General features: G+C 53.7%; 15 protein-coding genes and 1 pseudogene across 29 annotated transcripts in view; 7 read left to right on the forward strand and 9 right to left on the reverse strand.

Annotated features, from left to right (window-relative positions):
- Positions 1-5,820, forward strand: part of LRRC3C (leucine rich repeat containing 3C) — a 5,839-nt gene extending 19 nt beyond the window's left edge. Inside the window, exons 1-2 of the mRNA XM_067311973.1 lie at positions 1-15; positions 2,713-5,820. The exon at positions 1-15 is cut by the window's left edge and continues 19 nt beyond it. Coding sequence (XP_067168074.1) covers positions 2,791-3,573 — 783 coding nt within the window. The 5' untranslated portion in view covers positions 1-15; positions 2,713-2,790 and the 3' untranslated portion in view covers positions 3,574-5,820. The remainder of the gene's footprint in view (positions 16-2,712) is intronic.
- A 6,872-nt stretch (positions 5,821-12,692) lies between these two features.
- On the reverse strand, positions 12,693-19,089 carry ZPBP2 (zona pellucida binding protein 2). The gene is made up of 8 exons (XM_067311782.1): positions 19,014-19,089; positions 18,309-18,386; positions 17,272-17,397; positions 16,541-16,702; positions 15,439-15,657; positions 14,192-14,277; positions 13,440-13,617; positions 12,693-12,907 (listed from the first exon to the last, which is right to left on the reverse strand). Exons 1-8 carry the CDS (start codon positions 19,087-19,089, stop codon positions 12,810-12,812), a joined length of 1,023 nt encoding a protein of 340 aa, XP_067167883.1. The 3' UTR covers positions 12,693-12,809.
- Positions 19,090-24,715: 5,626 nt separating this feature from the next.
- On the forward strand, positions 24,716-62,606 carry IKZF3 (IKAROS family zinc finger 3). Its single transcript, XM_013944794.2, has 8 exons — positions 24,716-24,772; positions 30,432-30,485; positions 31,719-31,829; positions 44,195-44,455; positions 45,172-45,339; positions 47,045-47,161; positions 53,580-53,696; positions 59,438-62,606. The coding sequence occupies exons 1-8, from the start codon at positions 24,766-24,768 to the stop codon at positions 60,139-60,141; spliced, it is 1,539 nt and encodes a 512-aa protein (XP_013800248.1). The 5' UTR covers positions 24,716-24,765; the 3' UTR covers positions 60,142-62,606.
- A 6,830-nt stretch (positions 62,607-69,436) lies between these two features.
- GRB7 (growth factor receptor bound protein 7) lies at positions 69,437-78,240 on the reverse strand. 7 transcript variants are annotated; one of them, XM_067312067.1, is made up of 15 exons: positions 78,208-78,240; positions 74,693-74,882; positions 74,424-74,568; positions 73,857-74,013; positions 73,661-73,782; positions 73,119-73,193; positions 72,907-73,024; positions 72,678-72,788; positions 72,311-72,409; positions 71,752-71,832; positions 71,514-71,630; positions 71,333-71,393; positions 71,114-71,201; positions 70,440-70,533; positions 69,437-70,357 (listed from the first exon to the last, which is right to left on the reverse strand). In XM_067312067.1, the coding sequence occupies exons 2-15, from the start codon at positions 74,872-74,874 to the stop codon at positions 69,579-69,581; spliced, it is 2,229 nt and encodes a 742-aa protein (XP_067168168.1). In that variant the 5' UTR covers positions 74,875-74,882; positions 78,208-78,240; the 3' UTR covers positions 69,437-69,578. The 7 variants fall into 7 exon arrangements, with proteins under 7 accessions (XP_067168168.1, XP_067168169.1, XP_067168167.1 ...); XM_067312068.1 differs by having other exon boundaries at positions 71,333-71,390; positions 73,119-73,196; XM_067312066.1 differs by having other exon boundaries at positions 73,119-73,196.
- A 1,216-nt stretch (positions 78,241-79,456) lies between these two features.
- On the forward strand, positions 79,457-81,926 carry MIEN1 (migration and invasion enhancer 1). Its single transcript, XM_067311975.1, has 4 exons — positions 79,457-79,583; positions 80,049-80,146; positions 80,630-80,706; positions 81,166-81,926. The coding sequence occupies exons 1-4, from the start codon at positions 79,501-79,503 to the stop codon at positions 81,247-81,249; spliced, it is 342 nt and encodes a 113-aa protein (XP_067168076.1). The 5' UTR covers positions 79,457-79,500; the 3' UTR covers positions 81,250-81,926.
- Positions 81,927-83,492: 1,566 nt separating this feature from the next.
- ERBB2 (erb-b2 receptor tyrosine kinase 2) lies at positions 83,493-93,789 on the reverse strand. Its single transcript, XM_067311866.1, has 27 exons — positions 93,619-93,789; positions 91,417-91,568; positions 91,132-91,318; positions 90,044-90,181; positions 89,841-89,909; positions 89,223-89,335; positions 88,979-89,120; positions 88,770-88,886; positions 88,364-88,490; positions 88,195-88,268; positions 87,998-88,088; positions 87,697-87,896; positions 87,435-87,567; positions 87,195-87,285; positions 86,934-87,094; positions 86,804-86,851; positions 86,475-86,613; positions 86,224-86,346; positions 86,044-86,142; positions 85,763-85,948; positions 85,514-85,669; positions 85,353-85,428; positions 85,111-85,257; positions 84,882-84,979; positions 84,628-84,798; positions 84,028-84,298; positions 83,493-83,929 (listed from the first exon to the last, which is right to left on the reverse strand). The coding sequence occupies exons 1-27, from the start codon at positions 93,692-93,694 to the stop codon at positions 83,580-83,582; spliced, it is 3,735 nt and encodes a 1,244-aa protein (XP_067167967.1). The 5' UTR covers positions 93,695-93,789; the 3' UTR covers positions 83,493-83,579.
- Positions 93,790-95,893: 2,104 nt separating this feature from the next.
- Positions 95,894-101,137, forward strand: PGAP3 (post-GPI attachment to proteins phospholipase 3). Of its 2 annotated transcripts, none has more exons than XM_067311901.1 (8): positions 95,894-96,092; positions 97,309-97,406; positions 97,576-97,728; positions 99,178-99,240; positions 99,487-99,548; positions 99,723-99,859; positions 99,998-100,202; positions 100,472-101,137. In XM_067311901.1, exons 1-8 carry the CDS (start codon positions 95,894-95,896, stop codon positions 100,533-100,535), a joined length of 981 nt encoding a protein of 326 aa, XP_067168002.1. In that variant the 3' UTR covers positions 100,536-101,137. The 2 variants fall into 2 exon arrangements, with proteins under 2 accessions (XP_067168002.1, XP_067168003.1); XM_067311902.1 differs by having other exon boundaries at positions 97,606-97,728.
- Positions 101,138-101,912: 775 nt separating this feature from the next.
- PNMT (phenylethanolamine N-methyltransferase) lies at positions 101,913-104,139 on the reverse strand. The gene is made up of 3 exons (XM_067312033.1): positions 103,735-104,139; positions 103,361-103,568; positions 101,913-102,392 (listed from the first exon to the last, which is right to left on the reverse strand). The coding sequence occupies exons 1-3, from the start codon at positions 104,015-104,017 to the stop codon at positions 101,957-101,959; spliced, it is 927 nt and encodes a 308-aa protein (XP_067168134.1). The 5' UTR covers positions 104,018-104,139; the 3' UTR covers positions 101,913-101,956.
- A 1,408-nt stretch (positions 104,140-105,547) lies between these two features.
- On the reverse strand, positions 105,548-106,610 carry TCAP (titin-cap). The gene is made up of 2 exons (XM_067312160.1): positions 106,462-106,610; positions 105,548-105,803 (listed from the first exon to the last, which is right to left on the reverse strand). The coding sequence occupies exons 1-2, from the start codon at positions 106,608-106,610 to the stop codon at positions 105,548-105,550; spliced, it is 405 nt and encodes a 134-aa protein (XP_067168261.1).
- A 1,100-nt stretch (positions 106,611-107,710) lies between these two features.
- On the reverse strand, positions 107,711-131,507 carry STARD3 (StAR related lipid transfer domain containing 3). The gene is made up of 15 exons (XM_067312024.1): positions 131,460-131,507; positions 123,023-123,305; positions 119,980-120,057; positions 119,628-119,705; positions 119,483-119,536; positions 119,263-119,380; positions 118,017-118,115; positions 117,175-117,227; positions 116,232-116,324; positions 114,698-114,760; positions 113,457-113,552; positions 112,859-112,938; positions 112,386-112,490; positions 110,946-111,039; positions 107,711-108,437 (listed from the first exon to the last, which is right to left on the reverse strand). Exons 2-15 carry the CDS (start codon positions 123,236-123,238, stop codon positions 108,333-108,335), a joined length of 1,332 nt encoding a protein of 443 aa, XP_067168125.1. The 5' UTR covers positions 123,239-123,305; positions 131,460-131,507; the 3' UTR covers positions 107,711-108,332.
- A 1,190-nt stretch (positions 131,508-132,697) lies between these two features.
- PPP1R1B (protein phosphatase 1 regulatory inhibitor subunit 1B) lies at positions 132,698-136,900 on the reverse strand. Its single transcript, XM_067312025.1, has 8 exons — positions 136,820-136,900; positions 135,791-135,851; positions 135,083-135,105; positions 134,322-134,397; positions 134,047-134,175; positions 133,174-133,242; positions 132,941-133,090; positions 132,698-132,789 (listed from the first exon to the last, which is right to left on the reverse strand). Exons 1-8 carry the CDS (start codon positions 136,898-136,900, stop codon positions 132,698-132,700), a joined length of 681 nt encoding a protein of 226 aa, XP_067168126.1.
- Positions 136,901-151,938: 15,038 nt separating this feature from the next.
- NEUROD2 (neuronal differentiation 2) lies at positions 151,939-153,009 on the forward strand. The gene has a single exon (XM_067312039.1). It carries the CDS (start codon positions 151,939-151,941, stop codon positions 153,007-153,009), a length of 1,071 nt encoding a protein of 356 aa, XP_067168140.1.
- Positions 153,010-177,473: 24,464 nt separating this feature from the next.
- Positions 177,474-206,038, reverse strand: CDK12 (cyclin dependent kinase 12). 4 transcript variants are annotated; one of them, XM_013957481.2, is made up of 14 exons: positions 204,673-206,038; positions 197,515-198,399; positions 193,082-193,258; positions 191,402-191,541; positions 190,542-190,712; positions 189,599-189,788; positions 188,626-188,682; positions 187,983-188,084; positions 186,542-186,619; positions 185,936-186,052; positions 185,196-185,327; positions 184,164-184,378; positions 181,884-182,333; positions 177,474-179,288 (listed from the first exon to the last, which is right to left on the reverse strand). In XM_013957481.2, the coding sequence occupies exons 1-14, from the start codon at positions 205,725-205,727 to the stop codon at positions 178,630-178,632; spliced, it is 4,428 nt and encodes a 1,475-aa protein (XP_013812935.2). In that variant the 5' UTR covers positions 205,728-206,038; the 3' UTR covers positions 177,474-178,629. The 4 variants fall into 4 exon arrangements, with proteins under 4 accessions (XP_013812935.2, XP_013812934.2, XP_013812936.2 ...); XM_013957480.2 differs by having other exon boundaries at positions 177,474-179,315; XM_013957484.2 differs by lacking the exon at positions 177,474-179,288 and adding an exon at positions 180,560-180,976.
- A 1,309-nt stretch (positions 206,039-207,347) lies between these two features.
- Positions 207,348-224,031, forward strand: MED1 (mediator complex subunit 1). The gene is made up of 18 exons (XM_067311882.1): positions 207,348-207,415; positions 209,135-209,241; positions 210,077-210,155; positions 210,615-210,669; positions 210,798-210,930; positions 211,704-211,732; positions 212,099-212,170; positions 212,485-212,559; positions 213,132-213,205; positions 213,602-213,691; positions 214,414-214,525; positions 214,849-214,973; positions 215,186-215,304; positions 215,888-216,089; positions 216,288-216,383; positions 216,491-216,596; positions 218,112-221,464; positions 223,949-224,031. The coding sequence occupies exons 1-17, from the start codon at positions 207,388-207,390 to the stop codon at positions 221,356-221,358; spliced, it is 4,749 nt and encodes a 1,582-aa protein (XP_067167983.1). The 5' UTR covers positions 207,348-207,387; the 3' UTR covers positions 221,359-221,464; positions 223,949-224,031.
- Positions 224,032-225,439: 1,408 nt separating this feature from the next.
- On the forward strand, positions 225,440-268,436 carry FBXL20 (F-box and leucine rich repeat protein 20). 5 transcript variants are annotated; one of them, XR_010886490.1, is made up of 16 exons: positions 225,814-225,877; positions 241,799-241,860; positions 249,464-249,518; positions 251,951-252,025; positions 254,452-254,546; positions 254,992-255,060; positions 255,243-255,338; positions 256,619-256,745; positions 258,783-258,857; positions 260,590-260,720; positions 262,201-262,261; positions 262,825-262,869; positions 264,304-264,360; positions 264,888-265,100; positions 265,879-267,176; positions 268,034-268,436. XR_010886490.1 is itself a non-coding variant. In XM_067312154.1 (15 exons), the coding sequence occupies exons 2-15, from the start codon at positions 241,799-241,801 to the stop codon at positions 265,984-265,986; spliced, it is 1,269 nt and encodes a 422-aa protein (XP_067168255.1). In that variant the 5' UTR covers positions 225,440-225,457; the 3' UTR covers positions 265,987-268,436. The 5 variants fall into 5 exon arrangements, 4 of the variants coding, with proteins under 4 accessions (XP_067168255.1, XP_067168254.1, XP_067168258.1 ...); XM_067312154.1 differs by lacking the exon at positions 225,814-225,877 and adding an exon at positions 225,440-225,457 and having other exon boundaries at positions 265,879-268,436; XM_067312153.1 differs by having other exon boundaries at positions 265,879-268,436.
- A 732-nt stretch (positions 268,437-269,168) lies between these two features.
- LOC106496735 (alpha-globin transcription factor CP2-like) overlaps positions 269,169-273,499 on the reverse strand; it is a 5,035-nt pseudogene continuing 704 nt past the window's right edge.

The raw sequence follows: 273,499 nt of genomic DNA on the forward strand, positions 1-273,499 counted from the left end.
GGCTGCGCACGGCAGGTGAGTCCGCACCGGGACCCCCCCCCCCTGCTCCCCCCACCACCACCACCATCCCCGCCCCGGCCGGGGCTCCGGTCCTCCCCCGGCGGCGGCGGCGGCGGCGGCGGCAGCGGGCAGGGCGGGAGGGAGGAGGCGGGGGGGGGTCCCCGGCAGCGCCGCGCCGAGCCTCCCCCGGGGAATTACCGGGGCTTCCCTCGCCCCGCAACGCCGCCGGCGCCGCGCGGAGCCGGGGGGAAGCCCGGGCATCCCCGGCCGCTCCCGGCGCACGGCGGCTCCCCCCGCCCCGCGCGGCCCCGCTGCGGGCGGCCCTGCCCCCCCCCCCCCCCGAGGCCGAGGGACCCCGGCTGGGGGCTGCGGGGGGCCGCTCGGCTCTGCCCTCTCCGCGGCACCTACCGCTGCCGCCGGGGCCGGTAACCGTCCGAGCCCATCTTGGGGCCTCTGAGAGCTGCAGCCCACCCGACGGGGGTGTCCCCCCCCCCGGCCCGGGTGCTGCGGACGGGGCACCCCACCCTTTCCCGGGCCCCCGGATCCCGGCTCAGCCCGGTCCGTTTGCGGCGGTGCCAGGGTCCACGTTCGCACCGCGCAGCGGCGCGAGGGTCGATGCCAAGGGGCAGCGTTTGCCCTGGGTCGCTCCCGGCAGAGCTGGGGGCTCTGGTCCCCCGGCTCCACGCGGGGGGAGCCGGCGTGGGGCCGGGTGGCCGTGGCCGTGCCGGGGCAGCGATGTGCACCGCCGGGCGCGAGACACGCTGCCCACGGCACAGCCGGGCTCTGGGCCAAAAGGGCATGTGCTGCCCGGGCCTGGGCAGAGCTGGCCCCCGCCTGCTCTACCCTGTGTTCCTCGGGTGCCCTTTGGCGGCTCTGAGCCCTGCTGCCCGCTCGGTAGCGGGGGGGACCCGGCGCCGCTCCGAGAGCCCAGCCTGAGGTCCCTCGGGGTGGCGGGAGCGAGGTGCGTGGAGGTCGGCCCCCCCGGCGCTGCTGGCGTGACCTTGGAGGATTTGGTGCGCTGGGGCTGAGTTGCGGCAGCGAGCAGCGAGCGGAGGCAGCCCCGTCCTTGGCTCACGGCCTCTGCCCCCCTCGCAGGCCCTGGAGCCTCCTGCCAGAGCCTCGGCCACCCCGTCGCGGCCCGGGACGGCTCCGGAGAGATTCGGGCTCCTCCAGGCTGTGGGGAGCAGCGATGCCCCCCAGGACGTCACTGGGGAGGGACGTGCAGGGAGCTGTGCGTGTCGTGCCGGGGGCTTGCTCACAGGCGCGGAGAAATTGGAGCTGGAGAAGGGAGTAAGCTGCGCTCCCCCGGGGGCTGGAGCCACCGTGCAAAATGCAGGGGCTGTGCACGGGCGCCTGCAAGCAGGGGGACGGAGACCGAGCGCCAGCACCCGTGCCGGGGTCCAGGCTGCCCCCTTGCCGGGGAGCCCTCCGTGCCCTTGGCAAGCGCTCGGCCCGGCGCGGTCGGCGGCCGTAACGCCGGCACGGCTGGGAGAGGCACCGCTGGGCGCCTGGGAGCCGGTTTGCCCCCGGCAGGGCAGGCTGCTCCCGGCTGTCGCCCTCCGGGGAACGGGGGGGGTCGGTGGGACCTGACCCAAGGGCTGCAGGGAGACTTGCGCAGGAGATGCCCGCGCACCAGGCGGGCTTTCCGCAGCCCGGCCGCGGGGTGTCCCGCAGAGCTTTGTTTTAGCCGGGTGCCGCGGGGGGGCCCTTTTATGCCCGTTCCTTTCATCGTGGGATGACTGGGGAGAGTTTCTGCATCCCGCTGTGGTCGTGCCGGAGATGGTCCCAGGCCTCTTGATGTGGCGGGAGCTGCGGCTGGGAAAGCAGGGCAGCGTCTCAGACGTGGCCCTTATCTGCTCCCACCACCCTGAGAACTTATTAAAGCTCAGCTCAAGTGAATTTCCTTTTTCTGTTTTTGTTTCTTTCCTGGTGACGTTTTTCCCCTCCGGAATAAAGGGCTGGATGGAGACCATGGTTACGAGGTGGTGTGGGCAGCCCAGCCCTGGGGCTGGAGCGGGACCCTGCAGGGGCAGGGGACGGCAGAGCCCAGACATCCGCCTGTGCCAGGCCACGGTCAAAAGCAGACACCCCACGGAAAAAATTGGCATGTGTCTGAATCTTCCCAGGGCACTGGCTGGAAACGGGAGCTGGTGAGCGGAGAAAATCAGCCGGGGTGCGCTGGCTCGCCTGCCGCCCAGGCCCCGCAGCGCCAGGCACATCCTGCATCGCTCCGGGAACCTGCTCCGCTTCTGCCCGCATGTTTTTTCCATTGCATTCCCCGAGGGGTCCGCCTGCAGAGGCTGTTTGTCTGGAATCAGGGCTTCCCTGACGTTACGTCCCAGAGGCCGTCTCCGCAGGATGTATTGGCCTTCTTCAAGCGCGCGATCAAACTCCCGGTGACCTTGGCGAGGTGGGAATCTCACCCCCGCCTCTGGCTCAGCCTGAGCCGTGTCCGTTTGTTAGAGCCCAGCTGTCTGCGTGCGGGAGATTTGCCTTCACTCCGCCTCTCGGGGTCTAATCCTGCCGTGCAGGAAGCCAGGAGCTTGGCCACTGGCGGCAGGGGAAGCGCGGCTGCTGTCTGCTGCCCCCGTCCCACCGGGGAGGAGGTGGACGGACCCGCAGGCGCGGGCGGTGCGTGGGTTTGCCCCGCGCGCGAGCACTGCTCCTCGGCGCCTCCGCTCTGACACTGTCCCCTTGCTGTCTCCGTCTCAGATGCACCGGGTCCAGCCGGCGCCGCCGAGGGCCACAGCTGACGGGCGGGCAGCCGCGTGATTATGCAGACGTGGCACCATGCCTCTGGTAGACCGGTTCCTCCTCCGCTCCGTTACCATGTGGCTGCTCCTTCCGAGCTTCCTGCTCGTGGCCTCCTGCCTCCGCTCGGCTGCCGCCTTCCCAAAGGGCTGCTACCCTTCGGAAGAGGAGGGGTTCAAGACCTTCCGGTGCAGCAACGCTCGGCTGACCGAGGTCCCTAAAGACATACCCAATGACACCAACAAGCTCTACCTGGACTCCAACCGAATCCCCTTCCTGCCCCGCGACGCCTTTCGGGACCTGCCGCTCTTGCTGGAGCTGGACCTGTCTCACAACGCCATCGCCGGCGTCGAGAGCGGGGCTTTCCGGGGCCTGGCGGATCACTTGCACTCTCTGGACTTGTCTTCCAACAAGCTGGTGTCGCTCAGCAAGGATGCCTTTAGCAACCTGAAGGCCAAGGTCAACCTCTCCAACAACCCTTGGCTGTGTGACTGCCGGCTGCAGGAGCTGATCCGGACGGTGGATCTGGCAGCCGGCTCATCAGGCGGCATCGTGTGCGACTCCTCCGTGCAGGAGGAGCACGTGGGCAAATCCTTCCTGCAAGTGATCGCGGACACGGACTTCTGCAACGTATACAAAAAGACCACGGACATCGCGATGCTGGTCACCATGTTCGGCTGGTTCGCCATGGTGATCTCCTACCTGGTCTACTACGTGCGGCAGAACCAGGAGGACGCCCGGCGGCACCTGGAGTATCTCAAGTCCTTGCCCAGCAAGCAGCGGAGGTCGGAGGAGTCGTCCACCATCAGCACCGTGGTGTGAGGGAGCGGCATCCCGGCGGACACGGGTACCCAAAGAGCCTGCGGAACGGCAGCTCCGCAGGCTCGCCATGGCTGTAGAAGCTGTTATCAACCATTGCCATCGCACAGTAATAATAGTGGTTTTGTTCCATTCTCTGCGGGGAAACGACGTCCGGTTGCGGGAGCCGTGGCTGCTCGGAGCAAGCGGGAGCGCGAGGGCCCGGATCTGGCGCAGCGAGAGACGAAGCGGCTGCGGTTGGGAGCAATTAGTTGTTGACGAGCGCATCCGAGAGCGACCGGGGCGTCCGCCTGCTGGGTGTCAACTGCAAAGGACCAGCGAGACCCAGAGCGTCCCCTCGAACACGCGGCGATTGCTCCGACTAACCCCATCCCGGACATTTACACTTCATTTGAAACTGTTTTATTTCTTTTGCAGAAATCCCTTGGGGCATTAATGAAAGTGGTGGTTTAGTCCCTCTCTGGCTTTCCCTCGCTGCCGGAGGGATGCTCCCAGCTCCGTGCAGGCTCCTGCCCCCGGGGAGCAACGGGGGCAAGCGGTACGGGAGCAAGGCCATGCCGCGGTGGGTCGCTGGCCCTCGAGGATCACACATCCGAGCTGTAACCAGCAACGCGGCGGGACTGAAGGACAGGGAGGAAAGCGGAGACACGTCGGTTGGGAAAAGCAAGGGGCATGGCTGGGTGTGCCCGGGCCTGCCCGGCTCCGGAGCTGCAGGGAACGTCGCCTCTCTTGTGCTGGATGATGTTGTCCCACGTTGGCCCTCGCTGTCCCCCGGTCCCTTCCCCTCCAGGGCTGGGCCAGCCGGAGTGAGGGGGCGCGGGGTCCCCTGCGTGACTGCACGGAGACGGGGTGGCTTGTAGCTGAAATCCAGACCTCTCCCCGGTCCGGCGCTCCATCTCCAAACGAAGCAAACAGGAAACGAGCTTCTCCTGGTACTGAGCTGCCTGCGGCAGCGCGGGGCGCGCAGCCAAGGGAGGCGGGTGCAGGGGGCGACCGCAGCGGGCCCGGCGCTGGCCGAGGGGCCCCGCGGTGGGTCGAGCCCCACCGGGACGCGGCGGGGACGCAGGTTCCCCCTTGGTGCTCCGCGGGGACCCCCCGGATCAGCGCGTGCAGCCTGGCGGCCCCCCGGGCCTGGCTCCTCAGGTCGCCCCGGCATTGCTGCCTCGCTGCGGTGCCACGTGGCCGGAGGCTGACCCGGCCCTGGGGACATCCCTCAGCGGCCAGTGCTGAATTGCCACCAGGCGAAAGGTCTCACCTCTTTCCTCAAGGGCTCGCAAGCCTGCCGACCGCTCACTGTGACGGCGCGCTGCACGGGGGGCGGCGGGCGCTGGCGGGAGCCACCGAGACCTCTGCTCTTTCGTCCTTCCCCCCCTCCCGTGCCGCTGGCAGTAGCCTGACCCTCCCCTCGCCCAAAAAGCCCCCAGTGTCCCTTCTTGAAATTCCCAGTATTGGGCTGCAGGTTCCCGGTTTCCGTGTCCAGTGATTAGAGAGGGGCCTGAACCGCTGCACCGCAAAACCGCCCGGGGCCGGCGCGGGTGTCCGTGCGCGTGTTCGGACCCAGGGGTCTGTTTTCACCTTTGAGCGTGCAGCGTCCGGCTGGAGATTCGGAGCAAAGCCAAACCGGACCCAGAGTCTTCAAACCGAGCCTGAGAGCGCTGTTTTTGCTGGTTTTGTCCTTTTTAAAACCAACTGAAGCTAACTTGCCTTAATTCACCAAGAGCACCAACCAAAGCTGCTTGAACGCCCTCCGTGCCGCGCGGCAGCCTGCCCCGAGCGCCGGCTCGGACCCCGGTGACGCGCAGGTGCAGGGCTGGGCTCAGGCCCCTCTCTAATTACTTTCCTCCTCCCTCCCTGGCGCCCCGGTGCCGGGCTGCGCGTTTGAGCCCCGGGAGGAGGGAGCCGGCGCCGGGGCCCGGCGGGGCAGCGAGGCAGGGCCGCGGCTCGCGCCCCTTCCACAAGTGCCTACTTTCCAGACGCAGACCCGGTGCTCTGCGACGCACAAACACCTTCCGGCCCAGCTCGAAAGCGGGCGCCCGCCGGGCCCAGGCCGCGACACCGCAGCCGTGCCGCGGCCTCCCCCTGCCCGGCCCCCGCAGCCCGCGGCAAGGGAAGAGGCCGGGGCAGCGCGGCGAGCCCCGGCGAGCCCCCCCCACCCCCCGCCCAGCTCAGGGCACCCTCGCCATGCCGAGGGACGCCCGGGACCATCCGACCCAATATGCGTTTTGTTTAAGGGACCTTTTATGTTCTTTATACAACAATAAAGTTGGCTTTCACTTTGGTGTCTGGCTGGTGCGGGATGCGCGCGCGCGCGGGGAACGTTGCTCTTGCGGCAGCTGCTGCCACCGCTGGACCGAGGCGGGTTGCAGCCCCTCGAGCCAGGGCCGCCCCATGGGGAGGGGGGGGGGGTCTCGCCCCCAGCGAGGTCCTGGCTGCGAAGGGAGGGCGAAGGACGCCCGCAACACCCCACGTCTTCCCCTCCCGGCCGCTTTGCAGCTCTGCCGGGCGCTCAAGGGCTGCTAGAAACAGGATACTTTGGTCCCGCCGGTAACCCTACCTTCGCCTTGAATTAATGAACACGCTGCGGCTCGGTTTCGGTGAGCGCGGCTCGGGTCATGGCAAGACGCCCTGGGCTGTGCTGGGCCCGGCCGAGGTGGGAGCCGGCTGCCTGCCGCTCCGGCAGCACCTGGTTTTCTCCAGGTGCTCCAGCAATGGGACATCCCTGGGGCTCGAGGAAGGGACCCAGGGCTTGGTGTTTCCGTGGGGCAGGGAGCAGCCGGGATGGGGAGGGGGCTGCTCCATCCGTCCGCTGCAGCGGCCCCCAGCCAGGCTGCGTCTCCCGCTCACGTGGTGCCTCTCCGGGATCCCGTGGAAGAGTCGGGCCCCTGCTCCGCTCCCAGCCCCGACCGCCCTGACCGGCGGCTTGCGGGCGTTTGGGAGTCAGACCAGCGATGGAGACGCTTCAGCAGGGGAAGCGCAGCCTTGCCGGGGGGCGGTGGAGATGCCGTGGCCCGGGAGGGACAAGCCTTTCCCCATCCCGCGGCTCCCTGGCCCCAGCAGCCTCCGTGGCCACGGCATCAATCGGCCGCAGTTCGGCCCGGGTTGCCAGCAACCTTTCCCCGCCTGGTGCCCGTCGACACGCAGTGCCGCGGAGGGCGCAATCCGGGCCCTAATGCGGAGCGACAGCTCCCGCGCGTGGGACATTAACCTTGGTTGTCACTTGGCTGTCAGCAGCGTGGCCGTGACAGCCCGCAGACCCCAGGCTCCCGACCAGATGGCTGCGTTTCCCCCCCCCACCGGCCTCCGTTCATTCCCCTGGGATCTTCCCCCTGCAGCCCCGGGAGCAGCTGGGCTGGGGGACGCACGGGGCGGGCGGCACTGGCAGCCACCCCGGCCGTGGAGTGACGGGTCCCCAAGGCTCCGCTGGTGCCCCCCCACAGGGCTGGGTATCACCAAGCCCCGGCCCTGCAGGCTCGCTCCTGCCCAAGGTATTATTAGGATGGAAATTGCCAGGCTCCTTGCAGCTCACACTCATTAGTATCCGGAAGAGGAAGTGGATTCCGGCAGCAGTGCAACGTTGTTTAGCCGTTGCTGGTGGGAAGCGCCTCCTGCACCGGGGTGCGGAGCAGGCTTGATCTTAAAGCTTCGTTAAAGGCGTTTTTGGGTGCTCCTGGCTGCGAGGTTGCAATAACCCCCCCCCGAGGCCGATGGGGCAGGATGGGGGGGACCAGCAGGCCCAGGGCATCGCTCGCGGCCCCTCCGACAGGCCCGGGGGCATCTTGACACCTGCAGATTCCCTGGTGCATTTTGAATTTTCTCTGACGGAGCAGCACTGCGCTCGTGCCCGGCCTGGTAGCCAAAACACCCGGCCCCCAGCACAGAGCAGTGCACAAACCCCAGCATCCTTCGCTAGCGAGCGTTTCTTGTCCCTGTGGCTGCTGAGGAAAATGTGAAAACGTGACCAGCAGCCTCAGAAATCACAGATGGGGAGGAAAAAGATGCCAAAATATACAATTATTCAGAGTTTAATAGTATTTAAGGCACTCGTGGCTTCTGGGGCCGTGAGGCATCACTGCCAGCCCCGGGTACGTGGCACGTGCGAGGGGAATTTTCGGGGAACGGCAGGGGGAAATGAAGCTCTGCAGCACCCGATGGTGGCTCGGCGAGGCCATGGAGATCCTCCGCACCTTTAAGCAAGGAAATATATGAATCCATATATATTATATATATTTAATCCATTTTAAAGCTGCGTTTCTGGGTAGTTTCCTGACGTCCCGTAGATTTATTTGCTGGAACGGGCTGCGAGAGGATGAGCAGCGCGACCTCGCCGTGCGCCGTTTCATCACGCAGTTAAATCTTTGTTATTAACTTCCAAGCAAGTCTGCTCGTCTTGGCTGCGCAGGCGATTAACCCGGCAAACCCCGCAGGGGGCTTCGCCCTTCTCCCTGGGGACGGAGGAAAAGATATCACTGGAACAAAATTCAAAAGCTGGATGTAAGGGGCTGTCCCACGCGGGGCCGGGGCACCGGCTCAGATTTTCTCCCCCGTGGACAGGAACACGCGTTCAGCCTCGGCTCGGGCTCTGGCTCATAAATCCCGGTGGGACGCAAGGCTCCGCTGCAAACGCAATCACTTATCGACACCCGTCGTGCCGCGGGCGCTCGCAGCGCCGGGCTGATGGGTTTTCATGAGCACACTTTGCTCGTTTGGAGATCTGACCGGTTTTTAAATATGCTCCAGGGCAGCCGGGCGGCAGCGCTGTTCTCTCAGCAACGGCGATTGCAATTCCAGCCCGCTCGCGGGGAGGGGTGTTAATGTTTAATTTTGCACGGATGTACGTTTTAGAGAAAAGGTAAAGCAATTTTTTTTGCAGTCGGTAAATGAAATATGCTCAGAGTTCTTGGCCCCAGACTGTATCCTGAACTTTTAAATTATTAGATTTAGGAGAGGGAAGGAAGGATGTCTAATTGTTTAATTTCCACAATTATAAAAATATTTATAAATAATTAGAACTGATGGCAGCAATTACACTGTGATTAAAGCTGGTCTACACTTCATCAACAGTCCTTCAGTTATTCAGGCTTATTTATTTATTTTCACCACAAAAAAATCCATTTACAGTGGCATTGCTGCCAATAATGAATCATACTTATTCACTGCCTGCAAAGGACTCATTAATCCTATGATGTTGCCTGTTATAGGAGCGGAGTTGTCTGTAAAATGTGGCCACTGGAATTCTGCATGGGGAAATGCAACTTCGGTGAATAGGAAATCAAAACAGCGCCTAAAACCGCAAGATGTACTCCCATGCTTTTTGTTAAGAGCTCAGAGTTGAGGAGGAGAACGCTTCCCTCCCGCCGAGCTGCGGGTTTTCTGTCCCGTCTCTCGCTCACGCTGTGCAGCGCTAAGCAGAAGCCAGATATCATTTCTCCGTCTTTTTTTTTTTTTAAGAGGAGATTATGCCTATTAATAAAAGTGACAGGCAGTCTGGAGGGGGATTTGCACAGCCTTCCGTGCTGGAGAGAAAAGCCGGCTTTCTGGGCGCTTTCCCTGCCTCGGCGGGAGCCGCAGGGACGTCTGTGTCCGCTCTGGTCGCGTGGGGCTGCGGCCGGGCGCTGGCACCCACCGTCCTCCCTGCGGCCTCCGTCCAGGCCGGGATTTAGATGCCAGAAAGCAGCACAGGCTCTTTATATTTTTTTTCAGTTCCAGTTCAGCAGAGCACTTGAAAATATGCTTAATTTTACATAAATGATTGGTCCCATCGAGGAATTTACTGCGGCTGCTGCACCTAGGCAGGCTTTGCATTTCGCACCGGCTCCTCGCTTCCCAGACGCCGGCTTTGACTCAGCAAAGCAAATAATCCCCTTTTTATGAATCACCACCCGGCCGTTCCCCTTGCTCCCGTGGGAGACCGTGCAGCAGCCCACGGCATTTCATCATCCCTAATACATATCGTCTCCACGGCCCAAAGCTGCATCTTGGGATGCCCTGACACCCCTGAGCCCAGGCGCGGGCAGGGCTCGGGGTTATTTGGACCTTGGAAAAAGAGCAAAAGTTGCACCATTGACTCCTGGCCTGCACAAAGCTGCTCTTTAGGGTGTTGGGAACCCAAAATTGGGCTAGGTCCTTTGGAAACGCCCAGGGCACGAGCCAGCCCAGGCTGCACCAGGTGTTTCTTTGGTCGCCCCCGTCGCTAATGGGGCTGCTCGGCCCCTCCTGGGAGCGGGCTCGAGACCAGGTGTGATGAGTTGCCCCAGAGGCACCAATCTCCCCTGGTCCAGCCTGCTCCTCCCTCCGCCCTCCTCACAGAGCCCCTTTACTTATAACCTGGTGAAAAGCCCTGTGTTTTCTTGCACGCAGAAGTGAGCTGCAAGCTGCAGCGTGTAACTCTGTTGTCTTGGAGAACTGCATGACCTACTCTGCTCCTGCTTCAGATGACTTAAATTTAGAGGACTAGATCACCCGCAGATTAATAGAAACACTGTGGCGAGTTTGCAGGAAGACGCTTCCCCCGGCGGCCGTGATGTCAGCGTGACCCCGCAGCAGTGGCGCTTCCTGGCCACGGCGCTGCGCTCTGATCAGCTCGCTGGCGTGGCGGCTCTGCAGTGAGTACTTGAACATGTGTCTGCAGAGTGTTTCTGAACTGCTCTGTTCCAGACCGGGAAAATCCAGCTTTGACGTTAAAACAATGGGCCACGGCTTCCAGTTGGCTGACTGCGTTCTTTAATGTGTTTAAAAGTACTTGTGTGCTGCTGATAGTAGCCTGGGTGAGAGAGTGCTGCCAAAGCAGCAGAGAAAGGGACAGAACGTCTTAAGTTTCAAACTCATTTTTTGTGAGACGTCCTCACTATTTTTAAGGTGTTATAGTTATCCTTCACAAGAAACGTGACTGAAGCCTTGCTGTCGGAGGCAGAGCGCAGCGGTGCTCGGGGGGGGCCGAGGCACGCTGGAGCACTTGCTCGGGGTGATGGTACCGAAGTGAGGAGATCTGTGAGCTGATTATAGCGATTTGTAAAATCTGAACTATGACAGTGATTCATCGGCTTGGAAAGAGAGCGAGCTTTGAGTGATGATGTATCATAAATAAAAGATTTAGCCACGTTTGGGGTGATTACGGGCAGCGGAAGAGCAGATGCTCAGACTGGATAAAGAGTTTACATATGAGAAAGGTCAGAGCAGATCTGTTTCACGACAGTTTTTCATGACAGGCCAGGTAGAATCCATGGCACACATTCCTCTACAACGTAATGCTGCTAGTGTTGGCATGATGCTGAAATGTTTGACCCATTTTTCTATTTCTTTTTAAGGCCCATTGAAAAACTTAGGGCACTAAAAAAAGCTAGCTATAACTTTTTTTAAGGGGGGAAAGAGAGGAGGGAGAAGCAGTTGAGTGTCCATTTGTGCCTCATTAGCCATTACATTTAGTATCTGCTTCCTGCTTTTCTTCCCCCCCATCTAATTCATGCATGCAGCATTCCTCTGTGAGATATTCTGTTGTGAAATAGGCCAGGAAACGCGTGGAGCAATTGCAGAGTGCCCTTCTGCTTAATCTGTATAAGCCTGATTGGTGCACAAAATGTCCAGTTGGCAGCTAAGATAATCAGCCTACAGGCAGTTAAATGCTCTTGTTACAGTACATTTTATTCATCAGTATTTAATAAGTAAGGAATATGAAAAGCTTGGAGCGTGGTCTGTGCCCCTACCATCTCCTGCTGTTTTCCTGTCAAACTAGATAAGTTAAACTGGGTAGAACTGGGTCGATTTTTGGATGACTACCCACCATGGCATATCTAGATGCCATAGGAAGTTGCAATTATTTAGAGGTACTCCTTTTTGCCTGACTTAATCTACGTCAACGTCCCAGTGCAAAAAGCAAGGGATCGCCCTGTGTGAGGGGAGCGGGTGCAGCTCTCGGCGCTCTGTGTGTGGAGTTCTAGAAGTTCTAGAAGCCTGTGCTCTGGTAACCCTGCTGCAGGCCAGCTGCTCCAACAGGCTTGCCCGAGACCGTTCTCTGCACGTTGTGGGAGTTAGCAGATGCCAGTATTACTTGTGAGGCTCTTGCAAGTAATAAAGCAGTATTAATACAATTTTTTTATGAGCAAAATAGTCAAGGGCTGTGGATATACTAGCTCTGATCTGCTTCTGAAGGTTGGCTTGGAATGTTCCATGGAGAAAACTTCCCCGTTATCTTGGTGCTTTGACAGTTTGTTTCTTGATTTGTTCCTGATCTAGCAAACTTGTTGGGAGTTTAAAACCGATGTAAGACAATAATCTGCTTGTACAAACATGGCACCTGGGACCAACAGAATTATACCATAAGTATTTAAGGCAGATGAAAAAAAAAAAAGATGTGGAAGCAAGCCAATGGGGATGGCTCAGCAGCCTTGCCTTCTCCCCTCGCGCTCTCCTCCTTCCCTCCCTGTGATGTACCCGCTTCTACGCTGGAAGCGGCAGACAAGAACGTAAAGGCAGGCTCCGCAATTTTCCTGACTGTTGGACTGCAAGATTTGTTACTAAACCTACCTCTTGGAGACCTGCTCAGGAAGCGAAGATTTCACTTTCCACTCTCGTTAGGCGATCGTTAGCAGAGCTCCCACTGGCGGCGGCGATGCGGAAGGCGCCCTGTGGATAGGTACCAAGGTTTTATCCATCGTGTTGTCCAGCTTTGTGCAGCGCAGGCTGCAACGTTTCAGACACAGGAATTGTTTTTCTTTGTCAAAAATAGGCAAAAACAAAGGGAAGTGCAACTAATATTTTATTTTTAAATCACAAAGATTAAATACTTCCAAATGGCAAGAGTAACTTCTAGTAGATATTAATATATAATTCTATGTCATTATGGTATATAATTCCACTACAGCTATCTCCCATCTTCCCCTGAACTGTTTATAGCTCCTTAATGTTTTCTGAGCAAACTACCATGCACAGCTGTGGCTTGTTTGGTGTCACCACTGAGAACCAGGCTTTTTTTGCTAAAAGCCACATGGTGAACTTCATAATTTTCTTTATATAATTTTTTTGCACTGAATTACTTTACTTTGCATGAGCACTTTTTTATGCACTTTTTTATACACTTTTTAAATAATCTAAGTGGTTCCCAATTACAAAAAATGTAAGGCTTTGAATGATGGGGTTTGGCTATTGTTCAACAATAAATGTAGGTTTCCAGAATTGGTAACTAAAAAGAAAAGGGACATCCCAAAAAAATGCTTTCACAACTTCTCTTCAGTTTCCAATTTTATTTAGCAAGATTTTGCTCCATACTGTTTGATTTGAGTGCTTACACAAGTTCGGCAGGTCACTTCATTGTTAGGACTGTATGTTCCAGGATCACAAACAACTGCAAATAAAACACATTTACAGTATTTTTGTCAGCTTCCTTTTACCTCAGACAGGGACCATGACCATTGGGCAATACTACAGAACTCCGTAAATGAGATGTTCTTCTAGACCTCTACTGAGATTGCCTTTCCTTCAATAACTCTAAATCCAGAACTAGAACTAGGTACTGCTAAGAAGATCTTTTAAAACAACAGAACATTTTTCAGCAGCAGTACCATTAAGGTAAAGTTTTCTTATTTATCCTATATCCTGAATACTGCCAATGACCTGGAAGAAGATATTTCACTGCTTCCATTTACTCTGTTTGGAAATACAGTTATCTCCTAATGCACTAACAAATGGTTCAAAACAACCAGCTTGCTTTTCCATTTCTACTGGTTTTTATCTGCGACATTCATTCAAATGAATGTCTTTCCAAAAGATAAACAAAAATATACTTATGTGTGAAAGTGCTATTTAAAAATATTCCTCAGAGGAAGCTGTGATCAGGGCTAATATCCAAAATTTAAATTAATGTATCTTATATTTACCACAGCAACTAGCGCAGTCATTGTGGGTGATATCGTTTTTCCCAAAACCTGGTCGACAGCTGTCAATGCGAGTAACTTCAAAACTGTGGTCCACATAGTGTATTGTAGGAAGAGTTTGAAAGTCATGCTTCAAAACATATGCCTGTTTATTAAAAAAATCTTCAATACGATCTCTTGCCTAAAATTTAGAAACATTGGAAGAAGAATAAAAAGATATTCTTAATCAAGAAAAAAAATCTGACTATCAGCAAGTACTTTATACTCCTGATCCCATATCCACTGACCTGTCACCTTAACTGGAGTCTTCCTTGGCTTCAGAGGGCCTAGAATCAGACCCAGTATGCAGTGTGATGACATATATAAACATTAAGAAGCTAGAGATGATAAATTTTAGAAATCAGCTAGAGCAGATTTATTTTAAACTATTATTCCATTTACCAAATCATAATGCAAATACTTCGTTTATAGGACCTGAAGTACAGTATACTAATATACTAATCTTAATCTTACTACTTTTATGAAGTAAATAGAAAGATCAAGTCTTTTTTTCTTCAACAAATTTTGGATCAACTTGACTTTTAAACAATTTTCCATCTTGGCTTGAATTACTAGAAATCCATGAACCATCATTTACAGTGCTATTAATTCCAAAATATTCAGGGGAAGGTGGATTACTATGAATCAAATCTGTAGATGCTAAAGTAGAAATTCATGTTTAATATACAGAGAATACAAAAGGCAGCTGACACAACCTCTTGAACTCTCGTGTTTGTTGCATCTTCACAATCATAAGGAAGCTGGTTGCAAACTTCTTCCCATCCTGGTGCAAAAGGATTTACTATGGGGGGAGAAAAAGATATGTTCATGTACATATCCTGAAGAATACATTACAATGAATGTATCTGTAATATGTATCTTCAAGGTTAATCTTGGAAAACATTGGCAAACAAATAATATTTGTTTTTAGCATGTTATGGTATTCATTTTACCTTACTATAGCCTCTCAGTTTTGCCTCTAATTTGTGTAGAATGGTAATTTTCTTACATCTGTCACTGTCCCTAGTCAAGATAGTGTTCACATTTTGAAACTTTTAAATTGGATGCATTTGAATTTGAAAAATAAGTGACTGATGAAGAAAACAAAAAAATAGTTCTGGTGATTTCTATCTGTTTAGTTAATTGCATTGTTCCAGTAAGTCACTGAGGTTTACCAGTAAAAATAATGGGGAAAAATATGAGAAGACAAGGAGAATGGAATTATTCTCACATAGTACCCGCGGATTACGGAAAGGATGAAAGTCTTATCTGAACTTTAAAGCTTTTGGTCTCTGATTTGTGCTGAACATTCATTTCCTTTGATGTAAAATGGCCACAGAACTGTTCCATAACCCATTGGGATGGGTTCCTCTTGGCACATGATGAGAATTTAGACAGGAGAAGATGTGATCAAAATACTCGTGAACAATTTCCTTTCCTTGGTGACACAATATCTCTGAATTAGGGCAGCCATCAGGGTTGATTTAACCTGTTTTGCAAGGCAGTACAGCCACATTGGTATTACCATAAGGGAACCATGAAGCTCTTGCTTTTAATCTCTGTTCAATTTCCTAGAATCAAGCAAAACCACAGAGGTCACAGACTTATTAAAAATCAAATAATGAAAAATGACTATGACCATTTTCCTTTTACAATTGCATTAGTGAAGAATCATGACTCATGTTATCAGTTATGTCCTTTCAACAATCCTTTCAAACTATACCCCTGAAAAGTAACATTAGTTACTAAGTTTAAGAAGTACAATTTACAAGCTCAACATATAAACTGCATTTTAGCTCCATCTGTGGGCTACTGAGAAAAAATACAGGGAGCCCAAAAGAAAGCAGGGAAACAACTTTGGAAGGCATATTTGACTAATATAATTTCAGATGTTGTTTATACTATTCCTTGGTTGCTTTTAAAATAAAAGGATCCCTCCCAAACAAACACTGAAATCTGTTACCTTGAAAAGTAACAAATAGCTCATGCAGGAGGCTATGTTTTGGTCTCTTGACAGAATGGCATTTATATGATGGATCTATGACTTGGCATGCCAGATCGGAGATTACATTATCCAAGATTTTCTTCAGTTCTTCAAAGAACTGGTCATTAGCTACTAGCTTGCATTTCTTTGTAGTAAAGCGAACAGATATCTTGTATGCATAGTCAGGTTCCCTGTATGCTTAAAAAAAGTTTGAGAATGAGTACAGCATTGTAATCACAGACTGTATCTTGCACAGTATCTTATCATCTATATCAATGCACTTTATATCTTAAATATGAGCTTTTATTTAGAAGTAAACAAGTAAATAAAGTTTACTCATTAACCATAACAGAACAAACTTATCCTTTAGCTGACTTTAGCTTACTTACAAGGTAAGTAAGAGATATTTAGTTTGAAATATACAGGAATCTTATGTGCTCAGGTTGTGAGGCTCTGCTCCCAAATATTAAAACAGAAAAATGGCAAATGCTAAAATAAATGCAGAACTAGCAAGGCCATTTTAGAGTCTATAAACTTAGTAACTAAAATGTATTGGAATTATGAAAAAACATCCTATGCAATTGCAGCTTGGGAGTGAGTGTTTTAAAAGATTTAAAAAAAAGAATGTTTCATTTTTAATCACTTTTTGGAAATGTTATTTGGTGGGTAGGGAAGTGACATTCACGAACCATTGTTACAAGTGGTGGAGGAATGCCTAAGTGCACAGCTCGAACAATTGGGTCAGAAGGCTCACTCTGCACATGCATATGTTCTCAGTTCAGTCCTTTTGCTGGAAAGAGACTGTGTTCGGACCAGTTTCCTTTTCTGATCTTGGGTATCAATTGGAGTTACTGTAGTTTACCTTGTTCTTGTCAAGGGTAGAGATTACTTCATTCTTCAGGTCACCATGTGTTCTTTGTAGCTGTTATTTAAACTTTTTCCAAAACTTGGAAGGTATTTGACAGAATAGTTTTCTCTGTGATAAAATGTTTATCAATCCTTGAAATAAACGCACACTTCATAAAACCACCGAACTACAAAAGCTATGTGTATTAGCTCACTAGTAAACTGGTGATCTTACCATATACCATAAACTTGTATGCCTCAAACATCTCTCTCTCGTCCCATGTATCAGTTTCAATGATTTTGTGAGAAAGAGTGCAAGTGTAGGCTCCAGACATAGACTCCTTAAAACCTATCACCATCAGCTTTCCTGTTTCTGTAAGATTCACATATATTTGCCCTAGAACAGAAACAGGAAATACTTGATTACTGGAAATATTTGGTTTCTGATGCTCTACTCATTTAGAACACTTAAAGATGAGATATCTTTCTTTTGTACATAACTATATACTGATTCATGTTGGTCTGAAACAGCCTATAATTAATGAACTTTAGGACTTACTACAAGTTTCCTTTTATCTCAAGCATTTGAAAATTTAGAGGGAGAAAGGAAACATAGTCTAAAGGTCAGAGCATGTGGAAGAAATCGACAAAGGACACATGACTCTCTGGACCCACCAGCCGGGCTGATGCAGGATGACATCAACAGAAACAAAGGAAAACACATGATTTCACACACAGAAATCTATTTAGCCATTTGTGGTTGACTTTTCCCTTGCAAATAGTGGAGAAACAGTTTCTGCTTTCCGTCTCAGCATATTTTCCCGATTCCCACCCCCTCCCCCCATGAGGCAAAGGCTGTTTCTAAACATGTGAAAGAATACTGTAAAAACGTCATATGAGTGACTGGAAAAAATGGCTAAGGTAGGAAGAGTAAAAATAAGTTGTAGTCAGGACAAAGTAACTAACCTTCTAATTTTTTTCCATCTGGACCAATCCACAAATAGTTGGGATCTATAACTTCTTCTTGAGAAAGGGCTAAATCCATACATACTAGAAATGGGCTATTTGTAAATATTTTAACATACACATTAACTGCAACACAAGAGAATAAGGTAAATGACCTGACATGTTTATCTTGAATGAAATTTAAAAAATACCTGTTTCAAAGATGCATTTACTTTCATACTTTTAAAGCCCCAACATGGAAAATGAATTTAGCGAATACAGATAAAAGATTAATATAATGCCACTACTACTCTTAAGGAACTGTCCACGATGTGGCTGGTGCTGACTATGTGTAGAAGAACATTTGGTCTCACACAGATCGAGTTTCAAGACGGCAGATACCAGACTTTGAGTCTGCAGTGGAGCTGCTGGCTGGACAGCCCTTGTTCTGATATTAAATGCTCACAAGTGCTTGAAGTGGCACCAGAGGAGAAATGCATTTCTAAAACCATAACCTCAATTACCATTAGAATCATATTCTGGAGTCTCCAGCACCACATTTAGCTAAACTAGGTTGTATTAAGAATTGCCATTATAATGACACTACTTATAAATGGCATAAATTGCCCATTGCTACTCCTAGATTTATAATTCTTGAAAGAGATTAACAATTTAGGATTCAATATTTCTATTATGAGGTATTTAACATCACGTGAAAAACTCAATTTGCTCACCTAAATGTATTCATATAACTTTAACAGGCAGATGAAACATGATAATATAACTTTTCCACAAGAAGTTTACTAATTCAGTTATGCTGACAAACCAGTTGGAAGGAAAAACTGGAATAAAATAGGAAAATTACATGTTTACGCACTTAATTTGAGATGCTTTTCTAGCTGACCACATACATACTTGTACATAATTATGACTAAAAAGGTCTGGTATAACAGATCTTGTGTCAGTTCCACATGTAGCATTGTTTATGTGCATTATCACTGTACTTAAACTCCATTTAAAAAGTCTAGTAAGACTAAAATATAAAAAAGCAAGTTTACCTTCTTGTTTGATGTTGCCATAAATATGATTCTTTTTAAATATATCAGCAGAATATTCTTTCTCAGTTACAGCTCTCACTGTAGAGAAAAGGACTTACGAAATTATAAAGAGAAATCTAAGCACATAAATTGTTAGCCCACCAATTTTGTTGTAGGAAGCTTCCTTCTCCTGTCTTACACTCCTTCCCCTTTTCTTAAAAAGAGGGCTCCCATGTGTTGCTGACTTATCGGTTTTAGCTGCTTTAGTGCCAGGGTTGCAAACCTAGCTTGAATATAGCAGCTTGCAAATCAGCTGAGCCTTCCTCCTTCCCAAAAAGTGGGGAAAAAATCGCTGCAAAAGCTAACCAGCAAGGCAAGGGGCTTCACGAGGGCTCCTGAGGAGATCCCTGAGGAGCACAGCGGGTGCAGCGTGGCCATCGCGGAGAGGGCAGGTTTTGAAGCCTGCGAGGGGCTAAAAGCCGGATTTTGCCTTGGGGAAGGGGTGGGGAGTTGTCTGAGAAGGCGGCTTTGTGTCAAGGGAGCCCCAGAGGTGTGAAAATCACCACGCCGGTGTCTCCGCGCTGACTGCTGAGGCTTTTCTCACACGATGGCCCCTTCTGACCACGGGGGCGACGTCGGGGGGGGGGGGGGGGAGCGGCACTGCCGGGATCCGCACTTTCCTGCCCAAAAGGGGTTTCTTCCCCCCCCCGCTCCCTCCCGCCTTACCTTGCGCCAAGGCAGGCGCTACCACCACCGCCATCCCTAGGAGGCCCCAGGCGGGGAAGCGCAGCGGCTCGGGCATGGCGAGAGGGCCGAGGAGCCGCCTGCCCCCCCCCCCTCCCTCCGCCTCCCTCCCTCCTTCCCCGCCGCCGCCCCCGCGCCGAGCGCCAACGGCCGCCGCGCGACGCCAACCGCCCTTCCCGCCTCCCGCGGCGCCGCGCGCGCGCGCGACGAGACCGGGGGGGGGGGTTGAGGGGGGGGAGGGGGGCGCTAACGGCCCTTCCCGCCCTTTCCGCGCGCCCTCCGCCTTCCCGCCCTTTCCTGACGGGGCGCACGCAGCCGCCGGCGACGCGGGGGTTTCCTCCTCGTAGGAAACCGAAGCGCTTCGGGGGTCCCCGGCTCCCCCCGACGCCGCTTTCCTTTTCCACCCACCCCACCCACACCCTCTCCCCGCTTTTTTTTTTTTAATTATTCTTTTTTTAATTTTGTTTTTTGTTTTTGCTTCGCACCCCACAGGCCTCCAGGGTGCTCAGCTGGCGAAGGGCGGCCCCGCTTCGTGGGCGCCAGCCGCCCTCCCGGGGGTCCCGCGCAGCTGTGCAGCTGCCCCACGGTAGGAAAACTTCCACGTCGCTCTTCCAGAGCGTGCAGTGAAATCTATTTTTGTGTGCAAGCGCTCAGAAGTGCTGTTTCCTTTCCTAGCCCACACAGCTGGAAACTATGGGTGTGGGGGGGTAATAGGTGCAGGTATTGGCTGTGGCCTGCGTCTCCGCTCCACACACACACAGAAACTGCCCTATAACCACAGTGACGTCCTGGCTGGTGTCTCCACGCTGTGAATACTGCTAACTTTGACAAGGTAACTGCAAGCTTTGCACGCCAGCATATTCTTAAAGTGCTGGTTGCTGGAGCAGGTTGTTATGGGAGATCTACTTTCAGCTTAAAAACAAAAAAACATTCCTACCGCTTGCTGTGAAAAAAGATTGAAAATAAGACCTGGGCATATCCTGTTGGCTCAAAAACAGAACAGAATGCTGCATTTATTCAAGTACTTCGTGGTTTCTAAGCCAGTTGCATGTTTTGGAAGACTTGCTTACAAATTTTAAACTCCTGAAAGCAGAAATATTGTGCTTCTAGAATTTGCGTTACAATAGCATATAGAAAACATACATGAACACGGTGTTAAAGGTACTTATATTTGACCAACAGTGGAAATTGTGAGATGCTCGAGATCAGAAACTGTGGTCAAGCCTTTGGTAATTAGCTACATCGTATTTACATTATAGCCTCAGATCGTGCCAGTGTCCAAAAATGATTTAATAGTATTTGCATTAGCAAATATGGACTCAGCTGATGTGGGAATTATAGTTATTTTTATACATAGCAGTAAAAGTTATAATTCAATGCTTCTATGTAAAAGTTATGAAATGAAGTTATGAATTTAAGGTATGGATTTTCTTTAATAAGGCATACAAAAAATAAGTATAAAAAAGAAGGTCTCAAAGACACTAAATTATTGAAGGAAAATACTCAGGTAGAAAACAGTTTTACTCAAGCCTGTTGGTATTTTAAACTAGTCACCCTCTCATTTTATGTCATTCATAACTCCTTGCCCTACTGGATGGGTGCACTGCCTCATTATTTCACTTCTCTCTCTTTGTAGGGGAGCCGTGTCCCACACTTCACTCTTCATTAGACCAAGATACTATGTCTCAACTGGCTGGTTAAGGTGTAAGAAATATGTCAGAGTTCTCATTTTTAATATCCTTGAGTTGTTGAATAGCTTGTAATTAGGACCACCTCAAGAAGGTCCAGCATTCCCCTGTGTTGAGTGTTTTCAGTTTTACTCAAAGTTAACATTTTACGCTTATGCCATGTAGGCAAAATGATTCAGTTCTTAACGTGTCTGCTATAAACTAGTCATATCTCAATCTGAACATCCTCTGTTCCAAAGGATGTTTATACCCTACTGTAATTTAACTGTCCTACACAGCCCTTCATTATCCAACTTGTTAACTGTTGTAAAATAGTATCTTTACTATGAAGCTTTGTCTGCAGTTTTGGATCTCTGTGTACTCAGGCTTCAGGTCTGTGTTGTTAGTCAAATGACTCAATCCTTTCAAAGTGTATGATATTTCTAAGTCACAGGCTGTTAAATTGTCACTATAGATTTGTGAACCTCAGACAAAAAGTGGCTAGCTGAAAGAATAGAGTAATAGAAGTGTGTGGGGGGAGAGGGTTAATAGGGCAAAATGTGAAGTCGTGTATTTATGAATTACCAGGTATTTTTACCAGCGACTAGAAGCCCTATTGGTTGAAAATGATAGAAGAGAAAAAAAAATCTATGGTAAACTTGTTGATCCTGGTGTGACTAGAGATTTGATCATGAAAAAGGCAAATATTTTATCCTAGGTATTATGCAGAGATTTCCAGTAGTACAGGGTCATATGAATGACACTGTACAAGGCTCTGGAAAGGCATTATCTGGAATGTAAAGCACAAGCTTTGTCTCTAAGTTGAGTGATCTAAAGCAGGGACAATGCAAAGGAAGGCTGCTATGAATGCAGTGCCAATTTTGATAGGCTAACCAATTCATGCTCTTTTTATTTCTGTCTCTAAAATAAAAGCAGAGAGAAGACATGATCAATTCTGTAATTATATGGTGGTAAATATGTGAGGGAAAATAACCATTTAAATTAGAGGACAAATCTGGCTATAAGAACAAATGGCTATGAATAATTGTGGGCTGGAAAACAGAAGGTTTCTAATCATCAAGGCAGTAGGCTCCAGAGCTTCCAGTAGTTTAATGAGAGCAAGAAACCTTCTCCTTACTTAAAAGACATGACTAGTTCAGGAAGGGGAAATACAGGATTGTCCAGAATAGCAGAGAACTGGGCTTGTTTATCCTGAATGTCTTTTTTTTTTTAACATTGCATTCACAGAATCTTTTTAGATGTGATGGAAAAGCACCAACTTAAGGAGCAGTCTTTGAGATGGCACAGAAAGTAAGTATGAGAATCATGTCTCCTTGTTGTCTAGTTATCACACACCAGAGCCATGATAATGGGCATTCACACCATTCAGTTCTGTGTCTTCCAAATGATCAGGTAAGATCAATATTTAATTTCCCATTTTATTAACATCTAGATTTTGCAGCTGCATGAGTGTTCTTGCCGATTTCTGTAGGACCCCTTTGTGGAAATGTACGTATTCAAAGAACAATATACATTAAATCTCCATCGATCTTCTGAGAAATGAATGTTTTGGGGCAAGTTTAAAAACTATAAATGAGTTGCAAGTCAAAAAAAAAAAAACCAAAAAACCCAAACCCAATATGATGAATTAAGTAGAAAACTGTAACAAATAGATGCAGAAATAACTCTAAGGGTCCAGAAGTACACCTGACTAAAGTCATAATGAAAACCATCAGTGAGCCTTTCATATGAAGTATTTTGGGTTTGATTTTTTTTTTTCTTTTCCCCCTTCCCCCTCTGTGTGTCTTTGGCTCATCAGAGTCTGAAGCTGGAGGCACAAAATACATGTTGATGTCAAAGCATACCAGGTACTGACTGTTCTGTGCTGATGTTCTCTGCTGATTTGTGCTGATTTGGTATCTAGGCCAACAAGAATCTTTTTAGGCCTTTTCTTGGTAAATATCTCTGGGCTTTGGTTTAAAAAAAAAAAAAAGACTATTTCTTAGCTACCATATAAATTAAAGACTGCATTGGGCTGGTACACCTCAAACTTCCTAGGGCAGACAGAGCTTCTTTCCAGACTTTTATTAGATGTGCAGAAATGATCATTTAACAAGCTCCAAAATCTTTTTCTAGTGAAATTCATCTTTGCTTGAATTTATTAAACAATTTTGTAAATTGATTTTCTTCTATATAGCAAAGCTATTTTGTTTAAGAAAAACAGCTAACTTTATAAGATTAAAATAAAACCTAATGTTATCTCAGTCATCTAATTTTAATGTACAGTCCAAACAGTGTCATTTATGAAAGAATAATGCAAAGAAAGCAGCATTCGTATAACAGTTGTGAGACTACGTTATCGTATTTAAATGATGTGTAAACAGAACCAGGACAAATTACACACAAAGGAAATCAAGTATATAGAAAAGACCTTGTTCTTTCATGTGTGTGGGCATCATAGCATGCTATTGCCACACAAATTCAAATAAAGTCTTAAACTACTGTGCTCTACATTGTATATATATAAAAAAAAAAAAGTCTGCCAACACAAAATAGGTGTGTCACCCTGTTAAACTCTTTATATGACTAGCTGTTGTCCTTTGAATGACCTGAACTAAGTCGTTGTACATGGCTTTCAAGCAATATTTTGGGTATTAGCGCCTGTTATGGACTTTGAAGATGAAAAACTCCCTAAAATGTTAAGCAATATCTTTGACTGCGCTTCTGCACTGTGTTATGGATCCACTTATGTCACCGGCAACCCCTTCATGGAGGGGCTTGTCAAATGGCTTCCCGCATGAGAGTGCTCAGGGAAACTGGAGGAAGTGGAGGACACTCTTCTTGTCTGATACATATGCAAGTGGAGACGTGTGGTGGAGACAACTGTTCACCTGGAACATGCACCTGGGAATCTATGGGATCCTCCGACTTCCTTGGCAATGAACGTGAGAGTGTGTCTGAACCACATGGGGGGAGGGGGGGAAATCCTTGTGAGGCTGTCCAGGCAGCCCTTTAAAGAACTGCTGTTTGATTCCCACTCCTGCGGCAGTGAAGGAAACTCAGCCCCAACAAATAGGACACACCTGGCAGTGCTGAGACACAGAACAGCCTGACACTATGTATTTTTGGTTCTTCGTAGAAGCCTCAGTGTGTTACAGCTCTGAGAGTCTGGGCACTCAAAACTGCATCCCTCTCTCTCTTGCTCATGCAGCCCCTAAAGAAGTGTCACCCTCATATTTCAGGATTTCTCCCTGTGCAGTCTACCTGGTCCCTAGTCCTGGTCGTGCCTCTTTGGGGACCTATTATGGGGCTTCTTTATGAGGGCATGTCATGAAGCCATTTCCGATGATGAGGCCTGTGAAGCTTGTTGGGGATGTTTTTTCCAAAGAGCAGGGTTTCAAATTTTTTTTTCTTTTTTTTTTGGTCCTTCAGTGTTTTGTGCATAGGTGTATGCCCTGCTCTCCCTCCCCGACATTCACCTTCTGCCTGCACTGTTTTTCAGCGCTGTGCACTGATACCAGCTCGGGATTTCTGCTGGAGGTGTCTTGGCTACAGGTAGGGCACCCGGGGCTTTGGCACGCAGGTGCTAGAGGGGAATGCCACGCCTGGACCAGTGCAAAGCTCATGTTCTGAAGGCGTTCTTCAACACCTGAGGATATTTGCACTACTTACGAGATGGCTGCGCTTTCCTCGCCCCGCAAAAACGCGCGCTTCGCCCTCCGCCACCGGTTCCCCCACCGCCTTCCCTCCCGGGGGGGCCGCGCAGCCCGTGCGTGTGTGCGAGGCGAAGCGCTGCCGGCCGAGCCCACCGACAAGCCCCCGCTCGGCCATGGCGAGCTCCGCCGAGGAAGGGCTCCCGGAGCGCGGCCGCGGGGGCCCGGCGGCGGCGGCGGCGCCGCTCTCCGCCGCCCGGCGCCGCTCTCCGCCCGCCGAGCGCCGGCGCCGCGCGGGGCCGGATGTCACGGTGCCCGTGGCGGGCGGGAGGCGAGGCCGGGGAGCTCCCGCCGCCCGCACTGACAGTCCCCGAGCCCGGGCGGGCACGTGGAGCCGGGAGCCGCAGCCGGAGCATGGAAGGTGAGAAACGACCCCGCTGCTTCCCCGGGGGGGGAAGGAGCTGCCGCTCGCGGAGCCCCCGCTCCTCCCCGCTGACCCTCCTCGGTGCGCTTGTAGCGTCTGCACCGCGCTCGACCTCGCCTTTGGTCCCAATCTGCTCCTTCTTCAACGCTTTTTGCAAACAGATTGCAGCCTCTGGAGGAGAAATCTAATTGCGTATTGCAATTAAACAGGAAACGAACGAGGCTTTTTTTTTTTGTCTGTGTTTAATTTCAGAAACATCACAACATGTATGATGAAGTCTGGTTTAGAGCCTGCTTTATCTACTGTTCGTATTCTAGATTTTAACGAATTAAAGGGCGTGTTGGTTTCTTTTGCAAGTAGAAACTGCATGCAACTTTCAGAGCCAGTAAAAAGCGTGTTGCAAGTTAATCTTGGGCTACAGGATAATTAGCTTTTGAAGAAAGGCAAAATTACTGTAACTTTTAACAAACCTGATAAAAAGCTTCGCGGAGTGGCACTCATTTATTATTTCAGAGGTGGCTATTCTTACTATACTATTTTAAATCATTTTAAAGGCTCGAGTTTAGATTCTGGCTTGTCTCACTAACTTGAAGTGTTTTTTTTTATTTTAAGCTAGATTCAATTGTTTGTTTTTTTAAAAAGTCATCTCTTTGCTAAAGGATTTTAAAATGTTTGTTTCTATAAAAGTAATTATTTAAATACAATCTGACTCAATTCAGAGTATCACAGCTTGAGAGCTGTAAAGAATGTTCTGAAATAATGGGTCTGGTAGCAGTTTGGCACTTAAAAATGCAATTAAATTTTCTTGGTCGATCAAGTCAGGACCCATGTACATCTTTTGTGGGAGATGAAAGCTCTTTAGGTGTGTCAGTAACCTTAGTCTCTGAGAAAATGGGCATGTTTCTGCTATTCTAACTAATTATTTTTAAAAAATCACCCTTTTGTCTTCCTATTTCTTGTGCACTTCAAGTTAACATGGAAATTATTCTTCAAGTTTTAGTGTTGCATGTGGGGCTTATAAAGTGCAGTTAATGTGTCTGAAGTGTAATAAAGCTTGTTATGTTTGGGGTTGAAGTTATGTAAAAGGTGGTGTTACACTGTATCATCTCTGGATACAGTAACTGCCATATGTCCCTGTTTTCATAGGTCTTGCATAAAATCGTAGTTCCACTGAAGTAAAGGGGAAATTTGCCATTGAGAAAAAGGAGCAAGATTTCTTTCCTTGATTTTTCACTGTGTTCAGCGTGAGGAGTTGCAGGTTACTGATTGGGTAGTGGGTACTTGCAAGAGTAGGTGTTTGAGAACTGGGTCCAGCAAGCCAGAATGTGCGATCTTTACTTGATCCCATCTCTGCATGGCTAGTTTATTTTGCCAAAGATCACAGGAATCTGACCATATGCTATCATTTCCACTTTTTATACTGGCGTGAATATGTTGAGTTACTAAAAGATATTCCACTTTTTTTTTTTTTGTTGAACATATCCTACAACATAAGCTATAATAGATTATGCCATTTTGTTATAGTGAAAATCAAAATGTTACCCTTAGTTACATATTGCTGATCAGCATTTCTTCCCCAAATGGTGTGTGCACTTAAAATGCCTATACCATTTAAGATGATATGTGGTACATAAGAGTAGTGGAGTATTAGAGGCCCTATTACTAAAAGCATGAAGTGTTTATTTCTGAGAAATATATTGGCTGAAAGAACATCTGAATATTGCTATACTTAGAATTTTCAAGCCTTTTTCAAAATGTATCTTGCATTTCAGAATGAGCTAGAATGGAAAAAGCAGGAAACAGTTTATTCTGCTTTTTTTATATGATAAACTGCTCTGAAACTTGAAATATTTCAGTCATTTAAAGGAAACTGAATAGTAATAGAAACAAGAATGCTTTAAAATGAAATAACAAAAACTAATAACAGTTCTCTGAGATTATGAGAAAAATATTATTAGGAACAATGATATAGTCTGAAAGGTTTTAAAAAAAAATCTTTATTTCATAAAAGATGAAGCAGGCTTGGCTACTTTCTTCAGAAAGCTATTGAGACTGTAAATGCTGAAGAAGGCCATTGAGTCAGAAAACTAGATAGGCTTTCTCTTGTTAAGAGTATAACATGGTTTGAAGGTGAAAAATGTGCCAGGGCAAGAGAGGTTGGCCAGTGCACATAACAAAGACATTGGTTCTGCTGGGGGGATTTAGTGATAAGGCTGTGGGAGTCTGACTGTAGGGCAGAGGCCCAGATTATTGTATTTTTATTTTGACTTAAGACCATGTGAAGACAAGGAAACTAGCTTATTTGCTCTACATACAGTGATAGCAGGGCTAATTGTGAATGGAATTTGAAAAGATTTGACCTTTGGAATGCTGTTGGATTGAAAAAATACGGCTGGTAATACAATAGCAATGTTCTGATTTTTGCTTTGGAGGCAAACAGGTAAGACCATAATAATTCAAGTTTTGCCTCTTGCTCCACTGCCATCTACTGTATTGATATTAGAAGGATATTAGTGGTATAGTTTATTTGAAAAATGCCCTTTTTTTGGTGAAAATGCAGTTAGATAGTTTTGTGGCTTCTATTAACTGATCAAATGCCGGAATAAAACATTAATACAATTAGGTATTAAATGCCATAACACTACTTTAATAAGCTATTTGAATATTTTTGCTCACTTTGGCTATTGGTGTAGAGCGCAGGATGGTTAAGGATAGGTTTCAAAGCATATGAATTTTACTTCTGCTTTGTAAATGACCATTGTGCGTCAGCTGCAATATACACGAGACAAGTAGATTCTTTCCATGCACCCTAGTCAGTGGATCTCTTTGAAGTTTGGAAAGACTAACGTATTATGTAAGTGATTTCCCTGTTTGTGCTTTTCTGAACATTAGGTAAAGATATGATCTTATTTGTATAGAATTGGGGATGGAAACTTCCCAGACTTTCTCCTTCTAACACATTTACGTGACACGGAGAAGGTTTTGGCTTAAAATACTTTACTAAGAAAAGAGACCTGAGGTTAAATACTAAGAGACCACTAAGGTTGTAAGAAGCTTCTTTGAAAGAAGGCTAATACCGTAAAGAAAGCAGGTACAGATGAGTGGATATTATGTGTTTAAAAGTGATGTGAAGACTGGGATGTTTGTCAATGGAGAAATGTTGCACATTATGTCATTATTCTTGTCTTTTTAGAGGGTTTGTACTGCCCAGAAGCTCATCGTGGACAGGAATTTGTAATGCTCAACAAAATCTAAATAAATACGCAGAGACAAGCTCTACATTAGAAAGATCTGTGTCTGAGAACTGGCTAAGCAAGTCCTGTTATGGCATTGCATGGTTCGTGCAGTACTGTTCTATAGCAGTTATGCTGCAGTTATAGTTCAAAGAGGTGCTTGTGAAAGAACAGGTTACTGACTAGCAATGGTGTTGCTTTGAGTCCTAAAATACAGTAGCTTGTGCTGATACAATTTACTGAATAAGCTATAGCAATGTATGCATCTGTAATGGAATGACTTGCTAGGGAGAGGTCCTGGTTTGAATGCAATAGTTTCTAAAACAGCATATTGATACAGAAATAGATGCAAATTTATCTTAATTAAAACAGCTTCCGTGGGACTTTAATTTTTCTTTTCAAGACCTCCTGACAACCCTTGGAAGCACAGAATTGTGGTGGAATTATGAAACCACACCTGCAAGCATGTGGAATGCATCCTTTTTACTAAGTCCTGGAGCTTTGACTAGTTAACAGTCCTTTATCAGTCAAATGGGGCTCCTGCTCAAAACTTTTGCATGTAATTAAAATGGAGTTCAAGTATTTCAGAATAAGGAATATTGGATTCTCTTGCCCAAAGATTAATCATTTGTGTAATCACAAGGATTTGTGTAATTTTAATATCTATTTATTGATGTAAAATAAAATCAGTGCTAAGGAGATTTTTGCTCATTTACCGTATACTGACTGGTGTTTTCCCGTCAGTATTTGTAGTATAAATTGGTCCATTTGCTTCTTTGTACCTCATTTTTCCCAGTATGATAAAATGAAACAAAGACAAATTCAAAGCCATAACCATGGAGTGTGGTGGTGGTGTTGTTGTTGTTTTTCTTTTAAATACAGACTTAGTAAATATTTGAACACTTTTGTTGTTTAACTCCATGGCTCCGTTTATGACACAAGTTAATGTGACATGCTTAGTTCTAATAAAAGAGACATAATGCAAAACTTCATTCATGCTAAATGTGTGTGAAAGGATAGGAACCCTGATTTAATTTTAGGATACACTTCCTAAGCGCTAATGATAGCTTAACAACTCCTCTGTAGTCAGGAGTTATACCCTGAAGAGTTTAGACCACTGCTGGATGGCTTGAATCATTAATAAGCCCATCCTTAAATGCATTTTTTTTTTCTTGCTGCTCATTGCTAATAGCTAGTTAAGAGTAATGGGAACTACATACATAATGTAACTCTTAGCCCCATTATTGAAAAATAGAAGATGAACACTTACATTTTGGAGACTATAAAACCAGACATTTAAAAAGCTTTGTTGGACAGATCTGTTGCTTTTTTCTTTTCTGAGCTTGCTTTTATTTTGTTGGATCAGCCCAAGTTCTATTCATGCACAATTTTTGGGGTAGCCTCATCTGATACTAGGCTTTTTTACTTTATAGTTAATAGAGCTTTATATTTTGATGTTGCAGAGACCACAAAAATGTTCCATATGAAGTGGTGGTAAAGATAGATAATTATGGGGTAAATGTCACTAGTGGTTAACACCTCATGGCCACTGTATGTGTATTTCTGTTATGTAACTGTCGGGAATGAGTTTGAGTTCTGGAGTTATTATTTATGCACAAAGATGATAACAGATTTTCTGATATGTTAAATTAAAAAAAAAGGGGGGAGGGGAGAAGGAAGCAGGTAGCTGTGACACTGTTAAGAAAATTAACCCTGCCCTCAATGAAATCTCATGACAGCAAGACATCAAGTAAAGACTTATCTAGACAGGCCAGATCTGTACCTCCATTAGATTTGACACTGCCTAAATTTAGGCAGTGGAGCGGGAGACGTAAATGCCTGCAGCTTATGTTGACCTAAGAGATCTACTGAACACTCAGCGCTTTTGAAAACAAGGCCACTTATGCAGTCCTCTACACGTTTCTTTAATTCTCACTGTATGATCCCTATCAGAACTTCTAAATGGAAATTAGATTTGCATTCCCCTTAAAATCAGGTAGCTTTAGTAAAGGCAATAGGGTCTTTGGAATTTGGAATTAAATTTTGGAATTAAATAAAAAAGGAATTTAGAAATATCTTGTACTTTATGCTCTATAGAAATTCACATCATATAGATTTTCTATCACTATGCTGTGCTTACAGGGTGGAGGATGAGGTGTTAAATAGAAAATGTAAGTTATTTTGTTCTCTAATTTTCAGAAGTTAGAAAATAACGTTGGTTCCTTTTTTTGGACACATGACAATGCTCGAGATATAAAGAAGTTGTACAATTAAGTAACAATTGTTTAGTAGGTATTTTAGAATTTTGCTCTTTCAATTTTGCTTGATGTCAGGAAAACAGGAATATATAAGATTGGAATACTGTTATATCATGAATGGTTTTAAATGTTAAGCAATTCAGACTACTTTTCTGTCTTTTGCAGATTCACAGGCAGGTATGGACCTAAGTAATTCTCAGGAACAGCCAATGGCTGCAGGTACTATGTTTTTCAAGTTCTGATTTTTTCATCCTCTCCTGAAAATAATAATTTTAAATGGAGGAAAATACAGGAATTGCAGCTTGTTCAGACTCCCAGGAAACTGAATAAGTCATAAACATGAAGATGGATATTAAAGGAAAAAAGTATATTCCAGAATTGAAATAAAAGAATGCAAGTTCAGTATAAGATTGAAAAACAATACTAAAGAAAAAAAGACTGTATAGTAGGAAAGGAATGTTTTCAGAATAAAGATGTAAGATTTGTTAGGGATGCAAGAATAACTGATTCTTTTGCTTAAATGCATTTTTGAAAAGCTGAAAACAGACTTTTGTGTGAGCTGGACAGTGTTTTACTTTTTAGCTAATCGGAAATAAAAGCTTTTTTCAGATTCAATGTAATATTTAGCTTGAGAAGAAATGTTTATTTTACTATCCAAGTGTTCATAAAGCTAAAACAACTTTAAATGTTGCTTTGAATTTTAAAAGTTTACAGGATTGTTTGGAGAAAACATTGTCAGTTTTATTTTTTTTAAACAATAGCTGAAACTTACAGGAATATGCAAAATGTTGAGTTGATCAGTATAATATTTTTATGAAAGAAATTTTGGTTGAAAAATTCCACTCAAATTTTATTATATCTGCAAGTACGGTTTTCCTTCAGATAAGAGGCTTGGAATACTGGGACATGCTGCTGCCGCAGTGATGAGTAGAAAACTTTCTGATAATGTTGATGTTTAAGAACACATGCGTGAAATAAGCCTAAAAGTCCAGTTGTGTTCAAGGAGGCTTCAAATTAAACACGTGCTTCAGCAGGTTCTTGGACTGGGGCCAGAGCAATTAACATTTTGCCCCAAATGAACAAAGTTGTGATTCCTTTTCCATGCTTTGAAGAGCTTGCTTGCTTACTTGTTATCAGCAGTTATTGGAATGAATAAAACATATAGTTACGTATACTTAATTTATTCCTGTTTTGTTCTCAGTTAGAACAATCTCCAGAATAGTTAAATGTAAGCAAAAGCTGAAGAGTTATTTAAAGATGTGTACTCTGTGTAAGGGCTTTTATACACTTTTTGGAGATCTAAGCAAGTTGAAATCTAATGCATTTATAGAAAGATTGTTATGAGCATTGTGAACAATATCGGGAGTTTGCAGATACTTTGAGGTAATTGCCTAGAAATGTTCTTGGAGCATAAATCGTTAATTCTTGTTTTCTACAATTCCATTTTTTCAGAAGGACAGGAGGTTTTGAAAGACTGTAATTTGAACAAATCCCAGGAAATGGAAAGTATGGATAATGTGGAGGAGATGAAGGAACGCAATGAGTCTAACGAAGAAGCAGCAGGTAAAGTGGGGATTGAATGATGAAAATTAATAGTTATGTTTTGTCTTCTTTTGCTCATCTGATTATGCTATGATAATGATCAAAAAGTTTATTCTGGATCATGGCTCTCTTTTACCTGCATGCCTGTGAAAGGAGTAAAGATATGATTACAGTTTAGAACACTTTAACATTTGTTCCTTGATAACATAGAGAGGAGCAGCTATTTTTTAATCAGGAAACCTCACATGCATTGGATAAAGGTCATTTATAACGGATCTATGAAATATGGATTAAAAAAGTGTGCATGTATGATGAGCTCTTCTAATGTGCGTCATAGCATACAGACTCTTTAAGAAAAGTGTTTCTTCCCCTTAGAGTTTTTAACATACTATTTGCCTATTGGATCACAATAGGGAGGAGAAAGTATTTTTTTATGTCATCATGAATATAATGTTTGGAGGTATGAAAAAGCTTCAGATAGAGAGATGTGGAATAAACCAATTTATCTGATATGCGGGTAGTGAACTGCATATGGACTCGTTCTCCCCAAAGTAATCTTATTACTGAAACTAATTCACTAAAACTTTTGTTGGAGAAAAAAGTAGTTTGCCTATGACAAATGCATGTGTTAGGACAGCACTTGTTTATCACTATTATTAAGCTACTCTGACATCTAAAAATAATCAGACAAATTTCTTTTTTCTTGGAAAGACAGGACAGGTTATTTCAAATTCATAGAACAACTCAGCCTTGTACAATTAAAAATGTAGAGGTAATCCCCTACTTCAAACTATGGGGGAAGAAAAGGTTGGTCAGCTCTCCATGTTTATGGTTTAATTCAAAGAGTAAACACTTTCTATTCATCTCTTAAGGAAGATAAAGATGTAAGTAAAACATTAAAACAATATGTAGTACCTTTATTTTAAAAGAGAACCTACATGAATGTATCTTTCTGTTCATCTTTAAAAATTGTTAGGACCTCTTAAGTGAATAGATAAAAGAAGCAGATCCTGCACTCTCAGCAGCCTTACAGGACTTGGAGTCCAGAGTTCATATAGGGAAATTGCAGATATGCAGAGCTAGAGGCCTTGAATTTCTTCCTTGAGGTAGAAGCTCATAAACTGCAATCACAGCATTAATAAACATTCCTGCCAGTGAGCTGAGTGTGTTCATTTAAGCCAGTTCTCAACCACAAACAGTGAAAAATGCTGCCTGGTAGAGGATGTGGTATATATACTGAGGAAAAGACATGCATGGTTTTACCAGTTTCATGTTGCCTCTCAAGTACAGCATGTCCATGGAAATATACTAGTGTCAAGGCAAATTATGTCTGTGGCTTTGGTTAGTAGTTTTCTGAGGTAGGGTTTACATATCACATAAATCAAGTAAATCACTAAAGGATTGTCTCTGTTTTGGTCACCCAGCTAGCCTTGTTTGTTCCCATAACATAAATGTTATTTAATTTTGGATTAAAACAAAATATTCAAATTCTGAACTTCTGAATTATTAAAAATAAAACTTTTATCTATTTAACAAAGCACAAAATGATACAAAAGCTGAAGAAAGTGCACTAGCGAAAGAGATCATGCTAAGGGTTAAATTCATCTCACTTAGGTACATACAGCACTGCTGTCTATAACTGGACTAGTATCCGGCCTTCCTTGACAGTCAGTGGAGAGAAACGGTGTGCACTCATTTGGGTGCCTGGCTTAGGATGAACTGTCTTGCGTCCCCAAAGAGGCTGCTTCTTATGAGGACTCCTTCTATTGTCAGTGGAGAGTAGCTCAGTGTAGATGTCTGCGTTGTAGAATCTTAACTTGGGCAGATGAATTCCATTTTGCTTGCCCTAAAAAGCAAACTAACCCTCGTAAAGTGAATATATAGCATTCTCCAGAATCACAGAATAGAAATATTGGTATCAATGAAGGCTATTTGGAAGCTAATTGCCTTCTGCCTACACCTGAAAAGTGTAGCTGTTAAAAAAAATTCTGATATTTGGTACTTTGCCAGATGAACCATTTCATAAATTTGTGTATATCTTGCTGTGATCCACTAATATGCTCATTATATATTAAATTTGAAGAGAGAAAGAAACAAACAGAAAAGTTTATATGTAGTTCTCATTAATCATAGTATCCACAATCCCTTCCTTTTGTGAGTGAACAATTCCACTTCATTATCTGTACTTTCACAGTTCATCGTTGATGATAGCATACTACACAGCAAATTCTCCTTTTTTACCCTGAAGCCATGCATGATCCATGCCCACAGGGGTTGCTCCGTCTACTGAGGGCCATCATAAGAGCATGAGGCCACTGTCTGAATAGTGAGATCGAGCAATTGATAGTCTGCTTTCCCTCGCCTTAATATATGTTTGTAACAGTATTTTTCATCAATATGATTATGTCTGAGTTTTTTTCCATGTTTCATGGTTAAGCATTCATACTCAGTGGTAATCATCTAGATCCTTAGCTATACTGTTGTTTTGTGGCTCTTGCATTATTAATGGGGGTCACTGAATACATCCTGGGAACTTGCTCTGAGACTTTGAACAGAAGATGGAGACTGGTCAAATCTAGATGCTGTCTAACTCTAGTTTGGTGGAGTCTTTTATGTTAGGTCTGCAGAAAGGGATACTGCAATCCTATCAAAAGGCTATAGAAATTTCCTAAAGGTAGTAAATAAACTAGTGTATAGCATCAAAATGTCATTAGGACTGGTGCTCTTTTGGTGAAAAATGCACTTTTGCAGCTAACAATTTCAAATTTGTACTTCTCCATGCACATGCAAACACACTGGCTGACTGTTTTGTTCGTTCTGTCTCTGTCATAACCAATAGAGTAAGATTCCTTTCAATGAGCGCAATTCAACCTGTCATATCATACGCCCCTTCTGAAAGGGCTTCAACTATGATGATTGCTAAGTATAGGGCAAACAGTTAGACTATAGTAATATATTAATTAAAAGCTTGATGGAGAATAAAAAAGCGAAAACCTTCTTTTGCCCCAAGGGAATTAAGCTGCATGCTGTGGTGCACATGGTGTATGCCTGTGTACAACCATAAAGATACACTGTTCCCATGATGTTTCCTGTATCTAGTCAGAAAAGAGACAAGTAATGAGACAGATACCCGGGGAAGGATTTCGATTTCCCTTGCTGCTTTATGCACACCCACTACTGCAACCTTGAGTGGCCAAATTTGAAGAGTCCTTAATTTAAAAATTAAATAAAAAAAATACATTCTTTCCCATGGGAGTCACAGTCAAGTACAAGTGTTTAATTATGTCTTAATTCCCTCATCTGTTGAGGCAGACAACTTTTTCAGTGTTATGAATGTTAGCTAGCTTTCATGGTTGTGAAATAAAAAGAAATAGAAGCCACATTTGTGGTTTATGGATGCTAATTGCTGCTGCATTTAGGTGTGTGAAAGGGGGCGGTTAAAAGGCTGGAGTGAGACAGGAGAGGCTGACAAACCCTCGCTTCGACGCACACTGAGGTTCCAGTGGTGCTGTTAGCACACGCACTTATCTGCTTGAAAAGGAAGTGCCGTTTTTTATCAGAATATTACATCTCCCAAGCCCAGATCGAGCCCTACCGCTCATGGGACTCAGGGGTTATCTCACAACATCAGCAGTACTTTGCTGCAGAAGTTCACTTAACAGGGGATTTCTGTAAGTGTTAAAACCAGGCAAGGAGTCTGCACTGCTTAACTGTGTCAAGTCTCTGTGCTTTGGTGGCTATGTATGAACTGAAAGTCGTATCTTAATGTTATCAACAAAAGATCCTCTTGACTTTGTTTTAGCTCTACAGTACTGTACTGTCAACAGCAGGAATGCTGCCAAGCATGTTCAGTGACATCAACATGAGTTAGTGTCACCTACGGCTTGTAAATGATTGACATCAGCTTGGATTATCCTGTGCAGTCAGTAGCCCAGAGCACCTAGGGCTGAGAGATATGGAAACTCAGATTTTCTGACTGCCTTGAAATAGTCAGAAAAGTGCAGTTATTTCCTTATTCTGTTTAACCCATCATAGTTAGCAGGAAAATAGAATGGTTTGCTTTTGGGACATCTGGCTGTCAGTGTCAGCTATCAAATAAGACAAAGCTCAAAAGGGGAATGGATACACAGTGACATTCAACAGATTACGGACTTCTTTCCATAACTTTTTAAAGCATGTTTTTTTCACTTGTTCTACAATGTGTAACTTGCAGATTCATACAAAATAATTCCTTGAAATAAAAGGAGGGAGAAATACTTATTCCTTTGGCTTTGAAGTAAAATCTAGACCAGGGTAACTGAGTTGATTATTACTTTATTTATTTTCCGGTACAGCATACAGCAGTAAATGAATGGAGGTGAGAAAATGGCCCTAGGAAGTCAGATCACATGTCACTGTAGAAAATAGTCCATATTTTGAAACACGGACTGATGGAAAAGAGAAATTAAGATGACTCGTGTTTTGCCTCCAGACTAGTCTATGCATTTGGCACAAAAGGTGTGAGTTTAAGGGGCAGGTCTACTATTGTTTGTGCTGCTGGAGAAGTGTTGGAAAGCAGAAATAAATCCACCAGAGTCAAAACTCAGTTAAAATGCAACAAGTGTTTCCGTGAGCGTTGGAACTAATGAAGCTTGGTTTTCAGTGGAGTTGTCTTGTGGCTGATTGACTTTGAATTGAATTATGCAGAGTTGCAGTGTGAGCTCAACGCTATATTTTACTTCTGGTACTTCAAGCTAGCTTTCCCATATTCTCAGCACCAATTTAGATCATGCTACATTCACGTGCTCCAGTTCTTATTCCTATTTTTGTTCCCTCTGCTGCTATGCAGGAGCCGTTATGAACTTTGTTTAATGCAGAGCTGTAAGTGTTCTGAGGAGCCAACTGACTGGCCTGGAATTGCACGTATTGTTGTTGAACAGTATGTTGTTGTCTCACCTGCCAAATGCACCAAACACAACTGCCTGTTTCTCCTGATGCTGGAGCACCACCTCCAGGAGTGGTTTCAAGAGATGCGTGTGCTCCTGGGCCATCAGCAGGCCAATTGTCAAAGCTGAGTAATTTTGAGAAACCTTCCCCTCTGCCAAATAGAACTGAATTTAGCATTTGGGTCCAAATGTTATTAAAGAAACAGAGAGTGAATGGATAAGCCTCCATAGAAGACCAGGCTGAAAATAATAATTAGATATTTAATTATAAAAATATAAAGTTGGAGAGGGTGGATTTGTGACCTAAAATTCAAGCCTCTAAATCTGGAATATTTAGTACTAGAAATTCTTTTATGATTGAGTGAAAGGGATATATTCAATTTTATGAAGATTGTGGTGTTCTAGTTTTTAAGCAACATCTTAAAAAAACAAGCTCCTGGCTTCAGCTTATGGGTATTAAAATTCCACTGATATTTAAGACGAACAGGTTTCCCTATTTTTTTGTTCAAAATTCTCTCTTCACTCCGTATTTATGTTTTCTAGTATGAAACACATGACAATAGTGTATCCCACTGTAATGAAGGCTTTTGGAAAATGAATTCAAAAAGGCTAAATAAAGCTATACTTTCAACTTCTCAGATTTGAAGCTCATTTGAAAAAGCAGTTGACCAGAGATGATCATGCCTGAGTGGTCATATTAGTAATAGGTCCCTTGATATAACTAATGAAGGCGATTATCTGAATTTAACATGTGGCCTTTTTCAGTCTGACTGTTAGGTCCAGATGTTCTCTGATTAACTGTCTAATTGAAGTCTGATTTAACGGTTGTGATTGTATCAGGCTTTCTGGACTTTAGGAATTGTAATTTTAGAAATGTTTTCTATGACTTATGTCATCTTAACTGTAACAGAAGGGAACTCGTACAGTTTCATCTTGTTCTGTGTATGTTGTTGGGTTTTTTTCTTTTTTTTAAGAGGGAGGCTTTAAAGATAAGATACTAAGGTTTGAAAGGATAATGTTAGCAGGTGTCATAAATGAAGCAAAATTCATCTGGGAGGGCATATGGAAAAACCTGGGCACTGCAGGCCATGGAACGTGGGATGCCTTTCTGTCTGATTCAGTATTACTCTGTGCTCCTGTGTAATACTAAAGGATATGGGCAGTTGAGGAAAAAAGGCAAAGTGATTGACACTTTTTGTAATAATAAAAAAATCCCATGATAACTTTAGCGTAGTACTAATCCTAGTTTTCTAGTCTGCAGTCATATTCTGTCTCAGGTAATAACATTCAGCTTCCCCAAATTCTTTTTGTAGTGTCAGTTAGATGCATTATTTCTCATTTCCTTCCCTAAACCATGGCCTAGTGCTGCTTGGTGCTGCTGTACAATTGTCCTGTTTAATTCCAGTTCTGGTAGCACTCAGTTTTGGATAACATCTTTCCTTTATCAGTGTTTCTGTTAAGTATCATTTTAACATATTTTAAGAAAAAGCTCTAAAAAATGCTAGATTGTTATTGAAGGGCATACAGTTGATAATAGATGGGAAATATCAGATATGAAATTGCAGATCTATATAGGAAGATAGATCTTTATAGGGAAAAAAACTGTATAGCTTTGAATAAAATGCTTTAAGAAGCAGTTAGTTTTAATTCAGGTCTTCTGGCTCACATGAGTTTGGAGCACATGATGTGTGTGGGTTTTTTTGTAATTAATTGTATAACATAAATTATATTCTGTTTTGATGATAGAAAGACACTGGTATTAATGAAGTAGAAGATGCACATCCAAATGCTTGGAAAATGATGCCTGATTTTTTTTTGCAGTTCTCAGTGCTGCATTTCAATGTGGCTTGTTTCTATTTTTGTTTCAAGTAACAATAAAAACAAGGAGACTAATTATCATAGAGCATGCATTCCACAAAGGGGAATTATGAGAGTTTCTCTCCTATTCTTAGAAGTGAAATTTCCACCAGGTGCATACTGCACTGGTTCATTTAGGAATTACCCTTCAAGTATGTCTTATACAGTGTCTAAACAAAATAGATATTTGTTTCTGTAGAACATAGATATGGACCAATAGTACTAAGAAGTTAAAAATACTGGAAGGGACGAAGATAAAAATGAAACAAAAAGCCAGCATTTCCAAGTAATACTTTTTGGTAAGCTGAAGAAACTAAATCTGTGGATTTCCAGTGCCATGTAGAACAAACCTACTGAGTGCAGTACTTGAGATTTTCACTGCAGAAGAATCTGCTTTGGCCTGTAAGGAATGGCACAAGAAGGGCATTTCGACTATGAGGATGCTGGAGTGTGACAAGCTCCAGTCTCATCCACTCTGTACTTGTAATAGGAGAGAATACACGTGTATTTTTAGCAATGAAGGAGAGTATGCTGCTGTATCTTTGCTACTATTGTTACCACTATCTAAGTTAAAGCTGATATTTGGAGATTGCTTCCTCCTTTCTTAGCAAACAAATGATCTCATAAAAGCATTTCTGCCATTGTCATAAACTGATCTTGTCACTGGAATCAGTGGAAGAAACAAGGCCTGATTGGGCTAAAAAGTCCTTTCTCTTCCCTAGAATTGATGTCTGCAGTGGTATTAGAAGAATGATAAAGGGAAAAGTTGCTTTGCCTCTGACAGTCTTGCCTCTCTTAAAAAAAAAAAAAAAAAAAAAAAAAAAAAAAAAACTCATCTTGCTATTGTGGCACTTCACATTTTATAACCTTAATGCTTTTACATCTCCATTACTTAGTCTCCAAATTTTCAATATAGATAGGTCATGTAAAATTGTTCTCCTCTTGTTATTTGAGCAAAAAAAGTAACTTAGGTATAGCATTGATTTTCAGCTTAGAGTTTTGGTTGGATGAACTGCAAACATCACTTTAAGTAGTCATTAAGGAATTTTGGTTTTTTTCTTATTTTCATGACATCTCTCCCACACATTGTGTTAATTCCATTATATATGTTGCGTTTCTCATAGATATGCAGGATTCTGACTTTAGTTTGGAAACTCCACTGACTTTTTCAGTTTTGCAGGGTACATCAGTTCTATTTCAAGCTGATTTTGGTAAAGGAATCTCGCATTCTATGAGGGGACAAAAACTAGTATGCGTACAGTAATGTTTTTTTACTTGTACTAATATTTCTGAGGACAAGTTGTGGAGATAAGCTGTGATTTATCAGTTAATACCTGTCAAATGCAGGTAGTCACAAGAATTCTTCAGTACACATATACATGAGACTCCCTTCTTGTTCTTCAGTAGTCTAAGCATCTGAATCCTATTAACAGCTGTCAAAACCTGGTAAACTATTTATATGCTTTCACAATTTGTTTAATTGGATAGTTAGGAAATGGCATACAAGAAAAGCTTTTCTTTTTCTTTTTTTTTTTCCTTTTTTTTCCTTTAGTCTGGTTGAACATCTGTAGCATTAGGGGCTCATTATCTCTGAATTGGCATAGCAAATCAGCAGCATCATTAAAATGCCACATTAAGATGATTAAGTTTCTTTGTTATCCAGTTGACTTTTTGCATGTGCTGAGGATTTCATGATTATGACCCCACTCCTTGTAAAACACTTGAGCAACATCACCCTTTTGTGCTGTTGTCTTTAATGGCTTCTGTTTTTTATTCTTTGTGCTTTTCATAAGACTACCAGCAAACTTTGCTTAACAACAGCACAAAACTTGCATTCTTTTCTCTATATTTGATGCCAAGGTCTTGTATTAAATATGGCAACTGGAGGGTTTTCCTTCTGAGATTCTCTCTTAGAGAGAATCACTAAGATAACACTCCAGCTTCTCTTAATTGTTTGCTATTATTGACTTCTTTTTTTATTCTTGCATTTTATAGAACATATACATGCACTGTTAGTGTGGTGACTCAGTTTGAAGTTGCCACCACAGCTTTATTTTGGATCTTTTCCAGAACCCATTGTTTTTACAGTGTTTCAGGTGAAACAAAAATATTACTTTGGAGTATGTCTTTCATCTTATAATCATCTCCCCAGGAAATGAAACCATGTGCATCAGCCTTAATGCATCAAGCTAGTGCTTTGTTGTGTAAAATCTACAAAATTTTTTCTGCAATGTATATTACCTTCATGAACTGCTTCAAGAAAAATAGTTACCTGTGTTGGACACATGAATGATTTTTCCTCTTTTAACTTCTTTACTTTCCTAAGCTCAGGAAGGATGATAACACTTCTCTTTTCAACCCAGGGAGCCTTGCTCGTATTGTTAGGGATAACTGTGGTGCTCTTCACTTAAATTTCCCTTTTCAAGTTGACGTGACAGCCACCTTCCCCTTGGTTAAGGAGGACCAGCCTGGAAGCTCACTAATCTAATCAGAAGATGTTGATGTGCTTTTTAAGTGATAGATACAAACTTTTCCACAGCTCTGCCATTCTCTTGATCTCAAAGTGTTCCCTGTGCGTGCCAGTATACAAAGCAAAAGTCTGGGACTAAAAGTGGAATTGGGTTGCTTCAGACCTTTGCACTTGGTTAATTTTAAGCTGATGGTACTGAGCCATCTTTTCCTTGGGCTACTTTGTACCAGAGCTTTCTTCTGTATCATTGTCTTCTCTCAACAGGTCAGAAAGGCCCAGTAGAATCACTAGGCTCTGAACTATAACCAGGGTGCTGGGTTAGAAGAATTCCAACATTTCTACTCTACCATTTACTCAGTGAAAAAGCCTCTTCCCTAATAGCTTCTGCTATCTGTTGTTTTCAGTCATCAGAAGTTGAATTTTTCCGTTGAGGTTCTTTAAACGCCTACATGCAAACTGAAAAGCACTCGAGCTTTGGTGGGATATCACCGACAGCTGGAGTGGCAATGATGGTTTGGGGCGGGGGGGCAGTGGTGGAAAAGCCTTGATCAGAACTCAGGTGCATCCTTCTCATTTACTATAAGAAAACAAAAACACTGCCAGCAGTCAGAATACAATATGGAAAATGCAAAGGTAGTTATTTTCCACTGCGGAACCGTAGGATGGCTTCCCCAGTTTATGCCAGTCAGCAAGTGCTTGCCAGGTGGAAATCAAGATGACATTCATGCTGTACTACATGAACACTGACATAACTCTGTAAAAGAGTGAAAAGTTGTGAACCATGAACTTGTGGTGAGAAACAGTAGAAAACGGTAGAAAAGTCCTCTCAATTGGAGGTTACAACTAGTCCTCCACTGTTAAGCAATTATGCTTAATACAGATGAAAGGTGAGACGTTAAATAGAAAGTGGGAATTGAAATCACTTCTGAAAGTACCAACAAGGTGCAGCTGCAATGTGTACTTCCTTTTAACATTCTGTGCAGGATGTGACAAATTATTTTGGAACTGCCTCCTTTTTAGAAAAAAAGCACATTATTTTGGAAAAGAGATTCTGTTGAAAGCTTCTTTCAGTAACTGGCAATAAATTTTCCTTAAAATGATGGAAGTGGATGCTTAAATTAACTTTAGAAAGAGTTTTGAGAGCAGGATCACCCTAACACCCTGAGACACAAAGTTGGTAGCGGAAGCTGCATGCAGAGGAAACCCTGTTTCAGTGGAAATAGGAGTCAGGATGTGAAGCAAGGCTCGTACTGAAGCAGGTGCAGAGAAAAACGGCGCATTTATAGGTGAATCTGGGCGTCCATGTGACTCTCTGAGCAAACATCAAAGACTGCGCAAGTCCTTCTGGGATCTGGACAGCCAACCCTAATGTTGAGCTCTAAAAAATGCCTTACAATAGGGGGATAAAAAGCACACAATATGGAGAAAAAACAGCCTTCTTTGGACAACATCATCTGGGGAAAACACTAAAAGAAGTCTCTTGGAGTTTTCCACACTACCATGGATTCATCCATAGGATGAAGCAATTATCAGCCAGTTGTTTCTCCTACCCCCCTTTAGCCCGAGGTAAGGTAGATTGGCTGGACTTGGTGCAAACACTGAGGAAAAAGGAGTGATTTTTGTCCCTAAACTATAGCTGAAAATTTTGATTTCATGAACGTGTTGGTTGTCAGATTTTTATTTTCCAGTGCTTCTTTTATGTTGCCACCTCATTTTCGCTATCACCCATTGTTTGTTCTCTGCATTTGATGTGGTTTATTACTCAGAACCAGAGCTAATACATATTCAGTAGTCCATGTTCTATACTTTGGAGAAAGGACAAGTGATTAAGTGCCATATTTAACTGTCTAACCCTCAGTTTGAGAGAAGAGCAGGTGGCCATGAGAACAATACTTTCAAACAGGAAACTATATATTTTATGTCTTAGTACTTTTCTTCACTTGGTAGCTTGAGGCATAACTCAAGTTTCAGGCATAACCCAGCTCCTGTCTACGTAGAAAATCAGCTTTAAGCTGAAAATATCTGTCCTGCCAATTGGTAAGGTTTTAATGCAAGTGCTAGTAATGATAGAGTTAATAGTGGAAAGGAAATTCAGCCATGTAAGTCAGGAATCATCAGCTGTTTATATAGTGTGACCAATTTGCTTATATTTTTACATGGGAGCATTATTGTTAGTAAATTATTAGCTACTTGTTCCATTCCCATCTTGTTGTGAAATTGCATTAATCCAAGAGAACGTCTTTGATTTCCGGTTTTCTCTGGAAACTGCTACAGGTCCAGGAACCTACTCAAAGGTATATTCTAGAAGGAGATCCAGCAGGCCTTGCATGCTGCTCTTCAAATCTTTTGGGGTTCTTTGCCACACACTTGCAATGTGTCTTTGGACAAATCTTTTAACATTTTGGGGACATATTTATCTATTAGGAAATCTTTACCCTGTCTTTGCCTCATTTTATTCAAATAATAATCTTACAATATGGGTATCAATATTATTGGATGCTCCTCAAACATTTGAGATCTTTGGATAAAAATTACAATTGAAAGTGAAAATTAGATTACTGATTAGGATTACTGATGACAATCAAGGTAAAAGGGGTTCTCTTTACTGTGCAATACCATGGGAACACTGGAAGTCTTATACTGGATCAGACATTTTTATATACATGCTTCAAGCACCACAGGTTTCACTTGAATGCATAAGAATCCTTTTAATTTGCAGCCTTCTGTATTTTGAATTCACAGCAACATTCCATGACACTAATTTCTGTAGGCTAATTGTGAATTGTGTGACAGTATTTTCTTTTGAATCCTGAACAGTACCCTGCAACTGCAATAGTAGAACTATGTACTGCATTATGCTTTTATAATCTGTAATTTTGATGGATAATTTCCTTCTAATCAACAGGCAGGTCAATATTTTTAAAGGATATCTCATTACAACTATTATCAAATAGACATGACCCATGAAGATTCATGTCTCAACTGCATTTCTTTATCTCTGAGTTTAAGTAAAACATGTAGGATGATTTTTAATGTAATATTGTGTAATTTGCTGTGATTTTTTTTTTCTGAGATACTTTATGGTGTCTAAGATTAGCTTTTTTTCACTTTTGTGCTTTATGTTTTACCTGCAGATGATGTGGTTAAAGTGAAAGGTGAATACAGTGAAAGAGAGGAGAGTGCTTTAAATTCAGAGCCTATGGAAAATGCAGAAGAATCTGAAATACCTTACGCCTATCCCAGAGAATATAATGAATATGAAAGCATTAAACTGGAAAGACATTCTGGTTCATATGACAACATCAGGCCAGCTAGTGGAAAAATGAATTGTGATATCTGTGGATTAGCCTGCATTAGCCTCAATGTCTTGATGGTTCATAAGCGTAGCCACACTGGTAAATATCCCTATATTATTCTTGCAAGAACTAAATACTGAAAGGGTGGTTTGTAGTATAGACTATTTGTTTAAAAGGAGGATACCAAAATCAAGATTTCCTCATTCTGTCCCTGACTCCAGCTGTGATCTTTAAGCAAGTTACTAATTTTTCTGTGCCTCGCTTTACTCACCTGCAGAATAATATCTTTTCCCTTATCAAGGTTGAATGTAAGTAAAAGCGCGTTTGTGAGGCATTTTAAGAATTTTGGATGAAAGGCACTATGTCACTTAAGTATTTCAGTCACAAAACAAAAGTTAGGTTGTTTTTTGTGCTGCCATTTCCAGTCTGTGCATTGTATTTCTTTGTGCTATAATTTGGCAACAAATGCATGAGCATCTTAGGTTTAGACCTTCAGTAAGGTGAGGTGTGTGTGTGTGCGTGTGTGGTTTTGTTTTTTTTTTAATTGCTAGCATGTTTGAATCAGCCTCCTGCAGAACATTTATTTCCATGGAAAATCTGTATGGTGTTTTCCATAGTTGAACATATATTATGAGATGCTCTGACACCAGAGCTGCATGTAACTCCCACTGAAGTCAGCGGAAGGGCTGTGCATGTTTCTATAGAAAGAAACTGATCCAGTATCTCATTCTTTCCTCTTCCAAAAAGAAAAGGGTATGAGGAGAGCATGATACCCATATAACCATTAAATGTCCTTTTTTGTATGTCATTTTAAGGTGAACGGCCATTCCAGTGTAATCAGTGCGGAGCTTCCTTTACTCAGAAGGGTAACCTCCTCCGCCACATTAAACTACATACAGGGGAAAAACCTTTTAAATGTCATCTGTGCAGTTATGCCTGCCAAAGGAGGGATGCGCTAACAGGTCACTTAAGGACACATTCTGGTAAGTGACTTCAAAGACACTTCATGTGTTTTAAATGTGTGTCACTAGGACACTAGGTGTGGAAAATAAAAGGTCAGTCAGCAAAGTCTGAGCCAGTCTAGTTCTGAAGAGCTGACAAGTCTCAGTGACCCCTCATTCTACCTGTTGTATTGATAGAACTATCTTGGGACTCGGCGCTGCTCTTTGTTGTTAATGAAGACAGAGGGCATAGGGAAACCTACTGTCAGAGCTGAGTGCTGTGAGAAAAGGCCTAGCCTCAACATAACTCTTTGGTGTTCGCAGCTGAGCGGAGATAGCTAAGCTAGCAACCTCTGAATTTGTGCAGTAGCTAAGACAGGCTTCGCTGGGGCTTTCTTCCATTCCAATCCTGAGCGATCAGGATAGCTCTAGGAACATAATCAAGGACAGCATTGCCTGTTCATACCTCACTGTTGTGTAGTGCCTTTCATCTGAATATCTTAACATGCTTAACAAATGCTATTTTTTTCAAGGCTGTTAGGGTATTGCATCCATTTTACAGATGGGAGAAATGGAGGCATAGAGCTGAGGTGACTTGAATAACAAGCCAGGTGTAAATAGACTCATCACAGTTAATCCTGTTCTTTAACAACCAGATTGTGCTTACTCTTTGGTTTGTGTATGTCCTATTTTATACAGAGGCTTAGAAAGAAAGCATTTATTCTAAATTATAGATATTATCTCTGCACTGCACTTCACAGAAAAAAAAAAGTTTAACCTCACAAAGAATCAAAGTTAAAAGTGAGATTATCTGACACGGATAAATGAGATTCTGATTTGACCAAGACCCAGCACAGCAGTGTTAACTGTCCCCCATCAACACTGAGATAAAAACATCATGGTTCAAACACATCAGGTGGTTACTGTGAATGAAGCTTTTAGGAGCTGTCTTATTAAAAGCTGTAAAGAAAATCTCCTTAAGTATATCATAAATGAACAATTGCACTGGCAGTAGGAAGTATGGTCTTTTGCACAGTATACAATGTAAGGATAGCCATATTTGCACTATACTGATTTGGGAATGATAATGTGCCTGTATGTGTTAGGGAAAGTCTGTGCACAAAAGTGTAATGAGATAATTTAGGGAGTGTTTTGGTCTTTTTATGTAAGGCACTGGGAAAGGCTGTGTGGATATCTTCAGTTTCAAACAGGTTTGTTTTAGCTTAAAGTAATTAGGAATATATTTGTTTTACAATAAATGACTTTGGAAATGAAATGAGAACACTCACAAAAGGTCTTGGTTTGATTTAACTTGATCAGTTTCATGAAATCCTTGAAAAACCCTGTATAGACAGACCTCGGTCAGGCAGTTATGAGAGCTGCAATCCCTGTTTAGCAGTGTTACAGTTAGTCTTCCCTAGGGAAGTTATGCCAGGAAAAGTAGTCAACTGGAGTAGGGCTCTAGGAACCTGAGCTCCTGGGAACAGTGTCTAATTCTAAGTCCTCTTTTGTGGTGCTGAGCTTAGAGAATGAAGAGGGCCTTGCAGGAGCCCTACATGTCTGGTGGATTTCACCCTTATGTAACCTAATTTTGCGATAATTACAGTGCTCATAAACTTTATAGAAATTTAAAGCATTCTCCAAGAGCTGAATGTTATGTTATCAGTAACTATATGCTTGAATGTCAGAAAGACATTGTTTTATTAGTCTCTTGTGGTTATTTTATTCTGCTCTCTTGTTTTTCTAGTGGAGAAGCCATACAAATGTGAGTTTTGCGGAAGAAGCTACAAACAAAGAAGTTCATTAGAGGAGCACAAGGAGCGGTGCCGTACTTATTTGCAGAATGCTGGCATGTGCGAGACGGGTAAGTTTATCACATTACAGTGTGGGGGGGTTTTTTTGCTTTTTGGTACATTACAGCGCTTAAAAAAGGGCATCTGGTAAGCTGTTAATTTATAGCTTGAACAGTTTTTATTACAGTCATTTTCAGTAACCTAAGGGGCTGCAGTGTCTTATAAAGGGGTCTGGTTTAATGCATCCCTCAGGCAGCTAGCTAAAGAATGCTTTTATTTTAACCACTTTTTTTTTATTTCACAGTTACTTTGAATAAAACATCTGAAATACCTTGTATGTAACATTTCTGTAGGTGACACTCACCATAGGTTAAATTATTCCTATATTAATACTATTGTGAGGTTTATTTTATTGGATGAGTTGATGCGCATAATTGTTATCAGCAGTTGTTCACACGTGTCAGTCCACTTGATGCTTCCTTTTCTTTAGAATAAGAACTGTTGGTCAGAATCAGTTAGAATTTACAGAAGTTTTAGTGACATGGAAATGGAGTATTATCCTGCAGATCATTGATAGATCAGAGAGAAAGGGCTTCTTGGGTGTAGGGCTGCTTTTGAAAAAGAATGAAGGTAAGATGAATCAAAACACACCGTCTTCAGGCTTTATTTTCCTTTCCACAGTCTCAATGCTGGATTTCTGAAAACTTTTCAATAAAAAATAGCTGCTGTCCTCTTTGAGCCTTCATTGGAATATTTCAAATCTTAAAATGAACTTGTTTGATTTAAGTCCCACAATATGCCAGTGAGTCAGGAAAGAATAACTTTTCCCATTCAGAGAGTCAGGGAAAGGTTGCGACTTGCCCAGTGATTATACAACTGATCCATAACAGAGCTAAGACTACAACTTCAGAATTCAGGTTCCTATTCTTTTGCTATGTAGCCTTAAACCCTGTAAAGTGTCAAGCTTCCTATTTTTGATTCTGAATTTCAAGTAGAATTTTTTTCTCAAGCAAAAAGTTGGACTGAAATTTCCAAGAATAAGACATGTAAAATTAATTTTAGAAAGATGGCAGTGTGAACTAAGGCCCTTTAATAATAACAAAATTGTATTTAGTGACCTGATTATCAAGCAAAAAATCTGAAGGCATCATCACAATCCAGGCCCAAAACCAGTGTGAAGATCCATTGATACATGATAACTACGCGGGTGCAAGAGTTGCCCTGTGCTGAATAGGTTGAGGTATCAGACCTTGACACACGCACATACAAAAAAATGCCAAAAAGAAACAATGATTTAATGAAGTCAGGTTTTTTAGTTTTTCATGGAGTGTCTTTTCAGCAAGTAATGTTTTTTTTTAGAGCATTAGTAAAAGTCAATGGTTATCTGAGCATTAGCAAGTTTTGATTTTCATGAGAACCCATATATACTGTAACTATGGTTTTATGTTACAGTATAAACTCCCATGATGGCAATCATTGTGAGATGTCCACCACATGAAAATGGAAAACATGATACCTAATACAGATTTCTGCTTTTAAATGATTCTCATAGTTTATATTCATTTCAGAATAGCAACATTTCACTTATCCAGAATCTGCAATGTCGTACTTACTAAAGTAGTACAATATGCCTTAAATTGGTCACAAAGGAAATGTAAATTTCCAGTTCATCATGATGTGACTGTGCCCCATGCTTTTAAGACCTTCGCACTTTAAAAATATTGCAGTGTTGTTAGTGGAGTAGTAAGTTTTATTAAAAACAGGAACTCCAATCTTGCTGGGGCATTTCCATTCAATTCTCTGGTCTCAGCACTATGTTACATCACAGAATCATAGAAAAGTAAGGCTGGAAAGGATCTCAAGAGCTCATTTGGTGCTTTTTTTTTTTTTTTTTTTTTTCCTCTAAGTGTAGCACTTTGCTCTTGTCTTTAGTGAACATCGTTTTTTGATTTTTTTTTTTTTTTTGACTACTTTCCTACTTACCTAGGTCATTTTGAACTTCAGTCCTCTTTTCTGAAGTCCTTGCAACCTTCCCATGTGGGGTCATCTTTAAATGTATGCTCTGCGTGCCATCCAATAATTAATTAAAATGTTGAAAAGTATCAGGGCCATAGTTACCATTGTGATTGCTTTTAGCATGAGGTCTGCATGTTCCAGATGTAGCAGGATGGAAATACTTCTGAAAAAAAAAAATCTATGTAACAATTTGTTAGAACGTTGCTCTGTCCCTGATAACAATCTCTGGTCACATTGTTCTCATTGCACAATAACCCACCTCTGTGTTCCACTCTCCATTATTTAATGACCACACATAGATGCTACAGGAAGCAATGCCTCTAATTTGAGCTCTGCTTTGTGCTTTAGGGTTTTGTTAACGATGCCCGCACGTTCTAAAAATTATACTCAGAGTTACGGTGTGACAGAAACCACACTGTGGAAACAATTTAGTATAGGCTAAATGATCATCTATTCGCATTCTGGGCTGAAAGAAAAGTACCCACTTTCTGTACCTCTGCAGTATGACATTATGGCTAGTTGACAACATTGTTTTATGGGGAGGTGGCTTGTCATCTAATGACTTCAACAAAACACAAGTAGTCATTCATAATGGATAAATCACACTTGCATAAAAACTTTCTTCTGAAAATGTTCTATATGCAAGAGATTGCAACTGAAATGCACGCACTACTGAGGGGGGCAGCAAGACTCAGACGCACTGCAGAGAAATCTCAGATGGTAATCACAGTAAAAACCATAACCAGCTGCTATTGTGAGGTAAGGAGGAGATAGTGGCCCACGTTTGAAAGTGGTCAGGGCATCAGAACTGAACCCCATCCTACTGTTGTGTAAAATACCATGGTTAGGAGATTGACTTTCCATATAACTTCCAGTGGCCCATATAAGTGTATTGATCAGGTCTGATCAAGAGGAAGGAGGGTAATTTATTTAGTCAGCAGTGCTTCCTTCAGCATCCTTAGAGTTTTTGTTGTGTTTTGATCATGCAGCTTTTTGACCACCTTCTTTTGACCATGCAATGCTTTTGACCATCAGAAGTGTTTAGCTTGTAGGGGATTTCAAGATCACAGGCTGAAACAGATTAAATGCTTTGGAAGTCTAGATTTCCTTTATCACTATTCAGTTATTCTAAGTGTAACTTTGGGCAAAGCACTTGACCATTTCTATCAGGCCAGCCTGAAATTTATTTTTAGATGGTTGCTGTTTTGAAATCGGTTGTTTCTGAGCTGTCATATGGCCAAATGGGAGATAGGACTTAAGTATTTCTTCGAGAAGTCTTTAGTGAATTTTGGGTGATAAAAAGTGCTTCCTAATTGCTAAATATTATTCTTGGATTGTTTAATAAATGGTCCAGAAGAAAAAGGTGGAGGAGATCATTTTAAGATAGCTTCTGGGTAGGGAGAGCAGTATTGTGGGAGAGAGCACTGTTCAACTATCTATGTCTCAATGGAAGTAGATTGTTTCCTAAAGCTATATTAGGAAGACATTATCAAAGATCTTTTGTGATCCATAAATAGAGGTGACTTATTTCTCTAGAAAAAAATGACCATTGACAAGCAGTAGAAAATCTTAATGTGAAAGAAAAGACCCTTAGCTTTAAAATAAAATGGCAGACAGACATCAAGCTAGGAGATTGATATTTACAGATGTCTCAGAACATATTATGTAGGTCAGTCTTCACTCTGAAGAGATTGCTGAAGAGACAGTAACTATTGTTACCTCTTCAGAAAGCCACTTGTCTGCCCTTTTGACACTAATGTAATAAAGTTCCCTTGGTGGCACATAAATAACATTGACAAGACAAGTAGGACGCTGAGATGCTACATGTAACTTCCAGTGTGTTTCTAAGGCTGGCTAAGATGACTTACAGAAACTTCACTCTTTGAGTTCTGTCAGAAGATAAAAAGATTCTGAGCATGTGAAATGAAAACAAAGTTTTAATAGTACAACAGCTCTTGAAGTTAAAGATTGGGGGAGGGGGGGAAGAGGAACTAGAAGGAAAAAAATAAGAAAAGCAAAGAAAGAAATGGCAGGGACTAAGGTATTTCTGTTTTGACGGGGATGTATTGTGTTCTTTTTTGCTTTGCTTTTTCATTTACAATAGAAGTTTTTGGATATATAACACTGTTTATATTATTATCTTGTTCAGGGTAGTTGTGGGTTGTCAGTTTTTTAAAAGTTACTACTATTAATGGCTTGTACAAGGATCCTGCCAAAATTAGAAGCTTACTGGGTTTGGGATGGTTCAAACCTTGAACTGGAGTTATCTAAAGATAATCCAAAGTGTTCAGCAGTAGTACTGGGTATTCAGGGTAGATGTCTTTGCCTTTGAATTAGTACCAGACTCTCATGTATTGTCAAATGTTGAATATTCCAGTTTTGGAGTATGAAATTTAAATAGAGGTCCTGCAGTTAAAAACCTCAGAATGTGATTCACAAGAGTTTCTGGATAAAATCCACGGTTCTGCCTACCTAACTTTCCCTTATAGTTTCAACTGAATATGATATTTTGCCTCACTTTGTGTAAACTATTAGGTAGTATCTTGGTACTATTTCAGGCTGGAAGCAGTTTCATTTTAGCAGTTGGTGAAATTATGTGTGTGTGTATATGTGTATGTATATATATATATATATATGTTTCTAAACATATTAGAATAATTTGGAATAAAAATCATAATAGAAAAGCAAGATATTGTTATCTTTAAAGCATTGAGCGTGCATGCTCTCTGTGAGTCTGGTTATTATGTATATCATGGGGTTACAGCCTTGTGAAACCAGATTAACATAGTACTGAATTGAGCCCTGTTATCCCATCCATCCTGAGTCATATTCATAGCTAGTTTTTGTGGCGTTGAGCACTTATGAAGCACTTTACATTTTCAAAATACTGTACAAACATTAACAAACAGTTATGGCTGAGGTTTGGTGAGTCATGATTTGTACTGACTGAAACTCATCTGATATCAATAACAGTAACAATAAACAAGTAAGGAGTAATTTACTTTGAAATGATAGGGAAATGCTGCACAGTAAGCTATGGAAGGATGATACTGCATTTTTATCACCTGCTGTACTTAGCAAACTTTAATTAAAGTCCAATACTTTATAAAGCTGTACTTAGCAGGTCTGCAGTGATGCCAGAGTATTTGCATCATTTTCCTCTGGTATTACTTCTCTGTTATGTAGACTATGTTTCATATAGTTAAAGTATCCATGTGCAATAGCACAATAGCACAGCAGCCAGGATTCTTTTGGCATGAAATTCAACCTTCTACGTGTTATTTTGGGAAGGTAAATTTCCCTTCCTCATCCTCATTTACCTATACTTAGATAGCAAACTCTTAAAGACATGGGCAGTCTCCTAATATATCTGTACAGTTTTCAGCACAGTGGTCCCTAATCCTGCAATTCTTAGCAGCCTTTTATATAAAAGTAGCACTGCCACTACTACTACTGATACTTGTTCTTGAGGGGAGAGCAAGTTTGGGGTAGGGGGGAGCTGCAGCAGTTATATTCGGTATTAGTCTGGCAGTTGTGAGATGAGGTGGCAGCGCTTTTCAGCTTGGCTGATCCAGCTCAAAAGCCTGCGCAGCCTCCATGAGATTGAGAGCATGCAGTAATTTCCGTGAGATGATGGGCACTGGCTAAGAGAGCTAAAGGAGAACTCTGGAAAAGGGTAAGGTGCTTAAAACAGTTGATGACCTAGCCTAAGTGAAAGATCCTAGAGCACATATAGTATTTCTAAAGCTAGAAATTCTGGATCTTTTGATGAGCTTTAAAACATTTAATACAAATGCTTACAAGAGTGCCAAAGGGAAAATATTCTCAATTTGCTTCAGCTGTAGCAATTAGAAAATGATTGAAGAAGTGATAATGAGACTTGAAAAAAAATGAGTTATTGAATACTGAAAGGTTATGGTTTTATCTTATTGGAATATTGATATATTTTTGTATGAGTTTCTTAGTGCTCAGTTAAGAAGACATCTATGTATGACTGATATTAAGTATAACAAAGGGACTGAATGTGTCATTGAAGTTTTGGAGAACTATGTCAGTCTGCAGGTGTCACACAGTGTTACTCAGAATCAAAAAGAAAGGCTAACAGAGGTTGTATCTCCATCTACATTTTGTAAGCAACCCATCCAGCCTGTTTATTTTACACTTCCTCTTGCTAATGAAGATACTAGTTTTGTATGGTTTATGATCTCCTTGCATGAGCTCAGGACTGCAAGATCACTGTGTGTTTCTATGCTTGGTTCCACTGACCGCAACTGGTGCCCAAGACGCAAAAAGCAAGAACAACAGAAAAAGCAACAAAACAAGTTTACATCAGATCTCCAAACTGTTTCCTCCCAGTTAGTGTGGCAAACTCCGGAGATTAAACCATTCATTTCTTCCTTTTTTTTCTTTTTATTTTCTTTTTTTTTTCCTTTTCACCTACATGTTTTTTTCTTTTCACATTTTCCAAACTAGCAAACGTGGAGGCAAGGCACATCAAGGCAGAGATGGGGAGTGAAAGAGCCCTTGTGCTGGACAGGCTAGCAAGCAACGTGGCAAAGCGAAAAAGCTCAATGCCTCAGAAATTTATTGGTAAGAACAAAAAGCCTTTTCTTGTGCAACAGCTAAATATGTCAGAGTTGGTAACCGAGAGTACAATGCCACTGCTTATTTTAAATATCCTTTTCAAGTTTATAATCCAGTCTAATACAAGAGAATGTAAATAAAGTAACTTTAATTTTCTGATATTTTTGCTGATTTGTTGTAGCTATTCAATTAAAATAAAAAATGGATTAGATACTTGAGAACTGGATATAAGCTACTACTCTACTTTGTTTGTACAAACAATATATACATACATTTTGTAAGCATTCATGCATTGTTTTCTGTAGTTATGTATTTGAATTGTTCTCTGCTAGGTTCTTTACAGGAAAAGAACAGAAAGGCTTAGTGCTGTAAGTGCTGTGTGCTATCACTATCCTTTCTAGTTAGCAGGAGCTGAAGGTACTTGTAGGACGCACAGGCAGAATGAGGCCTAACGACAGAAAAGTATTGGAGTTTTGTTAGTCATCTGCTGATTTTGAATATGATGAAAAATATCAAATTCTTTCTTGCGGTAATTTAAACTACAAGATGCTTCTATAGCATTTTCCTTGCATATAGTTTTATACAATCAGTGTTGCATGTTGTGGATCTTGCATATTAGTTTAGCAAACTTACTGCTTTCTATAGTTAATTTGTGTATTTTTTTTTTAATTTCACTTCAGTCTCAGTGTTTAAAACTGTATCTAGTAATTTATTAGAAAAAAATGACCACTGATATGGTTAAGATTTCCAGTATTCCTATAAAAATTAAAATATTTGGAACTTATTTTATTTTTGCCAAGAAGCTATTTGAAACGGGTATACTAATCCGTAGCCTTATGTAACTAAATCTGTTGCACGTCATAATAGGAAAATAAAGGGGCTTTATTTTAATTAAAAGAGCTCATCAGTTTAGTTTTTATGTAATCTTGAGCTTATTGGCTGGTTCTATATTTTAGTGGATGACTGATTCTGTTGGCTAGTTGTATTTCATTATCTTGCCCTTTATGAAAAGAAAATGCAACTATAGTTTTGGATTTTATTGTCTTCTAAGTAAAGACTTTACTTAGCAGTTTTGTAATAATAGTACTAAGGTCTTATTTGTAATATTCTGGATGGATATATATGGTACTGGACGCTCTTCTTTATATAAATTTTGTCTTCAGAATAGCAGCCTCTGTGGTAAGTATGTTCACACACATGACTGGGGAGGGGAGAAGCGTGGGGCTGAGCGTGCAGGCAGGGACCAGCTGCTCGTTGGACTGACCCACCCCGGCAGAGGGAGGTTCTGAGGATCTCTCTTGAACTTCTGGGGCTAAGGTTCAAACCTAGGTAAAGGTATGCTGCTAAATCCATATATGCATAAGAAAGACTTACTTTTTAAAGGTAATGTAGCTCTTACTGGCTTTGGGTAGTACTGGACTTTCATCTATGAAAACTGATCATTTGATTTAGATGTCGTAGTATAGATTTTAAAAGGTCACCTTTTTATTTATACAGGAGTGAAGTATTACCAGCACACTCCATGCTAGTACCTTTGGGTACCTAATATTGAAACTGTTGACTGCGTGACTTAGACCTTACATGTCATGCTGTGATTCAAAAGTAATTCTAATGCAAATGTTTTTGAAAATCTTTAGCTTTCTTTTTTTAGTGCTGAGAGCAGCTTCACATAACTTGTTTTACAGTGGCTACCCATTTGATCTTTATACATTTATTAAACACATGCGCAGCAGGGCAAAACTACTTAGCGTATGCTTTAAGTTAAGTGTAAGTACTAGTGTTTTGCTTAATTGTTTTACCAGCATACTCCTTACAATATGGAGTAGATCCCTTTTTTGATCTATGATGGTGCTCAGTAATATTGTCTGTAGATAGCATGAACTGATACTGTGTCATGCAAAAGGTTTTTGGGGAAAAGTTGGAGGATCTGTGGCCATTTACTTAAAGGCACAAAATAACTGATTTCTGAACTTGCTGTTTTTCTAAAACCTATGTTATTGGCATGTTCTTGTTAGGTAATGTGTGAACAATGACTCACTCTGTCCCTTTTATCCCTGGGAAGCATGTTTGCAACAGCAATCTGTCCGACCTTGATTTGACTCTTGTGACTTTCTGAACTGTATGTGTGGGAGTGAAAATCTGCCAGGAGAGCTTTGTGATTTCTTGGGAAATGGAGTTCTCAGAATGGTGCTGTTTTTTCATTATGTCAGGAAGAAGGGATGAAGAAATGTATACTGACAGGCCATCTTTGGCTCCTTGTGATGAAAGTCTATTGATCAGAGGAAAAAAACCTTTATTTCATGGTTCTACAGAGATTCCTACATGCTGAGAACTCTTGCCCGCTTTATTTCCCCCCTGCTCATCTTCAGTAGCTACCTTGTGGAAATAATGTTTTTTTAGTATACACATGTATAATTATCAAATAAGGACACGGATGAGCAGAATGTATACTTGGCTTTCAACCTCTGTGGTAGGCCCTTCTTCGAGGGCTTCTCTCGCAAAGATTTTATACTCAGCTTTTCCATGAGTTAGGAGAGAACAAGGATTTGAATGGAAGTCTACAATTTGTGTTTGCTATTTTGCCGTGGATTTCTGTTCTGTATGTATATGGACAAAATGTCCAAAGCCTGGCTCTTTGCACTTTGCAGGCCAAGCGATGAACAGATGCTAAAAACAGTCCAGCAGAATGGATACCCCCTGATATAAACCCAGCTTGGCAGGCGCTCCTTTGAGTTAAACTAGTTCTTCCCGGGGGGTGTGCTGGTGCTTCTTCACTGCTGTATAAAACACTCTCTTCAGTTGGTGCATGTCAAAGTAACTGTTGCAGTCAATGTGTTTCTGCCGGTTTACACTAGCTGAGCATCTGGCCCACAGACTTCTATTACTTTCCTTTTAAAAACAAGTTCTCTCTGAGAGCAGTATTAAAAATCTATTTCTCATAGCAGTGAAAATGCGAGTGCAGTTCTGACACATTAGCAAACACCATTATCTCCCTATGCGGAGAGTCTAATGAGAAATTGTCTGCTTTGGTTAGCACGGCAACAGGAAGTAGGTTCACTCCCTGTTTCCAGTGTCCACACCTCATCAGGCTGCAAAAGCCTGCGTTCATTTTAGAGTAAGTGAAGCATCACTGAGCAGCGCATGAGTATGTGTCATACGCTAAGGCTCATGTGTGAATTTTGAAGGGGAGAGCTTTTGCATTGCACTGAGAAAAAAAAAAGAAACCGGAGGGAAAAAATGTTTTAGCTAACCAGTGGACTGCTTTGTAAATGAACAGCAGAAGACCCTGTAAATTAAGTTCTTAATTTAGTGTTTTGCAATAACTCTGTGGCGCTTCCTGTGGTACAGATAGCAGCTTAACTCTGAATAATCTATCACACCGTCCTGCTGGCTGCGAAGATAAAACATCACCAGCTGCTTTGGGCACAGTCCATCTTATTCGTTCCCCAGTCCCCATATACTCCTCTCCCTTTCTCTAAATCATTGGTTGCTGTGTTTATCGAGTGAAGTACTGATCTGACTTAATCTTTTTCCATGGAAAAGTTTGCTGTGTTTGACTTGGGGAGAGGATCAAAAGTGGCCCCCCTTCCACCTGATTGTGATACCACACTGTAGTTAGACATTCTGGTCTTATGCTTAGCACTTTTTGTGACACTTGCACGCAGGTTCATTCCACCTAAATATAGGCATCTTGCTGAGGTATCTGAATTGGAAGTGTATTTACCCTGGGCGCTCTACTGAGACAATGGAGAGAGAGAAAGGTGTAATTCTTTATGTAATACTTTTTTCCTCCCAAAGTACCTTAGAAATTTCACGGTCTGCTTTACAACATGATTACTTGCCTCTCTTAAAATGAGTCTGCTTCTGATGTGCAATGTAGTGGTCTTAAAAGTATACAGCAATGTGACACACTAATGTATGTCAGGAGAGTGAAAATGGGCATTTGCATTTAATTTGATATAGCTAGTAATTTAAGGCAGACAGAATAAGCTATAGCGGGGATTTTAAAAAGCCACCAAGATAGTGGAAAAATAGTTTGAGAGCCTCAGTGATCACAGATTGTGGTTTTTGTGTCTATCTTAGTGACTCCTGAGTTTTAACCCAAAATTTACAGGGCATCCTGTGTATTTTTGCTTTTGCTACATTTTTTAAAAATTTCAAACTTGATTACATCTTTCACTTGCCAGGAGCTGGTTTTATGAGTCATTCAAATGTGCTATATTGTTTTGTTTCCTTCTGTGTAAAGTTGGATCACAAGTTTTGTTGAGGGTTGGAAGCAGTTACACTCTTGTGGTTCACTAACCTTTTTGAGTGTTTTATAAAAGAAACGTGAGCTCCTGGTTTTCTGCCTCTGCAGTGAAACTTGATGAGTTTCATATACATTGAGTCATGGTGTTGACAGGTGACTGATAAACATCTGCACTACTCAAATTACCGTAACTAAAAGATTAGTGGATCTGATGTTTGCAAGTCACTTGCACGTGAAACACTTGGTCTGATCCATTTTTTTAAGCTATGAACAATTTTAAATTTTGTGTAACCACAGAATTCAGTTACTTATTTCTAGACATTCGCGAAAAAGTGACTTTAGCCCTTTTGGGGTGCCGTTTTCTTTCCTCCTTGCACCTGGCATGTAGAAAACTAGTTCCAGTGTGCTACCCACACTACCCTTCCTTGCCTTATCCCTTGTTTGAAGAGACATGAGCAGAATTTCAGGTGTGCAGTTTCTTAGCTCTCCTCCCACTCTGTCTAATCTAGAATATTCAGTCCTGGCACACCCAGAGAGAAATATGTTTTGCTTCTCTTTTGTTAGCCCCCTATACAGTTACCCTAAATATGTTGCTCTGCACATATATGCATAGTTGTCAATGTTAGATTATCTGAAAATCTGTGTAAAATTCAAAGAAAGCAGTCCTGGTGCAGAGGAAGTTGTATTATGTCATGGCTGGGAATATGCATAATTTTTTGTTACTTTTAATTGTCAAAATACAGTGAGGAAAATTCTCCACAATGTAATTCCAGTTTTATACTCTGAAATCAAACAGATATACATGAAATATGAGAGTGAGGAACCAGGCAAAATAAGGACAAAAGATCTGCAGCCAGAAAACAGAATCTTCCATACAAAGAAAAAGGCAAAGGCTAGGCACAAACATTTTTCTCTGGCTGCAGCTGTGTATTCAAGGACCTTCCTCCTACTTAGATTCTTCTTTGATATGTCCCTCTAAACTATGAGGTACATATAAAGCAATGCAAAGTGCATCAAAGGTCAACCAGCACGTGTCTTCACCTTTTCAAGAGAGGTACGCTTTTCAAGAGACGATAGTAGAAGTTGCAGTCTGGGTACCTAAAATGGAGTTTGTTAGTTAATGACTGATGAGCTCTTTTTTCATTAATGGTCATTCACCTTTTTCTAGAAAAAGATGAGAGAAATTAATCTATGAAAGCTTTTCTTGATGATATTCTTTCCCTTAGATCCCAGAATAATAATTAAAAAAAAAAAAAGATGGTTTGGCCAATAAGTATCATCACTACCTTATCTATTAGATTTTGCTTCCAGCAGTCTTGGACTTTAAAAAAAAAAAAAAAAAAATCTACCTGTTTTGTATAAATGGCTTCTTTTCCACAGAGAACATTTCATGCCTTTTTGCTTTCCAGAGACTACCACCAGACTACTGGAAGAGCATCATAGAGTTTAAATACTTCTTTAACCAACCTGATAATTTAATACCTTTGCTCTCTTGCAGGTGAGAAACGACATAGTTTTGATGTCAATTATAATTCAAGTTTCATGTATGAAAAGGAAAGTGACATAATGCAAGGACGCATGATGGACCAGGCCATAAATAACGCAATCACCTACCTTGGGGCCGAAGCCTTGCGCCCTCTTGTGCAGACACCGCCGGCTCCCACTTCTGAAATGGTCCCTGTCATAAGCAGTTTGTATCCCATACCGCTGACCCGCTCCGAAATGCCAAACGGCAACTCACAAGATGCAGAAAAGAGCCATAGCCACCTGAGAGACAAAAGTTTGTCTTCTGATAGAGGCCTTTCCCCAAACAACAGCGGCCAAGACTCCACAGACACTGACAGCAACCATGAGGAACGGCAGAATCACACCTTCCATCAAAGCCCGATGATCCCCCCTCAGGCCCGTAACGGCCTCCAATCCTTGAAGGATTTTCCAAGGCCATATGACATAATCAAGCCACCTGCCATATGCCCACGTGATGCCTTTAAGGTCGTCAATAAGGAAGGGGAAGCTATCGGGGTCTACCGGTGTGACCATTGCCGCGTCCTCTTTTTGGATTATGTGATGTTCACCATCCATATGGGCTGCCATGGATTCCGCGATCCTTTTGAGTGCAACATGTGTGGGTACAGAAGCCATGACCGATACGAATTTTCCTCACATATAGCCCGAGGAGAGCACAGAGTAGTACTGAAATAAAAGGATTGATTTTCTGAGATCAAAGGATTTGTTAGATTGGGGGGAGGGCTGTTTGGTTATTTTTAATTAGTATCAAGAAATTTCTTGAATATTTTTCTATGCCAGTTTTTAAACGATCAACGTCAGAGGGATGGTTTTGTTGTTGGTTTTCTTGGAGGGTTTTGTTTGTTTTTTTTGTTTGTTTGTTTTTTTTACAAGTAATTCATTGTTCTGTAGCATCTATGCCTAGCTGCTGTGGTGAGTGGTCCTGTATAAATACCAGAAGTAGAGAGAGGGATTTTATATGAACTTTATTTTTGTGAAAATTAATAGCAATTTAAGGTGTTTTTTAATTTTTAACGTGTTTGTTTTTATAGTGTTTGCTTTAACTCAGCACGGAAGTGTTTTATTCTCTACTGCCATTTTGTCTGGTTGGGCAGATGTATAGTCAGAAGTACATAGGAGGAGCGTTTTCTCGCTGTTTCGATTCCTATGGTCTTAAAATGGCTAATCACTGAAACACAGAAAACATGTATTTGGGGAGGGATTATTAATTCATTTTTAATGGTTTTCCCCTGAGCCTTAAAGAGCATGTGGTCCCACCACACTTTCATTTTTCTTACCTCTCTGTTCACTTTCTTAAAAGTCACTCCCCACATACATCTTAGTAATAGTAAGATAAGAAATAAGACTTATTTGGGGGTTGGGATTTTTAAATTGTACACATTTTGGAATACCCAATGAGCTCATTGGTTGGCTTGTCCCAGCAGTCTGGGGAAAATCCTGATTTTTGCTGATGGGAAGTGCTTCTTTCTAATGGGCGCTCAGTAAGAGAACAAGACTGTGCTGTGACTTGTGTCCCTGCCTTGCTCTTGCTCAAGTCTAGCAGCAGAACGTGCAGTTGTTCCATCCGGTCCCTGATCAGCTCTAAAATGGCAATGTGAAGGCAAAGTCCCTGCTGGCAGAGAGGAGCGTGTGTTGGACTCGGAGCAGGAGTCACCATGTCCTGGCAGTAGATACCGTGAGAATCTTCATATATGAATGTGTAGGAGCTGACAATTCAATCACGCTGTCTGGTTTTACACGGGGATATCCCTCTGAGTGAAATGTGCTGTTTTGCAAAATGAGTATTTACAATTACTTTGAAGCTGGTTTTAAAAATAGCTCTTTTAATCTAATCATTGTTCTGCAGCTGTATTATTAGTCACTGTGCTGAAGATAAGAATTTGATAACAGTTTTGCTGAGTGTATGTTTATTCTTTACAATATTTTTTTATAATGTAGAGTTAGATGTATTCTGATGGACTTTTTGCATCCATTATATATTTTGATATCAACATTCCTTTTGTACTTTTTCAATGTTACCGTGCCAGCCAATATCCATGGTGTTTCATCTGTTTCCTTGAAGCAAGGTTGGGGCATAGAGACCTGAATGAAGTGCCAAGGGATACTGAATTCCACTTCTGCCTCAGACCTGGGCTCGCTCTTTTACCTTAGGCCAGACACTTCTCTCTCCCTGATTTTTATGGTAGAAAAAAGGAAATTACATTCATTTTTCTGATAGGAGTATGTCTGAAGAAGGATAAATGAGTTTGCAGAAGTGCTTTGATATCTAAAGTACTACAGAAGTGCTAGACTCTGCTTACCTTTGGGGGGGTGAGGAAAATTATTTTGCTAACATGTTCAGTGTTATGTGCAGTTATAAAATAGTTTTAAGATCTTTTCCAATGTCCATTTTCTCATGATAAGGCACATATTAGTTAGCAGGATAGATGTTTGTCGCAGCATGACCAAAAAATCCTTCTTTTGAGTGACTTCTGAGGTTGCAGTTTCGCAAATGGTTTAACCCAATCATCCGAGGACTGCCTTTGGGGCAATAGTCTAGAGCTGGAGTGGCTTAAGCCAGTTTCCTGTTTCATTTAGTGTAAATTGTTAAATAATTCCATGCCTCACACTGAAGAGGGCTGCGTTTTCATGGGGAAAGCAACCGAGTTATTTATACATCATGACTTGTGAAAATGCTCCTCATGGTTCAACAGAAATGAATAAGATTGCACATAGTAAAACGTAACTTTGTCGTTTGCACAGGAAGCTCCTCAGATTGCTGAATATATGTCGTGCAACACCACCAGTTTCTTTCTCACACAGCTACCGAATCCTTGAAAATACCGTTCAGAGTTTACTCTCCCACTCTTCACTTACCGCCAGGCAGGGCTTCAGCCACCTACCATTGCTTCCCAGATAAGGTGAGCAATCAACCACTGAGCCTCCGAAAAGTTCAATGTGAGCAATACTGCCAGGTTTTTGAAAGGAAAAACAGAGGTTTTCACAGCATCTGCCCTAGAAGGCACCGTTTTCCCACCACAACTTGGGCAGAGTAATGTTTTCGAGACATGCTGAACCCAAAGCAGTTCCTTGTACTGTCTGGAGTTAATGAGTGATAACGCTGTTACAGCTCTGCTCTTGAATAATCACATGTTGTTGAATCTCAACCCAGTCATTTATTAAAACAATGTGTTTTTATGAGTACTGTTCATCTGCTGTGTAATGCTCACAAAACACTTCACAAGTGTGTGCCAGCAGCTACCCAAACCGGGGCCGAGGACTGTCCTAATTACGTCTTGGGAGCGGGGACGGAGAGTCAGACTCGCTAGCCCCACACGGTGCTGGGATCTCGTGGGCCAGGATCGGCCTCTTTCGTGCTGGCGGCCGCTCGCCTCCCTTTGAGTCCGGGGGGAGCAGGCCGGAGCAGGAGCGAGCAGCCTTCCTCTTGGACCCAACCCCAGCGGCAGCGCGGTGGGAGGCGGGAGGCCCCGTCTGGCAGCACCCTTTCCTCTAACGCGTACCACGTGCGGTCTGGGGCGCGTCAGGCCTGCGAGGTCTGTGAGCTTGGACGAAGGGCTTTGCAAGTCGTCTGATTGGGAAAAAGGAAAACGAAGCCTGTTGCTAATTGTTGTTGGCCTGATTTATTCTGCTCCTGCTTCAGTTGATTTTTTGTTATGGAACAAATTTCTGTTTAGATCTTTCTCTTAAATGCACTCTAGCCACCTGTTTCTTCTGTTTCACTTTGTTTATTTATTGATGAATTATATCCAGACAGCGTGCAACACATGATGCTTAGGAGATTGGATTTTAGCATTAAGAAACAAGCCTTTTGTGTCTAAAAGCTTATTGAAATTTCTATTTCCTTTGAAATTTCTTTGAAATTCTTATTGAAATTCTTTGAATTTCAATAAATTCTTTCACGTACATAATTGTTAAAGGAATCTCAGCTGCTGTATTGATGTACTGTGCTTCATTGCTCTTGCAAGGCCAAAGCTTGTTCCTTAAAGCTATAAACACACAGATGCTCATAGTGCTCAGATCTAGAAAGTGAAGGGCAAGTTCTGTTTATTTAGTAGAAACAAGTTCAGAGAAGTCCCTAAATTCCAGGGCTTGGGAGCTGCTGTTTTATTAGGCTCGAATCTATCACACTTCAGATCTGTAAATCAAAAAGTTGTGATGAAACCTGTGACCAGCATGTAGCTGATACTTCCACTCGGAGCTGCCGAGCTGATCGTGATGGCTGTGGTTAGCAGAACACCAACTAGTTTCTTAGTGGAGCGCTGATACACTCTGAGATTTGAAGATAATGTAGTCTAACTGCTGAAAAATGGTATCAGTCTTCAGCTTTGGTTAATAGATGAATGATAGGGTCCAGAGAAACATGCCTTCCTTTGAGCTGGGGGGCTGTAGGGTACTGGCCTCGTCTGCCCTGCAAGCTCGGGGCGAGCATTCGAGGGAGGGTGACAGCCCCCATCTGCCCCGGGAGAGGCAGAAGCGATTCCCATCAGATTCCTGGGGAGGCTGCACAACCGTGTCGGAGGCAGCGAGGTCAGACCTTGGCGCTTGCTCATTGCAGTGCAATGTGTTAAGAAACGCCATCCGTTTTGGCTTGGTATTACTGAAAGCAGTAATAGCGAAACCAGGCTCTGGCAGAAGTGCAGAGGAGCGAGAAGCCCTCAAGTGTGAGCTGGCGGTGGCCTTGGCGGGGTGCTGAGACGGCAGCGGTGGAAAATACTCGTGGCTGCGTTTGCAGTTGGGATCCCCAGCGTCTGTAGGTGATGCCTGGCGCATTCGAATGACACCGCGCTCGGGGGCTCACAGCTGCTCCTCTCCCGCTTCACGGTGCAGCCGGAGCCCCGCGCTGCCCGCAGGCAGCTTCGGGGAGAGGAGCGCTGGCGCTGAGCGAGGGAACGTGGGAGCGCTTGTGCAGGACAGGCGCCCGCTCAAGTTCACCCCGGCAGGACCTGCACGGCCGCCCTTGCTGCTCCTGCAGGCACGGCCTGCGGAGACGGCTGGTGTCCCCTGCAATCTGCCCAGGGCAGATTACAGAAAGTGCCCGAAGCGTCGCTGTTTCGGCTCGGGGTTTCCAGGGGGCTCTGAAGAGCCGAGCTGCCCGCGGCCTGCAGGGAGCCGCTGCCGGCCCGGCGAGCTGGGGGCTTGGGGCCCTGCCGCAGCCAGCAGCCTGCTTCTAGCACCTGTTTGCACGGGCTGATGTTGTTCGCACTTATTTCACGCTCTCCTGACACCTTCTACCACAATAAACTGGACATGCTTGAAACGAAGAAGAAAAGCAAAACAAAAAGATCCTTTTTTTTCTTTTTACCTTCACTTCCTTCCTAGCTTCTCGATAAAAGACAAGCAACAACAATTATTTCTCCCCTTGCTGTGAAACTTTGTGGAGAGTTGTTTTAAACGCTTTCCCGTGTTTCTGCGTTCAGGCGCTGGGAAGCGTTTAAAGCCCTCGGTGCCCAAGGGGTGCTCGGAGGGCGCGCGGCCAGGGGAGCGAGCGCCGCAGTCGCGCTGCCTCTGCCCGGGCGAAGCTAGTGCCTGGAACCAGAAACCCTTCAAGCATCAGGCTTATAAAAGTGTTCGGTTGCTGTTATGACAGGGAGATTCTTATCTGCCGATATGCTGTATTTACGATAGAGCACAGAGGAACCCGTTTCCCCTGTCATGTTGAAACACGCTTTGTAACGCATGAAAAATCCCGTAAAACTCTGCCCAGCGCTAAACTGCGCCGGCTGAGCATCCTGGGCGCGCTCCCACTCTCCGCACGGAGCGCGGTCCGGAACCGCCGTCTCCGCCGAGCACCCGGAGAGCGGCGGGGCCGGGAGCGAGCCGCCTCGTCCTTGGCGAGAAAAGCAGGTGAGGGAGAACTGAGTCACCGGCACCACCTCCCTCGTGTCCCAGTTCTCCAGCCGGCGGCTGAGTCACGCTCCTCCGCGCCCTCCCGCGAGGGTCCTGCCGGCGTTCGGCCGCCGCTCGCCCTCCGCGGGGGCTGCAGCCGGCTGGCGGCTCCGCGCCTGCCCTGGCCCGCTCCCAGCGGGAACCCCGGAGGGCTCCCGAGCCCAGCGCAACCCCCCCGGCCCTGCCTCCTTCTCCTCCTTTGCCTCCGCCGGGAGCTGGCGCCGGCGGCTTCCTGCACCTCCAGGCCCAAACCCGAGCGTGGCCTGGATGACCCAAAGCGGAGCCGTACGGGGGCGATCGCCTACATGGGGACGGTGATGCGGCCGCCCGGGGCACGGTGCAGACCTTCCCCGGCCTCGTGGGCCGGGCACCGCGGAGGCAGAGCTTTCGCAGCCTGGGCCAGCGCGCCTCCGCGGGAAACGCGGGCTGCAAAGCTGGGCCGGGGCCAGGCGCCGGCACCGTGGCTGCTGAGCCGAGCCGAGCCGAGGCCTGGGCTAGCGGGCTGTGACAGGGGCATGGCGGGCGGCTGCCACCGCCGCGGGGGCAGCGGGGTCACGTCACGCCTGGTGCCCCCTCGCCCAGCGCCCCGCTGCGCCGGTGCGGAAGCGGACACCCCGGGGGGGGCCGGCTGCGCCCCCCGAGACGTCCCCTCCGGCCGGGTTATATCTGGCCTCCCATTTGCATAGCAGCGAGGCAGCGCACCTGGGCAGCTAGCGAAACCCTCCGGGGAGCGAGAGTGTGGAGCGCGTCTGCCAAGTGTCGCACGCAGACGCGCCGGGGAAAGGAAAGTCCCTGCAGACAATTGTTTTTAGAAGAACCTGCTGCTCTGCCCCGGCGCCCGGCCGGGCTGCGGCAAGGAGGGCTCCTCGGCTGGGGACGACGCTCCTCGGCCGGGAACGACGCTCCTTAGCCAGGGACGATGCTCCTCGGCCGGGAATGATGCCCCTCGGCTGGGACAATGCTCCTTAGCTGGGGACGATGCTCCTCGGCCGGGAATGATGCCCCTCGGCTGGAGACGATGCTCCTGGCCCGTGCAGCGATGCTCCTGGGCCAGGGACAACCTTGGCCAGAGACGATGCTCCTGGGCCGCGCAGTGATGCATTTTGGCCCGGGACAATGTCCTGGCCGCCCGCGTGGCCCAGCTGTAAGCCACACAGCTGCAAGGGCAGCTGCGAGCCCAGGAGGAGCCCCGCAGCTGGCCGGGCCGGTTCGGCTCTCGCCTTGCCCCCGGCGCTGCCGAGGAGCCCGTCCGCGCGGCCGGCGGAAGCGGGACGGGGCGTCAGCGGAGCCGAGGCGCCCGCAGCTCGGTGCAAGGGGGCTCCCCGGGGAGCGAGGCCCCCGCCGCCCGCACCCCTGCCCGGGGACCCCTGGGGGCCGCAGGGCCGGCCTGGCACCCCCAGCCCGGCGAGCACCCCCTCCTCTCCGGGGCTCAGCCTCGCCGCTTGCCCCGGGGGGCCCGTGGGGCTGGGGGCACCCGTGGGGGGGGGTCACCCTTCCTCGGGGCCCGTTTCCCGCGGTGGCGGCTCCATGCCGGGGGCTGGCAGCGGGGAGACCCCCCCCCTCGCCGGCGGCCCCCCGGCGCCTGCCGCCCCCCCTTGCCTGCCCCCCCGAGCGGAGAAAGTTAGTCAAATCGGCAGAAACCGCAGCGGGGGGGAGGCTGCGTCTGCGCCGCCGCCGCTTTGATGTCACCCCTGCAGCCGTCCCGCAGGTGCCGCGCGTTGCCATGGCGATGGGGGCCGTTGTCCCCACTTTGTCATTAACTTGTGCAAGGAGGGGAGGGAGGGGGGGGAAAATTTTGCAAGAAAATTCCTCCTCCCCGGCGCCACGTGCGGGGCGGCCACGTGCGCGGCGGGGCTGGTGCAGGCCGGCGGAGGGGCCGCGGAGGCCTCGTGTCCCGCGTGGCCCCGGCAGCCCCATGTCCCCCCCCACCCCGGGCTCCCCCGGCTCCGCACGGCTGCGCCGGGAACCCTGCCGGGAGCCAGGAAGGCTTCTGAGAAACGGCGCCGGGCGTTGAATCATCCCGGGCCTCCCTGCGGTTTCCCTCTGCTCCATCACCCGCCGGGCTCGGTCACGCCGGGCGCCCACGTGCGGCCCACGAGGCCGGGGGGGCGATGGCACCGCAGGGTGCAGGACCCCCCCCCCCGGCCATGCCAACGTGCCACGGCGGCTCCGGGGCTGCAGCCAGAACCTTGCGCTGCTGCCTGCACCCAGCACCCACCCTGCACCGATCCCTGCACCCTGCATCGTGCATCCTGCATCGATCCCTGCACTGAGCACCTGCTATGCATCCTGCATCCACCCTGCATCAGTCCCTGCCCTGGTCCCTGCACCCAGCACCCTGCATCAGTCCCTGCACTGAGCACCCACCGTGCATCCTGCACCCACCTCGCACCCTGCACCAGGCCCTGCACCCAACTTGCACCCAGTGCTCCGGCATCCTGCATCGATCCCTGCTCCCAGTGCCCACCATGCACCCACCCTGCACCCAGTCCCTGCACCCAGCGCTCGCCACGCAGCCTGCACCCACCCTCCACCCTGCAGCGATCCCTGTGCCCACCATGCCCTCTGCACCCATCCTGCACAGGTCCCTGCACCCTGCATCCCTTTACACCCACCGTGCACCAGCCCTGCACCCACTGTGCACCCGTTGAACCCGCTGCGCACCCTTCGCACCCTGCACCCGGCTCTGGCCCCCGCGCCGGCGCCTGCCCCCTCCACACCCCCTGCAGCCCTCGTTCCTGCCCGCAGCCGTGGGGCTCAGCGCTGGGGGCCATCGTCCCCCCCCCGGTGCATCGCCCGCCCCGAAGCCGAGGACGGGGGAGACGAGAGGAGGCCGCTGTGCGCCCACGGGGGCGGGGGACGTGGGGGGACGTGGGGACACGTGGGGTCGGGGGGGCCGGCGGGGGGCAGCTGCCAGCCCTTCCCAGCCCCGTCACGGCCGCTGCACTCTCGGAGGAAGCCGCTGTACTTTTTCACCCGGTGCTGGTTAAAAATACCACTCCCGATTTTAATACAGCCGGCGGCCGGCGCTATTTCGGGCTGGGAGCAGGAAGTGAAACCCCGCGCGGGTCCTGGCCCCGCTCGCCCTACGCCGGGCGCCTCCGAGCCCCGCTGCTGCGCCGGCCTCCCCGGGGACCCGGCCTGGCCTGGGGGGGTCCCGAATCCTCCCGCTGCCCCCCTGCCCCTCCTTCCCGGGCTGCCAGAGGGGCCCAGGCGTCCTGGCCGGCGGGCGGCCCCGCGGGCGGCGGGCGCTATCCGGAGCCCAGCAGCTGGGCGCCTGCTGCACCTTGCGGCCTTCCAGCGGAGCAGGCGGACGGCGGCGACTGAGCGTCGTCCTCGAGCGCCGGCTTGGAGAAAGCGCCGGTCGCGAGCTGCTCTGCTGCCGGAAGGGCGGCCGGGGCTCCTCGATCGCCCGCAGCGTGTGCTGCAAACGGGGCCGTCACCGCCCCGGCCGCAGCCCTATCCCCATCCCCATCCCATCTCAATCCCCATCCCATCTCCATCGCCATCCCATCTCCATCGCCATCCCCATCCCATCCCCATCCCAGTCCCCATCCCCATCCCCATCCTGTCCCAACCTCCATCCCTGTCCCCATTCCCAGCCCCATCCCTGACCCTGTCTCCCCCCATCCCCTTCTCCATCCCCATCCCTGGCCTTGTCCCTATCCCCATCCCCCGTCCCCATTCCCAGCTCCATCCCTTTCCCTGTCCCTCCATCCCCATCCCAGTCCTCATCCCTGTCCCTCATCCCCTTCTCGATCCCCATTCCCAGTCCCATCCCCAGCAGGACACGGGGATGCTGCCACGTGTCCCCCCTGTGTGCCCCCGGCTCGGCAGGGAGGGGGGACCGGGGACCCTGGGGGCAAACCGAGGCCAGGCAGAGCCCAGGGTCCCGCTTGGCCCCGGTGCTGGGAGAGCCCAGGCGTCCGGGCACCAACCCCACTGGGGCTTCCTTGGCTGGAGATGGGGATGGGAACAGGGATGGAGAACAGGGATGGGGATGGGGACGGGGACGGGTCCCCCTGCTGAGGTGCCCAGCCTGGCTCTGCCCCAGCTTCGCTTCGGGCAGCGCGAAACGGGGAGCTCTGAAAAAATAACCTTTATTCTCACTGGTATAAAAGACGTCACAGTTCGAGCGGCCTCGCTGGAGGCGCGGGACGGGGAGGGAGGCGGTGGCGGGCGCCCCTCGCCCTCCGCCGAGCCGGGGCCGGGCCCCCCCGGGACCCTCATCCACAGGGCCGGGCCCCCCCATGCCGGGCGAGGAGTGCTGGGGGCCGGCGCTGGGGGGGCCCCGGGCGGAAAGTGCGTGAGTGCGGGGGGCCCGGGGGGGTGCCGGCCCCCGCGGCAGAGCCGGGCTGGGCACACGGGAAGGGGACGGGGGGGGGGGCTGCCTGGCTGGGGGCTCCCTGCCTCGTGCCTGTGCCTGCTCCTCCAGAGCCACCCCCGAGGGGTCGACCCAGCTCCGGCCAGGCTGCGCTGCGCAGGGCTGTGCCAGCTGTGCCAGCTGTGCCAGCTGTGCTGCACCAGCTGTGCCCGGTCGCGCTGTGCAGGACCATGCCAGGCTGTGCTGTGCAGGACCGTGCCCAGCCGTGCCGTGCTGGCCGTGCCGGCTGCACCAGGCTGTGCCGCACCGGCTGTGCCAGGCTGTGCCCAGTTGTGCCGTGCAGGACCGTGCCGTGCTGGCTGCACCGGCTGTGCTGGCTGTGCTGTGCAGGACCGTGCCACGATGGCCATGCCGGCTGCACGAGGCCGTGCTGGCTGTGCCGCACCGGCTGTGCCCCATCGTGCCGTGCAGGACCGTGCAGGACCGTGCCATGTTGACCACGCGCCGTGCCGGCGGTGCGGTGCCGTGCCGGGCTCAGAGGGCCACGCAGGTGCAGTAGTGCCGGAGCTTGCAGGGCAGGATGCCCCGGTTGATCTGGTGAAACTCCACCAGCTGGATGAGGTCGGCGAAGCGGGTCTGCCCGTCGTCCATGGTGAAGTAGAGCCGGCCCTCCTCCTCGCTCTGCGGGGACGGCGGGCGTCAGGCCGCGGCGCCCCCCCCCCCGGCGCCCCCGGCCCCCCCCGGCCCGGCCGCAGCCACTCACCGGCAGGATGAGATAGTGCTTGACCTTCTGCAGGTGGCACAGGGACAGCACGAAGCCCTTGGGGTTGCGCTGGCTCTCCCGCACCAGGAAGACGCTGCGAGCCCCGGAGCGGTGTCACCACGCGCCCCCCGGCCCCGGGCACCCGCTGAGCCCCCCCGGCTGGGCCGGGATGTGCCCTGGGGGCCTCCTGTCCGCCCCGAAGCCCGGAGCGGGGTGGGAGTGCGGCCGGGGTTGTGCTCGACTTTGGGCTCCTCTTGTCCCCAAGGGTCCCCTGCGAGCCCCGGGGCCCCAAACCCCGGGGTCCTGTACCCCCAGCCCTGAGCCCTGGGGTCCCATAGCCCCTTGGGGGGGTCTCATGTCCCCCTGCAGCCTCGGGGGTCACATATCCCCCCTGGGGTCCTATATCCCTGGGGATCCCACATCCCCCTGCAAGTCCCAGTATCCCGTATCCCCCCGGGAGTCCTGTATCCCCCTGCAAGTCCCAGGGTCCCGCATCCCTCTGGGGGTCCCGTATCCCCTGGTGAGCCCCAGGGTCGCATGTACCCCGAGGGGTCCCATATCCCTGGGGATCCCATATCCCTGGGGATCCCATATCCCCCTGCAAGTCCTGGGATCCCATATACCCACAGGGGTCCCGTATCCCCTGGGGGTCCCGTATCCCCCCGGGTTCGTACCCATCCACCAGGCCCTGCCGGCCGATGAGCCGCTGGGTGTCCTCGCGGGAGATGCGCCCGTGGAACCAGGGCTGGGTGCGGTGGATGGCTGCGGGGAGACGGGCGTTACGCGCGGGGGCCTCGGCCGCGTGGGGTGGTGGGACCCCCACGGCACGGCGCGGCACGGCGGGAGGGGAGGGGAGGGGAGGGGAAGGGATGCCGGGACCGGGCGCTGCTCACCGGCGCTGAGCGGGGAGCTCTGGCAGGCGGCCGGCAGGCTGTACCGGTGCGTCGTCTTCTTCTGGCCGGGCAGAGCAAGGAGGGGGCGTCAGCGGGGGGGTCGGGGCCGCCTCCCCGGCACCTGGCTGGGGGAGGGGGGGGGTCCCCCAATGCCCCCCCCCCGCCGTCGCCCCAAACTCACCCTCCAGGCCTGCGCCTCCTCCAGGGCGGCCGTCAGCACCTCGCTGGGGTTCTCGATCACCCGGCCCGTGCACCCCGAGAAGTCCATGGCCACCAGCGCGTTGTCCGACACGCTCCGCTGCGGGGGGGCGGCGAGAGCTGCGGCGGTGGCGGGGGGGGGCCGCACCGGGCCGGCAGCACCCGGGGGGCCGGGAGCCCCCACGCAGGGCAGCCGGGGGGCCGGGGGGCCGGGCACTCACCAGGGGCGTGGGGCCGATCCAGGGGGGCTGGCTGAGCCGGGCCTGCGCCTGCTGGTAGTTGCGGTAGAGCTGCATGCCGTACTGGGGGGGGGGGGGGGGAGAGCGCTGTGAGCCGCGGTGTCCCCATGGGGGCATCTGCCCGGCACGGGGACATCTGTCCAGCATCCCTCGGGGACAGGGATGGAGACATCTGTCCGGCATCCCTTGGGGATGGGGACCTTCATCTGGCCCGGGGATGTGAGCATGCATCCAACATCCCTCTGAAACAGGGATGGGGACCTTCATCTGGCACAAGGATGTGAACATCCGTCCAGCATCCCTCAGGGATGGGGATGGGGACATGTGTCCAGCATCCACCCTGCACAGGGATGGGGACATGCATCCAGCATCCCTCCAAAACAGGGATAGGGACCTTCATCCAGCATGGGGATGTGAGCTTCTGCCCAGCATCCCTCCATGGGGATGGGGACTTCCATCCAGCACCCCTTGGGATGCTGGGCAGGGACTTTCATCCGGCACAGGGATGGGGGCGTCTCCGGCCAGCCCGGGATGGGCTCACCTTGAAGAGGCGGAAAGCCGCCATCCAGCACGTCCGGCTCTGCTCGTCCTCGCTGCACAGGAGCTTCAGGCCCTTCGTGCCGCTCCGCACCTTGTAGGGCTGCCGGAGAGGCCGGCGCTGTCACGGAGCAGCCCTGGACGGGGTCCCCATCCCCCTGCGTGGGGGGACCCAGGGCCGAGACCCCCCCCCCCCAGAGGAGCTGGGGCAAAACCCAGCAGTGCAGGCGCCTCGTCCCAGCTCCCAGACTTGGGAAGGGGACCCAGGTGTCCGGGAGCTCCCTGCTCCACCCAACGTGCCCCCGACGGGCAGGCAGGAGGAAGCCCGGAGTCCGGAGCCCCCGGACGGGCACAGCGACCCCCCCCCCCACCTTGATGCAGAAGCCGAACTCGGTGGGCGTCCCGTAGTGCTTCTTGCCCTGCGTCACGTAGTAGATGTTGGACTCGGTGAGGTCGGCGAGGTACTGCAGGTGCCGGGGGTCCTGGGGGGCCGGGGAGGGGGCGTCGGGCAGGCGCCGGAGCACCGCGTCGGGACGCCGGGATGCCGGGACACCGTGCGGCCCCGCGGATCGGCCCGGCCCGCCGCCCCCACGGCCTCACCTTGGACGTGCCCTTGGTGGAGTAGTAGAGCCCCGAGCGGCGCAGGGAGAAGTAGAAGCGCTTCCAGACCTTGCGGCCGGCCTCCCGCAGGTGCAGGAAGCCCTGGACCTCGGGGCAGCTGCCGGAGTTGAGGAAGTTCTGGGGAGGGACGACGGGTGACGGCGCGGCCGGCGGGGTCCCCTGCAGCCCCGCGAGCCCCCGCGGCCTCCTACCTGGATGAGCTCCGAGTGCGCCATGCTCTTGTTGGCCTCCAGGCAGCTGGACACCATCACCTCGGGGAAGAGGGACTGCTGGGGGGGGGGGGGGGGGAGCAGGGGTGTCAGAGGAGACGGACGGGGGATTTGGGGTCCCCCTGGGGTGCCCAGGTCCCCATGGAGCATCCTGGTGCCCATGGTGGTGCCCAGGTCCCTGGGGGTTGTCCAGGTCCCCATGGAGCATCCTGGTCTCCATGGGGGTGCCCAGGTCCCTGGGGGTTGTCCAGGTCCCCATGGAGCATCCTGGTCCCCATGGGGGTGTCCCAGTCTCCATGGGGCATCAGGGTCCCCATGGGGTGTCCAGGTCCCCATGGGGCACCCAGGTCTCCATGGGGCATCCCAGGCCCCATCGGGTGTCCATCTCCCCTTGGATGCCCAGGTGCCCATGGGACATCCCGGTTCCTGTGGGGTGTCCGGATCCCCGTGGGGCATCCTGGTCCCCGTGAGGTGGCCCGTGGGGCGCCCGGGTGCCGGCGGCAGTCGGTCCCAGAGCCGCTTACCCCGTTGCTCTTGAAGAGCTCGTACTTGGCGAAGTTCTTGCGGAAGACGAAGCGGCTGTCGGCGCCCAGGGGCCAGGTGCCCTGCACCTCCACCACCGACTCGTGGTCCTCCAGGCACCGCTCTGCGGGGCAGGGGGGGGCTCAGCGGCCGTGGGTGCCCGGCGCCGTGCCCCCCCCCCCCCCCCCGCCTGCTCACCCAGGGCCAGGTGCTGGTGCAGCTCCACCAGGGCCCAGCTGTGGTCGTGCAGCGCGTGCGCCCGCCGCACCAGCATCTCGCAGAGCTGCCGCGCCGTGGTGCCCGCCGACGCCTCCAGCGAGCGGCACGCGCCGTCCTCGCTGAACACCTTCACCACCTGCGGGCAGGCGCCGCGCACGCCCTCAGGGTCCCCGGCCTCGCCGCCGGCCGTCGGGGGCACCTTGGGGGGGGGGGTCCCCCTTCCCCATTTCCCACCCCCTTCCCGGGGATGAAAATGGGAGCGGGGATGCGCCCGGTGGCAGCATCCCCGTGGGGGACCCAATCCCTCCTCTCCCCAGCTCCCCCATGGTCCATCCTCCCCCCCCCCCCCCCAGGGCAAGCCCTAGGACACCCCTGTGATGAGTGCGTCAGGCCTCAGCCCCAGCACCGGCATCCCCCAAGCCACAGCCAGGAGGGGACCCGGGTGTCCCCCCCCCCCCCCGTCCCCGTCCCCGGGGGTGGGTCTGTGACACAGCCCAAGCCACCCCCCCCCCCCGCCCCCATCCACGGGGTGCTGGGGAGACTCACGTGGGAGGCGCCTTCGCGGGGGGGCCCCTGCCCGCCGGGGGGGCTGCTGAGGATGGGGGAGTTGGAGGGGCTGCAGAGCTCGGGGAAGGGGTTGGGGATGCAGGGCAGCGACGAGGCGCGCGGCTCCTCCGGCGCCGGCTTCCGGCTGCGGGCACACAGGGGCCGAGAGCACCGGGGCCGCGGCGGCTCCTGCCCCCCCCCCCGCTCCTGACCCCCCCCATACACCCCCCCCCCCGGGAGGACCCAGGCGTCCGGGACCCCACACCCACCTGCCGGCGTGGATGAAGAGGGGCTGGGAGCGCTTGACGTCGGCGGCGGGCGGCCCCTCGCCCGCGTCCCGCTCGCCGGGGCCGAGGCCGGGCCCGTGGGGTGGGCTGGCGGCCCCCTCCCGCTCCGCGCCGCCCGTCCCGGGGGGCTCCGGGGGGCTGCTCGGCTGAGCCCCCCCGTCCATGGCATTATCTGGGGGCAGAGAGATGGGAGGGGGGGGTCCTGCAGCCCAACGCTGCCCCAAGCCCTGGCTGGGCCCGGACGCCTGGGTCCTCGTGCCAGCTTGGGGGGGGTGAGGGGGGGGGATGCCGGCCCCGCCGCTGCCCACGGCAGCCCACCCCAGCACCCGCCCGGGCAGTGTTTTGCCGGCGCCCAGACAAGCGGTGAGTCAGCGTGCGGCGAGGTGACTCAGCACGGCCTCTCCTGCCCCCGCGGCTCGCTCCTGCCCCGGCTGCGACGGGCACCCGGGCTGCCCCCAGCCCGCGTGGGCCCCGCGTTCCCGGCCCCGAGCCCGGGCAGGCCGGGGGTGTCCGTGGGGCTGTGCCCCGGGCTCAGTCCCAGACAGAGATCTGCCCCAGGGCTCAGCCTGCCACCTCCTGACGCCTCCGACGCCTCTTCCCCTGCTGTGACTCACCGTCCCTGGGGACCAGCCCCCCCCCCCCGGTAGCAAATGGGGGAGCAGAGGGGCAGGGAGACAGCACCCATCCCTCACCCAGCACGTCCCACCAGTCTCTCCCCATCCAAGCTGAGACCCAGCCAGCTCGTGGCAGGAGTGGGCCTGGCCCCGGGGATCCCGCTCCCCCCGTGCTGCAGGGATCCAGTCCGGCTCTTGCGGGCTGCAGGTGCCCCGTGCCCAGGTGCCTAGGTGAAAGCGAAGGCACCTGGCTGGGTCTCCGGGAAACCCCGGTCTGGATCAGGGTGCTGGGAATGGAGCGTGGTGGGTCCCCTGAGACCCTGGCGAGGTGTCACCGGCTGCGGGACAGCAGCCAGCTCTGCCCATCAGCCCGTGGGATGTCGGCTGGGGGGGACATGTCCAGCCGCCATCCCCTGCCACAGCCCACGAGTGCTGCCGAGAGCCAGGCCAGGCCTCCTGCTGCGCCCCAGGGGCGGTGGCATCTCCGCTGGGTCTCCCGCTGTCCCTCCTGCCCCAGCCCCAAACACTTTAGGACCCAAATCGGCCTCAAACACCCACGTGTTTCCGGGAAGAGGCAGCCGGGGAGATGAGGAGTGTGTGCCCCGCTGCGAGCACAACCTCGTACGAGACGCCAGAGAATCCCTGACTACCCGCGCATCCCCCCCACCCCTGGGGGCTGCTTCCTGGCGGCGGCAGCCAACTGCAGCCCCACAGGACGAATCCCCCCCAAACCGTCCCCAAGAGCCCCAGCACCCCCAACTCCGGTGCTGGGCTTTGCAGGGAGGCAGTGGTGAGCCGAGCTGAGCTGGGCTGGGCTGAGCCGAACTGGGCTGAGCTGAGCCAAAATGAGCCAAGCTGAGCTTAGCTGGGCTGGGCCGAGCTGAATCAGGCCAAGCTGAGCTGAACTGGGCTGAGCTGAGCCAAAACAAGCTGAGCCAAGCCGAGTTGAGCTGGGCTGAGCCGAACCAGGCCAGGCTGAGCCGAATTGGGCTGAACTGAGCCTAACTGGGCTGAATTGTACTGGGCTGAGCCAGGCTGAGTGGAGCTGAACTGAGCTGCGCTGGGCTGAGCCGAGTGGAGCCGTGCCGGGCTGAGCCGAGCCGTGCCAAGCGGAGCCGTGCCGGGCTGAGCGGAGCGGTGCCGTGCCAGGCGGGCGGCGGCGGGAGGAGGAAGCGGAGCGTCTCGGAGCCCAGCCCAGACACCTCCTCGCGTCCGGCCAAACCAGTTCTGGGGGCCGCTCCCAGCTCCACCTCACCGCGCTGGCATCCGGGCCGGGGCCGGCAGCGCCGCGGGGCTGGGGGCGAGGAGCCGGCGCCCGCCCGCCCGCCGTGGGAACGGCCCCGAGCCGGCCGCCGCGCTGGCCCCGCAGGGCGCAGACCTCCCGCGCCGTGCTGCACCGCGCCGTGCCGTGCCGTGCCGTGCCGTGCTGCACCACGCCGTGCTGTGCCATGCTGCACCGCGCCGTGCCGTGCTGCACCGCGCCGTGCTGTGCCATGCTGCACCATGCCACGGTGGCACCGTCGCCCGCGTCCGCGGGTGCCCGCCGCACCGGCCGCCTGCACCCGGTGCCGGCCGCCCACGCGGCTCCGTCCTGACGCTCTCGTCGTTTTGGCCCAAAAATGGGCAGACGATTTCCGGCAGCGGGTGCAGGCGCAGGCGTCGGCACTGCCGGGTCACGGTACCGGGTGCGCGTGGGCCCCTCATCCCGTCCGTCCCGTCCATCCCGTCCCGTCCCGCGGGGCCGGCAGCACCCATAACGCACGCGAGCGCGGCACCTCGCTGGCTGCCAACAGGCTCAGCCGCGCCAGCATCCGCTGCCCGCGGGGCCCCTCCGGCCCCTGCCCGGGCACCAGTTTAATCATTCACCCCGCTGGCAGCCCCGCGCCCCCGCCTCCCGCGGGCCCCACGGCGTGGCGAGCTCGGGGTCCAAGTCCACGGCCGCGCAAGGGCCGCTGCTGCCCGCGCTCTGCCCGCGCTGCCGCTGCGCTGGGGACGCCGCAGCCCCGGCCCGGCACGATGGCCCTGAAACCGGCCTGGCCCGGCCCGGCCGGGGTAACCACGAGCGCCAGGCCACGGCGCCGGGGGTGCCCTGGCCGCTCAGAGTGGACGGGGGACGCGGCGGAGGGGCACATTCCCGCTGCCGACCCGCCAGCCCCTCACCGTGGCCTCAGGCCACCCCAATGCCGGCCCTGGCCCCACAGCTTGGCATCCCGGCTGCGACGGCAGGGGGGGGCAAGGGGTGTCCTGTGTTTGGGACAAACAGGGGACCAGGGCCATGGGGCTATAGGGCAGGGGACCAGGGCCACCATGGCTGTGGGGCGGGGGTCCAGGCCATCAGAGCTATGGGGCAGGGCACCAGGCCATGGGGTTATCAGGTTTGTGATGGCCCAGGGGCCACCAGGGCAATGGGGCAGGGGAGCAGGGCCACCACGGTTATGGGGCAGGAGACCAGGGCTACTAGGACTGTGGGGCAGGGGAGCAGGGCCACCACGGTTATGGGGCAGGGGACCAGGGCCACCATGGCTATGGGGCAGAAGACCAGGGCTATTAGGACTATGGGGCAGGGGACCAGGGCCACCACGGTTATGGGGCAGGGGACCAGGGCTATTAGGACTATGGGGCAGGGTCCAGGGGTCGGCGAGGCGCCACGCCGGGGGTCCGGGGCCGCGGGGGTGATGGGGCCGGGGGGCGTCGAGGCGCCGGGGCAGGGCAGCAGTGAGGCCGAGCCGGGCGGGAGAGGAGGAGGAGGAGGAGGAGGAGAAGGAAGAAGAGCGGGGAGCGAGGAGGGCCGGGGAGGGGAGGCCGGCGGAGCGGGGCCCCGGCGTCCGGGAACACGGGGGGGGGCAGCGCGGGGCCGCGCGGGGCCCCCGGCCCGGCTCCTACCTGCAGGCGCCCGCCGTCCCGCCGCACCGGGGATTCCTGTTTTGCCCAGCCTTTATCTACCTGCGCCAGCTCCCGCCCCCGCCTGACATCACGCCGCCCGGCCGCCGCGCCGTGGGGTGCGCGCCGTGGGGCGCCACGCCGGGGTGTTCCCCCCCCCACAGCCACCCGGGGTGCCCCTGCCCCACGGCCTCGCCACCCGCCCGCCTGGGTGATGGGGAGTTTCCCACAATGCCCCAGGGCGGCCCCCAGGACCAGCCGGGCCCCCCGGGGAAGCCGAAGCGTCCGGGCCCCCCGGGGTGCTGGGCTGGGGGGGGGGGTGGGTGCAGCTTGGGGGGCCCCGGAGACAGTCCGGGCTGGGCCAGGCCCCATGGCGTGTGGGATGCCACGGAGCCGGGGATGTGGGGGGGGGCCATGAGGTGGGGGGGGGGCCCGTGGGGGGAGGTGGGGGGGTTGCCTGTGGGGGTCCCACCAGGGGCGTGGGGGCCCTGTAATGTCCCCATGGGGGCTGTGGGGGGGGGGGGGGGTCTCCATGTGGCGCTATAGGGCTCCCAGGGGGCTATAGGGCTCCAATGTGTTCTATAGGGCTCCCATGGGTACTGTGGGGCTCCCATGGATGTACAGGGCTCCCACGGGTGTTATGGGGCTCCCATGGGTGCCATGGGGCTCCCATAGGTGCCGTGGGGCTCCCATAGGCGCTATGGGGCTCCCATAGATGCTTTGGGGCTCCCATGGGTACTGTAGGGCTCCCACGGGTGCTATGGGGCTCCCACGGGTGCTGTGGGACTCCCATAGGTGCCGTGGAGCTCCCATAGGTGCCGTGGGGCTCCCATGGGTGCTATGGGGCTCTCACGGGTACTACGGGGCTCCCACAGGCGCTATGGGGCTCCCATAGGTGCTGTAGGACTCCCACGAGTGCTATGGAGCTCCCATAGGTGCCGTGGGACTCCCATAGGTGCCGTGGGATTCCCATGGGTGCTATGGGGCTCCCACGGGTGCCGTAGGGCTCCCATAGGTGCTGTGGGGCTCCCATGGGTGCTATAGGGCTCCCATAGGTGCCGTGGGGCTCCCACGGGTGCTATAGGGCTCCCACAGGCGCTATGGGTCTCCCGCGGGGCCCCCGTCGGTGCCGGGCAGCGGCGCCTCTGCTGCGCGCTCCTCCCGCCGGCAGGGGGCGGGCGCGGCAGGGGGCGGGCGGAGCAGACGAGGTGGCGGGGCAGAGAGGCCGGAAGCGCCGCGGTCACGTTGGGCAGCACCCGGAAGCGAGCGGCAGCCGGCAGCGGGCAGCCGGCGGCGATGAGCGGCGAGGCCGGGGACGAGGCCGAGGCGGCGGCCGGGGCTGAGCCCGAGCGCCGGGTCCGCATCGTGGTGGAGTACTGGTGAGTGCCGGGCCCTGCCCTGCGCCCGGCCCGGGCCCGCGGCCGTCTTTGCCGGGGGCTGGAGCCGGCGGCGGGGCCTCTGGGGGCGGCGGGAACCGGGTGGTTTGGGGGAGCTGGGCGGGGAGGGGGGTGCAGGGGGCTGCGAGGCTTTTCGGGGGGTCGGAGGGTGCAAAGGAGCCGGAGGGGGGGCAGGCGGCTGGGTTTTGGGGGGGGCCTTTCAGGGCTGGGGGGGGAGCGCAGAGGGGTTTGGGGGGGCTGAGGGGGTGCGGAGAGGTTGGAGGGATTTGGGGAGGGGACATAGGGGGGCTGAGGGAGTGTGGGGGTACCGGCAGTGCTGGGGGGCTCCTTTGGTTGAGGGGGCTGGAAGGGGGGTGCTGGGGGTGGTGGGGTGAGGGGTGCTGCCGGGTGCCCCCCCCCCCCGTTACCTTGCCCCCGTTCCTGACCTGCTTCTCCCCCTGTGCCCAGCGAGCCCTGCGGCTTCGAGCCCACGTACCAGGAGCTGGCGAGCGCGGTGAAGGAGGAGTACCCCGACATCGAGATCGAGTCCCGGCTCGGGGGCACAGGTAAGGCGGTCTGGGGTCTCTCAGCCCCGTTCCCCGGTAACGTGCGGGGAGAGTGGAGGGGCTGAACGGGTTTAAAGCTCGCGGTGAAGATGAGACTGTGATTTTGGGCCGTGCATCAAGGCTCCTGGGGCAGTTTGTGCATCGCTTGCGTGATAGGTGCATGTCGCAGGGGCTGTCCCTGCCCCTCACCGGCGTCTTTGGGGACGCAGAGGCTTTCGGGAGCCTGTGGGTCCGCCAGGAGCAGGGCAGAAGCCACCACATTTCTCTGGGGGCTGCTGCCCCTGCTCTGTGTGCCCGCTGGCCCAGTCGTGCTTCACAGGGCACGTTCTGGCGGGTCTGGAAATAACCTGGACCCAGCCGCCGTGTTTCTGCCTCTCAGACGCTCGTTGCTGCGACAGGAATGATTGCGGGACTGGTCTGGGGTTTAACGGCATGGTGCAGGGCAGCAGCGCGGCTTACGGCTCCGCTCTGCGTATTTTTAAGGTGCCTTTGAGATTGAAATCAATGGGCAGCTGGTCTTCTCCAAGCTGGAGAACGGAGGCTTTCCCTACGAGAAGGATGTAAGTACCGGGGCCCAGCGAGGTCCTTGCGTCAGCCGGGTTCGACGGGCCCTAGAGGGAGGCTGGTTTCTGCAGCAAGGTCTCCCGTGACTGGTTTTTCCCTCTGAGGCTTCTCAGCGTCTCCATTTCATCACCCGCGAGTTCTGCAGAGCTCGGAGGGTGGGGAAGCCTCGCGGCCCCGCCACGCTTCAATCCCACCTGCCTCCCCCGGCAGCGGCCGCTCCGAGCGTGAGCCCGAGCTGCTGCTCGCGCAGGGGAAGCGGGGAAGGTTCCTGGGGCTCCTCTCCTGTCCCTTCAGCCCGGCTGTTAGGTGTCGGCCATGTTTCGGGCCCAGGGCGCTGTCTCACCTTCACCCTTGTTACGTTTGAGTGCTGCCGACCGGTGCGTCCCCCCCGCGAAGCGTCCCCCCGCGACGCAGGCTGGCCGCTGAGCGCCACCCCTTCCCCTCTGTCTCCTCAGCTGATCGAAGCGATTCGCAGAGCGAGGAATGGGGAACCGCTCGAGAAAATCACCAACAGCCGCCCGCCGTGCGTCATCCTGTAGCCCTGGCTGCGTCCCTGTGCTGAGCCGGGATCTCCCGGCGCCTGCTGGCCAGCCCGTGCCCCCCTCGGCACCCCCGTGCTTCGCTCCTCTCCGCCTCCGTTAGCTCCCTGCACGGCTGGGGACGTCGGGGGGGACGCAGGCGCGTGAGGAGCCTCCCGGGGAAGGCCACTGCCCGGTGTGGCCGCCGCGGCAGCCAAGATCCCGGCTCTTGCTGGTGCTGGATCCAGGCTGCTGGAGGCGCCGGGGGCAGCTGAGGCGGCCGCGTGGCTGTAACCCGGCGCAGCCCCGGGGTGGCACGTCCCCCCCCAGTCCCGGCCCGCTGACGGGTGTAACCATGGTACTGCTCGGCTCCCCCGGGGCAGGGAGAGCGCTTCCCTGCCTGCCTTCGCCGTCCCCTTTCCTCTCTCCGGGCTTGGGCTCCTTCGAGTGCCCGGCAGGGTGGGTGTAGGGACTTTCCTCCCGCAACTGCTGGAGTTTTGGGGGAGTTCAACAAACCCTCGGGTGCCCCCCGCGCCGCGGGGCCCGTGAGCGCTCTGCCCAGCCCTCGGGGGAGCCAAGCCCGGCGTACGCAGGGGACTCTGCAGGTTCAGACCTTCCAGGAGGTTAATGCAGAGGAAAAACACTTTCCGTAAACTTTGGCACAATTCGTTAATGATTAAAGTAAGTCCCTCCTGTCACTGTTTAAACTGGTGTGAAGGCAGCAGGGCCTGGCTGCCGGGCCTGGGCATGGGAACCCCTGCTTGGCTCTGGCCCCAGAGCCGCCGCGAGGTTTATCTAACGGCCGCCAGCTTCCCCCTCCTCCCCTTTCTCAGGCTCTCGTGCTCGGCTCTCGCTTTCCGCCTGTTGTGACTCTGCCCTTCGCCACGGGGCAGCCGAGCCCGGGGGGGGGGGGGGGGGGGGGAGCGTGGCTGTGCCGGGGGAGCGCCGGTGCGGGGGGCCGGTGGCGGTGCCGCTCCCCTGGCGTGGAGCCCGTGCGCCGAGTGGAGGGTGGGGCGCCCTATTTATTCTATACTGTGTATAAACCCGATGGCCCGGTGCTGAATAAAGGACAGAGGAAGACGCGGCCCTCCTTCGTACGCGTCCCTCGGGGGGGGAGGGGGGGGCGGGACGCGGGTACCAAGGCGCGAAAGCAGGGTTAGGTCAGGCCCTGTCGCCCACCTGCCCTCGCCTTGGCCAGCAGCCAGGCGGGTTTAAGGTTTTTACCTTCCTGGTAAGTGAGTCCTGCCCTCTCTTACCTCCGTGGGTGGGAGCCGAGCCCAGTGGGGCCGGGAAGGAAGGGAAACACTGGTCCCTGGGAGACGGAGGCGGCTCCCTAGCCCCGGGTCAGCTGCTGACGGGAGAGAGCAGACGCTGGAGAATGGGAACCAGGCAGACAAGCGAAGTAGAAAAACAATGTACAATTATCAAATATACATCTAGGTGTGATACAGTCGGCTTCAAAACGATCCAGCAGGTGCCTGGGCCGACGCGGAGGCCTGGCGGCTGCGTCACCCTGGTCTCAGTGCAAGTCTGTGTGTCCCGGTGCGGCTCGGGCTCCGGGGTGGGGAGGGGGATGCGAGCGAGGTTCCTGGCGCGGACAGGACCAGGCTGGGACGGGTCTGAAGATGCGAGTGGTAACAGAGAAGTCTTTGGGCTGCTGCCGGGGCAGGGTGACGAGGGCTGCGCGCCGTTAGCTTGATGTGGAGCCCGACGGGGCCGGGGAGAGAAGTGGCGGCAGGTGCTGAAAACAGCAATAAATAGCACAGCGGCGAGGAGGCGTGCGTGTCCGGCCGGCTCCTCCTGGGTCTCGCTCCCTGGCTGGTGGTGCTGCGAGCGCCGGATCCTGGCGGCAGAGGCGTCTCCGGAGCCCCCGCAGAGGTCGGTAAGCAGCTCCCGGGGCGTTGCTGCCTCTGGCTTCCCTTGTCCTTCTCTGGGCACGACCACTCTGCCCCGTGGTGTCCGGACTCTGCTCCCAGGATGGTCGGAGGCTTTTGAGCCTGGCGCTCGCAGGCGGCGAGGGAAGGCTGTGCCAGAGTGCGGCTGGCTGCGGGGCAGAGCTGCCTGCGCTGCTCCCCTTCGCAGCCTGAGCTGTGTCCCCCGAGCAGCCCAGCTCATGCGGGGCGTTCGGCTTTCTGCTGCCAGCATCCGGCTCCGCAGGGGTTCGGGAGCAGCGTCCGGCCCGGAGCGACCCCGCACGCGCTGCCGCGCTCTGTCCCGCAGGTCCCGGGCTCTGCCAGCCCCGCTGCGGACACCCCCGGGGAGAGGGGACGGCCGCCAGCCTGGCTCCGCGTCCGCCGCGCGCCGTCCCTCCCCAAGCTGCCTCGGTGAAGGGGTGTCTCCGCGGGCCGGCCCTACACGGCCGCGTCCGCGGGCCGCGCGACGGCGTCGGCGAGGCCGAGGTACTCGGGGTTCTCGGCCGTGGGCGTCGCGCCGGCCTCGGGGCCGCCGGCCTTGGAGGGGTCCTGGTTCCAGTAGTAGGGGTTGTCGAAGGCCTGGCTGAAGGGGCCGGGGCCGGGTGGGCCGGGGGGCGCCAGGTACTCGGGGTTCTCCACGGCGTGGCCGAAGGGCCCCGCGAAGGGGTGCTTTGGTTCCTTGATGAGCCCGTTCTTGCCCTGGTGGCCCTTGGGCTTGTCCGGCGGGGACGGCGGCGCTCGGGGGTGCCGGGGAGGGGACCGGGGCTCCCCGGCCTGGTTCACGTACTCTGCGGGGACGAGGGGGCGCGTCAGGGGCCGGCCCAACGCGCGCGCGTGCGGCAGCCCCCGGAGGAGCCCTCAGCCGCCCCCTCCCACCCCTTCCTACCCGGCACGGCGGCGCAGGGGGCCAGCGGGGCGAAGCCGTCCGTTTCCAGCCCCTCGTTCTCGTTGCTCGACAGCCCCGTGGGGTCCTCGCTGTAGCGCTGCGGGGTGCTGGGCTCCCGCGCCGGCGGGCTCTGCAAGGCTGCCTTGGCCGCGGCGTCCCCCTCCAGCGCCTCTGGAGCGGGGCCCTCCGGTGCCTCCGCCAGGCTCTGAGGCGGGAAAGGGAAGGCGGCCAAGTCCTCGCTCTCTGCATCCGCCGGGCTCTCCGCGGCGCTCTGGGTGCGGGACAGGGTACAGGGTCAGGCACGGCGCAAGGGCCGAGGCTGTTACAGGCCAGGCCACGGCGCTGAGTCCCTTCCCGGGGTCCGCAGAGGGGCTGGGCCCCCCCCCCCCCGGGCAGCGTGAGGGACTTTGCACCCAGCGTTCCCCCGGCGCGGACACGGCTGCGGCCTTGCCTGGCCCTGGCTCGCGCCCTTGTGCGCCAGAGGTGCCCCAGCAACGTTGGCACCAGGTTATCCAAACCCTCTGCCAGGAACACGGGCTCCGGCCGGCCCGGCCCGTCCCCGCGCCGGCGCCTGGCCCTGCCCAGCGAGGGAGCGCGTACCCGCGTGGAGGAGATGCGGCTGCGGTAGGTGGTGGCGGTCTCGGCGCTGAAGAAGCCCTGGTGAGGGACCAGGTACTCCTCGGCGTCCACCAGGTTGTCCATGTCCTCCTCCTCGAGCAGGGCCCGGTAGAAGGTGCTGTCGATGGAGCTGGGCAGCCCGATCATGTCGTTCTGGGGGGGCGAGGGAGGCAGTCGGTGCCTGCGCCCAGCCCCAAGGCACCGGTGAGGGGCAGGACCCCTGAGGACTCACATACCTGGATGACCACGAAGCGCTGGGGGTCCCGGGCCATGCGGGAGAACTCGGTGACCAGCTCCCGAAACTTGGGCCGGCACTCGGAGTCGATCATCCAGCCTAGGGCAGAACCGGGTGCCGTGAGGGCCAGGGGCACAGTGCTCCCAGGCGCTGTCCCCTCCCTGCCGGGACGAGCGTCCCCGTGGCGCCTCGTCCCTTGGCCCCGGGCCATGTCCCCCCCCTCCCCGTACATTTCACCATGATCATGTAGACGTCGATGGTGCAGATGGGCGGCTGCGGCAGCCTCTCGCCCTTCTCCAGCAGGTCGGGGATCTCCCGGGCAGGGATCCCGTCGTACGGCTTCGCCCCAAACGTCATCAGCTCCCACACGGTGACGCCTGCCGGGAGGAAGGCCGGGGGTGAGCGATGCCCTTGGCCCCCCCGATGCGCCGCCCTCGGCGCCGTGCCCAGGGCTGGGGCCGCCCCGACGTACCGTAGCTCCAGACGTCGCTCTGGTGCGTGAACCGCCGGCGGAGGATGGACTCCAGCGCCATCCACTTGATGGGGACCTGGGCGGACAGAGAGAGGTGAGCGGGAGGTCTGGCCGTCCCCAGGGGACACAGCCCCAGGGGCGACACGGTTCCCAGGCCCCACCTTGCCGCCGTCGGCGTGGTACTCGGTCTCGTCGATGTCGAGCAGCCGGGCCAGCCCGAAGTCGGTGATTTTGACGTGGTTGGGGCTCTTGACGAGGACGTTGCGAGCGGCCAGGTCCCGGTGCACCAGCCGCACCTCCTCCAGGTAGCTCATCCCCTGGGGGCGGCAGGCGTCAGGCTGGCCCCAGCGCCCGCCCCGCGTCCCCCCCACCACCCCACTGGGTCCCTCTGGATCCCCCCCCCGTCCTACCTTGGCGATCTGCACACACCAGTTGAGCAGGTCCTGGGAGCCGATGCGGTCCTTGTTCTCCCGCACGTAGTCCAGGAGGCAGCCGTAGGGCATCAGCTGCGTCACCAGCTGCACCGTGGAGGTGAGGCAGATGCCCAGCAGCCGGGACACGTAGGGGCTGCCCACCCCCGCCATCACGTAGGCCTCCTGCGGGCAAGCGGGGGAGACCGGGCTGGGTGGGGGGGCCGCGAGGACGTCGCCGCCGCCCCTGCCCACCCCACTTGCCGGGCGCGTGCTCTCACATCCAGGATCTCCTTGTTGGCCTTGGGCGACGTGTTCTCCCGCAACACCTTGATGGCCACGGGGATCTTCACGCTCTCCCCGTCAGGGATCCAGATGCCCTGGAGGGGGGGAGCCGGTGAGGAGCAGGGATGGAGGCAGGGACGGTCCCAGCCCACCTGGCGGTGCCACCTGCCCCTCACCTTGTAGACGGTGCCGAAGGCGCCGGAGCCCAAAACCTTCACTTTCTTGAGCTCCGTCTCCTTGAGGATCCGCATCTGGGCCTGGTTGGGCAGGGCCCCGCTGGGCGTCAGCGGCTCCACCAGCTGCGGGGGCACAGACGGGTGAGGGATGCTGGTGCTGGGCTCCCCGCAGCGCCCAAATCCGACCGTCCCAGGGTCAGGCCACCTCGGCCCCGGGAGAGCCGCAGGCTCCGGCTCCGCGCGCGCCCCACCTCCGTCTCCTGCAGCAGCCGCCGCATGGTGTGCTTCCTCTCCTGCTGCCGCCGGCGCTTGACGCAGACGACGGTGATGAGCAGGAGGACGACGACCAGCAGGGCCCCCACCACGCCGGCGATGATGGACGTCACCTGGCTGCAGGACAGCAGGTGACAGGGGGGACGGGGACACAGGGGCAGCCCGGCCTGCCCCATTCCCTGGCACCAGGATGGTGCCTGGGGACACGGTGCTGTTTGTGCTGCTGCCCCATTTGGGGCGGGTTCCTGGCTGGACGAGCACCCAAAAAGTGGGGGGGATGTGGGGTTGAGGGTAGGTGGGCACGTACCTTGGCTTCTGGTCCATGGGGCAGCCGTCCTCGTCCCGAATTGTGCACCTGGGGACACAGAGGGCCCCTCGTGAGCAGCCGCCGGTGCCCCCCCTGCCCGTGCCCCGCATTCGGCCGGCCCCGGACTCACGAGTGGGTGCAGTTGGTGGGGCAGAACTGGCAGACGCCGTCTTCGTCCGGGTACTTCCAGATGGGCACGAAGGAAGCGTCGGCCTTCACCCCGCTCGGGCACTTGCGCACGCAGTTCTGGGCGTCCTTGTAGTGGGCGCAGGCCACGCACTGGTCCGCCTCCTGCGCGAAGGGGCGGTGAGGGACCCCGGCGTCCGGGGAGGGGGCCGGGGCCGCCCCTCCCTGCGCGGCGGATACCCCCAGCCCGTGCCCGCGTCCTCACCGAGCCGAAGCAGGTCTCGGTGCCGTTCTGGGGCTGGCACTCGGGGTGGCAGGGGAGGCACCGCGTCCCGTTGGCATGTTCCCGGACGGCTCTGTGGGGAGACGGGAGTGAGCGCCGTGGGGTCTGCGCGAGGAACGGCTCCTGCGGCCCCAGCCCGGCCCCCCCCCGCTCTGCAACGGGGGGGGGGGTGGAAGGGGACCTGCCGCCCTCCCCACCGGCTGGGCCGAGCCCTGCGCTCACCCGTCCAGGAGGTTGCAGGAGGCGACGCACTCCTGGCCGCGCAGGAACCGCTCGCAGGCCACGCACTGGGTCGGGCCGGGGCCCCAGCAGTAGCCGTTGGCGCAGAGCTGGAAGCAAACCAGCCCCTCGCTCTCTGGAGGGGGGCACCGTTAGTGCCCGGGGCCGCGGGGCTGCTGGCTCGTCCCCGTCCCCGTCCCTGTCCCCGGGGGCTGGGTGCCAGCAGCGCGGAGGGGATGTGGTGGAGGCAGGGCAGCCCCCTTACCGCACTGCTCCGGGGGCTTGTTGTGGGTCTGGAAAAGGCGCTGGCGGGGGTTGCGGAAGATGCTGTCCCAGGGCACCTTCTGGAGGAAGCAGAGCTGGGGGTTGTGGTGGACGAGCACCATCCCGCTGCTGATCTCCTGCAGCGAGCGGAGCCCCAGCGCCGTCACGGCCAGGTCCTGCAGCGTCAGCGAGTAGGCGCCGCTGCGAGACACGGGCCGGGTGAGCGGGCACGGCCGGGCACGGCTGCACACGCGCGTGCGCGCACTCGCTCCCCGTGCCCGCGCGGCCCCGTGCCCGCTCACTTGTGCAGCACGCGGCCCCGGATGATGCGCAGGTTTTGGAAGACGCGCAGGTCCGGCAGGTTCGGGGGCCAGGCCGCGATGTACAGGAAACCTGCGGGGAGCAGAGCGGCATCACGGCGCGGCGAGGCGTCCTTGAGCCCGCCCAGGGCGTTTGCCCCGTCCCGGGCGGCTCCTGTGCCCGGCGCCGGCGCTCTCACCCGTCAGCTCCTCCAGGCTCTCGAAGGTCCAGAGCAGCTTGGGGTCCAAGGGGGCTGTGTTGGTGCTGGGATCCCTGGCAGAGACGGGACGGAGGTTGAAGGGGGGCAGGTCCCGGTGCGGGTCCCGGCAGTCCCCGCGGGGAGGCATGGCGGGGCGCGGGGCGCTTACCCGGCGAAGGTCTCGGGCAGGAAGACCAGGCTGCCGAAGATCTTGGTGCAGCCGGCAAAGTGCTGGATGTTGGAGGCGTTCACGGCCCGGACACCCTTGAGGAAATCCACGCCCAGCCCGTAGCACACTGCGGGCAGAGCAGGGCTGGGTGGGGGGGGCCAGGACACCCCGGCATGGGGGACACCCCCCCCCCCCCCCCGGCAACGCCAAATCCCTGCTCCTGCCTGGAGGGCCCAGCGCTGGGTGCTGCAGGGACCCGGGGAACCTCCCCAGCACTGCTGGGACCCCCGGGGACTCCCCGCACCCCCCAGGGAGCCTACAGCCCCCCCAGGTTAAAGCAGGCAGAGCAGCGGGGCCGTCCCCCCCCCCCCCCGAGCCGCGCCTGGGCGCCCCGCGGGCCGTTTACCTTCCGGGCAGGGCTTGCTGCACTTCTCGCACATCTGCACGTTGTTGACGGTCACCTCCTGGCTGTTCTGGGGGCACACGAGCGTGCAGGAGCCCACCTCCGTCGCCAGGTAGTTATCTAGGGCAGCGCGGCACGTTAGGGCGGTCAGGACGGGGGGGGGGGGGCCAGCGCGGCTGCGTGCGCGGCGCCCGGGCCGGCGCGCTACTCACAGGGGCACTGGCTCACGCAGCTGGCGCCGAAGGTGTAGCGCCCGTCGCGGTTGGGCACCGACTCGAAGGTGTCCGAGTTGTAGATGACGAGCTGGGGGCAGTGCAGCTCGCAGATCCCGCTCCGGTTGAAGTTCAGGCAAGCCTGGGGCGCGAGCGGCTGCGGTGAGACCTTTTGCGGCAGCCCCTTGCCCCCAGGGACCCCCGGGAGCCCCCCCTGCCCCCCCCCCCCGGCCCCGGTGCCCACCAGGCAGTCGGAGTGCTTGGGGCCGGTGCAGCCCGCGGCACACTGCTCGTGGCAGCAGTCCGTCGGCTTCGTGCCCTTGCACCGGGGGCACCCGTGGCAGATGCTGTTGGTCACTAGGGGGGGAGAAGAAGGACACGGTGGGGACGGGGACCCCCCCCCCTCGGGCTCCCCCCCAGCGAGAGGGGGGGGGACGCTGGGGGCCCTCCGCCCCTCGCCGGGAGTTGAGGCCGTAGGGCTGGATCCCCCACCCCAGCCTCGACCTGGCTGCCGGCCTGCCTGAGCCCCGGAGCCGGACCCACCACGTCGGAGCTGGGCGGACAGGGACCCGGGGGGGGGGGGACGGCGACCTGGGGGCAGGGATCAGTGGGGGGTCCCTGAAGGCTTTGGGGGATAGATGGGGCATTTATGGAGCAGGGATTTGTGGGGGGGGGAATCCAGGGCAGGGGATTTGGGAGTCTCTGGGGCAGAGATTTGTGGAGGCAAGCGGGAACCCCCAAGGCAGGGATTTTTGGGGGTGCACAGGGCAAGGATTTGGGTCAGCCGAGTGTGGGGGGGGTCCCAGGGGCAGGGATTTCGGGGGTCCCCGCAGCCAGGGTTGGCTCCGGGCGCCGTACTCACGCGTCTGGCAGTCCTGTGGCCCGTCGCCCCAGCAGTGCCCCTCCGCGCACAGCTGCCGGCAGTCGGGACCTAGCCGAGGCGGGGGAGCGTGAGCGGCCCCCCCGCGTCCCGCCCGGGCGCCCCGCGGCTCCCAGCAGGGAGGACCCCTGCCCCCCCCAACCCCGGGCGCCCCCCCCCCCGCCCGGCCCCCGCGCGGGGCTCACAGCTGCGGCTGCGGGCGCTCTCCACGTGGGTCTCGGCGCGGAGCTCGTTGTGCCGGTGCAGGATGTCGGCCCAGAGGATGGTCTCCTGGAAGCAGAGCTGCGGGTTCCTCGCGATGCGCACCCCGCCCTTCAGGATCTCTGCGCGGGCACCGCCGCCGGCGTCAGCGCCCGGCCCCAGCCCCGGCGCCCGCCCCGCGCGGGGACCGCTGGGGGGACTGGCGGCCCCTTGGGGACACACGGCCCCGTGGGGATGCCCAGCCCCGGGCAGGGACCAGATGGGACACCCAGCCCCATGGGGAAACCCAGCCCCGTGGGGAAACCCATCCCTGGGCAGGGACCAGCAGGGACCAGCAGCTTCATGGGGACACCTAGTCCTGGGCAGGGATCAAAGGGGACACCCAGCCCCATGGGGAAACCCATCCCTGGGCAGGGACCAGCAGGGACCAGCATCTTTGTGGGGACGCCCAGCCCTGGGCAGGGACCAGAGGGGACACCCAGCCCCGTGGGGAAACCCATCCCTGGGCAGGGATCAGCACCTTTGTGGGGACACCCAGCCCTGGGCAGGGACCACGGGGGGACTGCCAGCCCCACGGGGAAACCCATCCCTGGGCAGGGATCAGCACCTTTGTGGGGACACCCAGCCCTGGGCAGGGACCAGAGGGGACACCCAGCCCCAAGGGGAAACCCATCCCTGGGCAGGGACCAGCAGGGACCAGCATCTTTGTGGGGACACCCAGTCCCGGGCAAGGACCACGGGGGGACTGCCAGCTCCACGGGGAAACCCATCCCTAGGCAGGGACCAGCAGGGACCAGCAGCTTCGTGGAGACACCCAGCCCTGGGTAGGGACCACGGGGGGACTGCCAGCCCCACGGGGAAACCCATCCCTGGGCAGGGGCCAACGGGGATACCCAGCCCCAAGTGGGGACCAGCAGCTCCGCAGGGACACCCAGCCCTGGGCAGGGACCAAAGGGGACTGGCAGCCCCATGGGGACACCCAGCCCCAGGCAGGGACGTGCAGCCCCAAGCAGGGACCACCACCCCAACCCGGCCCCCCCCCCAGCCCCCAGCCCCGGGAGCGGGCGCCCACCTGTGAGGTGCCTCATGCCGAGCTGGCGGAGGCCCGGCGTGCCGGCGGGGCCGGCGTTGCCCAGCACGGCCAGGGCGTAGCGCTCCTCGAAGAGCTGCGTGCCGCGGATGATGCGCAGGCTGCGCAGCTCGAGGCGGCTCACCTGGTTCTCGGCGATGAGCACGTAGCCCTGCACCTCCTTGATGTCCTGCGGACGGGGCGGGGGGGGGGGGGACGGCACGTGAGGGCCCCCGGCACGGTCCCAGCCGTGCCACCGCCGCCGCGGGGCCTCGGCGGGCCGCTCACCTTGAGGAAGGCGGTGTCGGCGTCGGGCGGCAGGTAGGTGAGCTCCAGGTTGCCCTGCACCACGCGGCAGCCCTGGTAGAGGTGCCGCAGCGTCTCGTAGTGGCTCTCGGGGCTGGAGGGACGCAGCAGCTTCATGTCGGTGCCGGTGCACACTGCGGGGACGGAGCGGGACGTCAGCGCGGCGCCGGCACCGCTGCCGGGAGTGGGGGGGGACACGGGACGGGACACCCCCCAAGCGGCCCCGCGGGAACCCGAGCTGGGAGCGCCGGCCTCCGCAGGAAATGCCGCGGAGGCTCCCGCCGCCAGGGATCTCCGGAGCAGCTTCCAACAGCTTCCTATGGGTTTCCGGCACCGCCGCTCCTCCGGCGCGGGGCAGGCGGGATGACCCCGGAGGCACGCGGCCGAGCGCCCTCGCGCCTCCGGCCCCTTCCCGCGTCCCTGGTGCCGTGCAGGGCGGCCCAGGCCCAGGGATACCCTGGGGCGACGGCACCCTGGGGTGGCCCCCGGCACTGCCCCGGGGCCGGGCTGGGAAACCGGCTCGGGGAGGTGGGAACGGCAGGGCGGGAGGCTGCTCCGGCGCACGCCCGAGCCCCGGTGGGGCTGGCGGGGGCCGGGCTGGGGTTGGCGTCGGGGAGCCCCCGGCCTCCCCGTGCCGGCGTTCCCGCGAATCCCGGGATTCGCCGGGGGCCGGGCGGGAGAGGGAAGGCTCTGCCCACGCCGGCGGGAGGGGGGGAGCGCCGAGACAAGACCCGATTGTTGCGCGGCGGCGGATGCCGGGAGCCCCCGGACGGCCTCGCCGGGGGCCGCCAGCCCCCTCCCCGAACAAGCAGGGTTCCTGCTCCGGCACCGCGGCCGCGGGGATTGGGGTGTGTGTGTGTGTGTGTGTGTGTGTGTGTGTGTGTGTGGGGTGGGGAGGGGGGGAACAGCTTGGGGGACTACCCCCCCCGCCGCCCCCCAACCACCAAAACCAGCGGCGCCGGGGGCGAGCTGAGACCTGGCGCCGTCGTGTCACGGGTGCCCGCCCTGGGCCGGGCGGGTGAGTCACGGCCGGCGGGGTGGCACGGGGCCCCCCGGCCGCGGCGGCGGCGGCCCGGCAGGAACCGCCTTTTCAGGTCGGGCGTGTTTGGGGAGCGAGCGGCTGACGCCGGGGCTGGCAAGGCCGCGGCCGCCCCACCGCCACTGCCGCCGCCGTGCCTCGGTTTCCCCGCTGCCCGGCCTGGCATGGCCACCACTATCTCCTAGTGACCGCCCGGCCCGGGGGGGGGGGGGTCCGGCCTGGGCCTCCTGCCCGAGCGCGGCCCCCCGCCACCGTCCCCCTCAGCCCCCCTCCGCCGTGGGGAAACTGAGGCACGGTGGCAGCGGTGGTGGCGGTGGCGGTGGGGACCCGCCGCCGTCCCCGCGCCGCGGCTGAGTGACAGCGCCCGTGGCCCGGCAGCTGCCCGCGGCGGCCACCTGCCCCCGTCTCGCCGCCGAGGCCTCCCCGCGCCGCCGGGCCAAAGCTCAAGGCCCAGCGACGGGCGCCGCCGGGGCGAAGGGCGGCCGCGGGGGCCCGGTGCCTCCCGCCGCCTCCCGCCCGCGCCCCCCCCCTCGACGCCCTCCGGCCCACGTGCCCGCGGCGTCGAGGGGGCGGCCGAGCCCGCTGCCACCGGGACGGGACAGGACGGGACGGGACACCCCCCCCCCCCTTGGCCGTGCCAGGACCCCGGGTCCGGGTCGGGGCCCGTCGCCCCGTGGCCTCGCCGGGCCGGGCAGGGTGCGGCACCTCGGGAACGCGGGTGGCAGAGCGGCTCCGCACCCCGAGACCCCCCCGGGGCGTGTGGGACACACACACACACACACACACACACAAAACCTCCCCCTCCCGTCCCGTCCCGTCCCGGCCCGTCCCGTCCCGGCCGCGCCGATGGCAACCGGCAGCCGGGGGGGGGGGGGGGGGGGGGGGGACGGACCGGGCCTCGCTCCCCCCCCCCCTCGCCCCCGTTGGAAGCGGGGGGGTGCGGCCTCCCCCCCACACCCTCCCCGGGTTTGCGGGACTCCCCCCCCCCGGGGACCCCCCTGCCCAAACCGAGCAGCCGCCGGTGCCCCCGCTCCCTCCCCCGCGCTCAACTTTGTTCCACAAGTCCCGCTGCCGCCCGGGAAGGGGGTGGGGGGGAAGGAAGGGGGGGGGGGAGATCCGGTGTCCCCGGTGCCCCCGGGACCCACCTTCGGCGGCGGCGGCGGGGCAGAGGGCGGCCAGGAGCAGCCCGGTGCAGAGGCAGCAGCGGGCGGCGGCGATCATGGTGCTCAGCGCGGGCCGCGGCCCATGGCCCCGCGCCGGCCGCTCCGGGAAAGTTTGCGGCGCGGAGCCGCCGCCGCCGCCGCCACCGCCGCGTTCCCGGGCTCCGCCTCGCGGGGCCGCGCCGCGCTCCCGGCTCCCGGCTCCGGCTCCGGCTCCGGCCCCGGGCGAGGGCGCGCCGCGCGCTCCCGCCGCCCCCGCCCCCGCCGCCGCGCGCGCTCCCGCCGCCGCCGCCGCCCCGGGACCCCGCGCGCCTCCCCCCCCCCCCCCCGCCCCGCCCCGTCCCGTCCCGCCGCGCTCGGGCCCGCGGCCGCGGTGCGGTGCGGTGCGGAGGGGCCCCGGGGTGCGGGGCAGGGCAGGGCAGGGCGGGGGGGGCCGGGGCGGCGGAGCTGGTCTGGGGCGCGGGGACGGCGCCGCCGGACAGTCCGGGGCACGGGGCGGACGGGGGACAGCGCTGGGGACGGGGACAGCGCTGGGGTTTGGGGATGGGGGACAGTGCTGGGGTTTGGGGACAGGGGACACTGCTGGAGTTTGGGGACAGTGCTGGGGTTTGGAGACGGGGACACTGCTGGGGTTTGGGGACAGTGCTGGGGTTTGGGGACAGGGGGACAGTGCTGGACTTTGGGGACAGTGCTGGGGTTTGGGGACAGGGGGACAGTGCTGGGGTTTGGGGACAGTGCTGGGGTTTGGAGACAGGGGGACAGTGCTGGGGTTTGGGGACAGTGCTGGGGTACAGGGACAGTCCTGCAGTATGGGGTGGATGAGGGACAACCCTGGGGTATAGGGACAGTGCTGGGGTATGGGGACAAGGGGACAGTCCTAGGGTATGGGGACAGTGCTGGCATACAGGGACAGTCCTGGGGTATGGAGAAAGTCCTGGGATATGGGGACAGGGGGACAGCCTTGGGGTAGGGGACAGTCCTAGTGTATAGAAAAGTCCTGGGGTATGGGGACAGTGCTGGGGTATGGAGAAAGTCCTGGGGTTTGGGTACAGGGGACAGTGCTGGGGTATGGGGACAGTCCTGGAGTAGGGGACAGTCCTAGTGTATAAGGATAGTCCTGGGATATAGGAACAGGGGGACAGTCCTGGGATATGGGGATAGTTCTGGCATATGGGGACAACCCTGGGGTGCAGGGGACAGTCCTGCAGCATGGGGTGGATGAGGGACAGCCCTGGGGTATAGGGACAGTGCTGGGATATGGGGACAAGGGGACAGTCCTGGGGTAGGGAACAGTGCTGGAGTATGGAGAAAGTCCCGGGGTTTGGGGACAAGGGAGCAGCCCTGGGGCAGGGGACAGTCCCAGGAGCACTCTCTCTGCCGACAGCCTGGCAGCAGGTGGTGGGTCCCTGCCGGGGTGGCCTGGAGCTGGCGTTTGTCCCCATGCCGGGACCATCCTGGGAACTAGGACCTTGCTCCGCTGCCCCGGGGGGAAGCGGGGCTCCGGGCTTCCGGGGGCAGCCGGGGGGGGGGTCCGGTTTGGGCCGCGCTGCCGCGCGCGCCGCCATGGCCGGCCGCATTCCCGTGGTCCCTGGGGAGCGCGGCGGAGGGAGGAGCCGGGCTGGCAGGGCCGCCGCGGGGCTGGACGCGCTGGGCCCCGGCCGGAGAATGGGCCCCATTCACGGCGCCGAGCCCCCGGAGCCGCGCCGGGGGGGGGGGCCTCCGGTTCCCGCGCCGGGGCGGCTCGTGGCTCCGGCTCCGGCGCGGGCCCGGGCCTCGCGGCCCCGCGGTCGGCGCCTGAGAACAGCCGGCCCCGGCTGCCAAGGGCCCCGCGCGGCTCCAAGGGGCCGGGAGGGAAGGGGCGAGGGCGAGCGCGGCCCCCAGGCCCCGGGGCAGCGGCGAGGGGGCGGCAGGAGCCACTAGGCCCCTGGGCCGCTCTGACCTCCGGCCTGTGTCCCATGAGCCTCTGGGTGGGGCGCTATATCCCGCGATCCTCCCCGGCCACAGTGGGGCGCTATATCCCGTGATCCTCCCCGGCCACAGTGGGGCGCTATAACTCCTGATGTCCCCCGTCCATTGGGGGCGCTATATCCCGTGATGCTCCTCGGCCATTGGGGGCGCTGTATCCATTATGCTCCCCGGCCATTGGGGGGCGCTATATCCCGTGATGCTCCCCGGCCATTGGGGGCGCTATATCCCGCCGTGCTCCGCGGCGCCGCAGCGTTTCCGGGGCAGCGGCCGGAAGCGGCGGGGCCGGGCGGCGATGGCGGCTCGGGGCGCCGCTCGGGCCGCGCTCCTGCTGCTGCTGGGGGCGGCGGCGGCGCCGGGCCCGGCTCGCGGCTCGCAGGGCGACCGGGAGCCGCTGTACCGGGACTGCCTGGCCCGCTGCGAGCAGCGCAACTGCTCGGGGGCGGCGCTGCGGCACTTCCGCGCCCGCCAGCCGCTCTACATGAGCCTCACAGGTACGGCCGGGCCCGCCCCGCGCACCCATTGGCTGGGCGCGGGGAGGCCACGCCTCCTGACGAGGTCCCGCCCCTCGGAAGCTCCTCCCCGAGCGGGGCCGGCGAGCGGCCACGGGGCTGTGGGGCCGGATCGGGCCGTGCTGGGGCCGTACTGGGCCATGCTGGGGGTCACTGGACCATAATGTGGGACACTAGACCATACTGAGGGCATGCTAGGGGTCACTGGGCCATCCTGGGGGTCACGGGGCCATCCTGGAGGCATGCTGGGGGTCACTGGGCCATCCTGGGGGTCACTGGGCCATTCTGGGGGTCACTGGGTCCTTCTGGAGGCATGCTGGGGGTCACTGGGCCATCCTGGGGGTCACTGGGCCATCCTGGGGCCATCCTGGGGGTCACTAGACCATCCTGGAGGCATGCTGGGGGTCACTGGGCCATGCTGGGGGTCACTGGGCCATCCTGGAGCCATCCTAGGGGTCACTAGACCATCCTGGAGGCATGCTGGGGATTACGGGGCTATCCTGGGGGTCACTGCACCATCCTGGGGCCGTACTGAGGGTCACTGGGCTATGCTGGGGGATATTAGGCCATCCTGTGGTTGTGCTGGGGTCACTGGGCCATTCTGGGGGTCATGAGGCCATGCTGGGGGACCATAGGCCATACTGGGGGCATGCTGGGAGTCACTGGGCCATACTGGGGGTCACTGGGCCATGCTGAGGGACACTAGGCCATACTGGGGGCATGCTGGGGAGTGCTGTGCCATGGCAGGTGTTACTGGGCCTTATTGGGGCTGTGCTGGGGAGTGCTGGGCTGTGCTGAACCACTCTGGGAGGACGCTGAGCTGTCCTGGGGGGTGCAGGGCCATGCTGGGGGACACTGGGCTATACTGAGGAGGCACTGGGGCATGCTGGGGGGCACTGGGGGAGACTCTGGAGCTCAGGCATTGCCCTTGCCTGTGCCCAACGCAGTGGGGATCCCCCCAGCTGGGCAAGGCAAACCCCAGTGGGCTCCTCCTTGCCCCAGTCTGGGCCCCAGCACCCCCAGCTGCTGTGGTGTTCAGGCTGCGCTGCCCAATGGTCACACCAGTGTCTGCACTGGGACTGACTGGAGGGGGCTCTGTGACTGGGGACGGGGCACCCAGGAAGGGCTGAGCCCCGGGAGACCCTTCCCCATCCTCGGAGGCCTGCGCTGGCCGCCAGCTCCTCTCCCCCCGCTGCAGGCTGGACCTGCCGAGATGACTGCAAGTACGAGTGCATGTGGCTCACGGTGCGGGTCTACGTCCAGGGCGGCTACAAAGTGCCTCAGTTCCACGGCAAGGTGAGCCGGGCCGGCGCCGCGCGCGCGGGGGGGAAACGTGGGGCTGCCCCCTGCCCCGGGCTGTCCTCCCCTGCCCCATCCCTTCGGCCGCCGAACTACCCCGGCTCCCGCGTGCGATCCGCACCGCTAACGTCTCTGTCGTCCGTCTCCCTCCTGTTTTCTGTTCCAGTGGCCCTTCTCTCGCTTCCTGTTCTTCCAGGAGCCCGCGTCTGCCTTCGCCTCCTTCCTCAACGGACTCGCCAGCTTCGTCATGCTGCACCGCTACAAAGCCTCCGTCCCGCCTTCCTCGCCCATGTACCACACGTGCATCACCTTCGCCTGGGTGAGCCGCGCGGCGCCTTGCCCCGCTGCCCGGGGAGGGCAGGGCGGTGCAGCGGCGAGGAGCCGCGTCCCGCTTCCTCACCGCTGCCTTCCGGGGTCCCCTTTTAGCCTGCACCGTCTCCCCCTTCTCGCAGGGACCCGGAATCCCCCTGGGGTTATTGCAGGGCCCAGCAGGCTGAAGGGCTCCCTGCTCAGCGGTGACTGATACGTCGCCCCTGCGAGAGGGGTCAGTCCTCTCTGAGCCAGTTTCGGTGCCCCGGAGCAGCAGGATGTGCTCCGTAGGGTCCCGCTGCCGCGGGGGAGCCCGCAGCCCTGCCCTCCCCATGGACGGCACTGTCCCCGCGCTCCGCAGAGCCGTCCTTCTCGGGGCCACACTCCCTCCTTCGCCGCCGCCGCCGGCTTTGGCAGGCCGAGGGGACAGGCTCTGCGCAGGGGCTTCTCGCCGGGCCGCGAGCGTCCGGTGCCTCTCGCCCACCGTTGTCTCCCTGCGCCAGGGCAGGGGGGAAATTGCCACCAGTGAATACAGACCTGCGCGTGGGAGGGAGCCGCTTTCCTCGCCCCGCGGGAGCTGCCCGGAGTGCCGGGGCGTGGGGTTTGGCCGCTTGCTGCTCAGGTCGTTGTCGGGGGTGTTGCTGCTTATAAAAATCATCCAGGCACAAAACGAGCCCTGTGATCCCACCGCAGCGCGTTGTCTTCCTGCCCGGGTGAGAGAGCCGATGCCGGTTCCCGGCGGTGCTGGTGGCAGTGCCGCTGCCCAGCAGCCGCGGCCGGCGTGCGAGTGGCGGAGGAGGAGGAGGTTCTGCGTTCGGAGCAGCGCTGGGCAGGCAGCGCTTGCCTGGGCATCCTCTGCCAGAGAGCAGAGTCTCGAGGGCTTTTAAATAAACAGCTGATCAGCAAACCCTGCACAGCTCCATTAGCTGCCGCCTGCCCCAGCAGCTCGTGTCTCCAGATCCAATTTTCGGGGCACTCTTGTCTGATAATGAGACTGACAAGCTGGTTAGGGGGAACGTGATGGAAACTAGTAATTGGCACTTAGCTAATAGCAATGGCTGTTTAATCTCTTCCCATCCAGCGTGCCGCGGTTAACAAGGCGATTAAGTGTAGCCGCACCGGTTCTCGCGGCTCTGCAGACGGGGTTTGGCGTCGGAGCGTTCCCGCTCTCAGTGGGCGCCGTGGGCCGCGTCCCTCTCGCCGGCTGAGCCTGGCGTTCGCCGGTCAGGCTGGGAGTCAGAGCTGTTGGCAACGGGGCGCCGAGCAGCGAGGGGTCCAGGGATGCTGCGGGCGCCCCGGAACGGGAGAGCCTGCGAAGGCCTCCGCTGGGCAAAGGGCTTACGGGGTTTAAGTGGAGACTGAGAGTGTGTTGCTGGTCTGCTTCTTCTCCCAAGACTCCCAGGGTCACGAGCGTCCCGGCCTGAGATTTCCATGTCTAACCGTCCGCCTCCTCCCCTAGGTCTCCTTAAACGCCTGGTTCTGGTCCACTGTTTTCCATACGAAGGACACGGCCGTGACGGAGGTGAGTGTCCCCCTGCAGAGCTGGCGTGTCGGTGGCTGTGGGACTGCCCCTTCCCGACTTGTCCTGTGGCTTCGTCACCCTCTGTCCCCACACCTGTCCTGGCGTCTGGTTGTCCCTGCCTGGGTCCAGAGGGATTTTCTTGCCTCTGGACCTTGCTGGGTTTGTCCCGAGAGCTCTTGACCCTCTGAAACCGCGTCTGCGCCGTCCTCGCTCTCGGCACTTCCAACCAGGCCTCTCGTCTCGCAGAAACTGGATTACTTCTGTGCTTCGGCCGTCGTCCTGCACTCCATCTACCTGTGCTGCGTCAGGTGAGCCGCGGCGCCGCGCTGGGCCCGCGCTCTGCTCGCCCTCTCCGGCCGGCACCCTGCTCCCGTCCCGGCTCCCGGGGATGCTGGCGGGGCCGGCGAGGAGCCGAGCCGTGAGGCAGAGCACCGGGGAGGCCGGGCGCCGCACGAACTCCTTCCTCCTTGCCCTCCCCCAAGGACGCTAGGGCTGAGACGGCCAGCCTTAATCAGCATCTTCAGGGCCTTCCTCCTCCTCTTCCTCACCTGCCACATCTCCTACCTGACGCTCGTCCGCTTTGACTACGGCTACAACATGGCTGCGAACGTGGCCATCGGTGAGGCCCCAACGCGCGTTCGTCCGCGGGCGGGAGGAGACGGCGGTGGCTGCGGGTCGGAGGCCGATCCCGGGAGGCGGCGCCGGCGGGTCCGGCCCCGCGCCGAGCGGGTGCTCCCGTCTCCCTGGTGCTCCCCAGGCCTCCTCAACCTCTTCTGGTGGCTGTGGTGGTGCGTGCAGAACCGCCCGCGCCTGCCGCACGTCTGGAAGTGCGCCGTGGTGGTGCTGCTGCTGCAGGCCCTCGCCCTGCTCGAGCTCCTCGACTTCCCGCCGCTCTTCTGGGTGCTGGACGCCCACGCCATGTGGCACATCAGCACCATCCCCCTCAACGTGCTCTTCTACAGGTCGGTGCCCGGTCCCCGCTGCGCCCCCGGCACCCCTCTCTTGCCCACGGGGTGCTGGGGGCCCCTCTGTTGCGATTGGGGTGCTGGATGCCCCTCTCTTGCCCACGGGGTGCTGGGGGGACCCCGCTGCTGCTCCCCGGGATCCTCGAGGTTTGGCTGTGCTCGCTGGGGGATCCCTGTGTCCCAAACCGCGGCGCTGGCGCCCCCAACCCTCCTCGCGGCCCCCGGCAGCCGCCCACATCTCCTCCTCCTCCTCCTCCTCTCCGCAGTTTCCTCGTGGATGACAGCCTCTACCTCCTGAAGGCCAACTCGGACCTCTTCAAAGTGGACTAGCACCGCCGGGGGAAGAGCGGCCCCCCCACCATGTGCCAAGCCAACCCTCGGCCCCCTCGGCCCCCCCGGGCCGCAGGCTCCTGCCTTCCGTCGCCTTCCGAGGTTCGCTTCGCTCCGCCTGCTCAGCGCGGGGGTCCGAGCGCGCCGGCGGCCGCCGCTGCCGTGGAGCCCGGCAGCCGCGAGGTGGCAACGGCCGCCGGGGCCGGTGGGCAGCGGGGGGACGCGGGTGGCGGGGGGGGCACGGAGCCGGGGTGGCTGTGTGTGTGCACGCGCGGCAGCGTGCCCCACGGCGGCGCGCGGCGCTTGTGCACGAGCGGGTGTGCGTGCCGGCTGTGCGCGTGCCGGCTGTGCGCGATGGTGCCTGCGCGCTGTGCACGCCCGGGGGTGCTCGGGGCGTCGCTCCGCTGTCGCCCGCTCGTCCCCTGCCTGACGTGGGGGTCCGGGCTGTAATGTGTGGGGCTGGCGCGGTGCCTTGGGGCTGGGGGGGGTGCGTGCCCCCCACCTGCGGCCCTCGGGGAGCCCTGGAGAGGGGCTGTGCCCCCCGCGGTCCCCCCTCGCCCCCGCGTGTCGCCGGCTCCGAATAAAGCTGGAGTTCAAGCTGCTGCACCTGTGCCTGGCTGCTGCCACCCCCCCCGCTGCGCGCCCCCGCCGTGGGGCAGCGTCGCCCAGCCCCACCGCGCGCCCCGGCCCCCCTGCGCCCCCCGCTGTGCGCCCCCGCCGTGGGGCAGCGTCGCCCAGCCCCACCGCGCGCCCCGGCCCCCCTGCGCCCCCCGCTGTGCACCCCTGCCGTGGGGCAGCGTCGCCCAGCCCCACCGCGCGCCCCGGCCCCCCTGCGCCCCCCGCTGTGCACCCCCGCGCACCTGCTGCACCCCGGAGCCCCTGCTGCCCCCCCCCCCATGCCCACCCCACGGCGTGCCCTGTATCCACCCTGGGGTGGACCCATCCTGCACCCCACGGTGCACCCGATGCCCACCCTTGGTGTGCCCCCAACCCTCTCTGCATACACCCCACGCCTGCCCCATTGCACACCCCATGCCTGCCCCATTGCGCACCTCATGCCTGCCCCATTGCACACCCCACACCTGCCCTTGGTGTGCCCCCAACCCTCTCTGCATGCACCCCACGCCTGCCCCATTGCGCACCCCATGCTGCCCCATTGCACACCCCACACCCGCCCCATTGCACACCCCATGCTTGCCCTGCCACGCACCTGCCCCCACGCCTGGACACCCCAGCTCGCCGCTCGCCCCCCGTGGCGCCCGCGGCCGCCTCACACCACGCCGTGCAGCTCCAGGTTTATTGGGGGCAGCGCGGGGGGCACTGGGGAGGGGACAGGGGGGGCTCGGGAGCATCCTTCCGAAATCCGGCTGCGGCAGGGAGCCGGCGGGGCCGCCCGGGGGCTCAGGGGCCGGCCAGGGGGCTCAGGCCTCGGGCGGCTTCTGCGCGTGGGCAAAGAAGACGCCGGCGACGTCGTCCACGCCGGTCTTGAGGGCGGGCGGCATGAGGTAGGAGCGGAAATCGCGGAGGGCGAAGCCGGCCCCGGCCAGGGCGCCGCGGACGTCGTCCTCGGCCAGCGGCACCACGGGCAGGCGCGCGGCGCCCGCCAGGTAGAAGGACTCGCCGAGGGCGCCCAGCAGCAGCGCGTGGCCGCCCGGGCGCAGCAGCGAGCCCACGTGGGCCAGCGCCCGGGCGAAGCTGGCCCGGTCGGGGCTCACGGCCTCCAGGCAGAAGGCGGAGAGCAGGGCATCGGCCGGCGGGCGCAGCGGGGCGCCCAGCGGGTCGGGCTGGTGCACGTCGATGGGCAGGATGCGCCGGAGCCGGCCCCGCAGCCGCCGCTCCTTGTCCTGCCAGGGCTCCCTGCGGGGACGCGGGCGTCAGCCCCGGCGGCTGCGGGGCTGAGCTGCTGCCCGCGGGATCAGCCCGGCACCTGTGGGGCCACGATCCTGCACGGATGTGAGGCTGGGATCCCGTGGGGATCAGCCTGGTACCTGTGGGGCCACGATCCTGCACGGATGTGGGGCTGGGATCCCGTGGGGATCAGCCTGGCACCTGTGGGGCCACGATCCTGCACGGATGTGGGGCTGGGATCCCGTGGGGATCAGCCTGGTACCTGTCAGATGTGGGTCTGGGATCCCACAGGGATGTGGGGCTGCGTTCCTACAGGGATCAGCCCGGCACTCGCCGGGACGTGGGAGCAGCCATGCTCTGGCTGCCGAGCTTGGGCCAGGTTCAGCATCCGGTGCCGGGGACAGGGACCGGGCCAGGGTGTTCCCAGGTCCCCAACCAGTGCCGTCCCCATCCCCTGTGCCCATCCCTGCGCCAGCGCTATGCTCGTGCCCATCCCCGTGCCAGCACCATCCCTGTGACCATCCCATCCCTGTGCCAGCGCCGTGCCCGTTCCCATCCACATCCTGTACCCGTCCCAGTGCTGTCCCCATCCCTTGTGCCCATCCCATCCCCATCCCAGCGCTGTGCCCGTGCCCACCCCAGTGCCATCCCCATGCCGATCCTGCCCCTGTGCCAGCGCTATGCTTGTGCCCATACCCGTGCCAGCGCCATCCCCGTGCCCATGTGCATCCCAGTGCCATCCCCATCCCGTCTCCATGCCAGTGCCATCCTTGTGCCCATCCCATCTCTGTGCCAGCGCAGTGCCCGTTCCCATCCGCATCCTGTCCCAGTCCCAGTGCCGACCCCATCCTCATGCCGGCGCTGTGCCCATGCTCATTCCATGCCGGTGCCGTCCCCGTGCCCATCCCATCTCCGTGCCAGCGCTGTGCCCACGCCACTCCGTGCCCACCCCGTCCCCGTGGCAGCGCCGTGCCTACCCTCGGCCCTCGATCTTGCAGACGTGCCGGATGAAGGGGCTCCAGTCGAAGGTGCCGGGCTCGCCCCGCGCCCAGCGCCGCAGCTCCTCCCGGTTCACCGCCAGGTAGTCGGTGGCCACGATCTCCTCGAAGTGGTCGCAGGCGCTCAGCAGCTGGTAGATGGTGGGGCCCGAGCCCACGTCGATGAGGGTGCGCCCGCGGATCTCACCTGGGGGGCAGGACGCCGGGGGTCCCTCACCGGATGGGCACGTGGGGCTGGGGGGGGAGAGGGGAGCCAGACCCCCGAGTGGGGGCACATAGGGGGGAGCCAGGCGCCCGGGGCTTCTCCCACCCCATCCGTCCGTGCCTCAGTTTCCCCGTGCCACCGCCCTCACCGCTGGCGAAGGTCTCGGCCAGGCACCGCAGCTTCCAGGGCACCACGCAGTCCTCGGAGGAGAAGTCGGCCCGGGGGGGCACGTAGTTGTTCTGCAGGTAGGCGCGGGGGTCGAAGCCCTCGTAGCCCGCGCGGACGGCGGCCAGGCTGCTCATGGCGAGGGGCTGCGGGTCCCGCGCCCGCCCCGCCGCCGCCGCCGCCTTATATCCACGGCCGGGCTGGGCTGCGGGGGCCGGCGGTGAGTTATGGCCGTGCCCGGCGCCGCCGTGATTGCGGCCGTCCATCCCGGCTAACCTGGTTAGCGTCAGCCCCGGGGGCCGGGGGCGCGGGCTGGGCTCCAGCGGCGCCGGATCCGGCCCCGCGCGGCCGCTCTGCGCCAGCAACAACGCCCCCGGCACCCGCTCTGTGCCAGTGGGCCCAGGCGTCCGGGCTCCCGGATCCCAGCTTGCGAGGCTTTTCAGCTCCCCAGGTCTGTGGGTCTGGCCCCATGGATTTGGGGGGGGGGGGGGGGGGGGGGGGGGAACCCCCCATGTGCTGCCCCCAGGGATGGGGATGGAGAATGACACCCCCCCCACACCCCCCCCCCCCCCAGTGCTCCCTCATGCTGATGTCATCAGTGAGCTGAGCATGCCGGGCCTCAGCCCACAGCAGGGCCTGGCACCACCTGCCGGGAGCAGGATGAGACCTGCTCGGGGCTGGGCACAGGGAAGGGGTTAAAGGCCCCCCCCCCCAAAACCCCAGCCACATCTGATACTGGCGGTGATGCGGTGGGATGGATTTAGCCCCCTGACGCCGGGATAAAGGTGCTGAAGCCCCATGGGTGGCATGTGGGGACGGGGATGGGACAGGGATGAGGATGGGACTGGGATGGGGACAGGGATGGGATGGGCACAGGGAAGGGACAGGGGCTGGCGGGGGCCCAGGGACAGCGGGATCCGGCCGGGAGGGAACAGCTAATCTGGGTGCTGGCACTGGGGCCATCCCGGGCACGGGGACAGGCCGGGCTGGCAAAGGGGGGGACATTATATAAGCAAATCCCCCCCCCCCCGAATCCCCACAGGACTCCTGGATCCCTCCAGCTGCAGGTGACAGGCTGTGCCTCAGTTTCCCCGATTCAAAGCCCAAAGGGGTGCACAGGTGTGTGTGTGGGGGGTGTCAACCCCCCCCCCCCTTGTCCCCTAAATCTTCCACCGCCTCCCCCCCAAGCATGGTGATCCATCGTAGCCCCCGGCACAGTGGGATGAGCCGGGGCTGGGGCAGCCTGGGAACGTGGCCCTGGAGCCCCCCCGGAGCCCCCCGCGAGCAGCGGAGCCGCAGGGCGAGGCTGGACGTTTTATTGCAGTACAAAGAAAGTCAAATGGGTAAAAAAACCAGGCACAGAAACCCGCCGCGGCCCCCGCGGGCCCTGGGCCCCCCCCGCCGGCGCCCAGCTTGTCCACGGTCCCGGGGGTGGGGGGCGCTCAGAGCCCCCCCTTCCACGCCGGGGAAACCGAGTCACGGCTGGGCACGGCTCTGCCCCGGGCGCCTCGTCCCCACCGGCCCCCGCGATCCCCGCGATCCCCGCGATCCCTGCGATCCCTGCAATCTCCGCGATCCCCGCTACGGGGTGGGGGCCCAGGAGTCCGGGCTCCCCCACCCCAATGCTCTCCATCTGCCCACGCTGCTTCTCCAGGGCTGCAGAGCGGGCCCAGGAGTCCGGGCCCCCCCTCTGCCCCCCCCTCCCCCGCCGACCTGCTCACCCCCCTGCTAGCGAACTAGAGCCCAGCCCAGCGCCTGCTGCAGCCCCCTGCCCGCGGCCCGGACGCCGGGGCCCCTCAGCCCCGCTGGGCCTCGTGCGAGAGGGAGCGGGAGAGGGTGCGGGCGACGGCGGCCTTGGCGCCGCGCAGGTCGGGGGGCGCGAAGAGGGGCAGGGGCAGGGTGCGGGCGTAGGGCAGCAGGTGCTGGGCCAGCGGCTGCCCCAGGCGCCCGGCGCGCACCAGCCCCCAGGGCGAGCGCTGCTCCAGCACCCGCGTCTCCCCGCGCTGCTCCAGCGTCTCCCGGCGCCGCTCATCCGCCTCCCGCCGGCACCACCTGGGCACCGGCAGCTCGGGGGGGTGCTCGGGTTGGGGGGGTGTTGGAACCCCCCCCCCGAGCCCCCCGCGTCCTGCACCGCCCCACGGGGACACAGAGATCCCCCCATATCCCGCACTGCCCCATGGAGACCCAGAGACCCCCCCCCATCCCACACTGCCCCACAGGGAACCCACAGCCCCATGGGGACCCCCGAGACCCCCATGTCCCGTGCTGCCCCATGGGGACCATAGAGATCCCCCCCCCATATCCCTCACTGACCCATGGGGACCCCCAAAACCACCCCACATCCTGCAACCGCCCCATGGGGACCCACAGCGACCCTGGAGACCCCCCCCACATCCCGCACAGCCCCACAGGGACCCCCACGGGAACCCCAGAGACCCCCATGGCCCACCCAGACCCACAGGGACCCTTGGAGACCTTCCCCGCCCCCCAGCCCCATGGGGGCCCCCCACACCCCTGGAGCCCCAGAGACCCCCCCCTCCAGCCTGCCAAACCCATGGGGACCCTCAGACACCTCTGGGGACCCCCTCAAACACACCCCCGGAGCCTCCCGCAGCCCCACGGGGACCCCAAAGCCCCCTCCCAGCCCTTGGGACCCCCCCCCCCCAGCAGCCCCGAAACGCCGCGCGGTGCCGCCGCCGCCGCCGCTCACCCCTCCTCGGGCCGGGTGCTGAGCACCAGGTCGAGCCACTCGGCGCTGAAGGACTCGCGGCGCCCCACGTCCTCCTCCCGCACGCGGCAGCCCAGGCGGGCGCCCGAGAGCAGCCCCCCGCTGCACACCACCGCGCTGGGCCCCCACATGGCCCCGGCTCCGCTCCGCCGTCGCCTGCCCCGCGCCCGCCCGCCCGCCCCGCTTATATGGCCTCCGCCGCCGCTATTTTTGGGACGTGTCGCTGGCACCGCCGGGTGCTAAGGGCCCTCTCGGGGCTGGCGCCGGGGGGGGGGGGGGACACGAGACATGCATCCCCCCACGGGCGCCTGGCCCCGCCGAGCCCCCGATGCCGCGGCAGCCCGGAGGTGCTGACGGCTTCGCGGGGCGCCGCGCCAGCCCGGCCCGCAGCACCCCGGCGCCCACGTGCTCCCCCCGGGCTGGAGCAGGCGAGCTGGCAGCGAGGAGGGTCCCGCGGGGACGGGGCGCTCGGGTCCCTTCTGGCAGCACCGGCCCCGACAGATGGGGGCTGCGGACAGACAGGCGCCCGCAGGGCCAGGGCTCACGTGGCCCCAGGCCTCAGTGCTCGGGCGCCCGGCGCTCCAACTCTGTCCCCTGCCCGAAAGGAGGTGGAGGAGCTGCCGGGGCCGCCGCGCCAGCACCCGCCGGGATGCACGGGGAAACCGAGGCAGGAAACCTGCCCAGGGCGCCAAGCAAGGCGGATGCTCCATGCAGATGCCCAGTAGCCGCCCATCCTTCGAGCTGGCTGAGCCCTGGGCTCATGTCCCGCTTCTCCGAGCTGGGGGCCTTGGGGCCGGCTGCCGGCACCGCTGGATGCTTCGGACACAGCCCAAAGGGAAGCAGCACACGGGGGCCGGGGGCACAGGGGGGCCCGTGCTCGCGCCAGTGCCCACACGCCAGCCACGCTCTCCTCCCCGCTTTTATTCGATCGGGTTACAAAGGTCGCGCGCGGAAAGCAACGGGCTGCAGATAGCGCAAGGGTTTTTATTCGGAGAGGCGGCAGCCAGGGGCAGCCCCCGGCGGGCACGGGGCCGGGACCCCCACGTGGCGCCCGGACCCCTGCGCAGCACCCGGCCCCGCGGGCCGCCGTGGGCGCTCCCCCCGCCTCCCGGCAGCGCTGCCTGCGCGGGCCCCCGCGTGCGGGCGGCTTCGCGCTGTTTCCCTTTATAGCGCAGAACACGGCACCGGCGCGCACAGGTAGAAAGAAACCGCAGTCGCCCCCGCAGCCCCCTTCCCCCCCCCCCCCCCATGCTCAAAAAAAGGAGAAAAGTCTCTGCTTAAGGCGAATTGCGCTCTGCCTCCGCGGGGAGCCGCTGTCCCCCCGGCATGGGCCCGGTGCTCAGGGGCCGTGGTGGGGCAAGGGGGGTCCGTGGCAGGAGCTCGCCCTCGGGGACACCGGTGCATCTGTGACCCCCCAGGCCAGACGGTGACAGGGGGACGGATGCAACCCCCTCCCCTGCTCCTCGGCCTTGTCCTCCAGCTCCTCTTTTCCCTGGAGCCGGGGCGCGAAGGCAGGAGCGCCGGGAGCCCCCGGTGCGCAGCTCGGCCCCGAACGCGGAGCGAGGGGCAGGGCAGAGGCCAGGCGCCGAGGGGGGCAGAGCCGCCGGCGCGGGCAGGCGTTTGGCACGCGGCACAGTGTCAGTGGTTTCAGGTGCCCCGGTTAGGCGGAGCAGCAGCAGGACAGGGAGCCGGGCACCCGCGGGCGTCGCGGCCTTGGCTCGGCTCGGTTAGTAGGGGGCAGCTGCCTCCGCGGGGTCCCGGTGCCTGCGGTGAGGCTCTTCCCGGTGTCCGGCCGCGGCAGCCGTGGAGCGGCGAGGGCGGAGGAACGTCCGGCGAGGGCGGCTCCGCGCCGCTCAGGGTTTGCTCGAGAGCTCGCCGACGCGCTGGCGGAGGTGGAAGGCGAACTCGAACATGGTGGCCGCCAGGCTCTGGTGGATAAGGTAGCGGGGAAGGCGACCCTGCGGAGAGGCACAGAGACGTTGCAGGAGGAGGGAGCGTGCAGCGCACCGCGGCGGGGCAGCGTGAAGGCGTCACCGCTCGCCAGCATGGCAGCGGCAGCAGCCCCCCGGGGCGGTGGGTGTGCGTAGCCCACCCGAATTACATGCTAAAGCACCCGGGAGCTGCTGAAGCTCGCCGCAAGCCTGCTAACGCCTTCACCCCCAGCCAGGCAGGCGAGCAGCCATGTACAGGCGGGCACCGGCTGCCTGGTAGCAACTCCAAGCCCACCGGCCCCCCGGCTCGCTGACGGGACGAGATACACACATCTTTGCACGCCGTCCAGGAGCCTGCGGGTTGCTGCACCGCGGCCCATGCACGAAGCACGCGGGAGCCAGGCCTCTGCCCCGGGCGGCTCGGCTTTCGCTGCCCAGCCCGGGCTGCCCTGGGCGTTCGGCGCCGGGCTGGCCGCCTGCCGCCGCCGCGGTGTCCGTGCGGAGGGGACGGGCCTGGCCGAGGGATGCGAGAGCACCGGGGCGGGGAGCGGCGGCTTTCGACGAGCTTCCGCTTGCTCCGGGGGAGTAAGTGAAAGGCGTTTTGATTTCTCTAAAAAACCCTGCACGACTCAACCTGAACCACCTCATCCCGTGCTCTATTACACGAGATGCATAAAAAAACCCCACTTCTTCCCTCCGCGGGGGAAGAGCGCGCAGGCAGGGCTGGGAGTGCGTTCACGGGGTTGGCACAGGGGCAGAAATAAGTTCCCAGGTCACAGCGTTTAGCTCGGGCAGGGAGGGCCGGGCCGGCCGCCCCTTCCCCAGGACACAAGACTGTGCTGGGCGGGACGGGTAGGCGCAGGAGAAAATCCCCCCGGATCCGGGGGCGGGAGGAGATCGATTCCCGGGCTGCCGCTGGGAAGTGCTACAGCGGAGCAGGGCCCCAGGGTCTCCCCGGCCCCCTTGGGCAGGGCCCGAGGCAAAGGCCTCCCCCGGAGCAGGCTTTCCGCTGCAACACGGGGGTGGGAGACTGTGAAACTGTTGCTCCAGGGGCCATTTCAGATGCGTCTCCGAAGCGAGCCCGGGGTGAAGCTGCAGCGCAGGCACAAACACACACACACGAGCGCAATTCTCGCCTCTCGTTGAAGGAAGGGATGAGCCATGCGCTATAAATATTTCTTCAGGGCCAAAGGAAATAGCAGGGCAGCACGTAAGAGGGGTCTGAGCACTAGCAGAGCACTTCAGGAAGATGGTGGAAGCAGTTAACAGGCAGGTTATTAATAGCTCGTCCGCTACGGCATTTCTCCCAGCAGCAGGAGGCAGGCGGTGGGCGAGCGCTCTCCGGCCCAAGAAGCGGAGGGAAGGTGGCACCTTTCTGAGCCCCATCTAGCACAGCCAAAAGGGGCTCCTTATCTCTCCAAACCAGGCGGTTAGCGGAGGGGCGGGAGAGGCATCGGAGCCAGATCCGCAAAGGGAAAAAACACCTCCGCTGCAAAGCCCCATGCCAAGCAGCGCAAGGGGCAGCGAGGCCGAGGTGCGGCTGCTCTCTGCCCTTCCCCTACTTTCAGTTCCCAGCCCAGGAGCTGCCAAGGCAAGAGCTTTTGCAAAGCCTTTTCCAACCATTTTACAAGCAGCGCAGGAGCTCGCTCTACTTTGTGGGAGGGGAGGGACGTGGGAGGGGAGGGGGCCGCGCGGCTTTGCAGACAGAGCGCTGATGAATGGAGCCTTTGTGCTCGCTGCTGCAGCACGGTTTCCACGTCAACCCCTGCGCGATTCAGCGGAGGAAGAAAACAGGGCAGCTCTACCCAGCGCCTCTCCCCCCCGATCCGATCCAATCCGATCCGCCTGACCCCCGCTCCCGTCGTACACTGCCTTTTGTCTAGGCCACCAGCAAGGACTCAACATGCAGCTCCACAAATAACTCCGGATCTGGGTCATCTCGTACAGCTGAAGCGCCTTTCCCTGCGAGCGGGCACCGGCCCCGCGCGCTCCACGGGTGGCTGTGTTTGCGCCGAGGTGCCTGGTAGCAGGGCGCGCAGGGGCGAGTGAATCATCCCTTCAGCAGGTTCCCGGGAGCAGCGAGCAGCCAGACAACACCTCACATGCCCAACTATTTTTGGTCCCCAGAGAGGATAAAAATCACCTCTCCCCCAGCCCTGCACGCAGAGATGTGAAACCCATAACCAGGATCTCTGCCAGGTGAGGAACAGTTTCCACACCTCAAACTGGGGTAACTTCACGGGGAACGAGGGTGACTTTCAGGTACTGCTTAACATCTACCAGCAAAACTCAAGTCCCTTTAGGGCTGCTTTTGATAATGACCATGACTAATCGCTGGCTGCTTTCGGAAGTGGCCAACAGGATTACAGCCCCTGTATTGCCCACCTGGGGGTACACAGCAGGTCCTCAGCACGCGTCCTGCGCTACGTGGGGGACTTCAGAGCATGCTGATTAACTCTGCCTGTGCGGCAAGCAGCTCTGCCGCGGGGAGGATACAGCCACGGCGCTCGCACATCAGCAAGGAACTCGCTTTACCTTCAGGTCCGTGTTGAGAATCCAGATGAAAGTGCAGACCCTGGGGTTGCTTGGACACTTCAGCACGATGAATCCTCCAGGCCCGTTCTCACCCCTGGGGAGAAACAGCAGCGCAAAGTCTGACTGGGGGCTGGCAGGCTGGTCGAAAAGCAATTCTCTAACGCTTTGGGGGGCACCGCACCGATCCCACATTAGCTCCGATCTCGCATTAGCTCCTGTAACAGCCACCCCCTCCGCCTGGCAGCGAGGGCTGGAGCCCAGCAGGGCAAGAACAGATGTGCAGAGTGCCCGGGAAGGTATCTGGTTTGGCTGCAGACACTCGAGCAAACATGGCAAGGCAGGTTTCCCACAGGTGCCTTGGCAATGGAGGTGCCAGGGCTGCCGCAGGGCACGAAGCAGCCTCTGCCTCCGAATTGTGCCAGTCCAGCCAACACCAGCTCCTCACCGAGGGGGGGCTTCCAAGGCCCAGCCTGGTAGAAGCAGGAGCAAACGAACAGGTCCCAGGAATGCCGAGCGCCCAAGGAAAGCTTTGGCAGTCAGGACTGGCTCAGCGCAGAGAGCCTTGTCCTCACATCCCCCAGATCCTTCCTGGCACCATCTGATGTGTCTCAGAGACAAAAGCTCTGCTCACACACACAGCCCAAATACAGATTTCCCTTCCCTGTTCAGGAACACAAACTATTTTTGCTGCATACATTTGTAAAAAGATTTTCTAGACCCTGAAGTCCCCAGCTCCTAAATAGACTGAGGCAGCTATAACGGCTCTGAGTTAAAATGTCAATTACTTTAACCAGATTATTAGGAAAAACAAAGTCAGTGAGAGAAGTGGCACAGCTGAGCCCCAGGCATTGGAGCAGACAGTAACAAGGAGTCCTTGTTTGATGAGGCTCTAACCCCGCCGAGATCCATCACCGGCTGATTGTTCCTTTGGAAGGGGAGAGGCCAAAGACCTGGCAATACTTTGGGAGTCAGTCCATCTTAAAGTAGCTTGTTTCACCCATGGGACCATCTCTCCATGTCCTCAGCCTTTAAAATCAGTAAGCGACTGGCTTACGAGAAGCAAAAGGCATCCGAGAGGCTCAAAGAAAGACAGAGTCAGCTGTTTACTGCCCCTCAGAAATGGCAACTGTCCCTGTTTGGGAATTAACTGTTACATAAACAGGATGCGGATTCGGTTAGGGTTTGTGCTGTTACTGGTTGGCACCTCCACTCCCCAGAGCAGAGAGCTGGGAAACGCCCGAGCAACACTTAACAGCACGGAGAGTTTCTCTAACAAAGGAAGAAGAACAAGGGAAGCAAGGTTTAGTTCCACAAATAGATCAGCTTCCTCCAAACGGTGCCAGAAAGACAGCAGGGTTTTCATTTAAGTGGCTCTTTGCCCTAAGCTTAAGCAAAGTGTGTGTGTCAAATACCAGCTAAAAAATAGAATCTACCTCTTACCTGACGTATTTGGAGAGCGGAGGCTTCAGGCTGTGCGTGGTCGATATCCCTGAGGAAATGTACCTGTCTCTTCTTCTCTCGATACGACGCACGTTCACAAAGTCCCTAAGCAAAGAAAGAGCACTGACTGCTTTAAAATGTGCACAGGACTTTGACAGAGCAGATCAGGCACTCCAGACTGCTGGGAAAGGCTGTAGCAAAGGTATGTCAACACACGGACAAAATGGAGCGTAGCATTGCCGTCAGGGAGATGGACTAACGGACCCCGACAGATTCTGAGCTCCGAGACTCCTGCCAGAAACCTCTGGAGGTCACTTCAGGGGCTCATTGCCTTTGGGAGCGTTACCCACACCGCCAGCCCGCCCTGCCTCCTTGATACTGGGACAGCTCACACAGCAAATCAGATGCTTCTCTCCGTATTTTAGGATGATGCTCAGGGGCTCGGTACAAAATAGACAGTGGAATAAACTGACCTGGGAGAAACAACGCCGCCTGCGGCCCCAGCTGCTACGTCGTACGAGACGATCGTATTGTCTTCAATCCGCTGCAGGATCTGAAAGAAAAGAGATTTCCTCAGACTGTACCTGCAGCTCAGCACGGAGGTAAAGACCCTGCTTTAAAACAGCACCAGGGCTCAAAGCAGCCAGAGCATCTTTAATAGCTGATCGGAGGCTCCGGGGCTGGAGGGAGAGCCCTCTGCGAGCATACGCGTGGGTTTGTCTCCCGGCCCAGGGCTGGCCCCTCCGAGGAGGGCACTGCCTTCGGATCCTTGCCACACCAACAGCACGAAACACCCAAACCGTACCGAGCAAAAGCAGGCTTGGCTCAGCCGCTGGCCCATCTCCCTGCCCACCTCATGGGCTTTTGGATGGGCACATCCATGCAGCTGGCTACCGCAGAGCATTCGGATCGTACGGATGAATGGCAGAGATTTAACGCCTCAGTGACTCAGATCCAGCTAAGCTCCAGTAGGGCCTGGGCACCACTGACAGCCGGTGTTGGACTGGGAAGCTCCAACTCTCCGCTCCAAGGAGCTCCTGTGATTAAGCCATCTTTGTCCGGCACGCTCACCTGGCAAGCTGCCACTGTTCTGTTCCACAGGATCATCTTCTCAGGCTGGAGAATAACCTCCTGGTAAACTGTTTCAGCAGAGCACTGCAGGAAAGCCTGAGGACAGAGCCAGAGCAGTTAGCCAGTCCCCTACTCCCCTTTGGTAAGATTATTTTTAAGGAGCGCAGGACAGATCACAAAGAACAACTGGGATGAAAGAGGCGGGGAGCAGTGAGGCTGGCCTGGCTCGAGCACATGCAGAGTCGAGGTTGCTTCCTCAGCGCATCTCTACCCTGAGCTGGGCTGCCCCACTGCCACGGGGCTCTCAGTCCCGGGGGCCGAGAGGGCACACGTGGAGTCAGAGAAGACAGATTGGACCTCAGGTTTAGGCAACTGCTCAATTGCTGCCTGCTATGATCTGTGCAGTGTGCTGGGTGGAAGGGCTGTTACACCGGGTATAAGAAGGAGCAAGCATCGGTCTGTAACGTGCCGAGTCAGACAGACCTCGGGACTGACCCAGGCTGGCTCTTCTTCCACCCTCATCCCAGTTTATCAGCAATTCTGGTGTGTGCGCAATCGCTCTGGCAAGCTGCTGAAAAGCTACTCTGAGCTTCAGTGTAGGCAACATTCATTCCTCCACATCCCCGTGGGACAGGGGATCTTCAGAGGCAAACGGTTAATGCAGTAAAGTGGGACCATCCAGCTTTTCCTCTCGAATACAGAGCTGCTCCATTGGCAGCTCCTGCCAGCAAGGCAACATATGCACTGGAACAAAGAAAAGCCACCGCAGCACCAATGCTTCATTAAAGCATGGTTTACAGCCAAGCCACTCCAGCGAGAGGGCACAGAGCGAGGCACTTCTGAGCAGCTCTTCTCCATGCCAGGCAGCAGCAGACGCACGCTCAGCCCTGGTCTTGCTGGCAATTAGTTGCAATTAGCCTCCTTGGTCAGATTAGTCCTAGATGCTGGGGTTGGAAGAGAGTCTTGCAGTCACCTGCTCCCACTTCTACCAGCAGAGATGGGGGCCCAGCATATTTGCTGGGGAGGCTGTCTGCCAGCCAAAGGGTTTTCCTGGAGAGATTCCCTAGAGCGTGCAGTGTAGTTCATCTGCCTCAAGCAAAGAGAATGTGCTTTGCAGACTGACTTGTCCTGCCAGAGCCAGGAGAGAGTGTAAAACCTCAACTGAATTGTGGTTCCAAGCAGAGCAGTCAGTTTTTGCCTGTACCACACAGATTAAGGAATTGATTCAGAAAGGTTCTTACCTTTAAAATAAAGGTCTTGCCATGGAAAGGTATTTCAAAAGTGTAAACAACATCACCAAACTCCTGCAAGAAATGAGAGGGTTACATTTATGCTGGCAAAAGAAAATTAATTGCTCCTCTCCAAGGTAAAGTCTGCTAGTCTCAAACACTGTGCTGTGGCTCCAGGAGCCAGACTGCCTCACATGTCATCCTCAAGGACCATCTTCAGCCCTGAACTGTTCCCAGTTCCCCCCCACAAGGCAGCAAGCCCCAATACTGGAACTGCACTGAACACATTTCAGATGCACATGCACAAATTTCCATAAACAAAACGACACCCAGAGAGGCAACAGTGTGATGAGACAGGGAAAGAATCCATCTCACGCCAGCCTGCAAACTCCATTTCAAGGTCAAACTCTCTTTGCAGCAAGCTACCAACACCACCATAAGAGAGAGGGGATAGTTTGCCAGCACTGCTGTTGTTACCTACATCCAAGAGGAGACTCCCTGGAGGGGTTAGGGACGGACAGATGATAACCTTTCATCATTAGCCCTGTGTTAAACTCTGATTAGTCTATTTAAATCCATCCCCCTTTGGATAAAGAAAACAATCTGCCCAGCTAGTTTGGCATCAAACAATGGATCACTTGACAGGGGAATTTTAAACACCAGATGAGACTGCAGTTTGCAGGACTATCACCTCAATCATGTTGTGAGCCCACGAGCAGAAAGCGAGGTTGGTTCTAGGGGGCAGAGAGATCGCCCCTTTCTCTCCACCCTTCAGAGAGAGAAAGGAGCCCTAGAGGCCCCAGAAAACTCTACTGCAGCTCAGGGAACGGGCAGTGGAGCGAGGAGACAGGCAGGGCAGGGCCTGCTTTGCTTTGTGCACCTCTGTGCTTTTTGAAGAAAGAGGCGCCACTTGCAAAAGGACAGTCGGAGGATGTAATGCAGGGACATGTCCCTATTTATACTCCACCACCCACAAGGTCCCTTTCCCGGGAAAGGGGACACATGAGCAGCTTTGTGAGACGGGACGGGAGGAACAGTCTGTGCCCTGCACACTCCTGCTCCCACGTGGACCAAAGCAGGCCAGAAAGGCCAGACCCCAACTTGGCTGGAGTCTCCCCAGACCTCAGCACACTCAAAAGCTTCTCGCTGGGGAGCACGGGCAAAAGCTGCGGCAGCGGGGCTCTCCCGCGCTGCCGCGCTGGCCAGCATGCCCTCTCTCCTCCCCACGCCATCAAACGCGGCTCCACATCCTAACAGCTACCCAAGGTGAGCTGTCCACCCCTGCCCGCCTGCCGTCGAAAGGGAGGAGCGATGGGCTCTCTCCTGTCAAACAGGAAGGTAATTAAACGTCTAATTAAATAAGAGGGGATTTTACATTTAACTGAACTGGAATAGATTCCTAATTCAATCAGGTAATTGTAACGCTTGTTAATTTTTCATGTCGCGAGGAGGTTTCAAAAGCCCCATTTGTCCTCCAGTTTTTGCTAAGCCATCCGTGCTTTCTGCAGGCAGCGCTGCTGGCGAGGTGGGGTCGGGGGACACTTGCATTGTTTTTCTCGAACTTCCAGTTCTCCTCCTGGGCTAGGATTTGGTCCACAACTTCCATCGCTTCTTTGCCTTGTCGGACATATTCTTTCTCCTAGAAGAGAAGGGAGCATTTCACTAGCTGTATCGCTGTAAGCCTGAAGTGTGCAAGACTTGCTCCCCTGCCCAGGGTTGGCAGAGGGAAAAGGGATAACTCCCATCACCACACTGCAGAAATCTCTTAATTCAGGTCACAGAGGCCTCATTTTGGAGCTTGAAGTCACGCTCCCCGCCCTGGCTCATATCCACACACCAGCTGTGTCTACCAGTGTGTCTCCTGCCTCCGCGTAAGGGTTTCCAGCAGGAAAAGGGCTATGAGATGTGCTGAGCTTCTTTCTGTTGAAGTGCCAGACCTGGAGCTGTACAGCAACAGATCCACTTGGAAAACAGCACAAAGAAGCCTGCGCCCAGCCAGACCTCAGGGCGGTGAAAGACTGCCTGGCTTGCTAGGGTTCAGCGAGGGTGGTTGAGACGATACCCCTTGAGGTATGCAACCGCATAACCAGGAACCGAAGAGGGAAGGGCAGGAAGAGACAGGCAGAAGACGGAGCCAGAATCACACCTCCGTGGGATGCTGCCGAGGAGGGCCCAAGACCCTGGGGAAGTAGATTAAGGCCCCCAAACGGACCCCTCCCGCTATGGCCACAACTGGCCATTGGTCCCAGGACGTACGGGGAACAGCCTGGTGCTGAGGGTCAAGGCAGAGCACATCGGCCAGATTCCCATAGAACAAAAGGTTGTGAAATGAGGGACAAGGACTTCTGACCCTTCGCAGATACAACACCCTAATGGGGCCACGGGATTGTCAGATACCCTCACAGCCCGCAGACCTGGATCAGCCGGATGCTGGGAGCTCCCTGGAGCTGCCGGGGCAGGGATAGGCAGCATTGAGCTGTGCTGTTTACCTGTGCTGTCAACGCTTTCCTTCCCGCACCTTCCTCATCCGACTCGTCCGACCCTAGGGGGAAGCACACAATTAATGGAGGGAGCTGAAGATCCTACTTGTCCAGTCTCTCTTTGACCTTTTTGTGGGGGACAGACAGCACCAGACCCCTGCACCTTTTCCGATGGAAAGGGCTGTTAGCGGAGGCAAATCCAACACATCCATCCCAAACATTGTTCCAGACACCTCTGCTCCATGGCAGGCTGACACACGCTGCTCTGCTCCCAGCTGGGCACAAAACCAGGTGTCAGCTACTCCGAGACAACTGCTCCAGCTGACGTCTCCCCGCTCGGGAGCGGGGCAGATCTCCGGAGCATGCAAGAGGCAGTATCGCAGGGCAGTGGCGCACTGCCAACTCTTATCCTCACCTGCTTGTGGTGACTCGTCCCTGGGCCCTCATCCGAGGGCAACATTTTTCAAGTACTTCAGCCACAGCTAAGAGCTTTTAATCCTAAGACCACAAAATGCTCCAGTTTCCCCACTGGGCTGAAGCCGGGCACGCAGAGCTAAGTCTGACTCTGCTCCGCAGATGGTACAGAAGCAGAGAGACAGCACGGTCTTGCCTCCTCTGCCCAGGCGCGCGCGCCGTGCAGGGAGCGGGGAGCTCGTTTTGCAGGGTCAGTTCTCAGAGGCCCTGCCACCCGCCGCTGCCAAGGGCCGGGCTAACGAGACACAGCTCAGAGAGGAGGCAACGATAGGGGTGAGGAGACCCTGCAGGAATGTCGTAAGGGGAGCGAGCTCGGCAAACAACTCAGCCCAGCTCCCAGAAAGGTTATGGCAGAACGGGAAGCAAAAGCTCGTTACCTGCGAAGGACTCCGGTGGGGAGTAAAACTGCCCATCCGAAAGGGCTCCAGGGTAGAGCAGGGGGCCTCGAGCGGCCGCGGCCTGGGCTGCCAGGTACCCTGGGAACCAAAACACGAGGGTTTCACACACGCAATGTCCAGCACTTCAACACCACGGGGCCCTGGGGTCCCTGTCCTTCCCTCCACCAAATCCACCCCGATTTAACCACCCTCCCAGCCACTTTCTTCCAGACACAGTTGATCTTTTCGCACTGACACCAGCCAGCCCACAAGCTTTTCAGCTCCTATTGCCTCATCTTTTGTTTGAGACGTTTTATCTGCATGGAGATCAATGGGCTCTTTTGCCTGTCAAATCCAAAGGCGATTAAGCATCTAATTAAATAAGAGCTTCCCCTGGAAGCAATTTGGAACCTGAGCCTAATCCAATAGAGGCACTAAACACTTGATCATTTTTCATCTTAAAGCCTCCTTGCAAGACCCAAACATCCTCTGGTGTTTTCCAGTCAGTCAGTGCATTTCTGATCGAGTCTCGCTTGACAAATACTTCTTAGTTAACGTGCCATTTCCCAGTCTTCTTTCGTCAGTTAAGACTGGAAGAAAGAAACTCCTTTGCCTGTAATAAGCACTGCTGCTTTAGGAACGGGCAGCTGTGTTAGTCCAGGCTGAGCATCCACTCCCTGGAAGGATCCTTGGAAGTTACAGGTGCTCAAAAATTCACTGTAATTTGTAAAGCATTAGGTCAGAAAGACTCAACCTCCCTTTAGTCTGACCTCAACAACCAGGGACTGTAAAATTTCACCTACCATAACCCATACTGAGCCCCTGTAATATGCCTTTGACTAAAACACTCCTTTCTAAAAGGTCTCCAACCCAAATCCAAAGACAGCTATCAAGAGATGGAGAGTCCAACAGTCCTGTTGGCATTTGTCCCACTGTTTCAAAATTCTCGCTGATGCGGAGGTGAGCTCTATTTCCAATACGTCTGGCTTCACTATTCAGACATTGGGGAATTTGGCAAGCTTTTCCCCGCTCAATTAAAAGATGCTTTTTATAATCTGGTATTTTCTTCCCCTGAAAGGGACTTATATACCATAACAAAATTGAGTCAGGCACTTACCATCACAGCCAGCCTGGAGATCACTTCCCCATAAATGTCATATCTGTCAAGGTGCTGCCAAAACAGCAGAAACCCCAGGCCCGGTAGTTTAACCTGCCAACTCCTACCAAAGAGGAGCAAAGTACTTACATCGTTCCTCTTCTGCTTCCTGAGTTAGGACTTTAAAATCCAGGAACCAAGTCTCTAGCCAAGCAATGACAAACGAGACAATAGGAAGTAAATAGCCGAAAGCCCCTTTGGTCAGAAGCTGAGTGGAAGAGAGCAAAAACCACAGGGAGTTTAAACAAAATGGAAAATAGCAGCATCAAGTAATCACAAAGCAATCCCCTGTGAGCCCAAGGAAACCAACCTCGGAGAGGATGACCTTCACAATCAGGAAGGCACTCGATACCAATGTAGTGACCTGAAAAATAAAATTACATATCTCAGACCCCTGCAAATTCTAGGCAGAAAGAGAAAACTGAAAACATAAAAGCAGAAAATTGCCTTCTTACCGCTATGACCCACCAGTGGCGCAGTTTCAGGATTGCATAGGCCAGCAGCAACACAAAAAATCGAAAGAAAGCCAAGACCTTTAAAAACAAAAAGCCATTGATACTAGTCACTGTGCTTGCCCCATGCCAGGTGCTGTGTGGACAGAGACACGAGATCTCGCCACCCAGACAGACGAGGTCAATGGTGCAACAGCATGGGCTGTGACCTGCCCAATTTCACCGAGCCAGGCCAGCAGCAAGGCTGCAGGAAGAACCCAGCTCTCCGGTGTGCTGACCCTCCCTGCACCGCTACTGCTGCACCACTCCTTGCTTAAGGGCTATTTCCCCACCTGTGGCAATCTGGGATACTCACAAATATATCAAAGAAAGAAGTCTTAAAATTGTACTCGACGATTTCGTTCTTCAAGTTCTTCTGAATGCCATCCTTGGTCTGAATGGGAGACAGGAAAAGAGAAAATGCTACTGAGTGCAATGATAAGAAACTAATGATAGGAAAAACCCGGCCAAGCAGTGCCCAGAGGTTACTCTCAGTTCAGGTTATGCATCAGGCATATAAATGCCTGCTGCAAGCATGACGTGGGCTCATCTGCAAACACAGGGCCATGGGAGGATACCACAGCCCATTTCACCCTCTGTTTCACACAAAGGAGTAGGAATCAGGAAGCCAGAGCTGGAGCAGCATGTAGGTACATTAAACACCTCTACGTGGAGGCTTTCTAACACTGAAAACCAGCTCCTGGTTGTGGCTGGCACATCCACCGCCACCGGATCGCAAGCCTCACAGCCTAAGGCCCTTGATTCCTTGCAGGCCGGCTGGACATCTCCCACTTGTGCCCACTACTTTCATGTGTGGTTTCAGGTGTCAGACTGGAGCTACATGGGAAGAAACACAGAGCGAACAAAAAGCCATAGGAAACAGCTTCCTTAGCGACTTCAGTAATGCAGCCGCTGAGCAAAGCTTCTCCCGGAGTTGGACATTCAAAACATCTCTGCTGTGCGGGCTCTCGGGGGTCACTCAGCAGCGTGGTGGAATTTAAGCTGCAATCGTCCTCTTTGTACAAAGCACTACGGGGTCCCCTCCCCTTTCTTCCAGGCCAGCTGGCTTCCTACAGCTAGCAGGAACACAGCAGTGCTGAACGGCCCTCCAGGAAATCCGACAGAGGATGTCAACCAGCCCGTTTGAAAGTACTGGCAAAGGGGAGCAGGGAGGAGAGGAGGACTAGAGACAGGCGCACACACAGACTGCAAGGAAATCTAAAAGAGGCAAAAACCCCACATATTGTATGCGAGTGTGGAAAAGGCTCACAGAAGCGCTCTCTTGCCTCACCCCTAAACAATGTGGGGTCTGACAGCCCTGGTACTTTCGACACCATAAATCCTGTTCTCAGGAGCTTGGAACTGCTGTTTATGAGGAAGTGGATGGCTCAGGTAACTGGAACAAATGTTTCACCTTTAGGCTATTGGTTTGAACACAGCCCAGCTGGCCTGGAAGCTGGTGTGTGCTGACAGCTGTTTGATGATCTGTGAGAAACAAGTTGGTGGATCTCAGGCCAGTTCTTGGCAGCCTGGTGTCCTGGCACCCTCTTGTCAGACAGTCCAAGGACAGAAGAGGCAGCCATCGGGAAGTGGTCCCTCTAGGTCAGGGCTGGTGCTTAGTATTCAGGGAAAGGGAGGCAAAGCCGTTCTGCACTATTGCTTTATCCGATCTGTGGCTACAGGACTCAAGCCAGCCAGCTTTGCCGAGCTGCTGCTGAAAACGTCTTCCCAACACTATTAGATCTCCAATATGAGATGCTACCCAAGGAATGGGCACAACGAGGGCTTTGGATTAAAATTTCTGGGCTGCGTTTCAGTTTAAACAAACATCATTACCTTGAATGAGCAAGAACTGTCTGAGGCATCTCTATCTCTGAGAGGAGCAAGCTCGCAGAATTACAGTTTGCAGGCAGCAGGCATTTAATGAGGGCTGATTTGCTCAGCTTTTCTTGCAGCAAAGGGAACCATTTGATAAAAAAAGCATTAGTCACGACATAAACTTGTCGCTCTTCATAACTAGGCAAATAAGCTGTCCTAATAGCCTTAAACATGCAGCATCTCCACTCAGGGCCCAAATATCACCAGTTAGTCACTCATTAATGGTTACCTGCAAGACCTATGCTCAGAATTACCCTGGTGACCAAGCTACCACATTATTTCCCTAGGGCTGGATTTTTTGATTTGTAGACAAGCGCCCTGCCAGAGAACAACAGACACAAGAGCATGAGGCCGGGGTCCAAGCTGGCTGCATGCAATATCATCGGCATCGCCGGAATGCTGGCCGAGAGCTGCTTTTTCCTAGCTGCAAGGGGGGTGGGGGTCTCTTCAGGCTCTCGACACTGTGCTGCTGTTTGCAACGGGAAGGGCAAGAGAGCTGCTGGCCGAGACAATCTGTTAAGTGCAGACACTGCGCGAGATAAACAGGACAGAGATAAGAGTCGCTAAAGCGAGCACCGGATTCAGTTCTGATAAATAAAGGCCAGACACCAGGAGGGCTGCATGCAGAAGCGGCGGGGTCTATCTGTTCATCTTGCCTTTCTGCTCAGGTTTTTCCATGGAAGGACATGAAGTACCTGCAGCCTGAAACCCGTCACCAACACAGCTGAAACTAGTCAGGACCAGTTCAGGGAAAAAAAAAAAATACAGCCCAGGGAGTAACTTCAACCTGATGGGACAGAAGTGAATAAACTGGATTTCCCCGTTCATTGCAACCATTCACACACTGAGCAAACACAGCACCGCGGCACGGGTGTGACAGCAGCGTTGGAGAGGACCAAAACCACTCGTGGTGCCCTTTGCTAGTCCACCCCAACGGCTGAGCTGCATCACCAGTTTTCAGAAGCTGAGATCAGTATGTTGGGACCAAAGCTCAAAGCTATTTTTGGTTTTGCCCAGCAGCTGGGTGGGTGAGAGGAAGGTCTATCTACACATCCTTCCTCACTCCACCAATGCTTTGAGAGCAAGAAACTCCAGCAAAGCTGGCAGCTGCTTGGCAAACGCAGAAGGAAACTTCACTTAAGGCAAGGGGGGCAGGAGAGAAATTTGGCCAACTGCTCAACCTGGCGATTCCACTGGCCACAGATCTTGTTACACTATTGACACGGAGCGTTATGTGCAATGCTGTTAACGGCTCTGGACAGCCACAACACAGCCTGGTTGCAGGAAATGAGCCGGACTTCAGTTTATAGCTACTGCACACTTGTTTCTCAGCTGGTGCAAATCAGCAGAGCACTGGGAAGAACAGACAAAGACTGGGCCTAGGACTTCTGAAACAGAGCAATTAATGCAGATGGACTTGAATTTAAAAAGCGTAATGTTAAGAGGGGAAAGACTCCACGCGTTTGCTTCCCCTGACTTACATTCAGTTCAATTATCCACAGCAGAGAGATGAAGAGCAGATCAAAGGTGACGAAGAGGCAGAAGGTCCTCCTCACGTCCGAGATGGCTTTCCTCTTCTCCGGAGAGAAATAACAATATGGAGAAAAGCCTTGGCTCTGGGAAAACGAAGTGCTGATGGATGCTATGGCTGGGAGGCTTCGTTCCAGGTCGTGCTGCAAGTCTGTCGGCTTGCTCATCCTTGGCCCAAGCAACTTGGGTCCTACGTCAATCGGGGAAACATCTGCGAGCTGGTCAGTGCATCACCTGTGGGGAGACACCAAGGGGACCCTCAGACCTCAAAATTAGCAGGGACAAGTCCTTATGTCTTGCGGCCTTACTCAACTGAGACACCCAACCCAGCCTGGCCACTACTCTTGTCAGCTAGAAGCAATAAGTGCAAAAAGGAAGCATGCACTCAGTACCCCTTCTCCTCCTCTCCCCCTTTGAGGGCAAATATTCCTGTTACCAAATCAGCCAGACCCTGTCTGTTCTAAATAACTGCCGGGGGAAATGGCTAACACCGACTCTTTGGTTACTGGAGAGCCTCCTCTCAGAAGCGAGCGCATCTAGGGCTCTCCCTTCTGCCCCATCTCCCCCTCGTACACCATGTTCGTCAGCACAGGCACAGACCCCCTTCCCTCGCGCTTGCTGCAGGCAAAGAAGAACCGGCCACAAAAGGCTCAGAGGTGCAGGAGGGTCCATGAAGTCGCTAGAAAGTGTCATTTCAATCCAAAGTCAGTCACCCAGAACATGCTCTCAGCATGGAAAGCCAAGCTGGCAGCTACAGCCAGCGGTCAAAGCAGCAGATGGCAAACCCCATGGAGATGCCATGGCAGCAGGGAAAGGGGCCGCAGGGTGTTTTTGCAGAGATCTGAGTATGGAAAGGGAGCTGTTCCTGGGATCCCTGGAGCCACCCGGCACTTCCCCCGCTGCAACAGCCTCATCTATAGGGAAGGATGCGAAGTTCATAGGGGCTCGGCATTTTGCACCATGCAAACGTCATTCAAACCACAAAGCACCCGGATCTGATCATCCTGTGGCTGCGGATCAGCCCCTTCTCTGCCCACGCAGTCGAGAGTGGTGTCTGCTCCCTTCACTGACAGGGAGCTGGTTTTTACACCCTCTCTGAGCTGCCCGGCTCCAGCCAAACGCCAAGCGGTGCAACAGGAAAGCAGAAAGGGAAACTGCCGCTTTTTGTCGCAGCCGTTGTGGGCTGGCAGTGCCGGGCATCGGGACAACCACGTGAGCGGGTCGGGCGCGAACGAGGTGCTGAGGTCTGAAGCCTGTTTTCAAGCAGCCTTGCCAGCCATTGTATGAAAATTTTCCTCTCCGTCAGCAACACACACGGAGGCAACTATGCTACTGAACCGTGCAACCAGGCACACACACGAGACAAACAAGGAGGGCGGATGCCAGAACAGGTCACGCCAGGGGTCTGCCGGTCCCTGGCTTTGCCATCTCCGAGTGACCCACAGCGAAGGCATAATTATGAACATATTCTTTCCAAAATACTCATGCTCAAGGACATATTGTTTTCAGGGAGCTGGACTCATTGCTGTGTTGATCACTGTCCCAGCAGTTCTGCTTCCTCCAGGATCTGAGCGAGATTAGGTTTGTCTAAGGCAAATCTCACTTGAAACCAGGAGGCTGCAGCCAGGCCCCGTCTGAGGAAAAAAGCCCCGAGGCTGCAGCCAGACCTGCGGGAAGGGGAAGCCACGGGGCCAGGCAAGGCCAGGGATGCTGCCGAGTCCTTTCCAACACTGAACGATTGCGAGAGCTGGCCCTGACCACAGCTCGATCCGTAACCGCAATTTTGGGTCCCTGCGCAAGCGGCTCTGCGTTCCAGTCCCCGGGGAGCACTGGGTCTGGAAAGGGAACAAAGCTGGACTCCTGTCAAGTCACTGCTACTCTCTGTCGGAGGCGCTTCGGAAGGAGCTGGAAGACATGTCACTTTGGATAAGCAGCAACGACCACGGCCCTTCGCTGCTCCGTGCGAGCGGCCCGTCTCAAACCGAGGAAAGTTAAAGACATCTGTGAGCGCTGAATAATGCATCACCTCACGCGCATGCTGCCTCCTCCTCTCCGGCACAGTGTCACCGCGTTCTTCGCTCAAACACCACTTTGCACTTACACAGCCCCCCGCAACTTCAGAGTGCTTTAAAATCACCCTGCAAGGCTGCCCGGCCCCATTCCCCAGGCAGATGCTGGAACGGCATTAACGTTGCTCCGCGGCGGCAGGGATACGGCGCGGGAAGCAGCCAGCCGGGGCGCTCAGCGCGAGCACTGGTGAAGTTCGCAGCTCCCACAGCACAGCTAAAACAATCTGTTATTAAAATCCAACTTTCAGGATGAGATTTAGCACTGCTTTAGAAGCCTGCCTGTCCTGGAAATAACATGTTGATAGCCAACTTCTGGGAAAGAATTAATGACAAGGATTTTACCTTCAGAGTAGTAAAGGAGAGGTGCAGTGGGACAGGGCAAGACTTTGCAGAAATATTTTAAGCCCAGATGGAAAGAGATATGGAGAGACTGGTTTGCTGCATGCCTTGGGAACTACCTGGATGCTAATTCTGAAGCGTGAAATGCCCAACTTTGCTCAATTCCTTTTAAAAAGGAAACTCAAGTCCTTACCAGTGAGCAGCAGCCCTGCGGACAGGCCCTGCCTTCTGCGGTGCCCTGCGGACTGGGACTGCTCCACCAGGCAGGAAAAAGCTCAGAGCAGAAAGAGCAGCGGCTGGGCCCGAGTGTGTTTAAACGTGCCTTTTTTCTAGGTGACAGATAAATTATTGAGCATCCTGGTGTTGTATTATGCATTCAGACATCCTCTGCAGTCTGCACGGGAATTGTGGCCGAGCCGCTGCTCCGCTTCGGGGGCCCTTGAGCGGCGCCGCTCCAATGCTGGACACGACTGACCGGGGACGTGCCGAGTTCAGGATCAGAGCAGGACCGTCCCCGCTGCGCCAGCACACCAACCGCGCAGGGCTGCTCGGAGCCGCTCGAGGAGAGATGGACGGACTGCCGGGAGAAGAGGCGGCGTTTCGCCCCGGCCCTTGGTGACTCCTGCCCCAGCTCCCGAGCTCGCCCGGCGCAGGAGCGGCTGCAGCTGCCCAGGAGACACGAGGCAGAGCATCGCGCTTACTCCTCGCTCCCTCCCCGGCAGCGAGTAGGCCCGAGAAGCTGAGTGGGAAGCAAACACGTAAAGGAGCAGGCTAAGTATCGGATGAAACCCTGAGAGAACGCCAAGCGCAGAGACCCAGCGAGCGCTGCCGCAGGTCTGGGCGGCGGAGCGCGCCCCGCGCAGCCCCAGCCCAAAGGGACGCACCGGGGACCTGCCCCGAGGCACGAGCCGTCCCTGGGAACGGCCAGGCCAGCCTGCGCGAAGCCAGCAGGACCATCCCTTTCTGCTCTTTTTTTTTTTTTTCCTACCGATTCAAATCACAGGCTTCTCATTAGCACACGTTTGCATGTTAATGACATGTCTTACAGTAAGAAGCCTTTCCATCTTGTGACATAGCTTCTCCTTGCCTCCTGCGCCCCCGACTTCCTATTAATGTGTCTTCTCAGATCATATGATTACTTTAACAGTTAATTCTCATGTCACCTCTTTTGATAGTTACAGGCTTTGCACCAAATGCCGCATCAGAAGACAAAACGCCTAGAGAATACTAGAGAAGGATCCTTTTCAATGCACCAGCTACAGATGTTTTGCCAGCTGCTAGCATGTGTCCGAGTTTCCTAGAGGGGAGAGGCACCCTTAAAGCAAAAAGGTAAATACTGAATTAGACGCTAGACCTCACTAAAAATATGAAGCAATTCCAACTTCTTCAGCAAAGGGCTCAACAGGCCCCATAACATTCACAACTGGCATCTTTCAGCACCCTGGTAAGGCAGTTTTGTTAACGCGCAGCAATCGCATTGCTGATCATTATAAGCAGCGCAGCGCTCCCCAAGCGCCGCGTTAAGCCACCCGCCCCGTTACAACGGCACGGCGCAGACCTCCGCAGCGTGATTTTTTCCCCGCGCAGTCTGGGGGCGATTTTAAGAGTGCCAATTTGTAGCTTTCCTTAAAGCACCTTCCAGGGCTAATTCGAGCCCATGCCTACGCTTGGAAAGGTCACCGTCCTGGGCACATTACGTGTTGGCTTCTGGCAGCGCCCCCGGCACACCAGGCCTTGCCCCCAAGCGACAAAGCAAACGGACGAGGTGGGCTGAAAGGCAGAGGCCGTAATAAAACAGAACAACAAGGTAGATGAGGTCTTTAGCGTCACTCTGTTTATGAGCTGCTCCTGTTTCCAACGGTCTGGCGGGAGGCTTGCCGAGAACAACCCCCTGCCCAAACCCCGTGTCCCAGTGCGAGCGGTTACAAGGTGTGCCTGTGGGAAGCCCCGGGAAGCTCACCTCCCTCTCCGCTTCCCGAGGCAGAAACAGGAAAATTCTGCTTCTCGGACCACTGCATGAAAAGGGGCAACACTTCATTTGAGCAAACAAGGACGCAGGACAACACCAGGCGGTGAGTGGTCCCTAGGCCAACCTTCCCGGGATTTCCGTTTGGGGAGAGGGTGCTTCTTCCCCTACCAGCTCCTCTCTCACTGCCCAGCTCCCCCAGCTTACGGGACGCGCTCGCAGCACCCTTTGGACACTTGCTCGTTTCCCCCGCGTCGGGCAGGGCTGCCTGCGCCAGCCAGTCTCACGGTGGTCAGAGGCAGCACCGCTGCAGGACCCCGTCAGTGCGCTCACATCACATACGGGTCCCAGCTCGATCGTGTTTTCACTCATCCCGGCCTCCTCGCACGGCAGGGAAAGGCAGTGCGCCCCGGCTTTGCCACGCCGCTTGCTCCCGAGCAGCGCCCTGGCTCTCCCCCAGCCCCAGCCGCTCCTCCCACCCCGCTCCGCGCAGACCGCTCCCGGCCACACCGCTATTTTCATTGTGATCCCTTTGCCCCCTCCCAGTCTTTCCATTTGTAAACCGTGCCCTCGGGAGTCGGAGGGAAGCAGGCTCTTGGCTTTGGAGCAACTTGACATTTGGTACGCCGAGGGCAGGAGCAGTTCGGCTGCAAGCTCTCTGCATCCCGGGAAGCAGGCAGTGTTAAGCCTTCTCTTCTCTGGGCCGCTCCTGCGCGATGTGTCAGGCTGGAGGAAGCGCTCCCGAGGGACCGCTGAGCTGTGCGCTCCCACTCCCTGTCAGAGGGCGTTCAGAAAAATCCGGTTGTGGTTGGGTCACATGCCAGCTCAGCTGCTCTTCTGAGCAGCGCTGCCATAGAGGGGTCACTTCCCACTTCTCCGAGCCCCAGCTTCCCCCTACGATCAAGCCCAGGTGACAAAGCAGAAGAGCCCTGGCATTCCCAGCAGCGCTAGTGTCCGTCCTGCTCGGACTGCGTTGGGAATCGATCCAAACCACCAGGCCAGTTGGCATCCCAAGGATGTTTTGGGGACTCTGGGATGCAGTGAGCGCTGGTTCAGTTCAGCCACTGCCCGCAATGTGGTGACCTGCCCCAGGGCCGCGTCCTGCCTTCCCCAGCTGCAAGGGCAGCAGCTCGGCACAGCTCAGACGATGAACAACCCCTGCTGCGAGGGGCTCGGCGAGCAGCCGGGGCGCAGGTGCCGGCAGCCCCACAGCTGGCAGCGCATGTCCCACACCGCTAGAGAGCCAGACCCGAGCACCGTCCTCACCCACAGCCGCCTACCTCTCCGCATCCAATTTACAGCCGCGGCCACCCAGGCTAACACTCCCACCAAAACATCCTCCTTATTAGCACTTCACACCATCAAAACAATTTTCAGAACACTTTGGCAACGACGCAGTCACCCAAACCCCTGATTCACCCCGTCTTCCGGCTCCTGCCCCACAGCTGCGTGGCGTCTCCGGGCCCCTCTCCCTCCTCCGCCCCTCTTTTCTGCACCCCCCCGTGGAGCCCACGGCTGGTGTCAGACACCCTCTGCCATCCCCACGCCTGGGGAGGCTGCGAGAAGCGCTGCCTGCCTGAATATTCAGGAAGGCTCCTGCCCCCGAGAGCGGCTGTGAGACTCCGGCACGCAAGCTGGCAACTCGGGGTCTCACAAGCGCACGAGGAAGGCTCAAGGTCTGAGGTAATTAGTCACTGTTTTTATTAGCAGTCACCAGCAGCTGCCAGCTCAGGTTTATGAAGCAGCTGTAATGAGGAGACTCTCAGGGCCTCGTGCAAAGATTAGAAGAAAAGTTTGTCCTGAGCGAAGCACAGGAAACGTCACCCCAGAAAGCTGCTGGCCTTCAACACGACATGTTGCCAGGGAAGGATGGTTTCCCCCACCCTGCTCTGCTGCTGGTCCCAAGGAGTTTGGGCAGAGAAACGGACGCAGCAGGCACCGTAACACCGCAAGGATCCGGCGGGGATCAAGGAAAATAGAGAATCTGATGCCAGGTCCCAGGGACTGCACACACCCTGGGCTGATCCCACGTTGTGCACGGTCCCGTTTCCTTTCATCCAACCGTAATCACCGGTTCCTACTCCCAGCCCAGCCAAGACTGCGGGTTTACTTTATGTCTTGCTCTTTGGAGAGCCTTTGATCTCCCTGCCACCATCAGAAGTGTATTAATAAAGTACTAAACTCTGGCCAGATCTCATTGTACTGTGACTTAAATCTCAGCAAATTCTCGCTTAGTTCCTGCACAGCAAGTGCCAAGGGGTTTTCTGAGGTGCCGCGGTGAGGAACAGGACATACGTGCTCCAAACAATACAGATTTACAACCACATGAAAAACTTCATACCGCTTTTATCACAGCGGAGATAACAGAGCTTGCAGAGGGCAGCGGCCGCTGCCAGCACCACCGCGCCACGGTTCAAGGAACGTCCTGCCTCGCGCCCGTCCGCAAAGGGCAGGGCTGGCCTCAGCTCAAACCGCAGAGGTGAGAGCTCCCCAGCGCAGCAACGAGTGCGTCAGGCAACGAGCCCGCCCAGAGGAAGAAAATAAAACTCGAGGTCTCTGCAGAGACCCCAGCAGCGAAGCGGTGGGGGTGCATCTGTGCTAATTGCATGCACGGAGGACGCAGGCAGGACGATGAGGGCAGACAGGGGCAAGGCCTGGACCCGGGATCTTATTATTGCTCAAGTCGCAGCTTGAAAGATGACAGCTGCAGCACGGGAAGAGGAAGGAAAAGATCATGCAGCTAAGAGCATCCTCAGACGCGATACACTCGACTTCACGGGAACTGAGCGCTCAGTGCAGGCAGGGCACGTCAGCCCCAACCGCTGTGCATGCAGCACCCTGCCATTGCTGGCCCAAAACGCATGTTTTCTACCACCATCCAAGAGCGACAGCCCTCGCACCGCCGCTCTCCAGCGGGACAGAGAGCGAGGGAAGAGTACCCAGGCCTCAGCGACCGGCCCCGCGGAGCAGCAACCGGCCCCGCGGCTGGCGCGTATCCTCTCGCCTGTCTGCATAGTTCAGGGTCTCAAAATGTTTTGCAACGTGAGCCCCTAAAAATAGCACAATCCAGTAACCCATCCAAGGCTGCGCGGCCAGCAGCCCTCCGAGTTATAAAGGGATGTTTACAGCATAGCCTCACAAGTACTGGAAGTCACGGTGGGCCCCGAGGATATTCTAGACTCGGCCGTTCAGGTCAGTGCTTGCGAACGGATCGAGCGGAGAGCTAGTCCCAGGCCCTCAAATAATCCGCTGTGACCTTAAGCGAATCTCTCTGTCTCCGTGTGCCTTCACGTTTCCAGCTGCGAACAGACCGTACCTCTTCCCAGGAAGGGTTGCAAGGCTTAATTAGTTAATATGCACAAAAGCACCTTGAGGTCCCTGAACGGAACAGTATTATTATTACCATCAAACCGAGGCAAAGCTTTTAGCTGCGTGTATCTCTGGAAGCTCCTAATAGACGTTTACTGCCTGCGCCGCGCTTTCGCCTCTCCCCGGCGAGGAAGGCTCCTGCTCATCGTCACCCGCGCCGACAGCGCCCATCAGATAGTCTTAAACCATTTAAACGCAGCGGTGCCCGTGGCAAACCGGGGCCCGAGGCAGCTTAAGGGAGGCGCGATTTCAATCAGCGCATCGGCGCTTATCGGCAGCTGCCTCCCGCCCCCGACGTCGAATTCCACCGTGGGGCAAAACCGACGGCGAGGCCGCCTCAAGGGCCGGGCGCGAAACGCGGCGGCCGGGCCCGTCGCAGCCCTCCCCGCAGCGGCCACCCCCGACGTCCCGGCGGCTGCGCCCAGGCGACGCCGGGAGAGGGGCCTCGCCGGGGAGCGACCGCCGCCGGGGACCCGGCAACCGGGGCACCGCCGCCATCCCCCCCCCCCCCGGCCCGGCCCGGCCCGGCCCGGCCCGGCCCGCACGGGGACCCGGCAACCGGGCGCAACCGGACCCGCACCCAGGCCGCCGCCGCCGGCGCCGCCGCCACCTCCCCGGCCCCGGCCCCGGCGCGGCCCGCGGTACCTGCTGGCGCCGCCGGTGCCAGGTCCCCGCCGGAAGTAGACCCCGGCGCGAGCCGCTTCCGGCCCCGCGCGCGGCGCCGCCGCCACCTCTGACCCCGGAAGCGAAACGCCGCAGCGAGGCTGCGCCCGGCACCGACCATTGGGGACCGGGCGGGGGGGGGGAGTGGACTGGTCCAACCGGGGGAGGCGGGGGCGAAGGGAGAAACCATTGCTGGGGGGGGAAATGTGGGGCCGGGAGAGACCATTCCCCATTGGTGGGGGAAATGTGAGGCTGGGAGGGACCATTCCCCATTGGGGGGGATGTGGGGCTGGAAGAGACCATTCCCCATTGGGGGGTATGTGGGGCTGGGAGAGACCATTCCCCACTGGGGGGGATGTGGGGCAGGGAGGAACCATTCTCCACGGGGGGAGGGGGGGGATGTGGGGTGAAGGGAGAGACCATTCCCCATTTGGGTGGGCTGATGTATGGGTCCCACCCCCCAGCCCCCTGCCCCACATCTCCCCATCTGTTACCCCCAGACATGTGGGTCCCACCCCACAGCCCCCTGCCTCCCCACTCCCCTCTGTCGCCCCCAGACACCTGGGTCCCACCCCACACCCCGCTGCCCCACATCTCCCCATCTGTTATGCCCAGACATGTGGGTCCCACCCCACAGCTCCCTGCCCCACATCTCCCCGGCTGTCACCTCCCGGACATGTGGGTCCCACCCCACAGCCTCCTGCCCCACATCTCCCCGGCTGTCACCTCCTGGACATGTGGGTCCCACCCCACAGCCCCCTGCCCCACATCTCCCCGGCTGTCACCTCCTGGACATGTGGGTCCCACCCCCCAGCCCCTGCCCCGGCTCTTGTCCCCGGATGCCTGGGCCCCACCCCACAGCCCCCTGCCCCACACGTGCCCCCCGGCCCCCTGGACCCCCCCGGCCCCCCGCCCCGCACGTGCCCCCCGGACGCCTGGGCCCCCCGACAGCGGCCGAGCCTCTCTGTACAGCGGTTTATTGCGCGGGCGATGCTGGATGCGGGGCCGGGGCGGCAGCGGCGGCGGCAGCGGCAGCGGCGGGCGCCCGGCGGGGACCCGCGGAGGCTCCGGCCCCGCCGCGGCCGGGGGTGCCGGGGGCCCCGGGGGGGGGGGGGCGGCCCATGCACACGCACACACACACACACGGAGCCGGGCAAAGCGGGGCTGCGGGCGGCCGGGGCGGGCCGGGCCGGCCGGGCCCTCCCGGGGCCCCGTCGCGGCTAGCTGGTTCCCAGCGGGAAGGGCGGCGAGTGGCGCTCGGGGCGCGGCGGCGCCGCGGCGAAGCCGACGTGTCTCCGCTCCTTGCTGCGCTCTGCGGGCGGACGGACGGACGGACGCGCTCAGCGCACGCACGCGCGGACGGACGCGCGGACGCGGCCCGGGGCTCGGCCGCGTTTGGGGGCTGCAGCCCCGGCGCCGTCGGGGCACGTCGGGGCGGCCGCGGCCCCGGCCCCATCCCGTACCGCCGCCGCTGGGCTCATCCTGCTCCCGGCCCGGCTCCTCCTCGTCGGCGCCGTCGCTCTCGGGGTCCTCGGGGATCTCCGACACCGTCAGCGACTTCAGGTCCGCGCCGCGCTCGTCTAGGCCGCCGGCGAAGGAGACCTTCTGCCCCCCTGGCGGCGCAGAGGCCCCGTGGGGACGGGCGCGGGCGGCCCCCCCCGAGCCCCGCGGGCCGCCGGCCGCCCCGTGCCGTTACCTTTCCGCTTGTGCGCCTTGGAGCCGCCGGGGAAGAGCCGCGGCTCGGCCCGGGCCTGGCTCCCCGGGGCTTCGCGGGAGGCGGCGATGAGCCGGCGGAGGCAGGCGGGGGGGTCGCGGCGGGGACCGGGGCTGCTGCCCGCGGCGCCCCCGGGACCCCCCCTTCCCCCCCGCCGCCGCTACCGCGGCCCCGGCGAGCCCCGTTCCCGCTGCGCCGGGGCGTCCCGGAGGTGCCGGCACCTGCCTCTGCGCCCCTCCCCTCCGGCAGCCCATCCCCGTGTCCTCTGGGCTGCGGCAGCCCCATTCTCATGTCCCCAGGCTCTGGCAGCCCCGTCCCGTGTCCCCATGTCCCCTGGGCTCCAGCAGCCCTGTCCCCATGTCCCAGTGTCCCCTGGGCCGCAGTGACCCTGTCCCCGTGTCCCTGCGTCCCCCAAGCTCCGGCAGCCCCCTCCCCATGTCCCCATGTCCCCCAAGCTCTGGCAACCCCATCCCCGTGTCCCCATGTCCCTTGGGCTCCCAGGCAGCCCCATCCCTGTGTCCCCACGTCCCCACATCCCCCAGGCTCCAGCAGCCCCGTTGCTGTGTCCCCGCATCCCTGGGTTCCAGCAGCCGTGTCCCCGTGTCCCTGCGTCCCTTGGGCTCCATCAGCCCCGTCCCTGTGTCCCCACATCCCCTGGGCTCCCAGGCAGCCCCATCCCCATGTCGCCACATCCCCCAGGCTCCAGCAGCCCCGTTGCTGTGTCCCCGTGTCCCCGGATTCTGGCAGCCCCGTTGCCGTGTCCCCACATCCCCCAAGCTCCAGCAGCCCCATCCCAACGTCCCCATGTCCCCCAGGCTCTGGCAGCCCCGTCCCCCCAGCGCCCGGCGCTCTCACCGGGCTCGAGGGCGCAGTCGGCGTCGCAGGCGCGGGCCAGCTCGTGCTCGCCGTCGTCGGCCTCCCCGTCGGAGCTGTCGCCGCTGGCCAGGCCGCTCTCCAGGTGCGACTGCACGATGCGCTGCATGGCTGCGGCGCGGGGCGCCCTCAGCGCCGGGGCCCCGCCGGGCCCAGCGCCCCCCGCCACGGCCCGGCCCGCCCTGCCTCGGTGTCCCCACCGCAGCCCGGGGAGGAGCCGGCCGGTGGCCGCCGGGCTCGCGGGCGCCGCGCGGTACCTTTGAGCGAGGGCGGCGTGTAGGCACACGGGTTGGTCCTCTTTGGTTTCAGCAGGCAGCCCTCGCCGGAGGCTCGCTGCGGAGGGGGGCGCGGGGGTCAGGCCGTGCCGCGGCCGGGGGGCCGGGGCGTCCCCTCGTGCTGGGGGCGACCGCGGCCCCCGGGGCGGCCTGGCCCGGCACCTCGTGGGGGGCAGAGGTCCGGGAATGGGGGTCCCGCAATGGGGACCCTGGGATGTGGATGCTGGGATGGGGACGCCAGGATGGGGATGCTGGGATGGGGACCCCCATGTGATGGGGACCCTGTGATGAGGAAGCCACACTGGGGGCCCTGCCATGGGGACCCTGCCATGGGGACCCAGCCTGGGGGACCCTCCCGAGGACGTCCCCATGACGGGGACCCTGCCGTGGGGACCCCGTGGGGCCACGCTCTGGGGACCGGATCCCCCGGGGCTGGGGCCGGTTCGGGATCAGGGCAGTGAGGCCGAGCCCCACAGCCACAGTCACCCGCGATGTCCCCCCGTCCCGAGGGCATTTGCACCGCCACCAAATCCCACCGCCTGGCCTCGCTCCCCGTGCCCGTCCCTGTGCCCACAGTGCTGGCGCCTCCCCGCCATGTGCCTGTCCCCAGGGCCGGGAGGCAGCAGGGAAAACCGATAAGCGCCGGGGCCAGGCTGGGACGGGGCTGCCGATAACCCCGGGCAGCGGCGCCCGTCCCGGTGGCGCCCGTGCCGGCGGCAGTGCCGGCCCCGGCGCCCGCTCACCTGGTAGGGCAGGGACTCCTCCTCTGCGGGACGCGGAGCCGGGGGGAGAGCCGGTGAGCGGGATGGGGGCCCCCGGGCACCCACGGGTGCCCCGGGGCCAGGCAGACCCCTGCCAACCCCATCCCCAGCGATTTACCCCACCCTCGGGAGCTGCCACCGCGTCCCATCCCTGCTGGGACCTCCCGTCCCTGCCACCGTGTCCCCTCCTTGCCACCATGTCCTGTCCCTGCCACTGCATCCCATCCCTGACACCACATCCCATCCCTGCCACTGCGTCCCATCCCTGCTGTGACCTCCCGTCCCTGCCATACATCCTGTCCCTGCCACTGCATCCCTGCCACCATGTCCCGCACATGACATTGCATCCCATCCCTGCCACCATGTCCTGTCCCTGCCACTGCATCCCATCCCTGCCACTGTGTCCTGCACATGACCCCTCATCCCATCCCTGCCACTGTGTCCCATCCCTGCCACTACCTTCCCTCCCTGCCACCATGTCCCGCACATGACACCAAATCCCATCTTTGCCACCATGTCCCATCCATGCCACCACATCCCATTCCTGCCACTGTGTCCCATCCTTGCCACCATGTCCCATCTCTGCCACCGTGTCCCATCCCCACCACTGTGTCCTGCACATGACACCATGTCCCATCCCTGCCACCGCGTCCCATCCTGTCCTGTCCCCGCATGGTGCGGGTGACTCACCTGGGGATGAGTGCTCGGAGAGCTGGAAGAGCATGGCCGGCGTGGGCCTCCGCCGGCGGATCTGCACGAGCGGGACGTCACCATGTCGCCGGGGCCGGAGCCGGGCTGCCCCTGCCCTTCCTGGTGCCCGCGTGCGTGTGTGCACGGTGCGTGTGTGCACGGTGCGTGTGTGCCCGGGTGCGTGTGTGCACGGGTGCCTGTGTGCACGGTGCGTGTGTGCACGGTGCGTGTGTGCACGGTGCGTGTGTGTGCCCGGGTGCGTGTGTGCACGGGTGTGTGTGTGCACGGTGCGTGTGTGGCCGGGCGCTAGCACAGGTGTGTGCCCGCGTGTGCCCGCGTGTGCGCCGCCGGGGCCCGGGCCAGCGCCGCCAAAAGGCGCAGCGCCCCGCGGGGAGGCCGTGTCCATCGTGGCGCCTGCGGCCGGCCCCGATCCCCCCGGCTGCCCCCGGCCCCCTCGCAGACCCCGGAGGCCCCGGTTCTGCCGTGGCAGCCGTGTCCTGCCGACGTCCCCCAGGCAGAAGCAGCTCAGCTGCGGTGCGTCGGCACCGTCCCCCTGCCCTGTGCTGTCGCCTCTGCCCCATCGCTTCCCTCCCGTCCCCTCCGTCCCCCTGTCCTGTTCCCCGTCCCCTCCGTCCCCCTGCCCCGTCCCCTCCCGCCCTCCGTCCTGGCCTTTCCCTGCACAACTCACCTTTGCCGCGGGACCGTGGCTCGCACGGGCACCTTGGAGCGCTCCTGCCCTGTCCTGTCCCCCCGTCCAGCCCCGTCCCCTTCCCGTCCAGCCCCGTCCCCTCCGTCCCCCTTGTCCTGTCCCGTCCGTCCCCCGTGTCCTGTCCCCTGCCGCATCCCGTCCCTCCTGTCCCCCGTCCCCCGTCCCGTCCCCCGCGGGACCCCGCTCGCACCGGCCCCGGGGCGCAGGCGGGTGCCGGCACCGAGCGGGGAGCGGGGGGGACCCGGGGGGGCCGTGCGGGGACCGGCGTAGCCCCGCACCCCGACGGCCACCCCGACGGCCGCCCCGACGGCCGCCCTCACCATCTCCACGGCGCGGGGGTCCAGCTGGCTGGGGGGCGCCGGCACCGAGAACTGGATCTTCTTGCGGTCCTTGGGGTCCATGGCGGGGGCTCGCCGGGGCCGGGGCCGGGGCCGGGGCTCGCCGCCGCCGCCGCCGCCGCCGCCGCCGCTGCCGCGCACCCTGCGGAGTTCGGCAGCGCCCGGGCTCGGCACGGCGCGCACTGAGCGCAGCGAGCTGGGGAAGGCAGAGCCGGCGAGGAGGAGGAGGAGGAGGAAGGAGAGGGAGGGAGGACACGTCTCCTACGAGCGCGCTGAATTATTCATCCCGCGGGCAGGGGGGCCGAGGCCGAGGCTAATGAGCCCTCGGGGAGCTGAGCAGGGGGGTTTCAAACGCGCCCGCCGGGCGCCGATTAACCCCTTCCCTGCCGGGCGGGACGGTGCGGCCGCCTGGGATGCGGGGCGCTCGGCGCCGCAGCCACCTCCGTGCCTCAGTTTCCCCGGCGGGAGGGCAGGCTGGGGTGAAGCACCCCATTTTGGGCCCTGTCTGGACGGTTCACACCAGTGCATGGGACTCTTGGGGGAGGCGGGTGGGAGACCCCCCCCCCCCGGCCGGCGTGGGGCCCTCGGACTCCTGGTCCTGCCCCATGGGATGGGGACGAAGCCGCTCCGGGGCTGGTGTCACCATGCAGGGACATGGAGGACATTCGCAGGGACGGGTCCGCGGGCACGGGGTCCCCAAGACGCCCCCTGCCCTTGGGGGCTGGGCCCCCACGGCCGCCTCGGGGCGCGCATGGGTCTCCGCGATTTTCCCCGTGGAAATTTCCAGCAGCAGCAAACTTCCCTGCGGGCAGAGCGAGGGCACGCGGCTGCGGATCCCCCCAGCCCCAGCGGGAGCGGGTGGCCGCCTGGGCTCCCCTCCCCGCGAGCGGCGCCTCCAACTTGGCTTTCAAAACTTTCCGACCTTGGCAGATCTGTGGGAGCGGAGGGCGAGCGCCCGCCCCAGCCCGACACTGCGCCAGCGGCTGGCGCCGAGCCCCATGCTAAGCTGGCCCCGGTGCACGGTGCTGTACACACCGGCAGCGGGAGGAAGCCAGGCCCTGCCCCGTGTCCCCCCGCCGCGTTGTCCCAGCCAGAGGGGACGCAGACCCTGGTGGTGCCGTCGGGCCTCCGAGGGGGCGGGGGCCGGCGCCAGCCCCCGGATCTTCAGGTGCTCCAACGGCTGCGGGTGGCCCCGGGCCAGGAGCGGCAGCTCCAGCAAAATATTTACCTGAGTGGCACCGTGCCACCGGCTGCCTGCCTGCCTGCTCTGCCCAGCAGGGCGAAGCACCATGCTGCACAGCTCCGCACGGCAAAGCACGGCTCTGCACTGCTCTGCGTGGCTTTGCGTGGCCACACACGGCAAAGCACCGCTGTGTGTGCACGGCAAAGCACGGCTCTGCACGGCAAAGCACGGCTCTGCACGGCCTCTGCATGGCAAAGCGCAGGAAAGCACGGCTGTGCACGGCAAAGCACTGTGGCGCATGGCAAAGTATGGGCCCGCGTGGCAAAGTACGGCTGTGCATGGCAGAGCACGGCTCTGCACGACTTCATGGAGCCATGCAAGGCTCCGCACAGCTCTGCACAGCTCTGCACGGCTCCGCACGGCTCTGTGCACACAGCTCCATGCAGCAACGTGCAGCCCGGGCGGTGCAAGGGGCTGCGAGGGGAGCCCCCATCCTTGAGGGCCACCCGGGTGCTGGGGGGTCCCGGCGGGGACGTGGGGCTCCCAGCGCCATCCCTGTGCCGGGGGCCCGGGGTTGTTATGGCAACAGGTTCCCAGGCTGGTTCGTGCTGCCGGGCGCCTTTCTCTGCTTCTGGCGACGGCACCGCGCAAGGGGGCAGCCACGGCCCCTGCCCCACGCTGCGGCAGCCCAGCGGCCCTGGCAGCCCCCCGCCCGCGGCCCCCCGGCAGCCACCGCCGCCTTGTGCGGCCCACGCAGCGCCCACGGCCAGTGAACACGGTGCCCGGCGCCCGCAGGACCCTGCGCCCCATCACGGCACAGGCAGATGCACCCGAGCCCCCTCCCGGCACACGCCTGTTGCACACGTGTTGCATGTTGCACCCACGTGCACCAGCACGATGCACACATGTGCCACACACCAGCACGGTGCACGCGTGTGCCACACACCCGCAGTGCACAGGGCCGGGCTGCCGCGGCCTGCCTGCACCCCCGGCCGGGGCCGGCCCGCTGCGGGGCCCCGCGTGCACCCAGGCTGCGCCGCGCGCGCGGGGGCGGAGGCGCCCGTGCCCGTGCCCGTGCCCGTGCCGCGGGGGCTGCAGCTCCGCGCGGCAGCGAATCCTCCTGCAGAGAGAGTAAAAATAGCAGCGCGGTTCGGGGGAGCGGCGCTCACCGCCTCACCCCCCCCCAGCGAGCGCCGCGCGGAGCGGGGAGCCTGCTCCCGGCCGCCGGGGAGAGGATGGGGCCTCCGGGCCGGGCACCGGGCAGCGCGGGAGCAGGACACCGTGGGGACAGGGCAGCGCGAGCACCGGGCAGCGTGGGGACGGGGCAGCGCGGGAGAAGGACACCGTGGGGATGGGGTAGCACAGGGACCGGGTGCCATAGGGACGGGTCACCATGGGGATGGGGCACCGTGGGGACGGGGTACCATGGGGATTGGGCACGGCAGGGATGCAGCACCCTGGGGACAGGGCACCATGGGGACAAGGTACCACGGGGACGGAGCACCATGGGGACAGGCCGTGGCGAGGCCGGGGTACCACGGGGATGGGGCGCCGCAGGGACGGGGTACCATGGGGATGAGGCATTGCAGCAACAGGGCACCGTGGGGACGGAGGATGCCGGGACACGATGGCCTGGTCCGAAAGGTGAGTGCGGGGTGGGCGGGGCTTGGGGCAGGGGGAGGGGCCTGTGAAGAAGTGGGTGGGGCCATATGGGGAGTGGCTTGTGCGGGGGGGGCTCAGCAATGGGAGGGGGGCAAAGATCCCCCCCCCCAGGTGGCCCCCCGCCCTGGGCACCACCTTCCTCCCAGCCATCACCCTCCTCCCCAACGGGGATGGTGCAGGGGGGGGGGGGGGGCCCGGACGCCTGGGTCCCCTGCCCCGGGGTTGGGGGGGCGCATAGTGGGCACCCGGGCTCCGGGGGGGGGGTCTCTCGTAGGCCCGGCCACGGGGACGGCCCTGCCCCCCCGGCCCCCCCGGCCCCGGTGCTGGCGGGGGCGGCAGGCCGGGGCGGGTGCTCCCGCGGGTGCCGAGGCGGAGCGGCGTGGGAACGCGCGGGGGCACACGCGTGGGAACGCGCGGGGGCGGCGGGCGCGGGGGGGGGAGGTTAACCCCTTCCCAGCCGGGAGCCCCCTCCAGCGACAAGCCCGGGGCGCTGCAGCGGGGAGGGGGGACTGGGGGCGACCCCCTCCCCAAAAAGTGCTGAATGGGGAGGCTTGGGGGGGGGGGGACTTGTCCCGGCAGGAGGGGGGGGGCGCTCCAGCCCTGGAAGGATGTGGGGGGCCATGTCCCCCTATCCCCAGCAGGATGGGGGGCTCTGACCCCCCCCAGGATGGAGGGGTGCTTTTTCCCTGTCCCTGGAACAACCTGGGGGCCTGTCCCTGTACCCCTGGCATGTCCTGTATCCCTGGAGAATGGAGGGGGGGGGGGTCCGTGTTGCCATGTCCCCGGCAGGATGGGGGGTTCATGTCCCCGTACCCCTGGCACAATGGGGGGGCCCCACTCTTGCTCCCCAGCCAGGATTGGGGGCTATGTCCCTATATGCCTGGCAGGACGGGGGGGGAGGGTGTCCATGTCCCCGTGTCCCTGGCACACCGGGGGGGGGGTCCTATCTCTGCCCCCCCAGCAGGATTGGGAGCCTGGCACACCGCGGGGGGGGGGGGCCTGTCCCCACGTCCCCAGCACGACAGGGGTCCACGTCCCCATGTCCCCAGGGCACCGGGAGGGGGGAGGGAGTCCGGCCAGTGTTGCAGCAGGACGGGCTGGGGGGCGGGGGGGCGGCGAGCCCGAGCCCCCGGCCGGCAGGGTCTGGCGGTGCCGGTGCCCGGTGCCAGCCCGCCGGGGCGGTCGGCGTTTCAGCGCGCCACCGGCAGATGTCATCCCCGGCCCGGCTGGCACGGCGGCACCCGGCTGGCACGGCGGCACCCGGCTGGCACGGCCCCGCCGCCGCCCGGCCCGGCCCCGCCGCCCGCTCCGGCCCTCGGCACGGGGCGACGGAGCCGAGCGGGGCCTGCAGCCGCCGCGGCTGGGCACGCCGCCGCCGCCAGCCCGCGCCGGACCCCGGGGACAACGCGCCCCGGCCCGGCACCGCGGGCGCCTGCGGGCTCCCGGACGCCTGGGCTCATCCCGGCCGTGGCGAGGGTGCGGGGTGCGAGAGGTGAAAACCGGGGTGAGGGCGGTGTGTGGCTGTGGGGGGGCAAACCCGGACGCCTGGGCCCCGAGGAGCTGCAGGGGAGCAGGAGGGGAAGGGGAACCCCTCTGCTGGGGGACGCTGCCGGGCGCCGGCCGGGCCTCAGTTTACCCACCTGCAGCCCGCGCCCTGCCCGCCCGGGGGGATGCGATGCCAGGGGACCCGTTGCGGGGCCCCCCGGCAGGGCGGGCTCACCCCGGCACCCCCGGGCGCACGGGGGCCCTGTGGTCACGGCCACCCCGGGCACGCGTCCCCGCCACCCCATCCCTCGATGCCGAAGCCTTCCCGGGGCTCCGTGGCCAGCCCGTGCCGAGCCGCCAGCGCAGACCAGTTTGCTGCCTCCGTTCCCAGAAGAAAGAATAAAGTTAAAACATCTGTTAATTTATAAACCAATTTAACCATGACTGGTTAATAAATAGCTAACAGCTGCCAAATCCGCTACCCCTCCGCTCAGGAGAGGGGCACTCGGGGATCACGGGCACGAGCAGATTAATGGAGCCGGGCTCGTGGCTCTCGCCATCTCTCTCCTCCGGCGTCCCTGCGGTTCCGGGACTGTTGTTGCGGCTTTTCCCGGCCGGGGCCGGGGCCATCGCGGGGATGCAGGTGGCCGTGCCGGGCGTCCCCGGCTGCATGCGTGGCCACGGTGGCCGTGGCACGAGGCTGGACCCCGCTGTCCCCGGAGCGGCGCTGAGCTGGACGCGGGCGAGGGAATGGGTTTGCTGGCACCGTCCCTGTCCCCGCAGGAGGAGGTGGCGCTTTCCTGGGGCGGCGGGAGGGATCCCGCCGAAGGGACTTTCAAATGCAAATCCATAAAGCGAGGAACATATGGGCTCGCCGGCGCCTGGGAAGGTGCCCAGGCTGGGTGGCTCAGCGCCCGCGGGGTGCCGGGGAGACTCGCGGCCCTGAACCAGGGCTGGCCCCGACGGGCACCCGAGCCCGGGCTGCGGCCCCCGAGCTGGCCCGGCCGCTGCAGGGCCACGGTGACACTAGCCCCTGGCGTGGGAGGCTGCCCTGGCACAGCGAGGGGGTTTCAGCGGGTGCTTGTGCTGTGGGAACCTGTGTGCATGTGCGTGGGGCTGTGTGCATGCCCAGAGGTGTGTGCATGCATGTGCCTGGAGGTGTGCATGTACGTGCATGCACGGGGTGCATGCATGCATGCCCAGAGGTGTGCACAGTGTGTGCACGCATGGGGTATGTGCATGCATGTGCCTGGAGGTGTGCACAGTGTGTGTGTGCCCGGAGCTGTGTGCATGCGTGCCTGGAGGTGTGCACGTATGTGCATACATGGGGTGTGTGCGTGCGTGCCTGGAGATGTGCACAGCGTGTGCACGTGGGGAGTGTGCATGCATGCCCGGAGGTGTGCGTGGTGTGTACGTGTGCCTGGAGGTGTGCATGGTGCATGCAATCACAGGGGTGTGCGTGCTCACGTGTGCAGCGAGGCAGGCGTGTCCCGGGCATGTGCATGTGTGTGCATGTGTGCCTGGAGGCATGTGTGGCGTATGCGTGCCCAGGGGGTTGCTCTCACATGTGCAGTGCAGGGGGCATGTCTGGGGTGGGTGCATGCACAGGCTGTGCGCATGCATGTGCCTGGAGGTGTGCACATATGTACATGCACAGGCTGTGCTCATGCATGTGCTTGGAGATGGGCACGTATGTGCATGCACAGGCTGTGTGCATGCATGTGCCTGGAGGTGCGCACGTATGTGCATGCACAGACTGTGCTCATGCATGTGCTTGGAGATGGGCACGTATGTGCATGCACAGGCTGTGTGCATGCATGTGCCTGGAGGTGTACATGTATGTGCATGCACAGGCTGTGCTCATGCATGTGCCTGGAGATGGGCACCTATGTGCATGCACAGGCTGCATGCATGCGTGTGCCTGGAGGTGTGCACGGTGCTGCATGTGCGTCCCCATCACAGCGGGCCTTGCAGGACCTGGTGCCTGCGGCCTGTGCAGGGCCCTGTGGCCTCCCCAACAGAGATCGGGGGACAATGCTGGGATGGGGCCAAGGAGAGGCCGTGATGACACCATTCCTTGGGGCCAGGGCCAGGCGGGCTCCTGCCCAGCGGGGCATCCTCAGGGCAGCGCAGCAACGGGATGGTCACAGAGGGGCATGGCCTGGCCCCGGCGATGGGATGCGGAGAGGACTGAGCCCCCGGGGAGGGGGTGGCTGGATCTCCCTCGCCCCCGCGGGTCCCCCTGCTGCCGGTGGGTCCCGGCGCCCCACGGTCCTCGGGCGTGCGCCCCTGCCCGGAGCGGGTGCACCAACACATGTCGCAATAGTAATGTAATTTGTAAGTTAACAATGGGCAGCTTGAGGTTTATATTTAATTACAACGTTTGCACCAACCTGAACTCACCCTTATTCATCAATAATGCATGGGTTTGTGTTTATCGCTGCTTAATTAATCTGTGCTTACGACAATTAAAGGCTTGCAAAATCCCCAAAGGTGGCAGTGGGGGAACGGCTGCGATGGTGCTGGGAGCAGTGCCATGGGGCCAGGAGCCGGCAGCGGCGCCGGGCGGGCAAGGCCTGGCAGGGAAACCGAGGCACCGCCGATGGCCGGGACTCCCGGGTCAGTGGTCGGCGCCGCGAGCATCGCTCCGTGCCTCAGTTTCCCCACGGCGGTCATGGGGGCTGCTGCAGGCGGAGGCTCTTGCAGAGACCCGGGGCTGCTTTGCCCCACAGGGGTCAGCACCGGGGACCGACGACCCCCGGCGCCCCCAAACCGCCCTCCTCCAGCTTCTCCCCGTTTGCTTGTTTTAACTTTCCGTCTCTCCCCTTTCCCTTTTTTCCGCTCCTTCCCCTGCCCTGCTCCTTACGCTGGGCGCTGTGGCGCCCGGGGCCGGGAGCGCGGCCGGGCCGCGCGGTGCCGGCACTGGCCCTTTAAGCGCGGCGCGGCGCGGCTGTCCCGGATCAGCCGGAGCGCCTATTAAAATTTTATGCGAAGTGTAAATGGGCCAGGTCTCCAGCTTCCCGCTCCCTCCGAATGATTTATTACTCGCAAATACCACAGAACTAATTAGTATAGTAATTAATTAATACGAATTTGCATATTTGCATGTGCAATTAGTGCAGTGGAGTGATTACTCTGAAAATGAGAAGTTGGGCTTGTCAGATGTTAGTGTGAACTGGAGTGGAAAAGCCTCGTGCAAATGAACTTCCCGGCGCGGCGGCGGCGGCGGGCACGCGGCGGGCACGCGGCGGCGGCGGCGGCGGCGGCGGCGGCGGCGGCGGCGGCGGCTCCGGCGCGGCCCCCGCGGCCCCGCGCGGCCGCAGCGCCCGGGCCTGCCCGCCCCGCCGCCCCGCCGTGGGGACCGCTCCAACCACGGGCCATCTCCATGGCGACTCGCCGTGCCAGGCGCATCGCCATGGCAACGGGCCGGGCCACGCAGCCTCGCCATGGCGACTGTCGTCACCGGCGCCATGTCGCCATGGCGACTCCCCCTCCATCCTCGTCCCCTCCACCCCGAGGCTGGGCGCCCCTCGAAGGTGTGGGGTGCCAGCATGGGGACCCCGCCACGTGCCTCGGGTTGAGGGTCCCTAAAGCACCCCAGGATGCTGGATGGGGGTCCCCAAAGCACCTGGGTGCAGGGGTCCCCAAAGCACCCTGGGATGGGGGTCCCCAAAGCGCCCCGGGATGCTGGATGCAGGGTTCCGAAGGACTTGGTGTGGGAGGTCCCCGGAGCAGGCTGGGATGGGGAACAGGGACCCCCCAGGTGCCCCGAGTGGGAGCCCCCAAAGCTCCCCAGGCTGGGGGAGGGGTCCCCCCCGCACCCCACCTCAGTGCGGTCAGGGCCGGCCCTGCGAGGGCCCCACAGCGCCCCATCGCGCCCTTCTCCTTCTTCCCCGACAGCCCCGGAGCGTCCCCTTCACCCCCACAGCCAGGGTGGCCTGGTGCTCTGTGACATCACAGCCCCACCGCTGTGATGTCACAGCCCACTGTGACATCACAGGGGCACCTTATGACCTCACAAGCAGCAGCAACATGCCCTCTGGCCACGCCCCTTCCACAGAGCAGAGCCACCCCTGTGCCCCGTGGGACGGGGTGACCCTGGGGACCCCCTGGCTGCCCCCCCGGCTGCCCCCCGCCCCCCGCGCGGCCACGATGCCGGCGGACTTTGCCGCTGCACGATTCCCAAGCCATTCCCTGCCTAATGGACGCTCTGCATGTCTTAAGAAGCCTTTCCCGCTCCATGGGGCAGGCGGCGATCGGCAGCACGGCTGGAGGGGAAAGGGACGCCAGGCCCTGGCGCAGAGGGAGAGGAGGGAGCTTCATCCTCGCCGCCATAGCTTCATGCGGCCCCCCCGCGTCCCACCGTGCCACCGCCTCATCCCTGCCTGTCCCCATTTGTGCTCCCATCCTGGGGCCAGCATTGGCACAGCCGGCCCCGCCACAGCAGGGATGGGCCCTGCCGCCGGAGCCTCTTCCTTTGCAAAGGAAATGGGGATTTGCTAAAAGCCCCCCGGCCCCCAGAGCAGGCCCTGGCTGAGCCCAAACCCTGCTCCGCTCGGCACCGCTCCCTCCCTGCTCTGTGCCTCGGTTTCCCTCTGCCGCCAGCTTGCTCCTCCGCAGCTCTGCAGCGATGCCGGGGCCCCACAGTCCCTGCCATGGAGCCCATCGGGGACACAGCCACGGGTGCTGGGGACAAGCCAACGCAGAGCAGGGACCCGCGTCCCCGTCCCCGGGAGCTGCCCCCACCCTGCAGACAGGCACCTGCTCACCCAGCGGTTTCGGAGGCGGCCGGGGCCAGTGGGGTTTAGCAGGGCAGGAGGATCCCATGCGAGGCGGCCGCTCCGGGGCCGGTTGCCGGTGGGCCGCGGCCGTGCTCGCTGGAGGTGCCAGCGCCGTGCTCACTGCCGCTCCCCGGCGCTCTCCTCCCTGCCGCTGACATTTCCCTGGCGGTGGCTCCGGCGCACGCGTTGCCGCATCCATCTCTCCCCAGCCTTCACTTCCCAGAAATATTGCAGCGCGGCGCCGGCTCCATCTGGCAGCACGGCCCCCGCCGCCCCCCCCGCCTCTTGCCAGGGGATGTGCGGGGCAGGCCCCCAGCTGGCTCCGCTCAGGCCTTGGGGTGTCTGTGGGGCTCAGTGACCCCCACGCCATGACCCCCCCACCCCAAACCGGGGGGCCGTGCCGCCTCTCAAAAGCAGCCGGCTCAAGGGCCATGCGCAGGCACCATGCTGGGGACATGGCAGCCGGCTGAGCCCCGGTAAACTCGGCTCATGCAGGCCCCCTGGCAGTGGCTCTGAGCCCAGCTGGCTCCCAGGCGCTGGCGTGACCCCACGCCCGGCTCCAACCTCCAGCACCCACCTGCAGCCAGCTTGGGTCGCCCATCCCATTTCAGTCCTCCCTGTGCATCCCCCCACCACCCGCTGAGCAGCGGCACCCACCTCCGGAGCGCAGGGGCCAAGGCTCCGGGCTGCTGCGGCCAGGCGCCGCGGGAAGGGGGCACCGGGAGCGCCTCCCCCTGCGGAGGGGCGCTGCGCTGCAGGCGGCAGGGGAAGAGACACGGCGGTTGCATTTTGGAGGAGGAGAGAGTCCCACTCACCAGTGAAACTCCCCACTGCCAGTCCTGGTGGGGACGCGGCTGGGCTCGGCCAGGGGGACCACGGAGCGACTGTGCCACAGGGGCCGCGGGGACCGGCTCAGCAGCCCGGGGAGCCCCAGCTGCAGCATCATCCTGCAGAGCACCCAGGCGCTGCCAGGCTCCCCGTGGGGACGGAAACGCACCCAGCTCCCCCAGGGCACCCCAGACGGAGAAACACCCCCAAACCACTCACCTGCACCCAGGGCACCCACCCACCCTGCCCACCCTGCTGCTTTATCCCTGCTCTGGCACAGCCCCAGCTGCGGCCAAACTAGCGCCGGGGTTAACCCTCACCTTGCCATCCCTGGCTGCCCCGTTTGCACAGCACACAGGGCCGGATCCTGCTCGCACCGCCCCAGCGCCATGGCCGTGCTGCAGATCCATTGGGAGCACGCTGGGTGTCGGGCACCTGGCTTGGCCCTGCCGCCTTCGCTGGCCTCGGAGTGGCCTCGGCACCTGTCGGCGTCGGGGATCCCTCCTTCTCCCCGGAGCGCCCGCACTGCTGGCATGAAGGGCTGCGTCCCGGCGCAGGCTGGGCCTGGGGCCCCCAGCGCCGCACCGGCCCCAGCACAATTAAGCAAGCGGTTTGGGTTTTCATCTCCCCGCTCCCCTTTCATCTGCTCTCCCTGTTTCATGTCTCCACTTTCTTCTCTCTCGGAGCGGCTGTGCATGCTGATGAGGTGCAAGCCCGGCTCCCAGCCCTTGCCACCCGCCTGCTGCTCATTAGGCTTTAAAAGACGCGCCCGTTTGGGGGTGCGCAGGTTCCTCTCGCCCCTGGCGCCTCGTCCCCGCGCGGCCTGCAGGTCTCGCTGCCCAGCCGCGGCAGCCACCTTGCCCCCGGCAGCAGCTCCCTCAGCTCCAGCTCCCGCATAACCTGCCCGCGCAGACGGCTCGGGGCCCGGGTCTGGCTCCATCCTGCACCCTGCGGGATTGTCGCCTTCCCTCTCCCTTTCCCATTTTTTTTCCTGTTGCTGTGAGCCGCCAGGGCCATCGCCGTCCTGGCAGGGTCCGAACCAGGGGTTTTGCTTCCCCTGATGCCGGCAGTGCTGCCTGGCCAGGGCCGCCCCGCCAAGCCGTGCCCATCCTCACTGCGAAGGGCTCAAGCTCCTCACAGCCAGCACGGACCTGGCCGGGGGTGACGGCGGCCCGGGGAGAGGACACTTACCTGGAGCGCTGGCACGAGACGCCCAGGTCTCCCCCATGGGCTGGATGTATTTAGGCGAGGGCCCAAAGGCAGGGTGCCCAGGCCTCCTCCCAGCTCGGCAGGGCACGGCGCTGCCCGCGGCCGGATCCGCCTGCAAAACGAAGATGGTAACAACAGAGGGAGCTGAATTCATGTTGCTGGGGAAGGGCTGTGCCGTGCCGGGAGATTTCCCAGGAAACGATGCCCGAGAAGTGGTTTTACCGGCGGGTCCCCCTGGCTGGGCGCCGTGCGGCGGTGGTGGGTGCGGGGGAGCGGTCGGGGCCTCCCCGGCCACGCGCCAGCGCTGCCAGGACGGGCCCTGCCTCCCGCAGCCCGGCGCCAGCCCAGGTGCCATCTGCTCGGCCGCGGGCTTGAGTGACAGCCTGAGATTTCGGCAGTGGGAGTGTGTGCGCGGGGGGGACAGCTCGCCGTCGGCGGAGGTCCCTCTGTCACGTGCCGGCCCTGTCACCTGCACCGAGGGAGTGGGAGACGCTGCCGCTGGCAAAGGACCCGGCAGCAGGGCGAAGTGAGCCCTTTGTCTGCGCCAGGCAGAGCCCTCCGACGGCTGCCGCGCTGCCCTCACCCTCCTCCGGCTCCCGGCTGCCCTCGGCATGTGCCCGGGCGAGCTGGGGGTGCAGAGCCGTGCACGCGGCCCCTGCGCCCCGCTGCTCCTTCTCCTGCACGCGTCCCGGAGCTGCCACCAGGGAAGGGCTCCATGCAATGGGACAGAATCTGCCGGAGACCTGACATGGCCAGGAAACCAGGAGCATCTCCATCGCAGAGCCAGGACCCGCTGGCTGCAGCCGGGAGCAGGGCACAGGGCCGCCCAGGCAGGAGCTGCTCTGCACAGCATGGAGGGCTTCCAGCTCCCACTGCCCTCCCGGGATGTGCCGAGCCTCCGAGCCAAGAGGGGCTCGTCCTGGGAGGGTGGGAGAAGGCACCAGTCACTCCCAGCCTCTACCCAGTTAATCCAGTCGCACCCATCCAGCTGAGCTGCTCCCCACACTTGGTGCAGGGGAAAGGGGCAGCTCCAGGCCCGAACGGGACACGCAGACCCTGGCGAAACGTGGGGAGGGCGCACGAGCCCCCGCCTGCCCGAGAAGCAAGCTCCGTGTGGGAACCCAGCACCGCTCCAGCCCCGTCCCCGCATGCGGCCAGGCCCTGGGCCTGCGCCGGGGGCTCTTCCCTGCTGGAGCGACGGGGCTGGAGCAAGCCGCATGCTAATGTGGCCCCATTATGGGCTTCCCTCTTACCCTGCTATTACCCGCTGCAAGTTTGCAAACACAACCGAAATTGCAGCGGCAATACGTCTGGCTGGCGCACGGCTTGGCGGGCGAGCCGGAGCGAGCAGGGGGACGGGGAGGCGGCAGCTCGCCTGGGTGCAGCGGGGAGCCACGGGCGCGCGGGGCTGGCGGGCGAGGGATGCGCCCACAGACAAAGACCTCCCGGGCAGCGGAGCGGGGTGGCGGCGCGCTGGCCGCACTGGCATCGCCCGGCCTCTTCCTCGGGGACACAACCACTGCTGGACCCACATTCTCGGGGTCTCAGCTCGGACCGCCGCGCGTGCCGGGGAGAGGGTGTGCATGCGCGCGCGTGCACGTACGAGCGTGCCAAGGGCTGGGATGTGCGTGTGTGTGCAGGGCTGCGCTGGGTGGGTTTGCAGAGAAAGGCTGGCGTGACTGTGCCGGCGAGGGGGAGCAGGCGAGGGGCGGTGTGTCCATGAATCGTGCCTTTGGGAGACCGAGGGGGCCCCGGGCCAGGCTCACGGCGCCAACCAGGGGCCCCGCAGCCACCCACCCTCCCCTGTGCCGCTGGGGAGCCATCGCTGACCCCGCACACGCACACGCAGCCCCGGTGGGCTCTGCCAAAGCCACCACCGCCTCCCAGGCACCTGCCAACCCCTGCCCCGGCGGGGCCCCGGCCAGACCCCAGACCCCAGCCCGCGCCAGGCCCTCCGTGCCGCAGCCAGCCCCGCTCGGCTGGTGGCGGAGGGTGGGGACGGACTCGGGCGAGCCGCCGTGCTATTTTGCAGCGAGGCGCAGATGCCAGCTCGTGGCGAGGTCCCCGCAGCGTCCCCCCCCGTGCCCCAGCGCCTGCCCGGGCCGCCCCCGGCACGCGCAGGCCGGCCCAGGGTGGCACGGCTCCCCCGCCGCCCTGCCCGCTCGCTCCATTGTTCAGCCCTAGCCCTGCTATCGTGTTCATCTCGCCCAGGTCCCATTTTGCGGCGTGTAGGCAGATCTGTAGATTTGGAAGGGTTTTTTTTTTGAGTACAGAGTGACAGATGGCGAGTCCTCCTTCCCCAGAGAGACAAATCTCCCTGAATGCAAGCGCATGTCAATCATTAGCTCTCATGTGATAGCTCTCGCGCATGACGTGCCAACCATATGGCACTGGCAGCAGAGCTGGTACCCCCTTTGCTGGGTAGAGATGCCACTCTCGCCTCCTTTTGGATAGAGGACTGCAGGAGGCTGGAGCACCTCAAGGAGCCGTGTCCTAGTCCCAGAAGATGCTGGGAACAATGAAATAAGAATTCCTCCAGTCAGCGCCGAAGGTGAGTTATGTAAGAAGTGGAGGGCTGGGGAGGGCAGCGAAGGAAACTTGAATGGAGAAAAAGCAACTTCCATGTTGATTTTGTTTCTCCTCCACGTCTCGCCCTTTTTTCCCCTTCTCTCGCTCCTCTCCCTCCCCGGCTTCTCCCAATGCCGCCCGGCCCCGCGGAGCGCTTTTCGCCGCGAAGCCCCGCGGCGCTCGGGGCTCTGCCGGCCCCCCCGCGGCTGGCCGCGCCGGGGGCGCCCACCGAGGCGCGGTCCCGGCGGGCTGGAGCGGGCAGCGCCGGCCGCCCCGCATCAACGAAATCGGCGCGGAGCCGCGCCGCCGCCGCCCCCGGGGGCCCCGGCCCGGCCGAGCCGCCTCCCCGCGCCCCCGCGGCGCCCCCGGCCGCCGCCCCGGGCGGCGCCCCCCGCCCCGGCCCCGGCCCCGGCCCCGGCCCCGGCCCCGCGGCGGCGCCCGGCCCCGGGGGCGACCACGCCGCCGCCGCCGCCGCCGCCGCGCCCCGCGGGGTCCCCGGCCGCCCCCGCCGCCCTTTGCTGCCGCCGCATCCCGCGGGCCGCGCTCCGCCGCCGCCGGGAGCCCGCGGGGGCCCCGCGCCGGGGGGGCCCCGGGCAGCGCTGACCGCGCCGGGGCGGCGGCGGGGGCCGCGGCCGCTGCTCGCCGCCGCGGCCCCGGGACGGCGCTGGCGGAGCCGCGGCCGGGGCCGTTCCGCGCCCGCGGCGGGGAAAAGTTGGAGGTGTCAAAGCGGGGCCCGCGGCCCCCGGCCATGCTCGCTGGGCACCGGGGCGGGGGCGCCGAGCCGGGCCGGAGCCGGAGCCGGGGGGCGGCGGAGGGGGGGGCCGGGGCTGCGGAAACGCGACCCGAAACCGGCGAGGAGGAGCGGGGCGGGGGTCGCGGCCGCGGGGAGGCCGGGGTGGGGGGGCCGCGGCGCCCTGCCCCGAGGGTGCCCCGGTGCCCCCCGGGCCGCCGAGCCCGAGCGGGCCGCGGCGGCGGGCGGCTCCGCGGCCAATTCGTTTTCGTCGCATTTTGGGAACGGCGAGCCCGTTTTCTCGGGAAAACGGGAGCGGCGGCTCTGCCCGCGCCGCCCCCGGCTCTCCGCCGCCCCGGGGCCGCGGGGCTCGGCCGCCGCCCGGGGAAACGGCCCCCGGGCCGAGCCGGCGCGCAGCGGCGAGGCCAGCGCTCCCCGCGGCTTCCCCGGGGCGGGGGGCCGGCACCGCCGCCGCTCGGGGCTCGGGAGCACCGGCCCCGCCGGGGGGGCCCGGGGCGGCGGCGCCCGCAGCTCCGCAGAGCCGCTCCGGGGCCGGGGCGAGCGGGGCCGGGGCCGGGCCGGGGCCGGGCCGGGGGCGAGCGGGGCGCCGTCCGCCGCGGGTAACGCTGCGCTCTTTGCCCCCGCTCCAGCCATCATGTTGACGCGACTTTTCAGCGAGCCCAGCCTCATCCCCGAAGTTCAGAAATTCTCCAGCTGGGCCGAGGAGTGCGAGGACGATGCCCGGAGCGACAAGGAGGAGAGGAAGGGTAAGGGCTGCGCCCTGCCGGAGGAGCCGCCCGAGGGCTCCCTGGGGGAGAGCAAGGAGGAAGGGGAGCTAGGAGGGGACGAGGAGGAGGAGGAGGAGGAGGAGGAAGGCCTGGAGGAGGCGGAGGGCGACCGGCCCAAGAAGCGCGGCCCCAAGAAGCGCAAGATGACCAAGGCGCGGCTGGAGCGCTCCAAGCTGCGGCGGCAGAAGGCGAACGCCCGGGAGCGCAACCGCATGCACGACCTCAACGCGGCCCTCGACAACCTGCGCAAGGTCGTGCCCTGCTACTCCAAGACCCAGAAGCTCTCCAAGATCGAGACGCTGCGCCTGGCCAAGAACTACATCTGGGCCCTCTCCGAGATCCTGCGCTCGGGCAAGCGGCCCGACCTGGTCTCCTACGTGCAGACTCTGTGCAAGGGGCTCTCGCAGCCCACCACCAACCTGGTGGCCGGCTGCCTGCAGCTCAACTCCCGCAACTTCCTCACGGAGCAGGGCCAGGAGGCGGGCCGCTACCACGGCCCCAACGCCTCCTTCGCCGTGCACCCCTACCCCTACCCCTGCTCGCGGCTGGCCGCGGCGCAGTGCCCGCCCGCCGCCGGGCCCGGCTCCCACGGGCTAAGGACACACGCCTACTGCGCCTCCGCCTACGAGAGCCTCTACGGCAACGCGTCCCCCGACTACAACAGCTCGGAGTACGACGGCGGGCTCAGCCCCCCGCTGTGCATTAACGGCAACTTCTCCCTCAAGCAAGACTCTTCCCCCGACCACGAGAAAAGCTACCACTACTCTATGCACTACTCGGCCCTGCCCGGCTCCCGGCCCTCCGGCCACAACCTGGTCTTCGGCTCGTCGGGGATGCGCGGGGGGGTCCACTCCGAGAACATCTTCCCCTACGACATGCACCTCCCGCACGAGCGGGGCCCCATGTACGAGGAGCTCAACGCCTTCTTCCACAATTAACCCCCCGCCGCCGGCACACGCGGCCGCCCCCGCCCCGCCGCCCCCGCCGGGCCCCCGGGACTCCGCCGCGGGCTTTGGTGCAATATGGGGACCCGGCCCCGGCGGCGGGTCCCCGGGCCCCGTGGGGACAAAGTGCTTTTTTTGGAGTTTTTTTTTTTTTTTCTCTCCGAGGGGGGAGTCGCGCCGAGCGCTGCCGTCGGCTCCCCCCCGGCCAGCGGCGGGGCCCGGCGGAGACGCGCCCGGGAGCCCGGTCCGGCCCGGGGCGCTGGGTCGGGCCGCGTCGTTTGCTTTTTATTTTTATTTTTTTAATCCCCCACCATTTTGGGCCGTTTCTTCCTTTCGGCGCCGTGAGCCCCCCCGAGCATTGGACACCCGCTGCCCCCGGCCCGTGGGAGCGAGAGGAGACCCGCGCTGCGGCGTGGAGCGAAACTTTCCGAAGCAATAAAGAGGCGAAACGGAGATTACCAATATTTCTATCTATGCAAGCAGGCACGGCCCGGCGGACGCTCAGAGATGCACTTTGCTTTGGGGGGGCCCCGGCCCCGCTCCCGGCCCCGGCTCCGGCCCCCCGGCGCCGGGGCTCTCCGTCCCCGGTGCCCGGGAGCTCCTCTCGCAGCGCGTGTGTCAGGACGTTTTTTACCTGTTTTAAAAACTTGAAACGGAAAAAAAAAAAAAAGGAAAAAAAATGCAGAGCCGCCCCGGTTTTCCCGAGCTGGCGGAACCGGGGCCGTGCACGGCAGGGCAGCCCGCAGCTATGCAAGCGGGAGCGGGGCCGCGGCCCCGGGCCTGGCGGGGCTCCCGGCGGGGCGGCCCGGGTCGCCCCGACCCGGCTCGGCTCCCGGGTCCCGGCGGGCGGGCCGAGCCCGTTTCGTTTGTATTTGTCCCAGTTTTGATGCATTCCTTCGGTCAGGAGACGCCGGTAAACCAGAGATAACGCTATTTTTGAACCTGCCCGCACCACCTTAGACAAACCAGCATTTTTAGAGAACAGGGAGGAGGAGAATTTCTGAGAAATGTTTTAAAAACGAAAAAAAAAAAGTTTTGCAAAAAACCTGAAAAAAAAAACAAAAACAAAAAAAAACAGTTGTAGCAAAGGGGACCCGCCTGTCCGACACCAGAAGTGCTTTCGTGTTTCTGTTCCGTTTCATTTCGATTAATAAATATTTATGGCCAACGATATGCAAGAGCCCCCCCCGCGCCCCGGCGGGGCCGCGCCGGGAGCCGCGCCCGGGCGCGCTGTCCCCGCCGTCGCGGACACTGCTTGGCGGCGGCGCCGGTGCGGCGGAGCGCGAGGGCGCTGGGCCGGGAGGCCCGGCGACACTGCATGCATCGGTCCCCCGGGGCCGGCCCGGCCCGCTGGACGCTTGCAGCCCCCCGCGGCGGCGGTCTCCGCCGGGGCGGCCCCGGCAGCGCAAGGCACCGCCAGGACTTCTCGGACGTGCTACGAGCCGCGGTCGGTTGTGATTTGAGTCAAACCTGTAATTAACGAGCGTCCTACGACGGCGATTAATAAATATTAAATGTTGACTCCGCCGTGTTCGCCGCTTTCCTTGCGACCCGCCCGCCGGGGCCCCGGGGGCGGCTGACCCGACCCCCGCCCTGCGCCGGGCGCCGGTGCCGGTGCCGGTGCCGGTGCCGCAGCTGCCCTCGGCGCCGGTGCGTCCCGCCGGCGGGAGGCTCCGCGCCCGCAGCCGCCGCCCGAGTGCGCGGCCCGCGCTGCGGCGGCGCTGATATAACGCGGAGCTGCCCCACGGGTGTCCCCCCGGGGACGGCGGAGGCTGTGTGTCCCCCCCCCCTCACCCCCCGCCCGTAAAGGCACCGGGACCGGAGCCGCGGCGGGGGCAGCGCTCCGGTGCCCGCGGCGGCCGGGCGGAGCTGTCCGCCGAGCGCGGTGCTGAGCGGCCGCGCGGCCCCGGCCGCCGCCCGCCGCCCGCCCCCGCCGCCGGGGCTCGCCAAGCCCCCGGCCCCGATCGCTCCCTCCCCCCGGAGCCCCGCCACCGCTCGTTTCGGTTCCCCCGGTGCACCGGGGGCTGCACGGGGCGGGAGGGTGCGCGGTGCCCCACACTCCGGCCCGGTTCTCCCTCCCCGGAGCACCGGGCACCGCGAAGAGCTTTTAGGGAAAAACCTGGCTGTTTGGGAGTGCGGGCTGGCACGGGGTCCCCCGCCACAGCCCGGCCAGGCCCGGGAGCCGGCGCCGTCGGGCAGCACGGAGCGGGCTGCAGGCCGCCTCGGCGGCGCGGCTGGAAAAGGCCCGTCGGAAAATTGCTCCAGCCTTGCCCCGACGTGCGGAGCTCGGCCCCGGGAAGGGGGAGCCGGTACCGGGAGGAGCAGCGGGACGGACGGTCACCCCGGCCCTGAAGACGCTGCCGAGCCGCTGCGGCGGAGCAGGGAGCGGGGCCCCTCGGGGCCGGAGCCCGCTCGGCCTAATCGGGGCCCCGGTCGGGACCGGGACCGGGACCGAGATCGGGTCGCGGCGGCCTCCGCCCCGTCGGCTCTCCCCGGCCAAGCCCTCGCCCTTGCCGCAGTGGGGAGAAGCCGCCTCTTCCGACGGCGCCAGCCCGAGTCTCCTTCCCCGGGAAGGGAATTATTTCTCTGGGGAAAAAGCCTCGGGTGTCCGGGGCCGCCCGGGCCGCGGAGCCGCGGGGCAGCGGCGGCGGCGGCGGCGGCGGGTGGGAAGGGCACAGCGGGAGCGGGCGAAGCGCGGCCCCTCGCCCGGGATCCGCGGCCGGTGGCACCGGGGACGGGGCCCGGAGAGGCGGCGGCGAAGGACGGGTCGGTCCCCGCCGTGGGGAAGCGACGGAGGGAGAAAGGAAGGAGCGAAGGGGGAGCGGAGCGGAGCGGAGCGCGCCGTCTTCGGCGAGGCCGTGCCAGGCTGGCTGGAGCCGGCTGCCAGGCGGCGGAGCCGTGCGGGAAGGGCTGGCGGCCCCCGCCGCGCCGGGGACATCTGCTCGCCACCGGCGCCTCGCTCGGTACCGGCGGAGCCGCGCTCCCCGCCCGCCGCCTCACGGAACGGGCTGCGGGTTTGTCCCGGTTTAACACCGCGATTTCGCGGCGCTGGGTTGTATTTTTTAATTCCTGTTATTTTGTTTCCCCAGCGCCCGCCCGGCTCCGCCGAAGCGAGACGGTGCAAACACTTGCCCGGGTGCTACGGGAACGAGTCGGCCCCGCAATGCGGCCCCGCACACGGGGCAAGGCTCCGGTGCCCGGCTCCGGTGCAAAGCTCCCGTGCACGGCTCCGGTGCAAAGCTCCCGTGCACGGCTCCGGTGCACGGTCCCGGTGAAAGGCTCCGGTGCACGGCCCTGATGCAAAGCTCCCGTGCACGGCCCTGGTGCACAGCCCCGGTGCACGGCTCCGGTGCAAGGCTCCGGTGCCCGGCTCCGGTGCCCGGCTCCGGTGCCCGGCCCGCACCCGCGGACACGATGCGCAGCAGCCGTGCGCTCGTCGCCGCCGGGGGAAGGCAGGAGGTCGGGATCTGCCACCGCCACCCCGCCGGGATCCGCTAAGATTTCGTGTGATCGCGGGGTCCAAGTCGCCGCGGGGCGGAGGGGATTCGTGTGAAACCGGCCGGCTCGGGCGGGGCCGGGTGCGTGGAGGGTCGGGGGACGGAGGGACGGAGGGATGGAGGGATGAAAGGATGGAGGACGGAGGAATGGAAGAACGGAGGGATGAAGGGATGGAGGGACAAGGGATCGGTGAAGGGGCTGGCCGGAGCGGCGGAGAGCGGCAGGGCCGGGGCAGGGAGCGCAGCCGCTGAGGGCACCGAGCAGGGGCACGTTTCGCCTCCCAAATGCCTGGGCTCAGCCCGCCTATTTCCAGGCAGGATCGGAGCGGGGGAAGGGGGGGGGATTTCTGCGCCCACCTCCCCTTCGGCCCCGGGATCGAGCCGCCCCGCTCCGCCGGGGCCCGACCTCCGGCTCCCGGGGCCGCCCGCTCCGGCCCCGCTGCCCCCGGTGCCCCCCCGGCCCCGCTGCCGGCGCGGGCGGAGCGCGGCGGGGGCGAGGGGCGAGCGCCAGGCGCCGGGTCGCCTCTGCCACCGGCGAGTGCCAGCCGGGGGGGGGGAGGAGGAGTCATTGCTTCAGTTTAAATTTCATGGCATCTGTTCATTATTATACAGTGCGGATTTTTATATGGACAGCTAAATTAAAGACAGATTTCTGCCAAAATTGCAGATACCATAAAAAACGGATGCTCCCGGCGCTGGGAGCTCGCCGCGCTGCAGATCCCGGCCCGGTTCCGCCGCCGCGGCCGGCCCAGCTCGGCCCGGGGCCGGGGTCGGGGCTGCGGGAGCCCGGGGACCTGGGGGGGGGGAGCCGGAGACCCAACCCGTGCGGCCGGGGCGGCGGGGCTGCGCCCGGCTTTGTTTGAATGGGAAAACTTCCTTTTTATTTTATTTTTGCCCCTTGCCGGGGTCCCTGCGGGGTGGCCCGGAGCCGGGGCCGGGGCCGAGGCGGGCCGGGCTGACAGCGGGCGCCTCCGCCGCACCGGGGGATGCGGAGCCGCCCCCTCCCCCAGCCCCGGCCTGACAGGATTCATCGCAGAGGAGTTAAAACAAGGACATCTGTGCCTGGAATCGCTGTGAAGCTCCAAACCTGCCAATGCCTGCTGGCACGGAGCGCCGAGCAAATGCCTGGTACTCCGGAATGCTGCACAGCCTGGCAGCTTCGCCCGGAAAAACCCCGGCCCGGCCCGGCCCGGCCCCGGGAGCGCGGGCATGGCCCGGTCCGGCCCGGCGGGAGAGGGCAGCTCTGCCCATCGCCAGGCAGGACGCGGGTGGCCCGGCCCGGCCCGGCTCGGCCTCGCCGGTGCGGGAAGGGCTGGTCCAGCTCGGCCCGGGATGGGGAGGGGGCTTGGCCCGGCCCCAGCAGCGTGGGGAGGGGGTGGTTGGGACCAGCCCGGCTTGGCCCCATCCGGCAGCAGGGGAATGGGGTGGTTGGGACCGGCCCGGCTCGGCCCGGCTCGATGGCGGGTGGCCGTCACACAGCCCCAGCTCGGCGCGCGTGTGCACGACCCTGTTCAGCCGAGCACACGTGCGCTCTGCGGGGACTGAGGATGTGGCCTGGGGCTGTGTCCTGACCCGGTTCAGCCTGGCCTGGCCCCTCCGCCCTGCTCCGCGGTGCCCTGATGCCACCTGCCCTTGTGGGCGCACGGGGCTGCGCGTTTTAACGGGGCGCTGTCATCTCCCTGCCGTATCCCCACGTCCAGCGCCCCCGGGGGGGACATGACGCTTGCCTGCACCGTGCAGGAGCTCCCAGACCCCGTTTATCTCCACTCGCTGGGGGTCAGATCCCCCTCCCAGGTGGGCTCCCGGGACCAGGCCCCTGTCTGTCTCCGTCTGCGGCTGGACCGGGCAGAACAGGCATGGCAGCACATCACGGATTCCAGGACATCTGCTTGCGAAGGAGACACCGCACCGAGCGCCGGCACTAAACCCCGCCAGGGCGACAGGCCCTGGCCAGCGTGCCGGGCCGCGGGGACTGGTGCCAGGCCGAGGCCGGGGTCAAGAGGGGGACCCTGCACCCCCGCGGGGCCGGGCCGGCGCTGGGGGATGGATGCGTGGGTGGATGGAGAGCCGGGGAGGCGGCGGGGGGCGTGCGGGGCTGTGTGTGCAGCGGGGAGGATCGCTGCGCGCACACGCACGCACACAGACATGCGCCCGCTTGGCGGGTGCCCCGGAGGTTAGAGGACGGGGCTTGCAGCCGCCAGATTCAATTACTGGGTGGCCTCGGCATTACCGGTTTAATTTGGGTAAAGGCTTAAACACACACGCGCGCACGCACACCCTGCACTGGCTGTTGCGCCTGGCACAGGCCCCGGCGCTGAGAAAGGGGAGAGAGCGACGCAGGGGGGCAGGCAGAGACCCCCTGGGAGAATGGGCGCTGCACAGGGTGGGAGCACCCGGTCCAATCTCTGCTCTGGACTGCTCCGGGCTGGGATGCTCCAGGCTGGGATGCTCCTGCTTGCACACGCGTGCACGCATGCACATGCACTCCTTCCCATGCCGGGGCTGCTGCAGGGGACAGTGACAGGGATGCCCACCCCGTGGGTCTCCCTGCAGCCCCCTGGCCTGGCTCCGATCCAGAGCAGCCTGGGGGGGGTCAGGGCCAGGGGGCCACGATGGCAGCGGATGTGGGGCACCTCCTGCCCAGCCCTCCCGGGCCCCAGGGACAGAGAAGGGGCAAAACCTGCATGGGGACCAAGCCAGGATAGGCCGGGTGCATGGAGCCAGTGCTGCCCTGGCCGGCAGTGTGGGAGGCAGGTGGTCCCCACCTGAGCATCCGGCGGCAGCCGGGCCCCGCTGCTCCGTGGATTCCCACGGCACCGGGGTGCCCGGGCTGCCTGCTTGCCGCACTGGGGCTTGCAAAGCCCCCGAGGCGCCTTCCCTCCCTCCGCCCTGTCCCGCCGCTTGCTCGGAGGAGCTGCGGTTGCCCGTCCAGCCGCCCTCCTCCCGCCTGCCGTTACTCCAGTTTGGGAAGAGCCCCCCTTGCTCCAGCGCTCCGGCTCCTGGCAGTGTAAATGCTCCCCGGGGCCTCTCTGGATCAGGCCCCAGCCTGGAGGGTTTCTCTTGCTGGAAGGAAGGACAAATGGAGCACGGAGCTCCCTGTGCCCATGCAGCGTGCATCCAAGCCCAGCCCCGGCCCCGCGGCTGCTCCGGAGGTGCCCTGGCGGCCCGCTGCCCAGCGGTCCCCCGGCGCCGGCCCCGTGCCCTCCCGCTCCGTGGCAGGCGGTGCGCATTTCATATGGGAAATGTCCATTTTGTTGCTACTTAAAAGCTGATTTACAGCCGCTGCATCGGCAGCCCTAGCTTGGCCTGCGTTCATCCCATAATCTGCCCATTTCTCTTGGCAGCTCCGGCGCGGCCGGGCTCGGCGGAGGTCTGGATACGGTGGAAGGAGCTCCTGTGTGCCCCCCCGTCCCCTCCTCTCCCCGTCCCCCCTCTCCCTCCCCAGCGACTCCGGCAGCCTGTTCCTCATGCTGGTACTCACAGCTGTAACCCATCTGCTTTGATTGGATCCTGACAGTGATGAGACAGGAGCTCCGGTTGATGCATCCCGTGCGCCCAGCGCGGCTGCGGCAGGATGGAGGGGCCCTGCTGCCCCCAAACCACCCCAAACCCCCCGCCCCGGGGTGCAGCGGGGCCGCTGGGGCCCCTGCCCGGGACAAGGGGACCAGGGCTCCTGCCCCTGTGTCCTGGGCAAAGGGGGTGGATGGGGACGTCACCGCAGGGACGTTTGGGGCGCAGGGGAGGGCTCTGCTCCGGGGCAGGGGGTGACGAGCAGGGTCGGATCCAGCCCCGGAGCTGAGCACAGAGGAAGCAGCTCCCAGTCGCCATCCGTCCTCCCTCCGGTGGGGACGGCGGTTCCCGCGGCCCCGTTCCCGTCCCCAAGGGCTGGCCACCGTGGCTCAGCCCTGGCGAAGGCAGCAGCCAGTGCCTGCCCTTGGGCCCAGCCGAGCGCAGGATGCTTCCCCGTCCTAGTGTCCTCCCTCGCAGCTGCCTTGGCGATGGAAAGGGAGGAGGAGGAGGAAATCAGGAGAGGAGAAGCTTCCCAATCCCCCTCCTGGCAAGGCCGGGCGAGCTGTGCAGCCACAGGGGGCGAGCATGGGGCTGTCCTGTCCCATCCCGTCCCGTCCCGTCCCGTCCCGTCCTGGCGCGTCACCTCCTGCAGCAGCACCCGGCAGGCTCGCGCTGCCCCGGCAAGGCGAAAACTCCCCTGTGTCCCCAGGACGGGGAGAGCCGGGCTCATCTGCCTGCTGGCCTCGAGGCTCCCGTGCCCGGGAACAGAGCCGGCGCCAGGGCCCGGAGCGGGGAGCCCGGCCGCCGGGGCAGAGCTGTCCCCCCGCGCCGCGATGCCGCCCCGAACCGCCGCCACCTGCGCCCCAGACCGGGGCCCCGCAGCCCCGTGGCCGCCGGCCGTGAGCAGCGGCACGGCTGGCCTGGCCCTCTTGCACGCTCCTAATTAAATTTTACTCCACTATAAATCTTTTTGTTAAATGTAATTGAAAAACACACCTTTGGAATCATCAAATTAACCCGGCATCCGCTTTATTAGAGTAATTAAAGCCTTTCTCAAGTTAGCGCCGGGCAGATCGGCTGGATTGCACCGTAATCCCGGCAAAGCAAACAAGTTCAGAGCAAAACTAATTACATTTAGAACAGCTGTGATAATAATCCTAATTCAGCCCCATTTGGTGCCTAAAATCCAGAGATCCGGCAGCAAAAGCGGGGAGGAGGGGCGGCCTTGAGCCTCTGAAATGGGGAAAACAAACGGGGTCGGCCCCGTTTCCCCCGGGATAAGGGGGCTGCGAGGTGCCCCCGCTGCACGTGGGTGCTCTGCTGGCCGGGTCGGACGTGGCCATCGCCGGGGCTCTCCGAAATCCCGCTGTCCTGAGCTCCCAGCCCCGCCAGCACCCGGAGCAGGGCTCAAAGCCGGAGGGAAAGAGGCACATCAGGGCTGGCCGGTCCCTGGCGCTGGCATCCCAGCCTCCGGCAGCGCTCGGCACAGGCAGCGGGGCCATCCCTGGGCTTGTGCACGGGGAATTCGCCTGCCCTTTTCCAGATCCATCCATGCCCGCAGCCTTGGAGACATCCCGCTGCGGGGAGTTCCCGGGGTCAGCACAGCGGGGAGCTCGTGGCCGTCTTTGCCCCCAGCGGCTGCCGGGTCGGGAGGCTGTTTCGGGTCAGGAGCGAGGGGGGACGGCGGGGAAAGCCCCCTCCAGGGCTGCTCTGCTCCGCTCCGCTCCGCTCCCCCGGGACATCCCGCGGCAGCAGCCCTGGGGCTGCTCTCGGTTACCCCCGACCCTCCTTGCCCCCTCCCGGGGGGCTGAGCTCCCCGCGGCTGCTCCGGGGGGGATCCCTCTCCTCGGCCGCCGATTCCCATCACAGCCGGGACCCCTGCCAGGCAGCCCGGCCCCCCGGCCCCTTCCCGGCGCGGCCGCGGCCCCGGCGGTGGCTCGGTGCCCAGGTCCCCCCCCCCGCGGGCTCCCCGGGGACGGGGGCTCGGGCGGCCCCAGCTGGCGCGCGCAGCCGTAATGGCCGCGGCTCGGCTGGCGAGGCGGCCCCGGCGCCTGCGGGCACGCGGGCGGCAGCAGCTTGCGCGCCGTTTGTCCTTGACTAGTCCCCGCGCGGCCGCCCCTGCCTGGCGCCGCCGCCCCGGCGCTCCCGCCGCTCCGGCCCACGCGGGGCCTGGCAGCCCCCGCTCGCCGCGCGCTGAGACCGCCCAGCTCATTGCACATGTGACGCCAAGCCCCGGCGGCGCTCGGGGACGGGGGCTCTGCACCGGAGCCCGGCCAGGGCAGCTCAGCTCCCTCCTGCTTCCTTCCCACTGGAAGAAAAACCTCCTTTGCCACCTTTTCGGGGCGGCCACGTGGGCGCGGGCGGCAGCGCCCTCGACACGGGCATCGCGGCGCCGGGCTGGGGCGAGCGGGAGCCGGCGCCGGGTGGGGGGCGAGGGAGGTTATTTGCATCCTCGCAGATACCTTGGGGAGCGTTTGCTACAAATGTATATTGGAGCTTTTTATTAAAGTTGCCAAAAATTTGTGTTAGCTAATGGATTCTTAATTCTGTCTAAAATGAGAGAAGGAAAATTATGCTATTCATCTTGTATTGGTTTGAAATCACATCTGACAACTAATCGATCATACTGTGGGACATTAACTCCTTTGGATTGGGGCCCAAGCCGGCTCTCGCAGGCTCCCTCGCTTGCGCGCTGGATTAATTTAACTACTTTACTGCTGGTATTTTGGCACGTGGCTCCGAGGGCTGGTTTCTCTCCGGTTTGTGCTGCTGAATTATTTGCCTTTCTCCGGATGCAGCTGGCACGTCGCGCTGCGTTATCCCCCGCCCCGCGCGGCTCCGCGGCCGCCCCTCCGCGTGCCAGCGCCCTTCACCCGACCTTCACCCGGCGGCCCCCCCCTTGCCGGCAGATTCCCCCTCTTTTGGGCATTTTTCTCTTCCCACCCTGGGGCGAGCACCCTGGGATGCTGCTGGATGCTCCCGGGGATGCGGATGCTCCCGGGGATGGGGCAGGGGCCCCTCGCTCCCTCCCGGGGACAGTGCGCGGCTCCATGCCTCGGTTTCCCCACTGCTACACGGGGGAAGAGCTCAGCTTTCGCCTGCGCGCCCGGTCGCGGTCCCCGGGGCCGCGGGTCCCGGCTGCACCTCGAAGCCGCGAGCGAAGGCGCTGGGGGATCCCCGCGACCCGGCAGCTGGGGAAAAGCCAGGGGTTTGCCCGAAAACAGAGCCCAAATCCGAGAGGCGGCGGCGCGCGGGGGCCGGGGCGCCCTCCGGAGCGTGCTGCGGCGATCGACACGAGCCCCGAACCCGGCGCTCGGCGACGCGCGCGTTGAAGCGGCGTCATTTGTCTCCCGGCGTCGAGGAGCAGATGGGAGCGGAGAGGCGAGGCGAGGGCTGCGTCCCCGTCCCCCCCCCCGCCACCGCCACCGCCACCGCCACCGCGGGGGACCCCGGCGGGGACGTCGCAGCGGCCGCTTCGGCCCCGTCGGGCGGCTCCGGGGATGCTCGCGGGCTGCCCGGAGCTCGGCTCGGCTCGGCGGGGGGATGCGGGGACACGGCCAGGGCGGCCCCCAACCTCCCGCTGCCCCCGGGCAGGGGTGCGGGCTGGGGAGGGGCTAAATACCCCGGGGGGGGTGGGTGGGGCAGGGGGCGGGGCTGGCTGTGATTGGTCAGCAGCACCTGTCCTGAGGCGGGATTGGCTAGCGGTGTGAGCCCCGGACAGGGATTGGGCAGCGGCAGAGGCAGCGCGGGATTGGCTGAGGTCTGTCCCTTGTGCCCGGGGCTGCAGCGGGGACCGTCCCCCCCCCAGCGCCGGGGCAGGGAGGGTCACGGCCGCTCCTGCTGGCTCCTGGCAGAGGAAAGCCACCGGCATGTCCGTGCGTCCGTGTGTCCCTGCGTCCACCCATCCTGGCATCTGTCTATCCATGCATCCATACATGTGTCCTTCCACCCATCCATCTGTCCTCCCATCCATCCATTTGTCTGTCCATCCATGTATCCATATAAGTGTCCATCCACCCTTCCATCAGTCCATCTATCCATTCTTCCATCCATCCATCCTTCCTTCCATCCATCCATCTGTCCATGAATCTGTCCATCCATCTGGTCTCTCTGTCCATCCTTCCCTCCATCCATTCATCCTTCTGTCTGTACCTCCATCCACCCATCCATGCATCCCTCCATGCATCCATCCGTCCATCCATCTGTCCATTGATCCATCTGTCCATCCATCCATTTGTCTGTCCGTCCATACTTCCATCCATCTGCCCGTCCACCCCCCCCCCCCCGGATGCTGCCCCATCTGTCTGTGTGGCTGCCACCGGGGTGTCCCCCACACCGGGGAACCGGGCCATCCCCTGCCCAGCTCTGCACCGGACCTGGCCCAGGACCTCGCAGATGCTCCGGGCCCGGCCCAGCCCCGATCCCGCCGGGCGCTCGCGGCTCGAGGAATCAATCATGGTAATGACGCACCGGGCTGGGCTGCTGGCAAGGAGGGGGCCGGGGACAGCAGCTCTGTCACACGACCCCGCACCCCCCATCATCCCGCTGCCTGCCCGGTTCCTGCCCCACCAGCATACCAGGCTCCATGATCCCCGGCTGCTGCCCCGGGGGGCTGGGTGCCGGCTGCCTGTGCAAGGACTGCATCCCAGGCCCTGCACGGCATGGGGGGAGCCGAGCCCCACCTGGGGCCCAGCAGGGCTGTGTCCACTCCTGCGACGAAGGGGCCAAGCCACATGGTGCCAAAACATCTCCTGGGACCCACCTCTCCATGAACGGGGCTGGGACCTACCTTTGGGCACAGTTAGCTAAGGCCTTTCATAGCACAGCCTAGAAAACACCTCCCCACTGTGTGTTCTGGAGCTGCCCCCCGCTGGGGGACCTAGAGCCCCCTTGTGTGGCCTAGAGTCCTCCTTGTGTGACTTAGAACACCCTTTGTGTGACCTAGAGCCCCATTGTGTGGTCTAGAACACTCTTTGTGTAACCTAGAGCCCCCTTGTGTAACCTAGAGTCCCCTTGTGTGACCTAGAGCCCCCCCTTGTGTGACTTAGAACACCCTTTGTGTGACCTAGAGCCCTGTTGTGTGGCCTAGAACACTCTGTGTGACCTAGAGCCCCCTTGTGTGACCTAGCGCCCCCCTTGTGTGGCCTAGAGCCCTCCTTGTGTGACTTAGAATACCCTTTGTGTGACCTAGAGCCCCGTTGTGTGGCCTAGAACACCCTTTGTGTGACCTAGATCCCCCTTGTGTGACCTAGCGCCCCCCCTTGTGTTACCTAGAGCCCTCCTTTTGTGACTTAGAACACCCTTTGTGTGACCTAGAGGCCCTCTTGTGTGACCTAGAGCCCCTCCATGTGACACAGCCATTAGGCCACTTAGAACCCCATTGGGGGACCTAGAACCCCCCCATGCATGACCCCCATTGGGTGATACCCTCCTCCCCTGGGTGACCCCAAACACCCATTGGGTGACCTTGAAGCCCCTGTTGGGTGACCTAGACCCCTCTGGGTGATGCCTCCCCTGTTGGGTAACCTAGAACACCCTTGGGTGCCCTCAGGGCCCAGCCCTGCGGCGGGGGGCAGCCTCCTCCCAGGCCCTCGAGCCCTGCCGCCCGCCGGGGTGCTGCCTGCCCGCGCGCGGGGCACCCGCGGGGCGGCTGCTTGGCAGGGTGGTGCGCCGGGGCCACCGCGAGCTCCCGCCCGGGTCCCTTCTGTGCATTTGCTCTCATTTAAAATTCCGATTTAAGCCGAGGAGCCTCTTTAAATTTCCACATTAGCATGCGGCTGGGTGGCAGGCCAAGACGTGGGGATGCTTCTGGCAGCAGCCAGCCTCCGACAGCTTTTTTGCCAGCAATAAAACAACACATGAATAAAAGAAAGTCAGGAGCCCCGGCAGCAGGGCGCGGGGCTGGGCGGCGGCGGGCGCCGGGGGGCCGGGCCCCGCGCGGGCGGCGCGCGCAGGAATGCGCCGGGCGGCCCCGGGGACGCCGTCCCGCGCCGGGGGTGGGTGGCTCCGCCAGCCGGGACGCGGCGCCTCGGCGGGGTCCTGCGCGCCCGACGCCGTCCCCGGGGCGCACGTGGGGAGCAGGGGGGCTGCGCTCGCAAGGTGCGTGTGTGCGCACGGGGTGCGCGTGGGGTGTGCAGGCCTGCGTGGGGTGTGCACGCTCCCGTGGGGTGTGCACGCTGGCGTGGGGTGTGCACGCTCCCGTGGGGTGTGAGTGGTGCGCACACCCGCACCAGGCGTGTGCGCGCGCGCGGGCAGCGTGCGCCTGTGCCCTCGCCGCCCGCCCGCTGTGTGCGCACGCACGAGGTCGCACCCCGGGAACGCAGGGTGTCGCCTCCCAAATCTGAGACCCTGCTGGGGGCGGGGCTGGGGGCGGGGTCAGACACGGGTGGGCGGAGCCAGGTTGGATGGGGCCGGAGTGGGTGGAGCCAGGCTGGGGTGGGTGGGGCCAGGCTGGGTGGGGCCAGGCTGGCTGGGTGGGGCCAGGCTGGGTGGAGCCAGATGGGGTAGAGTGGGAGTGGGCGGGGCCAGGCAGGGTGGGTGGGGCCAGGCAGGGTGGGACCAGGCTGGGTGGAGCCAGAGTGGGCGGGGTCAATCAGGCTGGGCGGAGCCAGGCAGGGTAGAACCGGGTGGGGCCTGACAGGGCTGTAGTGGGGTGGGCGGAGCCAAACAGGGCGGGGCCAGGTGGAGAGGGTGTGGATGGGTGGGCGGAGCCAGGCAGGGCGGGGCAGGGTGGGCGGAGCCTGGGCGGGGCAGACCCGCAGCAGTGGGGACGCCCGGGGCGGGAGGGGGCAGCCCGGCCTCCCCGGTCCCCTCCGCAGCCCCCCGGCCCCGGAGCCCCCGGCGCCGCCGCCGCCGTCGCCGTCCACCTGCCTGGCGGCGGCCGGATTAAGATATAGAATATTAACGTATGTCAGGAATAAATGACTGTCGCCGAGGTGCCTAATCTGTTTTTCTAATACGACCACAAGCAGAGCGTTAGCGGAATTAGGCCGACAGCTGCTGCGGGTTTCTCTCCCTCCCTCTCGCCGCGCCGCCGCGCTCGCGGCGCCGGCACCCTCCGCTCCATCCCTCTTCATCTGCCTCCGCCGCGCCGTTTCCGCAGGCTGCGCGCTGCCAGGGCTGCCTGGCGCTGGCGTCACACCTTGCTGCTTTTAAAGATTGCTCCGCAGAGAGCGGGGGGAAAGCGGCAGCTCGGTGTTGATGCAGCCTGGCAGCGCGCGGCGGCGGCGGCGGCGGCGGCGGCGGGAGGGGGAAAAGTGCCGGGAAAGTTGGCGGCGGCGGCGGGGGCCCCCGGGGGCGGCGGCGCGGGGGGCGCGCGGGACACCCGCCGCTTGGGCGCCCGCCGCCGGCGCGGGAACGGGCGCGACGCGGGGGCCTCCGCGTGCCTTTTTTTTTTTTTTTTTTTGGATAGCAGTAGAATGCAGTATGCAAATGAGATGGTTATTACCGCAATGTTCGTCAAGCTGAGCTGAGAAGACATTAATAGCCTGATGAATATGCATGTGAATTTGTTAATTAAGTTAATTATTCTGCTGAAAATGCATTCGTCTTCCAAGGACATTTTCCCAATGATTTTTACATGCTTCAGTCATTAGTCATGCTATATTTTATCAGGGAAATGAGTTTGCTTAAGTTGTAAAAAAAAGAAAGAAAGAAAGGAAAAGGAAGATGTAAAAAAAAATAAAAATAAAGGGGCGAAGAAAAGGAAAAACAAAGCGGAGGAAAGAGGAGGAACCGGGAGGGTTTCTTGGGAGCAGGAAAGTTTGGGGCGGCGCGCGGGGCTGCAGGTGGGGCCGGGGCGGCCCCGCGCTCCCCCGGCCCCCCCGGCCCCCCCCGCTTTCCTGATGACAAACTTTTTTTTTCCAGTGCCAAATTTCCAACACATTAATTAATTGTTGTAGCCAATTAACTGTAGTTGTGCAAATGAGTTTAGCACTAATTACCATGCAGTGCCTGTAATCACATAAAAAACTTGCTGAGAGATGGAGGGAGAGCGGAGGGGAGGAGGGAGGCAGAGGAAGGAAGGAAGGAAGGAGGGAGGAGTGCGGCAGCGGAGGAGAGGCCCCCGCGCCCGGTCCCGGCTCCCGGCTGCCCGCCACGCCGCCGGCACACCAGGCCTCGGCTCGGCTCCGCCAGCGGCCACCAACCCCGATCCTCGCGGTTCGGTGTGGAATTTCTCACATCCCCCCACGTGGGGCCTGGGGACGAAGGAGGGGACACGTGGCACCACGAGGGCGCGGGGCACCCGGCACCCCAGGGTGCAACATCCAGGCGCCACCGCCTCAGCTGGGGTGTCACGTCCCAGGAAACCCCCCAGTGGCCAGGCCAGGCCGGTGCCGAGCCCCTGGCGCTGCGCTGGGGCCCCTCGCCCTGTGCACACCGGGCAGGGGAAACCGAGGCACGGGGCAGCCGGGGCTGCGTCCCCTCCCGCGGGCAGCCCGGGCTGGAAGCCGGCGCTGGGAACGGGCGGCAGCTCGGCTGGCGCGCTGCCCGGCTGCCGGATTAGCTGTGCCATGGATACAGACTCCCTGGTGACGGCCCCGCTCTCCCCGGGCAGGTTGGGCAGCCCCCATGGTGTGGTGCGGCATGGCGTTGCACGGCATGGCACAGCGCAGCACGGCACAGCGTGGCATTGCATGGCACGGCACGGCACAGCACAGCACAGCACGGCACAGCGTTGCAAAGCATGGTGTGTTGTCGCACAGCACAGCGTTGCACGACAGCATTGCACAGTGCTGTGTTGCATGACATAGCGTTGCATGGCACAACACAGCATTGCATGGCACAGCTTTGCACGGCATGGCGTTGCCCAGCAGGGCATCTTGCACAGCACAGCACTGCGCAGCACAGTATTGCACAGTGCGGCATTGCGTGACATTGCGTGGCGCAGTGGTGCAGGGCACGGCGTTGCGCGGCATTGCACGGCACGGCACGGCATTGCCCAGAGCAGGGCAAGCCGCGGCGCTGCACGACACACAGCACGGCCCATCCTGCAGCTCGGACCCCCATCGGGGCTGATCCTCGCGGCCCCCAGCGAGCTCAGCCGGGTGCCACGCGGCTCCGAGGTTCCGCCCCGCCACGGCCCTGCGCTGGCTCCCATCGCGGGGTCCTGCGCCCGGCTCCCTGCCCGTCTGGGAGGCAGAGAGTTAAAGCGATGGGACAGGCATGCTATAAATTTTGCATCAGAGTGCGGGAGCGCGGGGCTGCGGGGGGAAGCTGGGCCGGAGCCAGTGGGCTGTCTCTAGGTAACAATAAACACTGCGAGCAAGGAGCAGCTGTTACACTTACTCTCTCTGCATCACAATGCTGAAATAACGCTAATAAACCCACATGCGCGCGCACATCCGCATGCCCCGGGCCGGGGGGGCGCGTGGCCGCCGGTGCCGGACAGCCGGGCCGTGGCGATGCCGGGCGGCCCCGGAGCGGCGGCAGCAGCATCCCCGGCCGAGCTGGGTGCGATGTGCTGGGAGCCGCCCCGGGGTCCCGTTGTGCAGAAATGCAAAAATCCAGCCCCAAAGTGGCCGGGCGCCACGGGGCTCCTGTGCCCCTCCTGGCATCGCTTGATGCCCGTGCGGTAAAAATCCTCCTAGAGATGCTGAAAGACACGGAAATTGCAAGGCAGGGCCGTGCTGCGCCCGCTGCGCCGGCCGGCTCGGGCACCGGCGGGAGCGAGGCGCTGCTGGGCGCCAGCCGGGCACGCGGGAACAAAAGGGTGCGACGATGCCGCCGCTTGGAGCCTCCAGGCGACGCCGCGTTTCCCTGCGGAACCGCCCAAAGCTGCAAACGCGGGTGCGGGCCGGGCCGCGAAGCGACGCCGGCGACATTTCGCAGCTCCTGCCGGGCTTGAGCGCCGCCGCGGCGCCCTGTTCCCGCGCTCCGACGGCGTCCCAGCCGTGTCCCCATGCCGCCGCACCGTGGGGCCGCCGTGGGGCTGCCATGGGGCTGCCGTGGGGCACGTGGCAGCAGCCGGGGCCTGCGGGTCGCATTCCAGCGCAGGAGGCAGCTGCTGCGCCGCCGCCGCGGCCCCCCGGCAGCACTAAATATTAATGCCTGCCCTACATTGCGCAGCCGCCCCGGGCGCACGCGCCGGCGCCCCACGGCCCCCCCGGGGACACCCGGCCGGGCTCCCTGGCACGGGGGCGGCAGCTGGTGGCAGGGGGGGGCCGCGGCCGAGCCAGCTGTGCTCCCCTTCGCCCCAGCGCCCGCCGCAGTGGCCGGAGCAGGGTGGAAGCCGCTGGCGGAGGAGGCCGGACACGGGGCCGGGCTGCGGTCATGGCTCTGGGGCGTCCCGGTCCCCGTCGCCGATGCTCGTCCTGCAGAGCCGCCGGCCATGGGAGGGGGGAAGCGGCGTCTGGGGGGAGCCGGCAGCACCGCGGGGCAGGGACGCCGGCGCCTGGGGTCCCTCAGCGCCCGCGGCTGAGGACGTGCCGCTCGGCACACGTGTGCCCGCCGCCGCCACTGCCACCCCGGCTCTCCCTCCTTGAGCACCAGCCAAAAGTCCAGCGCCGAAAGTAGCCGGTGATTGATGGCAGCGCTTGCCTGGTAAGTGCACCCCGCGGTCCAATCCTGCTACCTTCCCCAATTCCTCCCCTGCCCCTCTTCAGAGATCGTGTTGTCTCATGCTGCTCCCAGAGGCGCCATTAATTAAAAATACATCCAATTAAATGGCAGGTGAGAACGTGCGCGCGCAGGCCCTTCCCCCCGGCCGGGCTCAGCTGCGCCGGGGCGCGAGGCGGGAGGCGGCGGCGAGCCGGGACCGGGGGCCGCGCCAGGCGCCCGCGCTGCCGCCCGGCCCGCTGCAGCCGGGCGCTTTTCCGTGCCCCCCCCCGCCTCGGGAACATCTGCTCCGGTGCCGGTGCCGGCGGGGCATGAAGGAGCCGGGAGGGACCGTGGCACCGCGGCGGCACCTGGGACCCGCACGGCCAAAGCCCTGGACGGGCTCGTCGCTGCCTTCGCCCGTCGATGGGGCTGGCGCTCGGGGTCAGCTCCCCTCCTCGCCCACCACTGGCATGGTCACACAGGGACACAGGGACATGGGGACACGGGGACATGGGGACATGGCCACCGGTGAGGCTGTGCCACAGCCCCGTGCCTCAGTTTCCCCATGCCACCCATGGGAGCGGGAGCTGGCTGGGATGAGCTCGGCTCCAGGCACCGCAGGGCTGCTGGCACGGACACAGGGGACAGCCTGGGGGGTGCAGCAGGGACGGGAAGGATCCCACGGGGACAGGACGGGCACCATGGGGACAGGAAGGATCCCATGGGGTCAGGACAGATCCCACAGGGATGGGACAGGCACCGTGGGGATGGGATGGATCCCATGGGGACTGGACGGGTGCCAGGGTCCATGGGGACAGGCTTTGGGGACCTGGCAGGCTTTGGGGACCTGGCCCCGAGGGAGCAGGGGGTCCCGGGGCGCAGCGGGGGCGCGAGCGTGCCGGGGCCAGCGGCCGGGGCAGCCCCGGGGCCGAGGGCTGCAGCAGCCGAACGGTCCGGCCTCGCCGCGGGCTGCACCCACGGGGCTCGGGGAAACGCCGGAAACGCCCCGATTCTGCTCCTGCGCTCAGGGCTGGCGCTGGTGACACCGTGCCCTCAAGGGCCGCCGCAAGCATGCTGCCTTCCTCCTCCTCCTCCTCCTCGCCGGGCGCAAAGGCCGGCGCGTTGGGGTGGCCTTGCCTGACGCCGTCTGCTCGCCCCCTAAAATTCACCCCAATAAACCAACACTACGTGCCGGCCCCAACGAGGCAGCGACGCTCCCGCCCCGCGCAGGGCGCGCAGGGACCCCGCGGCGCCGCACCCCAAACCCTGCGCCTTTTCCAGGTCGTCTTCTTCCCCTGCTCCTTCTCATTCCTTGTCTTTTTTTCCCCCAAATGCCAGCGAAAGGTGTTAACAGATTTTGGAAGGAATCGTTTAAATTGCAAGAGAAACCTTTACTGCCGACAGCCAGAGCATCTGGAAGGACAAATATAGCCGGGGAGACGGAGGGAGTGGGAACGGCAGCGCTCGCAGCGTGGGCAAGCGGGAGGCGGTGGCTGTGCAGAGAGCGACACCTGGTGACCGGCGCACACGCGTGTGCGCACACTCCTGCACACGCCTGCACACGCGTGTGCGTGCATACGGCCACACCTGGGCGCCCAGGCATGTGCACGCACACGCAGGTGTGTACACGCACCCACGCCCGCGTGCAGCTCACACACAAGCACACGTGTGCGTACAAGCACCCAGACCTGCGTGCATGCTCACACGCCTGCGCACGCGTGTGCATACGTGCGCCTTGCCTGCACGCACATGCACACGCATGCATATGTGCACCCACGCCTGCATGCACGCTCGTGCACGCCTGCACACATGCATGCACACCTGCGTGCATGCTCACACACTTGCACCGCGGCCTTCCCGGACGCCGGAGCCCCCTCGCCACCCGTGCAGACCCTCAGCCAGGCCGGGGCTGCCCACACTCACCGAGCCGGGCGGGAGGCGACGCAGCGCCGGCTGCTGAGAGACGACCTGCGGGAAAGAGGCAAGGGGCTGCTGAGGGCGGCGGCGGCGGGGAGGGGGCTGACGGCCCCTGCGATGCCATGCGTGAACGTGCCGGGAACCACGCTGCTCCGTGGCAGCGCCCGCGCAAGGAGAGCGGCAGCGGGGTGGGAAACTGAGGCACGGGGGGACCCGCTGGCCTCCTCCCTCGGGAGTGGGGTCCCGGTGTCCCCGGCCAGCGCCGGCAGCCACGTGGCCCTGGGAATCACAAGCCGTCGGAGCAGCAGCGGCGCCGTTTCCGGCACCGGGGCTGGGCAGCACCTGGGCCTGAACCCCGCTGGCTGCGGGCCAGAGTGCAGCCGGGCGCCTGCCGCACTGGGCCCCCAGCTGAACCCCCAAACCCCGGCCGAGGAGCGGGCAGAGGCGCCGGAGCCTCCCTCCGTCCCCGGAGGCGCCCGGCTGCAGCTGCTCGCGGAGCCCGTGCGCCCCGTGCAGCGCACGCAGGCGACGCCGAGCGCGGCCGACGCAACTGCCTTCCGCTCCCGAACCCGCCTGGTCACCGAAAACGGTGCCGGGGCAGCGGGGCACCGCCGGGGGTTCCTGTCCCGGGGGGGCCGAGCCCCTCGCGCGGGAGCCGCTGGGCGCGTTTGAGAGCCGACCCGCCGTTTCCGCCCGCCGCTCCTCCAAGCGCCCCGCCGGCAGCCGGGAAAACCCCGGCGGATCTTCCCGCAGTGGCACCAGCCGCGCTCGGTCCCGGCCCCAGCGCTCGGCCAAGGCGGCTCCCGGCGGCAAGCGCCCGCGGGACGGAGGAGTCTCTCGAAAGGCAGCAAAACACAACGCCCGCTCTCCGGCAGCGACTTCGGGATAACCAGCGTCTACGTGGGATGCGCAGGTGGACTCGGGTCAGCGCTTCCCATGCCACCGGCAGACCGATCCCTCAGCCAGTTCCTGGGCAAATTCAGCTGTTTTAAGGAAAAGCCACTGGGATGATCAGACCGTCCCCACCAGCGCGGGGCCAGGGGCGACACGGGGCCCAAGGCCTCTTCCTGTGCCGGTGCAGGGCCCAGCCGGGGCTTCATCTCCGGCCCTTTGCGATGGCTCCTGAGCTCGTTAGCGGCACGAAGCCGCCACTGGGATGAACGGGGATCGTGGGGCTCAGAGCTCCACAGACGGGAGCCGGGTGCGAGCGCGGCCGACGCGCTTCCCACCCGCCCGCAGCGCCCGTCCCACCGCCAGGGCTTCCCTCCTCGACGTCCAGGTTTTCACACTGTTTGGGAGCAGGGGGGGCCGCGCTGGATCCCATGGGCGCAGGCGTCGGGAGCAGGACGGGCTGAGGAGCGCGGGAGCGGCAGGGCGGGAGCAGCCTCGGGAGACACCGGCGCAGCCGGACGCGGACACGGGGAGCTGCAAGATTTACAGCGCCGGCCCCACTCTGCAAGCGCCGCGCAGCCCCGAGCCATTTGGCACAGCAGCTGCTGCGAAGGAAGTTCAATGCAAAAAATAAATTAAATGGAATAAAACGCCCTGGTCACCTTGGGACGGGGTCTAGTGGCCGCAGCCCGCGCAAGCCGCCCCCGCGAGGCCGCGGCAGAGCTCCGGGGCCAGGGCTGGGACGGCCGAGGTGGCTCCCCGTGGAGGCTGGGGAAGGAGGGGGCTTGCTGGGTTTTAAGCCTCCCTCCCGAAGCCCGTGTATTTCCCGGCTTTGGGCGCCTGAGCGCCACGGTGCCGGAGCCGCTCGGCTCGGGAGCTCAGGCGGAACTAATGCCCCGCTCCCGTCTGCTCCGCTGGAAGCGAGCGGCCTTTGTCTGCTCGCCAGCGCCGCCGCCGCCGCTGCCGCCGCACGGGGAAGCTGGGCCGGGGGCCACCGCGAGCGGCCTCCCCTCCGCCGGGCCGGGGCGGATGGGGCTGCGCAGCCGCTTCCCGGCTCCCAGCTGCCCCGCTAATAAATCAGGCGAGCGGCGGCAGGGCGGCCGGCTCCGGCGGCGCGCGGGCTCGCTCCCGCTCGCAAAGGCGCAGCGAAGCGCCGAGGCCGCCTCCACCCCCCCCACCCCCCCCCCCGCCATCTGCATGCAGATATATTTTAAGACGTGTCAGCGGTGGGGATGCTAAAGCGGGCGGAAGGAGAGCAGGAAAGCTGGGTCTGGAAGAGAGACGCAGCCGGGCTGCTCCGGCTGGGAGGCCGCGGGGAAGCCGCCGCTGCACCCTGCAGCTGGGCAGCAGCCGCCCCGGCACCTTCGCCCCGGCAGATCTGCGCGTGGCCCCTTCCCTGTTTCCTCCCGGCTGGAACAAAACCTGCCCCTCGATGGGGCACCCGAGGGGCTTCTCCGGAGCCAAGGGACCCCTCGATCCAGCTCCCCGCTCCTCCTCCTAGCCCGTTGCTTGTCCGAAAGCAGCTGGTTTTCCATAGCTCCTTGTCGCACCCCGCGTTCAGACCCGTCCGGTTTCCTCCGTTCCCGCTTCTCCTCCACGCCAGCCTCCGCCAAAGCCCCACGCTGCTCCGCGCCCCGGCTCCGCTCCTCCGCGCTCCAGGCTACCGCGGCCACAGGCCTTGGCCGCTGCGCCAGCGCCGCCGGCTCCCGCGCGGGATCCACCTTGGCGCCCCCCCGGCCAGGGGGGCCCTCGCGCCAAAACCGCTCCTTTCGGGGGGGAAAAAGGAGCAGATGGGCCCCGCAGCTCCCGCCTGCCCCGTTCCTCGGCTGGCGGTGCTTGAGGGCACCCACCGAGCGCCCCGTTTCTGCTTCCGCCCCGGGCGCCTCCTGCTCCTCGGCTCGGCCTCGATGCGAAGGGCGACGGCCGAGCGCGTGACGGGCTGCGCTGTGCCGCGCGCTCGGGCCCCCCCGGCCGGACGCCGCCTGCAGCGCGAGAGACCCCCGAGCCCCAGCAGCCGCCCGCACTTTCAAAGGGAGGACGCAGCTACCCTCCGACACGTGAAGGCTGCAGCAAGGAGCAGAATGATTCAGCGCAATGGAGCAAAAGGCAATACAGTAACAGGAAATATTTAATTTTCCAATCTCCACTTTCCATTTTTATAAACTGAAAAGAAAAAAAATTGAATATATTACAAAATATCTGTACAGAGACAAAGGTACAACCAGAAAAGGCGCGCTCAGTCTCAAAACGAAACTCGGGAGAGGTACAGTAAGAGTCTGACGAGACGCTTCGCCGCCGGGTACAGTGGCTACAGCTTCCGAGACATTGGCATTAACCCAAATGCGATCCATGTTCGGGAAGAAAGGAGGGGGGGAATTGCCATCTACCGATTTGTCTGCAACCTGCACCACATCTCAAATCTTTTTAACGCATGTATTTCCCCCCCCCTCAGTAAATCCTTTTGTCTTCTTTGTACAGAGCCCCTTAAAAAAAAGAAAGAAAGAAAAGAAAGGAAAAAAGGAAAAAAGAAAAAAGGCAAAGGAAAAAGGAAGATGATGCTGCCAGTGAAAGGGAGGCCGCGAGCAGGTCCCACGCCTTCCCCCAGGGTGACCAGGCGCGTGGCCGGGGACCCGCGGCCTCGCTCGAGCTGCTCCCGCGCCCACCTGCGGCTCCGGCGGTCACGGAGCCGCGCTTCCTCAGCTGTCGCTACCGGCACTGAAAGCAGCGTGCTGGGACGATTTAAGGAAAGCCGCTGCTGGCGGAGAGGCCAGGCCCAGCCATCTGCCATGCAGCAAGGGAGACGCTGCCGTGCCTTCCCTTCCCTTCGGTGCTTCGCCCCACCAAAGGAGAGGAGAGGAGAAAGCACCTTCGCCAAGAGCCCAAAGGGCTCCGCCGGCCCCGGCCACCCCGGCGCGACCAGGCTGGAAGAAGCCCAAAACAAGAGACAGCAATCGGCGATTTCCGTTTGATGTTTTGGGCTCCACGGAGGGACAGACGCCCGCCCGCAAAGTCGCCGTTACCTTCGGGGTCCTCGGCACGCTTGCAGGACCCGCTGCCCGGGGAACGGCGCCGGAGCATCCCCGCCGCGGCGCGGGGTGCAAATGGGCGCGCGGCGGCTCCGCACCGCCGGGGCACCCGGCGCCGGGGCTTTGCAAAGCGGTTGGGGGCCGCGACGTGCCCAGCCCTCAGCCTGCTCCTCGCACGCGGAGCCCGGGCAGGCCGGAAAGCACCCAGCCGGCCAAGGCGCTCCGAGAGGTCAGCGCTGCTCTGCTGCTTTAAGGAGCGCTACTTTCTCAACAGACTTCTCTGGCGGTTTGCCGGTTTGGAAAGATAATAAATAGGCATCCGCTTCCTAAGAGGATTCAGCACCGTAACACAATTTCTCCTTCCAAATGGGATGGGCTCAGGAAGAAAAGCCAGAATAGCAACAACAAAAACTCCAACACATACCAGAGCTGGCAGCTGCATGTTGAAAAGAAATTATATATATATATATATATATATATAAAAATTAAAAAACTCTGGAGAGGTGACTGGTTTATTTAGTGCACTCTGCATCTTACAGAACTTTTCTTTTTTTTTTTTTTTTTTTGCACATCAGGCAGGCATGAACTGGCAATTAAAAAAAAATTTACACTTGGAATTTTGCAAACTGTGTCACTCGTCTTTGCTGAATCAACAATACAAGAGTTGCTTTTTTTATTCACACAGGGGGCCTTGCACGTTACAGGCAATATATATTCCTTCCCCTCCTTCCTCCCTCGGCAAAGCTATTCCTTACGCAGACACTTGCCTTTCTGTATAAGGCAGATTTTCCCCAGTTAGAGAAGCACCACCTAACTCAGGTGCATTTTTTGAATTTGCATCTCTTTATACAAAGAAATAAAATCAAATTCTGTTAGTAATCAGAAGAAGGTCTCCTGGCCTCACCAATTCCAATACGTTTAACACTTCAAAACACTGTCAGCTCTAAAATTAAAAGAACAACTGCATGTTTTCCATAGGAAAGGCCTACTCAGGGAAAAAAAGGTCATAAATATGTACCTTTGTTTTATTCATTTCTTTTGTTTAAGTCTTATTGAAATGGACAACATCGCAATGCTCTGCGGGAGGAGAAAATCCATTGTAAATACTTCCTTGACAACAACAAAAATATATATGCTTATAGAAATGATACATTAACGCCTGTTAATCCTCAAAGTACTGAGACGCTGCTTCAGGAGCCCGACCAAAAGCTCCACGAGGCGCACACAGCATCCGCCCCCGAAGCACGAAGGACACTGAGCAGAGACACTCACTCCCCGCTGGTGGAGCTTCCCCACCAGGAACATTTTTCTTTAATTCTTAAATTGTTTTGGAATTTAGGAATTACAAAGAATACAGATTTAGGTGAGGTGTTCTCTTCGGCTCTTGAGCATCTAAAAAAGAGACCATTCCCACTGCAAATGTATGGCAGAAGAGAGATATAAAACCCAAAGAGACCCTTCACAAAAGCCAATTTACTAAGGCTACCATCAAAACATAAATGATCGGGAGTCTGGGAGCCATCAGGGTGGGATTCGCAGCCTCCCAGACAGCTCGAAGACTTGACATGGAACGGAAAAAGAGGAAAGGGACGGGGCCAGACGCTCTATGGAAAGAAAGCGATGTTAAATAAACTCTGAGTACAAGCCAGTGCCACATCCTGGGTCTCCAAATCCAGGACAACTGATCCAGGTACCCCTGCATCAACATTTTTCCATTTCTTTTTTTTTTTTTATTTAAAGGGGATTGGAAAAAAAACAAAAATAAAAAAACCCTGCTTTGGGAAACAGACTCTCCCGTAGCCCTACCTGAACACTGCCCGGCGCTCCTCTTTCCGAGGAGCACTAGCGCCCAGCCTGTAAAACATTTTTATTTCCTTCTTCCAATGTGGTTGGTTTGTTTCATTCCTCCTATTTTTAAACGATTCCCCCACCGTCTGCTGGCTCAGGGCAGAAAGCTCACCGCATTATTTTTTTTTTTGTCACTAACCAAGCGCGAGAGGTTTGGCTAGCGAGACACCCGAGTTGGGACCCTACAGTATTTCACCGGGTGCCTGGCAGCCGCCTAGCGAGCAAGGAATACAGCGGAGCTATGCAGCAGCTGAAATGCGGACGATACCTTGCTCTGGCGAGAGAGGAAAAAAAATAAAAATAAAAATAATAATAATAAAAAAAAAATCATTTCACTAAAGGTTGAGAGGCAAGGGAGGGAAAGATCACCGTGAAACGTGAGTCTCTTAGTAAGGGACACCTCTCCCTCTTCCCCCTCTCGGAGGCACTCTGCCAGGCCCGCGATAGGCCTTCCCGTAAGAAGCAGCCTGCGTCGGGGCGCCCCAGCTGGGACCCGTTCCTGCCCCGCTGGAACCAGCGGTCCCCGGTCCCAGCTCGCTGTAGTTTTGAATTTTGGCCTCTGGATGTACCAGCGTGTTGTTGCTCCCCTCGGCTTTCGTGAAGGATTGCCCGACGGCCGAGTGTATCGCTACGGGGACTCTTGCGAAGCGGAGGTCCTGGTCCCCTGGAAACTGGACAGATCCTGTGCCCTGGTAGTTGCTCGTCTCCCCAAGGTGGCTCACGGAGCCCAAAAAGGTCCTGCTTTTCCCCAGAGTCTGGGCAGAGGGTTCTAGTAGAGTTTGGCCAGAATTCAGCTCCTCGGCACCAAATCCCCCCTCCGAGCCCTCAGTGCTGTAAGTCCTGGACGAGTGGGACCTGCTGTAGTCCGCGGATCTCAAGGCCTGGTGTTCGTGCGTCACGTGGCTCAGCGACTCCGCCTCTTGCTGGGAAAAAAGCTGGAGCAGAGCAGCCGTCACGGCTGGGTTCAACTCCTGTGCTGCGCTGGAGAGATCCCCTTCAGACAGAGGAGGTGGTGGCGGTCCGGGGGGCTCAGGGGGTCTCTTCTCTGGTGGGAGAATGCGAGGAGGACATGCTGTGGAAGGGTTACTTCTTTTAAACACCATCTTAAAAGCACGTGAACAGATATAAATACATTTATACAAAAAATAAAAAATAAAAACAAACAGCCTACCGAGACAGTCCGCTCTCTAGGATGCACTGGAAAAAGAGGCGGAGAATTTTAAAAGCTGGCACTCGTTGCAAGATCAATGCACGTGTTCATTAATGTTTTCCCTGTACTCGTCCTGTCCCCATACTCCCAACTAGTCAGCAACAGCTGTCCTAACACATGGGCATCCGTGGAGAGAATTCCTGCTCCCGGATCAAAGGCTAACGCGGAGAGGGAGACAGATGTGGAGCCACATGACAGAGCGTGTTCCTTGAAAGCAGTGCCTCCTGCCGCAGAGGGACACTGTGCCTTACTGCTCCATTAATAGGCTTGCTGGCAGCCACATGGCTCACTGTACTGGTGAAGCGTGGCCCTGATGGATCTGTTTAAAACACAAAACAAAGAAAAACCCCCCCGAATCCACAAACACCAGCTCCTGGCCGTATCCAAGATCAGGGCTGAAGGGAATGGGTGTACCCTGCCGCGTCCCTTCTCTGCTTCTCAGGAAACCCAGTTCTTATCAGAGGCTTCCTTGCCTTGCCTGTTTTACGACCTTTTAAAGAAGTACGTTTCTACAGTACAGTCCAAAACAATCTCAACCCACAAGTATTTGCATGCTGTGTAGGGATTGTCCTTGAAGCATGTGAAAAATCAGTCCCCCCCACCGCCCCCCCTCCTCCTCTTTTTTTTTTTTTTTTTTTTTTTTTAAATCAGACCTGAAGTAACAAGGATTTCTGTTTCCAAAGGATCTCTCCTAATGAGAACAAAAGCATCCTTCATAGCACACCCTCACAGTCGCAACGCTCTCACTACTCTGTATTACTGCTTTTGAGCCAGCAGCAGGAACAAAGCAGTCTGCTTAGGGAGCGTGAAAAGGCAAGAGCCCGTCTCCAGCCCTCCCCCGTTAAGGCAGGGTCATCGCTAAAAGCGACAACACGCAGAGGAGAGAATGCGACTTCCTGTAGGACATGATCTGCTCCCCGTCTCGCGAGCCGGCTTTGCTAACCAAACCCGTTCTGACTCCTGCAGAGCAACACAACTGAACTGCCTTGGTCTCATTCATCAACAAAAGGATCGGCTACATTGTGATTAAAGTTATTACTGGCGATGATGTAAGAGGCCACAAACACCTTAGTTGAATCAGATCCTCAAATCATTTGCAAAACTGGTTATTAAAAAGGTCAAACTTTATTGTGAAAACCAGTAGTCTTCCAGGACCACCCCTCCACCCATATCAGTCAGTCCACTTTAAAACTAGATTGCGTTTAAATCCAGAAAACAATCTTCAGGTAATTTTAAAGCCAAGCTGATTTGGGGACAGTATACCATTTAAAATAATTATAACAGAGAACAATGTTATTTAATTGAATCTGCTCTACAATAACCTAATTATTTTCCAGTTCTAGGGCAAAAAAGCACGATCACAACTGGCTTGTGGTGGGCGGGTGTGTTGAAGGCACGAGAACACAGCACGTTCAGCTACATTGCAGAGGAGTTGTGTATCGGGCCAAAAGAGGCTCCCTGGAGAGTCTGAGACATACTCAGGAGGCGCTTCTAGAATTTGGTGAGGTCGTCACAGGATGTTGCTAATAATTCAAAAAATCAACAGAAAAAGACATGGAGACATTTACACTCACCTTTGAAAAGGAAATCCAAGAGTTCACTGATACAGTCAGGTCTTTTAAACATGCCTCTTACTTGCCCTACATGAGCCAACCATCTGGCTCAACTTCAGAAGCTGCTGAATTCAGGACTCATGAAAGTCAACTCTACATACAGATTAGGCACACTAAAGCCAGATTCAAAAGCTTTATGTACATAATTACCACTATCCCTCCCTTTCAGCACTCTCCATTATTTCAGTTGTCATGTTCTTTACAATCTTGTCTGCACTTTCTTTTTGAGGGGCCAGAACAGGAGGAAGGGAATGGTGAAAATGGTAGTTGGGACAAACAGACTGGAAGAACTGCGTAACTGCAGAGATCCAATGTCCTGTGCAAAAAAAATCTACCTGAATGTGTAGACCCAACATGACATTAGCCATGACTAGTAACAGGGAATGTCAGCGCAAGAACTGAACCCTGCAAGTTTCCCCCTCGTGTCTGGGGAAAAACAGAGCCTTTAATCTTCACTGACCCATTCACAATGGAGCATTACAGGATTTTATGTTTTAGAGATGTGTAGTAGTCTAGTGTTTTGGCTTTGTTGTACTGGGAAAAGCCTCCTGAGCAGTTCAGTGCTTACCGCAGGGAGTGGGTCAGTGTCTTTCCCAGTCTTGAAATCTAACACTTGACCACCTTCTAGCACCCAGCTCCTTCCCTCCTCCCATCCGTTCCCTCTGCCCAACTTCACGAGCCTCCCTCTGTTATAATACTCAGATGTCTTAGTCCCTCCTGGCCGCAGTTAAACTAGAGGCACTTGTATGGAAGGCTTTAATTGCTCAAACAGGTGAAGGGCATCCAAGATACACAAGCAATGGTCACAATTATTTACCTGTACTTTCCTCCGGGTGCATTGTAGGGGTTTTCCTTGGCCCCCGTTGCTCACTGCTCTTCTCCCCATTGCTCTCCTCCAGGGTTAGAACAGGCTCCTGGCTCTTCATCAGCTGACTCAGCAGAACGGCCAGCACGTTCTGCATATCTCCCTGAGCGCTGGCTGCTTCTGGAGTCGCCTGCTCCTCCGGTGGCTGGGCCTCCGTGGGTGGCTCTTCTATGGCTTCCTCTGCTGCTGCTGCCGCCTGAGACTCATGTTGCTGAGTCGTGGCTTCCGTCAGAGCATTGATGGACTGGTTGAGAGCCTCCAGCTGTTGCTGCATCTCTGGGTTAGAGTGTACATTCAACAGCTGGGCCATCTGGGGGACACTCAGATCAGTCTGGCTCTGCAGCAAGTTCAGTAAAACAGCTAGTTCACTCTGATTCAGCTGCTGGGTGATTTCTCCAAGGCCTGTAGAAAACACAAGAAGCATCACAGAAAGGTTAGGGAAGGCTACATCAGACTCGTTTGTAATCATGATACTAACACATACCAACAAACACCTCTTCTCCATGTCCCTGGGGAAGGCATGGAGGCTTTAGGAGAAGGATTCCACGAGAGTTTGCTCAGATTTCCGCTATCAGCTTGCCCCTTCCAGACTCCGATCAGATCTGAGCAGCACTGCAGCAGCACCCCGTGGTACTGCTCACACACTGCACTCACCCAAGGCTGCACTCAGACGCTGCACGCTTAGCAGCGGAGGGAAGCTTTGTCACTGCCCTCGCCAATCTGCCACCATAACTACACACACAGCTGCTCATTAAATCAGCTCAGTTAAACCCAACGTCCCCATTCTTGGAGCGGTTAACTCATCCCGGGCGTCCCAAGAACCGGAGTGGCGAGCAACTACATGAGCAGTTATGGCTGCAAGTCCGAGGACATGTGAGGGAAGATCGAAACCCTTTAGCCCAGCTCAGCAGTAACCAGAGCAGCAGGTCTGACAGCAACTCAGCGCCTTTCCAAGGTCTCTGCAGCACTTTGTGGCTCAAAAGCCCTCCCTCTTGCACTAAAAAGCATGTTCCTGGAATAGAGTTAAGCTGCTGTTTGGAATGAAGGAAGAGCGTTCCACTAACACAGCAAAAGAAATTAGGCCAAGCAGAACGCAATTCTGTGCTGAAAGCTGGCCTGGGATCACACAGGACTCTGTCCTGACTGCAAGTACCCAGGTTAGTCTGAAATACAACCCCTGAATGGCATCGCCTCCTCCTGTGCCATGCTGGAGGAAAGCCTCCCTAGGGAGGGCGACAAGAGCATCACTTCACACAGACCTTGCAAGTCACACAAACTCTTTGGGAAGCAGGGTGCACAGGTCTGCTTCTAGAAGCTTAAAAATAAGCTCCCCTTGCTGGTAGGCAACCAATAATGTGATACTCTTTTCTCAGCTGTTTGCTAATCTGACCACCACCATCTTTTGTCCATCTGCCATGTTTCATTGAACACATGGATTGCGCATTCCCTGGAGCAAGAACCATCTTCCTTGTTATTTGTACAGTGTTTGACACAAAGGAAGCTTCAGCCTGCACCTGGGTTTTTACAGGTCTTCCACAGAACAGTCAGCCTGGTCTAGGCAACTTTGTGTATCTTTACATTCCCAGGAAGCACAATACCTCTCCTCAAGCTATTTCCTAGACACCAGAAGGTTGATCACAGTTTTGGGAAGAGTGCACAAGTTCTGGTCCGGCAAGTCATTATGACCAAGTGATTTTTTTCTGCAAGAAGCATTGTGCAAAAATTTACATTTCCGCCCACCAGCCACTAGTCTGTTACATTACATGCCTAACCTTCATATAATTTATCAATAAGATCACAAACTTCAGCTCATTTGCACACCCTTTACATGGCTGTTCCCTTCAGCCTATGATTTGTTACTCTGCTGGTCTAAGCGACTCAAGAATTCCTTTCATCATCCTCCATGAAAGGATGTTTAGGAACCAATAAAGTACCTCATTCAGTGAATTTACAGTCAACTATTCAGAGACTTCCAAAGATCATGCAGAATTCTGTGTAGCCAATAATTTTCAGAGCAGAGAGAGAAGAAAAAAAAAAGGGGAAAAAAAAACCCACAAAACAAAACACAACTCCCCCATCCCAAATAGGAAGATTTTGGAGTGCTGTTTCTATAGCAGTAAAGAATCACACTGGCTTAAAAGAGGCATAAGCATCCACAGCCAGTACAGACCAGAGGTGGCAAGGATGCAAGTTATCAGTAGGACCTTTTTACAGACCAGACTAGGCACTGACCTACTGCATCTCCAACACCAGGCTCTGTTTTGAGCTGGGCAGGCTGTGGGTGCACAGGACTGCTGTTGTTTTTGACAGTGTCCGTGCTCGTAACGGAGGTAGTTTCTTTCCGAGAAACTTTTGATAATGGCGGCTCCTCCACTGCAATCCCACTCTGCCGCTGCCGTCGGCGTTTCTTGCTCCACAGCTCATGGCAATCCTGCCAATGGGGGAGGCTGGAAGAGAACAACACCTCTTAATAGCTAAGAAAGCCAGCAAGAATATTAATTTTATCCTTGAAGACCACAGAAAATTATTAGTGCCATAAGAGAAGCACAGATGTTCCCCTGACTGCAACCATACTTTTAAACTCAGAAGGGGTGAGTCCTAGAACCAGGAAGGGTGCATCAACTGCATATGAATCATTTGATTTGCACTAGGGCCTTACTCCTGAAAGGGCTGGGTTACTACAATGCACACAACCTGCCATAAGGGTAAGTCCGTTAAGCTTTGAAAGTATGGTGGCTTTGAGTCAGCAGCTGCCATTAGGAACTCCAAAGGAAACAGGAATCTTAAAAGCTCTCACTGTACTTGCATGCAATGAAGCTCGAGCAGAGTTTCACAATCTGCTTACTTGGGGTGGGAGAAGAGAGCTACAAATGGTGCGATGCGGCTCAACAGCCACTACTCTAGCCCATTAGCAAGGAGCACAAACAACGAGGCTCAGCCAGTCCTTCGTTACACAGCAGACAGGGATTGTCTACGTGTTACTCTTCTGCTCTAAAACTGTTGGAAGATGTTGAATCTTATGAGCATCAAAAAACTGAGCTTTAGAAAGCCAGCATTAATTATCAGGCAGGAGGGGGGTGGGGGGGAAAGCATAGGAAGAGCTATTTGCTCAGCCATATGACAAAATCCTGGGGCACAGTGGAGAAAAGAGGCCAGAAATCTTGACTCAGTTTCTGACTGAAAACAAGGCCAAACCAGCGGCTCCTTCCCAAAGCTCACTTAGCAGAGCGCCCACTGTGGTGGCAGATGCCAGCTGGAACTTACTCCGGAGGTGCCATCTTGCTGAGATCAACATCCTTAAGGAAGTCACTCTGCAGGGCCTGTTCTGCTGTGCAGCGCTTACTGGGGTCTAGCGTCAGCATGTGATCCAGCAGATCAAGAGCAGACAAAGGAATGCTGTATAGAGATTTAGAAATATGGCTGAATTAAGAGGTTGTTCTGAACAGACAGAGAAGCCCACTTTCAGAGAGCCACCTCAGACCTAACAGAAACCTATGCAGTCAAAATTTACTATTAAGTAATGCAGCAGCTCACACACATCATCAGAACAGGCAGATCTGTAATATTTCCAGTCTAATTTTTGCCATTTATAAAGAGCAGCTCTGCTACAAATCCCAAGAGACTATCACACAATTATACTCTGTCCCCAGAGAGCACATCTGGGAAGTCAGACAGCCTCGGCACTGCGCAAATGCCATCCTGTGAAGTTTCCAAGTGCAGACTGACAAGGCAGACTCTAGCTAGAAGAGTCACAAGTACACAGAGGCAGGGAACCCCTCCAGGAGGCACCTGTGGCAGATCAGATATTTAGAAAGGGGACAGCAACCACATTCCAGCCTTCTGCAGATGAGAAAAGCCTTCCTGGAGAGGGCTGCAGGTAAGCAGGAGAAGCACTGCTTCATCCTGCCAGGTAGACTAGAGCCAAAGGATAGCAGATCAGTCACACAACATAAAGGGCCACAATCCCTATGCACCCACTTATCCTCTCTTCTACTGAGACTCACAAGGAGAACTCCTCACGCAGGCGCCTTCGGTATTGCTTCTTCGGTTTCATAGTGTTGAAGTAGGGCAACTTGATGACATCCGGCCACACTGCTGGACAGGGGCTCCCACAGAGTCGGCTGAGAACCAGAAAAGCAGAGTGCTATCAGCACATGAAACACGTCTAGAAGGAGAATAGTCACCACCCAAGTGAAAACATTTCCTTTTAAGCAACTTAGCGTATCAACAGCCTAGGGCTGGGCACACTGACAAGGATTAGATAAACACTCAGGTTAAAAAGGAAGCATCAGGAACAGGAGAAAAAGCTTACCTCGAGTTTATAAACCATCTAACAAACTGAATTTTCAGTGGTGAGATCTAATTTAAGGTCATGATTTTTACACTCAACTAACAACAAGTTTACTGAGGTTGCATACATTAACAGATACGCACTTGACTGCAGGTGTAGACACCTAGAGGCCTAACCACTCATATTTGCAGTTATAGTCATTTACTGGTCCTAATTTGCAGGCAGATTAGAGGAAGAGGGCTCTTATAATACACAGACTATGTGCATGAGCAGTTTCTGCAGTACCTCTTCTCATAGGCATGCATGTGCAATGCTTTACCTGATTAATTCAAGCTGAGCCAGTTCCAGATTGGCTTGAAAAATAGGCTTCTTTGTAAACAGTTCCCCGAGGATACAGCTGGAAAGAGGAAAAGCAAGAGGTCATGACAGCAAACTCTTGGGATGATCGTTTGAACACTGCAGCATTTCTGTTCAGAAGCAGGTTTGCCTGAGGAGAGTTATTTGCATCAGGGCTTGTAGTTGAGAACTGACAAACTAACCTGTGTGTAAAGAGCCACCAATTCTACGCAGTTGGGAAATAACATTCACTAGTAGGCTGGTTGACACATCACATGCTTAATGCTTTAACTCTTTGCAGGGAAAAGGGGAAGTGTCAATAGCATGACGAGAAGAACAGCCAGACATCTCATTTTCCTCAGGCTCGGCCCAATTGTCCCTCCGACTCTACTGTCACAAGCCGGTAGATATCTGCTAGCCCAGCTATCCTCTGCGGCCAGTAGCCTATCGTTTATCACCGCCAGGCAGAGGACGCAGTCTTACACGCACATATGTCTGTGCACACAGTACTTTTTAATAGTTGGAAGGGAAAGAAGAGAATGAGGGAGGGGAAAGCTCCGACTCATTCAGTCCTTAACATCTATGCTTAAGCCTTCTGACAGGAATGACAATCGGTGCCAAATATAGCCGTGGCCTGATACAGGCACCTGTCTGCTGGAACTGGACTAACCCCACTCATTTGGCACAGGGCAGTGAACAGCAACTGGACTTCATGGCCAGGATTTCCACAAGTAATTAGCAGGGCCTGCCTTTTACAAAGTCTCTGCAGTTTATGTACTAAGCTCCGCTGAAAGTTCACCCGTGAGTATCACAACAGGAAACACACACTTTGGAAAATCCAGTCCCACTTCCAAAAGCTGAATCCTCAGAACTCTGGTTCTGAACCACTTGGAAAAATGTCCATCTTTGCTGCTGAACTGCTCAGACTCCTCCTGTTCATGAGAGTCCCTACACTATTGAGACCCAAGATCTCCACTTCAAAATGTTTCTTAAATTTAGGTGAAGAAACCAAATGAACAGGGGAATCCAAAGAGGTCACAGAAAAAAAAACTATTAGATCATGAAAACCCTACACTGAAGCTATGATCAGCAGACTAAGAATGAAGCACTGGAACCGTCCGTCTTCCCTCCTGATCTTACTGACACATAAGCAAAGGTTGGATGGTTAAGTTTTAAAGATTGAGAAACACTAAAATACTAAGTAGGTACATTTTATGCTCCTATGTGTCAATACCAAAATACATCTTGTTCTAGGAGTTCTTATTAAACGGTTTAGCTTTAGTTAGCTGACAGAAACCTATTTCTTCAAGGCACAGAATTTTAAAGTATTCTGATACTATTGGAACACTTTGGCTAGAACAGATATAGTTGCAGAAAACAGCAGAAATCACAGACCTGGCAAGAGACGCAAACCAGGTACTCACCCGCAGCTCCACACATCTATGGCTGGTGTGTAACGCTCCTCACCTAGCAGCAATTCTGGAGGTCGATACCATAATGTAATGACTTTATTTGTATATGGACGGCTGTAATGTAAGATACATAAAAGCAAATTGACATTAAGGACCACGAAATGCTTACAAATTGCAATTACTACTTCCAAACTGTAGTGCTGGGTATTTAAATAGAAATGGTGGGGTTTCAAGTACCTAGACATCCATTACACCTGCCCAAGTTAAAAGCAGCAGGTTGTACGTGCTCGAGATTGAAAAACCCTGACCTACAACAGGCTGCCACTACTGAACAGTGATTGACCTCATCAGTTCAGAGCAAAATGTGCAGACTCCCCTGTGATACTACAGAAAGTTCAGGGAAGGTCCATGGCAAGTAGAGAAGATGTTTCAGTTCCTTATTGGCTGGTTTGTCTAATGAGATGCTATTAATACTAGCCAGGAGGATGTGTTTCCGACAGCTGGAGCAGCGTTATACCACTTATAGTATATTGGAGTTCATTTCTCAGGCAGTGCTGGGACTCCCAAGTAACGGACTACGGGGACATTAAGAACAAAGGAGCTCATCCCACTTATGTTAGACATTTCTCCCTTCTTTCACCCCACCATGCCTCACCTCTCCTCCGAGCTGTAGAGTCGGGCGAGTCCAAAATCTGCAAGTTTGATTTGCCCACTGAAAGACAAAAGCAATCACTAGTTTGAATCACAGCAGGGATCACATGCTGAAAGCAGCAAAAGGTAAGAAAATCCCCCCACACAGTAGGAAGTCCTAGCAAAGCAATGTTTGCAGTAATTATTTTGGCTAAGCCAGTCTTAGTTTTTCAGACCCTGCTTAATCCTTCAAAGAAATGAAAATACATGCAATAATTCAGTCTCATCTTTATCACAAAACCTACCCAATGGACCAATGTCCCAGCAAAGTCTTATACATGGATATCAACATGTGGATGAAGTTATGTGCAGTATTATTCTCACTGGCTCAAACTTTTCTTATGGATATCCAGATAAAGACTTGGTATTTGTTTGCTGTTAATTCTCAAATTGTAATGTATTCTATGATGAACTATGTTACTGCTAAACAGTGCTATCTAAAAAAGAGTGAGAATTCATGGAGAGCTGCTACTTCCTACTTTAACCTTCAATGCTTTCTGTGCATACAAGCACTTACAATAAACAGTATTTTTGCCAAAATGCCTTGGAGACAAAGAGTACACTGAGACCTGTTTAAGTCAACACGAAAGAAGTGCAACTATAAGGAGCTGCAAATCTGAGCAGAGGGTCTCACATACAGAGACTACTACCAGCAGAAAGTTAAATGTTGGACCGTTGGTAGATTTGTTCCCCTCTGCAGTAGGAGCTATGCTCCCAGGCAGTGGCAGCACCCAGGAGAGCTACTGCTGAGTTAGAATCATCTGTCACACCACTGGTGGAGACACGCAGGACAATATTCCTTCAGCAGATCAAAACCTTCTACTTCTAAGCATATTCAAGGTGAAGATGACAACTGTATGGTCTCTGCTTAAATTAACTGAACCCCAGGGAGCACAGGGAAGGCAGCCTGGACAGAATCGTATCTAGTCCCAAGTTACCTGTTGTTCAGTAAGATGTTGGAGCACTTAATATCTCGATGAAGGAAATTCTTTTTGTGACAATAATCCAGACCCTCCATTAACTGTTTCATGAAAGACTTGATATGGTCCTCTGAGAAATGTACCAAGCCAGATTCTAGCAGCCCCATTAGGTCATGGTCCATGTACTCAAACACAAGGTAAAAGGCACCTGGTAAAATAAAGAGAGAGAAATCACTTAAGAGAGGAGAGACAAGGGAAGAGGAGGAATAAAAGTAGACTGACTCATTGTTGAAACTTTTTTTTCGTGTAGTTAGTTGTGTTCTGTTGGGGGTTTTTTTGTTTTTTTGTTTTTTTTGTTTTTTTTTTTTTTTTAAAGTGTGGCTTTGTCATACGTAGGGCTTACTGCATCCTCAAAGGCATTAGTTTTCCTCAAGGGGAAAAACAAACAAAAAGCCCAAATAGCCCCTCTAATATATCTGGCTAAATACCCGAAATCAAAATACACCCCCAAAAATGAAAGAAAAGCCCCAAACCAAAAAGCTAGTGGGATGCTAGAACACCCTTCTTCCACAGTGTTGGAAGATTGAAGACTTTCCACACTATCAGCTATTTTGTCAGCACTAATCAGTGCTAGAAGTGACTTGTAAAGGTTTTAGGAAAAAAAAAAGTCTTTTCTGACTCTGCAAGAACAAATGCAATGCAGCCTTTTAAGCCTGTGTTCACCTCTGCTATGTGGCGTGACAACTCATAGTAATTGGAACCTATTATTTGAGGTAAGGCCGAATCCAGATGACAAACTTTTGCTGGAACTGTTGCATCAAGAAGGAATACAAAAAAGAAAATCTAAACACACCAGAACTTAGATTTCTAGTTTTACACTAAGAATAAATTAAAATAAATAAATAAATAAATAGTGTCACCTCTTTGGCTGATTGAAACCACACCCTGCAGCAAATAATACCTTTGTCCTTCTTGAAATCCAGTGCATCTTGTTTGTCCGTGACAATTTCCTTCATGTTAACAACACTGCGATGGATCAACTGCCGAAGGATTTTGATCTCGCGGATGGCTGTAATGGGGAAGCCTTCCTTTTCATTGTCCAGTCGCACCTTCTTTAGAGCTACCAATTCACCTGCCAGAACAAGCCAGTGTCAAAGCATCCACACACATCACTGCTAACAACTCTGTGGGTTTCCAGGAGGAAGTTAAAAGTACCTATGGGCACAATCAACATCCACTAAGAAACAGCAGAGCCAACTTGAGTTACCACCCTATTGCTTTCTGTCAACACTGCTCTATCAGAGGTTATGACCCAAACAACTCAATCATGACAGATGACACCAGTGCTCCTACTCTGCTTCAGTGAAGAGTGACACGGGTAAACTTAAACCTACCCTGGAAACCACTCCAGCCCTTTTCATAAGCTCTGCTACTCTAAAATCTGATAAAGGCACACTTAAAAAGCAGGGTTTAGGGGGCATTTGTGGCTGCCATAGCTATGCCTACCATGACCATCTGACCAGGTACCAAGTTGTGCACACAGAGCACACAACTTCAGAGAGTGCAGCTGGGCACCAATTCGTGGGTAACAGGATTTCAGAGCCTCTGTGCTTTGGCCCCCCCCCCCTTTTTTTTTTAAGCCCCTTTTGAAAACACCTGCTGTAAACATTCATTCCAGGGCTGGAGCCATTTCTGGTTCTACAGGTATTTGTCATTAACCGGCACCACCACTAAGCCTGGAAAGGACTTTAAGCACACCCACAATAACAGAACAAGGCCATAAAGAAGCAGAGTCAACCTGAAGTCACTTGGCATCTTTACCTGTATCCTTGTCCTTGGCTTTGTACACCTGCCCATACGTCCCTTCTCCAATAATCCCAATGATATCAAATTTGTCCACACAACGCTTCCCCCAGTCGCTTTCTGTCTGTCTCCTTTCCCCATACCGAGGGCAACAGATTCTGAAAGAGGCAAGAGGACTGTTAGACTCCCGAGTGCTCCGTCCTGCCCACAATCACGCAAGCAAATGCCTGTTCCACTGTTTTAAGCTGTGCCCCAAGAACAAAAGCATAGTTCAGGCACCTTGTCCTTACACTCCTAGCAACTGACTGTTTGTTTAATACTGTTCAGATAATCTCAGCTACTCCAGATACAAGAGCTGCTATGTAGAAATGTTATCCTTTTACTTCAGTCAGATACTAAAGCACCCCAGCAAAACCACTGTATCACTATCAGATCTTTTCCCATCAGTTATGCGCTTATAAGCTGTACATGGCTAATGAGCGATAGCTTTCTTCTACTGGGGAACTAAGGAATACACATCAGAGCGGGGAAGACAAGCAAAGGGATATTATGCCACCTCAAATTGACAGGCTTTGATACGGCAAAATCATTTTGTTATAGCCTCTTTGGGGCATGCAAACAGATAAAGATCTCTACAAAGACCTCATTACAACACAAAGTAGCTTGAAGAACCACCAAGCTTATCTAAAAAAACCCCCAAAGAATTATGTTACAGTAGGACAGAAAACAGTGTTTGAAATCTTTTGCACAAACACTGGACATTTGATCTTTCTATCTTTATTCAAAACAAAGTGTAGCTAGCAATGTGTGTACAAAAAACCCCCCTACACATGCAAGAGAGTTTATTAACTCTTGACAACTGCATGAATTTTGCTATCAAGGGAAGTTGCATATGCCTCACAACATGACTGATACTTCAGTTGTGCATGAAGAAAAGGTATACGACTCCTTTCCTACATAAACTCCTAGTGCTTTTAGGAAGAGATTTATACAGGGATAGTCATCAGGAGATTTCTTTGGCCTAGAAGCTACTACTAAATAAAAAGATGAAAGAACTCTCAGGGTAGATGTGGCTGAAGGCTGAACATAACACTCCAGCAATTCCTACCATTGAAAGGATCAAAGAGAAGGACAACAGAACCGGTCACAACTTTGATGTGAAGTCTGAACTGTAGCCTCCATTTGATGCACAACATGCACAACCTCTTCTTCCCAAACTGTAGCTACTGTACTCTTAATGCTCAAATTGGTGGCAAGTGGTTTTCAACTGTGAGTGGTCCAAATATGAAATACACCACCAGAAATAGATAATACATTATCGGAAAAAACAAACAAAAAAACCCTTGGTTTATCCAAACACTAATCTGGGGACATAAGATTTTCAATAAAATGGAACTAAGCCTGGCTGAAGACTTATAAATAAATGCACATTAAGTGTTCTCCTCATCCTACAAGTGGTGGGGAAGATGCTAAGAGCAGGCAAAGCAGCTGCCAGATTCAGTTTTAAAAATGACTGCACTTTCAACAGTGCCATCTCCACACAGAGCGCAGGGGCGTACAGTCAGCTCTTGGTCTTCTAAAAGCGATGTGGTACACACTGAAAACCTCTTCAAGCTCAAAGAAGTCAGACTGACATTCGTGTGAAGAAACAGAAAGCCTAACAATTCAAAAAAGCCAAAAAAAGTAAACCAGCCTTACTTTGGTCTCTTTTTGAACGGTTGCTGAGGTGGTGTGGCTGCCTTTGGTTCTGGGGAGTCAGGAGGAGATGGATCCCCTCCAGGGAGTTCTGGAGGGAGCGGGAGGTCCGTGAGTAAGTGTCGTGGTCTCTGCTCTCTATCTTTCTTCACAGGTTTCGGAGGAAGAATCTCTTTTGGACTAAACTCCGAAAAGTTAATATGATACAAAGGTCAGACTTAATAGCCAATTAAAAACAAAACAAAAAGATCACTATTGTAGGCCAAAAGCTCTATGTTTGAGCACATAAAGTTAGGAGCCCAAGTTTAAGTGACAAAATTAGCATAGCCAAGTATAAAACAAAGAATAGTTAAATTTTACACAGCTAATAAATCAGTGGAGAAAAGTATTAAGTTTGGATGCACTGCCTTCAAATAAACACACTGCTCTTTGCAACTAGAACTCTCTCAGTTTATACAAATAAGTAGTTTTGCTGAAGTTCCTAGAAGACATAGAATTCAGGTTATCTTCATGTTACCACTTGCTGACCCTTACTTCCTCTATCTGGTCCATTTATTACAATGTAATTAAATGTGTGACCTGTTAAGGACCACCATAAACACACACACTCAGAATTAAGTCTCTACATAAGTTGCTTTTAAATTCCCAGCAAGGACCAAAACATTGCTCTGACTGAGAAATTTTTTTGGTTTTTTGCTTTTGTTTTTAATTAAATTATCAGTGGCATCAGAAGCTTGGTTTAGACTAGCAAAAGTCTCATAAGCAGAATCTAATTTCTCCCTTGTCTATGTATGTGGCAGGGAGAATTCCTAGATCTGAACAGTCAGTAATTCTTCTCCATGAAAATCTCTGTTTCACCAGAAAAAGAAATCATTTGAGAGATATGAACAACCTCTCAAGGTTCATTTTTAGGGCAGCCAGCAGGGGTTTGCTCTTTGTCAGCATCAGTGAGTCTCACCATCATCAGCACAGAGAACTCGACACAAATAAACTGATGGAAGTAGGTCATTTTCCTGATTTTCTTATTAGACACTGCCCAAACTACCTGAAAGTGTGTTGTGCAATACAGTTAAGACACAAGCAATACAAAGAAGAAACACTCTGGAGCCGAGCTGTGACATCCTCTGCTCAGGAAGCAGGGAGCAGTCTCAGCCCAGCGCTACAGAAGTCATCGTGCAGCTGCAGAACTGACCCAAAGTCACGCTACTGTAGCCCTCTGGAGGAAAACGCTCCCTCATAGCCACTACTATGAGCAGTAGGCATCCTAAAAATAATGAAAATGGGAGCGCTGTACGGGCTGAAGCTCAACCCCCATTAACTGTACACCTTTAATTAAGTGCAGAATGATATCCGGGTGGGTCACTGGCAAAGCAGAAGTCATGTCTCACGTTGTCCCATGAGACAAGTGCCTCACTTTGCTCCAACAGAGCAGATCAGTTAAGTTTTGCTTTCATTACACCTTTCATACATATATTTGAAACACTGCGATCCAACATCCAGTTATTACAGACTGCAGTAAATTCATAACACCAAAAAATTTTTTTAAACCTGACTTGGTGTTTAATCCACTTTTAATCTGCAGTTAATTTGTTCCTGATAGTATTTAAATATCTAATAGTATATGCTAAACTTTGTCCTCGCAGCTCTGTCAAAAAGGCTCTGCCTTTTTCCAGACGCATATCAAAAGCCAATTTCTTTGAAAGGCTTTCTTGGGAAGTGCAAAGGTGTGTCTGTAGGTTTAATCTGCAGATGCCCAGCTTTCCAGGAGATCCCTTCTCTCCTTCTCAAACAGTTTTCTCTTGCTGATACGCTGTTATCTTTGCTTAGTTATCTACAGCTGCTTAGTTAATCTATTTGTATGTTAGCATTAGTGCTACTAGATGGTTACTGTAAGTTTAATTACTGCCAGAACATTTGGACATTTCACTAGGCATTTTTTTTTTAAATGAGAAAGCTAAACAAACACTTCAGAGTTGCTCAAGCATAAAAATGACAAACTGCGATCACCAACTGCCTGACAAAGACTCCTAGAAGCTGCCTCCCTTCTCTCCCTCCCCTAAAATAGAGGGTACGCAATCAATCAGTTCTCTATTTTTAAACTATGTTAGTGCTATGAACTGTCAACCAGATGTTCCCACAAACATATGCAAGCTATGGGACTTCCGAGCACAACATCCATCAAACACGTACAAAGTTGGTACCACCTGACTCTAAACATCTTTTTCCCCTCCCTCAGCTACGCTTCCAGCTAGGGGAAGCAACCCACAGCACACCTTGATTTCCGAAACGTCTAAAAGCATTATAGACCAAAGACTACTCGAAAGCTGGGAAAGCACAAAGAAAGGTCAAAGAGACTCTTTAGTCAAGTGAGATGCGTTTTATACTTGGACATTTCAAAGCATATTTTCAAATCCTGTGCTTACCATGGTCTTAGACCTCTGCAGGAGTGTTCTCCTAGTCTTAGCATGGGGGGGGGGGGGGAAAAACTACTATAAAAAAGTTTTGTTCATAAACATGGAGTTAGTTGGTTAAGAGTGAGCTTCTGTACATGGTCAGTGCCATTTGCAACTAACATTGGATTCAGCAGATGAAGTGGGATTTCCCCTTTTATTGGGGAAAATGTCACTGTAAACTCTAGCAACCAGCTGTACTATTACCACACTCCCAAGTTCATAGTGATGGCAGAGATGGAACAAAGACTTTTACAAAACTGAGCCACACCTGTGTGGAAAATAAAAGCTCTAGATGTGACTGGCTGAAAAATAAACTATAGTCTTTGCAGCATTATTTCTATGGCTGGAGATGGGTGAAAACAGAAGAAAGAATCTTGCTTAAACTGGCACTTGAATGGGGAAAAAAAATCTACAATCTGTTAAAAGCTACTGCTCATCCCAGATGCATTTAAACTAAATAGATACTTGCTGAACAACATTAAACAGCTTGGGAAGGGCAACATAAACATGTGCAAGTCTAACTTTTATGATGATCACAGTGACAGCATTGCCCTGATTTACATCGATACCAGGGCAACCCATGAAAATCAATTAAGTGAATCAGAGAATATGCAACATACTGTTCGTTTAGACAGAAGGGTAATTATATCAAATCGTAACTGTCATGTAAAACATTTTGTTAAAAAACATACTTTACTAACAACGGAGACACCTAATACATCTTTAGGGAGGGCTAGAAAGAGACAGAAGTTGTAAGGGAACTACAGGCTAAGCAGATCAAGGAGAAAAATTACCAGTGATTATCTTCTGCTGAACTAACAGCCGTACAATAATATACTAACAGCCACAAAAGGGGGGGGGGGGAATTGTTTTTCCTCTTTTACACTTCTGCTTCTGGTATTCTGTAGTGTCCCCACACACACACACTCCCAAAACAGGAGAAAAGAAGAAAAACAACACAGTATATTCCTTCAGACAAGTTTGTGTTAGAAGCCAAGCAGAAGACCAGCTATGTAACGTAGATCCAGAGTAGCTGTGAGAACTACAGTTCGCAGAACAGGATTAACTCTGCAAGTTCCGATTAGGAACGACAGGAGAAAGGATTTCCTTGCACCTTAGGGCTACACAGCAGTACAACTGTACAGGCAGAACGCAATACAGATAAAGGATACACTGCATGTAAGAGAGGAAGGCATGTTAGTTACGCATGGAACCATTAGAGCTATAACTTCAGGTCTAATCATCTTCTCAGACCAGCTCTTTGCCAAAGAGAGTAACTTCTATATATTTTTTTAAGGCTCAGAAAATTGAAGTAGGTGCAGTTTTACTCTTAACATTGATATGCTTTCATTTTCAAAGAAATAATACCTGCTTTTTAAGCAAGAAGTATTTTGAATCATTCAACAATTTAAGTTAATACTAATAAATTAAGTTAATTCAATGTTTAAGTTAAACTAGTGCCCTTTTTCCCTCCACGTAGGCATGGCCTGCGTGCTCAGTGATTTTGAAACAGAAATAGCTCTGTTTTATGTTCTTGTATTCAAGTTAAGCTCTTCCCTGTTACTTTAAAGACAGATTTGGGGGCATTAAATAAAAAAGCAATTTCAAAATAAGCTTTTGCAAATGGCTGCAATGCAAAGAGGTGCATAATTCTGGATCCACATGTCATTACCATAACAAACACGAACTAAGTGCGATTTGAAATTTCTACTAACCAGCATTAAAACAGTAGCCAAACCGCTCTTCCTTACTGAGGTCATATGTACCTATCAGCACAGGATCATAAAACTCTCCATGTAGAGCTGATAGGGCCAAAACCAGGAATGGCTGCACAACGAGGTATTTATTAAACAACAGCATAGTCTTCACTGTATTCTGCTGGATAAGCTAGCAACTATCAAACTAATCAAAATAAATTTGCTGTTCCTTTCAGTGTTTTGCTTTCAAATACAAACAGAAGGACGCTGTTTCATGTGACCTTACCTATCCAAGTCATCTTCCCCAACTAAAATAGGGGGGAGTGGGAGCGGAGGCAACGTCGAAGTTTTCAGGTGTGGGATAGCAGCCGTCACAGACACTTGTGTTTTTGTAGCGACTTGGACAGAAGACTGAGAGTTCACCTGAGAGGATAAAGTAGACGTCCTTGGGTGGGAAGAAGATGGCAAAGATGTCGGAACTGAAGTAGGGACCTGAACAGGAGTCAGTTGGGATGGTGGCAAAGGTGGAACAGCAGGTGATGGAGGCAAAGGTGGCAACGGTGGAGTTGGAGGTGGTGGTGTGGTTGTTGGCAGAGGTGGAGGAGGTGATTTTATTGAGGGTAATGGGGGTGGAATCTCCTTCTCTGTTGTGTCTGTCTCTTTTGGAGATAGAAGCTCCTCTTTCACTACTACAGGCTTCAAGTCTTTTGTTCCCGTCTGTTTTGAATCTTTAACTGGAACAGGATGTTTCCTTTCAGAGTTCTCTTCTGCCTTGATTTTTACTGTGTCTGCAGATGCTTTAGTCTCTGCATTCGTATATAGTAAATTAACTAATTCTGTATCTGAAGATGATTTTTCAGATTTAACAGTTTTGGTGACCTTTTTAGACTCTGTTCCAGACTCCTTAAGTTCAGCTGAGCTGTTCTCCTTTCTAGATGGGAAAACAGGTGAGCCCTTTGCCTCCTTTCCATCCACCTTTGCTGCAGCTGCTGCTGCTGCAGCTCGTTCCTTTTTCTTCCTGCTGAGTTCTGCTCCTAGACTAGAGTTCAGCGGCAGCCTGGTAGGTGATATACTGGAATGGCGACTACGTGACCCAGACCTCTGCTTTTTACTGTGAGATGATGAGTGTCTTGAATACCCAGGACTTCGACTTCGGGACTTCACAGACTTCCTGTGGAGAGAACAGGAAGAAGATAAGTGACATGAAGCATCTCTCAACCTCTGAGCTACTCACCAACATCAATAGCTCTCTCTGAAAGTAATTTGAATTCATTATTTGTCAACTAAGTTTAAAGAGTCCATAACACCTGTCAAGAGAGACTCAAGTTACTAAAACCACTTTGAAGCCTGAAACATACCACAGCAGTTAATATCGAGTTTCCAGGATCAACACTGTCCTTACAGTCATACAGTTAAAACAGAAATGAAGGCTCAAGATTGGACAGGCCTCAAGGTACAGATGAGATCGCAGATGCATGCACTAAGCAGACGACTTCAGTTGAGAGGATGAGCCAGCAGTTTACGAATCTTTCACAGTAATTATGTACAGCTTTAGAGGAAACAACGGATAAAACACGACTGCTCTCATGGGAATCCTGCCTCAGGAAACATCTCACTTCAAGCTAATTTTTCCCCTGGTTCCTTTACTATCATCAGAACTTACATTTGCATATTGTGATTCAGGGGAAAAAGAAACAGAAATTTTAATTCTGTTTGAGGTATATTCAGAAGGTCTCAGTCTTCACCTACAATAAATGGGCTCTAAATTAGTAATATGTGCAGGGGGAAAAAACAAACAAACAAGAAAAATCCCTTACTGAAAAACCTATACTGCAATACGAGCAACAGGCAAGGCAGGAAGTGCCTCACACCATCAGCGTTCGCACCATAAATGCAAGATGACCCTAGTCAGAAAACGGCAATAATTGCAAACTCACTGGAGACTGATTTGGAAACGATTAAAAAAAATAAAATAGAACTGGAAACTTGTATTCCCAGTATATATGTCAAAATTATTGGCAAGAGAGCCCTGTTTCCTCTATTTCAGGAGGAACTAGGATTCTGCAGTTCACAAGACAGCATACTTTACCTGTATGCGTGGTAGACTTCAATGGATTATAAAAGCTGCATTTGCCAACAGGAAAAATGAGAAAAAAAATTAAAAATCAGACCCTATAAATGCTACAATAGAAACTATGCTCAAAGTTGATTTATGCCATGATTTATTTATTGATTATTTATTAATAACTAATTTTGAAGATGTAGAATTCTTTTAAAACATAGTCCCACTGTGTTAGAAAAAACTCATTAGTTAGAAATACCACCTAACACCAAGCATGTTTGAATGCAGTAGGTGCTGGCTCACTCATAACAGTAATCAGAATGTAATAAGAGACAAAGATTTAAGTTCTTTACACTGCTACACAAATTAGTATTATCCCAAGACTATAATCATTCAGAAAATAAACTGGAGAACTGAAACTAATGCAAACTACCTTATTAGACCCCAGTGCCTTCAAGGATGGGCACAGTCGCGATTGCAAGGGCAGGTGAGGAGTCCCTCTGCAACCTGGCACGGAGTTTGAGCTGAACAGACGCCCACTGCCTCAGTCCCCCAGGTGCACGCATTGCCCCCTCTCAATAGTAAATGTAACCCCAAACTTCATGATAATAGTGGTCAAAGAACACTATGAGTGGTCACCTTTAGACATAAAAAAAACCCAACCAGAAGACAAAAAAAAGGAGTCTTCTGAAGTCACTCAGCTATTTTTCCCTCTTCAGTAAGTTAGTCTTTGATGGGAATGCCACCTCAAGATCATGCCTTTTTCCACAGGTTCTGGTTAATGAGTTGTCTCAGACAGTTTACCATTCAGATAGCAATTCACCTGCCCCATCCCAGCACAAAGTTGCCAGAATCTGAAAAAGTCATTATCACTATGCTCAAAGACTATTTCCAGGCTAAGAAAATACTCCCAGTGAACCCTGTAGGTTGTAATTTACTGCAGCCACAAATAGTTTTAGGGTTACCCTTCCTTATTACAATTCTTTCAGGATAGATTCTGCTTAAGATGTTTCGATACTCAGTTCCTTGTTCCCTGTCTTCTGTCCTTCCCCCTGAAGATAATCTCTTCCCAGTTGCACCAATTCAACTGGTCGCACAGCTGCATTCTAAACAAGATCACTCAGCAGATCTGGTATAAGGAAACTTCTCCGAAAGTGCGTTTTACTTTATTTGCAATAGTGCTAGTTTAGAAATACAACCACAAAACACACCTGCATGGACACACTCAAGGGAAAGGTATTGCTGGAGGAAGTGGGGGGATGCACGGACAGGAGCACATGGCTCAGGGTAGGAACCTCTCACACAAGGGTTGCTGCAGAAGGAGCTGCACCACAGAGCCACCACTTCAGACCTGAGGAGGTCTGGAGATGACTCCCTCCCTTTCTGCCACCAAACATACGGGCACCTCTGTTCCGCCAGGACTAAATCTGCCTCCTATTTCCTACTAATAGCCTCTTCTGCTCTACAGGTGCTACTCACTCTTTCTCTTAAGTTGTTTATAGCTATTATATAAAGTGCCATTGTTTCTAAGCCCACTTTTCAGCTTGGTGTTTACAGCCTGCTACACCTGAAGAAGGCACCTACATCCAGAAGCTTGTCTGCTTTGCCAGCTACATCAACTAAGCCAGCAAGAGAGACTGTTCTACAACAAACCTTACCTATCATTAGGCCATCAATAGCCTCAACATCACTACAGCGCTTGCTGAGGGGCAGTCTTCCACCGCACTTGCTTTTATCACTGCTGGATAACTCAAAAAGACGCAATAAGAGAGAAAATGCACAGGCGGATTTTGCTTTTAAAGAAACTCTTCCCATCTGGAATGATCCTTTCATGGCTTTACCTGCAGCAAGTGAGTACTTTTATCCCTTCCTCACCCTTACATGAGCTAACAGCACCCAATGGCTTACTTGGTTTGCTGTAATTAACGGGGACTGGGGGGAAGAGAAGACTGTCAGTCCTACACACCTTTCTTTTTCTGGATAAAAGTGCTCCGGGGTTAAAAAAAATACCTCGTTGTCTCTCTAACACTGGCAACTAGAAATACAAGATACTAACTGTGATGGCTGTCAATTAACATAGAGAAATCAAAGATGATGGCTCATTTAAAAACATAAATCAAAAAGCATCATTAAATTGCCTGATATAATTAAAGAATTAGAATGGTCTTTAGAGGAGGAAATGCTGGAACTCTCCAGACCTCCTCATGCTGTAAAAGTGACTATTGCCAATTACTGTTGGCAGAGGTGACCCTGAAGCAGTCCACATTTATGGACTTCCACATTATCCACTATACAAACTCTTAAGAACATCTACCAACATTAAAATATTACACCTGCTCCAAGCCACAATGGAAGCGAGGAGTAATGGACAGACTAGTATCTGGGAAGCTTGACTGCACGCCCCATGCTCTAATTGCTCAGGAAAAGCTCAAACAGAAGGCCACTGGTCCTTATTTATGAAGGCCTGATGACCTTGTGCCATGGCATGGATCTGTGTAAGAGCAGCCACTATTACTGCACGTGCACACACTCACACTTAGATGCTATACTTGGTACAGAGCACAACCCACCTTCAGCAAGTTGAATGACTCTGGAATTTCTTCTAGTTTTAGCTGCAATAACAATAGTTGTTACAAGGAATAGCAAGTCACATCTGTTATTTTCCCTACTGACCAAATCATCCCTGTTTCCTCCTAAATTGAAAGCAAGCTGCTTGGCACAACCATTTGAAATGCAAGCATTCTGTATTCGCCTAATCAGCACAGCATGTTGATTTAGTTCCTTAGAATTGTATTTTGGACATACAGATCAAAGAAAAAGTAGAATGCACTTGGAAGAAAAAAAATCATGTTTTCAGGCAGTGGAAATCATTTAGTGTCCCAGAAAAGCCTAAATTACCTCCTCCGAAGAATTTAAGCCATAGTCAGACACTCAGTACAGAAGTGAGTGTACCAGTTTAAGATGATTTCTCTCCCAAACTGTTTGTTACTGCCCCTCTGCAGGAGCCAGTGGAACATATCATGCAGTCACTTCACAGCTACCCTGGTGCAAGGTCAGCTGCCTCCATTTAATGCTCATCTGCAGCGAGTCAACCAAAGCTGACTTTTCAGCAGAGCAGGTGAGGAGTGCTCAGCTGATGAGCTCCTTCAGGTGAGCTCCTGGCCAGCCTTCAGCAGAGAGCCAGTACCACACAGCTGGGGGACATCTCTGGCTTCCAGAGCACATGTCTGACCATAAACGGAAATCGACTTCCACACTGTACTGACTGCAAGCTTAATGAAGCAAAACCAACATATTAATTACAACTTAAAATCTGCCTAATATACAGAAAATACATTAAATTCTTTCTGTCCCTTTAACATAATCACCTACGGCAGATGTTTTCTGAAGGCATAATCCACGCTTATGTTGTGCTCTAAAAAAAAATATATCAAAGTCAGTTAGTTATCTTTCAAGAAAGGAGAGAAGAGTGACAGGTTATCAACTGAAGTCACAGATTCAAAGACTCTAGTACAAGCAGAGTGTAAACAGTAAGTAACCTTTGCAATCTATTTTGGTTCGGGTCTATCTTCTTGTTAGGGAGTCAAAGATGCCTTTAAGAAGTTTCCTACAGGGGTATGTAAGTTCATGGAAGCACAAAGTGCTTCAGAGTTGCTCCCATAATTAAGATGAGGAAAAGATAACAGCTTGATTCCTCAGGTCAGAAGCAACTGGCCATTCACAGAAAGAGACAGCTTCAGATTTGCTTGGGAAATAAGGCAACTGGGGGAGAAGACCACCTTTTAGCATACGGCACCACTTCGCTTCCCAAGTGGTTTTTCCCCGGTTACAGCTGGACATGGACACTTAGCAGATCCCATACGATGAGTTACATCACATACCATACATAAGTTTCTACCGCTTTGTTGTTACTCTCGCACCAAGCATTACCAAATAACCCGTAAGAGCAGCGCCACCAGGGCAAGAAAAGCTGAGGGGAGGGAGAAGAAAGCCATCGAGGACTCGCTCTCAACATCCCTCAGGTACACGTACAGAAGATGGGGAGGGGGAGAAACAGGCCTGAACTCAGCTGTCTGAAGAAAAGACAGGGTAACTTTTGCTTATTTCTACTATGATTTTACACAGCAAACTTTACGTAACAGCTTCCAGGATACTACACAACACACCTCTCTTCCAGTGAGAAGAAAGGCGATGTTTCAACCCCAGAACAGAACACGGTTGTCTCTAAAGTTAAGAGAGGAGCTCTAGAAATAAAAGCCAAATTCCAAAGTCACCAAGTTCTCCGGGAACTACTGATCACATAACTAAGTTCTGGAGGCAGACTCTTCTCTCACAGCTCCTATTTGGACTAGAGGATGCAGCACTGCCAACACAGTACAGAGCACTTCAATAGTTATTACATTCCAGGTCAGATCTTAATTGCCATGGAGCTACAACCAAAGCTTCACAGCACATGGTGACAACTGGAAACTCACTTAACCTAAGCTGAAGCTAGAAAAAAGAATCAGTATTAGACTACGTATTTGTGCACATAACAGGATGGTTAATAAACATCTGAAATAAAACACAGTTAGCATCGCTTTCAAGTAATAGTTTTGTTCTGTAGCAGTATTTCTGGTGGGGGGGGGGGAAGGAAAAGGAGAGAGAAAGTTATAATTAAGCCAAAATACAGCTGCTTCCTACTTGCCCTTCCAGAATGCCCTGATTTCAGAATATGGAAGCAAGCAACTCCATTACTGAGAAAGTTTAGGCTAGAAAGATGCAGTTTACACGTGGTCATCTCTAGTTCAAGGAAAGAAAAAAACAGTTTAGAAAGAGCAAAATACACTCAAAACAAAAGCCACCCTCCTTCTGAAAAGTGCGAGCAAGTTTCCATGTCTAGCAAAAAGATAAAGAAATCCAGAAATAGGTGAAAACATTCTTCCTAACTGAAATTCACACCAGTGAAGAGCCTCAGGAGTGGAAAGGCTCCGTCTCCCATGGACATGCAGCTCCCGGCTCCCCTTCGCTCCCTTCCGCGGGGGGCCACCTCTGGAGGTGAGTGTAATTTAATCCCAAGAGCTCATTCAGTCCTAGGCCTCTCTGCTGAGAGCCAACATGGACGCTGCTTAGTGCCAGTTAGGGAGGTGTTTTCTAAGGTGTGAACACCTATTTTTAAAGAGAACTGCAGCGAACCTCACCAAACTAATTCCACACAGGTCACTCTGTGGCCAAATAAGGCAGCCATGGGGTAGAGTGATCTGGGTCAGGTCTAGATTACAAAGGGGGTTCATTTCCACATCCCCAGAGCCACCCCGACCACCCCTAGATACTTCCTCCTTCCCCATTCCGCTTTTCCTTCCCCATCGCCCAGCCGACGAAGGCAACGCGGAGGTCACGCACCTGGCTATCGGACTTCGGCTCACAGACCGCTTCGCAACGAAAGGGCTGCTCGAGCGCCTTCGGCCATACGGGCTGGGCGACCTCCCGCTGTACGACCCGCTTCCTCTCTCGTAGCTTGAGGAGCGCCTCCTGTTGTAGGGGCTTATAGACCTCTGTCTCCGGCTGTAAGGGCTGGGAGACCGAGTGTTCGACTGGTAGGCCACAGGCTCCTTGTAGGGCGGGCTGATCGACTGCCTGCGCGATGAGCCGCCGGGGCTCTTCTTGTAAGAATCATAGTTACTGGATGTATGAGACCGGGGAGGGCTGATATCGTACTCCTGGATGTAGGAGGCTCCTGAGGGGCTGTCATCCAATTTAGGGCTGTCAGACCATTTTCTGTGGGGACTTCTGGATTTCCGCTTCGGACTGTCAATTGTTTTATAACTTTTTGGAGCATCCCTTTTCCGATGGCTTTTACTGCGCTCCTTGTGGCTGGATTTGAGCTCCCGATCCTTCCTGGATTTCTCCTTGTGCGCTTTGGCTGACCGGGACTCCTTGTTGCTACTCTTTGAGGAGAGCGACTTAGGGTGCTCCTCGTTGTCATCGAGGAGTCTCTTGGAGGATCCTGATATTCTGTCCTTGGTGGACCCTGACCTGCTAGATGCCTCCAGGCTCTTTTCTAACTTCCTCTCCTTCTCCGCCTGCTTGCTCTTCATCAGCTCACGAATGCGCTTGTGCTGGTGGTGCCGGTGCTTCTGTACCCTTTCACTCCTGTCCGCTTTCCTCTCCTCGTTCTCCCTCCTGTCCAGCTTGAGGGCCACATCATCCGAGAAGGTATCCGAATCTGAACTGATGTCGTCGTACTCCACCAGCGGCTTGATCATTGTGCCCAAGGGTGCCGCGGTCTCTTGGGCTGCCAGCGGTGACTCCTTGGAGTGCCTGGACTTATGCCTCTTGTGCCTGGAGGCCAGCCGATGCCTCTCCTTGCTGTTCGAACTGCCGCTGCCAGGCGCGTGCTGCGAGGACCCCCCACCGCCCCCGTCCTTCTTGCCCCCATGTCTCTCCGGATTTGGCATTCCTCCTCCACTGTGCTCGAAAGAGGGGAGGGGGGGAATCCTCCAAAACCCCCAAACTTTAAACTCCCTCAGCACCCAGTTCCCTCTCCTCCCACCATCCACAGCAGCGTCGCCCCCTGCCTCGGCCTTCCCTGCCGCCAACACCCCCCTTCCTACATGGGGAGCGGGCGGGGAGCTCGGCCCCGCGGCGGCGGAGGAGGCGGAAGGGGGGGCAGGAACCGGCGGGGGCGGCGGAAGGGCACCGGCCTCACCGCCTCATCCGAGGGGCCCAGGCCCGGAGGGCAGCGCCGCCGCGGGGGCGCCCCGGGAAGGCGGGGCCTGGGCCCGAGATCCCTCCCCCCTCCCCCCCTCAGCCCCGGGCCCCGCCGCGCCGGCCCCTCGCCCCGCCGCCGCCGCCGAGGCTGAAGGCCCGCCGGGCGCCGCCGCCGCCGCCCCGCGCCGCCGCGTGCCCGGCCCGGCCCGGCCCGCCGCGCCCCCCGCTCACTTCCCAAAGCGAAACGGCACCGCGTCCAAGGGGGGCCCCCGCCAACTCTCGCGAGAGCCCGCCGCCTCTCGCGAGAACGCCGCCGCCCTCCGCCCCGCCGCCGCCGCCGATCCCGCGAGAGCTGCCGGGAGAGGAGGGGAGGGGAGGGGGAAGGAAAACGGGGCGCGCGCCTCCTCTCGCGAGAGCTCGGCCCGCCTCCGCGCGAGGCTGCCGATGACGCGCTCGCCGGCGTCGAATGAAACTTTATTGGGGCCCCGGGAGCGGACAATTGCCCCCTCCCCCCCTCCCGCGGCGCGCACGCGCCAGCCCGCCCCCTTCCGCCGCGCGCCCTCAACAAAACTTTATAAGGGCCCGCGGGGCAGCTAGGGCCGCCCCCCTCCCCCCAGGTGGCGGCCCGGCCCGGCCCCCATGAGGCCGGCACCGAGGCCTGGCCGCCCCCTGCGGGGGGGAGGCGCCCGGGCCCCAGCTCTGCGGCCGGCTCGAAACCTAGGGGAGAAGTTTCACAGCAGGCCCGAGGTTTCTTAAAATCTGCCCTTGTTTGGCTGGCGAACGCGCGGCGTGAACCCTCGCCTCAGACGGGAGCTTTTTGGGTTTTTTTTGCTTTGCACTAAGTGACCGGACTTAACGCAGTGTTATCGCTCCGCTCCTCCGCACGGGCAGCCGCTGCCTAGGGAAGATGCGGGCAAGGCGGCCGCCCTGCAGGCCCGGGAGCGCGGAGCCGCCGCGGCCTGGGAGCGAGGCAGCCAGCTCCATCGTCCGGCAGGTAAATTCTCACAGAGGGAGCCGTTAAGGCGGGTCACGCGAGGCTGAGAGCGGGGAGCCGGGGCTCCCGGGGCCGGTGGAGGCTGCCGGGCTGCGGGAGGGAAAAGGGCGGCCGGCGAGCGCTGCCGGTGCCGCCGGGGCGTGGCTCCCCGGGCCACGCCCCCCGTCCCAGCTCTCGCGAGATCTCGGCGCCCGCCAGTGCGCGCGCGTGTGTACTGCGGTTCTCGCGAGAGGACGCGGCGGCGCTCTCGCGAGAGGGCGGGAGCGCCGCGCGCCCGCTTCGCAGCCGCGGCCGTTGGGATGGCGGCGGCCGCCGCCGAGTGAGGCCGGCGCGGAGGGGCCCGGCCGCCGCCTCCCGGCCGCCGTGAGGCCGCCGCCGCGGCCCGCCCCGGGCCGCCCGTCCCCGCCCGCGCCATGAAGGCGGCGCCGGGCGGCGCCGAGGGTGAGTGCCGCCTGAGGGGCGCGGCTGGGGCGCCGGGCCGGCCCTGTGAGGAGCCGCGGGGCCCGGCCGCCCGGCGAGGGGCTCCCGGTGTCTCCGCGGTGCGGTGATCGGGGTGGCTCCGTCCCGGGTTGGGCCGTAGGTGTCCCCCCGAGAGGTGGCACCGCGCCTGCGGCCCGCCGTGAAGGGCGAGGACTCCTCGGCCGGCGGCACCGCCCTCGGCTTTCCCCGCCGTCGTGGATGTAACGCACCCCTCGGGCCTCCCCGTGCCGGGCCGCCTGGGCCTTCGTGCCGGCTGCAGGGCTTGTTCCATTTTTGTAGAAAATAAAGGCAAATATCCAAGTGAAGCTCTAACTGTGCTGAAGTGTGGCAAAAATCCCCCTGTCCCTAATGTAGCTGAGAGGTATAAAGTGTCTGAAAACGTCTGACAAACACTTAATTATGTTTTACACTGAGACTTGGTGGGGGTCAGTGTTAATTCTCTGGACTGTACATACATCGATCATGAAAACAAGCTCTGCAGAGTTTACAGGTGAGGCCTCGCAGGGTTGCACACCATGGCAGTTAGTTTTGTAGCCTTTGTGTTTGCCTTGGACCCTGCAGAGCCAGCGAGAGGTTTATTTTGGCAGTGATGTCTGTTGAGCTTTTCAAAGAATGCGACTGTAGAAAAAGCTGTCTGCTAGATAGCAAAAGAAATGCCAAATTATAGCACCCTTGAAACTCCTGTTCTTTTTTGTATGTGTTTTTTATTAGATATTGGGGGAAAATACACTATTCCAGCTTGGATTTTTTTAGTTAATCTGTCTGATGCTAGTTGTCTGCGTGGTCAGTGTTACTGTCTCCCAGCTCTCATCAGGGAGATATTTTTCATAACAGTGGAACTTTCTAAAATACAGGAAAATGAGCTTGTAAAACCACACCTAATTGAAGGAAATCTCTGGGACATGACGAGCATTTTGTAAGGGTTGACTAGATTCCAGTGTGGTACTGATCTGTGAAGCACATTAGAAGGCAGAGCAAAGCAGGTCATCAATTGCTTTGTTATATCACAGCGTACGGAGCCATACACTGGTTCCAGAACAGCACAAAGACACCAGTCCTTGGGTCTCGGGCTAGCAGGGGTTGAGTGAGAATATGTCTGGTCAGAGAATTTTCAACCTTCTGAAGCACTGGCAGTTGGATCAATTTGATTAAGGGTCTGGGAGGTGAAGGGATTGGGGAAGATCTTTACAATGCTGGAAGCTGGAGAGTTAGAATAAGTATGAACAGTGAAGATGAAGCCAGGAGATGAAAGCTTAACCCCTGCTGTTTAAAAGTTTGCTGATACAATGTTTTCTACACTCTTTACTCCTTGTCCTCCCTTAGGAAGCTTCAACACATCTTTAAGCCATGCTGTTGTACCCCCAAACAGTGCCCTGATGTATTACTGTCATTTCAGAACTTAATCATCTGGAACCATCTCATTCAGAGTCCATGCAGAATAGTAGCTGGGCTTCTCCCAGCAGGCCCTTAGACCTTTGATCCTCTAGGTTTTAGTAGTGATATATCCTTAACATTATGTAACCTTGAAGTCTAGGTCCCAGTGATAAATCAGCAACAGATATGTTTAGCTTAAAGATGGAAAGTGTTTTCATTGCAACTACCTGCTTGTTCTATTTGTAAAACTTTAAGTATTACCTAGTTCTCTCTTTGCTGAATTTTCTCCTATGATTTGTCTTACAGAGGTGGAGAAGCTGAATAAGATGAGTTCTCTCTTAGAAAGACTTCATGCAAAGTTTAACCAAAACAGACCTTGGACAGAAACCATGAAGCTAGTCCGTCAAGTCATGGTGAGGCTTGTTGGAATCTGAGCAGGAGAGTTTCAAGAGTATCTTTAGTAATGATTCTGTTGTCGGTTTGTTAGATCTCTTCAAAGTGCTTTACTTTTTGTCCAAGCCTTGACTTCCTGTTGGGCTGCTGTGGTTGAGGCGTGCCAGTCCTCAACCCAGCAGTGTACAGGGGAGTGATGTGCGTGTCCTGTCTGCCTGGAATGCCTTTGCCTTCCCTGGTTACAGCCTCCCCCTTTACAGCCTAATTGACAGGGGGCAGCTGTCATTACAAATCCAGGAAGAGGGTAGAACTTGTGGTTTGAACTGGTGGTGAGAAGCCTTAACCATTCTGCCACTTGCTGTTTTGAGATGTTTTATTTTGTTAAGCGATTTGCTCCCTTTTCAGTGGTGTTCAGAATTCAGTGTTGGCTTAGTCAGACATGGTTTTGAAACATTGGTTTCTGGGTGGGGGGAGAGAGGAACAGAAGGCAGGAGAGAGCTACATCAAAGGTTTCTGCATATATTGTTCTGAGGTGTTAAAAGTTTGCCTGTCTGGTTATTTCTCTGTCTCCTCCTATGTAACTCAGCTTATGCCTATTAAAAAGGTATTACAGTCTGTTCTTCCAGATGAGCAAGTTGCTTAAAGAACAAAATCAATTCCAGGTCTGCCTTTGTTACCTGCTTCCAAAATGGATACTGTTGTCATATAAGAATCAAAATGAGGATGTAATTTTGGGATGAAATCTAATCTGCCTTTAATTACCTGAATAAACCTCGCTTGACTGAACAAAAATTGCAGTAATTCCCTCTCAGTGAGTGATACATCAAAAGGTCATTTTCTTCCTTTCTGACTAAGGAAAAGCGAGTTGTGATGAACTCTGGGGGGCACCAACATCTGGTGAGCTGTTTGGAGACTTTGCAGAAGGCATTAAAAGGTTGGTATGTTCTGTGCATGTGCTTTATGTACTGCTTAGCAATGATACGCTGTGGAAATATTCCACATCATAAAAGCAAGGAAGGTTGTTGCTAGCCTGTATCTCTCTGTGTTCTTGGTGTATGTGTAGTCACATTTACATAAGCATGCTTATCTGTTATGATTCAGTCCCACTCAAGATTGCCTGTTATTTTTATTGTAAATGCCCATACCTGAATTCCGCTTGTCTGGAATGTGGAAGAAAATCCATTCTCTCTTTATATTTCTGAGAATGTTTATTTTTCTCTTTATAAATTGTTCTGCCTGAATTTTGGGTGTTGATAATATGTATAACTGGATGTGTGAAGGTATGAGAACACCTGGGAGTGAGTTGTTGAGATTGCTTTTAGTGCTGATGTCTCATTCCTGGGGAAATGTTGAATCATTTCACTAAGCCTTGCTTTTTGCTTTCTCCATCTAGTATCTTCTCTGCCTGCCATGACAGATCGCTTAGAGTCCATAGCTAGACAGAATGGGTAGGTTGTCTTCTTTATTTTATGGCAAAGGCATTTCTTGTTTATCTGTACACATCGTAATCTCACTGCTGGTTTGATTGTTTTTTGTGTGCATCTCATAGCAATTTTTGTTTTGTTTTGTATGTAAGCCTTGGATCTCACCTTAGTGCAAATGGCACTGAATGTTACATCACTTCAGACATGTTCTATGTGGAAGTCCAGTTAGATCCTACAGGGCTGCTGTGTGATGTCAAGGTGGCTCACCATGGAGAAAATCCTGTGGTATGTATTACTGAAAAAGATGAGAGTGATACCTTTTTGTCTTCGGAACTGCTGTTTTGGTTCCTCTCTATATGAGCGGAGGAAATGGATTATACTGAACACATTCATCAAGGCTTAACTTTACTGCTTGTTCTAGTGGAAAGTAAAAACCTCCATGGAGTAGTCCATTCTTGTGCTTTAATCTGATGATCAATGCAGTGCATGTGTGCAAGGACCATTTTGCTCAGGGTCCCTATTTTCTTCTGAGTAGCAATATAACTGGCAAAATTGTTTAGGAAGTTATTTGTTATGTTTGTGGGAATTTTATTCCTTGAGGAAGGAAAGGGAAATTAATCTTATAAGACTTAGTTCTTGGATGGAAAACACTAAAACCTAGAAGCGTACAGCTAAGGTCCTGAAAGAAAATGGCTTTACTTCCCTCCTCCACATATATGGGAGTTTGCACTTGCATTTCACATTGGCATAGCTGCTCTTCTGAAAATCAGGCCATTTTTATCACATTTATATAAGATCAGAGGTTTTCAACCTAAGGCTTCACTATTTTAAAACTTTATTCCAAGTCATTCATTTAATAGGGTATGATATTGTTTGAATTTCTCCCAGAAGAGGTTGTCAAGCAGAACTAGAACCATACCAGTGCACAGCTGTGTTTCTTCTCATCAAAAGCTGGTGCTTAGGAATGTCACTGTCCTAATATTTTGCAGCCACAGTGCTGTACAGACTGAGATTACTACATTTGACATTGATATAGTTCTATGTTCTTCCCTTTTTAGAGCTGTCCAGAACTGGTGCAACATTTGAGGTGAGTAGCAAGAGTTGTATTTCCAGACAGGTTTCTCTTTGCAGTATTCATCTGGTGCTATTTTATGCCTGGAAATGCAAAGCAGTTGATAACTATGCCTTCCCCACAAAGTCTTTGTGCTTCTCCAGGGGTTTTCTGACTTAGGTTTTGGTATGCCAGATTCAGACTGCCATGTATGTGGCCTTGGAAGCCACAGTGTGATATTTATCAGAAACATTAAAGCTGGATCATTTAAAGAACACGTTTTTACAGCTTTCTTGTAACAAAAGTCTGTTCTTATGTGACTTCATTTTTGTATGAATATAACTTATTTAAAACCTTATGTGCTATGAATATGAATTCATGTTATTTTTCCCCTCCTTTTAGAGAGAAAAATTTTGATGAATTTTCTAAGCATCTAAGGGGGCTTGTGAACCTGTATAAGTTGCCAGGAGACAAGTAAGTCTAGAATGTGTTGCATTTATTTACATCCACACACATAAAATTAAACAAATCTACAAGCTTTTAGTTCTGTGCTTAAATTTTCATTGTGTGTGATCTTCCTGACTCCATCAACATGACGTGTGTGCATGCAGTGGGTAGGGAGGATTTAATTTGAAGTGGGAATGACGAATGAAAAGTTAAAACTTCTAAATGCTTGATCTGGGGGAAAGCATTGTAGCTTGTCAGCCAGTAGTTCTGTAATTGGATTTCATTGCACAGTTCCTGTTAATTTTTAATTTTTCTTACATTGTTTCTTTTTTCTTCTCCAGCAAACTTAAAACTAAAATGTACTTAGCTCTACAGTCCTTGGAGCTGGATCTCTCAAAAATGGCAGGGATGTATTGGTAAGAACATCTGTATGGCTTGTTGGTATTTGTTAGTTTGTTTTTGAAGTGCTACATCATGTTGACTGGTTCTAACCATAGGGAAGTATCCCTATACTGATGGCACATCAGTGCCTATATAGTCTGACATTATTGCTAAGAAGTTCAGTGCTGAGGTTTCAGAAGGCCTGTGCAAGCCAGGGAGTGATACAGAGTGATAGAAAAATTGCTCAGAGCTTCCTGGAAATTACCAGGAATTTACCTTTTTAACTACAAAACTCAGTTAAAAGAAAGGGAAAGAAACAGCTTGCAACTGGATAGATTAGTGGTAACAAGTTGTTCTACAGTAAGAAATTGAGAAACATTTGATCATCTTTTACTGCTGTAAATTCAGAGGATAAACCATCCATGCTTTAGTAAGTAAAGTAGCTTCTGTTTTGCCCATTGCAGTGTGAGGTTTAAGATCGCTACCTCTGTGTTTACTGAGCAGTGTGTATGTGTTGAGCTAAAATCTTAGACTGTCATCAGCCCATGAATTTTGGCTTCAGCTATGGCTCTGGCTTGTTACAGACGTGTGACTGCCTCTCTTGCAGGCAAGCCACCAATGCAAATCCCCTGGACAAGATTCTTCATGGCAGTGTTGGCTATCTCACCCCCAGGAGTGGAGGTATCTCTGATTAACATTTTAAAAAAGAAGAAAAGTGCAGATTTTGTCTATAAAATTGACTTTGTTCAGTATCCCCTTTTATGGATGGTAGTTTCACATTAACTGGTGCTAATAATGGAAGATACTAATCAGAGTGAAAGAGGTGGCTGAATATGTGCAAGTAACTTATGATCCAGAAAGCCAGCTTTTTTTTATGAAGCCACACATCATAGTAATCCTATGGGAGACGGCAGTGTCTGTGTCTTTGGCAGTGGTGAATAACTCTTTCAAGGTGTGCTGACAGCTCTGCCCAACATGTGCTTTGTTACATTGCAGATGTATTGTGGTTACACGGGTTAATAATAGTCGGGTAACTTGTGTCACCAGGATGCTTATTTATAAGCTGCTCTCCCACAGGTCTCCTGATGAATCTCAAGTATTACGTCTCGCCGTATGATTTATTTGAAGAAGGCACTGGAGCCCCCATCGTTTTGCATGAGAACAATGGTAGGTCACCTTTAGAAGCTGGTACGACTACTTCTGTTTGGAGGAGAGTAGAAAGCAGAATTCTGGTAGTCTAGCTCCCCTCTGCTGTCACCTCAAATACAGGAAAATCATAAGTTGACTTACAAAGGACACGGGTTTAATAAGCACATGCGTAAATGCTGGCTCAGCTTAACCCTCTTCTTGAACCTCATGGCTACTCTGGAATTTGAAAGGGACTGGAACCAGTGGGCCTGGATGATTCAGCCTGCAGTTGAAGCCTTTTTGCCTTGAGTTTCATGGTCAACATGAGATCTATTTTATTGTGAGAATACTTGTGCTTGTGCCATCTTACTGAAGGATCAGTTTCCGTGCATGTATGCGGACATCTGTCATTTGCTAAAATGACAAAACCAAACACCTATTAAAATGGAGGTTGCTCTGGAGAAAGGAGAGGGTGAAATTGTCCAAAATCATTAATTGTTTTGCTTTGTAAAGAGCATAATACAAACTTGAAAATCTATTTGAAACATATTTTAAGAATTATGCAATAGGCCTTCTGTGTAAGGGTGGCAGGGGAAAGGTAGTGTAACTGGTTTGATTGTAGTCCATTTAGGTGTTAACAGTGAGCACTGAAACTGTGCTATATGGAGGAAGTAATCTATTTCCACTAGTTCAATTTAACTCATAAAGCTTGTGGTATTTTTTCATAAATTTATGTTCTTTTTTCTTGCTTCCTCTTGCAGTTCCTCGGGCTTTGGGTATGAATGTGTCAGTAACTGTTGAGGGAACCATGGCAATGTACAAACTTCCAATTGCACCATTGATTATGGGGTCTCATCCTGTTGACAGCAAAGGGTAAGCAAAGGACATATCTGCCAGGCCTTTCTCAGTGGCCTTGTTTAGATGCAAATTCAATATTCAGTTCTCTTTTGAAGTCAGGGTGGGGAGATGACTGCATGATGTTATGGCATTATAAAGTGACTTTTATGCTATCTTTAAGCTGAGAAGTATGTATTTCAGGCATGTTTAATGCTTTTGATGAGCTCCTTTATTTTTCAGAAGGCATAAACAATCTGCTTGTATTTGAGCAAACAGTAAAATGCGTGTCTGGCGCTCAAAGCAGAAGCCAGAGTCATGTTCTGCACCTAATAAAGATTTGTATTAACTCAATATTTTAGGACACCGTCTTTCTCGTCAATCACCAGTGCCAACAGTGTGGACCTGCCAGCTTGTTTCTTCTTGAAATTCCCACGACCCATTCCAGTATCTCGAGCTTTCATTCAGAAACTTCAGGGCTGCACAGGTGGGTTGCAGGTCTGCCAGAAAGATACTTCCTAGTTTTTTCCTGATAAGCTGCTATTTATAAAGCATACCAGAATAGCTACTCAAGTTTTTGTGCTCTGTTTTCAGTAAGAACTGGATAGGTTTCCTTTACTAGGTGGCAACTCATTTTATGGCTCACCAGCTCTTCCCAGGTCCCAGGTGCTATCAGTCTGTGCCATTTTGTTTCCTCAGGTATTCCATTGTTTGACACATCACCAACATTTGTGCCCTTGTATGAGCTGATCACACAGTTTGAGTTATCCAAGGAGGCTGATCCTCTACCTTTAAACCACAATATGCGCTTCTATGCAGTAAGTATATTGTACAACCAGGGCGTTAGACTTGCAGATGAGCAGTTTGGGGTTTTTCACATCTTTCAGGTATCATTCAAGTAGAAGCTATTATAAATAGTGAGATTGTCCTCCTGGATGGATGGAACTAGCAGTTAAGATCTGGCTGCTGACTCTGCTGCAGTAGTGACAGCAGAGGTATGGGATTTAGCCTTCCCAGGTTCTATCCCTTCTTCTTGCTCTGATTTTAATGTGTGACTGAATAAATCACATGACTCTGGGAGAAAACTTGGTTCTTGTGTTAGTGACAGATCTCCTGTTGACTTCAGAGGATTTCTCTTTCCTCGAAAGAGATACTATATGAAACTTGTTTAGTTGGGGAAGTGAATACCGTTTGGCTGTACTTCTGAGGAGCCTGCACGCTGTTTTGCTTGTTCAGATCTGCTTGTCATTTAATAAAAGGAAATATATTCATTACTTGTCATTTCCAGCCAGAAAGATGGCTTGGAATTGCTTGGATTTGGAGCCTGCTCTTTCCTTCCTAGATGTCTGGTTTTGCCTTGTATCCAGCATTAGTTGGAGTAAAGCAGGAATTGTTTGTCAGGCTCTTCCAGGACAGCAGCACTGTTACTTTCTGAACAAAGATGCTCCTCTCCCAGATGGAAGAAGTCTTCAAGGAACTCTGATTAGCAAAATCGCCTTCCAGCACCCTGGACGGGTTCCTCTCATACTCAATTTGATCAGACATCAGGTGGCTTACAACACACTGATTGGCAGCTGTGTCAAGCGAACAGTTTTAAAAGAAGGTAGGTACTACATCAAGTGGAATATAATGTGTAGTTGATAGGGAACCCTGGGTAATTTTCTCAGATTTGGGAATAAGAAATAGGATGCTGATACTGCTTTTCTCTTACCATTTTATTTTTCTCTATGTGGGGGTATTGAGCACGTGCCTCTGGTTCATTTCCTGTGATCTTTAATTTAATAGTTCCCTTGTTTTCCAGATTCCCCTGGGATCCTGCAGTTTGAAGTTTGTCCTCTCTCTGACTCCTGTTTTAGTGTGTCCTTTCAGCACCCTGTGAATGACTCCCTAGTGTGTGGTAAGTGGACTCAGTAAAAGCATGCATGTAATTATGAAAAGCATGGCAGGGTTTTTTCCCCCTGTAACCAGAATTTTGATCTCTTCCAAATGCCTTCTGTCTTTCAGTGGTAATGGATGTGCAAGATTCTACTCATGTGAACTGTAAGCTGTACAAAGGGCTGTCTGATGCTCTTATCTGTACAGATGATTTCATTGCCAAAGTTGTTCAAAGGTAAGCCAGAGCTTTTTGTGGTGCCATTCAGTGTTGTTCAGAGTGTTGTTTATAAACCAAAATGCAGTAGCTCACATGTGCTGTTGTTACTTGTACATGCCTACAGTAACACTTCACCAAGCCTTTCATCCTGCAGAAAATTCAGCTTTGGGGAGGAGAACTGGCAATGCCAAAATTGGCTCCAAAAGTACCCCAGAAGCAATATAGTGTGTCAGCTAAAATTAGTGCTTGAATATCTGGAAATTAGTAGTTCTCCCATATTTAATGTAAGGGCCCTTATAAAACTGAATTAACAAATTAGGATCTCTGTCTAATGATCCACATAGGTGATTTCTATCCACAACATTTTTTGAATGAGTTGTCATTATCCCCATTTCATTGGGGCCAGGCAGATTGAATGGCGCATTTGTGGTCTCTCAGCAGACCAGTGCCAGAACAAAAGAGGTGGTTCAGACCTTCTGAGTCTGGTGCTGTGCCTGTGGGACCAGGTACTCAGGTTAACTCTCCTTCCTGCTTTTTGAGCTCTAAGAGAGTAGTAATATTCAGTGAGAAAATCCTGGTGAGTACCATGGCGTTAGTATGGCATACTTCCAGCATTCATTGCTCGATGTACTCCAAAGCATATAGATGAACTCTGTGCCCATCTCATAAGTATCCTAGTGATTTTTGGAGCTGTTCTTTGAGTGAATTTTTGTAGTGATTCTTCATAAGGGAGGCAAACTTGGAGCCCTACTGAAAATTCCATTTCAGGCTTTGAATCTTAACTACTTATTTTAAGTGCGTGTCCGAGGTACCTACCTTTTTATGCCTTCTTCTGTAGTTGGTAGCTTTCAAAGTCTTGTAATGTGGAAAAGAGCCTCCTGCAGCTTGCCATTTACACAGGCCTTTTATCAAAATTCCTCAACACCAGCCGCCATTGTAGGCATTCAGAATACAGCAGGATGTTAACAGTACGCAACACAGACCTCTTGAGTGAGAATATATATTTTTCTTTCTAAACATAGGCTTGCTGACCTTGAGTGGGATGTGGTGTTACCACTGCATTTTACAAGGTTTCAGGAAATGAGGCTTGTTATTCTTAGACAAAGGTGTTCCTTAGCAGAATCAGAGTAACAACCCAGATTGCATGTTTCCATCCTGTGCTTTAACTACAAGATCATCGTCTGTCAGTTACTAATAGAGTCAATTGTTTGATTAATTCTCCTGTATTTGTGTTTGCAAGGTAGTCTAGAGAGGCGCTGTTGTCTCATGGCTAGATAAGCAGGACAGGATAAATATAAACACAAATAGAATAGCAGGGTTTTTACATGCCTGGACCTGTTGCTCTCTTGTGCCCAAGACTCTTAGCATTTCTTTTAGCTGTTGTCATTTCCTTTAGCTTTCCCTCCCCAAAATGGGAAATACTGTCTTGCCTCATTTGGCTGCTGCTTTTCTGAGGAAGTTGTTAAAACTACTTTAGTGAACATTGCTTAGGGCAGCAAAATGCATGCTAAACTCTTGTCTTGTGTTTTGCAGATGTATGTCCATTCCTGTGACCATGAGAGCAATTCGTAGAAAAGCAGAAACGATTCAGGCAGACACACCAGCCTTGTCCCTCATTGCAGAGACAGTAGAAGATATGGTGAAGAAAAATCTTCCCCCAGCCAGCAGCCCAGGGTATGGCATGACCACAGGCAGCAACCCAATGAGTGGTACCACTACCCCAACAAACACTTTTCCTGGGGGGCCCATCACTACTTTGTTTAATATGAGCATAAGCATGAAAGAGAGGCATGACTCGGTGGGCCATGGGGAGGACTTCAGCAAAGTGTCTCAGAACCCTATTCTCACTAGTTTGTTGCAGATCACAGGGAATGTGGGGTCTACCATTGGCTCAAGTCCAACCCCTCCCCATCACACACCACCACCAGTATCCTCACCAGCAAGCAACACCAAGAACCACCCCATGCTCATGAACCTTCTTAAAGAGAATCCCCCTCAGGATTTCTCTACTCTGTATGGGAGCAGCCCTCTTGAAAGGCAGAACTCTTCCTCTGGCTCCCCCAGAATGGAAATGGGCCCGGGGGGGAATAAGCAAAAGAAAAAAAAATCCCGCATCCCAGCAGACAAGCCCAAGCATCAGACTGAGGACGATTTCCAGAGGGAGCTCTTTTCAATGGATGTTGACTCCCAGAATCCTATTTTTGATGTCAACATGACTGCAGATACCCTGGACACCCCTCATATTACTCCAGCACCTAGCCAATGCAGCACTCCTCCTACTACATACCCACAGCCTATACCTCACTCGCAGCCCAGTATTCAGAGAATGGTTCGACTTTCTAGTTCGGACAGCATTGGAGCCGATGTTACTGATATCCTTTCGGATATAGCAGAGGAGGCTTCCAAGCTACCCACCACTAATGAGGACTGTCCACCCATTGGTACTCCAGTAAGAGACTCTTCTAGTTCAGGACATTCACAAAGTGCCCTCTTTGACCCAGATGTTTTTCAGACAAACAATAGTGAGAACCCATACACAGATCCAGCAGACTTGATAGCAGATGCTGCTGTGAGCCCCAACAGCGATTCTTCAAACCATTTTTTTCCAGATGGGGTAGATTTCAATCCTGACTTGTTGAACAGTCAGAGTCAAAGTGGCTTTGGGGAGGAATACTTTGATGAGAGTAGTCAGAGTGGAGACACTGATGATTTCAAGGGCTATACACCCCAGGCCCTAAGTACGTTGGGGGTGCAAGTGTTAGGGAGTGATGGGGGAGAAAATAAATTTAAGGGGAGCAATCAGTCCGATACGGTGGATTTTAGTATTATTGCAGCTGCAAGCAAAGCACTGGGGTCCTCTGACCTCATGGAGCATCACAGTGGAGGTCAGAGCCCTTTACTAAATACAGGGGATTTGGGGAAAGAAAAGTCTCAGAAACGGGTAAAGGAAGGCAACGGTTCTGGAAGTAACATGGCAGGTCCTGGGCTAGACGGGAAGCCAGGGAAGCGCAGCCGGACTCCATCCAGTGATGGTAAAAGTAAAGAGAAACTTCCAAAGCGGAAGAAGCAGGAAACAGATGGGAAATCTCCATCTCATAGTTCATCAAACAGGCCTTTCACCCCACCTGCAAGCACAGGTGGGTCCAAATCTCCTGGGAGTTCAGGCAGATCTCAGACTCCTCCTGGTGTAGCTACTCCTCCTATTCCAAAAATCACAATTCAGATTCCAAAAGGAACAGTAACTGTTGGCAAACCATCTTCACATGGCCAGTATACGAGTAGTGGCTCTGTCACCTCCTCCAGCAGCAAAAGCCATCATAGCCATTCTTCTTCCTCCTCCTCTTCCTCCTCCTCTTCAACCTCAGGCAAAATTAAAAGCAGCAAATCAGAAGGGTCTTCTGGCTCAAAGATGAGCAGCAGCCTCTACTCGAGCCAAGGTGGCTCAAGTTCAGGTCAGTCCAAAAGCTCAGCTCAGTCTGTGGGAAAGCCTGGATCCTCCCCCATCACCAAGCATGGCCTCAGCAGCGGTTCTGGAAGTACCAAGATGAAACCTCAAGGAAAGCCATCATCACTTATGAACCCTTCTATGAGTAAACCAAACATCTCTCCATCTCATTCTAGACCCTCAGGAGGTTCTGACAAGCTTGCTTCTCCCATGAAACCTGTTCCAGGTACTCCCCCATCTAAAGCAAAGTCACCTATAAGTTCAGGTTCTGGAGGTTCCCATATGTCTGGGGCTGGATCAAGCTCAAGTATGAAATCCTCTTCAGGAATGGGATCCTCTGGGTCTATGTCTCAGAAACCACCTCCTTCATCAAACTCTTCTACAGCATCTTCATCTTCCTTTTCATCTAGTGGGTCTTCCATGTCTTCATCCCAAAACCAGCATGGAAGTTCCAAAGGCAAGTCTCCTAGCAGAAACAAGAAGCCATCTCTGACTGCAGTCATAGACAAACTTAAACATGGGGTTGTCACTAGCGGGCCTGGTGGTGAAGACCCGATGGATGGACAAATGGGGCCAAGTTCCAATTCCTCAAGCCATACTATGTCCTCCAAACACAATATGTCTGGAGGTGAGTTCCAGGGCAAACGTGAGAAGAGTGACAAAGAGAAATCTAAAGTCTCTGTTTCTGGAGGGTCTGTTGACTCTTCCAAGAAGACTTCAGATTCCAAAAATGTTGGAAGCACTGGAGTGGCCAAAATTATCATCAGCAAGCATGATGGTGGCTCCCCTAGTATTAAAGCCAAAGTAACTTTGCAGAAACCTGGGGAAGGAGGTGGGGATAGCTTAAGGCCTCAGATGGCTTCTTCCAAAAGCTATGGATCCCCTCTAATTAGTGGGTCTACTCCAAAACATGAACGCTGCTCTCCCAGCCACAGTAAGTCACCAGCATACACTCCCCAAAACATAGACAGTGAGAGTGAGTCGGGCTCTTCCATAGCAGAGAAATCCTATCAGAACAGCCCCAGCTCGGATGATGGCATTAGGCCTTTGCCTGAATATAGCTCAGAAAAACATAAGAAGCACAAAAAAGAGAAGAAAAAAGTGAAAGACAAAGACAGGGACAGAGATCGGGATCGTGATAAAGACAGAGACAAGAAGAAGTCTCACAGCATTAAGCCAGAGAGCTGGTCTAAATCCCCAATTTCAGCTGATCAGTCTCTCTCCATGACAAGCAGTGCTATCATTTCAGCTGAGCGATCGTCCCGAGGTAGCCCCGAGTTTTTGATTGGGGAAGAAGACGACGATCTCATGGATGTTGCTCTAATTGGAAATTAATTTTCTTAATATCTTTAAAAGATGAGCTGTACACAGGACCTGCAGGTTCTAGAGATGGAAAGAAAAGAACCATTCATTGCATACCTGCCACACTGATTTTTAAGAGGTGTGTTTTAAGAGAAAAAAAGTATTTCCAAGGATCTCAAAAGTCTGAACAGAACACGTGTGAGTGCCGACCTCTGGCTGTGTCCAGCAGCTCCATATGGCAAGCCAGGTTCCTGACTGTGGCCTTGGTCCTGCGGATACTTACACTCATTCTTAATTTAGAAGTATTAATAGTCCTGTTAAAAATAACGGGCATAAAGCTAAGTATGCGTGTAAGTGTGCGAGCAGACCCCAAAGTGGTGCAAACAGAAACATAGGCTATTCTGGGAGAATCTGACTTCTTCTGCCCCCTCTTCCCCTTCAGAATAAGTTGATCTGGTTTTTAGGAAGTTTTAAGCTAATTATTTTAGGGCATGTTTTGGGGTTGGGTTTTATTCTTTTTATAATGGTGGTTGGAGGAAAAAAATGCTTTTTAATTGTTTTTATTTTTGTGGCATTTCTTCATTCAGTGCCTGATTTGGAGCGGTGCTGAGGAACTTGATCTTCCTCTGATGGGGCCACTCTGCAAAATCAGGCACTGTGTTCTGATGTATATCAGCATTTTATTCCAGGTCAAAGTGATGAAGGATAACTGTCTTATGTTTGACTTTCCTTTCACTTTAGCTATTTACTTATGTCCATATTTGAATGCCTCGTGCTGCTTGTTTTCACATAGTCTCTGTTTTAATTGTATGATGGCAGAGCCCAAAGGGACTTGGCAATTTGGGTAGAACCTATGGTTTTGGAAAGCTCTGCAAACATGCAGCCACTGTAGCTTTGGTGAAGTTGGTGAAATTCCGGCATGCATTGGAGCAAAACTAAATTTAAAAAGGGACACCACTGTCTTAATCTGAGCATTGCTTCCTTGAAAGCCTAGCAAACAGAATTTCCCCAGAATTCCCTGATGCTGCATTTGTAAAGAGACAGACTTTACAAGCTGCGCACAAGACCCAATTCTGCAAACACTTTAGAACTATGCTTAATTTATCTGCTATGAATACTTTCATTAATGTTGATAGGACAACTAGTGTGCATTCATGGTTAAAAAATTGGGCCTTATTTTCTCAATCTGCTTCTGTTGCTGAAATGCTTACAGTTTGGTTTTTTTTTTCTTTTAACTTGCAGCACACTTCTCAAATAGTAATTCTGGTAATGCACACAAGCATTCCCTTCTCTCTCTGGGAGGTGTTAGCCTAGCAGTGTGAGTCATTCATGTCCTGGTGTTCGCACGCACTTACACTGCTGGAAAAAACAGACCCTAACTGCTTCATCTGGATAAAGATTGCAGCAGAAACAGTGTTTTCCTTAAATGATGGATTTTGCCTTTTTGGCTGGACTTAAGAGCATGATTCTGCTGTCCTCTATGGTTTTATCTTGGTCCCTGAAAGGAAACAGACTGAGGAGGAAGATGTTTTATTTTTAAAAGCAATTAAAGCTGTTTTGCCTAAGAGGAAAAATGGGAAATCAAGAAAGAGTTCTGTGAACCCGTCTCCTTTGAATTTTGTACTGGGCAGAATCCTGCTCCCATTGAGTTTTGCCATTGACTCCTGGAGGCCAGGATTTCACCCATGGGGAAGAGATTATACTTCGCATACGGGGATGTGGTCTGAAAACATGTCAAGGCTTTAAGTTTCTTTTAAACCACAGAAATCTCCAGTCATACTTACAATCTGACCCCAATAATAACTCCAGACAAGCAGTTTCTTCTCTGGCTCATCAAAAGCCATAGCAAAGCAGATGTCTTTTCAGCAGGGCAGCAACTGTTTAATTAATTGTAGGGATTTTTCACCCCTTCTTCCTGTCTTCAGCTGAATTCCGGGGTTCCCATACAGTGCAGGAGCCATGAATTTCTCCAAATCCACCCCAAACTTTGGGGAGCTCTCCGTTCTTGTATTTTCCAACCTTCATCCTATGCTCCTAGTGGTCTGCATACAATAGCTTCCCTCTCACAAATGTTCCCATCTTCATGCGCTGAGATGATAGAAAAGTAGTAAATATAAGTCTAAACCTGGAGCAAATGACATTATCTTATGCAGCATCAGAATTGTGTGACTGTGGGGTGTCTATGAAGAGGATGTAAGAAATACAACACCAGATGACTTTATCTTGAGACCCTGCTACAGCGGCTGCATCTCGGAAATAATACCTGTTCAGACTCCAACAGGTTGTCATCTGTTTTAATTCTGTCCCTCTCATTTTAAGTTGCTTTGTTTTAAAAGAGCCCTTTGAACTGTTCTGGGTTGTGTGAAGGTATAAACAGCCTTCAAAAATAGCACTCTTACAGAGTTGAATCAGGACTGGGGATTTCAAGGAATGGTTTGCTGGATACTTGTCATTAATTGGAGTGATGTTTTACTGATATGAAACATACATTAAAAGTTAAAAATAAATACTGTTCGGCTTCGTAATTAACACATAAATGCATTTTAAATGAAAGAGCTGAACATGTTTCCTTCTCTGCTTGCCCAAGACCAAAGTTCAATATTCTAAATTTCTCCTGCAAAAGGTGGGCATCACGAACACCTACAGAAGTACAGGGAACAAAGTCTCATCCTCTCTAAGCCTCTGTGACACCAAGTGCTGCAAGAGAAACTGAGTCCTGAACTGTGGTCATAGCAGGTAATAAGCTTTTTGATCCATTTTGATGCACTGTACCCTTTCCCCTTTGTACCCCCTTCGTTTTATATCATGTGAGAAAAAGATATACCAGAGTCAGGCAACAGTTGCATGATGCTTCTATTGCATTGATTAGAGATGAGGTACACCTGTCAATATTACACAGACATTTTACATGTAAATGCTTGGTCTCTTACAAATGTTTTATTTTTAAAATATTTTTGCTTATTCTCTACAATATTTTACATCTTTCAGTATTGGAAAGATAAATGTGTAAACAAAATAAAAGCCAAACCTTTTAATCTCAGGTAGAGGAATTGAGATTAAAAGAAAATGGTTCTTTCCTAAATGGTCATTATGTAAATATGTGTCTTGAAATTTGCTTTTTTGTGGGCAACCTTGTAAATAATTCTGGCTACTTTTTCATTCTTTTTTGATGTAGAGTGTACTTTCAACTTTTTTGGAAATATTGCAAAGAACATGTTTATTTACATGCAAATAAATCTCTTTGGTAAAGAGGTCTTAATGTTTTCTGGAAACCGTTCTGCTTCCCTAGAGCTGACTTTCTGCAGAGCTGTTCAAGGTGGTACGGTTACTGGCAGACACTTCAGAAAGCGCAAAAGGCTGTCACCTGTCACACCAGGCCTTTGATCTGAGCTCGTAGAGGAGTGAAATTAAAGCGAACACGGAGGGGAATCGTGTGTGTATTCGTGACGATTTGCAGCCCCAGTGTGCAGGGAGCCGCGCCCGCCTGGGGTCTAGGAGCGGCCGGGGGATGCCGAGGGTCAGTCTGCCGCTTTGCTTCCCCCGCGGCGCGCATCAGGGCTGGAAGCGCTACCGGGAAGCAGCGCTCATCGCGGCCGGGCTGGCGCGGCGCGGCGCGGGGCACTGTCGTTCCACGCTTGATTTTCCCGCCGGAATTACATCACCGTGACGCCGCGGCAGCCCGGCTTGTGATTGGTCGGTGTCAGCGACCAGCTGGCTCCTCCCGGAAAGGGAGCGGGGAGGGGAGGGGGACACCTCCCCCCCCCCCGGGCCGCGCCGAGCACAACGCCGGGGCGGGGGGGAGGACTTGCAACCCCGCCCCCGGTATAACGGAGCGGGGGCTCCCGGGTATAACGCGGGGGGGGGGGTGTACAGCTCCCCGTGACAACGGGGGAGGGGGGGGCGACTCCCGCAGCCCCTCCCGCAGCATCACGGGGGAGGGGGGTAACACCCTCGCAGCCCCCCACCCCACCCCACCCCGGATATACCGCGGAGGGGGAGGACTCTCGCCGCCCCCTCCCCGCGGGTGCGCGTTGCGGCGCCGCTTCCCCGGGCGGCGCGGCCGCCCCGCCGCCCCCCCCCATCACCCCCCACCCCTTTCCCGGCGCGATGGGTGCGGCGGCCTGCGGGGTAGGTGCGTGCAGCGGGCTGGGGGGGGGGGGCGGCACAGGCGGCGCGAGGCCCCGGGTTGGGGGGGGGGCAGAGGCACCGGCCCCCCCCCCCCCCCCCGAGCCGCCGCTGCGGCGCGCGCGCCCCCGCCCGCTCCCGGCCGCGCGCGCCCCCCGCCGCGCGCCGCCCTCCCCCCCCCCTCCTCGCGCCGTGCCCGGCGCCGGCCAATGAGCGCGCGCGTTGCTGGCAGGTGCGGAGTGTTTTTGTTTTGGGTTGAAGTTGAGGCCGGAGGAGACGCGGCGGCGGCGGCGGCGGGCGGAGGCCGCGGAGCCCCGGCACCCCCCCTCCCTGCCCGCCTCTCCCCGCCGAGCCGGCCCCGCCCGCCCGCTCCCCCGGCCCCGCCATGAGGAGGGAGATGAACGGGGTCACTAAGAGCCGCTTTGAGGTGAGGCCGTAGCCGGCCCCGGGGCGTGAGGGCCGCCCGGCCTGGCTGAGGCGGCGGGGGCGGGGGGAGACACCAGGCCGCAACCCCCCCCTCCCCCTCCGCCGCCTCTGGCTTTGGGGTGCGCAGCGAAGCCCCCCCCTCCCCCAACCCGCCGGGCACCGCAGCCCTGAGGCAAAGCCGGGTCGCGGCGGGAGCCGGGGGGGGGGAGGTGAGGGCCGTTGTGGGGGGGGGTTGTGTGAAGGGGGGGGGGGGCTGCAGCCGTCTGTGTGTGTGCGTGTGGCCTGCACCCCGGGGGGGCTGTCGCTGTCCCCCCTCACCTCCCCTCCCGGTTTGGTGTGTGTCTGTGCTCACTGGTCATATATAAACTTCCTTTTAGGGCCGTGCGGCGGGGGGAGGGCTGGGCTGCTGCTAACGTGTTGCTGGCTGGTCGTGTGCACGCTTCGCCCGAAGTTGATGATCGAGCAAGAGACGTGCAAGCGCTGCCTGAAAAAAGAATCCAAAAAAAAAAAAAAACCCAACAACAAAACCCCAGCAGCCTAGTTTAGATGGCCACGGGGCTGAGGAGGGGGCGACGGCGGCTTGGGAAGGGGAAGGTGGCCTAGCACGTCTTTTCGGAGCAGTGGCCGGGAAATTTTTGATTGCGGGGAGGTGGGGGATGGAGAGGACGGAAGGAGCAGAGGGTAAACAATAAGATCTATTCAAAGAATATGGCACAAAGCACCCTATCAAGCCAGGGTTGCTTCCAGCTCTTCATTGTTGTAACAGCTGTCTTTCCGAAGTGGGGGAGGAGGAGGTTGGTATCAAAAATGAGAGCAACAGCAGGGTTTGTTTCTCATTGTTTTAAGAGGCTGTTGTGCAGGATGAAAATTTCTACCCGATTATTCTCTCGACCGTGTAGCTTGTGTCGTATGTGAGAACAACACAGGAGGGGAAGAGTGCCCTATAAAGAGCCTGGAGCAAAAAAGGGTATGGCTGCGTACCTCTCCCATGGAATGGGGATGTAAATACTATCAAAGAAAAATACTGGTTAATGGTAAACTAAAGAGGGCCTGATTCCCTAACGCACAGAGAGGGACAGCATTGAATTCGGCAAGAAACTGACTGTGGAGTTGAGAGAGGTGCAGGAAGTAACGATTTTCCAGTATTGCACATGAAATTGTTTCATCCCTCTATCAAATCCATTATCAGCCACTGTAAATAAGCAGCAGCATGTCTATTTAGAGTGGTTTCAGCTTATAATGATACTATAAAATTCATGTTTCTGCAGTATCTAAATGATTACAATGCTGAATTAAAGCTGGGAACTCAGAAATAGAAGGCCACATACAGAGAGTGTTTTATCTGTGGTGGTTGTTTTTAACATTCTAGTCCATTCTTGGATGCACAGATTTTTTTGGAGCGTGGTGGTGTTTTGTTTTGCCTTTTTTATTACTGCAGAGTGGCTTGTTATTGAGGAGACTGGAGAATAAAAACACACTGGTAGCAGTCTTCTGTGGGGAAATTTCTTCTGATACTGCAGTGACCTTTTTTGCTTGCTTATCCTTTGTCTTGAAATACTAGAATTTATTCCAGTATTGGTGAACTGTTGATCAGGGTTATACTGAAACAAGATTAACCCAATTCATTGAAAAGCACAGTGGGGAAGTCTTGTTTTTTGTTTTGGTTTTTTTTTTTCCTGGAATTGTATGTTACCTTCTTCCTATAGTTAAAAATGGACAGGTTGAAAATAATCAAAATTCTCAAAGCATACTTGAGGTCTAAATTAACACCTATCATCTAAAAAAAGCCCTCTTCTATTGTGGTTTTTTGTTCATTTTTTTTTTGCTCTATATTTGTACAGGAAGTCAGTGTTATAGAAAGCCCTGCTTGCTTTGAGCTACCAGAAGTGCCTTTAAACATTAGTCTGTTTTTGGATATATTTTTGTTAGTAAATTTGAGGACATGGCTATACTGACATGGTTTTATTAGCCCTAGTGCTGAGTATCTTTGACCCACTCACCTATATATCTTGGAAGGGACAAGTTTTGTTTCAATACACTGTTTGTTTTTGCTTTTAATATACTGTTTTCTAGTGAGGGGTTTTTGATCTGAAAAACATTAGTATATTCGCATTTATAAACAGATTCCTCTTGGGAGGGGGAAATAAGGATAGATGTTTAGTGATGCTTTCTAGAAAATAGTTTGTAACGTGGCTGCCTTAAAACTTCTATTCATTGACAAGAACATGCTTTGTAGTGTAATAGTTCATATTTAATGTGACATAAGGACAATTATGCAAAAATATGTTGAGACTGGAAGCTGCTATTCAAAGTTGTTGAATATCGTAAGATCAACGAAGACAGCACTGGATTGAATGCTTGGTGATTAGTACTCCTCCCACATAGCCCTGTACATTACCTCCAGATTAGACGCAGAACTGACTGCTGTGATAGTTTGCCTGACTAACAAGTGTTAAATAGGGCCTTTAAATGTCTGGAGTCTTATCTTGGGGGGCGGGGGGAAATACCGTGATGTAGAATTATGACTAATATATATAATGTCTTTTGCAGGCTTAAAATAACAAGTGAATTATTGAGGGGAGGTTTGATTCAGTTATTCAGGCTTAGTTTATTGTCTTTCATTAAGCTGCATAAACAGATTTCTGAACTATTGTTGTTGTTTTTTTTTTAATCCAGTCTAGGTTGTGTTTAATAATCACTTCTTACTTCCATAATAAAATACGGAAATAGAATAGGGGTTATGCTTCTTAAATTTGACTTTCCTGTGGATTTTCAGTATGTATGTATAGCTAGCCATTCATTCCAGAAAGAATGGAACTCTTTATTTTAAATGAAAGAATGAGCTCTCTGGCATGCCCAGCCAAACAAGAGCATATTCTAAATAGGTCCCTTTATAGGAGGTGTGGTCACCACAGAGAAAATAACCACTTACTGTAGCAAAGCAAACGAAAAAGGGAAACACTACCCAGATTGACTCCTAATTTTCTGCAGTATTGGTTTAGTATGAAACATGCACTGACAGATCACAATCCTGAGTTCTATTTGGGGTTTCTTTGCTTCCTGTGGTACGTAATAGGTGATACCTGATGAACTACAACCAAATAACAGAAAAGAGGAGAGGGTGCTGTTTCCTGATGCTTTTGATTGACTTGTACTCTATGCTTTGAGAGTTTGCTTACCTTCCAAAGCCCCTCTTTCTCATCATTTCTTTAATGTCTGGCCTAGGATGTCGTCTGGAGACAAAGTCTTAGGCTCTTCCACTGCTTCAGTTTTTCTTTTGACTTACTCTTGTTGCGAAACCCACATCAGCAAAAATACTCTCACTAACTCATCATCAAAACATGATATAAGAAGGTCTTCCAGGGTAGAGTGCTCCTTTGAGCTTTCTGGTTTTCAGAGCGGGATGGATGTGGTTAGGCAGCACCACTCTGAGCTTGTTAGCACTTATGCAGATGCGAGTACAGAGCTGGTGGAGATGATCCAGCACAGAATTACCTGTGTGCGATCAGCAACAGCATTTTATAGAAAACAGTGGCCTCTTGGTTATTAGAACAACTGTGGAGCAAGTTCTGAACATTTTCAGCGCAAACAAATTCTTAGGTTTTAAGCTTTCCCCGTGCGGGGATCTTTTGCTCTGCTAAGTTTTGTCTTCCATTGAGCCACGTTGTCAGACTTAAATAATTACAGTTGTTGTTTTTTTCCAGGCTATGAGCAATACATGTAGTCTCCACTATGTCCTTAAAAAAAAAAAAAAGCCAGCCTTTCCAGCTTCCTCAGGGAGTCTCCAAAACCTCCAATTAGCAGGCGTTGGTTTTGGCTGTAAAGTTTTTCTTTATGGGACAGTTTGTCCTGTCAAAGGAAGAAAAAAAATCTGAGTACTGGAGATGTATCTGAGGAATGTGTGTGTGTGCTACGCAGGCAAAACCCTTCATCCTGCAGCAGGACTAATGCATCAGCTCAGTGCATTTCACAACACTTGCTGTCTCGGTATTTAGTATCCTGAATAGGAGGGAATTCTGACTCTTCTGAAGTGTGCTAATGACCTGCGTAGTTCTTAAATCTTGCTTGAATTTAGATCTGCCATGAAATGAGGTAAGCGGAAACCAAAATGATATGCCTAAAAATGCCTCAAAATCTAGTTGCCTTCTAGTAATTACTCCTGGTCTGTGTTCAGAAAGCTGAATTGAATAATCTCAATTACCCTAATCCCATTTTTGAATTTGCTTGGTTCCTGTCTCTTAAATATTGTTTCCATATTTCAGGATTGCTTGGCTTTGTGATACAGAGTTGATTCTTTTGGGTTTGTCTTTGTTCATTTTGCACGGCTGCTCTTGTGCTCCTTTCTGTCATTCTGGGTAGGTCTTTGTTATTTCAAGTAATGGAGGTTGTGTAAACAGACAGACCCAAAGCGGACAGGGAGTATTGAGAACTCTTTGCATCCCAGATGCTGTTCTGCCAGAAACTTGCAAAATCTGATGTTATACTTACAATGGCATTTCATTTTATAGCAGTAGAAGAAAAGAGAAACTGCTGCTGGTGTAACAGAGTGAAGTCATTACATGGTACGTTTGAATCAAAACAGTTTTCATTTGGCAGGTATCTAACAACAAGGCTCATAAGTAATAAGAAACAATGTCAATGTCAAAAAATTGATTTTTTTTTTTTTTTTGCTGAAGCTGATGTCTTTACCATACAGTTGTTTTCTCCCCTCATTTATTATTTTGTTTTGGTGTTATTCATGCCACACTTATGTGCAGTATTTTTGAAGCCAGCACTTCTGAGAACAGTGACATTTTGTTGGCAGATGCAAATAAAATCTTTCTTTTTTGTGTACAAATTGATTGCTTAAAATTAAAGGCAATGGGAGAGGTAAACTGTAACCTGTTTCACACAGCCACCGTGGTGGTCCTGTGCTCCACACCCTAGTAAAGGAAAGAGAAGAATTCAGTTACTTTCAGAAGGAAAAGTCAGTTTAGTTGAGCTAGAAATATCTGAGCCAAGCTGTAGGAATTAAATAGGAAGATGGCTTTTTGTTAGAGGAGGGGGCAACATGGGGGAGAGGTCTACATTGCTCCTATGGCTCTCCTGCCGTAGTTAGAGAGGTAAAGCAGTAGCTTTGCAGGTGGTAGATTTAAACAGATGTGTGCTTTGAACTTAGCCTGTGTCACCTGAGGGACCAAACTTGTGTGTTGCAAATTCTTTTGTTCTTTCTGTCCAAATGGGATTCTCTTCTTGCTCCTTCCTCTGCAAGGAATTGCACTTGTAAGTTGGGCTGCAGTGGAAATACTGGCCCTGACGAACAGTAATTTCAGCATGAAATACAAGCAGAAATGCCAGAAAAGGGATATTTGCTGCCCCCTCTCCTTGCTGACACGTGTGCAGTGAGGCGTTCTGGGGCAGCACCTGATCATAATTCTTAACATTCCTCAGGCCAAATTAATGACAAAAGTGGTCGTCTTAGTTGCAGTGTATTTTCTTGTGTTTGGATTGTTTGTGTATGTAAGCGGTGAGGACTTTTCTTGCGTGCTACTGAAATGAATGCTGCCCCTGTGCTGAAACAGGGGTTCCCCAAAATGGTTTTACTTGATACTGCCAGTTATAGCAGCCACAGCAAATGATAGTTCATGGGCAGATGTGCTCTCAAGAAGAGGCATTTGACTGCTTGGGCAGTGTTTGTCTCTTGTACAGAAGCTTGCATAACAGGAGAGAGAGCTAGAGAGCCCTTATGCAAGGAAATGTCTCATCTTATTTTAGATACCATTATTAATTGGAGGCCTGGGATAGATTAGGTAATTATTGTTTTCACTATTGGGTTACCTTGCTGTTTATTGCATTGACTCATGCCATTATGAAAGTCCACCTGATGAATGTTTTAGCCATATTGATATGGCGTGAAATACTTAACTGCGCAACTGTGCGCGGGGGCCTAAGTCTTTGTGTGGCCGGTAGCTGTCTGTCTGCCTTGCTGATCTCAGTTATGCTTTCAGGTAGATAATTTGTCCATGTATGGCAAAATTCCCTGGTGTTCTGCCCTCAAGTTCCATCGCAAATAGGATTATTTAGACGCACCATCATTTGACTTCATTTCCAAGTGTATATGTGAATAAGAATATCATCATATCTTGAGTAACAGCAAAATACAAACCCAGTAGGGAAAAGCTTCATGATCACTAGCATAGAACTGCAGGCTTTGGAGACAGGCAGAACTATAAGTAATTTGTTTATCAAATAGGCTTATTTGAGTGGTGATGAACTGCTGTATGTACTTGAAGAGCAACAGGAGTTTCATCTTTGGCCTGAAAGTACTGAAGCATGTCTCCATTTAAAAGAGAAAAAAATCCATTCAAAGAATATTTGTAGTAAACCGTTACCCTGCTGAAGTAAGCTTTTAAAAAGACTGAAGAAAAAAAAATGAACGTGATGAAAGTAGATGTCTTGGAGCACGGTTTGTGGTCATAGCTGTGTCTCTGCGAAGCCAGGAAGTCTTTGTCTTATTTATACTCCTTATTTGTTGATCTTGGATATTGTCTTTTTGGGTAACAGTGTATTTTTAAAACTTTGAAGGGTGTGTGTGAGAAAGCAGCATCACTTTAAATCAAATATATGTAAGAGGTCATAAAATACCCAGATGACCACTCGTAGGATGTTGAGGTTTTTAATGGAGCTAAAAAAAAGTAGTTGCCCAAAAACAGCTTTGATGACAGCATATGTGGTATTTTTGCTTCTCGCTGCTTTCCCCATCGTATTTAAAATATGATGCCAACTAACTTTGACCTCTACAGTTCTTGGATGTGTTAGCTGTCTTTGACGTTTTCAGAGAGTGTTTTTCATTCAGCACCAGATACAACTTCTGGTAAAGACAAAGCTGATTAACTGCGAGCTTCTGCCTCCCCAATCTGTCACCAAGCTGCTTCAGATTCTAGCCTGTACCTCTGCCAGGACCGTCCAGTGGAAACTATTCAGATGTGTATCTCTGCAGCCTGTGTCAGCTGGGAAAAGTCAGGTGACTAAAAATGCTGAGAATGGCTAGTGTTGGTGTTGTCTTCTAACGTGGAATTTAAAAATGATCACACTGAGGTTTTTGGGTACGGTTGTGGGATGCTTTGTGGAAAATTGTCTCAAAGCCAAGACTGGGATAGGAGGAGCAAAACAGATGAGCGGAAAAACATATGAAGGCGCCCTTTTGGTATCACAGCAGTTTCTAGTTTAAAAAAAACAGGGTATAGCTAAAGCACCTGTGGTATTTTCAGGTGAAATTGTATTTCTTAAGTCAAAGTAGTCTTCCAGTATTTCACTCCACTGCATATCTGGCTTTAGAGTTTTAACTTCTGAATGCAATGATGTGACCTTGTAAATTTACTTACTAAACACTTGATGAATTTCTCCTCTGTGGTATTTTCTGCCCTATGCTGGTACGTACGAGGTGCGTACAGTAGGAAGAACTTTACCATGGGGTGAATTTCTGCAGGGCTTCACTAACTTTTTGTTCACTTTCATGCTTTTAGCATTGCTGGTTCAAAAAAAACATTGGTGTAGAAGTTGTTTTTTTTTTTAAAAAACTTTGCTGCTGACTGCAGGATACAGTCAGGCTGCACAGACACACAGCTTATCCATACCCCAGGTATTCTTTATCACCAGCAGAAATTTGAGCTTTTCTAGAGCAATGACAAGCAGATGAGGAAGGAGTGATCTGACGGTGTATGTTGACTAACTTGCATATTGAGCTATTTATTTTTAGGAATATTAAGCCTATAATAAGCCTTGTTGGCCAGGGTCTATTTTGTATCGTTTTTGTACTGCTTAGTCATGGTTTTGTGTTTGGCATTTCAGTCTCGCTCTGGTTCTGAGCCAGGCTGCACTCTGGGTGAAGGAGTCTGCGAGCACAGTACGTGGAATGAGGGCGGTTGTCTGTGTAACTGGCAGTCGGCTGATTCTCATTCCCTGGTTCTACTGACACAAATGCTGGAGAGGATGCGAGAGCATTGAGCCTGCTAATGACAGAGCTCGTCACAGCAGCGGCTTTATTCAGTAGACAGCCATTTTCCTAGGAGACTTAATACAGATTAAACTGGAGGGGATAAAAAAAAGTCCTTGTATAACTAAAGGCTAAAAGGAAAATTCACCCAATCTGAACTGCTCATATATGTAAACAACTTTCTGTTATATATCCCGTGCTCCTAAGAGCCTTGTATTTCACTGCCACTTTTGTGTGACTTCTCTTTGCAGTATAATTATTTTCATCGCCTCCAATAAGGCAGTAGTGCAGCCTGTTTAAACGTCTCTTTTGCTTAAATCATGTACTGGGAAGGGAGAACCTCAGAACAGATACTCCAGGTGCGTCGTTTGCATTTGAGTTACTTTATCCCTGTAGCAGCGATACTGCACTTAAGGAATGCAGAAACCTGTTCCAAAATGAACAGAACTAGAGGCAAGGTGTTAGTATATATTGAGAGTGTTTGTAAGAAGTCGCATCAAAGCTTCACTGAGCTTTTGCTGCAAAGGAAATGCATTCTGCATTTCATATTTATTCTTTGTTTTGTTTTTTTATGCTGATCTTTTTTTTTAACTAGATTTGAGTTGCGTGCCATGAGCTAAACTTGGTGTGTGACTTGGCTTGTTTCAGTGACTCTGTGCTGGGCTTGTTCATTTATTCCATGTGGAACATAACAGGTAAAGGTGGTATGAATACTGCCAGTAATATTAGGTTTTTGGATGTAAGCCAGCAGCTGTAAAGCTGAACAACACCTCACAGGGCATCTCCATCTGATCCGAATTTAAACTCTGCCTTGAATTAATTTGCACAGGTATGTTTCATTTTTTTTCCTTTCAGAATAGCAGAAAGGTTTTTTTTTTTTTTTTTTTTTTTTTAAATAGTTCTGAAAGTTAATCTGTAAAGTGTCCCGATGATGCAGCCTGGGTGGGGAGGTAAACTGACAAAATATGCCAATTACATATATGAGCCTCAATTTATGATGGCAGCTATTGATTTCCCACTTTTCCTAGCTAAAAAAGCAACAGTTTCCAGATGCATTATTTACTCTGTAATATTGCAGTCTGTTTTCTGTGTGGGTTTTAATTTCTTAATTTCCTATGATTATAAGCAGTTGTGGAGGGTCTGGCCAGCATTTGCTTGTGGACCAAAGATAGTGGAGTGGGCTCCTGGTCTAAACAACAGCTAAAATTTTATCCTTAGCTAACGATGTGGTTACTCTTTTATTTCGTGTTTGAGTTTATCTTACTCAGTTTCTGTTATGCAAGTAAACAAGGTAAAGTATTTTAAAACAATATTAAGTATATACTTAATATTTTATAGATTAAGAGGATACTTTTTAGACCTGCATTGTCTATTTTGCATTAGGTTTGTTTTATATTAAGACAGTACTGAAAACCCAATATAGATAGTGTATATACTTACAGACATATTTATAGTTATTCCTCATTTCCTGTTGGCCACCTGTATGGATGTGTCTCGTTTCCTGCAGTTGTGGTGGTGGTGGTTATTGTTTTTTTTTAACTGAAAACTTACATCTGTCTCTTCTCACTCTCTCTGTGTCGATGTGGTCTTACACTTGACCACTGCAGTACACAGTTTTGTTAATGCTGCTTTGGTTGTTTCAGATCTTTGCGCACGTACTTGCAGGGCTGTTGGGTGGTTGGGATTTTGCAGGCATACCACGTGCGATGTTATTTCTCACTTGGATGAACATTAAGATGAATAACCACGAGTCTCAGTGTGACAGCTGACACAAGTTCTTTTGCTGGCCTTCTCCAAATAAACTTCGTCCCTTTTCTCCATTGAGCTTTGAATTTTCTGCTTTAGAAGAAAAATGTTTGGGTTCAAAGTCCGCATCTAGGCTAACACTTTGTGTTCAGTTGTTGGGTTTGGCACTGATTCTTTTAATCTTAAGGCTTATGTGATTTTTTTTTTATTATTTTTTTTTTAAAGACCAGCTATCCCCCCTGTGCTAAAACCAGATGCAGTCACAGTTGAAAACCAGTTGTCTTTGCCAGTAGGGCAGTAAATACTTCCAACCTAGTTAATATATGCAACAGCTGTATTGCACTGTCAGCTACCCAGTGTTTAACTTGCATCAAGTATAAACATGGACAATTACTTGATGTCCATTTAGTGTTAATGGTAACATGCTGCTTGTCCAACTGAACATTCTGCTATTAATTTAACACTTAGGTTCTGCAGCACTTCTCAGGATGATGTAGGTTTTGAAAACCACTGCTGCCTTCCCTCTGTGCACAGCAGTGTCTTGTCTGCTTAAAGAGCACGCAGGGGCTGCTGCTCCTTACCTCCTAGGTGTCTGTAACGATACACTTTTTTTAATGTAAAACTGAGTTCCGCAGATGGGAAATGAAATGATTGGTACGTGGACGTGAATCTTTCTTAGAAGTTTCTTCAGTCAAATTAAAAATGAATGAATCCCTTTTGTGGTTAGCCTTGGAATCTTATGCCAGTAAATTCTCTCATGTTTGTTGACAAAGTAGGATTTTAGTTGTGCTGTGAGATAACACCTTATGTTTGTCAATTAGGTTCCTAAGTTCCAGCCTCTGAGCTGCTTTGAGCCTGTGAAACTCTGTATCCTGTGGGGAGACTTGTCAGTTGTAGATGGTCTGTTTTATGTTGAAGACCAACTTTGTCCTTTTTCTGTTCCTCATCTTCTAGAGAACAAAACTCTGTGGGCAGAGGGGGAATGTTGGGAATAATGATGTTGTTCAGTATCTTCTGTCATATAGGCAAGGCAATCTGATATGGCTTTGTGTCCAAACTGCACTTGGGGAAAAAGTCTCTGCTGTTGTTTTAGTGGAAAGTCTCTTTGGTATGTCAGACTAGTAAACTGTTGTTCACTCAAATGCAGCCAATAACTTCAGAATTGCCAGAAGAGAACTGTTTGGAATATTTAGGGTAATGTAAAATGAAGTGCGTCCTTTGTATTCTGTATGTTAATGTTCCTAATTATTTCCAATAAACTGTAAATTTTGAAATAACTCATTAAGAAACTTCCCAAACACGGAAAAGTGAAAAACAAAACTTTTTTTTGTTTCTCATAGGAACATCCCTCCAGCACTTCCTCAGTGATAAAATCAAAACCATTGCCAGATGTGACACTTAAAGGAAGGAATTGCCCCTTCCCTCTGCCACCTCAAACCGCGGAGGAGCCCTGTAGCCAAGGGTCTGCTCAGAGCTGGGGTCCTTAGGAGCTCGTATTGCCTCGCTCAGGCTGTCCATAAGCTTGGAAAGACAGTTTTGTGCCAGTGCGTATTTAGAGACTTTGTGTGGAATTGGGTGTACCTGGAACGTAACTGTTCTATAAGCAAAGATTTAAATTCTGTGAAAACCGATGAGTAAACACCCTTCTTGGTAGAGAAGGTTTTACTTGCTACTGTGGAGTAAGTAAATCAACCTGATATCAACACCTCCATATTAAAACAGCATCTTTTTTTCAGATGGAAACTTTGTTTTAAAATATGACAATGTTCAGTATATTATGTATGGCTTTACTGAGAGGAGCTGTAGGTGTTGGCTGTACCCCCTTCTTGTGTTAACACTGGCCAGTGTGATGTACGTCTGTGTCGTGTAGTGAGCGGAAGTTGCACAGTCATTCCATGAATCCATCCAGTGCGTGCCAAATACGGAACATATCAGCACTGGGCAAAACAGCCTGGTACCGGACAACACACGGACCTGAAGGAGAGAACTGAGACCAGTCTCCACGCTTGTATGGCTTTTGAAGCCTGGTCCATGACAGCACAAGGCTAGCTTGGAAGGCTTCAAATGAATGGCTACAATAATGACACGATATTCTACTTTATATTTTAACTCAAATAATGCATGCTCGTTGAGAGTTGCTTCACTTAGCTTGCGTCAGCTGTTGTTCGCATCCCTCTTTGCATGTATGACAAGTGCTGTACATATGTAGGTGTTCCTTGTGTAGGGACATTCATAATTACACGCTGTGATCCATTGCACGCTCAGCTGCAAGTGCTGTCATCTGGATCCTGGGCTGGTGTCATAAAACGTGACCCAGTTTGGATTACTGTGCCCTGTAATGAATGGCCGATGCATCCAATGCCTGAATAGCAACTGTTAGCGGTGATTAGCAGTAGATAAATCTGTTTATATTAGCGCTGCACAGGACACTTGCAAACTGTTGTTGGACTCTCGAGCAGCTGTACCGAGCCAGTTTGCAAAACTGTTAATATTCCGAAAGGCAAGGAAAGAGTTATTAAAACAAATAAACAATTACGTGTTCTGCTAAGTGACTTCAGTGTAAAAACAGCACTTTTTTTTTTCTTTTGGCTGTAAGAACTAAGATGATTAAGGGACTGGAGCATCTCTCCTATGAGGAAAGGCTGAGAGAGCTGGGACTGTTCAGCCTGGAGAAGAGAAGACCGAGGGGGGATCTTATCAATGTGTATAAGCATCTGAAGGGAAGGTGTAAAGAGGACGGGGCCAGACTCTCTTCAGCGGTGCCCAGCAACAGAACGAGAGACAACAGGCACAAACTGAAACACGGAGTTCTGCGTGAACATGAGGAAAAACTTCTTTACTGTGAGAGTAACAGAGCACTGGAACAGGTTGCCCAGAGTGGTTGTGGAGTCTCCATCCCTGGAGATATTCAAAAGCCGTCTGGACATGATCCTGGGCAACGTGCTCTAGGACCCAGCTTGAGCAGGGAGGTTGGACTAGATGATCTTCAGAGGTCCCTTCCAACCTCAACCCTTCTATGATTCTGTGACTGAAAGTCTAGAATAGCCTCTAACTTTTTTTTTTTTCCTTTTAGATTAGACTTATTCTTGTGTGGACTTGCCAAAAAGCCTTCAGCCTATTGGTATATTTAAATCATTATGCTTGTTGCTGTGACTTAGCACTAGGAAAGAAAATTGGCGAGTTCTAGGTTTGCTCCGTTACACATGTAACGTTGCTGTTACATATGTTACATTGCTCTGCGTTGCTGGGTTTTTCCTCCTTTGTCTGAATTTCAGCCGGGGAGGATATGCAAGGATTCCTTACTCTAAGGACTTTGTATTTTGATTCTTCTACTTCACGTAACGCCCTATTCCTGAATTGAGTTTCAAGTATATCCCAATTCCAGCCTGTTTTTGCCCAGCATCTATCATTTGAGCACCAAGTTTTGGAGGAAATTTTGTGAAAATATTTAGGTCTGGCAATGTATCCTGGCATGCCTCAGTCTTTCAGCTGAGGGTGAATTCCAGAGCTGAGGTTCTTTCACTGAGCCTGTCCTGCCTCTACCCTGTTGCATTTAAGTCCAAGGACTTTAAGAAGATAAAGAAAACAAACCTTCCATTAGTGTAGTGCTAGTCAAAGGGTAGTTTCTATAGAAAACAACTTAAGGCTTTGGTTTGCACTGAAAGCAAGATAAGTTTGTCTACTGAGCAATGTAATGGGCAGCCCATGGGGAAAACTTGAAGTCAAGAAGTTATCTGCGTTTTGCTCTAAGTTGTTTCTGAGTGACCTTGATATAGAATTTCAGTTAATAACTGATAGTGACTATTGCCTGGATTCTCCCAGTAAAACTTGAATTCGGAAAAAGAAAGGGAAGGAAAGGATAGATAACCTATTTACTATTGTTTTAACTGAGAGAAGAAAAATCGTATTCTCATTTTCCATGAATAATTCCTCTGCTTCTATACTTCTCTTTCACTAGAACTTTCTCCAGAATGTCCTTCATTTCCCAAGTGATCAAGGAAGCCACCTAGTCAGGTGACACAGTCCCGGAACACTGCAAGGGTATTCGCTCCTTTTACAGCCTGGGCAATGTCTGCCCTGACCCACAGCAGCAAACTCGGGTTCGCTCACCGGGTTTCTGCAAGGCATCGGAGCGCGTTCCTGCTCAAGTGTGAATGCAGTTGCTGACTTGAGGACGTGCTCTTGTGCCCTCGTCCCTGAGGGAATGGACTTTATAAACCGTCTGTGCTAGCTTGGCAAACGGCAAAACCTGCATTTAATTATCTGCAAAATGGGCTGAGTAGTTGCCTGCCTAGTGGACCGTTTAGGACTTGCTGACTTGCAATATCATCTAGGGGAAGGTGATAAAAGTGTGTGCAGAGAGGGGAAACAACACTTCTCTGTGGCATTTTCAGAAAAAACAGCGGAGTGACTTGAGAGTTTATGTCCCACTTCAGCAACGGGCTTCAGTGTCTTGAGATAACTTTAAAAAAAAAAAGGCCAGCTATGATTTAGAAACACAACCTTTAAGTTTTACGCTCTCTAAAGACATTGTTTTTAGCGTTCTCTTGTAATGCATTACTGTATTGTAGATTTGCTAGCTCTGGTTGGAGTGCGTTAAAAGGCAGGCATGCTTAAGGCAGCACAGTAGTTTTTCACATTAAGCTATGATGCTTTCTCTGATACGTGATGGGGTTGGATCGATGTTCAGACAAGGAATGTGTGTTACTTGGTGAGACTCTTGTCCCTCAGAATGAGGCCTAGCAGACAGCTTCATAAGCCACTCAGATCTTACTTTCCTTTTTTAACTCTTAATCTGATCCCCTGCCACCTAAGTGACCTACCTGATGCTGATTTTCTTTGCTTTGCATATGTACAACTAAATTGGTTTGGACCACTTAATCAACTGATAAGAATCATCCTTTTTAGACTGCAGTTTCAGGTAGTAGCTTTTACCAGGTATGTAACTCAGGAAGATCAACTTTTGGTTGTTCCAGGAGGTTAAGGAGAAACTTTATAAATGAAACTGAAGCTCCTTCTGCTTGTTCTCTGTCATATTTGGAAATGTTGACAGCGTGCTTCTAACTGGAGTGAGGTATAACAGCTCGGCAGTTGCTTAGTTCACAGATAGCTCGCTCTTCTCTCATCATTGCTCCCACAGGTGTAAGTGTGTGAAGGTTTTTTGTTTTGCTTTCTCACTGTGGCAAGACAATACTAAGTCTTTTAAACATATGTAAGTATTCCCCCAAAAATACATGAGAATGTCATCTGTTTTTCTTAAGGGTCCTTGGAAAAGAGAAGTTTGTCTCATGTCTCTTACAGCTAGTGAGATTATTTTAGCTGGTCAAAAAGTTAATTCAGATTTGTAAATTATTTGGTCAAGATGATAATGATTTGCATAAAAAAGCTTATGGGATACAACAAACAGCTCTGGTTTCGTTGTCTTTGAAGAGGGTTGCAGCATTTTCTCCAGGATCCCCTCTCCTCCTGCTGCAGCACCAAAGATCACACCTCCCTTTAAGCAATGCTTCATGGTTTCTGAAAGCACTGTTTGTCCTTTTCCTCAAAGCTCCTCAGAGCTGTTCCCAAACAATTTGCTGCAAGAATGATATGAGCACTGTAATACCTTTTTTGTTAGGCTCCTGTTTACCAGCAGCCTTTACTTCCCTTTCCTGTTACAGAAACCAGTCCTGGAATGCCCACGTCCTCAGCCTCCGTTTGCTGGGCATTAGGGTTGCTTGCTCGTTCTCGTCGTAGCCTTTCTCTCCAGCCCTTTTGCCGTTTGCTCGTTTGATGCGTTGTTACACTTTTCCGTTTAAAAATGCCTGTGCTTTGGTGCTGTCGTGTACCTTTGCAGAACTGTGACACAGACTGAAGCCTGAACTAATGCAGCAGGTGATACCTTCCTGCAGCCAGTGCCAGCCTGTAAACACCCGCTAACTGCTGTTTACTTTGATTAAATAACTATCCCAGTTTATTCCATCAATCCACAAAACAGTCCTGGACCAATTAAAACTATATCAGGTGTTAGATTCCATCCAGCTATGGTCCAGTCTAGGAGTCTGAAAACTTAAGCACAAAGTTTATCTTTTGATTTTATTGGACCAGATCTCTCTCTTGAAATGGCCTTATTAACCACAAGTTTCTTCCCTAGAGTAGACTAAGTTTGGTTTTCTTAATGGATATATAAGGTTAAATGGTTTAAATTGTTTCTGTTTACAGATGTTCTCAAACAATGATGAAGCTGTGATCAACAAAAAACTTCCGAAAGAGCTGCTGCTTCGGTAAGCTGCCTTTTCATTTGTGAGCTTGGAGACTCTGTGTGTGTTGTGTATTGTTACTTGCAGCCAGTAGCTGACTTTGCTGGTATGCTCATAAATCATGAGCTTGGATTGTTTCACTTAAGAAGTCATAGAAAAAGAAACAGAAGCAAATCAAAAGTCTACATCAGTAGCAGTTTATGCTAAATATTATTAGATTTGGGGTTTTAAAATGGTAAATTTATTTGCTGGTTGCCTGTTTTATAGATGGAAGAACTGTAGGACTAAACAAGTCCTTAATGAAAATAAATGGTAAGTATAGGCTAATATGTAGAACAGGATTCTGCCTGTCTTCTATAAAGTGTTCCATTCAAAAAAAAAATCCATGTGAATTCTCTTGTTCCAGTTAAGCCTGAGCAAACTTTGTCCTGCTCCTTGTAAACAGGAACCAGATGCTCAGCACCTGACAGGATGGTCCTGTTGGCAAAGATCAAATGGGTCAGACTTTGTGGATGTTGGTATACAACTCTGCCCTCTCCCTGTGCTGCCCTTACACATGCACATTTTGAAATTTACCTTTCCCAGTGCAGGAATAGTGCAATCGTGTATGGTTGTACCTCAGTCATCAGTTTGATGTCTTTTAAGTTTGTGATCATCGGTGGTTTAAGCTGAGATGCTAGACTGTAAACAGTGACAGGCAATTGTAGGTGGCAGCTTGAATTATTAAAATGAACAAAATTCTTACACTGCAAGAAACTGTTTAATACTGTCAGCATTTAATGGCAATAAAAAGTCTGGGGAGAGAAGGTCTGGTACAGGAAATGGCTCCTAGCTGACTTGTGAAATAAAGTGAATAGAGAAAAAAAATAATCTAACATTTGAGAATGACTCCTTTTCTTTTCTTTGACTGTACTGTCTCCTCTGTTCTCTGTAATGGCATGTCCAATCTGGTTCAGTTTCTTTTACTCCAATATTATTCATCTGAAAGCAATCTTAAATTGGAATAACTGTTTCTTCAAAATGTATGGCTTCTAAAGCCCTCCTTGCTAATGTCACAGGTATTTGCTTTTTGAGCCTAGTATATAGGCAAATGATTGTCCATGCCATGCAGAGCTTGCTGTATAAAAGATCAGCACCAGTAGCTGGGAGAGACTAGCAGCCTGTGGGAGGATCAGGATGGAGTAGCAAACATAGCCCAGATTGGTTTGTGTGCAGTTTTTTGCAGATGATGGCAGTTGTCTTCACCCGGCATTTGCCCAGAACCATTGGTATGGATGTGTTACAGCAAAGGAGGAATTTGAAGAGTGAAAAAGCACCTCTCTGGATTTTCTGAAAGGGAGTCTTTTTTCTGATGGGACTAGGTAGTTAAGAGCCTGGTATTGGAGATGCAACGGAAGCAGGATTTGACCTTGCAGGAAGGTAACCAGACACCCAGATAGGCTGGAGGCAGATTGTGAAGAGCACTGGCACTTAAGGCAAGGAGTTCATACATGGTGCAGTGGAAGCAGGAAATCTGTTGAAAAAAGCCAAGGTTGGGGGATGGAATTTAACTGAGATTTTTACATGGCCTTCAGGGGAACAGGTCTGAAGGATCAGCGCCTTGGTTAGAGTATTCTGGCACATTGGTCAGAGTGGAATGATACTCGGTGGGACCAGTAAGCACTTTTGGGGCTGTAGGAAGTAGCTGGTATTGAGGAATAGAGGAGTTTGCTAGACAGTAGGATTTGGGAAGTAGGAGGGAATGTCCTGTCCCAGCTAGGGAATTTTGTCAGTACAAGCCATAGTGTAGCTGAGTCCTCAGCATTAGGCACAGTTTTGATGTGGGGGAAACGTGTCTATTGTGTCTTCATATAACTATTCATCCTAACCTGCTAGAGAATAGAGCAAGTGTTCAGGGTTGGGTGGAACTTCGGAAAAATCAGGAGATGGAGTTTATAAATGTTAAAGTTCATAAGTAATAGTTTTGAGAGTTGGAATTCACTGTTAGCATACTGTGAAAATTAATTAGCGTGGATTGACAGTGCAGCCTTTGAAAAAGAAACTTGGATGCATTTATCTACAGGAATCTCCTGTAAATGAGTGTCACTGTCTACAAGACAAAGACTTATGTGTTTAAGCAGTGCTGCTGTGTAACGTCTTGTTCTCTGGTTTGTTCATTCTGAAGATGGCATTGATGTCTCATGTATGTGGTTGCAAAGTGGAAAGCTGTACTTGAGCGAAATAAAGGGTAGGAGGGTATAAAAGGGGTGAACAACAGCCTTTGTCACACCCCAAGATACAGAAATGTGTAACTCCAGTATACTCTTGACTGGGAGGATGGGGTGGCTGTGTAAAGTGTTCAGGTCTGACTGTCCTCAGAAATCATCCTTTTAAACGTGTCGATGCTTCGGTTGTCTTGTTGTGTTCTGCCCTACTGTATTATTGGCAAGCAGTAAAGTTTATTGTGCATTTCCATAGATAAAGTGGGAGATGGGGTTATTTGTAGCCTGTTTCCCTAAGAGCAGGACTCTTCAACCAAAGCTCTCCTGCAGCATGTGGGTTGAGAGATCAGCTGATGGGTCACAGATTCCTGTCCTGATGCTGTTGTACCTGCTTCAGCTTTGTCGTCTTCTGCCAGCTAAGTTTTTAGAAGCTAATACCTTTGTAAATGAATATACCCTCATATGAGCCAAACCAGCAAAAGGTGGAATTTCGTTCACTGCCCTCTCGTTCACTCACTGCTGCCAGCTCCTCTTTGGGCAGCATCTGGATTGCTGACTGACAGGTGAATTCGTGATCCGCGCCAGTTCTGGTTGTGGTCCCTTCCCCAGAAGAGGCATCATGTCCCTAGTTTCCCTGGGCTGGCATTAACGATAGCCTGTTGAAAAGGTGCATTCATTCTTTGAGGGCAGCCTGCCAGTTGCTTTTTGACTGCAGGCCAAACCCCAACTACAAGCTTGAATTTTCTATGGTAATGGTGGTCTCTGCTGGTTTCCTGAAGAAGGTTTACTCTCGGCATGACGTGAGGCTCCTAAACAGCTTACGCTTTTCAGGGTGAGACAGACCAGGCTGCAGGAGTTTGCCTTTTCCTTACTGGTTCACAGGCAGGTCAAGCAGTTTTCAGTTCTCTCCTGGGTTAAGTGGCTTCTACTCTGTGCCACCTCCTGCTGCCTCTTGTCCCATTTTCGGCACATCTGGTCATTGGCAGTGGCTTTGCTGTCTGACCTTCAAGCCCCATGTTGATTTATTCCTCAGTAGCTTGAATTCGATTCAGAACAAGGATGCAACAGAGCAAATAGTGTACCAGTGAGTTGGCAGCAAGGTTGTCATTTCTCTCCTCCTGCCCAGCCCACCGGCATCAAATAATTAAGGAGCAAAATTTAGTTTGAATGTTGGGTCAGTCACATAAATTGGTGTTGATAACTTCAGAAGGCTACAGGTCTAACCTAGCTCACCTCAAAACCCACAACTTCCAGGGATTTCAGTGGAATCTTGACTCTAATTAGAGTGGCAGTGAGAAAGTGAGGAGCCTGTTAGAAAATCCTGAGTGGATTGAGGTTGAAACGTGAAAAATGCTCTGACTGCTGGTTTTAGCTAAATTGTTTGGTGCTAAGGCAAAGTCCTGCCCTCACACCGTGTGTCTGATTGCTTGCTTAGGCCCTGCTATCTTTTAGCTGTGGCCATAGTGAGTTACTTTGTGAAATAGTTTAATCTGTTGAAATATCAAATTTGTTTTAATTCTTGTTTGGAATACTCAGTCTGTCTTCATCTTTGATCAGTGTTTGAATATGAAGTTACCTGTGTGATTATTTTCTTGCTGTCAACTCTGAAGAGCAAAAAGACCAGTGCAAGAGTATAGCAGCTGATTGTAAACAAAATAGAGATGCTGTTTTAGACATAAAAGTAAATGTTCTAGCTTTGTGCCTTTTGATCTATTAAGGCAGAATCAGGAAAGCTGGTATCCAGATAGTAATGTTAAACCTGCTGCTACTTAACTTTTTCTTTGCTTTCTTTCACCAGATAAACTGTGAACCTGACCAGAGCAGCAGATATTTTTCTAAGGATTTGGTGCTTTGGAACACTTCCAAGAAGATGACTCCTTTCTAATGTCCTTATATTCCTAAGAGTGTGTCTGGAGCTGACTAGCTAAGTTTCATCCAAATTTCCTGTCAGCCCAGTATGCTTCATTGTTGTCAAGTTTAGTTTTAATTGAGCCGTAGGGTATTAACAAGAATGCTTGTTATATTTCCACTGAATATATAGGTTACCTTTGCTTTATACTGTGCAGCCTGCTGAAAGAGGCCAGCATTTGTGACCCGTATGGTACTTCTGTAGGAGGAAGACAACCGCTCAGTCATTGCTTGGCCATGTGGGCAGCTAGTTCTGTTTTTTGTTTTGTTTTTTTTAATGTTCCCCAACAACTCCTTGGAGAAGAAAAAGCCTGTCCTTAGGGTTGCATTGGAAAACTTAGCTCAGGTCATTGTGCCTGCAGGACTTCAACTTTGCTTCTGCTCTTCTTTCCAGTTTCTGTGAAGGGTTGCAACTGGAGCCAGTTCTGAAACGACAAAAATGCACAACAGAGCAGTGGCTGCTGCTGAAAGAGTAGTTCTTGCTGTCTGATTCTGCTGAGTCTTTGTCAAATATTCTTGAACAAAGAAAAGAGCAGATCAGAAAACACTTAAAAACATGTCTGTTTTTAAGCTTTTCATAGCAAAAGTCTGAGTTCTGCTTAAGTGCATGGACTTCCTAGTGAGACACTGTCACACACTTGCACCCCAGTTACTGATCTAGTTAGGGCAATTAAACTGTTCTTTGCCCTCTCCAAGAAAGGCAAAAGTTATATACAGTGAGTGAAGCGGGTGGGTGAAAAATTGAAAGTGAGTTGTTATGCATCCCATAATACCAAGAGCATTTAGGTAGCGGGGAACTCCTGGGCACTTGTGTGAAGCTCAGAGATGTTAACCTCAGAGGTGAGAGGGGAACTGTTGTGCTGTGTTGACTTCCCTTTCACTGTGCCGGTAGGCTGGAAGGGAGGAGCAGGAAGCAGCAAAGAATTTGGCTGAGACCTAACAGCCCTGATAGAGGGATGAGAGCCTGGGATTTCCATGGAGAAAGCAATATTTTAATGAAAATATAGAAAGTGTGTCTGCTTATTGACTTAGCTACTGTTCCTATAGAGTTCAGTATTTTTTGGTCCTATGACAGGAATTCAGAAGAAAAGTAGGAGTATTCCCAGCTTCTGTCATGTACTTTCCTTGTATTGCTGTTCATTGATGTTGTACTAAATAAATCCTCAGTGCACACGTATATGCACGTAAGTAACTCTTTATGAACAAGTCTTCCTTTGAGTTAACAGTCAAAAGTGGGTAGGGAACTCTCTTCTGAAATCCACAACTGGGCTCCCAACACACTGTTACGGTGAAGTGCATGTTTGCTCTTTTCCAGACCTATCTTAACCGTGTATATCTTGGCAGGTCACTGTGAATTTTGTCTCGCAATGAGGTGCACAGGGAGCAGACAAGAATTATCTTGAACCAAATTCCTTGAGTCTCTGAGTGTCCTTGGGCAATGTAGGAATACAGGAGAACATCTGGTAGCTCTGGGCTCAGGAAAGATGAGCATCAGGAATGCTATACAATTGGTAATTCGGATCTTCATGAGCAATGGTAGATAGTCTCTCATGACAGTTCCAGCTTGTTGACTGCCTTCTGCATTCATCCTCTATCGGTTCTCTCCTGTTCTCTTCTTCCACCAATACTGATGTTTCTAAAGGGCTTTTTATATATCTGCTCATCGGAAAGCTTTGTCGTGCAAAGGTGGTATCATATTGTGGCGTCTCAGTCCTGCTTGTCCTCTCCTAAAATTTGAAAACCCAGAGTTTGCTCCTTGTATATAACAACATACAAATAGATGAATATCTGTGAATGTTTATGGTGCATATTAACATGCATATAGAACTTTGTGAGTAGCAAAAGCCTGGATAACCCCTCGTTGTTTATCTCGAGGACAAAGTGCAGTTTATCTGTGGTACACATGATGTTTGTTCTTGTTCTCGGCACCTCTTCCCCCAATTTTATCAGTATTTGTGCTATTTATTCAAATGTATTCCTTGCACTTACCAGAGGAGATGAGTACATCATACGGTTTTATGTAAGAGTTTCAGTAACGCATTAGTACACAGGGTGTTTGTCAAGTCTATAAGTCACACAAAAAACCACACTGGCAGCAGCATCTTCTCCTATCCAAGTCTCTTCCAGCACAGGCAGGTCTGCTGAGAGTACAGGAAAGCTTCTTACACCCTCTCAAGTCCACAGACTGTCTTGTGAGGAGTTAAAATCAAGTGTCACAGATACCAAAAGACTGCTAATCCAGGCATACGCTATTCTCTTGAGAAAGTCCAGGGCTCTTTGTAGCAGTGGAGCGTTGCTCATTCTCAGAATTTCTCCTGGACAGCCATGTACATTTTCTCTGATGAGAGTATTTTATGAAATAGTGTATAGCATTGGAACCATATTCCTTGTCCCAAATCTTTAACGCTTGCATCTGGTAACACTGGCATTCTCTCTCTGATGATCTTCAACTTTAAAATATTGAAGGAAATGTGCAGGTGTTTTCTTGTAGTTAAACACTTGTGTTATCTTTGCAAAAACTTTTCGTTCTGTGGTTTTATAATTTCCATCACAGAGAATGAGACCTTACTATGTTTCAGTGTCCACCTGATCATCTCTGTTTTGTGGCATGTAATTGTTTGAATAACCATAAACCATAAAATACATTGATAAATGGCTTAGAGACTTGGGAGTTTTGAATGGATTTGGTAATTCATGCATTCACGGGTAAGGGTGTGTGCGCATGAGTTGAAAACATAGAATGCCTTAGCCCACTATAACATTGCAAAGTATTACTGTCTAATTCTTTTATCCTAGTAAATAGGGCAGGGTGTTGGCCTGATCACTTGGGTGTGCCCTGGCAGAGGAATGACATACCACAGCGGAGTGACCAGATCAGCTTAATCCGAAATGCGTCTCTCCTAGACGCACTGTACTGACACATGCTAACAAATCATCTTGCTGTGCAAGTTGCTCTGCAATGTTTCGGAGCAAAATATTCCTCCTACCTCTGTGTTAGCAACACTTAGTATTTAGCACGGCTATGTGAAAAATAAGAAATAAGCCATGAACTGAAATCAGACTGTGATGTTACTTTGGTTTCTTAACTGTCAATTGTTTGGCTGCCTGCTTTTGGAGTGTAGTTGTTAAAGATGTGTTTTGTTGAGAAGCACTGGGTACGACTATACTCCTGTGTTAAATACCTGTTTATTCTGCCGTACCCTGACCTAATTGCTTGTTTGACTGCTAGGCTACATGGTACCTGTAAGCGTTTGATTTTTAGATAAATAATCATTCTGTTTACTGTCAGTTTAATGTCAGTAAATACTACAAGGTATGAGATTAGTATTTCACAGTAGTTCAGTGTCTGCGATTTTTGCTTTCATTTATCAACTGTTTGATCTGCACTTCTTTTTACAGTTAAGCTTTGAACTGAATTACGAAGTTCTGCTGTATCCAGTCATCTTTTCCTTTAAGTTTTCTGTGTTCTCTTTGTTTTAAATGCAGATAACCAAAAATAATTTCTGCTTCTGTTACAGAATTTTTTCTTTCCTGGATGTGGTCACTCTGTGTCGTTGTGCTCAAGTTTCCAGGGTAAGAATTCTTGTCATTGCTGGTAGAATTTAACAATTTATTGTACTTGTGTTGCAATTCTCACACTTCCAGACTTCCTTGCATTTCAAATTGGGAGAATTTGTACTGGTAAACTCTGTGCAAAGACTGTTTCACTTATGGTTATTTAGTGTCCCATATTAACATGGCAATATCAGAAACTTCTGATAGCAGTTGTGAAGGTGGAATCAAAGTTTGAATATCATTTTGACAGTGTCTAAGGCCTTGTCCAGATTATGAAAGGGAGGTGACTGACTTTTTTCCCCAAAGAATTGTCCAGTCAGCCTGGTCTTTGTACAGGAGGCCTGCCCTGAGGAAAATGCTAAGCTTAATACGTGATACTTGGATGCATCTAAACATTGTATCTGTGTGTTTTTGTGGAGATGTAGCATGTTTGTGAATCAAAATTTCTACACAGTAGAAAGTCAGTGAACACTTTCCCGCTTGGATTTATTTGATGCAAGTGTGGAAGAAAAAAGAAGTGTCTGTTTTGCTTAGGGCTCTGTCCCATCCCCCAAATAGCTCATGGCTTTATGGGCTTCAGCTAGTGGAATTTGGCTTGATTGCTCGCATGGAAAAATTCCTCCAACGGCAAGTCCAGTCCTTTAGAGCTGCCAGACTTGTTCAGATACTTTATCTTGCAAGCTTTTAATAAAAGGTAGAGGAAGCATTGCTACAGCAAGAGTTACAAGTCGATTAAATGGAAAGGTGTTTATAGAGCTGTGTTCGCCTCACTGGCAGACCCAATGCTGAGTGACTCCTGTACAAAACCAGTCAATGTTGGGGTCAAGCTGTACAATAACTTGCTTTTATTCTTATATACCCCGAATAATAAAAAGGCTGTGGTTAAACATTTTTAATTGCAATAAAAACCCTGTGTGATGTCCAGGCATTATGGTTATGACCCCGTGTTCTTGGAATATCATAGATCTTCCAGGGAGCTGAAATTCGCTGCTCCAGTTCAACACTGACCGGTGCAGACTGTCAAAGATACCTGCCAATCTCAATTTGTACTCCCATTTTTGTCACTCGCTTCTGTTTCCACAGGACATCTAAGAACAAGTCAGTCACAATGTGACACAGCAGGCACTCTAAAGGAGTAGAGTATTCGCACAGAGCTACCAAAAGGCCATATGTAATGTTCCCTACTGGATTGCACATTAAAATGTGCTGTGTCATGACTTGCATCCGCTAGTACGTTTCTTTTATATTTGAGCTATTACTTTTCTCATGGCAATAACCAGACCTTAAAACAATTATCCTCAATAAGATTTAAAGTGCAGAACTTACAGTTCTCCCAGCTTTTGTAAGTCTGTACATGGCTTGCACAAAGACTAATATATTGTGATGGAGATGTAGCTTAGTACATGTAGTGTGTGTAGCATAAAAATACACCTATATACATGCACTCTTTCATAATGATAGATTTATAGCTGTTACGAGATCTGGCTGTTTACTTTATGTATTAAAATTTTGGTTATAATATTGTGTTGATGACTTTTTTGCATTTATTAAGTGCTGAATTATTAACTTTCAATTCCTGATTCTCGTTCATACAAAAAATAGTATGTGAATTTTTTTTTACAAGCCCGTTGTCCCCTGTCCACCCCCCTTCCCCCTTAAAAAAAAAAAAAAAAAAAAAGCACTTAAAGGTAGTAAACTGTCATTACAGCAGTTGTGCATGGTTCTCAGGTAAGAGCAGGATGCTTTATTTGAACAGCTTACAAAGTTTTTTGAATTTCTCCATCTGTGGGACATAGCACCCCATGCAGCAAGCTGTGGAACTGCCTTGAACACCTTTTTCTGCTGGAGGTAAGAGAAGGTGTGCAGGATGACAGCCTCCGCCGTCTCTAACGGGATCTCACCGCATAGTCTTTGGTTCCTGTGCCACAGAGCAAGTCCTCCATGCCCTCAGACTAGCTTTGCTTCTCCTGTCAGTGTAGGTGCCTGGTGTAGTTCTGCACACATGACTTGCCCATGTCCTGGTATCCCTCATCTTCACGTTGGGCCTACTAGCTTCCTTAAAGGTGTAAGGAGTTGCTCTGCTTGATTTAGCCGGTGCTGGTGATGCTGATTAAGGGATTAGATTCCAGCCAGAACTGTGAAGATGCCCTAACTTCAGCAGTGCCTCCTGTCGTGGGCCCGGCGTCTACCCTTCCCGCGGGCGCAGAAGTGTCTGGGGCACGTTAGACTTGCCTCTTTCGGGGACTTGCGAAGAGTGGGCCGTGTAGGTGAGGTGACTCTTGTCTGAACAAGCGATGCTGGTAACTGAACAGTTTTCCTTGTTGGCTGTAATTACTTGTTGCTTTTTCATCTAAGCAGAATGTTGTTTCTAAAAGGAACAAACTGTAACTAGGTCCCCACTGGCGTTTTTTCATATTAACAACACATTTACATTTTTTCCCCCGATAAAGGCATGGAATGTTCTGGCCCTGGATGGCAGTAACTGGCAGCGAATTGACCTGTTTGATTTCCAGAGGGATATTGAGGTATAATTAAGTGACATACAAACCCATTTTTCTTGTTAAAATGTAATTACAGCCTAGAATGGATTAATACTCCCAGCGTAACCCTTTTTACCTTCCCTGGAGATAGAAATCATTAATTTCAGTTCTTCTTAGCTTCAGGGAGTCTTTAAAGTCTTGGCAATCCATTCAGCTTTTGAAAATGGACAGAATTATATATCTGTATCAAGACTTAAAGGTAGTAATAGAAGGAGAGTATTTTTATGTGCATTCTGAAAACAGAAATAAGTAGGGAAGGTAAGTTCTTGTGAAAATTATTGCTTATGTATAGCAGAACTTAGGCTACTTTTCCTTTCACTCAAAAAATGCTTACATAAGCTCAGACGTAGACCATTAAGACTGTGAACTTTCTTTCAAACATGACCTGCAACATGTCTCTCTTCCTGTCTGTCTTTAATATTAAAAATTGAAACATAAATGAAGATGATACAGAGGGACCCTAGATCAAAACTGCTCCTAAAAGATGTTGCTTTGGAAATGCCTCTTTGTATCTAGTATGGATATGTTAGTTGTGGACTACGTAGCTCTGATAGGAGTGGATGGTGTTGTCATGCTGTTCTGAAAGTTCAAAGTGCATTAAACAGAATAAGAGACAAACCCTGAGTTTCTTATTGGAATGTTTATATTCTGTTTAAAATATTTTGGAGAAGGGAGGTAGGGAGTGTATCATTTTTAACTCCTTAGACAGGCATAAACCAGAGGATCCCTGAAGATTCACACCTGGTGGGAAATGTACATAATATTTGTAGAGAAAAGAGTTAAAATAATCTCTGCCAGCCAGGTATCTAAGCAGCTGAGATACGTGGGTAGAGGACATGCCCGTGACAGTATGGTGACTTCTGTATGCTTGCAGGGGTCCGAGTGGCCTGAGACACCTTGAAGGAAGTAAACCATGTGATTTTTCTCAATAATAAATACCTAATTTCTTAACATGCCCTGAAAGTTTTGGACCCATGTAATTATTTGCTTTCATAGGGGTACAGTGAAGTTATTAATGGTGCCTGGTGTATGGAGGGAACAGGAAACGAGGGCAGAACTTCATCGCCATGCTACTTTCTCTGGGCTGTGTAGGAGGGAGAGAGAGAGAGGAATGCTGTGAATATAAACTAGGCTTTTCCCCGTTCTTGAGTGGTTTTTGCATGGTTTTAACATCTCCCTGTTCCCTAACATCACTCTGTACATAGAAACACATGTTCTTTCTTAAGCATCGACTTCCCCTTTTGAAACAAAGTGCTTTAATATGTTGTACCTAACCTAAAAGTACCTGCTTAGACTTTCTCATATCCTAAATGTTGTTTGCTTTAAAGGAACACAAATCCAGCAATTGATATAAATTCCATATATTGTATAAGTGTATTTGAATCCTCTAATCCAAGCATATGAACTCATAGTCATGCTAGAGGAACTGCAAAAGTACACATACTGGCTCGGATTCTCCAGCCTTTCTACACTGAAACACAGGTTGGGCTTTCGGTCTTCTGTCGGCCTTTAGCCAGTGCAGCACTTCAGCAGTGAGCCGCAGCTACGCGAGTTCTTCCCATAGCCTGGGAAAGTAAGTGGCCAGATTTTACCAGAGGCTCATGCAGAGATCTGGTTAAGCTGGTGTCCCTTTTTCAGCTGTGAAATTACTTCGTAGCTAGCCTACTTGATTTTATTTTATTTTCTAATTGGGAAAGGATTTTATAAAAACATCTCTTCAATCAATATAGAGATCTTAAATGTCAACTAGTACTTGAAGTGGCTGATATTGCTGTCCTGTGATGAACAACCATGTAGAATATAGTAGAGGGCACGGTGTTTGAATTGCTGGACAGCGATATAAATGTTTTCTCAATGGTTTTTTTTGCACTTTGAACAAAGTGGTAAATATCTGAGAAAATGCTGTGCATTGAAAATGTGCACTTAAACTGCACTTAAACTTGCACTAGATCTCTTGAAAACAAATGTTTGAATCCCTTTTTCTGTGAGAATAAAACTGCCTCGTCTGTCTTTTGAATAGAAATTTATCTGTTTTTAGTACACTCGCTGTACTTATTTGCAAATCTCACTGCCTGTTGTGCAGCAGTGGCGTTGCTTCTTTCATCTTTCTTGGGCAGTGTGTATCGATGTCCAGGAGCTCTGGACTGGAGGAAATTCCTCAAACATTAGCCTGAGCTTGCCGACTCTGGCTTTAGGTAATTGTTTCTTGTCTCTCCATCTTCAGAAGCTGAATAATTCTCCCTCTCCCTGTCTTAGATTATTATGATGGCATTTTTGTTTTCTTAGCACTATTTTACCTAGAATAACAAACTGTTGTTAATCTGCAAAGTTTTGAATTCAACTTTGTCAATGCTGAGGTCAGTTTTGGTTTTTTTTGATTTTTTTAATGTAAATCTTTCTGTCTCCGACAGGGCCGAGTAGTTGAGAATATTTCTAAAAGATGTGGGGGTTTCTTGCGGAAGTTAAGCCTGCGTGGCTGTCTAGGAGTGGGAGACAACGCGTTAAGGTAGTGGTATGGCTTCTTTCTGCTCCTAAATACAATGGAAAGAATGACTCATTTTCTGCCATCACAGAGTACTGGAATAATTTGTGAATACTTTGGGACTGAGACCTTAAGGATGTGTGCCTAACTTAAAACCTCAGAAGCAGTAACATATAAGCCTTTTTAATTTATCGGTTTCTAGCTTAACACAGTAGCTATTTTCCTCAATTTAAATAAATTACCAGCTGCTACTACAGGATAAGTAGTAATTGGCACTGAATCACAAACTTTTGCCTTTAGACTGGGAAGTCCCAACACAAGATGCGGGGCAACACAAGTTACTTTTATTTTTGCTTGAGACAGTTGCTTAAAACTTTCTGATGCATTGAGGTTAAAGCAAATGCTTTTTTAGAACGTAGGGAAATCTGTCACCTAAAAAAAGCTATGTTTTGCCTTTTCTCTAATGAAGGACATTTGCACAGAACTGCAGAAATATTGAAGTACTGAACCTAAATGGCTGCACCAAGATCACAGATGCGTGAGTAATGTTCTGTTCCCCCTATCATCCTCTTTACTGCCTGCACCATATTGTTTTCTCCTTCCCCTTTTTAAGGGGAGGCCAGATTTGGGTGTACAGTAGGCAATATAATGCATGTCATATGAAATGTGTATGACTTTGAATAAATGTATCACATGAGACTGTCGTATGTTCTCTTGCAGTACATGTACCAGTCTTAGTAAGTTCTGCTCTAAACTCAGGCACCTTGATTTGGCTTCCTGCACTTCCATAACCAACTTGTCTCTGAAAGCACTGAGGTAGGAGCTGACAACATTGATGACATTTGCCGGTTGTCTCCAGATAGTTTGACCTGCCGTTGCCCCATGTGTCTCATACGTCTCAGAGGAGACTGAAATAGGCTGAGGTGCAACTATGATTAGAATCCAGGCATTCCCCAGCAGAGCTCAGCATTCACGTGTTACGCCTCCTAGTTTGCAGAAAGAGAGAGGAAGACTCAGTAGAAGCTGCCCTCGAGCTTGCTTATATCCATCCTGGTGATTATTAGCAGTGGAAGAATAATTATATTGTATTACAGTTTTGGAGGAGGGATTTTGGGGGAGAGGCAAAAAGAAGGAAAAAGTCTTAGTCTGCCTTTTTAGGTGCTTGTTTACTAACAGTCAGCTTCTGGATTGTAATTGTACTGTTGCATATGTAGCTAGTGTTGTATAGTTAGAAGGTGAACATCAGCCTGTGACTATTTGTCTTTTTAAACTGCTTAGGAGACACATAACTACTTAAATCTGCTAAATGGAAATGCCAAGTAATCTAGAAAAGGAAGGGAAAGACAGACATTGGTGGGAAGAGATTGGGACAGAGAAAAGGAGGCAAAAAACCACTAAAGGTAACAATAGGGGCTGAGCTGTTAAAAAGATTAAGTAGTGTCCTAGCTGTATCACTGAAAAATACTGAAGAGGGTGCATCTAGACACTGAAGGAAAAATGTAGATTTGGAAGAGCAAATAAGTGATTAAATTATTTTATAGCTACGCTTTGAGCATGATTTTTCTACCCTCCAGGGGTTTCATATTTGTCCCTAATTTCACTTGATCAAATTTGTGCTGCAGTTATCTCAAATACATGATGGCATGTATACCTCTGCGTGATTGCAAGTCACGTGTGTGAATCTTACTCCTACTGGCAGCTATTTGCAAATGCAAAATTACACCTGGAAAGTTAGAAGGAGCACAGCAGAAGTCAACCCTCTGTTTGCATTTGGATGAGGGTGGTTTGCTGTGTGCAGATCCAGAAAGCCCATAAACATTGTCCTAGTATAAGAGTTGGGAGGTGCCCAAAATGGGGTGAATCAGTCGTCTTTTGCTCTCCTATAAGGAGGCTAAACCTCCTGATCCTGCCTTTGGAGAGCTCTTCACATCTGGAGATGTTTGACAAAGAGAAGTTCCCTGCGGGGCTGTGGGTGGGGGTGTACTTCCTGTGCTCATGGGGATTCCAGAAATGGGAATTTCCTAGATTCTGGCTTGAAACAGAATTTCTTTCCAAAAAAAAAAAGTTTCCACCCACTTTTCTTTTTGCCTCCCAAGTGAGGGATGCCCACTGCTGGAACAGCTGAATATCTCCTGGTGCGACCAAGTGACTAAGGATGGCATCCAGGCTCTGGTGAGAGGCTGTGGGGGACTCAAAGCCCTGTTTCTGAAAGGCTGCACGCAGGTACGGCTCTACAGAGAACACTCAAATTGAATAATAACTGCTAGTTTCTTTCTGCTGTAACTGAAAGTATGGGGATGAAGTATTGTAGATTTTTTTCTACTTCCAGAAATATTAGTTACTGAAATTATTCACAGTCTGTCTGTTGGAGGTTAAGTGCTTTTATTGAAATTCCTTAATAGCTTTAAGCTCAGCATGAGTAGTAGGACAGTGAACAAATTGCATATCTAGCTGTGAAATCATTCTTCTTTTTTTTCCCATTGGGAACACACAGAGCAAAGTTTTCGTGTGTGTGTATTTTATTTTTAAGAGAAGATAACTTTGTTATTCATGGCTGGACCCTTTTCTGGAAGGCTCAGAAAATTTTAGAAAGCCTGACTGTACTTTCATCTGTAACCACGTGAAAGAATTTCCTCTACATGTCGTTTGGATTTCTAGCTAGTCAAAGAGAATCACATTGTACCTGACTCTCTGTAAAGACTTCTCTGCAGTCAGTTAGAAACATTATGCTATTCCCTTAAGTGTATCATATAGCTCTTGAGATACGACAGTACATTTTGAAGAGACTGCACGGAAAGGTCTGCAGTGCTCATTCTTTGGAATATAAATGGTGCACTGACTTTTACAGCTGACACTTGTTTTCCTTCCTTGTTATTCCTTTTGTTATTTAGACTTAATTTCCTTTTAACCTTCCTCTTACTGTTTTATTTGTTGGATCACTGAAAAGTTTAATATGTTAAATGCTTCCCTATATTACAACTTTTCTAAGTAGCAATATCAATTATGAACTAGGCCATGGAGAACATCTACCATGAGTATTACTCTTTTAATGAGTGGGACCTCTTTGCAATGCTATTTTGCAAAGAATATGGGGACTAATTACTGTTTCTTTACTTAAATGAGGTGGGAGTTTTCTAATGCACAAATAGATCAGACTAGAAGGGAGCAAACATGCATCTCAGAATCTTGTCCTTGAAAAAGGAGAGTAAAGCTGACCCTGCTGGAGTTGAAAGCTGTGACCCAAAGACTCAAGAGAGTTTAAGAGCCTCAAGATAGACTTGGAAACTGATCTCCTTGATCTCTTTGGTTCTTATACCCAAAACACTGAAAGTGCTCATGTGTTTTGGATTATTTTTTTCTTGAGGGGTGGGGATTTCTTAAGCGTGAGTCAGTAAGTGCCATTTTCATCTACTGTGTATAGGTAAACAGCTATATGTTTTTATTTTGCAAAAAGCGTGTTTCTCCTGTGCATGCACACAGAAAGCCCTAAAAGGTTAGCATGATAAGCAAAGCAATAATACACTTGTTATGTGTATAAAGCAATAATACATTTTTTGTGTGCAAACAAGCTTAGCTGTAGGGGCTATAGTCAGTCATTTTTCAGTAATTTATATTACTGTTGCGTTTTAATTCATAAGATGGGTATATGTGGCTATAAAAAGATGACTTGATCAGAGACATAACAATCAGCCTATTTTCAGTTTAGATTATAAAAACAGCTTGAATTTCTAGTAATTTATGGAGTCCAGAGAAATATTGATGGCAATACATCCTTGTTATCAATTATTTGCCATCTGTTCTTACAGATTTAAGAATAGCAGGCTTTCTTATCTTCAGAAAGCAACATGAATGTGTTTTGTGCTCCCTATGATGAAATAACACTTTGAGAGAGAGAGAGAGAGTTCAAGTATTGCAATATAAAAATGGTGTTACTTATAGGCCCTCACTGGAGCCTAATGAAGCTTTTCCTTAATTCCTGTAAATAGTTTCTGATTTCACTTCTTGCTTTCTTAGTCATGCATGTTGGATCAGATCAGCATTTCTTTAAATCAGTAACTTAGTGCTGTGGGTCTTTGAACTCTGTCCCTGAGATGGTAAAAAGTGATGTGCACTCATTGCTGTTTATTTTGAGACTGCGATGTATTGCCCTCCTTCCCCATAGATATCCCAACTGTGGATGTTTTATTGTTCTCAGAGCTTTCTTTGAAGATTGCTCCAAGTATTAACAGGTTGCTTCAGTCTCTAAATTTTTCTTTCCAGCTTGAGGATGAAGCTCTCAAGTACATTGGTGCACATTGTCCTGAACTGGTGACTTTAAACCTTCAAACATGCTTAGTAAGTAAGCCTTCTTACGATCTCCCAACTCAGCCAGCATTGTGCATTTGGAGACCATCTAAAAACGCAACCATGCAGAACGTACTCCGTCCCAGAAACATCGTCATCTGTGCTGACAGGGCAATTGTAAATTTGTAAGACTTTTAAAAAGAGTTGATAAAAAACAGCTTTTTGGTAGCATTTGGTAATGTTGAATAAGCCCCCGAAACAGTGTCTTAGCATTCAGTTTGTCAGAACTGTTTGTCTCTTTGCCCTGCCCACAGGGCTTGTAAACTCATTTGCAGGACTAGCTGGAAAAATTCTTTCCATTGGGCTGGAATGTTTGTTCTAGCCAGACTCACTCCAGTCTCTCTTTAAAATTGAACCGAGAAGCGCAGTTGCCCTGCACAGAAAGACTGTAAACCAATTATTCTGCAATGCCAAAAATATATGTTTAAGCCAAAACAGGAATTGTAATGAGCTTTTTATACATACCCTCATGCAGTTAGTCTGACGCAGTGAATGACTAGGCACTCCCCTCCATTTCCACTGAAGTGGGCAAGGCTTTGGGGGCTGCAGGACTGTCCTTTTTTCTGTCCTGTTTAAGGAGTAGCTTTACCAAATACTAGACTGACTAGAGATTTGGTGTCCATCCATCTGAGACTGGGTACTTGCAAGGAAGGAGTAAACTGTTAGTAGCAAATGCCAGAACTGCACCTGGGATCTGGGCAAGAAGGCAGAAAAGGGAGAGGCAAACAGGCAGAAGGGAGAGGAAAACAAGTAAGATTCCTTGTTCACCTTAATTGAAAATACCATGTTGTACTCAGCTTCCATTTCATCCCACTCCAGTACTCAGGCTTATCAGTCTACAGGTTTGCTCTTTTAAAAGAAGCAGTGTCTGTCCCTAGCTTTTCCATGTTGAAACTGAGTTGAATCTGGCTGGCTGCAGAAATCTAGAACCTAGGAAATGAGTGAGGTTTGACTGGGCCTCAAGCATACGTGTCCTGTGCCACCTCTGTCCCTTTTTCTCTTCATCTTCTCCCACTGCGTGCATTGCTCTTGGTCCCATGCGGCTTCTTGGCACAGCCATGCTATGTCCCAGAACCTCGTGCTCTTGCTCATGCAGGGTAACATCTGGAACAGATTCGTGTATTGTTGCCACGCCAGCCTTGTTAGCAGAACAGACCGCAAAGGGCTAGAGTGGCCCCTCTGTATCCAGGGTTGCAGCAAGGTTGATGGAGTTACTATGCCATGGCGTGAATTTGATGTGATCTGGACTGTAAGCCTGTGTCTTGCAGTTCAGGTTTTGGTCCCAAACCATTGAGGTGTATTTTTAAAAGCCTGTTTGTAAGGAGAGAGGGGAAAAAAAGACCTCCTTATTTTCTGGATGACTGTGACTTTTCAGGTGCTTTTTTTATCTTGACTTTTCATTTGCTCTTTATGAGCAAGTGTTGCAAAGGAAGTCAGGAGACTGCTTCTAGGCCTTCTGTTGCCCCCTCTTTCCCCATTGTTCAGTAGCCCCACTCAGAAACGTTTCCCGCATGTGGAATTGCTTCCAGAATATTGCTGCAGAGTGCCTTATCCTGTTTCAGCTGCTCCTGTGGAATATTCGAATGCGTTTTTTTTGCTTGAAAGTAGCATAACTTGGCCTGAGTTAAGCGCCTGCTTGGAAGTCTGAGGGCAAAATATGCAGTGCATTGCACCTCCACCTACGTTGTTATGGCTTGTGATGATGTTGTTGTTTTTCTTGTAGCAAATAACAGATGATGGTCTCATTACAATATGCAGAGGATGCCACAAGTTACAATCCTTGTGTGCCTCAGGCTGCTCTAACATTACAGATGCCATCTTGAATGCCCTGGGACAGAACTGCCCAAGGCTGAGGTAAGTTTTCGGTGCAGGGTTACCTAAGCTTCAGTGACCTGTTGCACATTGAGCAAAGGATCTTGGTGACCTGGTCATATTATATTTGAGCTGCTTTAGACTCTGAAGGTCTCTGTAGTCTGAAAATGTGCTTTCTTATCACTGAGCTTATTTCCAGGCATTTGCTATGAGGTGATAGCAGTTGTACCCAAACTTTGGTTTCTAAACTCGTGCAAGTAGAACAGTGATAAAAGAGCTCCCTGCTGTGGTGGTGTGTACTGCCAATAGATTCACTTGGTAACAGTCTCCTTCTAAACCATTGTATGTCTACTTTTGTGGGGTTTTTTGTTTTGTTTTAATGCAAAACAGTTGAGGTTATGTTACTCTTGTACTGAGAACTGAAAACACATTTAATCAATATCTTTTTCCTCTTAACATGTGATTTTAACAGGGTTTTAATGATTTTATAGCAGATGGAATTGTGTTAATTTTCACTTTGCTTGAAAAAGTGGGCTTCCAGCATCATCTCTGCAGGTGCTTGCTTTTTTATTATTTTTTAAGACGCTTATTTTTATTAGGACAAGTTTCTTCAGGAAGATTTTGCTATAATTCAGGAAATGGCCAGGTGCAGAAAGAAGATACAGTTATTATCTGGCATCTGTAACAGCTGAGTGGCCTGAATTAAATGGCATAAGATATGGTGTCTTCCAGGAAAAAAAAAATCCTTTTTCTGTGATAAGCTCATTTAAAGAATTGTGGGTACAAAGTGCAGCATACAAGTATATGGAAACCAAAGAGGAAGGTAAAACATGATTTCAGTTCCAGATGGTTTCTGTGCTTATGTTTGACGGCAGTTTTACAGTATTGAGTTTTGTAAAGCACAATGTATAATGCATTTCAGGAAAGTTGGCTTTCTTTTCTATAAAGGTAGATAAATACATTAACACTAGGAAGTAAATGTCTATAGAACTGCAGTGACTGTTTGGCAGAAAGTTTATCTGTTGTCACAGAAGCAAGCAGTTTGCCTCCTAGAAGACTTCAAAATTTTCTATCATGGCATTAAATATTTATTCTTTCATGCCCGTCTGCCAGGATGCCATGTATACTATCTTGTATTATACCCTTTTTCACGGTGAGCTCTGCGCTTGGGGTGGGAACCAGAGGAGATTGCTTGGGGAGGTTGTGGAGCGCCCAGCAGTGAAGATTTTCAAAAGCACCTTAGGCCAACATTTGTCAGAAAAGAGAGATTAGAGCTGTCCTGCCTTGAAGCAGGGTACGACTGAATGACCTTTGGAGTTCCCTTTTAGCCTGACTTCTTTTTCTGTGTTTTTTCCTGTGACCTACACTCAGGTATAGAGGGTGGATGCTCTGTGCAAATTATCCTCTCAGAGAGCACAGCCTAAACCGGGTCAAACTTTTCTGGGTTGCTGGAAGCTTTTAATGAAACACTCTGAAAAGCAAAATGACTCCACCATGGTTATTATAAATTCTTTCTGTGCAGAATATTAGAAGTTGCAAGGTGTTCTCAACTAACAGACGTGGGCTTTACTACTCTAGCTAGGGTAAGTGCTGATTTCCACTTGTTCGCCAAGTATCTCTGCTTTGTTTTCTTGATAGATCTAAACTAACAGTAGCTTTCTCTGAGTGCAGATTCTTGTCATGTTTTCAGTTTTGAAGCTTGAGTGGAAGTTAGGTGATGTAAATTAGGTTGTACGTAATACCTGACATCTTCAGGATTGTCCCGACCCACACATCTAGGAGGACGTGCATCCAAATTGAGATGTCTAATACTTGGGAGTTATAATCTCTTAATGTTGGTTGTACTAGATTAATGTGTCCTCTACGACTGACCCTAAATTTAATTTCCTTTACTTTCTATGAATAAAGAAAACTTGGTGCCTGTAAATGAGAGAAATTGCTAGATTTTCTTTAGTATACTTGATTTTCTTTAGTATATTTGATTTGCTTCTTAAAGAAGCAGTGAACTTTCCTTTCAGTCATGACATTTTCATGGAGAAAACCCTTCCCTTCTAAAAAAGGATTCTCTCTTTACTGTAGACGTGTTTATATTTGCTGTCTGAACTTTGCACTTAGTTTGTGCACTCGATCTTCTGTTTGTTCCTAGAACTGCCATGAGCTTGAAAAAATGGACCTGGAAGAGTGCGTCCAGGTAGGAGGTGCCACCTCTAGCTGTTACGTTTTTTAGCACAAAGTCCCAGCGGTGTGGAAAGATGGCTTGTGATGGATACTTCCACATTTCTAGCACTGCAGCAAAAATAAAAAGATGGTAGATTGCGTTTCCAACTGAAAACTCCTTTTAGAGTCCTGAACAAAGACAACCAGATATATTTGGATAAGAAAATACTGCTTTTGTAGTTTGATCCTTTGTTCATATTTTGTAACAATAAATGCTGCCATAACTGTAATAAACAATCTTTAATAGCAATAGATGTGTCCTGAAGACCATGTATATAGAACTGTGAACCCTTGACACAAGATTAAGGCCCAGAGTAAGATCTTTGCACGTAAGATAAGGGAAAGTGTGCGCTACAAATGTTGTTAGAGATAGTAGAAATTACCTGTTTTGAAAAAACATAGCCAGAATGTTTGAACAGCAGTGATTTTGCAAGAAAGGAGATGGCAACAGCTCGCAATAAAACTGAGATGCCCATTCTATCACAAGCCTTCCTAGAAGGCAACGGGATGTAATGCTTCACCAGTTACCGAGTCTGTTATTGTTGACTCTGTGCTGCAGGTTTCTTCAGTAGTTTTAGGCATGTCTTTCATTTGTAATTCGACACTGTCCCATCGAGTGTGTGCCATGGACTGATTACCATTTCAAGATAACACTTACAGGGAAAATGATTGCATTTACTCAAGATCTTATGGAAAAATCTGCCAACCCGAAGGACAGATTGGAGTTAGATAAAGACGGTGGAGATAATAAGATTTTGCTTCCTGCCATGAGAACAGTTTGACCCCAGTATTCTGTACTTCCTGATGTTTACAGGGCAGATATTCAGGAGATCACAAGAGGAACTTAAAACGGTCCAGACAGGAAGTGATTAAAAAAGTTAGCCCAAAAAGGAAAAAGGAAAAATTGGGCTGTGTCCTTGGACTGCTTTGAACAAAGATAGCACAGCAAGTTCCCTTCTGAATGCTTTTAGATTAGAATTCCATTGTGTCGAGTCTTTCTTTCTTCCTGAAAAACTAATGAAGAACAATTCAGCAATCTACAGAGCTGTTAGAAGGAGATTTTAACACCTCTAATGCTTTCAGGGACAAATATTTAGGAGACTTTGTTTTGTTGAAGTTGTCTGCTCACTTGTCTCTCTCAACTGTGAGCTTGCTTCATGACAGCTACCTAAGGAAGTATGAAATAACAGCAATGCAAACTCCATGACTTAACAGTCCTTTAAGGACCTGAGTTGGTTTCTGATTTGGTCTTACAGGGGACGCCTTCCTGAGGGGCTCAGAAGAGTGACCATGGAGAACTGTGTTTAGGCAAAAGTTTGTAGTTGTACTTTAGCAGGGGGAAAAAGGCTTTGTGCAAAGAATCTAGCATGAAAGGGCTTTTTTTTCTTTTCTTTTTTTTTTCTCCCAGATAACAGACAGTACGCTAATCCAGCTTTCCATACACTGTCCACGGCTTCAGGTTCTGGTGAGTATTATAAGTGAGACTTTCAGCATTTTCTTTCTATAAACAAAAGGATTTCAAATGCTGCCCATGGGGATTTGTCTCTTTGACTTCATAGATGTGTTGTGAAGGCCTGGAAAAATTCAGCTAGAAACTTGACCCTGAAGAACCTATTGTCCCTCCCCTACTGCTAGCATTAATCATATGCCAGGCACCCATAGCTGCCTGAAAATGAATTATAGGACGATGGATTCTCCTGACACCAGTCTCTACCTCTCCTAAGCGAGCTTAGCAGAATCTGTCTACAAACCAGACTGTCAGTCCATCTATTAGAGAGGAGGCTGCAGTCCTTTTCGCCTGTAGTCTAGACCTGAGAATCTGTGACCTGGAGAGGCTACTGATTGTGGAAAGCAGTTTTCCTCTTGGTCTGAATTTCTGGGAATTTAGTCTATCTCCCTTTCTGTGTCCCTGTGTACTGCTTCAAGCCAGCAGGGGTGCTGGCTTCTATCTGGTGATGGCAGAGGCTGCTAACTACCTCTGTTTGGATGCAGAGCTTATCCCACTGTGAACTGATCACGGACGATGGGATTCGTCACTTGGGAAACGGTGCCTGCGCACACGACCGCTTGGAGGTGATCGAGCTGGACAACTGCCCTTTGATCACAGATGCCTCCCTGGAGCACCTGAAAAGCTGCCACAGCTTGGAGAGGATAGAACTGTACGACTGTCAGCAAATCACACGAGCAGGAATCAAGAGACTCAGGGTAAAAAAAAAAAAACAAATCATCAAGGCTGTGACTTGAACACTATCTGGTGGGGAAGCAGGAGGGCTGAGTTACAGATTTCTCATAATCAGGCATTCAAATGTGTTGCCAGAACAGTCATCTATAAAATTAATAGCCTCCTTCACTCAAGAGAAGATTGGATGGGGCTGAGCGCTAGCTGGTAGGGAAGAAATAAAATTGCTGTGCCACCACATAGAAACAGAAAGGAATACGGGAGACCCAGCGTGCAAGTGCTCACTTTATGTGCAGTTATACTTGATGGTGTTCTTTCAAACGTGGGATCAAGAATTAGTGCCACAGCAAATGTGTAGAATGGCATCTCCTCTTGACTACTTTATAAGCTTAGCATAGATTATGGAGTGCTTTATACTGATAACTTCCTGTTATATATATGTGTGTGTGTGCATTTGTATATATACATAATGTGTGCATATATATATATAAAAACTCAGGCTAATCCTGTAATACAGTCAGTCTGGTGTAGGGGAGGCTATATGGTCTTGTGGATGGGATTCAGAGCCAGAGCAGCTTTGTCACTAGCTCCTGGATCATCTAAGACACCCTGTGTCCCAAGCGATTCCTTCCTGTGTCTCGGTTTCTCCATCTGTAAAACAAGGGTAACAATACCATTTTATCTGCAAAGGGCACACAAATCCGTACAGTACACAGGTAAACCAGGCCCATCTCGACCTCTCTTTATTTGACTATTGCACTGCCACTATTGTTGTTACTTTACACATTGTGTTTGTCTTTTCAGACCCATTTACCCAATATTAAAGTCCATGCCTACTTCGCTCCTGTGACTCCACCTCCTTCGGTTGGGGGCAGCAGACAACGCTTCTGCAGATGTTGCATCATCCTATGACACTGGAAGTGGTCATCCTTGCAAACTGAGTATTTAATTACACTTGTAGAATTACGGTGGACACCAGTATCTTCAAGGAAAGCGATACCAGTGTCATTTGCAAGGGCCAGTGAAAGGGCCTGTGGTGCCAGGCCCTGTAGCCACCCATACACGTACATATACACACCCCACCTGTTCCAGCAAACTGATGAACTCTGTGATATGGGAGCTGGAGCTGTGTTGGCTTCTTCTGTAGGTGGATTGGTATAATTCTGAACCATTCCTGCTGGGCATGCTCAGATGAAATCATTGCGGTGAGGAGGGGAGGGTTTTGCAAACCCAAAATGACTGTTGCTGCTGTTAAAGTTGGAATAGTAACTGAAATCCTTTGAAATGGGGAGAGGGAGAGAAAGGAAACATGCTTTAACCCTACATCCACTGTTCAGGAAAAAAAAAAAAAACATAAACACAAGTTTTGTGTCCATTTGCAGTGAGGGAATGAAACAGCAGCCATTGTGAGACATGATTTACTTGTGCTTCTCTACTTCCCATTCCCTGCTGACCACCCTGAGCATGCTCACGTTGAAGGTTCATCTGTTTCTTCTGTGTTTTGTAGCATTCGGCTCAGAGGCTTCCTAGATTGTTGTGATATAGCTTGAAATCTGTAATGTCAGGCTCGTTTTTTTTACCCTCCCCACATCCTGTTTTTTTTTTTTTAACAGATTTCTAATTCAGTAATTTTTTGAGATTTACCAAACAAGTTATGAATCAATAATTAAAAAAAAAAAGATACTCTTTACCGTTAGAAGCCTGAGCCTGAGATGACCTTTTAGGAAGATCTTAAACAGAAAATGAGCTGAACTACAGGCTAGGCTCTCATAGGCTTCTTGGCCTGTTTTTTACCAGTGGTTGGGTCTCTGAATTTGTTTTGCATTTCAGGTTTTACCCCAGTGATGAGAATATAACTCTTGATATAGGGGGCAAATTATAGTCTCTATTCCAGTGACTGTAAGTTCCCTACTCTTTCTGCCTTTCCCTCCCACCTTTCCTCCTACCCCCAAAGGAACAGCAAAGTAGAATCTTTTTTGCTTATTGCCCTGGTCAATGAAGCAGAAGGAACAGCGGGCCTGAAAATGTCCTCGATTACTGTCCCCTTCTCACAGTGAGGTGTGAGCGCTGGGTGATTTTGCTGACTTTTGCATCTTCCACAGGTAAGTGTCTTGCCCGGGAGAAGGAACCGTCTGAATGAAATGGGGGGGTTACTGTGTGCCCGTACCTCCCAGCTGCCGGGGTGTGTGTTCATAGAAGCTGCTTTTGAGGCATTTCAGGCAAGATTAATCCAGGTGCTTCAAAGGAGTATAGACAGCCCGAGCCAGCTCCGTGAATGCCTGATTCCTTGACGCTGGCAGTTCCAGCTGCCCGCTATGAAACATGTGAACAGATGGGCAGACGCCAAGGGTTTAATGGGGCAGAACTTGGTCAAACTGTAACAGGTTTGTGGAAGACGAGCTGATGTGTAAGTAATTGCGCTCTTCCTGCTGTCTGCACCCTGGGATAGAAGGGGGAGCTCATGTTTACGGAGATTCCCATCTGATTGAGACAAAGAGGAGCAGGTCTGTTTAATCAGCTGCCAGCAGCCAAGGAAGTGGTACTTCACCTTTATGCTGAATAATCAAAAGATGGGTAGGAGCTGGCTGAAGCGCTAGGAACGGCCGTTTTAGCGTTCTGAGGGCTTTTTTCCTGCTGTGGGTTTGCTTTGAGGACCGTGTGTTACTTCCCATCCTCTTAGCACCGTCTGAGCTATTCAGGCAGTCAGAAGGGCCGTTTAGTACCACAGGAGCTGTATCGCCTTCATCTACAACTTAATTTCCCCACCCCATCAATATGTGCTTAACAAAGTCTTGCAGATGCGCAGTCTGCTGGGAAGAAATCCAGTATGCTGTGTTTAAAAGGATACTGTCAATTCTTTTCCTATAGATTGCTTTTAATCCAGTATATTTATTCAAATCCTCTTTAGCGCTGTGGTTTCTCTCTGCTCAACGAGCCTGTTCTTATACTTCATTTGCAGAACTCCTTTCTCCGATTTTCAGGGTGGCAGAAGATAATGGAGCTTCCCATGGTAACAGACTGACTATCTGAATGGGCGGGTGCGCCTCGGGCAGAACCCGGCAATCACAGTATTTGCACAACTCTGGGAAAAACACTTTGGTTAGTTTATATTGTGGCAGGGGAGAGCTGAAATTGGTTTGTAAGCCAGGGTGTAGTTGACTGACTGATCTCTTTGTAACAGAGCAGTTTTCAAAGGAAAACTCAAGAATACAGAACCCAAAGCATTTTTTTTTTCGCACAGGGTAACAGCATAAGGTAGCTCAAACTATTTGACAGTGTCCTTTTAAGTCAAAATATCCATCTTTAAATGGACTCTTCCTTATGTTTGTATTTATAAATACCAATAAACAACCATTTTCCAAGCCTTGTCTTACCAGAGGAATACCTTTGTAGAGCAAAAAAAAATCCTTCTGCACGTGGTAGCGTATTGGACATGGGCTGTTTGGGAATTCTGTTTTAGCTCCATATGCATTCGTCCTTGTTTCTGCTGGACTGATGACTAGCTGAGATGGAGGATTGCTAGGCACTAGGTCAAGCACTAGCCCTGTGTTTGATCTGATGGCTACAGAGGGCATCAGCCACTGAGATTCAGGGACCATCTTTTAGAGGAGCGTTTCTGTTGTGTTGTTTTGAGGGACGTGTGATGCAAAACGGTGGCTCTCCTGAACGGTTCAGTGAGGAGCAAGCCCTGTCTGAATATCAAATCAATTCAAAGACTCCCTACTTGTGCCAAATCCATCCTTTCCAGCCTCTGGACTAGACTAGTTGGACCCGGTCAGTTCAGGTCCTTGATTTGAGACCGTGAGCTGTTGTCTATATATTGGCCCTTTCCTTGCCCTCCCGTGAAAACCCATGCGCACCCCAGAATCCTGAGATGCCTCCGTGGTTGTGTCCCACAGTCTAGCGTGGAGGCTGGACCGTGTATTCCCGCTTTGAAAAGAAGTGTTTTGCTGTGACCTGGATCTGCCTTTCAACACCTTGTCCCTGGCCACATAGTACAAGCACAGCTAGAGCTGAGCGCGGCCTTGAAATGCTCGCTGGACTTTCCGAGCAGGCGGGTGGCGAGAAGAAGGGACGTCTCTAGCAGAACAGCCTGAGACCTTCTGGCCGAGTGCTGTTGCGATCCTGCAGGGAGGTGCTGTGAGGCAATCTAACGCAACCAAAAATGAGGCTTTTGTTTTTCTTTTGAGACGCGCAGCAGCACTTTTGATCGTGGTTCTGCCTGCTCCCGAAGAGGATGAGGATGTGGCAAGTGTAACATGCTGTCACAACGGTTATTTAAAACAAAAACTTTAACAAATTCCTATTTTCTAAACATCATTGTAATTTCCTTTTTTTATTTTACTCTGAATGTGTTGTTCATGGCTGGCCCATGGTGTCATGGTTTTTTGGGGGGTATTTTTTTGTTTTGGGGGGGTTTTTTTGTTTGTTTGACGGGGCGGATGGGAGATCAGTATGACAAGGTTCTTTGCTGCAGTGTCCCACTGGAAGCGTGCGCCCTGGAAATGAGGTTTAAAATGCCTTGTCCCCTTCTGATGAAGGATCGTGTGCGGTTTCTTTTTGTGTGTGTTTGTTTTTCTGGCATCCAAGAAAGCTGACCAAGATTTCTCTTCCCTTCTCTCTCCACGCTGACAACTTGGCCGAGGTAGCCAGCGAAAACCGGAGGTGCGGAGGGTCCCTGTGCCGCACCGCGGCCCTGGCTCCAGAGGGTCGTGGGGGGCCAAAACAAAAAAAGAGGGGAAAAAAGCAGCTTTTGCTCAAAGCTTCAGTCCACGCCCCAGAGACGCGTGCCTTGCCTCCTCGGCCCCCCGTCTCCCGCTGCCTTCGCGCCTCCGAGGGCGCCGTTCCCGGGCAGCTGCCGGCCCGGCTGCCCGCTCCTGCCCGGGCGCCCTTACGGAGGAGCCGTCTCAGCACGGGACCCGTCACCGGCGACACCCGCTCTGCACCGCGCTCCCCCCCGCGTGCTCCAGCCGCCGGCACGCGGAGCCGCCGGTGCCGGCGGCCGGCTGGCTTGGTTTCCGTGAAGTTCGGGGTGTTCGGTGTGACGTGCTCCTTGCTGAGACGACCTCCGCAAGGCGTTTGCCGCGTCGCGGGGCTGGTGCTCTGCCCTTGGGAGCGATCCTCAAACGCCCGCCTCGTCCCCGAGGCGGGTTGTGCTGCGGCTAAGCCTTTCACCTTCCCGCATCCCGAAAACATCTGGACTCACTGTGGTTTTCCCTGCTGGCTGGAGGCCACTAATTTTCACCGATTTCTGTTAAAATTAATTTTCCTCCCCTTTTCTATGCAAACTGTTTAAGTGTTGAATGTTCCTGTGCTCCAGCTCGTCTCCTGTAGGTGCATCCAGCACAAGTATCTGCCGCTCTGGGTTGCGGTGTTCCCGCTGGCTTGCGGTCGTGGGTGCTGGATGAGGGGCAGGGCTGGGTCTGTTAAGTGTTTTTTTAATGTGTTTTTAAACTCTGGTGGCCTCATCGTGTCCATTTAGACTGATGTGTTGGACATACAAGTGGGAACCTTGTCATACGCTCCCTCGAGTATATATATTATAGAGAGATCTGTAAAATATTATTTTAATGATATTGTAATCTGTGCTTTCCTTGACACTGTGTGGATATAATAATGCCATTAACTAAAAGTAAATATATATATATATATATATCTGTAGCTCAGTTGTCTTTTGTGTGGTGCATGGTACACAAACTGCAGGCAGTTTCTGGGTTTCTGCATTCGCTGGCTCCTCTCCATCTCCGTCCTCCCCCTCTGGGAAACCTGCCGCCGTCTCGCTTAGCCCAAAGCCCGGCCTTTGCTCCGGCAGCCCTTTCCGGCGGTGTCCCCGAGCTCCCGGGCGTCACACCAGAGCCGGCCCTCGGTGCCAGCAGCGGGCGCAGCCCCAGGGGCGCTGGCTCGTGCTCGGAGGAAGGACTCGGGGTTATAAATAAACATTTCCTTGAGCCAAAACGCAGAAACAAGTGGTTTTTGCCAGCGGGGGCTGTCCCAGGCTCTGCGCCGGGGCCCTGCCTGCTCCCCTCCTGCTCCGCCGGGCTCCCGGCTGGCTCGGGGCTGCCGTGGCCTCCGGGCTGTGCCGGTGTCATCTCCCGGCCCGGCCGGCCCCAGCCCCAGGATGCCGAGCTGGAAATCCCGCAGAAGGGGCAGGGACAAGGCCAGGCTCAGGGCTGGCTTGTTCCGTCCTTTAATACGAAACGGGAAGGAGACAAGGTGACGGATGCAGGGATGCAGCCAGTGTCGATGGAGGGGGCCGTGGAGAGTCGGCGCCTGTTGGACGGGCTCTCGGGGAAGGGATGCGCCGGGCTGGGACCCTCTCCGGCCCGGTGCCCTTTGCTCCCCTGCGGTGGGGGAATCTCCCTTCCCCGCGCGGTGGCGGCTCCTGCTCCTCCCGGCGCGGGCTGGGATGCGGCTGGCGCTATCGCAGCACCAGGCGATACCCGTCCGGGGCTTGCGCTGCGGGGAGGCGATGCTCAGCCTGGGGGCAGCCCGTCCCCGAAAGCTTCCCGTCGCCTCCCCGCGCCGCGGCCTCCCTCTCCGCAGCCGCCGGCGCTACCTTTGCTGACGGCCACCACGAAGCACGTCTCCTCCGGCAGGTTCCTGATCATCTGCAGGGAAACGGGATGAGCGGGGCCGGGAGGGGGCCCGGCTCTGCCGCAGGATGCTCGGATGCGGGGCGGCCGGTCCTTACCGCGTCGCTGACGAGGACGTGGATGCCCGAGGGGCCCTGGCGGGACACGCGCTGGATCTGGCCCGGGGGCAGCCCCAGCAGCTCGGCCAGCTTGGCGCTGAGCTCCGCCGCGCTGAGCTCCTCCAGGTGCAGCTCCTGGTACAGCCCTGCGCGGGGACGGGGATGGGGACGACGCTGAGCCCCGGCGCTGCCCCGCGGCTCGGCTCAGCCCGGCCCTGCGCTCGCCCTACCTGGACACGTGTCCGCCGGCCCCTCGGCCCCGCTGCCGGCGGGCTCCCGGCACACGTAGAGGGTCAGCCGGGGGCGCAGGCCCCTGCGGAGGCAGAGAGAGGGCTGGGGAGGGGGGGGCAGGATCCGGCCGGGCCCCGCGGGACACGGAGGCAGCGACCCGCGGAGCAGGGACGAAGCCCGGCCGGTGCCGGTGCCGGAGCAGCCGGTTCCCGCGTTGCCTTCCCACGCTCGCCCCACCTGGCCGCCAGCGCGTTGGAGAGGCGGATGCCGTCGGGCGCCCCGCAGATCTGGATCAGGTCGCGGCGGCTCAGCTGCAGCAGGTCGGCGCCTGGGGAGGCCGGGGAGGCTCAGGGCACGGCCGGGCCCCGCTCGGCCCCGCGCGGCCCCGCTCCTCACCTGTGAAGCTGGCGAAGGCGCGGGCGTAGGCGGAGAAGCGGCGCTTGTGCAGCCACTGCTGCGTCTCCAGCGGGGAGGCGCAGGGACTCAGCGCCTGCAGGGCGGCGGGAGCTGGCAGCGTGTCCCGAGTTGGCCAGTTCTCAGCCCCCACCAGCCCGCCGGGCTGCCGACCCCGGTGGGACGCTGCAGCTGCCCCCTCCGCACCCTGCCCGCGCTGAGCAGGATGGAGCTGCCTGCAGCTCCGGGGCGGCAGCGAGCGGCTCCCGCACCGGCGGCGGATGCCAGCCCGGACCCCGGAATCAGCGTCCAGGGGGACGGGGGCGAAGGAGGGCGAGGGGGTGCGCGGGGGGGCCTCACCTCGCCGGGGCTCTCGGGGGGGCTCTCGGCGGTGCAGGTGGGCGACACGCACACCCTGCAGGGAGAGGGGCCGGTGCTGAGCGGGGGGGACGGACACGGCGGGGGCGCGGGGGGGGGTCCGGCCCGCTTACCTCTCGGGGGGGGGCAGCTTGAAGGCGTGCGGAGATGGCAGCCCCGGGGGGCTGCCGGGGGGGGGCAGCGCTTCCGGCCACGGGGCGCACTGAGGACGGAGGGGAAGGGGGTCGGGGGGGTCCCTGGGCTGGGACACCCCCCCCCTCTCCCCCCGGACCCCGCGCCGGGGCAGCGCTCACCTCCGCCAGCACGGTGCTCTCGTAGGCCGGCTGGTATTTCTCCCGCTCCAGCATCGGCTGCTTCTCCACCTTCTCCCGGTCCGTCTTCTGCTTCCTGTCCGCTCCCTTGGGCTGCGCGAGGGGCCCTGAGCTGCCGCCCCGGCCCCCCTCCAGCCGGGCGCCGTGACCCCCGGCTGCAGGACCCCCAGGGTGCCTGATCCCTGGGATGCCCAATCCCCGGGATGCCTGCACCCCAAGCCACCTGGACCCTGGGGTGCCCAGACCCGGAGGCACCCAGATCCCGGGATGCCCAGACCCCTGAGTCACCCAGACCCAGGGATGCCCAAACCCCGAGGCACCTGGACCCTGGGGTGTCCAGACCCCCGGGATGGCCAGACCCCAAGGCACCTGCAGCCCGAGGCACCTGGACCCGGGATGCTCCGGCCCCCCAGGGTGCCCG

The sequence above is a fragment of the Apteryx mantelli genome, chromosome 28, assembly GCF_036417845.1.
Source record: "Apteryx mantelli isolate bAptMan1 chromosome 28, bAptMan1.hap1, whole genome shotgun sequence".
NCBI lineage: Eukaryota > Metazoa > Chordata > Aves > Apterygiformes > Apterygidae > Apteryx > Apteryx mantelli.

What these genes read in the sequence shown, in the direction of transcription:
- ZPBP2 (XM_067311782.1), bottom strand. Translation starts at nt 19,089, where the DNA reads ATGCCCGAGCCGCTGCGCTTCCCCGCCTGGGGCCTCCTAGGGATGGCG. An exon ending in CAAACACGAGAGTTCAAGAG is followed by an intron (nt 13,618 to 14,191) that starts GTTGTGTCAGCT and finishes TCTAAATTTTAG; the next exon opens with GCAAGAGATCGTATTGAAGA. An exon ending in TGACTGCGCTAGTTGCTGTG is followed by an intron (nt 12,908 to 13,439) that starts GTAAATATAAGA and finishes TTTTATTTGCAG; the next exon opens with TTGTTTGTGATCCTGGAACA.
- IKZF3 (XM_013944794.2), top strand. An exon ending in GGAACAGCCAATGGCTGCAG is followed by an intron (nt 30,486 to 31,718) that starts GTACTATGTTTT and finishes CCATTTTTTCAG; the next exon opens with AAGGACAGGAGGTTTTGAAA. An exon ending in TCATAAGCGTAGCCACACTG is followed by an intron (nt 44,456 to 45,171) that starts GTAAATATCCCT and finishes TGTCATTTTAAG; the next exon opens with GTGAACGGCCATTCCAGTGT.
- GRB7 (XM_067312066.1), bottom strand. Translation starts at nt 74,874, where the DNA reads ATGGACGGGGGGGCTCAGCCGAGCAGCCCCCCGGAGCCCCCCGGGACG. An exon ending in CGGCTTTCCGCCTCTTCAAG is followed by an intron (nt 71,833 to 72,310) that starts GTGAGCCCATCC and finishes CCCCCCCCCCAG; the next exon opens with TACGGCATGCAGCTCTACCG. An exon ending in AGCACTATCTCATCCTGCCG is followed by an intron (nt 70,358 to 70,439) that starts GTGAGTGGCTGC and finishes CCGTCCCCGCAG; the next exon opens with AGCGAGGAGGAGGGCCGGCT.
- MIEN1 (XM_067311975.1), top strand. Translation starts at nt 79,501, where the DNA reads ATGAGCGGCGAGGCCGGGGACGAGGCCGAGGCGGCGGCCGGGGCTGAG. An exon ending in GTCCCGGCTCGGGGGCACAG is followed by an intron (nt 80,147 to 80,629) that starts GTAAGGCGGTCT and finishes CGTATTTTTAAG; the next exon opens with GTGCCTTTGAGATTGAAATC. An exon ending in GCTTTCCCTACGAGAAGGAT is followed by an intron (nt 80,707 to 81,165) that starts GTAAGTACCGGG and finishes CTGTCTCCTCAG; the next exon opens with CTGATCGAAGCGATTCGCAG.
- ERBB2 (XM_067311866.1), bottom strand. Translation starts at nt 93,694, where the DNA reads ATGATCGCCGCCGCCCGCTGCTGCCTCTGCACCGGGCTGCTCCTGGCC. An exon ending in CTGCCCGAGACCTTCGCCGG is followed by an intron (nt 88,269 to 88,363) that starts GTAAGCGCCCCG and finishes CGTCTCTGCCAG; the next exon opens with GGATCCCAGCACCAACACAG. An exon ending in CCCATGGACCAGAAGCCAAG is followed by an intron (nt 86,614 to 86,803) that starts GTACGTGCCCAC and finishes GCTGTCCTGCAG; the next exon opens with CCAGGTGACGTCCATCATCG.
- PGAP3 (XM_067311901.1), top strand. Translation starts at nt 95,894, where the DNA reads ATGGCGGCTCGGGGCGCCGCTCGGGCCGCGCTCCTGCTGCTGCTGGGG. An exon ending in TGCCTCAGTTCCACGGCAAG is followed by an intron (nt 97,407 to 97,575) that starts GTGAGCCGGGCC and finishes TTTCTGTTCCAG; the next exon opens with TGGCCCTTCTCTCGCTTCCT. An exon ending in CGTGCATCACCTTCGCCTGG is followed by an intron (nt 97,729 to 99,177) that starts GTGAGCCGCGCG and finishes CTCCTCCCCTAG; the next exon opens with GTCTCCTTAAACGCCTGGTT.
- PNMT (XM_067312033.1), bottom strand. Translation starts at nt 104,017, where the DNA reads ATGGACGGCCGCAATCACGGCGGCGCCGGGCACGGCCATAACTCACCG. An exon ending in GGCCGAGACCTTCGCCAGCG is followed by an intron (nt 103,569 to 103,734) that starts GTGAGGGCGGTG and finishes CCTGCCCCCCAG; the next exon opens with GTGAGATCCGCGGGCGCACC. An exon ending in TGCAAGATCGAGGGCCGAGG is followed by an intron (nt 102,393 to 103,360) that starts GTAGGCACGGCG and finishes GCGTCCCCGCAG; the next exon opens with GGAGCCCTGGCAGGACAAGG.
- TCAP (XM_067312160.1), bottom strand. Translation starts at nt 106,610, where the DNA reads ATGTGGGGGCCCAGCGCGGTGGTGTGCAGCGGGGGGCTGCTCTCGGGC. An exon ending in AGCACCCGGCCCGAGGAGGG is followed by an intron (nt 105,804 to 106,461) that starts GTGAGCGGCGGC and finishes GCCGGTGCCCAG; the next exon opens with GTGGTGCCGGCGGGAGGCGG.
- STARD3 (XM_067312024.1), bottom strand. Translation starts at nt 123,238, where the DNA reads ATGAGCAAGCCGACAGACTTGCAGCACGACCTGGAACGAAGCCTCCCA. An exon ending in CTTCTTTCTTTGATATATTT is followed by an intron (nt 119,706 to 119,979) that starts GTGAGTATCCCA and finishes TTGTTTTTAAAG; the next exon opens with GTCTTGGCTTTCTTTCGATT. An exon ending in GGAAAGCGTTGACAGCACAG is followed by an intron (nt 116,325 to 117,174) that starts GTAAACAGCACA and finishes CTTCTCTTCTAG; the next exon opens with GAGAAAGAATATGTCCGACA.
- PPP1R1B (XM_067312025.1), bottom strand. Translation starts at nt 136,900, where the DNA reads ATGGACCCCAAGGACCGCAAGAAGATCCAGTTCTCGGTGCCGGCGCCC. An exon ending in ACCCCCGCGCCGTGGAGATG is followed by an intron (nt 135,852 to 136,819) that starts GTGAGGGCGGCC and finishes CCGCTCGTGCAG; the next exon opens with ATCCGCCGGCGGAGGCCCAC. An exon ending in GGATGAGCCCAGCGGCGGCG is followed by an intron (nt 132,790 to 132,940) that starts GTACGGGATGGG and finishes GTCCGCCCGCAG; the next exon opens with AGCGCAGCAAGGAGCGGAGA.
- NEUROD2 (XM_067312039.1), top strand. Translation starts at nt 151,939, where the DNA reads ATGTTGACGCGACTTTTCAGCGAGCCCAGCCTCATCCCCGAAGTTCAG.
- CDK12 (XM_013957480.2), bottom strand. Translation starts at nt 205,727, where the DNA reads ATGCCAAATCCGGAGAGACATGGGGGCAAGAAGGACGGGGGCGGTGGG. An exon ending in GGATTTCAAGAAGGACAAAG is followed by an intron (nt 189,789 to 190,541) that starts GTATTATTTGCT and finishes TTATTTTACCAG; the next exon opens with GTGCCTTTTACCTTGTGTTT. An exon ending in CTCTACAGCTCGGAGGAGAG is followed by an intron (nt 188,085 to 188,625) that starts GTGAGGCATGGT and finishes CTTACATTACAG; the next exon opens with CCGTCCATATACAAATAAAG.
- MED1 (XM_067311882.1), top strand. Translation starts at nt 207,388, where the DNA reads ATGAAGGCGGCGCCGGGCGGCGCCGAGG. An exon ending in GAAACTTCAGGGCTGCACAG is followed by an intron (nt 214,974 to 215,185) that starts GTGGGTTGCAGG and finishes TTGTTTCCTCAG; the next exon opens with GTATTCCATTGTTTGACACA. An exon ending in GAATGACTCCCTAGTGTGTG is followed by an intron (nt 216,384 to 216,490) that starts GTAAGTGGACTC and finishes TCTGTCTTTCAG; the next exon opens with TGGTAATGGATGTGCAAGAT.
- FBXL20 (XM_067312153.1), top strand. Translation starts at nt 225,836, where the DNA reads ATGAGGAGGGAGATGAACGGGGTCACTAAGAGCCGCTTTGAG. An exon ending in ATTTCCAGAGGGATATTGAG is followed by an intron (nt 252,026 to 254,451) that starts GTATAATTAAGT and finishes TGTCTCCGACAG; the next exon opens with GGCCGAGTAGTTGAGAATAT. An exon ending in TAAACCTTCAAACATGCTTA is followed by an intron (nt 258,858 to 260,589) that starts GTAAGTAAGCCT and finishes TTTTTCTTGTAG; the next exon opens with CAAATAACAGATGATGGTCT.